This window comes from Ranitomeya variabilis, chromosome 3, assembly GCF_051348905.1.
Source record: "Ranitomeya variabilis isolate aRanVar5 chromosome 3, aRanVar5.hap1, whole genome shotgun sequence".
Classification (NCBI taxonomy): domain Eukaryota; kingdom Metazoa; phylum Chordata; class Amphibia; order Anura; family Dendrobatidae; genus Ranitomeya; species Ranitomeya variabilis.
The window spans coordinates 466702412-466990769 of NC_135234.1; positions in this window are offsets into that span (position 1 = coordinate 466702412).

Genomic DNA, 288358 nt, shown 5'->3' on the forward strand with positions numbered 1-288358 from the left:
GAAGGGGGAGCTCTAAACCCAGTTTCAGGTTAGCTTCCCTATAATTTCTGGCCTGGAGGCGGGGTTAGAGAGTTCAGTGTGAGACAGTGAAGGGAGAGGAAGCATGTGAGGAGAGCCTGGGAGTGGAGCTGTGACTGAGCTCACCCCAGGATTGAGCGCAACAGAGTGGACACCGGAGTCCGTGGTACTACAAGCCCCACAGCCAAATCCGGAGGACAGGAGATTGCAGGTCTCCTGGCCACAACTGACACCCAAAAGTACAGCGGCATACCAGAGCCCGGAGTAACCATGAGGGAGTGACACCTGGAAAAGGCTCAAGCCGCCTGCCATGCAGGTAGCGTTTCACTAAGTGGACAGACTGAGATAGGGACTTGAGGAGAACTACAAGCATCAGGAACCCAGAGAGCAGCGCAGTAGGGAGGCTTCCAACCCCACCTGGCTAGGGGAATTCTGAACTGCTTCCAGGCTGCCCGGATCTCTAATACCACCTGCTACCTGTGCTCCGGACTGCACCAACAATTAAAGGTAAAGAAACTACAGTCCCAGTATCCTCCAATTATTCTTGCACCCCAACATCCACAATCCCTCATAGACTGTTCTGGTAGCCCTGGGGCCCTGCTCCACCTGTTGGGAGTAAAACCATCTCATCTGCAACACCACAGGCTACAGCGGTCCCCTTAAGCAGCATCAGCCATCTCTAGCCGAACACCACAGGTGGCATTACAAATAGTGTTGAGCGATACCTTCCGATATGCAAAGGTATCGGTATCGGATTGGATCGGCCGATACCGGAAAAAATATCGGATCTCGCCGATACCGATACCCAATACCAATGCATATCTATGGGACACAAAATATCGGAATGGTTCCCAGGGTCTGAAGGAGAGGAAACTCTCCTTCAGGCCCTGAGATCCATATTCATGTACAAAATAAAGAATAAAAATAAAAAATATTGATATACTCACCCCTCCGGCGGCCCCTGCTCTTAGCGGTGCCTCCGTTCCTAAGAATGCCGAGTTAAGGACCTTCGATGACGTCGCGGCTTGTGATTGGTCGCGTGACCGCTCATGTGACCGCTCGCGCGACCAATCACAAGCCGCAACGTCATCGCAGGTCCTTCACTTGCTCATTCTTAGGAACGGAGGCTGCCGGTTGCAGCGGTTAAAACCAGGGCGCGTCAGAGGGTGAGTATATCCCTATTTTTTATTTTCATTCTTTATTTTACACATGAATATGGATCCCAGGGCCTGAAGGAGAGTTTCCTCTCCTCCAGACCCTGGGAACCATACACTGGGAACTTCTGATTCCGATTTCCGATATCACAAAAATATCGGAACTCGGTATCGGAATTCCGATACCGCAAATATCGGCCGATACCCGATACTTGCGGTATCGGAATGCCCAACACTAATTACAAATAATCCCCTACAAACATTTCCCTCATCCCTTTAATTACGCACCCAGGGCCACAGACCAGGTCACTACTACTGTGACCACCCCTATAAGAGCCGTCCGACTCGGATCTGAGTACCCCATGGCCCTAGCGGGTGTTGCAGTATTAATATAGTATTTAAGCATTAGTCCCTTTTAAAGCAGTCTGCTTTCATAATTCAATAAGCATGGCAGAGTGATATCAGATGCCTTATACTCATTATCACATTCTCCTAAGTTAACGAGAAGATCACTGAAATGATGTCAGCAGGTAATTTTGTTGGAGGGCTGACAATCAGTGGAAATGTTTCTGTTTTGTGATTAGGTTAATTTTCAAAGGAATCACTGCATTATATTTAATTTAAAACTAATGTAAATTTTCACTATAAAAACTGGACTAGCAAACTTTGTGAAAACCATAATTTGTGTAAGCCTCACGACTTTTGACAGTACATAAATCACAATCAAGATTAATTTTTGGACTGCTTATAGACTTTAAATATTTGGGTGGTCCACTCCGTACTGTGCATTGGCATTCTAAATTTGTCGCTGCAGGGCAAGCAGCTTGCAAAAGATTGTGCAGCTGTGGGTATGGGGAGCTGCCTGTAAGACACAGCCAGACTCCACATATACAAGGTGATCATGATTTATTATGATGTTTGCCTTCTAATTGCTGTGTACACAAATCTTTGTGTATAGAAATTAGGAAACACTGACATGTAATTTCTGGGTCTTTGGAGAGAGCAGGACCTGTTGAGTCGTAGGAGACCCTATCAGCAACACTGTGCTCCCAGAAGTCTGAATTTCCTATGACATTTTGGCTGAAATACTAGCTTCAGTTAGAGGGGAACTCAGCAATAAAAATAATGTATAAATATGTTCCAAAGCCCCCATAGGTCTTTAACCACTTCACGAACTTTGATGCACCATATGACATGGTCGGGTAGGGCTTTCCGACCTTTGACAAATGGTTACTGGTATGATTGCACAAACACATGGGTAGAAAATAAACCAGGGGGACAAAAACCTGAACCTGACAGATCCCAGTTCAGACTGGTAAAAGCCCTACTATGTGGCTGGTCTGTCCCTTCCTTACCACAAAGGTTGGCACTAGGGATAGATACGCACCAAAATGCTTGGGTGCTCATTGGTCGAGGAAATTCCTAATACTTGCATGATCATTTCGAGTAACGAGTATAATTGGAGTCAATGGGAAAGTTGATCTTTTTTTCCTGCAGTTCCTACAAAGAGGTCTGGGGGACAGTGAAAATGTTGGAATGGATGAGAAAAGTGCTGAATGGAAGGAGAACAGCATGAGGAAGATCCCGGGAAGCATCTCTGACTCCTGGATTGCTGCTGAGAACAATGGTGTCACACTTTTACTCCACTTTAAGGAGTGACAATAAGGGTTCCGCAGCAGTTTTCCATGCGGTGTACAGTACCATGTAAACCTGGAAAACAAAAACCGCTGTGCACATGCTGCAGTTTATTTTCCACACCATGTCAATTCTTTTTGCAGATCTGCAGCATTTCTGCACCCATTGAAGTGCATTGATTTTGTCAAATCCACAGCCAAATCACAGATGGAAAAAATATCTGCGGTTTTGCTGCAGATTAGGGTGTCAAAAATGCTGCAAAGGGAAGTGATGTAAGGCTGGAGGAAGTGTGTGGGCGGAGTATGTAGTGTCATGGAAGAAGGAAGTCACCATCTTCCAACGAGCATCTATCATCGCATGGGGATGAATGTCGGGTGTCTGATTAACCTGGTATGTATGTGTGTGCGTCTGTCTGTCTCCATGCGACGATAGTGCGACCAATTGTACTCAGTCGCTGTATGGGAATACTGCTCCCATCAAGCTATTAGGATGGGAGATTAGTCCCTGTGTCCGGTGACTGAGTACAATTGTGAGTAAAGCACAAAACCAATAACACATACAATACACATACAATATATGTAACATACATGACAGACAGTACATACAACATAGAGTATATACGCACCACATACACCTAATTCCGCAAATCCCTTGGTCCCCAAGGAAAAAAAGTAAAAACAAAAACCCAATAATATACTCTCTGGTCCGAAGAAATCCCATAACGAGTGTCCCACGCTGATCTGTTCTGTCCTCGCGTGATACACTACCAGGAGCTATGCTCCTGGCAGTGTATCGCGGAGTTTCCCGGAGTTTTGCAGCTTATTGCTGTCACTTTATGGCACTAGAGCTGTGTGAGAATTTTCCCACGCAGCTGTGCCATAAAGTGAGAGTACCGAAGTCAACAAACTCCGGTAAACTCTTGCGCATGCGCAGTTACACACTGCTGGAGCTGTAGCTCCTGTCAGTGTGTTGCTGGAGTCATGGAGAGCAGACACATCTCCTGATGTGACTCTTCTCCATGGCAGATCATCGTTATGGACTGCATCGGACCAGGGAGTATACAGTTGGTTTTCTATTTTTTATTTTTTCCAGGAGAACGAGGGCGTTGCAGGAATGAGAGTGCAATAAATAATGGTCAAAATTAGGGTTGAGCGACTTTCATTTTTTTAAGATCGAGTAGGGTTTTGGGAAACCCGATTTTGTCCAGAGTCGAGTCGAGTGCAGTCGGCCGATTATCGCTAAAAGTCGGGGATCGACCGAAACACGAAACCCAATGCAAGTCAATGGGGAAGCATAGTCGGCAGTGAGTGGAGGCCAGGAAAACACCTACAGTGCCCATTTTAATGCCAAAAACATCCATTCTTGTTTCTGAAGCTTGCCAATCTTAATTAACTGTATAATAATAGTTGGGCATAGGGAATTGAGGGAAAGTTGTGGGGGGAGTAGGGCTGGCTCAAGTTTTTCGTGGGCCCAGGAAATGCGGACTACGTCACGGCGGTGTTGCAGGGAAAGGTAAGTATTTAAAAGTTGCAAGTGCTGTGATCCTGAGCAAGCAGGGGGGGGCCCACTCGTTCGCATTGCCACTGGCACAGGGCCCCTCAAAGTACGGCGGTGTGTTTGCATGGCGGGGGCGCCTCCCACCAGCAGCGACACTTTTGCGTACTCTGAGGGGCCCTGTGCCAGTGACGTCGCCAACGAGTATGCCCCCCCACCTGATGAAGGAACCTGCACTTTCATCTGCACCTTCCTCTTTGTCCCTGTGTAAGGTGGTATAACATGCGGGAAGGGGAACCTTACTTTCAGCAGGGTCAGATTCTGGCTGTGTAGAGTACAAGGGGAATGTAGTGGTCTAGGTCAATGTACCAGCAGACTCATTTAGCAGTGGCTGGGCAATGGGCAGGATGAGGAGGAAACAGATATAGGGCCAAAGAATAAAGTAGGCTACATGCAGTTCAAAATTGGTAACAGGACTAAACAGGCGGCATTGCTTTGTTCAGTGGAGTAGCAAACCCAAGAGCAGCAGACACTGTTTCAAGGGCCTAACCACACTAGTAGGCCAAATGCAGTTTAATATCTGATAGTATAGGGCGAAAGCCAGAATGTGGAAGCTCAGCTTTGTTCAGTTGAGGACAACACCAGGGAGGGGCAGACACCTTTAGTAGGCCGGAAAAGCCTATTGCATTTTTTAAAATGGTAATTTGGAGCAGAAGGTTGAAGCTCAGCTTTATTTAGTTGAGGGCAACACCAGGGAGGGGCAGAAGCCGTTAGTAGGCCCTAACCACCATTTTTTTTTTTTAAAACCACTTAATGAGAGCCGGAAGGTTGAAGCTCAGCTTTATTTAGTTGAGGACAACACCAGGCAGGGGCACACAGACAGACACCTTTAGTAGGCCGGAAAAGCCTATTGCATTTTTTAAAATGGTAATTTGGAGCAGAAGGTTGAAGCTCAGCTTTATTTAGTTGAGGACAACACCAGGCAGGGGCACACAGACAGACACCTTTAGTAGGCCGGAAAAGCCTATTGCATTTTTTAAAATGGTAATTTGGAGCAGAAGGTTGAAGCTCAGCTTTATTTAGTTGAGGACAACACCAGGCAGGGGCACACAGACAGACACCTTTAGTAGGCCGGAAAAGCCTATTGCATTTTTTAAAATGGTAATTTGGAGCAGAAGGTTGAAGCTCAGCTTTATTTAGTTGAGGACAACACCAGGCAGGGGCACACAGACAGACACCTTTAGTAGGCCGGAAAAGCCTATTGCATTTTTTAAAATGGTAATTTGGAGCAGAAGGTTGAAGCTCAGCTTTATTTAGTTGAGGGCAACACCAGGGAGGGGCAGAAGCCGTTAGTAGGCCCTAACCACCATTTTTTTTTTTAAAACCACTTAATGAGAGCCGGAAGGTTGAAGCTCAGCTTTATTTAGTTGAGGACAACACCAGGCAGGGGCACACAGACAGACACCTTTAGTAGGCCGGAAAAGCCTATTGCATTTTTTAAAATGGTAATTTGGAGCAGAAGGTTGAAGCTCAGCTTTATTTAGTTGAGGACAACACCAGGCAGGGGCACACAGACAGACACCTTTAGTAGGCCGGAAAAGCCTATTGCATTTTTTAAAATGGTAATTTGGAGCAGAAGGTTGAAGCTCAGCTTTATTTAGTTGAGGACAACACCAGGCAGGGGCACACAGACAGACACCTTTAGTAGGCCGGAAAAGCCTATTGCATTTTTTAAAATGGTAATTTGGAGCAGAAGGTTGAAGCTCAGCTTTATTTAGTTGAGGACAACACCAGGCAGGGGCACACAGACAGACACCTTTAGTAGGCCGGAAAAGCCTATTGCATTTTTTAAAATGGTAATTTGGAGCAGAAGGTTGAAGCTCAGCTTTATTTAGTTGAGGGCAACACCAGGGAGGGGCAGAAGCCGTTAGTAGGCCCTAACCACCATTTTTTTTTTTTTAAAACCACTTAATGAGAGCCGGAAGGTTGAAGCTCAGCTTTATTTAGTTGAGGACAACACCAGGCAGGGGCACACAGACAGACACCTTTAGTAGGCCGGAAAAGCCTATTGCATTTTTTAAAATGGTAATTTGGAGCAGAAGGTTGAAGCTCAGCTTTATTTAGTTGAGGACAACACCAGGCAGGGGCACACAGACAGACACCTTTAGTAGGCCGGAAAAGCCTATTGCATTTTTTAAAATGGTAATTTGGAGCAGAAGGTTGAAGCTCAGCTTTATTTAGTTGAGGACAACACCAGGCAGGGGCACACAGACAGACACCTTTAGTAGGCCGGAAAAGCCTATTGCATTTTTTAAAATGGTAATTTGGAGCAGAAGGTTGAAGCTCAGCTTTATTTAGTTGAGGACAACACCAGGCAGGGGCACACAGACAGACACCTTTAGTAGGCCGGAAAAGCCTATTGCATTTTTTAAAATGGTAATTTGGAGCAGAAGGTTGAAGCTCAGCTTTATTTAGTTGAGGGCAACACCAGGGAGGGGCAGAAGCCGTTAGTAGGCCCTAACCACCATTTTTTTTTTTAAAACCACTTAATGAGAGCCGGAAGGTTGAAGCTCAGCTTTATTTAGTTGAGGGCAACACCAGGGAGGGGCAGAAGCCGTTAGTAGGCCCTAACCAAAGTTGAAGGCCAAATGCAGTTTAATTTCTGATACTATAGGCCGAAAGCCAGAAGGTGGAAGCTCCGATTTAGACAGTGGAGGACAATTTGAATTAGGGACTGCAGACAGACTTAGTAGGCTGTCCCCTGTGGACCATGCATCCACCACATTAACCCATTGCGCCGTAATGGACACGTAATCTTCCGTGGCCATGCCTACAGGTCCATGCGTCTGTTGTCAGGTGCACCTTTGTACTCACAGATTGCCAGAGTGCATGGACAATGCGGTCTTCTACATGCTGGTGGAGGGTTGGGATGGCTTTTCTCGCAAAAGAAGTGTCGACTGGTTAGCTTGTAGCGTGGTACAGCGTAGTCCATCATGGCCTTATTAATAGTAAATAAAATATATAACTAGGCTCTATGAACTTTTAAATAGGTTCCAGGGGTACACGGGCAGCATTGGTGTGGTCAGTGGAGGAGTATTGCAAGTAGGGGCTGCAGACAGGCTATCAAAGGCCTAAAATAACAAACAGTAGGCAGTCATGGCAGTTTTACATCGGTTACATGGATACAGAGGCAGGCACTCCAGGCAGCATTGTGGTCAGTGGAGGAGTATTGCAAGTAGGGGCCGCAGACAGGCTATCAAAGGCCTAAAATAACAAACAATAGGCTCATTGCAGTTTTACAGCGGTTACATGGATAGACGGGCAGGCAGCTTGGTGGTGAGTGGAGGAGTATTTAAAGTAGGGACCGCAGACAGGCTATCAAAGGCCTAACATAACAAACAATAGGCTCATGGCAGTTTTACAGCGGTTACATGGATACACGGGCAGGCAGCTTGGTGGTCAGTGGAGGAGTATTTAAAGTAGGGACCGCAGACAGGCTTCAAAGGCCTAACATAAGAAAATGGGCTGGCTGTAGGCACTTTGTAATTGGTTCCAGGGGTACACGGGCAGCAGTGGTCTGGCCAGTGGAGGACTAGTGGAAGGAGGGACCGCAGACAGGCTTCAAAGGCCTAACATAAGAAAATGGGCTGGCTGTAGGCACTTTATAATTGGTTCCAGGGGTACACGGGCAGCAGTGGTCTGGTCAGTGGAGGACTAGTGGAAGGAGGGACCGCAGACAGGCTTCAAAGGCCTAACATAAAAAAATGGGCTGGCTGTAGGCACTTTATAATTGGTTCCAGGGGTACACGGGCAGCAGTGGTCTGGCCAGTGGAGGACTAGTGGAAGGAGGGACCGCAGACAGGCTTCAAAGGCCTAAAATAACAAACAATAGGCTCATGGCAGTTTTACAGCGGTTACATGGATACACGGGCAGGCAGCTTGGTGGTCAGTGGAGGAGTATTTAAAGTAGGGACCGCAGACAGGCTTCAAAGGACTAACATAAGAAAATGGGCTGGCTGTAGGCACTTTATAATTGGTTCCAGGGGTACACGGGCAGCAGTGGTCTGGCCAGTGGAGGACTAGTGGAAGGAGGGACCGCAGACAGGCTTCAAAGGCCTAACATAAAAAAATGGGCTGGCTGTAGGCACTTTATAATTGGTTCCAGGGGTACACGGGCAGCAGTGGTCTGGTCAGTGGAGGACTAGTGGAAGGAGGGACCGCAGACAGGCTTCAAAGGCCTAAAATAACAAACAATAGGCTCATGGCAGTTTTACAGCGGTTACATGGATACACGGGCAGGCAGCTTGGTGGTCAGTGGAGGAGTATTTAAAGTAGGGACCGCAGACAGGCTTCAAAGGCCTAACATAAGAAAATGGGCTGGCTGTAGGCACTTTATAATTGGTTCCAGGGGTACACGGGCAGCAGTGGTCTGGCCAGTGGAGGACTAGTGGAAGGAGGGACCGCAGACAGGCTTCAAAGGCCTAACATAAAAAAATGGGCTGGCTGTAGGCACTTTATAATTGGTTCCAGGGGTACACGGGCAGCAGTGGTCTGGTCAGTGGAGGACTAGTGGAAGGAGGGACCGCAGACAGGCTTCAAAGGCCTAAAATAACAAACAATAGGCTCATGGCAGTTTTACAGCGGTTACATGGATACACGGGCAGGCAGCTTGGTGGTCAGTGGAGGAGTATTTAAAGTAGGGACCGCAGACAGGCTTCAAAGGCCTAACATAAGAAAATGGGCTGGCTGTAGGCACTTTATAATTGGTTCCAGGGGTACACGGGCAGCAGTGGTCTGGTCAGTGGAGGACTAGTGGAAGGAGGGACCGCAGACAGGCTTCAAAGGCCTAACATAAAAAAATGGGCTGGCTGTAGGCACTTTATAATTGGTTCCAGGGGTACACGGGCAGCAGTGGTCTGGCCAGTGGAGGACTAGTGGAAGGAGGGACCGCAGACAGGCTTCAAAGGCCTAACATAAAAAAATGGGCTGGCTGTAGGCACTTTATAATTGGTTCCAGGGGTACACGGGCAGCAGTGGTCTGGTCAGTGGAGGACTAGTGGAAGGAGGGACCGCAGACAGGCTTCAAAGGCCTAAAATAACAAACAATAGGCTCATGGCAGTTTTACAGCGGTTACATGGATACACGGGCAGCTTGGTGGTGAGTGGAGGAGTAGTGCAAGGAGTGTCTGTCCCAGTACTCCCAAAATATAAATAGATGTTAATGTCTCGCAAAACAACCAAAACAAAAAAAAAGGTGGCATACTTAGGTACAGGGGTGGGCTCATCTGCTGAGTTTCTGACATAGTAATTTGGCAGTAACTATTTAATGGTGCCAATATAGGACACAGACACAGACTACTTTAAGTTGCATCGTAGATGTCTACAAATTTGTATTGTCAGTGCCAGACATTGAATGATGTCAGCGAATAGACTAAAGATTGGTGGAGCTGTGCGACATAATTTTGCATGTGGTAGAGCACATTTTGAGCTGGGGTAGGGGGGAACTCTCTAGAGGCCGGCGGGACCGCCCCAGGGCCCCTCATGTTACAACGGTGTGTCTGACGTTGGGTGTGCACCACCACCGCCAGAGACACTACATTGTACTATGAGGGACCCAGTAGCAATGCCGTCAACCAAAAGCGAGCACACCCACCTCTTCAGACAAACAGCAGTCTCACGGGTGCTTGCGCCAAGTCGCGATACCACGGCCCCGTGTGGGGAGTTTGGCCATTTAGGGAGGTGTAAACATGTCGTATGCTGTACAATCAGCTGCAGCAAATTAGACATTAGAAAAGTAATTCACAGGCAAGAGCCTTTCATAGGAAAGCTAGGTGTCGGCCGGGCAAGGTGGGGCAAAAGATTTCGAAATCCAGTTGTGGTTCATTTTAATGAATGTTAGATCGTCAACATTTTGGGTAGCCAGACGAGTCCTTTTTTCGGTTAATATTGAACCTGCAGCACTGAATACTCTTTCTGATAGGACACTTGCTGCCGGGCAAGCAAGCTCCTGCAATGCATATTCTGCCAATTCTGGCCAGGTGTCTAATTTGGAGGCCCAGTAATCAAATGGGAATGACGGTTGAGGGAGAACATCGATAAGGGATGAAAAATAGTTAGTAACCATACTGGACAAATGTTGTCTCCTGTCACTTTCAATTGATGCAGCAGTACCTGTCCTGTCTGCGGTCATAGCAAAATCACTCCACAACCTGGTCAGAAAACCCCTCTGTCCAACGCCACTTCTGATGTGTGCACCCCTAACACTCCTAGTCTGCTGCCCCCTGGAGCTCGTGTGAGAACGATCACGTGCGCTGTGTGCTGGGAATGCCTGAAGCAAACGGTCAACAAGAGTTGATTGTTTGGTTGCTAATATTAGTTCCAAGTTCTCATGTGGCATAATATTTTGCAATTTGCCTTTATAGCGTGGATCAAGGAGGCAGGCCAACCAGTAATCGTCATCGTTCATCATTTTTGTAATGCGTGTGTCCCTTTTTAGGATACGTAAGGCATAATCCGCCATGTGGGCCAAAGTTCCAGTTGTCAAATCTCCGGTTGTGATTGGTTGAGGGGCAGTTGCAGGCAAATCTACGTCACTTGTGTCCCTCAAAAAACCAGAACCCGGCCGTGACACGCAACCAATTTCCTGTGCCCCCGGGAAAGGTTCGGCATTAAAAATATACTCATCCCCATCATCCTCCTCGTCCTCCACCTCCTCTTCGCCCGCTACCTCGTCCTGTACACTGCCCTGACCAGACAATGGCTGACTGTCATCAAGGCTTTCCTCTTCCTCTGGTGCAGACGCCTGCTCCTTTATGTGCGTCAAACTTTGCATCAGCAGACGCATTAGGGGGATGCTCATGCTTATTACGGCGTTGTCTGCACTAACCAGCCGTGTGCATTCCTCAAAACACTGAAGGACTTGACACATGTCTTGTATCTTAGACCACTGCACACCTGACAACTCCATGTCTGCCATCCTACTGCCTGCCCGTGTATCCTCCCACAAATAAATAACAGCACTCCTCTGTTCGCACAGTCTCTGAAGCATGTGCAGTGTTGAGTTCCACCTTGTTGCAACGTCTATGATTAGGCGATGCTGGGGAAGGTTCAAAGACCGCTGATAGGTCTGCATACGGCTGGCGTGTACAGGCGAACGTCGGATATGTGAGCAAAGTGCACGCACTTTGAGGAGCAGGTCGGAGAACCCAGGATAAGTTTTCAATAAGCACTGCACCACCAGGTTTAAGGTGTGAGCCAGGCAAGGAATGTGTTTCAGTTGGGAAAGGGAGATGGCAGCCATGAAATTCCTTCCGTTATCACTCACTACCTTGCCTGCCTCAAGATCTACTGTGCCCAGCCACGACTGTGTTTCTTGTTGCAAGAACTCGGACAGAACTTCCGCGGTGTGTCTGTTGTCGCCCAAGCACTTCATAGCCAATACAGCCTGCTGACGCTTGGCAGTAGCTGGCCCATAATGGGACAACTGGTGTGCAACAGTGTCATCTGCCGATGGAGTGGTTGGCAGACTGCGTTCTGTGGAAGAGCTGTAGCTTCTGCAGGAGGACGAGGAGGAGGAGGAGGAGGGGGTGCGAACGCCTACAGCCAACTGTTTCCTAGACCGTGGGCTAGGCACAACTGTCCCTAAATTGATGTCGCCTGTGGACCCTGCATCCACCACATTCACCCAGTGTGCCGTGATGGACACATAACGTCCCTGGCCATGCCTACTGGTCCATGCATCTGTAGTCAGGTGCACCTTTGTACTCACAGATTGCCTGAGTGCATGGACGATGCGCTGTTTAACATGCTGGTGCAGGGCTGGGATGGCTTTTCTGGAAAAAAAGTGTCGACTGGGTAGCTCGTATCGTGGTTCAGCGTACTCCATCAGGGCTTTGAAAGCTTCGCTTTCAACTAACCGGTAGGGCATCATCTCTAACGAGATTAGTCTAGCTATGTGGGCGTTAAAACACTGTGTACGCGGATGCGAGGATAAGTACTTCCTTTTTCTAACCAGAGTCTCATGTAGGGTGAGCTGGACTGGAGAGCTGGAGATCGTGGAACTTTCGGGTGTGCCGGTGTACATGGCAGACTGAGAGACGGTTGGAGACGGTATTGTTTCCGCCGGTGCCCTAGATGCAATATTTCCTCCTACAAAACTGGTGATTCCCTGTCCCTGACTGCTTTTGGCTGGCAAAGAAACCTGCACAGATACTGCCGGTGGTGCGGAAAATGGTGGCCTTACAGTGACGGAAGGGATGTTGCGTTGCTGACTAGCTTCATTGGCCGAGGGTGCTACAACCTTGAGGGACGTTTGGTAGTTAGTCCAGGCTTGAAAATGCATGGTGGTTAAGTGTCTATGCATGCAACTAGTATTTAGACTTTTCAGATTCTGACCTCTGCTTAAGCTAGTTGAACATTTTTGACAGATGACTTTGCGCTGATCAGTTGGATGTTGTTTAAAAAAATGCCAGACTGCACTCTTCCTAGACTCGGATCCCTTTTCAGGGATTGCAGACTGAGCTTTAACCGGATGGCAACGCTGTGCTCCAACAGGTTTTGGCTTTGACACGCGTTTTGGGCCAGATACGGGCCCGGCAGATGGAACCTGTTGCGATGTTGATGCCTGCTGCGGCCCCTCCTCCACCTCCGCTTCTGAACTACTGCCGCCTGCACCCTGTTCCCCCAATGGCTGCCAATCGGGGTCAATAACTGGGTCATCTATTACCTCCTCTTCGAGCTCGTGTGCAACTTCGTCTGTGTCACTGTGTCGGTCGGTGGTATAGCGTTCGTGGCGGGGCAACATAGTCTCATCAGGGTCTGATTGTGGATCTGTACCCTGAGAGGGCAATGTGGTGGTCTGAGTCAAAGGAGCAGCATAGTACTCTGGCTGTGGCTGTGCATCAGTGCACTCCATGTCAGAATATACTTGTAATGGGCATGGCCTGTTAAATGTTTCACTTTCTAAGCCAGGGACGGTATGTGTAAAGAGCTCCATGGAGTGACCCGTTGTGTCGCCTGCTGCATCCTTCTCTCTTGTTGTAGTTTTTGCTGAGGAGGACAAGGAAGCGACTTGTCCCTGACCGTGAACATCCACAAGCGACGCGCTGCTTTTACATTTACCAGTTTCGGAAGAGGAGGCAAAAGAGCTAGAGGCTGAGTCTGCAATGTAAGCCAAAACTTGCTGTTGCTGCTCCGCCTTTAAAAGCGGTTTTCCTACTCCCAGAAAAGAGAGCGTTCGAGGCCTTGTGTAGCCTGACGACGAAACTGGCTCCACAGCTCCAGACTTAGGTGGAATATTTTTATCCCCACGACCACCTGATGCTCCACTACCACTACCATCATTACCAGCTGACAATGAACGCCCACGACGACCTCTTGCACCAGACTTCCTCATTGTTTTAAAATCTTAACCAAAGTAACTTTATTTGTTGCTGTCAAACAACTTACACGGTGAGCTATAACTTCAGTATGATTTCAATATCCCTTAACAGGTTGGTGAGACCACAAGGAAAATCAGGCACAATGTTACACACTCTGTTTTCTGTGGCACAAAATCACAGAGATGACACACACGCAGGACTGTCACTCAAGCACTAATGTCAATATTAATCTCCCACCTAATTTATTTATTTTTTTTTCTCAGGGAGACTTTAGAAACCAAATAATATTAAAAAAAAAAAAAAAAAAAGGCTTTCTATGGCCCACAATTAGAGAGAGAGAGGTGGCACACCCAGGAGTCAAGACTGGCGCACAAGCTGAAAGGGCAATATTACTCTCCCACTGTTTTTTTAAGTTTTTTTTTTATTTCAGGGAGACTTTAGAAACCAAATAATATTAAAAAAAAAAAAAAATAGGCTTTCTATAGCCCACTGAATGAGAGAGAGAGGTGGCACACCCAGGAGTCAAGACTGGCACACAAGCTGAAAGGGCAATATTACTCTCCCACTGTTTTTTTATGTTTTTTTTTTTTTTTTCAGGGAGACTTTAGAAACCAAATAATAAGAAAAAAAATAAATAAATAAATAGGCTTTCTATAGCCCACTGAATGAGAGATAGCACACACAGCAGTGGCACACAAGCCCTGACTGAGGCCAATATTTTTCTCCCACTGATTGATGTAGTGTTTTTGTGTTGAGGTAGATTTTAGAACACAAATCAAGGAAAAAAAAAATGCTTTCTATGGCCCACTGAATGAGAGAGAGGTGGCACACCCAGGAGTCAAGACTGGCACACAAGCTGAAAGGGCAATATTACTCTCCCACTGTTTTTTTTTGTATTTTTTGTTTTTTTTTAAGGGAGACTTTAGAAACCCAATAATATTTAAAAAAAAAAATAAATAGGCTTTCTATGGCCCACTGAATGAGAGGGAGAGAGGTGGCACACCCAGGAGTCAAGACTGGCACACAAGCTGAAAGGGCAATATTACTCTCCCACTGTTTTTTTATGTATTTTTTTTTTTTTCAGGGAGACTTTAGAAACCCAATAATATTAAAAAATAAAAATAAATAGGCTTTCTATGGCCCACTGAATGAGAGGGAGAGAGGTGGCACACCCAGGAGTCAAGCCTGGCACACAAGCTGAAAGGGCAATATTACTCTCCCACTGTTTTTTTATGTATTTTTTGTTTTTTAAGGGAGACTTTAGAAACCCAATAATATTTAAAAAAATAAATAAATAGGCTTTCTATGGCCCACTGAATGAGAGGGAGAGAGGTGGCACACCCAGGAGTCAAGACTGGCACACAAGCTGAAAGGGCAATATTACTCTCCCACTGTTTTTTTATGTATTTTTTGTTTTTTAAGGGAGACTTTAGAAACCCAATAATATTTTTTAAAAAAAATAAATAGGCTTTCGATGGCCCACTGAATGAGAGGGAGAGAGGTGGCACACCCAGGAGTCAAGACTGGCACACAAGCTGAAAGGGCAATATTACTCTCCCACTGTTTTTTTATGTATTTTTTTTTTTTCAGGGAGACTTTAGAAACCCAATAATATTTAAAAAAAAAAATAAATAGGCTTTCTATGGCCCACTGAATGAGAGGGAGAGAGGTGGCACACCCAGGAGTCAAGCCTGGCACACAAGCTGAAAGGGCAATATTACTCTCCCACTGTTTTTTTATGTATTTTTTGTTTTTTAAGGGAGACTTTAGAAACCCAATAATATTAAAAAAAAAAAATAAATAGGCTTTCTATGGCCCACTGAATGAGAGGGAGAGAGGTGGCACACCCAGGAGTCAAGACTGGCACACAAGCTGAAAGGGCAATATTACTCTCCCACTGTTTTTTTATGTTTTTTTTTTTTTTTTTCAGGGAGACTTTAGAAACCAAATAATAAGAAAAAAAAATAAATAAATAAATAGGCTTTCTATGGCCCACTGAATGAGAGATAGCACACACAGCAGTGGCACACAAGCCCTGACTGAGGCCAATATTTTTCTCCCACTGATTGATGTAGTGTTTTTGTGTTGAGGTAGATTTTAGAACACAAATCAAGGAAAAAAAAAATGCTTTCTATGGCCCACTGAATGAGAGAGAGGTGGCACACCCAGGAGTCAAGACTGGCACACAAGCTGAAAGGGCAATATTACTCTCCCACTGTTTTTTTATGTATTTTTTTTTTTCAGGGAGACTTTAGAAACCCAATAATATTTAAAAAAAAAAATAAATAGGCTTTCTATGGCCCACTGAATGAGAGGGAGAGAGGTGGCACACCCAGGAGTCAAGCCTGGCACACAAGCTGAAAGGGCAATATTACTCTCCCACTGTTTTTTTATGTATTTTTTGTTTTTTAAGGGAGACTTTAGAAACCCAATAATATTAAAAAAAAAAATAAATAGGCTTTCTATGGCCCACTGAATGAGAGGGAGAGAGGTGGCACACCCAGGAGTCAAGCCTGGCACACAAGCTGAAAGGGCAATATTACTCTCCCACTGTTTTTTTATGTATTTTTTGTTTTTTAAGGGAGACTTTAGAAACCCAATAATATTTAAAAAAAAAAATAAATAGGCTTTCTATGGCCCACTGAATGAGAGGGAGAGAGGTGGCACACCCAGGAGTCAAGACTGGCACACAAGCTGAAAGGGCAATATTACTCTCCCACTGTTTTTTTATGTATTTTTTTTTTTTTCAGGGAGACTTTAGAAACCCAATAATATTAAAAAATAAAAATAAATAGGCTTTCTATGGCCCACTGAATGAGAGGGAGAGAGGTGGCACACCCAGGAGTCAAGCCTGGCACACAAGCTGAAAGGGCAATATTACTCTCCCACTGTTTTTTTATGTATTTTTTGTTTTTTAAGGGAGACTTTAGAAACCCAATAATATTTAAAAAAATAAATAAATAGGCTTTCTATGGCCCACTGAATGAGAGGGAGAGAGGTGGCACACCCAGGAGTCAAGACTGGCACACAAGCTGAAAGGGCAATATTACTCTCCCACTGTTTTTTTATGTATTTTTTGTTTTTTAAGGGAGACTTTAGAAACCCAATAATATTTTTTAAAAAAAATAAATAGGCTTTCGATGGCCCACTGAATGAGAGGGAGAGAGGTGGCACACCCAGGAGTCAAGACTGGCACACAAGCTGAAAGGGCAATATTACTCTCCCACTGTTTTTTTATGTATTTTTTTTTTTTTCAGGGAGACTTTAGAAACCCAATAATATTTAAAAAAAAAAATAAATAGGCTTTCTATGGCCCACTGAATGAGAGGGAGAGAGGTGGCACACCCAGGAGTCAAGCCTGGCACACAAGCTGAAAGGGCAATATTACTCTCCCACTGTTTTTTTATGTATTTTTTGTTTTTTAAGGGAGACTTTAGAAACCCAATAATATTAAAAAAAAAAAATAAATAGGCTTTCTATGGCCCACTGAATGAGAGGGAGAGAGGTGGCACACCCAGGAGTCAAGACTGGCACACAAGCTGAAAGGGCAATATTACTCTCCCACTGTTTTTTTATGTTTTTTTTTTTTTTTTTCAGGGAGACTTTAGAAACCAAATAATAAGAAAAAAAAATAAATAAATAAATAGGCTTTCTATGGCCCACTGAATGAGAGATAGCACACACAGCAGTGGCACACAAGCCCTGACTGAGGCCAATATTTTTCTCCCACTGATTGATGTAGTGTTTTTGTGTTGAGGTAGATTTTAGAACACAAATCAAGGAAAAAAAAAATGCTTTCTATGGCCCACTGAATGAGAGAGAGGTGGCACACCCAGGAGTCAAGACTGGCACACAAGCTGAAAGGGCAATATTACTCTCCCACTGTTTTTTTATGTATTTTTTTTTTTCAGGGAGACTTTAGAAACCCAATAATATTTAAAAAAAAAAATAAATAGGCTTTCTATGGCCCACTGAATGAGAGGGAGAGAGGTGGCACACCCAGGAGTCAAGCCTGGCACACAAGCTGAAAGGGCAATATTACTCTCCCACTGTTTTTTTATGTATTTTTTGTTTTTTAAGGGAGACTTTAGAAACCCAATAATATTAAAAAAAAAAATAAATAGGCTTTCTATGGCCCACTGAATGAGAGGGAGAGAGGTGGCACACCCAGGAGTCAAGCCTGGCACACAAGCTGAAAGGGCAATATTACTCTCCCACTGTTTTTTTATGTATTTTTTGTTTTTTAAGGGAGACTTTAGAAACCCAATAATATTTTAAAAAAAAAATAAATAGGCTTTCTATGGCCCACTGAATGAGAGGGAGAGAGGTGGCACACCCAGGAGTCAAGACTGGCACACAAGCTGAAAGGGCAATATTACTCTCCCACTGTTTTTTTATGTTTTTTTTTTTTTTTTTCAGGGAGACTTTAGAAACCAAATAATAAGAAAAAAAAATAAATAAATAAATAGGCTTTCTATAGCCCACTGAATGAGAGATAGCACACATAGCAGTGGCACACAAGCCCTGACTGAGGCCAATATTTTTCTCCCACTGATTGATGTAGTGTTTTTGTGTTGAGGTAGATTTTAGAACACAAATCAAGGAAAAAAAAAATGCTTTCTATGGCCCACTGAATGAGAGAGAGGTGGCACACCCAGGAGTCAAGACTGGCACACAAGCTGAAAGGGCAATATTACTCTCCCACTGTTTTTTTATGTATTTTTTGTTTTTTAAGGGAGACTTTAGAAACCCAATAATATTTAAAAAAAAAAATAAATAGGCTTTCTATGGCCAACTGAATGAGAGGGAGAGAGGTGGCACACCCAGGAGTCAAGACTGGCACACAAGCTGAAAGGGCAATATTACTCTCCCACTGTTTTTTTATGGTTTTTTTTTTTTTTTCAGGGAGACTTTAGAAACCAAATAATAAGAAAAAAAATAAATAAATAAATAGGCTTTCTATAGCCCACTGAATGAGAGATAGCACACACAGCAGTGGCACACAAGCCCTGACTGAGGCCAATATTTTTCTCCCACTGATTGATGTAGTGTTTTTGTGTTGAGGTAGATTTTAGAACACAAATCAAGGAAAAAAAAAATGCTTTCTATGGCCCACTGAATGAGAGAGAGGTGGCACACCCAGGAGTCAAGACTGGCACACAAGCTGAAAGGGCAATATTACTCTCCCACTGTTTTTTTATGTATTTTTTGTTTTTTAAGGGAGACTTTAGAAACCCAATAATATTTTAAAAAATAAATAAATAGGCTTTCTATGGCCCACTGAATGAGAGGGAGAGAGGTGGCACACCCAGGAGTCAAGACTGGCACACAAGCTGAAAGGGCAATATTACTCTCCCACTGTTTTTTTATGTTTTTTTTTTTTTTTTTTCAGGGAGACTTTAGAAACCAAATAATAAGAAAAAAAATAAATAAATAAATAGGCTTTCTATAGCCCACTGAATGAGAGATAGCACACACAGCAGTGGCACACAAGCCCTGACTGAGGCCAATATTTTTCTCCCACTGATTGATGTAGTGTTTTTGTGTTGAGGTAGATTTTAGAACACAAATCAAGGAAAAAAAAAATGCTTTCTATGGCCCACTGAATGAGAGAGAGGTGGCACACCCAGGAGTCAAGACTGGCACACAAGCTGAAAGGGCAATATTACTCTCCCACTGTTTTTTTATGTTTTTTTTGTTTTTTAAGGGAGACTTTAGAAACCCAATAATATTTTTTAAAAAAAATAAATAGGCTTTCTATGGCCCACTGAATGAGAGGGAGAGAGGTGGCACACCCAGGAGTCAAGACTGGCACACAAGCTGAAAGGGCAATATTACTCTCCCACTGTTTTTTTATGTATTTTTTGTTTTTTAAGGGAGACTTTAGAAACCCAATAATATTTTTTTAAAAAAAATAAATAGGCTTTCTATGGCCCACTGAATGAGAGGGAGAGAGGTGGCACACCCAGGAGTCAAGACTGGCACACAAGCTGAAAGGGCAATATTACTCTCCCACTGTTTTTTTATGTATTTTTTGTTTTTTAAGGGAGACTTTAGAAACCCAATAATATTTAAAAAAAAAATAAATAGGCTTTCTATGGCCCACTGAATGAGAGGGAGAGAGGTGGCACACCCAGGAGTCAAGACTGGCACACAAGCTGAAAGGGCAATATTACTCTCCCACTGTTTTTTTATGTATTTTTTGTTTTTTAAGGGAGACTTTAGAAACCCAATAATATTTTTTTAAAAAAATAAATAGGCTTTCTATGGCCCACTGAATGAGAGGGAGAGAGGTGGCACACCCAGGAGTCAAGACTGGCACACAAGCTGAAAGGGCAATATTACTCTCCCACTGTTTTTTTAGGTTTTTTTTTTTTTTTCAGGGAGACTTTAGAAACCAAATAATATTAAAAAAAAAAAAAAAAAAAATAGGCTTGCTATAGCCCACTGAATGAGAGATAGCACACACAGCAGTGGCACACAAGCCCTGACTGAGGCCAATATTTTTCTCCCACTGATTGATGTAGTGTTTTTGTGTTGAGGTAGAATTTAGAACACAAATCACGGAAAAAATAAATAGGCTTTCTATGGCCCACTCAGTGAGAGATGGCACACACAGGGATGGCACTGTAGCAGAAATGCCAATCTTAATCTCCCACAAAAAAAACAAAAAAAAAACAGGGACTGTCCTACAATTACTATCTCCCTGCAGTAATGTAAGCCAGGTATGGCAGGCAGCAATAGGAGTGGACTGATGCACAAATTAAATAAAAAGTGTGGACAAACAAAAAAGATAGCTGTGCAGAAAGGAAGGAACAAGAGGATATGTGCTTTGAAAAAAGCAGTTGGTTTCCACAGTGGCGTACACACAGCAATACAGCTATCACGGAGCCTTCTAGGGCAGCCCAATGAGCTACAGCGCTGAGGGGAAAAAAAAAAAAATAGCTTCCACAGTCCCTGCACACCGAAGGTGGTGTTGGACAGTGGAAATCGCTGCAGCACAAGCGGTTTGGTGGTTAGTGGACCCTGCCTAACGCTCTCCCTGCTTCTGACGAAGCGGCAGCAACCTGTCCCTAAGCTCAGATCAGCAGCAGTAAGATGGCGGTCGGCGGGAACGCCCCTTTATAGCCCCTGTGACGCCGCAGACAGCAAGCCAATCACTGCAATGCCCTTCTCTAAGATGGTGGGGACCAGGATCTATGTCATCACGCTGCCCACACTCTGCGTTCACCTTCATTGGCTGAGAAATGGCGCTTTTCGCGTCATTGAAACGCGACTTTGGCGCGAAAGTCGCGTACCGCATGGCCGACAAGCACAGGGGTCGGATCGGGTTTCATGAGACGCCGACTTAGCCAAAAGTCGGCGACTTTTGAAAATGATCGACCCGTTTCGCTCAACCCTAGTCAAAATCACTGTGTAATTATTTCATTACAATACATTTTTCTAGTGTGTGTGTATTATTTACTCTTTCATACTATTGGATTAATAATGGATAGGCGTCTTATTGACGCCTCTTCATTATTAACCGGGCTTAATGTCACCTTACAATAGCAATGTGACATTAACCTCTTATTATTACCCCATGTGCCACCTCTAGAGGGCAGTGGGAAGAGAGGGGCTAAGCGCTGGAATTGGTGCATCTTACAGATGTACCTTTTCTGGGGCGGCAGCGGGATGGTATTTGTAGCCGGGGGACAATATCCATGGCCCTTTCCTAGGCTATGAATATCAGCCCGCAGCTGTCTGCATAGCCTTTCTGGCTATAAAATATAGGGGAAACCCATGTCATTTTTTTGAGAAGCTCCCCCTATTTTTAGAGCCAGCAAAGGCTATGCAGACAGCTGCGTGCTGATAATCATGTCCTGGGAAGATCCATGAGTATTAACCACTTCACAGCCTACAAATATTGGCCCCTGGCCGTCGGCTTTCCCACTCTGGCGCAGAAAATTGTGCGGAAGCCCACGCAATTTTTTCACCAACCCCTTGTGCTAACACCAAAAAAAAGGTATACAAAAAAAACCTGCAATTAAATATTAATTACAAAAACCCTTGTGTCACCCATTGCTTATGTCAAAATAAAGTAAATTTAAAAAAAAATCCAGTTTCAAATTATGATTATGGATAGGGCTAAGTTTGGGATTAGGGCTGGGATTGTGGTTAGGGTTGGGATTAGGGTTAGGGTTGAGATTAGGGTTAGGGTTGAGATTAGGGTTAGGTATGGGATTAGGGTTAGGGTTGAGATTAGGGTTAGGGTTGAGATTAGGGTTAGGGGTGGGATTAGGATTAGGGTTGTAATTAGGGTTAGGGTTGAGATTAGGTTTAGGGTTGTAATTAGGTTTAGGGTTGAGATTAGAGTTAGGGTTGGGATTAGGGTTAGGGGTGTGTTGGTGTTAGAGTTCTGGTTAGGCCTGATGTTATGTTTTGGATTAGGGCTATGGTTTTTCTTTTGGTGTTTGGGTTATGGTTAGGCCTGGGCTTAGGGTAGGGATTGTATCTAAATACACTGTGTTCCAAATTATTATGCAAATTGGATTTAAGTGTCATAAAGATTTAATTGTTTTGTTTTTCAAATAAACTCGTGGATGATATTGTGTCTCAGGGCTCAATGTATCACTGAAATCAATCTTAAACAAATGTGATAATTGGTTTTCCAGGTGATTCTAATTAAAGAAAACTACTTAAAAATGATGTTCCACATTATTAAGCAGGTCAAAGTTTTCAAGTAACATGGGAAAGAAAAAGGATCTCTCTGCTACCGAAAGGCATCAAATACTGCAATGTCTTGGTGAAGGGATGAAAAAATTAGAAATTTCCTGAAAACTTAAGCGTGATCATCGTAGTGTTAAGGGATTTGGGGCTGTTTATGAGCACAGATGTGTTTATGCTGATAAAGGCATAATGAGGAAGATTTCTGCCAGGCAAGTTCATTGGATTAGGAGAGCAGCTGCCAAAATACCATTACAAAGCAGCAAAAAGATATTTGAAGCTGCTGGTGCCTCTGGAGTCCCTCGAACCTCAAGGTGTAGAATCCTTCAAAGGCTTGCTTTGGTGCATAAACCTACTATTCGGCCACCCCTAAACAGTGTTCATAAGCAGAAATGGTTGCATTGGGCCCACACATACATGAAGACTAATTTCCAAACAGTCTTGTTTACTGTTGAATGTCGAGCAACCCTGGATGGTCCAGATGGATGGAGTAGTGGATAGTTGATGGATGGCCACCATGTCCCAACAAGGCTGCAACGTCAGCAAGGAGGTAGAAGAGTCATATTTTGGGCCGGAATCATGGAGAAACAGCTGGTAGGGCCCTTTAAGGTTCCTGAAGGTGTGAAAATGACCTCTGCAAAGTATACTGTATAGAGTTTCTGACTGACAACTTTCCTCCAAGTATAAAAAGCAGAAACGTGCCTTCAGGAGCAAAATCATCTTCATGCATGACAAAGCACCATCTCATGCTGCAAATAATACCTCATTGGCTGCTATGGGCATAAAAGGAGATAAACTCATGGTGTGGCCGCCATCTTCCCCTGACCACAACCCTATAGAGAACCTTTGGAGTATCATCAGGCAAAAGATCTATGAGTGTGGGAGGCCGTTCACATCAAAACAGCAGCTCTGGGAGGCTATTCTGACTTCATGCAAAGAAATACAAGCAGAAACTCTCCAAAAACTTACAAGTTCAATGGATGCAAGAATTGTGAAGGTGATATCAAAGAAGGGTTCCTATGTTACCATGTAACTTGGCCTGTTAGGATGTTTTGGAGTTAAATAGCTTTTTTGTTTGGTGAATGTGACCTCCTAATGCTGCAAATTCCATAAATGAGCATTTTCAGTTCTTTAAAACATATCAAATGTTTAGAAATTCTTCTGTGCCTAATAATTTGGAACAGTGCAGTTTGAGGTTTTATTCATTTTGGAGATTATACTGTTATCATTGGGAGGTTTCTTCAATAAAATTCGATGTATAATCTAACGGGTGATGACTTTTATTAGACTGACTGTCATTTGCACCAACCATTTAGGAAAATCCGATAAAAATGTCAGTTGCATAATAATTTGGAACATAGTGTATATACCAAATTTATTTATTTTTTTATATTATTTGGGTGTTGGATATAGTTACTAATGACATTATTGTATGCATTGTAGGTACGTGATTTTCCGGCGATATGGGAAACTGCAGATGAGTCATATAAAGACACATTTATCCGGGACATATGTTGGACAAAAATATTTAGTCAGCTATATCCGGAATGGGATTCATGCACAAACGCAAGTTATTTGCAAATTGGTAATTTTAAGGTTATTTAACAATTTATATTATACTTTTTACAAAATGGAGTAAGATTGATAATAGCGTTTTTATTTTTGTTTTTTAGAGAAAGATATTAAACAGAGTTGGTGGTCGGTGAGAGACTGGTTCAATAAATTTCCAACAAGCTGTCAAAAAAGTGGCTCCTCTCCCGGTAGGAAAACGTTTCCTTTTTATGTGGAGTTGCAATTTCTTATCACAAGCAGAACATTGCCGAGGTAAGTATTTCCAAAAAAATAGATAACTCTCTAATTAACAATATATCTAGCCTCTAGGTTTCCACGTGGCGTAGCACAATTGGCTGCATATTGAATGCTGCGTACAGCCGCAGCATTCATTACGCAGCATCAAGATGTACAGCATAGTGGAGGGGATTTTCTGAAATCCCGTCTCCACCATGCGTACAAAGATGGAGGTGTCAGACCTACGTCACCGGATATGTGGCACGTCTCTTGACATCACAGCATGTCTATTTATCTTGCATTGGCACTCTGACTCCGCAAGATAACTAGCACAGTGTAATGATAGCATGCAATGATTCTGCATGTGTTCAATGAAATCATGCGTTATCATTACGCAAACAAAAAAGAGGGCAGCACTTTAGGTGGAGCGGGCTTTTTGCTGCGTCAAAGCGTTGCTCCTACGCAGCATGGGAAAAATATACCAATAATAAATAATTGTTTTCTTTTTTTCACACAGCACTGAAGGGAACATTTCTCCTCCTGAGCCTTCTGCTGATGAGGAATGAGAAGATGGAGCAGGAAATTCTTCTGGAGCTGGTGCCACCTGTTCTCCATCTGGTGCAACATCTTCTGCTAGTGCCACATCTTCAGCAGCTGCTGCAGGCACATCTGCTTCTGCAACTGTTGGAGCATCTGGTTCCGTAGAAGCTGATGTAACAGAGAGGAGAGAAATAGCTGCCTATCCGGTGGCAGGAGAGCCGAGCAAAAAGAAAAATAATAAAAAAATGATGATAAAACAGTCAAAATCGCTAATAATACTCTGGATTTGATAAAAAAAATCAACTGCAGAGGTTCATTTTGATTTTTTTGCCTTGACTATTGCAAGAAAGGCTCGCTCCCTGACTCCGGATAGGCAGTCAATTTTTATGAGTATGGTGCAGATGTCACTAACAGGTTTGTAGGACCCTGCTCCAATTTCTCCCTATGAAGACATCTTGATGGGGTTTTTTGGACTTTTCCATCCAAGACAACAACGCCAACAGCCAAGAGAACCTGACTACCGATACAGTAGACCACCCAGCAGCTATTCACAGCATTCGGAGTCAGGAAGCACACAAAGGCTGGGACCCTCACCGACTACCACTTTCCCTTCTGATCCAGCAACATCCTATGGGTATTGCCGAGACTACCATTATTTTAATTAATTTGCAATTTTGGTTGAAGATATTTCAAGTCTGTCACGCCAATTTGGACGTTGCCACCACAAGGCCCATTTAACCAACAAGAGACCAATCAACTTTGTTGAATCCTGGCAGCTTTTTTGTTATGTTGTCCAAAAATGTACTTATTTGGGCAAAAGTTGATTATGCTTTCATATTGAATAAAGAATTACAATGCTTGTCATGATTTGTTTATTGGTTATAAAATAAAGTTATCTTGTCAAATTTAATTTATGTTTTTTATATACTTTAGCATAAGGGGGCTAGACAAGGCCTCTTTGTCTGACTGTGTCATGGGCATATGAGCGCAGGACTATGAGATAGAGGATATGTATGATGGTATATGGGCATGGGACTGTGGGAAGGAAGATACGTATGATGGTATATGGGCACGGGACAATGGGAAGGATCATATGTACCATGTGTATATGGGCACTGGACTGTGAGAAGGAGAAGAATCATGATAATTAATTTGAACAAACCCCACTTAGTAAATAGAAAACAAAGCACATGAAATTAACAATCATTATTTTATTACATACAAATACAGATTAAACTTGTTTTAAAACAACTAAAAACACATGTTGATACTGATCTTGGGTTCTTCTTTTGGGTCGGTCAATCTTCTTGCATCCTACTTTGCTGTTCAGGCTGCACAACACCAGCACAGACATTTTGCCAGTGCACGGCACCTTCTGGACTCATAAAGTAGTCAGCAAATGTTTCTCTCACACACACACCCAAGTTGGATGGCCTTCTCAGACCCAGACCACTGGATTAAATACTGGCTGCTGGTACTCCACATCTACGTCAGTGCTGTACTGATGAGCATAGTTATGGAGTACACAACATGCCTTAATCACAGCGTCAACAGTGTCTGTGTCCAACTGGATTGGTGTGTGAAAGATCCTCCACTGACTACTCATGATCCCAAAGGTGCATTCCACATATCTGCATGCACGGCTCAGCCGATAATGAAAAATCCCCCTCTGGGCATTCAGTCCCCTTCATGGGTATGGGCACAGCAAGGTTTTCATTAAGGGAAATGTCTCATCCGATACCATCACAAAGGGCACCGGATGTGTGGAACCCAGCAAAGGTCGTGGGGCTGGAAGCGTTCCACAATCTCGAAGAATTTGCAGACCAATCTGTGATGTTCACAATACCCAAAAGTCCCCAGTACTGCCATAGGCACCAACATCAATCATCAAATCATCAAACATCAATGGCAAGAAATTTGTAATGTGAATCAGCCACCGCCATCAGGACCACAGAAAAATACTTCTTATAATTAAAGAAGCGTGATCCTGACTGTGGTGGCTGCTGAACCCTTACATGTTTACCATTGACTGCACCTATGCAGTTTGGGAAATTGGCCACAGACTGAAAGCCTGCTGCAACCTGCATCCAAGTCTCCTCGGTTGGGGAAGGCATCACGATGAGCTGCAACTTCTGACAGATCATTTTACATGTGCACCTCACAATTTTTAGAGATGGTGGATTTACCAATTCTAAATTGTAGGTGTAGTGATGTATAGCTCTCTCCTGTGACCAAAAATCTGCAAAGAAAAAGAAAAGTTTATTAAAAATGTTACACATAATATAAGGAAACCTGTCAGCAGTTATGGGCAATATAATATTCGGCCACCACCTTTCAGGTCTTATCTGAAGCATTCTATAATGCTGTCGATAACACCCGGGTCTGACACGAAAGCTATAAAAAAACAAAATTAAAAAAATTAGACAACTGCGTGGGATGGTCACGTCAGTTGGGAGTTGCAGGTCCGTGTCTGGCCACTCCAATCTTTTTGCACCGCCGCCACCCTCCTGCTTGCTTCAACACTCTACTGCTTAGCCGTCCTTTTCTGGCCTGTTGAGGGCAGAACTAATTCCTGCAGTGAGCAAGCGCAAGGAAAGGTCTGAGAGACCCAGCGCATGCACACCTCCGGACTTTGGTCTTTTGTGTCAGGACACAAAATTACGCCTGAGCAGTAGAGTGATGAAGCAAGCAGGAGAGTGGTATCGCAAGAAGAAGGGTGGCGCCGGACCTGGACCTGTGACACCTATCAGATAAGATCACACAATAGCGCCCCACCCACTGGTATAATCCAAATAATTTTTCTAATTTTTCTTACCTATCTCCTCTGACCCGGGGGGTTAATTATAGAATGCTGTAGATAAGCCCTGAAAGACAGTGGCGGCATCTTATAGCAGCCACAAATGCTGACAGGTTCCAGGCATGTTTTACACATCATGATATTTCCGGTACTGTAAAACACTTTTCCAAACATATCCATGTCCATGTGTCTGTGTGAGTGCGGCACACATATGGCAACCGTGTGCAGCCCATGTGCTGCATCATTCCCACACGTATGGCTAGCAGGGAAAAAGTGCTACAGTTACACAGTGGCAGGTGCTGAAGACAAATCCCATTCTTCCCTGATGGTGATGAAATCATGCAGAGGGGGGAGAATGATGACAGCCTCTTCATCACCTGCCGCCAGGGAACAACACGTCCTGTAGCACTTCTTCACGCGTGTCACACATGGCAGATCCGGTTTTCCTCTGATTGAAACCTTTTTTCTTTCTGGTCATCAGGGATTAATGCAGTTCCCCCCACCCGGTGGCTGCTGGTGTTATTTACATTGCATTGCATTGCTGCTGGGTCAGCTGATGTTGGTAGTGACTAGTGATGAGTGTACTCGTTGCTCGGGTTTTTTCCCGAGCATGCTCAGGTGGTCTCCGAGTATTTATGACTGCTCGGAGATTAAGTTTTCGTCACCTCAGCAGCATGATTTACAACTTTTAGCTAGCTTGATTACATGTGAGGATTACCTAGCAACCAGGCAACCCCCACATGTACTCAGCCTGGCTAACAGCTGCAAATCATTCAGCTGCTGTGATGAAAACTAAATCTCCACACACTAAGGCCGGGGTCATACATGCGTGTTTTACGTACGTAAGAGCGCAAAAACTACGTACGTAAAACTCGCATTACATACGGCACAATGCTTCTCAATGGGGCTGCTCCTATTAGCCGTATATTACGGTTCAGTATTATACGGCTTTCTACGGCCATACAAAATCGCAGCATGCTGCGTTTGTCAGCGTATTGCGCAAATAATACGCCAATGAAAGTCTATGGGGGCGAGAAAAATACGGATTCCACACGGACCTGCAGTGTGACTTGCGAGAAATACGCAGCGCTGTTAGTGAAAAGTCGGTAATTCAATTGCCGGCTTTTCATTTCTCCTGCACAAACCCGACAGGATATGAGACATGGTTTACATACAGTAAACCATCTCATATCCCCTTTTTTTTGCATATTCCACACTACTAATGTTAGTAGTGTGTATGTGCAAAATTTCAGCGCTGTAGCTGCTGAAATAAAGGGTTAAATGGCGGAAAAAATTGGCGTGGGCTCCCGCGCAATTTTCTCCGCCAGAATGGTAAAGCCAGTGACTGAGGGCAGATATTAATAGCCAGGAGAGGGTCCATGGTTATTGGCCCCCCCGTGGCTAAAAACATCTGCCCCCAGCCACCCCAGAAAAGGCACATCTGGAAGATGCGCCTATTCTGGCACTTGGCCACTCTCTTCCCACTCCCTGTAGCGGTGGGCTATGGGGTAATGAAGGGTTAATGCCACCTTGCTATTGGAAGGTGACATTAAGCCAGATTAATAATGGAGAGGCGTCAATTATGACACCTATCCATTATTAATCCAATTGTAGGAAAGGGTTAAAACACACACACACACATGATTTAAAAGTAGTTTAATGAAATAAACACAGCGGTTGTTGTAATAATTTATTGTTCTCTCAATCCATCAGGAACACCCTCGCTTGGAAAAATAATAAACGCACAAGATACATACCTTCTGGTGAACCGTCTCGTCCCACGAAGTAATCCATCTGAAGGGGTTAATTATTTTACAGGCAGGAGCCCTGCTAAATGCAGCTGTGCTCCGTGCCTGTAATCCCCGGCGAATGAAGGAAATGTAGGTCATTGACCTACATTTCCTTCAGTCGCGGTGATGTGGCCCCTGGTGGATGTCCTCATATGACCTGGAGCGTGGGAAAAAGTTCCCAGGCTGCAGTTCATGAGAACATCCACCAGAGGGCGCCTCACCGCGACTGAATGTAAGTATAGATCCTGCTTTCCTTTCAGCACCCGGGGGATTACAGGCACGAGCGAGTGGTTTATCGCAGCTCTGCCTGTAATATTAGTTAACCCCTTCAGATGGATTACTTCGTGGGACGTGATCTGACATCAGAAGGTATGTATCTTGTGCGTTTATTATTTTGCCAAGCGAGGGCCTGGAAATGGATTGCGAGAACAATAAATTATTACAACAACCGCTGTGTTTATTTCATTAAAATCCTTTTTAATAATGTGTGTGTGTTTTTTAACCCTTTCCAACAATTGGATTAATAATGGATAGGTGTCATAATTGACGCCTCTCCATTATTAATCTGGCTTAATGTCACCTTACAATAGCAAGGTGGCATTAACCCTTCATTACCCCATATCCCACTGCTACAGGGAGTGGGAAGAGAGTGGCCAAGTGCCAGAATAGGCGCATCTTCCAGATGTGCCTTTTCTGGGGTGGCTGGGGGCAGATGTTTTTAGCCACGGGGGGGGGCAATAACCATGGACCCTCTCCTGGCTATTAATATCTGCCCTCAGTCACTGGCTTTACCATTCTGGCGGAGAAAATTGCGCGGGAGCCCACGCCAATTTTTTCCGCCATTTAACCCTTTATTTCAGCAGCTACAGCGCTGAAATTTTGCACATACACACTACTAACATTAGTAGTGTGGAATATGCAAAAAAAAAGGGGATATGAGATGGTTTACTGTATGTAAACCATGTCTCATATCCTGTCGGGTTTGTGCAGGAGAAATGCAAAGCCGGCAATTGAATTACCGGCTGTTCACAGATATCGCGCTGAATTAAATCTAAATACAGAATATATATATATGTGTCTCAATGACATATATATATATATATACTGTATATATGTTTTCCCTAACATTTGAGCACATAAATCCATTAGATGTCGGTTTTGCAAGCCTGCGCGAAAATCTCGCAGTACGGATGGCATACGGATTACATACGGAGGATGCCATACGCAAAATACGCTGACACACCCTGACTACGGATCACTATTTTGGGAACATTTCTCCGTATTACGGCCGTAGTACGGACGTATAATACGTGGCGTATTGTCTTACGCCATGTGTGACTCCAGCCTAACAAATACTCGGAGGTCACCTGAGTGTGCTCGGAAAAACCCAAGGAAAGAGTACACTCGCTCATCACTAGTGGCGACCACTCCCACCATCCTTCAAAAGGTCGCCTGAGGCATCAGCTGACTGTTGGTTAGACAGGTCCTTCAGGAGATCAACCAAGCAGGTGGAAGGAGTTTTCTGAGTGCTGCGGTTCTTCTGCTGAAATATTCATACCTGGTGCATTACTCTGCTGTACTGTGCATTGAACAAATAACTAGAGAACAAAAAAGCGATCAAAAGGAGGCAAAAATAGTAAAAAGTTGAAAAAACTTTAGTATACAAACAATTAGCAGGAAATAACAGTGGGTACTCCCACAGGACAAATGTGCAATCTAACAAGAGAAAACGCGGGACATAGACTGGTGACGGCAAAAAAGTCGTAATGCATATATAACTGAAGACCAATATTGTACATGTCACCCCTCGTTATAATAATTATAATAATTGTGGCATAGTCCTAAATATACATACACTCATAGCATTACTGGTAGCCCAAGAGATCACCCAGGACCATGTAAGGAACCCGGGAACTATATAGCAATATATCAAATAGAAAGTCTATGAGTCATAAAGACGCTAGTAGTTTAAGAAAATCTCATACCTATATAGCTAGACAAAGACCACCAGGGTAATAGATGGGGGAGCCGTCCACACAGTCCACGTCACCCCGATGCGCATTTCGGCAAAGCCTTCGTCAGGGGGCATGGCTGGAACTAGTAGTGCAGGTTTAAATAGGAAGCCGGAACCTATCAGTGAATACCCGGAAGTATTACCCCGTCACCATAGTAACCCAATGCTGTCAATGGGCAGCCGCTAATACGCTGGTAATATGGCTTAGCTTATCGCAAAAAGTAAAGCCCATCTAAGGTGCAGCATGCAACATTAGAATGCAAAGTTTGGTGAAGATGAAGTGTCACACCGCTACCTTAATGACGCATGCGCTGCCGAAAGCCGGGCCCTGTCAGCCGGCATCCGCGTCACAGGGAGGCGGAGCCAGGACACAGCATGTGACCTGACCCACGTGACCCCACAGACGCCGAGAGCCGGGAGACACAGCCTGGCACAGCGCGCATGCGTACGGAGCGATGTACACAAATACGGGATCTCCGAGGCAAGAAGACAAGAAGGCAGATGTAAATATAACGTCAGGTAGCCATGACAAGGATAACTCAACTACATTTAAATATTAGCAGTAGATAATACGATAATCACAATACAGATGCAGTCAAAAATATTACAAATATTATATAATACAGTACATGTAATCTATATCTATTCATATTATAGGTAAGATAATATTAGAATCCTTCCATGGACCAGTTGTAGTAATTTCAGACGAACGAAAGATGCGTCCGCCTCATTTATCTTGAACCAGGGAGTATGGTAAGTGGAAAAACACCAGGAACACAACAAGTTTTAGCGCAATCCTAGAATTTAAAATGAAATTAAAAACAAAAATAAAATTAGATAGACATAGCCAGATGGAACAGAGACTATCAGACACCAGCTTAAAGGAAAGGAGCAAAGCTAATCTGTTCGTTCAGACCATTAGGATGAAGTGTATTTAAGGACCAAATCCAGCGGGATTCCATTTGGGTGAGTTTTTTTGACATCCTACCACCACGGATATTACTATCCAAAGAATCAATACCCCTTACACGGAGTAGGGAGGCATCACTATTATGGTGCAGCCAGAAATGCTTAGGGACGGTTTTTAATAATGACGTATTTGTGTGTTCCTTGGCCGCAAGGATACCTCGTACGTGTTCCCTTATATGTACTTTCAGGGGGCGTGTGGTGAGCCCAATATAGATGAGCCCACAAGGGCATGTGGCAAAGTAAATTACATAACGAGTAGAACATGTAATATACTTCTTAATTTTAAATGTCCTTGACCTGTCCGCATTAAAGAAAGAATCACATCTTTCGATGTTTGGACAAGCCACACACCGCCCACAGGGGACACAGCCAACTCTTCTGGGATATTGATCCAGAAACATGGACTTGTTATCAGCGTTATAATGGCTATGTACCAATATATGTCGTAAATTTTTAGAACGTCTGGTAGAAAAGGCGGGCCTTTCAGGTATATACTTTGCAATTACGGGATCTGCCCTGTCATGGTTCCCAATGGCAAGGGAACGTCAGAGAACATAAATAACAGAACAGCTCTTGGGTGATGGAATCTCGAGCTGACCGTGAGCTAAACCTACCACACAACTAACAGTGGCCGGGTGGCGTACCTACGTTTTATCCCTAGACGCCTAGCGCCAGCCGGAGGACTAACTAACCCTAATAGAGGAAAAGACAGACCTGGCTTACCTCTAGGGAAATTCCCCCAAAAAGGAGACAGAAGCCCCCCACATATATTGACGGTGAGTTCAGAGGAAAAGACATACGCAGTATGAAGGTAGGTTCAGCAAAGCGAGGTCCGCTTACTAGATAGCAAGAAGATACAATAGGGAACTTCACGGTCAGCTGAAAACCCTATTAAAGTACCATCCCGAAATTACTTTAAGACTCATGTGTCAACTCATGACACCGGAGTGGCAATTTCGGCCCACAAGAGCTTCCAGCTACAGAAAAATAACATAACTGTGAACTGGAACAAAAATGCAAAACAAACTTAGGACTAAGAGTCCAACTTAGCTGATAGTAGTCTAGAAGCAGGAACATGCAACAGAAAGGCTCTGGTTACATTGATGGCCGGCACTAGAATAACTGAGCAGCAAGGCTAAATAGGATACATCCATATCCTGATGGAAACAGGTGAACAGAGAAAGTGAACAAGTCCAGTACCACCAGTGACCACCGGGGGAGCCCAAAAACCAAACTCACAACAGTACCCCCCCTCAAGGAGGGGGCACCGAACCCTCACAAGAACCACCAGGGCGATCAGGACGAGCCCTATGAAAGGCACGGACCAAATCAGAGGCATGAACATCAGAGGCTGTCACCCAAGAATTATCCTCTTGACCGTAGCCCTTCCACTTGACCAGATACTGAAGTTTCCGTCTGGAAACACGGGAGTCCAAGATCTTCTCCACAACGTACTCCAATTCACCCTCAACCAACACCGGAGCGGGAGGCTCAACGGAAGGCACAACCGGTACCTCATACCTGCGCAATAATGACCGATGGAAGACATTATGGATAGAAAAAGATGCTGGGAGGTCCAATCGAAAGGACACGGGGTTAAGAATCTCCAAAATCTTATACGGGCCGATGAACTGAGGCTTAAACTTAGGAGAAGAAACCCTCATAGGGACAAAACGAGAAGACAACCACACCAAGTCCCCAACACGAAGACGAGGACCAACATGACGACGGCGGTTAGCAAAATGCCGAGTCTTCTCCTGGGACAACTCCAAATTGTCCACCACCTGTCCCCAAATCCGATGCAAACTATCCACCACAGTATCCACTCCAGGACAATCCGAAGACTCCACCTGACCGGAAGAAAAATGAGGATGAAACCCCGAATTGCAAAAGAAAGGAGAAACCAAAGTGGCAGAACTAGCCCGATTATTGAGGGCAAACTCCGCCAACGGCAAAAAGGCAACCCAGTCATCCTGATCCGCAGACACAAAACACCTCAAATAAGTCTCCAAGGTCTGATTAGTTCGCTCAGTCTGGCCATTAGTCTGAGGATGGAACGCAGACGAAAAAGACAAATCAATGCCCATCCTAGCACAGAACGCCCGCCAAAATCTAGACACGAACTGCGTCCCCCTGTCAGAAACGATATTCTCCGGAATACCATGCAAGCGAACCACATTTTGAAAAAACAGAGGAACCAACTCGGATGAGGAAGGCAACTTAGGCAAGGGCACCAAATGAACCATCTTTGAAAAATGGTCACACACCACCCAGATGACAGACATTTTCTGAGAAACAGGGAGATCAGAAATAAAATCCATAGAGATGTGAGTCCAAGGCCTCTTCGGAATAGGCAAAGATAACAACAATCCGCTAGCCCGAGAACAACAAGGTTTGGCCCGAGCACAAACATCACAAGACTGCACAAAAACTCGTACATCTCGAGACAGGGAAGGCCACCAGAAGGACCTAGCCACCAAATCCCTGGTACCAAAGATCCCGGGATGACCTGCCAACACAGAAGAATGAACCTCCGAGATGACTCTACTGGTCCAATCATCAGGAACAAACAGTCTACCAGGCGGGCAACGATCAGGTCTATCCGCCTGAAACTCCTGCAAAGCCCGTCGCAGGTCTGGAGAAACAGCAGATAATATCACCCCATCCTTAAGGATACCTGTAGGTTCAGAATCACCAGGGGAATCAGGCTCAAAACTCCTAGAAAGGGCATCCGCCTTCACATTTTTAGAACCTGGTAAGTATGAGACCACAAAATTAAACCGAGAGAAAAACAACGACCAGCGCGCCTGTCTAGGATTCAGGCGCCTGGCAGACTCAAGATAAATCAAATTCTTGTGATCGGTCAATACCACCACCTGATGTCTAGCCCCCTCAAGCCAATGACGCCACTCCTCAAAAGCCCACTTCATAGCCAAAAGCTCCCGATTACCAATATCATAATTTCACTCGGCGGGCGTAAATTTTCGAGAAAAGAACGCACAAGGTCTCATCACGGAGCAGTCGGAACTTTTCTGCGACAAGACCGCCCCAGCTCCGATCTCGGAAGCATCGACCTCAACCTGAAAAGGAAGAGTAACATCAGGCTGACGCAACACAGGGGCGGAAGAAAAGCGGCGCTTAAGCTCCCGAAAGGCCTCCACAGCAGCAGGGGACCAATCAGCAACATCAGCACCCTTTTTGGTCAAATCAGTCAAAGGTTTAGCAACATCAGAAAAACCAGTTATAAATCGACGATAAAAATTAGCAAAGCCCAAAAATTTCTGAAGGCTCTTAAGAGAAGAAGGTTGCGTCCAATCACAAATAGCCCGAACCTTGACAGGATCCATCTCAATGGAAGAGGGGGAAAAAATGTACCCCAAAAAAGAAATCTTTTGAACCCCAAAAATACACTTAGAACCCTTCACACACAAGGAATTAGCCCGCAAAACCTGAAAAACCCTCCTGACCTGTTGGACATGAGAATCCCAGTCATCCGAAAAAATCAAAATATCATCCAGATACACGATCATAAATTTATCCAAATATTCACGGAAAATGTCATGCATAAAGGACTGAAAGACTGAAGGGGCATTTGAAAGACCAAAAGGCATTACTAAATACTCAAAATGGCCCTCGGGCGTATTAAATGCGGTTTTCCACTCATCCCCCTGCTTAATTCGCACCAAATTATACGCCCCACGGAGATCAATCTTAGAGAACCACTTAGCCCCTTTTATTCGAGCAAACAAATCAGTCAGCAGTGGCAGAGGATACTGATATTTGACTGTAATTTTATTCAAGAGTCGATAATCAATACACGGCCTCAAAGAGCCATCTTTTTTAGATACAAAGAAAAAACCGGCTCCTAAGGGAGATGAAGAAGGACGAATATGTCCCTTTTCCAGGGACTCCTTAATATATTCTCGCATAGCAGCATGTTCAGGTACAGATAGATTAAATAAACGACCCTTTGGAAATTTACTGCCCGGAATCAGATCTATGGTACAATCGCAATCTCTGTGAGGAGGTAATGAACCAAGCTTAGGCTCCTCAAAAACATCACGATAATCAGATAAAAATTCCGGAATCTCAGAGGGAATAGATGACGAAATGGAAACCAAAGGTACGTCCCCATGAGCCCCCTGACATCCCCAGCTTAACACAGACATTGCTTTCCAGTCAAGGACTGGGTAATGAGATTGTAACCATGGTAATCCGAGCACCAAAACGTCATGTAGATTGTACAACACAAGGAAGCGAATCATCTCCTGATGGTCTGGATTCATACGCATAGTCACTTGTGTCCAGTATTGTGGTTTATTACTAGCCAATGGTGTAGAGTCAATACCCTTCAGAGGTATAGGAACTTCCAGAGGCTCTAGATCAAACCCACAGCGCCTGGCAAAGGACCAATCCATTAGACTCAAAGCGGCGCCAGAGTCGACATAGGCATCCGCGGTAATTGACGATAATGAACAAATCAAGGTCACAGACAGAATAAACTTAGACTGTAAAGTGCCAATTGAAATAGACTTATCAACCTTTTTTGTATGTTTAGAGCATGCTGATATAACATGAGTTGAATCACCACAATAGAAGCACAACCCATTTTTTCGCCTAAAATTCTGCCGTTCGCTTCTGGACAGAATTCTATCACATTGCATATTTTCTGGAGCCTTCTCAGAAGACACCGCCAAATGGTGCAGAGGTTTGCGCTCCCGCAAACGCCGATCAATCTGAATAGCCATTGTCATGGACTCATTCAGACCTGTAGGTGCAGGGAACCCCACCATAACATCTTTAATGGCATCAGAGAGACCCTCTCTGAAATTCGCCGCCAGGGCGCACTCATTCCACTGAGTAAGCACAGACCATTTACGAAATTTTTGGCAGTATATTTCAGCTTCATCTTGCCCTTGAGATAGGGCCATCAAGGCTTTTTCAGCCTGAATCTCTAAGTTAGGTTCCTCATAAAGCAACCCCAAAGCCAGAAAAAACGCATCCACATTGAGCAACGCAGGATCCCCGGGTGCCAATGCAAATGCCCAGTCTTGAGGGTCACCCTGCAGCAAGGAAATTACTATCCTAACCTGCTGTGCGGGATCTCCAGCGGAGCGAGATCTCAGGGAAAGAAATAATTTACAATTATTTTTGAAATTCAGGAAACGAGATCTATCCCCGGAGAAAAATTCTGGTATAGGAATTCTAGGTTCAGATATAGGAGCATGAATAACAAAATCCTATAAATTTTGAACCTTCGTAGCAAGATTATTCAAACCTGTAGCCAAACTCTGAGGATCCATTTTAATCAGGTGAGATCAGAGCCATTCAAGGATTAGAAGGAGAGAGAGAGACAAAGGCTGCAATTAGAGCAGAAATGCAACTAAGTCAACTATAGAGCAAGCTCAGAGGAAAAAAAAAAAAAATTTGCAGACTTCTTTTTCTCTCCTTTCTTCTGCCAATGGTTTTAACACTGGGCCGGCCATACTGTCATGGTTCCCAATGGCAAGGGAACGTCAGAGAACATAAATAACAGAACAGCTCTTGGGTGATGGAATCTCGAGCTGACCGTGAGCTAAACCTACCACACAACTAACAGTGGCCGGGTGGCGTACCTACGTTTTATCCCTAGACGCCTAGCGCCAGCCGGAGGACTAACTAACCCTAATAGAGGAAAAGACAGACCTGGCTTACCTCTAGGGAAATTCCCCCAAAAAGGAGACAGAAGCCCCCCACATATATTGACGGTGAGTTCAGAGGAAAAGACATACGCAGTATGAAGGTAGGTTCAGCAAAGCGAGGTCCGCTTACTAGATAGCAAGAAGATACAATAGGGAACTTCACGGTCAGCTGAAAACCCTATTAAAGTACCATCCCGAAATTACTTTAAGACTCATGTGTACTCATGACACCGGAGTGGCAATTTCGGCCCACAAGAGCTTCCAGCTACAGAAAAATAACATAACTGTGAACTGGAACAAAAATGCAAAACAAACTTAGGACTAAGAGTCCAACTTAGCTGATAGTAGTCTAGAAGCAGGAACATGCAACAGAAAGGCTCTGGTTACATTGATGGCCGGCACTAGAATAACTGAGCAGCAAGGCTAAATAGGATACACCCATATCCTGATGGAAACAGGTGAACAGAGAAAGTGAAGCACACAAGTCCAGTACCACCAGTGACCACCGGGGGAGCCCAAAAACCAAACTCACAACACTGCCCGTAAAATAGGCCAAGATCTCGTAAGTGCCTCCCTCAATGATTCAAAATGGTTATGGTAGTTTGTAACAAATCTCACCATATCAGTTTGTAATTTATAATCAGATTTGTACAATAGATCATGGCGAGAGGAATGTCTGGCACGATTATAGGCGCGTTTTACCATTCTGCGGCTATAACCCCTCTCATAGAATCTTAATTTAAGGTCAGTAGCCGGCCTTTCAAAGTCAGCATTACTTGAACAAATTCCACGCAGGCGGAGAAACTGACCTATGGGGACCGATCGAATCACATGTCCCGGATGCGCGGACGAGGCGTGCAGCAAAGTATTTGTCGATGTAGGCTTTCTAAAGATGTCCGTTTGGATACTATTGCTATCATCCCGTCTAACCAAGACATCCAGAAACTCTACTCTCTCTCTGTCAAAGTGATACGTAAGTTTGATATTACATTCATTTCTGTTTAGAGATCCCATGAATTGTTCCAGTAGATCAACTGGACCCTGACAGATCAGGAAAACATCATCTATGTACCGCGTCCAAAGGGGGACGCGGTCCATAGATGAGGCCCGATCTGACAGGAAGAGGTCCCTCTCCCACAGCCCCAGGAACAAACCAGCGTAGGCCGGCGCGAAGGCCGCCCCCATGGCCGTTCCCAGGAGCTGCAGGAAGAAGGACCCCTTAAACGTAAAAAAATTATGAGTTAAAGTAAATTCAAGGATTTCCAACACAAAATTCTGAAATTCAACAGGGTAATTCGACATGCTCATAAAATACTTCACGGCATAAAGACCATCAGAATGTCTGATGCTCGTGTAGAGTAATTCTACATCAGCCACTACCATAAGTGCATCAGAATCAAGATGTAAATCATTGATGATCCTGAGGAACGCTCCGGTATCCTTTAGGAATGAAGGAAGACTGATAACAAATGGCTGAAGTATGGAATCAATCCAACGATTGACATGTTCAAAGAAATTCCCCGCTCCAGAAATAATTGGGCGTCCAGGGGGGCAAGTGTTATTTTTATGTAGTTTAGGTAACAAATATAGAGTAGAGATGGTAGGTTCATTTATTACCAAAGCCTGTGCCAGTTCTTTTTTGATAATACAGTTCTCGACTGCCCTGTTAAGAATAAGATCAAGTTCTGATGTAAATTTAGAGAGGGGATTAAACGTTAGTTTGTTGTAACATGATTTGTCATTCAACTGGCGAAAGGCTTCCTTCTCATACATATTTTTAGGCCAAATAACAACATTGCACCCCTTGTCGGCCGGCTTAAAGACAACGTCCGGAAATGAGCGAAGATGTTCAAGACCTTGGTGTTCGGAATGTGTCAAATTATCATATCTAATATGGTGGGGTATTTTCATAAGATCTTTAGTTATGATCTGGACAAACAAGTCCACATTTGCACATGTGGATAGAGGGGGGAATTTCTTGGAACGAGGTCTAATCGAGGGAGGTATCTTACCATCAACTGAGATGTTGTGCTCAGCATGCAGTTCTTCCAATATTCTCAAAGCGGATTGTTCCTTGTCATGATTCTCAATGGCGAGAGAACATAGCCCAGCATATATGAGAACTAGCTCTTGGAAGATGGAAACTATACTGACCATGAACTAAACCTGCCGCACAACTAGAAGTGGCCGGGTAGCATGCCTACGTTTTTTAACCCTAGATGCCCAGCGCCAGCCGGAGAACTACCTAATCCTAGCAGAGGAAAAGACAGTCCTGGCTCACCTCTAGAGAAATTTTCCCAAAAGGCAGACAGAGGCCCCCACATATATTGGCGGTGATTTTAGATGAAATGACAAACGTAGTATGAAAATAGGTTTAGCAAAATCGAGGTCCGCTTACTAGATAGCCGGAAGACAGAAAGGACACTTTCATGGTCAGCAGAAAACCCTATCAAAACACCATCCAGAAATTCCTTTAAGACTCTAGCATTAACTCATAACACCAGAGTGGCAATTTCCGATCACAAGAGCTTTCCAGACACAGTAACGAAACAGCAGCTGTGAACAGGAACAAAATGCAAAAACACACAAGGACAAAAGTCCAACTTAGCTGGGAGTTGTCTAGTAGCAGGAACAAGCACAGAAGGCTTCTGATTACATTGTTGACCGGCAAGAAACTGACAGAGGAGCAAGGTTATATAGCGACTCCCACATCCTGATAGGAGCAGGTGAACAGAGGGGATGATGCACACAAGTTCAATTCCACAAGTGGCCACCGGGGGAGCCCAGAATCCAATTTCACAACAGTACCCCCCCCTCAAGGAGGGGGCACCGAACCCTCACCAGAACCACCAGGGCGATCAGGATGAGCCCTATGAAAGGCACGGACAAGATCGGAGGCATGAACATCAGAGGCAGTGACCCAAGAATTATCCTCCTGACCGTATCCCTTCCATTTGACCAGATACTGGAGTCTCCGTCTGGAAACACGAGAGTCTAAGATCTTTTCCACAACGTACTCCAACTCACCCTCAACCAACACCGGAGCAGGAGGCTCAACGGAAGGCACAACCGGTACCTCATACCTGCGCAACAATGACCGATGAAAAACATTATGAATCGAAAAGGATGCAGGGAGGTCCAAACGGAAGGACACAGGGTTAAGAATCTCCAATATCTTGTACGGGCCGATGAACCGAGGCTTAAACTTAGGAGAAGAAACCCTCATAGGGACAAAACGAGAAGACAACCACACCAAGTCCCCAACACAAAGCCGAGGACCAACACGACGACGGCGGTTGGCAAAAAGCTGAGTCTTCTCCTGGGACAACTTCAAATTGTCCACCACCTGCCCCCAAATCTGATGCAACCTCTCCACCACAGCATCCACTCCAGGACAATCCGAAGATTCCACTTGACCGGAGGAAAATCGAGGATGAAACCCCAAATTACAGAAAAACGGGGACACCAAGGTGGCAGAGCTGGCCCGATTATTGAGGGCGAACTCCGCCAAAGGCAAAAAAGCAACCCAATCATCCTGATCCGCAGACACAAAACACCTCAAATATGTCTCCAAGGTCTGATTAGTCCGCTCGGTCTGGCCATTAGTCTGAGGATGGAAAGCAGACGAAAAAGACAAATCTATGCCCATCCTAGCACAGAATGCCCGCCAAAATCTAGACACGAATTGGGTCCCTCTGTCAGAAACGATATTCTCAGGAATACCATGCAAACGAACAACATTTTGAAAAAACAGAGGAACCAACTCGGAAGAAGAAGGCAACTTAGGCAAGGGAACCAGATGGACCATCTTAGAGAAACGGTCACACACCACCCAGATGACAGACATCTTCTGAGAAACAGGCAGATCCGAAATAAAATCCATCGAGATGTGCGTCCAAGGCCTCTTCGGGATAGGCAAGGGCAACAACAATCCACTAGCCCGAGAACAACAAGGCTTGGCCCGAGCACAAACGTCACAAGACTGCACAAAGCCTCGCACATCTCGAGACAGGGAAGGCCACCAGAAGGACCTTGCCACCAAATCCCTGGTACCAAAGATTCCAGGATGACCTGCCAACGCAGAAGAATGAACCTCAGAGATGACTCTACTGGTCCAAACATCAGGAACAAACAGTCTACCAGGTGGGCAACGATCAGGTCTATCCGCCTGAAACTCCTGCAAGGCCCGCCGCAGGTCTGGAGAAACGGCAGACAATATCACTCCATCTTTAAGGATACCTGTGGGCTCAGAATTACCAGGGGAGTCAGGCTCAAAACTCCTAGAAAGGGCATCCGCCTTAACATTCTTAGAACCCGGTAGGTACGACACCACAAAATTAAACCGAGAGAAAAACAACGACCAGCGCGCCTGTCTAGGATTCAGGCGCCTGGCAGACTCAAGGTAAATTAAATTTTTGTGGTCAGTCAATACCACCACCTGATGTCTGGCCCCCTCAAGCCAGTGACGCCACTCCTCAAAAGCCCACTTCATGGCCAAAAGCTCCCGATTCCCAATATCATAATTCCGCTCGGCGGGCGAAAATTTACGGGAAAAAAAAGCACAAGGTCTCATCACGGAGCAGTCGGAACTTCTCTGCGACAACACCGCCCCAGCTCCGATTTCAGAAGCGTCGACCTCAACCTGAAAAGGAAGAGCAACATCAGGCTGACGCAACACTGGGGCGGAAGAAAAGCGGCGCTTGAGCTCCCGAAAGGCCTCCACAGCATCAGGGGACCAATCAGCAACATCAGCACCCTTCTTAGTCAAATCAGTCAATGGTTTTACAACATCAGAAAAACCAGCAATAAATCGACGATAAAAGTTAGCAAAGCCCAAAAATTTCTGAAGACTCTTAAGAGAAGAGGGTTGCGTCCAATCACCAATAGCCTGAACCTTGACAGGATCCATCTCGATGGAAGAGGGGGAAAAAATGTATCCCAAGAAAGAAATCTTTTGAACCCCAAAAACACACTTAGAACCCTTCACACACAAGGAATTAGACCGCAAAACCTGAAAAACCCTCCTGACCTGCTGGACATGAGAGTCCCAGTCATCCGAAAAAATCAGAATATCATCCAGATACACAATCATAAATTTATCCAAATAATCGCGGAAAATGTCATGCATAAAGGACTGGAAGACTGAAGGGGCATTTGAAAGACCAAAAGGCATCACCAAATACTCAAAATGGCCCTCGGGCGTATTAAATGCGGTTTTCCACTCATCCCCCTGCTTGATTCGCACCAAATTATACGCCCCACGGAGATCAATCTTAGAGAACCACTTGGCCCCCTTTTTACGAGCAAACAAATCAGTAAGCAGTGGTAACGGATATTGATATTTAACCGTGATTTTATTCAAAAGTCGATAATCAATACACGGCCTCAAAGAGCCGTCTTTCTTAGACACAAAGAAAAAACCGGCTCCTAAGGGAGATGACGAAGGACGAATATGTCCCTTTTCCAAGGACTCCTTTATATATTCTCGCATAGCAGCGTGTTCAGGCACAGACAGATTAAATAAACGACCCTTAGGGTATTTACTACCCGGAATCAAGTCTATGGCACAATCGCACTCCCGGTGCGGAGGTAGTGAACCAACCTTGGGTTCTTCAAAAACGTCACGAAAGTCAGACAAGAATTCAGGAATCTCAGAGGGAATAGATGATGAAATGGAAACCAAAGGTACGTCCCCATGAGTTCCTTTACATCCCCAGCTTAACACAGACATAGCTCTCCAGTCGAGGACTGGGTTATGAGATTGCAGCCATGGCAATCCCAGCACCAAAACATCATGTAGATTATACAGCACCAGAAAGCGAATAACCTCCTGGTGATCCGGATTAACACGCATAGTCACTTGTGTCCAGTATTGTGGTTTATTACTAGCCAATGGGGTGGAGTCAATCCCTTTCAGAGGTATCGGAGCCTCCAATGGCTCCAAATCATACCCACAGCGTTTGGCAAAGGACCAATCCATAAGACTCAAAGCAGCGCCAAAGTCGACATAGGCGTCCGCGGTAATAGATGACAAAGAACAAATCAGGGTCACAGATAGAATAAACTTAGACTGTAAAGTGCTAATTGAAACAGACTTGTCAGGCTTCTTAGTACGCTTAAAGCATGCTGATATAACATGAGTTGAATCACCACAATAGAAGCACAACCCATTTTTTCGTCTAAAATTCTGCCGCTCGCTTCTGGACAGAATTCTATCACATTGCATATTTTCTGGCGTTTTCTCAGTAGACACCGCCAAATGGTGCACAGGTTTGCGCTCCCGCAGACGCCTATCGATCTGAATAGCCATCGTCATGGACTCATTCAGACTCGCAGGCACAGGGAACCCCACCATAACATCCTTAATGGCATCAGAGAGACCTTCTCTGAAAATCGCCGCCAGGGCGCACTCATTCCACTGAGTAAGCACAGACCATTTGCGGAATTTTTGGCAGTATATTTCAGCTTCATCTTGCCCCTGAGACAAGGACATCAAGGCCTTTTCCGCCTGAAGCTCTAAATGAGGTTCCTCATAAAGCAACCCCAAGGCCAGAAAAAACGCATCCACATTGAGCAACGCAGGATCCCCTGGTGCCAATGCAAAAGCCCAGTCTTGAGGGTCGCCCCGGAGCAAGGAAATTACAATCCTGACCTGCTGTGCAGGGTCTCCGGCAGAGCGAGACTTCAGGGACAAAAACAATTTGCAATTATTTTTAAAATTTTGAAAGTGAGATCTATTCCCCGAGAAGAATTCAGGCAAAGGAATTCTAGGCTCAGACATAGGTGCATGAACAACAAAATCTTGCAAATTTTGTACCTTTGTGGCGAGATTATTCAAACCTGTAGCTACACTCTGAAGATCCATTTGAAACAGGTGAACACAGAGCCATTCAAGGATTAGAAGGAGAGAAAGAGAGGAAGGCTGCAGTATAGGCAGACTAGCAAGTGATTCAATTAAGAGCACACTCAGAACTAGAGGGAAAAAAAAAAAAAAAATTGTAGCAGACTTCTTTTTTCTCTCCTTTCTCAGCCAGTAATTTAACCCTTTTTTGGGCCGGTCAAACTGTCATGATTCTCAATGGCGAGAGAACATAGCCCAGCATATATGAGAACTAGCTCTTGGAAGATGGAAACTACACTGACCATGAACTAAACCTGCCGCACAACTAGAAGTGGCCGGGTAGCATGCCTACGTTTTTTAACCCTAGATGCCCAGCGCCAGCCGGAGAACTACCTAATCCTAGCAGAGGAAAAGACAGTCCTGGCTCACCTCTAGAGAAATTTTCCCAAAAGGCAGACAGAGGCCCCCACATATATTGGCGGTGATTTTAGATGAAATGACAAACGTAGTATGAAAATAGGTTTAGCAAAATCGAGGTCCGCTTACTAGATAGCCGGAAGACAGAAAGGACACTTTCATGGTCAGCAGAAAACCCTATCAAAACACCATCCAGAAATTCCTTTAAGACTCTAGCATTAACTCATAACACCAGAGTGGCAATTTCCGATCACAAGAGCTTTCCAGACACAGTAACGAAACAGCAGCTGTGAACAGGAACAAAATGCAAAAGCACACAAGGACAAAAGTCCAACTTAGCTGGGAGTTGTCTAGTAGCAGGAACAAGCACAGAAGGCTTCTGATTACATTGTTGACCGGCAAGAAACTGACAGAGGAGCAAGGTTATATAGCGACTCCCACATCCTGATAGGAGCAGGTGAACAGAGGGGATGATGCACACAAGTTCAATTCCACAAGTGGCCACCGGGGGAGCCCAGAATCCAATTTCACAACAGTTCCTCTTCTGTAGGAAATAGAGCATGCAGGTTATCGTCATGAAAATACTTTTTAAATAATAGAGACCTCGCAAAAAGATGTAGATCTTTGACAGCAGAGAAAGTATCGAATCGACAAATCAGTTTTAGAAAATATATGGTCACTAAGATTAATTACCTTGTTATCCCTATCAAGGGGTCCTGGTGATCTATAGTTGTTACGTCTATAGGGATGGTAGTTTCGTTTATGTGTCTTTTTATAGTTCACACCAGATCTTGTGGTATGAGTAGAAGCAGAGTCAGAAAGTTCACTTAGAGAGAATACCGAAGAAAAAGACGGAGTACGCTTGGCGCGTATAGAGGATGTAGATGCCGGTTTTCACCAAAAGAATACATTATTCATTTGGTAGTCTCTGATATCACGACTAAACTTAGTAGTTTGTGTTTCATTGATCTTTTTTACCACAGAATCAAGTGTTTTTTCCAATTGTCCCTCATAGTCTTTAAACACATCACCTGGACATTTGGATTTATATTCCGTCAAGGCCACATCAATAGATGCATCAAGATTCACAATCGACTTTGAATTTAAGTCTATTAACAGCTGCATCAACGTAGTAGAACAATTACTGCACGCCTCCTCCCACATCGAGACAAACGACTCATCCTCAACAGGAAAGGCTGGAATCACCTTTATACGTAGGCCTCTAGGTATAATTTTACGAGCTATGTATTTCTCTAAAAAGGCCCGATTCCACTATAATTTAGTACGTTTGATGAATAATATTTTGAGGTAAGAATATTGATTTTCCCAGGTGGAACAAGATGGTGACTGTGTCTCAGGGGTATCACTACTGAATACCTGCTCGATTTGATTAAGCCAAGATTTTTCTTTAGCTTTATAGTCCATTCCATCAAGAAAAAGAGAACCTGTGCAAAACACAGCAAATACAGTAAGAAAGAATCTCAATGAACAATTAAGCAGCATTTTACCAAAAATTATTTTTTAAGACAAAGGTCGTCACCATAGTAACCCAATGCTGTTAATGGGCAGCCGCTAATACGCTGGTAATATGGCTTAGCTTATCGCAAAAAGTAACGCCCATCTAAGGTGCAGCATGCAACATTAGAATGCAAAGTTTGGTGAAGATGAAGTGTCACACCGCTACCTTAATGACGCATGCGCTGCCGAAAGCCGGGCCCTGTCAGCCGGCGTCCGTGTCACAGGGAGGCAGAGCCAGGACACAGCATGTGACCTGACCCACGTGACCCCACAGACGCCATTGACAGCATTGGGTTACTATGGTGATGGGGTAATGGTGACGGGGTATTCACTGATAGGTTCCGGCTTCCTATTTAAACGTGCACTACTAGTTCCAGCCATGCCCCCTGACGAAGGCTTTGCCGAAACGCACGTCGGGGTGACGTGGACTGTGTGGACGGCTCCCCAATCTATTACCCTGGTGGTCTTTGTCTAGCTATATAGGTATGAGATTTTCTGAAACTACTAGCGTCTTTATGACTCATAGACTTTCTATTTGATATATTGCTATATAGTTCCCGGGTTCCTTACATGGTCCTGAGTGATCTCTTGGGCTACCAGTAATGCTATAAATGTATGTATATTTAGGACTATGCCACAATTATTATAATTATTATAACGAGGGGTGATATGTACAATATTGGTCTTCAGTTATATATGCATTACGACTTTTTTGCCGTCACCAGTCTATGTCCCGCGTTTTCTCTTGTTAGATTGCACATTTGTCCTGTGGGAGTACCCACTGTTATTTCCTGCTAATTGTTTTTATACTAAAGTTTTTTCTACTTTTACTATTTTGGCTTCCTTTTGATCGCTTTTTTGTTTTCTAGCTATTTGTTTAATGTTTGTTGCGATTTGGCCTGCTATATGTCCAGCTCTTTTGCGGCTACTAAAATGGAAAGATTGATGGTCTCTTTTTTTGACCTTTGACTAAAAAAATTATTTTTGGTAAAATGCTGCTTAATTGTTCATTGAGATTCTTTCTTACTGTACTGTGCATTGCAGCAGAGAAAGCTAAGTGTTGTTTGCTTATACCTTGTTTGTCTAAACTTTCCCTTTGTGTGATATTAGTGCAGCGATGGAACCAGTGCTCTCACCAGCCAATTCCCTACTCAGGGAGGGCTAAGGCATCTTGCTCGGCGACAGGTTTAAAGAACCTGTTTAGGGACGTCAGGAAGATTAGGGCACATCCCTAGGAGAGTGCAGGAGGTGTCCATTTCCCCATTCCCAATCGCAGGGCCCACCATTGTTATTGTGCCCCAGTGTTCCCTTGTGAGTTCAGCCATTTTTGTGACTGACCACCCGTTGCGTCGTGTCACACTTGGACAGTCATTTCGTGACACACAGACGACATTAATGTGTGTTCTCCATGTGCACGTGTGCATGACACTTTGTGGACCGTGCAAATGGTAAAAATCTGACATGTCAGTGTGTTTTGCCCACGGACACACGGTCCGCAAAAACACACTGACATGTGCATAGACCCATGAGTGGGTCTACATGTGTCAGTGTCTCCAGGACACGTGAAAACTTTCATCACATGTACCGGACACTCTGACGTGTGAAAGAGGCCTTAATGACAGACAAAAAATTAGTTACTTACCGCAAGGTGATGAGCAGCCTTTCCTCAGCAGAGATGGTCTTCCTCATGACCGTATCAGACAAGGTCAGATGGGGTGCCAAAATTTCCAGCAGTCTGTCAAATTCTGGGATTGTCAGATGGCAGAACCACACAAATTTATCTGGAAATCTGAAAATTTGACATGAAAAAAATGGTTACTTAATATACTGTATGATTACTTTTTTTGACACATTTTAATTAGGATATTATCTTTAGATATTTGGCAACTTACCTCCTCAGATTTGTGTAAAGCACAAAAAAGTGCCCTCAGCTACGAGTGGGTGCACCCATATTTTGCGTGCTCTCCTTTTCCTTCTGTGCTGCTGTGCCTTAAATAAAAATAAAAATATTGTTTAGTACACAACACAGTCAAAAAACATTGACATTTCAATTTCTTGTACATCTACTTTAGCTTACCTGCTCCCTGTGATGATTGAGGATTTGCAGCAGTAACCCCAGCATCATAATTCTGTATGGTCTGCGGAGCTGTAGCTGCGTGCTCTGCTCTTGGCTCCGCTCTGCGCTCTACTGAGCACTCTGATCTACGATCGACCATCCACTCATGATTGCTGTGTCTTTCTAGAAGGGAAAATGGAAGAAGAAAGGGTTGGACAAGGACATGACATCACTTTTTTTTCTTTCTTAGTTGTTTGTCCAATTTATATCTTTATTGCTGTAAAAAAAAGCTGACAAATCAGCAATGAAAACCGCATCAAAAACGCATCAAATCTGCACCTGCGTTTTCTGCAAGACATGCGGATTCACTGCGGAAAAATCCGCAGGCAAATCCCCAACGTGCGCATACCCTAAAACATTCCAAACCCACAAGAAATTTCATTTTACAGGAAAAAAATGTTAAGAAACATATTTTACAGTATAATGACTTGTATTTAAGGCAAAACTTAAAAAGAAAGTAAAAAAATATATAATTTAAGTAAACTAAAATGTTTTTTTAAAATTACAACAATAGGAAATTTCAGTTTAATTTATGAAGAAAGAAAGAATTGCCAAAATTAAGGGACTCAGATACATCCTGTATTAGACATAAAGGAGGGCCACATACACATTCTGTTCAAATTGTCATATATTGGTACTCCTAAACTGATGAAGGCTTCAGATGGGCAAATATTTCAGTGTTTGGTTCGGATTATGCTCACCGATTTTGCAATATTTGCCAATTTATTTACATAGCATTTATGCACATAACATAGCCGAACGCCATTGAAATCAATGGGAAGCCAAAACAAATGCATACTAAACACCTTGAAATGGGTCAAAAAGCTGCCAAATCATATCAAATTAGGGGCAGTCAGCAGGAAAGTACCCTCAATTCACCCACAGTACAAATTTTAGAATGGCACGGCAGCACTCAGCCATGCATGAGCTTTCAGGATGTGGAACAACATTTACAGCTTCGAATTGAACTTTAAATAAACACGAGGTGGATGAGACTTCGGTGTAGTCCTGCTGTCCTGGGAGCGCTAATACCTCATGCAATAGCTCAACCTGATTTTATGCTCAGCCACACTCAGGTGGCACAAATATCAGTTTTGCAGACTACTGTTGACAGAAAAATGTAAGGATAGTTACATGGGTAGTTGACTTAAAGGAAGTGGATGGCTGCTGGTCTTGGAAGCCTAATGCTACAGGAAATACACATGACGGAGACCCAACCAGGAGTCTACACATTTCCAAAAATTAGTGGCAGACTCTACCAAAGTGGAATCAATTTCACCAGAGTAGAACTAGAATAATGTGTACTGACACCTCTTCCACTACAGCCAACCCAGCAGATGGAGGCAATAACAGGCAAAGTTGTGGAACCATTGTGCTATAACCCTCAGAAACCCTGAAGGGGTATAACAAGGTGGCCTACCAAATCCGACCTTGTATGGGCAGCAGCAGGCAAAAAACGCGACCCAACGAGGGACAAGGAGGTGGTGTAGCGCCCCCACTGCCACAGGGCCAAGGGGTACCCGGTACCGGGCCTCTGAGTCTCTGCTCTGGGGTTGTCACGGTGGCTAGACCTGGTCCGTGACCCTGCTGAGGGGCGTACAGTAATAGATGTGGATGGTGGTAGTGGTGCGGTGTAGTGCCGGTCGCAGTTAATAACGAGGACACAAGGTTGCAGTCTCTTTACCTCTTTACTGAAGGCTTCTGGGTCCTCAGTCCGGAATACGGTTAACCGGGCTGCGCAAGTCCGGCCGGTCCGATGGCACCTCCAGAGTTCCCGTTGCAGGTGGAAATCTGTGCCTTCCTTCTAGCGCTTGTGTGTTGTGGTCCTCCCCTGCTGTGCTTACGGGATAGTCCCCACAACTGTTGTGTCTGTTCCTCGTGTTCCCTCACAACAACTCAATTCTGATGTTCTTCTTATTCTCGTCCCCCAGATCTTATGGTAGGACGCACCCGTATGACGGGAAGGCTCGGAGCTCTTCCGGGACCCTAGAGTCACCCCTCTCCAAAGGTTGCCCCCTATGTCTGCATAGGTGATGTAGGTGAGACAGCCAGCCTATAGCTCTCTGTCCTGCCGTTGGTTTGAAGTAATGCCTAGAGCTCTGTACTTCCTCGGCGTTCCGGCCACTGGTTATTTACGCCTCAGTAGGATGTTGCCTCGGTCTAACAGCACGACTCCTACTAGTATTTCTCCCTGTTGCGTTGATCTCGTTTCTCACTCAGCACAATAAATCTCGCTTCTTGTCCTTTCTTAGGGCACCGCCGCTATCAAGTGCAGGCGCGGTTCCGTAGCTTTCTCTCTGATTGCCAGGCCTCTGTCAGGATCCCACCCCTGACAGGGACCCTACCGAATCTTCCCCTACAACACCCTCTGCCACAAGGTGTTGCCTGGTTCCAACCCAGTCAGCGTTCTCCCTAACTTCCTGCCTAACCCCCAGTTTTACCAGACTGTGAGGAGTGGCCTAGTGAATAGTACCCTTAGCTCCCCCTGGAGGCCAGACTGTGAAATGTATTGGTGTATGTGATACCTGGTCAGATGAACTCCTTCAGTGCCATCAGACGTACCATAGCCCCCCTTAGCGGCGGAGCCACAGTACTGCAACGACCAGGACTCTTCGGCGCTGCAGTGGCACCAAGTACTACTCCAGGGCTGACCTACAGAGGATAGCAGCTAACACCCTAGAGCAGGTAGGCTGGTACATCCCAAAGGAGGGAATAAGAATGAAGGCAGGCACTGTAGGGACACTTGAACCACAGGTGCATATGGGAGCAGCTGAGGAACAGAAAAGCACTGGCAGGAGTGGGATGGACCGGGTGTTATACAGATGAGCACTGGCAGATGTAGACTGGACCGGGTGTTACACAGATGTGCACTGGCAGGTGAGGGCTGGACTGGGTATCACACAGATGGGCAATGGCAGGTACGGACTGAACCGGGTGTTAGACAGATGGGCACTGGCAGTTGCGATCTGGACCGGCAGTTAAACAGATGAGCACTGGCAGGTGTGGACTAGACCGGCTGAGGAACAGGAGAAACCTGGCAGGTGTGGACTGGACCACATGCTAGACAGATGGGCAAGGGCAGGTGTGGACTGGACCGGGTGTTAAACAGATGGCCACTGGTAGGTGTGGGCTGGACCAGGTGTTACACCAATGGGCTCTGGCAGGTGCAGGCTGTACCAGATGAGAAATAGGAGAGCACTGGCAGGTGTGGAGTGGACCTGGTGTTAGACAATGGGCACTGGCAGGTGCAGAGTGGACCGGGTGATATACAGATAGCCACTGGCAGTTGCGGATTAGACCAGGCTTTACACAGATGGGGACTGGCAGGTGAGGACTTGACTGGGTGTTTGACAGATGGGCACTGGCAAGTGCAGGCTGGACTGGGTGTTAGACAGAGGAGAACTGGCAGATTCAGGCTGGAAAGAAGAGCAAAGACAGGTATAATTTTTGGAAATGTTTGGTCTCCAAGTTGGGTCGCCTTCATTTGTGTTGCCTGAATTTTGCACAGCTCTCAGAGCACCAGGTCTAGACCTGTCACTCATCCACCAGTAACTGATCAAACTTTAACCGCTTCAAGACCCAGCCTGTTTTCACCTTTCTGACCCAGCCAATTTTTACACTTCTGACCACTGTCACTTTATGAGGTAATAACTCTGGAACGCTTCAACGGATCCTGATGATTCTGACATTGTTTTCTCGAGACGTATTGTACTTTATGTTGTTGGTAAAATTTCTTTGATATGACTTGTGTTTATTTGTGAAAAAATGGAAATTTGGCAAAAATTTTGAAAATTTAGCAAGTTTCAAAATTTAAATTTTTATGCCCTTAAATCAGAGAGTCATATCACGCAAAGTAGTTAATAAATAATATTTCCCACATGTCTACTTTACATCAGCACAATTTAGGAACCAAAATTTTTTTGTTAGAAAGTTATAAGGGTTAAAAGTTGACCAGCGATTACTAATTTTTTCAACAAATTTTACAAAACCATTTTTTTAGGGACCACATCACATTTGAAGTCACTTTGAGGCGACAATATGAAAGAAAATGCCCCAAAGTGACACCATTCTAAAAACTACACCCCTCAAGCTGATCAAAACCACATTCAAGAAGTATATTAACCCTTCAGGTGCTTCACAGCAGCTATAGGAACGTGGAAGGAAAAAATTAACATTTAACTTTTTAGTCACAAAAATGATCTTTCAGCAACAATTTTTTTATTTTCACAATTGTAAAAGGAGAAAATGGACCACAAACATTGTTGTCCAATTGCTCCTGAGTAAGTTGATACCCCATATATGGGAGAAAACCACTGTTTGGGCACATGGCAGGGCTCGGAAGGAAAGGAGCACCTTTTGACTTTTTGAAAGCAAATTTGGGTGGAATTGATAGCGGTCGCAATGTCGCATTTGAAGAGCCCCTGATGTGCCTAAACATTGGAAAACCCCACAAGTGACCCCATTTTGAAAACTGGACTCTTCAAGGAACTTATCTATCTATGTGGTAAGCACTTTGAACCCCCAGGTGCTTCACAGAAGTTTAGAACGTAGAGCCGTGAAATTAAAAAATCACATTTTTTCCACAAAAAATGATTTTTCAGCAATGATTTATTTATTTTCACAAGTGTAAAAGGAGAAAATGGACCACAAAAGTTGTTTTGCAATTTCTTCTGAGTACACCAATACCCTATATGTGGGGTAAAACCACTGTTTTGGCGCACAGCAGGGCTCGGAATGGAAGGAGCACTCTTTAACTTTTTGAAAGCAAATTTGGTTTGAAATGATAGCGGACGCCATGTCGCGTTTGAAGAACCAATGATGTGCCTAAACATTGGAAAACCACTACAAGTGACCCAATTTTGAAAACTAGACCCTTCAAGGAACTTATCTAGCCATGTGTTGAGCACTTTGAACTCCCAGGTGCTTCACAGTAGTTAAGAACGTAGAGCTGTGAAATAAAATCACATTTTTTCCACAAAAATGATTTTTCAGCAATGATTTTATTATTTTCACAAGTAAAAAAAGGAGAAAATGGACCACAAAAGAGTTTGTGCAATTTCTCTTGAGTATGCTGATACCCCATAGGTGGGGGAAAATCACTGTTTGGCTGCACGGCCGGGCTCGGAATGGAAGGAATGACTTTTTGGATTGCAGATTTTGATGGAATGGTCTGCAGGCGTCATGTTGCATTTGCAGAGCCCCTGATGTGCCTAAACAGTGGAAACCCTTCACAAGTGACCCCATTTTGGAATCTACAACCCTGAATGAATTTATCGAGAGGCATAGTTTTATAGTATTGATTATAATGCTTCTTGTTTTACTAGTGTATGAATTTATAATGTGGTGTTATATGTAAGATGTGCTGGGTACATCAGATTTATAAAACTGTGTTGTGTCAACAGGGTATAAACAAATTTTATTAATTTGTGGACGTGTGGTATGCTTTGAAGCAATCCTTAATGCAAAGGCCAGGTTTCTCAGGGCAGGTTTCACAATGGTAAATTGTGTCCTTTCGGATTCCCCTCTTGGAGCATACTCTGCACCGTTTTTGTGACCATCCTGTACTCGCTGTTTGGGGAACCTGTCCTGGGAAATGTTGACCTGGGACAATATGGGCACTATCAGATTCAGAAGTACTGGGACCCTCACCTCCCTGGGATTGACGTCTCTGCTGAGCAGGTTCCACCGCGGCTGGAGGACAATGGGAGACTGCAGCAGGCATGGTTCGAGATTCCTCTTGTGCAGCAGCTGGAACTCGACACCTAACATTACCCCCCCTCCTTGGGCCTCGCTACTCTCGAAGGCAGGAATAAGATGCAGAGCCCGAATGTACCTGAACACACTCCCTCTGACATCTACCCTCACAAGATTCACTCCATCCCAAAATGCTCCCTGTGGACCACTCAATATGAGGGGAGTGGTACTGAAGCCAAGGTATCCCTAACAGGACCTCATCAATTCCCTCGGGAATGACAAGTAAAGAGATAATCTCCTGATGGGATGGTGACATAGAAAAAGTTAATGGGATGGTCTGGTTTGTTATCTGTGAGGGCAGTTTCGACCCATTCACCACTCGTAAGGTCACTGGTTTGGCGAGCATCACCAGGGGTATTGCGTGCCGTTGAGCGAAGTTGCCCTCTGCTCCAGAATCCACACAAAGCTCTGAAAGAGTGGAAGGGGCCTATGGTAATTGTCCCCATGAAGGGCAATTTGGAGGAAAATGTCGCTGTGTCTAATGTACCTCCTCCTTCAACCACTAGACGCTGACGTTTTCCCAACCGCTGTGGACATTTTCTGACATAATGTCCTGACTGCTGGCAGACAGGACAGACCTTGAGTAAATGAGCAGTCCGGGACTTAGACCCCGCTCGTGTCACCTCCATGGTCTCATGTAGCTCAGATGCCTGGACCGGAGATTCCGGAGGTTTCGTGAAGGTGGGAGCCAGCCGAAACCTCTGCCTACACTGGGCTCGCTTCATCCTTCACTCATTAAAACGAATGTTGATGCGGGTAGATATTGCTATTAGTTCCTCCAGTGTGGCAGAAATCTCCCTAGTGGCCAAGGCGTCCTTCACATGGTCAACTAGTCCCCTCCAGAATACAGGGATGAGGACTTTATCTGGCCACTCCAGCTCAGATGCCAAAGTCCGGAAGCGGACAGCAAAATGGCTGACCATGTATGAGCCCTGTGTCAATGCCAGCAGTTGGAGCGCTGTATCATGTGTGACACGAGGTCCCAAAAAGACCTGCTTCAGAGTGCTCAAGAATCGTGGAGTACTCCGCACAACATGATCGTCGTGCTCCCACAGCGGCGTAGCCCACTCCAACGCCCTGTCTGACATGAGGGATATAATAAATCTCACCTTAGTCCGCTCCATGGGAAAATGTGCAGCCAGGAGGTAAAGATGTATAGCACACTGGCTCACGAATCCCCTACACAGCTTACTGTCACCAGCAAACTTGTCTGGCAAAGGACGACGGGATAATGTCAGAGCAGGGGTGGCAGTGGACAAACTAGCTGCAGCCACGCTAGCAGCCTGAACAGCAACTGCTATAACATCCACAGCTGAGGTTGTGCGCTCGAGAGCTGCCAACCTGCCCTCCAGCTGCTGGATGTACCGCTGTAGTCGCTGTTTGTCTACCATTACTAGCCAGACCCTGGCGCTAATAAAATGTTAGGACTGGCGGAACGCACCAAATATAAATAAGAGGCGATATAAGATGCATTCGCAGTCCGGGGTCCACCGTTCAGAGAAGACACCTGCTGCTCAGTAATGGCAAACTATATGGCGATATTAAGCTTCACCCGGTATGAAAGAATCGAACCCTGTTGCGTCACAGGGCCGCGATACTGCATAGAGAGCGCAAGCAAGGAGTCACAGAACTCTGCCCCAAGACTCAGGGTCAGAGTCCCTCGAGACCTCTTGAGCTCGACACCACTACAGTGGTGTCAGGAGTAAATTAAAAATAGATATAGCGCACTGGGTTTGCGCAGCGCTGCTCTGGCGAACTCCACTAACCGCCCTAACTAGGGACAGGTAAGGGCACTGGTTGCACACGGTGCCGCACTGGCTAACGCTGCTGATTGACGCTATAGATTGTGCCTGGTGCTGGATGGCACTAACTGGCGCTAGACAGCTCCAACATTCATGAGCATTCATTAACACTAGTGATGGGAATGATTCGGAGCTTTCACCAGAACAGCCATACATCCACACACACAATAATTGATTTATACTAGCGCATGGCCATGCGGCCATGCAAACCTTTTATAGCTGTAGCTCTCCAGGACCTTCTTAGTTATCAAATAGGAGCAGCTACAGGACCTGAGCATGTGACCCCTGACCTCCAATGAGAGGTCAACCCGTGGGCGTGCTCAGTAGGGGAAAAGCAGGACATAGTCCCTGGAATGTCTGCTCGCCACTGATCAGTGCTGGCTACAAATGCTGAGCCTGGAAAGGCAGCAGTAACAAACGCACAGTATCAGCTTGAGCCAGACTCTGGGATCGGCGTCTCTGCTGAATAGGTTCCACTGCGGCTGGAGGAGAATGGGAGACTGCAGCGGACATGGTTCGAGATTCCTCTTGTGCAGCGGCGGGAACTCGACACCTAACACTTTGTTCATTTTTATGACAGTGAGCCTGTCTGCATTTTCTGTTGACAGGCGAAAGTGCCTATCTGCTATGACCCATTAGCTGCACCTAAAATCCGCTTAGACAAAGACAAGACACTATCGGCAGGGCAGCACAACACTTCCAAGGCAGAGAGCGACAGCTCATGCCAGGTGTCCACTTGGGAGACCCAATAGTTGAAAGTCGCAGAGGAATTAGGGAGTACGCTGCTGTGTGTCTCAGTGGCCTCTCCTCAAAGGTTGGGCAAGGAAGCTTTCCCCTGCCGCTAGCGTTATCTGAAGGACATTTTTCAACATATTTTACACAATAGCCTTCTGGTGTAGCATCATTTAAGAAGACCTCAGGAAGAAAAGATGCAAAGTTCTCACTGTAGCATGGGTCTAGCAGAGTGAACAACCAGTACTCTTTTTTTTGCCAAGATAAATCTAACGCGAGGATCACGAGAAAGGCAGTGGTACATAAAGTCAGCTATATGTGCCAAGCTCCATACACTTCACTGTTTCCACCATGATAATGACTCTCCATCTCCTCCTCTTCTTCCTATTTCACAACTTCAACCCATCCACATATGAGAGATGGGACAACAATTGTAGAGCTACTAGCCTCTGTTTCGCTAACAAACAGCTTCTGTTCCTTCTCTTTCTCCTCCTCAGCATCCACCTCCCTATTGTTAGCCAATCCACGCTGAGCAGACGAGATGAGGCTGGGCTGGCTAAAATCTCTCTGTGTTATGTCTTTTTCCATCCCCCCATGGTCCGCATGCAAAGCTTCATATTTAATTGTGAGCAGTGACTGTTTAAGTAGGCACAGAAGTGGAATAGTTGCACTGATTATGGCTATATCCCCGCTCATCATCTTTGTGGAGTGCTCAAAGTCTTGGAGAACCAAATGTCAGACATACATGCCCACTCTTCAGTTGTTATATGCTGAGGCTGACCAGAATACCAACAGGTGTGTTGGAGCTAGTATTGAAGCACTGGCCTCTTCTGCTCACAAAACCTTGTCAGCATCAGCAGTGTGCAGTTCCAGCACATTGCTATGTCACACACCAGTCGGTGAGCTGGCATTTGCATGTTCTGCTGTAGCACTGGTGGTTAGGTTTTTAGTAGTGAGTCCCTTGCTTGTCACACGGCACAGGTTCAAATGGATATTTTTTTGTCTCATAATTCTCCTTAAAAAAGTCCCAGACTGTGGAACACATAAATCTTTTACAGAGAAATTCAGGACTGTCGATGCTCTGCAGAACAGTTGTCCACCTTCTCCCTCTGGTCACCCCACTGCCTCTTCCTGTCTGTTTCTGTGCTGCTGACCTCTCCACTTCAATGCTAATGGCCTCGCTCTACATGCCAGACTGCAAGGTTGAGTCGGTGACTTTGTCATCCACCACCTCCTCTTCAACGAGCGCACCCTGGTCCTCCTGATCTTGTGACTTTACAACAACAAATCTTATCGGCCACTGTATCTCATCATTATCATCCTCCTCCTTATCCCAAATTTGCCATTCTTTACCATCATGTTCTTGTGGATGTGGCTGCTGTAAGTTTTCAGAATCACTAAACAGCATGTCATCCTGTCCCTCTTGGAGCATTCAGGTTGAGAAGCCACAATGTAATGAATGGAAACAGAGGCACAGATGTAGAAGTTCACATTCGTATTTATTAAGGTTTGATGTGGAACCACTAGACCACGGTCTGGGGGGCTCCGAAGGGGGCGTTACTGCGTGAGCCCCAGACACAGGTAGTAAGTCCCCTCGAACAGGGACAGAATGGAATGCCTGGAGGACACGGGTGCTACCTTCAGTTAGACCCCGAACTCGTGGCTGCTGTCCCAGCGGAACAGATGGACCAGCAAGGTTAATGGACGTTGCAGAGCTGACTAGAAGATACCGGGTGTTGGAGTGGAAGCTGACTCCGGGAGTACTGGCGTGGTCCGGAAGTGAGGCTGGCGGACTGGCAGGACTAGACGGGTCCAGTGTAGATACTGCAGAAGCAGTCCAGAATGACCGGGTAACTGGTAGCAGAAGATCTGTGGAGACAGACAGAATGAGCGGAGTTCCTTGCAGATACTTCAGAAACGGCAGCCCAAGATAACAGGAACCGGAAGTTAGCAACAGTAGGAACTTTTTGCTCTGGCGCCCTCCCTATGGTGGAAGGGCTAGAAATAGTAGTAAAACACATGCCATTGGTTAGAGGCAACATTTGGAAAATGCACACTGTCTCTTTAAGAGACCGGGAGCGAGCGCGCGTGCGACCTAGTAACCCTGTCAGGAAACCTGCTGGCCGCATGCCAGGAATCAGGAGAGGAAGGAGGGGTGGGGGCTGTGTCCAGACAGCATGAAGCCGGCACAGAAGGTGGACAACTTTTTTCCGCAGCATGTGCACTGCAGATTTTGTTTTCCATAGGTTTACATAGCACTGTAAATTCATGGAAAACCCATGGATCCGCAGCAAAATCCGCAGCGTGTGCACATACCCTTAAAAGCTTTTTTGCAGTTTTACAGATCACAAAAATGTTCGTAGACCACATGATATTATATGTCTGAGAAATGGAGGCCTACAAAATTTTTAAAAGCTTTTGTTCACTGAGATCACAGAAATATTCACAAAGTAACGCTGTGTGTCTGAGAAATGGAGGCCTACAACATTTTTAAAAGCTTTTTTCCAGTTTTACAGATCATAAAAATGTTCACAGATCACGTAACACTATATGTCTGAGAAATTGAGGCATACAACATTTTTAAAAGCTTTTGCTCACTGAGATCACAGAAATTGACTCCACAATAGAGAATAGTGTAGAGATCACAGAAATGTACTCCACACTACGTTATAGTGTATGGATGAGAAATGTAGCCCAGGAAAATGTTTCAACAATTTTTGGGTGTGTTATATAGCACAAAAAAAGGACCTCAAAGTACATAACACTTGATGGATCAAAATATATTAAATTTTTCCAGCACCCACAAAAAAAGCTATATATTTGCCAACAGACTGCACTGGCCTAATTCCAGTCTACAGACTTGATTCTGTTACTCTTCCTGCTCATGCGACTCTCTCTACCTCCCTAGGTTAAATGCAGATTATTTGTGCTGCAATTGATTAGCCCTTAGAAGGCTCAGCTTCAGTACCAGTATCAACATTACAGGTTTATGATTTGTTATACTGTGCATACAGGCCTGGGCAAGTACTGTATCCCTTCAATACGAAGTGTCACAGAGCTGTGCAATGGCGTCAGTGTGCCAAGCTGGGTGGCGCCTGTCCTTTTGTAACCTATGATGATGTCCCCCGGCCAGACAATCACAGTAAGAGAAAACCAAGAAGGCAATGGCATTACAGTGACTCACAGACATTCCGTGAATGCTAATGGACTGTGTAACATGCATCAAAGATGCGTGGCGAGAAATCAAGTTTTTACTCGAGCACCGCTGATTATTCGGGGAGTAACGAGCACATCCGAGCACCGTGATGCTCGAGTGATAGCCGGGTGTCACCAAGCACATTCACTCATCCCTACTACACATGTAAACAAGATTGGCATCAGGTGAAAAAACCTGATGTGCTGGACACTTTATTTATTATATTGAATAGGTTACATAAATCACCATGCGCTCCTATGTTGTAGGAGATAACTTCTGGATTATTGGGAGTCCAACTACAGGGATGCCCGATAATCTTGGGAATAGGTCTCTTCAAAGTCCCATCTGAATGGACAAGAGGATGGGCATGAGCACCTCCAGTTAATTAATTGTATTTGGGATTGCTGGCAATAACATTTCACTTTCCAAAAGCTACAATAACTTTTTATTGACTGCATACTATCAATAAGCCAGGAGAAAAATCAGAGCCAGAATTCAGGAATGCTAAAATGTTTATGGTCACCAACTAATCTGTGGGAAAATTATTTTTGCTGAATATAAGTAGAAGAAAGATCAAACTTCTTTTTATGGCTGAATACAGCATGGACTGAAAAGAAACCTACTCCTTTTTCCAATTGTAAAATTAGAAGAATGGATTCTATGGCCAGAAGCTGAGAGAATGTAGAAAGTATTGCTCTCTTTTTGTGTGGTTTCCTGATTAACATCTGCTTGATTGAACCATTATGAACTGGGAACTGACTCAATTTTTACTGAGCAGTCTCACTGTTTGGTTTTTAAAAAAGTGGTAACAATAAAGTTAATCTGCCTTCTCAAATCCTGAACTCAGGGGAATAATGTAATTCTGTTTCTATAATTTGCTTGAGATTAGATATGGCAAATGAGAATATGGCACAATACTAAGGAGAGAAAAAGTAAATAATAAAAGTAAGTACAGTAAGAATAATAAGCAGCTGTTCTATCATTGGCTTTGATGTTATCACTAAGCATTAAATCACACATTAAATCTATTTCAAACATTAAGTTAGCACTAAAGAAATTATGTGAGAAAATTGTACAATACCTAAAAATCTACTGGTTTACACCAAAGATAGTGTGTAGACTATACTTGTTAGCATTACTAATTCACCCAAATGTGATACATGTGTCAGAGTAGCAGCAGACTAGGCACAATAACTGTAGTCATAGCTGCCTTTGTAAGATTTGCGCCAGCTCTTCTTTTTGAAGAACCATACACAATACAGGAGAGGCATAGTTTAGACTCCAGCATTCTTGTTAGGTCAAAATTGCCTTATGGTTCTCAACGTTGTATTCCCAGATTAAACATCTTTGGCATAGTCTCTTGATTCAGCCTTGTGGAGCATCAAAGCTCTGGTGACCAGAGGACCACCGATGCCGGTACCTCTTTTAGCGCAATATACATCCTCAGATGCACATTCAGTTACAATGTATTGTTAATTGGATATTATTAGAGTCAGGATGGGGGACATTACTACAAGATTCGGTGCATTATTACAGTATTTGGGATATTATTTTAAGATGGGGGCCAGGGCAGCAAACAGTATTACACAATGGGGTAATGGGGTACATTTTACATGATGGGTGGTAATTATTACAAGATAAGGGCCATATTATGGGAAATAATTTCAGGATGGATGTCAATTTGAAGGACATTATAGCAGGATTCGGGACATTACTACATGACAGGGGCCAAGACAGAGGGCAGTATTACAAGATGGAAGCCAGAATGAGTAACATACATTGTGAGTTTATGGGCGAAAGTGGGGGCCATAGTTAATGTAAAAGGCCAATTGTGGAATATTACCAAATGGATTCAATTTTACAGTATAGGGCCGATTAGTTGACAAGAATAGTAAAAACAAAAAAATAAAAAAAATAAAAAAATAAAAATAAGTTCTGAAAACATATTTTGCGTCAAAAAATGCAATTTTATTTGGGAACTAAAGTAATTTAAAAAGTACACTTATATGATCCAAGCTATAAAACTGTACCATAACCCATACGGCAAACACTACTAGAAATAAATGAAAAGCACACCAAAAATGTTACTTTTTCATTATACTGACACAATAAATATGAAAGAAAATGTGATCAAAAAGTCGTGTAGAAAAAAATGCTGTGACTGAAAATGTCATCTTGTCCAACAAAGAATGTAGCCAGTCAAAATAAAATTTTCCTATGTACGGTCCATTTAATCATTCAAATTTAAGAACGTAATCTTTAATAAGCCAATAGTATCTGGGTGCTTGGATGTGCTCATTACTCAACAAGCTTCGGGGATGGCTCTATTTAAAACTTAAATCCCCGCCCCGAATGTTTGGAGCCTGTTACACAGCCAATTCGCATGAAGGGATTGCCTGCGTGTCACTGTAATGTCCTATCCATCTTCGTAGTGACATTACTGTGATTGGCTGGCCGCATTTCATCATCAGTGATAAAACAGGGCAGGTGCCACCATGCTCAGGTGACAGATGCTATTGCACAGCTCAGGGACAGTTGTATTGGAGGGTGGGAGTGCTTGTCCAAACTTGTGGGTGCATAGTTTAACTAATCTGAGTCCTTTAGTGTTGATACTGGTGCTGATGCTGAACAATCATACTAACAGCCCTTCTAAGGGCTAACAATATGCTTTGCTGTTTGTATCAGACACATTGTGCATTTAGCCTAGGGATGGTTGCAGGAGCAGAGAGAGTGGTAGAATAAAGTCTCAAGGCAGGGCTGAGTGCTTCACAGTCCATTGCATAAATATATAGGTGCTGCATGTGACCAGATTTTTTTTGAGGGTGCAGAAAGTGAATATATTTGGTACAACTAAGTGTCATGAAACACTTCCAAAAAGATTTTTAAAAATCTTATGGATTCAATTACTCACCCATATACTGTCATGTGCTTTGTGGTACATTTCAGTGTTAAAAAATACTTCCAAGAAGTGTTAAAAATTTGTTATGGTTTAATTTACTCACACATACAGTATTCCTTGGTGTGGGGTGCATTTCTGTGATATCTAACAGTAGAAAAAAAGTGTTTAAAAATATTTCTGGCTTAAATTACTCACCTATACAGTATTCCATGGTGTGGAGTACATTTCTGTGATATCTAACACTAGAAAAAAAAACATTTCAAATTTGTTCTGGCTTAAATTACTCACCCGTAAAGTATTCTGTGGTGTGAGGTACATTTCTGTGATATCTAACACTACAAAAAAAACATTTAAAAATGTCTCAATGTTAAATTAAATTACTCACCCATACATAACACTAGAAAAGTGCATTAACATTTTTTCTGTATTCAATTAGTCATCCATACGGTGTAACGTACTTAGTGGGCGACAAAGGTTTCAGAACTACACGTCACTTCTGAGGGAGGGAGGAATATTGAAGCTAGAGGCAGGTGGTGCCTTAAAGGCTGCAAGAGCTGACAGCTGGAACCAGGGTCACGTTTCTCAAAATGGAAGGTCAACATCGCTGGTATGCGGTGGGTGTGATCCCAGCAGGAAGGAAGCATTCTTGAAGAATGAATGGGCCTGGGAGTAGCTCCTCAAGGCATCTCGAGATGGGGCCACTACCACCCACCAGAGATCGTATTGACCTTGGGGTTCCCCACCTTCTATGCAGGAGCAGGCAGTGGTGCAGGTGACACAGGGGGTTGTTGCACATTTCTATGTGGCAGAAGCTGGGTCACTTGCAGCCCAGACACCTGGGAATCTGGCTCCAGGAAGCAGCTGGACACAGTCCCCCCATCTTCCCAAGGAAAGAGAAGAAGAAGCTGACACCTGAAGAGGATTACTCTATTACTTTCATATATACTCGTGTGAGTAGGCCCACCGGAATAGATTTAATAATGTGTGACAGGTGAAAGCTGTGGGCATGAAGAATTGCGTTACCTGTGTTTTTTTATGGAAAGTTGAACTAGATATGGGTTTGCGGGATTCACTAGTAAGATATAGATCCAGAAAACTAATCGAATGTTTATACACATGCATTCCTCACAATATTGCTATTCTGGCTGTAGACTTTCATCTCCACAAATACAGTCCATTCAGCATAGAATTACATTAATATATCAAATTGATTCTGAACTTTTTCATAATTATTTTTTACTAGCTGAAGAGCCTGGCATTGTCCGGGTATAGTAAATAATTGTGGTTAGTCATAACAAATTATAATGATTATATTGCACATAAAAACATTTCACATCATATATTCAACACTACAGATTTGCAACACAAATTAACTAAATGATTACCCAAGTATTGATATCAGGATTTTGCTAAGTAAACTACGGGCATTGTTAGGTTGGCGCTGTTACACTGAATAAAATGATACTGTCAGGACTCTGAACATTTTTTATTACCTTTTTGTGCATTACTGCCCTTTTCCAAGATGGCATCTTTGGTCTCATGTGCACTGTGTCTTCCTGCTATAAAACTCCACCCCAGCCTTCAGTCTGTGCTAGAGTATTCTGCCTTGCATCCAGCTCCTGACCTCTGTTGACTCCCTGGCTATATACCTGCTCCTGTGAACCTGTGGGGATATCCTTCTACTCTGCTCTAAGTTCCTGCTGCATACACCAGTTCCAGTAATCCTCCTTCATTTGCTGCTCGTGTTTACTTCCATCTGCATTTGCTGGACATGTAAGCTGTTGCTGCTCTGCAAGAACCTGAGACTATTACCCAGACCTCCCTGTTTGAGCTAAGATATTATTTGAACTGCCTTATAAGCATATCTATCTGTGTTTTGGACTAAGCAAGGACTTATTTGTGTCAAGCATCCTCAAGAATAATTGTGCTTCATAGACTTTCTGCGTGATTGCATTTTCCTCTGAAGTTTCCTATAGACTGCAGAGCTGCATTTGATATTTGCACCAAGTGTTGTGGACTTGAGTTTCTCTCTGCACCTGTTTGAATCACCGTGTGATAATATAGACTTTACCACTTATAAAACTGTGTCCTGTAGTTGTCTTGTTCCACGCAAAGAGTCTCCTGAGTTATCCCCTGTAATTATTACAGGATACTCTAGCCTAAAAAAAAAGGAGACTGCTGGAACGATGACTGCAGAAAGCAGACTAGAGCAGGTGTTTTCCATAATTAGATCACTGCAGAAAGATGTGGAAGGTCTGCAAAAGAAGTTTGGAAGCTTTGAACACAATCAACAAGTGTTTGGACAGACTTTGCAGGACTTAAGCACCCACATGGCAGCCCAGGAAAACAAACTTGCTGGCATAGAGTCCCAGTATGGATGAGCTTTTCAGGACATAAGCACGCAAATAGATGCACAAGCGACTCTTCCCTCTGGGCAACCGCCACCAGCTAGCCCACCTAAGTTGCCCCATTCAGATTTTCGTGGCTTTGTGAATCAATGTATGCTATATTTTGATGTGCATGCTGACCGTTTTCCTAATGATAGATCCAAAGTATTGTGTGTAATAATGCTGCTGACCGCACGAGCGCTCGCCTGGGCGAATCCGATGATTGGGTCTCATAACCCACGGTTAAATAACTTGGATGATTTCTTGGCCGCTATGGCATTAATGTTTGATGATCCTAATCGCCGTGCAACTGCTGAATCTGCTTTATTGTCTTTATGCCAGGCAAAACGTTCTGTTATTGAGTATGCTACTGAATTCAGGAGATTAGCGGTAGATACCAATTGGGACAGTTATGCACAATTGCCTATTTTTAAAAGGGGTCTGTCTAGTATTGTAAAAGATGAACTAGCTCGCTCTGAGTCACCACAAGAGCTAGAGACATTTATACAGCATTGTGTGCGCATTGACATTCACCTTACTGAGCGTAGGCAGGAGAAGTTTGCTGCATATAACCGTATTTCTAACTTTTCCCTTCCTTCCAAAGAGCCTGCAGGTAAAACATCTCGGGAGGTGGAGGAGATGCCCATGCAAATTGATTCCGTTCAGAGGCACGAGATCAATGAGCGCTGGAAGCATCGCCTTCGTGAAAGTCTATGTTTCTACTGCGGCCAGTCTGACCACTTCTTGATCAATTGTCCTAAGTGTCCTAGATAACCTAACAAGGTGCTAGCAGCAGTAGGGGAGTATGACAACTTTGATGATGAATCTGACATCTCTGAATGTAGCCTGCCTTTAAATGCTGTATTCCATTCACTTTCTATGACTTCACCCCCCAATGAGCTTAAGGAAAAGAACTCTCTCTGTTCTCTCCCTATTAAGATCCTGTGTTCAGGACAGTGGATTTCCAGTGCAGCTATGATTGACTCTGGTGCAGGTGGCAATTTCATGGATATCACATTTGCCAAGGAACATGGTATTGAAATTCAGCAAAGAGCCTCTCCAATTACCATGGAAACAGTGGATGGGTCACCTTTAATCTCTGGGCCTGTGGATCAGGAGACCGTACCCCTTGAAATTTTGTTGGAGCCTAATCATCAGGAGCAACTTTCTTTCTTGATAATTTCTTTTCCTCATTTTCCTGTGATTTTAGGCATTCCTTGGTTGCGTTCTCAGAACCCAATTATCAACTGGGAGACCAAGGAGATTATCTTTCCAACAAGGAGCAACTCAGCGTTAACAGAAGCTGTCCCTGAGTCCACGGCTACGGAACCACATGTACAGGTATTTTCTTTACCTCCAGCATATAAAGAGTTCTCTGACATCTGTGACAAGAAGAATGCAGATCAGCTTCCTCCACACAGGCATTATGACTGTCCCATTGAGTTGCTTCCTGGGGCAGCTATTCCTTTTGGGAACGTATACCCTTTGGCGGCACCTGAGCTTCAAGCCTTAAAGGAGTATATTGATGAAAATTTGTCCAAAGGCTTCATACGTCCTTCTTCCTCACCAGCAGGGGCACCTATCTTTTTTGTAAAGAAGAAGGATGGGACCCTGAGACCCTGTGTTGACTATCGGGAACTCAATAAGGTAACCGTACAAAACCGTTACCCTTTGCCTCTGATTCCCGAATTACTGGAAAGAGTCCACCATGCTAAGGTGTTCTCTAAACTGGATCTTCGTGGGGCTTATAATTTGGTGTGTAATCGTCCAGGGGATGAGTGGAAGACAGCATTCAGATGCCGGTATGGACACTTTGAATCTTTTTTGATGCCCTTCGGGCTTTGTAACGCCCCTGCAATGTTTCAACACCTTGCTAATGACATTTTCAGAGATTTGTTGGACCAGATTGTAGTGATCTATTTGGACGATATACTAATCTTTTCTGACTCTCTACAGGAACATGAAGAACATGTCAAAACTGTTTTAAGGCTTCTGAAAGAGAACCATCTGTATATTAAGCCGGAGAAATGCGAGTTCCATCATTCTGAGATACAGTTCTTAGGTTATATCATCTCTCCCCAGGGGCTGAACATGGAATCTGGTAAGATTCAGGCTATCCTTGAATGGCCGGTACCCAAGAACATTAAGGAAGTCCAACATTTTATTGGTTTTGCAAATTTCTACAGACGCTTCATTCGAAATTTTTCTGATATTGTCCGTCCCATTACTTCCTTGACAAAGAAGGAAAAGCCCTTTAAGTGGTCATCACAGGCTCAAGAAGCTTTTGATCGGCTTAAGATCTGTTTCACATCAGCACCTCTGTTGATACATTCAGATCCAACACTTTCTTTCATTGTGGAGGTGGACGCTTCTGATAATGCTTTGGGGGCTATTCTCTCCCAAAGAACTGGAGAGTAGGGTCTGCTACATCCTTGTGCTTTCTTTTCCCATAGACTAACCTCAGCAGAGAAGAATTACGACGTGGGAGACAAGGAATTGCTGGCTATTATTGCGGCTTTCAAAGAATGGAGGCATCATCTGCAAGGAGCTGCACAACAGATCATAGTGCTAACTGACCATCACAATTTAGAGTTCCTTAGATCCGCTAGATGTCTTTCTCCTTGTCAGGCTCTTTGGAACTTATTTTTAAATCAATTTAACTTAGTTATCTCCTACCGTCCAGGTTCTCGTAATGGGAAGGCTGATGCTTTATCCCGAATACGTGCTGTGGATTCCGTACCTGGAGCCCCGTCCAAGACCATTCTATCTGATGCCAATTTCATCGGAGTTATCCACGATCAGGACTTGTGGAAGGAGTGCAGGGAGGCCTATGATGGTGATGTATTTCTGGCCAACCCACCTGTGGATATTAATCTTGTCTTTAAGGGTGGCATGTGGTTCAGAGGTCGACGTATCTACGTCCCTGAGGTCGTCCGACTGCAGATCCTGAAGTTGTTACATGACTCCAAGTTGGCTGGTCACAGGGGGTACAGAAGACACAAGAGTTCCTGAGCCGATTCTTCTGGTGGCCAACTTGCCTGAAGGATACCAAGGAGTATGTTCTCTCTTGCGAGGTATGTGCTCATTACAAGACTCCTCATGTGGCACCTACAGGTCTTCTACAACCATTACCTGTTCCGTCCCGCCCTTGGGGGTCTATATCAATGGACTTTATTCTAGAGCTGCCTACATCGGGGGCATGAATACAATCATGGTGGTAGTTGATCGCCTGACTAAAGCTGCTCATTTTGTTCCGTGCACCGGCCTCCCCTCAGCTAAAGATACAGTGAACTTGGTTATACAGAATGTCTTTCGGTTGCATGGGGTTCCAGATGAGATCATCTCAGACCGTGGAGTGCAGTTCACTTCAAGATTATGGAAGGGGTTTTGCTCTGCACTCAATATTAATGTCTGTCTCTCTTCTGCTTTCCATCCCCAGACAAATGGTCAGACTGAGCGTACCAACCAGATGCTGGAACAATATCTAAGATGCTATGTCAGCCATCTCCAGGATGATTGGTTGGAGTTGCTGCCGTTAGCCGAATTTTCATATAACAATTCTCAGAGCGCCTCCACTAAATTTGCACCTTTCTTTGCCAATCTGGGTTATCATCCGTGTATCTTACCTAGGTCTCCAATTAATTCTCCGGTTCCGGCAGTGGAGGAAAGGCTGACTGCGATGAGGCAAAATCTGGAGATTCTGAAGGAATCCCTGACCACAGCTCAAGAACGTTATAAGAGATCGGCTGATAGATTCCGTAAACCTGCACCCATGTTCAAGGTAGGAGATTCCGTGTGGTTAGCAACTAAGAATCTAAAGTTAAACGTTCCTTCACAAAAACTTGGACAGAAATTCATTGGCCCTTTCTAGATCAACGGTATTGTGAGCTCTGTGGCCTGCCGGCTGAAGCTGCCTAGTACACCCAGTTTTTCATGTATCTTTACTAAAGCCTGTATCTCCTAATACCTTCCAGGGATGTGTTGTGCCACCTCCGCAGCCTGTGGTGATTGATGGGCAAGAACAATTTGTGGTGGAGGAAATTGTTGATTCCAGGATTTGCAGGAATTGGCTCCAATATCTGATAAGATGGCAGGGGTATTCCCCTGAGGAAGACTCTTGGGAACCTGTGGAAAACATCAATGCCCAACAGAAGATTTCTCGTTTTCATCAGCAATTCCCTAAGAAACCAGGTCCAGGATCGTCCTGAGGCCACTTCTAAGGAGGGAGTAATGTCAGGACTCTGAACATTTTTATTACCTTTTTGTGCATTACTGCCCTTTTCCAAGATGGCGGCTTTGGTCTCATGTGCACTGTGTCTTCCTGCTATAAAACTCCACCCCAGCCTTCAGTCTGTGCTAGAGTATTCTGCCTTGCATCCAGCTCCTGACCTCTGGTGACTCCCTGGCTATATACCTGCTCCTGTGAACCTGTGGGGATATCCTGCTACTCTGCTCTGAGTTCCTGCTGCATACACCAGTTCCAGTAATCTTCCTTCATCTGCTGCTCGTGTTTACTTCCATCTGCATTTGCTGGACATGTAAGCTGTTGCTGCTCTGGAAGAACCTGAGACTATTACCCAGACCTCCCTGGTTGAGCTAAGTTATTATTTGAAAGCATACCTATCTGTGTTTTGGACTAAATAAGGACTTATTCGTGTCAAGCATCCTCAAGAATAATTGTGCTTCATAGACTTTCTGCGTGATTGCATTTACCTCTGAAGTTTCCTATAGACTGCTGAGCTGCATTTGATATTTGCAGCAAGTGTTGTGGACTTGAGTTTCTCTCTGCACCTGTTTGAATCACCGTGTGATAATATAGACTTTCCCACTTATAAAACTGTGTCCTGTAGTTGTTTTGTTCCACGCAAAGAGTCTCCTGAGTTATCCCCTATAATTATTACAGATACCTGGGTTGGAGAAATCCGTCTTATGTTTCTTTTTTAATCTGTGCTTGTAGTTTTAAGCTTAATGAGATGCTGGTGCTCCGGGCCTGTGGCGGTGGGTGGATCTTTTTTGGTGCTCTAGCCTCATCATGATCATTCTGGGCTTAAACGACATGTCATTGAACCTTCAGTGATGTGCTCCCTATTTTAAATACTGCTCCTGTGCATTTAATATTGTGGTCTTCAAAAAATAAAAATTTTGCATGAATAATACGGTGCTGGCGCATGCACAGTAGCATCTATCATCTAGCAATGCTCACAATCTGCACATGCACAGCCAACTGTGTTCTTAGGACCGGTGTGGGAACATGCACAAGAAAAAGAAATTGTTGCTGTTCAACATAGCAACGCTCCTGCACTGGTATATGGAACACAACAGGCGACATTTCTTTGAGGCAAAAGTTTTTTTAACACAATATTAACCCCTTAACGACTGTCAATACGACTTTTATCGGCGGCAGTTAAGGGGCCTTATTCCTCCTGCACCTCATGCTCCTTCTTTTTACGCAGCCTCCTCCTGCACCTCATGCTCCTCTTTTATATACAGCATTTTTCTGCAGCACAGCTTTTCTCCTTTATAGTCGCCACCTCCGGCAGCACCTCACACTCCTCTTCCATATACAATTGGAAACACTTGATCCCAAGAGAAATTGCACTAATTGCAAAAAGCGTATGGTATACACAGCCTACTTCTTCTGTAGCACGACAGTTTTCTACTTTAGACCTCATTCACACATTATTTGGTCAGTATTTTTACCTCATTATTTGTAAGTAGTGTTGAGCGATACCTTCCGATACTCAAAAGTATCGGTATCGGATGGTATCGGCCGATATCCAAAAAATATCGGATATCACCGATACCGATACCCGATACCAATGCAAGTCAATGGGACACAAGTATCGGAAGGTATCCTGGATGGTTCCCAGGGTCTGAAGGAGAGGAAACTCTCCTTCAGGCCCTGGGATCCATATTCATGTAAAAAATAAAGAATTAAAATAAAAAATATGGATATACTCACCCTCGGATGAGCCCTGGACCTTACCGATGTAACCGGCAGCCTCCGTTCCTAAGAATGAGGAGTTTAGGACCTTCGATGATGTCGCGGCTTGGGATTGGTCGCGTGACCGCTCATGTGACCGCTCACGTGACCAATCACAAGCCGCGACGTCATTGCAAGTCCTAAACTCCTCATTCTTAGGAACGGAGGCTGCCGGTTACATCGGTAAGGTCCAGGGGCCGCCGGAGGGGTGAGTATATCCATATTTTTTATTTTAATTCTTTATTTTTTACATGAATATGGATCCCAGGGCCTGAAGGAGAGTCTCCTCTTCTCCAGACCCTGGGAACCATACACTGGGAACTTCCGATTCCGATTTCCGATATCACAAAAATATCGGAACTCGGTATCGGAATTCCGATACAGCAAGTATCGGCCGATACCCGATACTTGCGGTATCGGAATGCTCCACACTATTTGTAAGCTAAAACTTGCGGAGTAAAACAATCAGAGGAAAAGTATATTAGAAACACGTCACCACTTCTGTATTTTCCTCCCACTTGGCTTATAAATACTGAGGTAAAATACTGACCAAATACTGAATGTGTGAATGTGGCCTTATACACAGCATACACCTGCAGCACTTCACTATTCTGTATACATAGCCTCATACTACAGCAGCACCTCAATTCTCTCATTTTCCCATCAGGCCTTTCATTTTCCCCTCACTCTTCTCATTTTCCCCTCACACCTCTCATTGTCCCCCCTCACACCTGTCATTTTCCAATCACGCCACAATTTTCCCCTCACTCCTCGTATTTTCCACTCACACATCTTCATTTTCCCCTCACACCTCTCATTTTCCCCTCACTCCAGTATTTTCCCCTCACTCCTCTCATTTTCACCTCACTCCTCTTATTTTCACCTCACTTCTCTCTTCCCCTCACACGTGCACATCAACTTCTTGTTATGAACACAGCAGTGTAATCTGTGAGGATCCTCCCTTTCCTTTAACATCATGCCTCACAGGAGCAACTCCATTCTAGACACGACAGAGCTAGATGTGGCCTGTGCCTGCCGTGCACTGATACTCTGAAGGCGGCTTTGATTGTAGCTCACAGTGGCTGGGACATCGCAGACGGTGAGTTTTGCAGGGTGGCTTTCAAGGTGAATGTGTCTCCACCCATGTGCGCTAACAATGTGGGCCATGTGGAGTGTGCCTATGCAGAGTGGGCATGGATATGTGGAGTGGGCGTGGCTTGATACATACACACACACATATACGTACACTTAGCTTTATATATATAGATTCAATAAAAACTTTATGTTACAAAACAATGGCGTCTCAATGGAAGCTAAATTCTCCCCTTCAGTTGCCAATCTGGTGATGGCTTGGTGGAAAGAACATTTTATTTTTGATACCGGTAATCCTTTTTCACACTGCATAGAGTGGTACTCTAGGTACATAGATGATTTATTATTAATTTGGAAATGGGATGTGGATCTTATACCTCCTTTCAAAGACTACATTAATTCCAATCAATTTAATTTGAGATTCATTCATTTTTTTCACAAACATTCATTTAGTTTTCTGAATCTCTATCTTACTAGTGAATCCCACAAACCCATATCTAGTTCCAAATTTCATAAAAAAACACAGGTAACACAATTCTTTATGTCCACAGCTTTCACCCAAAACACACTACTAAATCTATTCTGGTGGGTGAACTCACACAAGCCAAACGTAATTGTAGTGATGATATTTCATACAATAATGAAATTAAATTAATCAGACAACGTCTCAATAAACGCAATTATCCAAACTGGACTATCAATCATGCTATTGATATAACTAATGCAAAATCTAGAGAATCACTTATAGACAAGGTGCCCACTTCGCATTCAAGTTCACAAAAAAGACATAGAAATGATTCATCAGATCGTCCCACTTTGTTTCTCACAGTATATATTTTAAATCTATATCTAACATACTGTAGTAAATCGCAATTTAAACATATTATGAAATGACAGCACCATGGATAGCATATTGGAAAATGGCATCAGAATTTTATCTAGATGAGCCCCAAAGTAATTCTTTGTCCCCAAGTTTTTATAATGCAAACAAAATCTCCACAACATGGAATTGGTTATCCACAGTAGGTTACTACAAATATGGGCAGTTTCCTTGCAAAACTTAATCCCATATGATATATGTAATTGAATGCAAAGTGTGCAACCTGAAATATATACACTGTGCTCCAAATTATTATGCAAATTGGATTTAAGTGTCATAAAGATGTAATTGTTTTGTTTTTCAAGTAAACTTGTGGATGGGATTGTGTCTCAGGACTCAATAAAATAATAATAATAATAATCTTTATTTATATAGCGCCAACATATTCCGCAGCACTTTACAATTAAGCAGGAACATATACAGACAAATTCAATACAAGTTAAGACAATTTAAACAGTGACATTAGGAGTGAGGTCCCTGCTCGCAAGCTTACAATCTACAAGGAAATGGGGGGGACACAATAGGTGAAAAGTGCTTGTTATTTCAGGTCTGGCAATTATAATAAATAGGGATTTTCATATAAAGCTGCATGATGTGGTCATCAGCCTGTGTGTTTAAGTGCAATAGTCAAGTATCAAGTGCAGTTATCATGAGCATGGAGGGTGTGGAGACAGATGAATAGTAGGGTGCAGATTTACAATAATATTTGGAAGGAGGGAACAGGGCAAAGTTAGTTTACTGAGTAGTTGATGTGGTAGGCTTGTTTGAAGAGATGGGTTTTTAGAGCGCGCTTGAATAGGTCGGGGCTAGGTATCAGTTTTATCATCTGGGGAAGTGCATTCCAGAGAGCTGGCACAGCATGAGAGAAGTCTTGTAGACGGAGGTGTGAGGTTCGGATTACGGGGGATGTTAGCCTTAGGTCATTTGTAGAACGAAGGGCACGTGTAGGGCGATAGACAGAGATGAGAGAGGAGATATAAGGCGGTGCAGAACTGTGGAGGGCTTTGTGGGTGAGAGAGATGAGATTATACTGGACCCTGTAGCGAATGGGTAGCCAGTGTAATGACTGGCACAAGATGGAGGCATCGGTGAAGCAGTTGGACAGAAATATGACCCTGGCTGCCGCATTCAAGATGGATTAGCGAGGAGAAAGTTTGGTAAGAGGGAGACCGATCAGAAGAGATTTGCAGTAGTCCAGACAAGAATGAATGAGAGTGACAGTAAGAGTCTTAGCAGTTTCAAAGGTGAGAAAAGGTCGGATTCTGGAGATGTTTTTAAGATGCAGGTGACAAGAGCGAGTGAGTGATCGGATATAGGGAGTAAAGGAAAATTCGGAGTCGAATATGACCCCAAGACAGCAGGCATGCTGCTTGGGAGTTATGGTTGAACCCTCCAGAGTAATTTCGATGTTGGGAAGAGTGAGGTTAGTAGAAGGGAGAAACACAAGAAGTTCCGTTTTGGAGAGATTTAGTTTCAGATAGAGGGAGGACATGATGTTAGAGACAGCAGACAGACAATCCTTGGTATTTTGAATTAGGGTAGGGGTGATGACAGGGGAAGAAGTGTATAATTGAGTGTCATCAGCATAGAGATGATACTGAAACCCAAATCTGCTGATTGTTTGTCCAATAGGGGCCGTGTATAGAGAGAAGAGGAGGGGGCCTAGGACTGAGCCCTGCGGAACCCCGATAGTAAGGGGACGAGGAGAGGAAGAGGAGCTGGCAAAGGATACAGTGAAGGAGCAGTCAGAGAGGTAGGAGGAGAACCAGGAGAGGGCTGTGTCCTTGAGGCCTATGGAGCGGAGCATAGTGAGAAGGAGCTGGTGATCCACAGTGTCAAATGCGGCAGAGAGATCCAGGAAAATCAGCAGAGAGCAATGACCTTTGGATTTAGCTGTTATTAGATCTTTAGAGACTTTAGTGAGGGCAGTTTCAGTGGAGTGTAAAGAGCGGAAACCAGATTGTAAGGGGTTGAGAAGAGAGTTATCCAAGAGATAGCGGATTAGACGGGAGTGGACCAAGCGTTCCAGGAGTTTAGAGATGAAGGAAAGGTTACATACAGGTCTGTAGTTAGCAGTGCAGTTCTGGTCCAGGGATGGCTTTTTAAGTAAAGGGGTTATGATGGCATGTTTAAATGAGGGAAAGATACCTGAAGAAAGAGAGAGGTTAAATATTTTAGTCAGGTGAGTGGTGACCACTGGTGAGCAGTGTTGAGCATTCCGATACCGCAAGTATCGGGTATCGGCCGATATTTGCTGTATCGGAATTCCGATACCGAGATCCGATACTTTTGTGGTATCGTCTATCGGTATCGAAACAACATTAATGTGCAAAATAAAGAATTAAAATAAAAAATATTGCTATACTCACCTCTCCGACGCAGCCTGCACCTCACCGAGGGAACCGTCAGCGTTGTTTGCTTAAAATTCGCGCTTTAACTTCCTTACGTGAAGTCCCGGCTTGTGATTGGTCGCGTCGCCCATGTGGCCGCGACGCGACCAATCACAGCAAGCCGTGACGTAATTTTAGGTCCTTCAGGATTTTAAAATTACGTTCTGGCTTGTGATTGGTCGCGTCGCGGTCACATGGGCGACGCGACCAATCACAAGCCGTGACGTCACGGGAGGCAGGACACGCGCGCATTTTAAAATGCGTAGGAGAATTAGTAAACTGTGAGAGGCCGAATGAAGAAGTTAGAGAAAGAAGATGAGAGGCAGATTGGGAGAGGGGATCATTGATGGTCTAGAAACAGGCGGCCTGGAGGGCAGTAACAACCGCCACCTGCAAGGAGAAGGGCTTAAAGAGTCTGACGCTGTGGATTTCAAAGGAAGGAAATGTAAGTGAGGGAACCGGGGGGATGACCTGGAAAGCACATTGTGATGAAAGGAGTAAACCAACACCCTCACCCTGTCTGTTTTCAGGTCTGGTGGTATGTGAAAATTTCAGCCCACCAAACAAGAGAGCGGCAGCAGCGGTGGTGTCTGAATGCTGGATCCAGGTTGCTGTAATAGCCAGAAGGTTAAGGGAATTAGAGAGGAAAAGATCGTGAATGTAAGTTAGTTTGCTACACACAGACCGAGCATTCCAGAGTGCACATTGGAAAGCTATAGGAGAAGGCATGCACTGAATGTTAATAAGATTAGCAGGGTTTCTATATGCAGCTGGAGGAGAGTAATGTATGCTGGTGGAGGGGGGGCCAGGGTTCGGGGAGATGTCACCTGCAACTAGTAGAAGGAGAAAAAACAGAAAGAGCAGGTGGTGGGATGATTTGTATGAACGTTTTGAGTGCTGCATGGCGGTAGTGGCTGGTTTGGAGTGGGTAAGAAATGTCAGTAGAGCCTCAGAATTATATATACAATAGATCACTGAAATCAATCTTAAACACATGTGATAATTAGTTTTCCAGGTGATTCTAATTAAAGAAAAACTAGTTAAAAATGATGTTCCACATTATTAAGCAGGTCACAGGTTTCAAGCAATATAGGAAGTAAAAAGGATCTCTCTGCTGCTGAAAAGCATTAAATAGTGTAATGCCTTGGACAAGGTATGAAAACATTAGATATTTCACGAAAACGTAAGAGTGATCATCATACTGTGAAGAGATTTGTGACTGAAACAAAGCACAGAGTGAGTGCATGCAGATAAAGGCATAATGAGGAAGGTTTCTGCCAGAGAAATTCATTGGATTAAGAGAGCAGCTGCCAAAATACCATTACAAAGCAGCAAACAGTTATTTGAAGCTGCTGGTGCCTCTGGAGTCCCTCGAACCTCAAGGTGTAGGGTCCTTCAAAGGCTTGCTGTGGTGCATAAACCTACTATTCGGCCACCCCTATACAGTGTTCACAAGCAAATACGGTTGCAGTGGGCCCAGACATACATGAAGATTAATTTTCAAACAATCTTGTTTACTGATGAGTGTCGAGCAACTCTGGATGGTCCAGATGAATGAAGTAGTGGATGGTTGGTGGATGGCCACTGTTGTGAATTCTGTTTGTGGGCTCCCCCAGTGGTGTTTTATGGTATTGCCACTTATTTGCCTTCTTCTATCCTTGATCACCTGTTGACACCCATTAGGGGAGTTTCCTATTTAAAGCTGCTTGGCTGTTGGTCCGATGCCGGCCAACAATGTATCAGTAGCATTCTGTTGCATTCTCCTGCCTCAAGTTCCAGTTCAGCTAAGTTGAATTTTGTTCCTAGTTAATGTTATTTTTTGTCCAGCTATCTGCAATGTGACTCTCTGCAGCTGGAAGCTCTCGTGGACTGAAATTGCCACTCCAGTGGCATGAGTTGTCACTGGAGTTTTAAAGTAATTTCAGGATGGTGTTTTTGAGTAGTGTTTTGAAGTTGACCGTGAAGTAACTCTTTCCTGTACTTCTGCTATCTAGTAAGCGGACCTCACTGTGCTAAATCTGCTGTTCATCCTACGTATGTCTTTTCCTCTTGACTCACCGTCAATATTTGTGGGGGCCTGCTATCTCCTTTTGGGGTTCATCTCTGGAGGTAAGGCAGGCCTGTATATTCCTCTGATAGGGGTAGTTAGATCTCCGGCTGGCGCGTGGTGTCTAGGGCATCGTAGGAAACACTCCCCGGCTACTTCCAGTGTTGTGTCAGGTTCAGGTCACGGTCACTTTAGTTTCCATCACCCGAGAGCTAGTCCGTTTGTTATTTTTGATTTCCCTGCCATTGGGAAAATCATAACAGTTTGGCCGGCCACATGTGTTAAAACTATGCACTAAAGCAGGAAAGGATATGAAAAGGTTTTTTTTTTTCCTTCTGTGTTTGGAAAGTGCACCTTAGTGCTTATTTGTACTCCTTGCTTAAACTGCAGTCTTCAGCCTTTTTTTTTTCCTTCCTCTCCTCTTAATCTCTGAATGGCTTTGGTTACACCTGTTTGAATCATGGATCCACAGAGTTTGGTTGCAGGTCTGAATAACCTGGCTACAAAGGTCCAGAACTTACAAGATTTTGTTATACGTGCTCCAATGTCTGAACCTAAGATCCCTATGCCTGAATTTTTTACCGGAGACAGATCCCGTTTTTTGAATTTCAGAGAGAATTGTAAATTGTTTTTGTCTCTGAAATCTCACTCTGCTGGTGATCCTGCGCAACAGGTTAAAATTGTTATTTCTCTATTGCGGGGTGACCCACAAAGTTGGGCATTTGCATTGTCGCCAGGGGATCCTGCGTTATTAAATGTAGATGCGTTTTTTCTGGCTTTGGGGTTGCTTTATGAAGAACCTAATTTAGAGAATTTGGCTGAGAAAGCCTTGATAGCTCTTTCCCAAGGGCAAGATGAAGCTGAGATATACTGCCAGAAATTTCGTAAATGGTCGGTACTTACTAAATGGAATGAGTGCGCTCTAGCAGCTAATTTCAGAGAAGGTCTCTCTGATGCCGTGAAGGATGTCATGGTGGGGTTCCCTGTGCCTACAGGTCTGAATGATGCCATGTAATTGGCTATCCAGATTGATCGGCGTTTACGGGAGCGCAAATCTGTGCACCATATGGCGGTATCTTCTGAGCAAAAATCTGTGCACCATATGGCGGTATCTTTTGAGCAAAAACCTGTGCACCATATGGCGGTATCTTCTGAGCAAAAACCTGTGCACCATATGGCGGTATCTTCTGAGCAAAAACCTGTGCATCATTTGGCGGTGACCTCTGAAAAGGCACCAGAGCATATGCAATGCGATAGTGTATTGTCTAGAGGCGAACGACAGAATTACAGGCGCAAAAATGGGTTGTGCTTCTATTGTGGAGATCCAGCTCATGTTATATCAGCATGCTCTAAACGCATAAAGAAGGTTGATAAAAAGGTTGATAAATCTTTTTCTATGGGTACCTTGCAGTCTAAATTTCTTTTGTCCGTGACATTGATTTGTACTTTATCATCTGTTACTGTGGATGCTTATGTGGATTCTGGCGCCGCTCTGAGTCTCATGGATTGGTCCTTTGCCAAGCGTTGTGGGTTTGATTTAGAGCCTCTGGAGGTTTCTATTCCCTTAAAGGGTATTGATTCTACACCTTTGGCTAGCAATAAACCACAATATTGGACACAAGTGACTATGCATCTTTCCCCAGACCATCAGGAGATTATTCGTTTCCTTGTGTTATATAATCTACATGACGTATTAGTACTTGGATTACCATGGTTACAAATTCATAATCCAGTCTTGGACTGGAGATCAATGTCTGTGCTGAGTTGGGGATGTCGGGGGATTCATGGGGATGCACCTTTGGTTCCCATTTCTTCATCTACTCCCTCTGAGATCCCAGCATTTCTGTCAGATTTTTATGATGTCTTTCAGGAGCCTAAAACTGATTCTCTCCCCCCTCACAGAGAGTGTGACTGCGCTATTGAGTTGATTCCCGGTAGTAAATTTCCTAAGGGTCGCTTGTTTAATTTGTCTGTACCTGAACATACTGCTATGCGGGAGTATATCAGAGAATCTTTAGAAAAGGGTCATATTCGCCCCTCTTTGTCTCCATTGGGGGCAGGGTTTTTCTTTGTGGGTAAAAAGGATGGTTCATTGAGACCTTGTATCGACTATCGACTTCTGAATAAGATTACTGTTAAATACCAGTACCCGTTACCTTTACTGACTGATCTTTTTGCTCACATAAAGGGGGCGAAGTGGTTCACTAAGATCGATCTACGTGGTGCGTATAATTTGGTGCGGATTAAGCAGGGGGATGAGTGGAAGACCGCATTTAATACGCCTGAAGGCCATTTTGAGTATTTGGTAATGCCTTTCGGTCTCGCGAATGCCCCTTCCGTTTTTCAGTCCTTTATGCACGATATTTTCCGTGAATATCTGGATAAATTTATGATTGTGTATTTGGATGATATTTTGATTTTTTCGGAGGACTGGGAATCTCATGTTCAACAGGTCAGGAGAGTTTTTCAGGTTTTACGAGCTAATTCTCTATTTGTGAAGGGCTCAAAGTGTATTTTTGGGGTTCAGAGAATTTCCTTTCTGGGATATATTTTTTCCCCTTCATCTATGGAGATGGACCCTGTTAAGGTTCAGGCTATTTGTGATTGGATACAACCTACTTCTCTAAAGAGTCTTCAGAAATTCTTGGGATTTGCTAATTTCTATCGCCGATTCATAGCGGGTTTTTCTGCCATTGCTAAACCTTTGACTGATTTGACCAAGAAGGGTGCTGATGTTGCTAATTGGTCCTCTGCGGCTGTGGAGGCCTTTCGGGAGCTTAAGCGCCGCTTTTCTTCTGCTCCTGTGTTGCGCCAGCCTGATGTTTCGCTCCCGTTCCAGGTTGAAGTAGATGCTTCCGAGATCGGAGCAGGTGCAGTTTTGTCGCAGAAAGGTCCTGACTGCTCAGTGATGAGACCATGTGCGTTTTTCTCTCGAAAGTTTTCGCCCGCTGAGCGAAATTATGATGTTGGAAATCGGGAGCTCTTGGCCATGAAGTGGGCATTTGAGGAGTGGCGTCATTGGCTTGAGGGTGCTAGACACCAGGTGGTGGTCTTGACTGACCACAAAAATCTAATTTATCTTGAGTCAGCCAGGCGTCTGAATCCTAGACAGGCGCGCTGGTCGTTGTTTTTCTCTCGATTTAACTTTGTGGTCTCATATCTGCCTGGGTCTAAGAATGTGAGGGCGGATGCCCTCTCTAGGAGTTTTGAGCCTGACTCGCCTGGTGATTCCAAACCTACTGGCATCCTGAAGGATGGGGTGATATTGTCAGCTGTCTCCCCAGACCTGCGGCGCTCTTTGCAGGAGTTTCAGGTGGATAGGCCTGATCGCTGTCCGCCTGGTAGACTGTTTGTCCCTGATGACTGGACCAGTAGAGTTATTTCGGAGGTTCACTCTTCCGCATTGGCAGGTCATCCTGGAATTTTTGGCACCAGGGATCTGGTGTCTAGGTCCTTCTGGTGGCCTTCCTTGTCTCGAGATGTACGTATTTTTGTGCAGTCTTGTGATGTTTGTGCTCGGGCTAAGCCCTGCTGTTCCCGGGCCAGCGGGTTGTTGTTGCCCTTGCCTATTCCTAAGAGGCCTTGGACGCACATCTCTATGGACTTTATTTCTGACCTTCCTGTTTCTCGTAGGATGTCCGTCATCTGGGTGGTGTGTGACCGTTTTTCCAAGATGGTTCACTTGGTACCTTTGCCCAAATTGCCCTCCTCCTCTGAGCTGGTCCCTCTATTTTTTCAGAATGTTGTGCGTTTGCATGGTATTCCTGAGAATATAGTTTCTGACAGGGGTACTCAGTTTGTGTCTAGATTTTGGCGGGCGTTCTGTGCCAGGATGGGCATCGACTTGTCGTTTTCGTCTGCATTCCATCCTCAGACTAATGGCCAGACTGAGCGTACTAATCAGACCTTGGAGACTTACTTGAGGTGTTTTGTGTCCGCTGATCAGGACGATTGGCTTGATTTTTTGCCATTGGCAGAGTTTGCCCTTAACAATCGGGCCAGTTCTGCCACTTTGGTTTCTCCATTTTTTTGTAATTCAGGGTTTCACCCTCGCTTTTCGTCCGGTCAATTGGAATCTTCGGATTGTCCTGGAGTAGATGCTGTGGTTGATAGAATGCATCAGATTTGGGGACAGGTTGTGGACAATCTGAAGTTGTCCCAGGAGAAGACTCAACAGTTCACTAATCGTCATCGGCGTGTCGGTCCTCGTCTTTGTGTTGGGGACCTGGTTTGGTTGTCTTCTCGATTTGTTCCTATGAAGGTCTCGTCTCCTAAGTTTAAGCCTCGGTTTATCGGCCCTTATAGGATTCTGGAGGTTCTCAATCCTGTGTCCTTTCGTTTGGACCTCCCAGCATCTTTTACTATTCATAATGTTTTTCATCGGTCATTATTGCGGAGGTATGAGGTGCCGGTTGTTCCGTCTGCTGATCCTCCTGCTCCTGTGCTGGTTGAGGGTGAGTTGGAGTATGTGGTAGAAAAGATCTTGGACTCCCGTGTTTCCAGACGGAAACTTCAGTATCTGGTTAAGTGGAAAGGCTATGGTCAGGAGGATAATTCTTGGGTGACAGCATCTGATGTTCATGCTCCTGATTTGGTTCGTGCATTCCATAGTGCTCATCCAGATCGCCCTGGTGGTTCTGGTGAGGGTTCGGTGCCCCCTCCTTAAGGGGGGGGTACTGTTGTGAATTCTGTTTGTGGGCTCCCCCAGTGGTGTTTTATGGTATTGCCACTTATTTGCCTTCTTCTATCCTTGATCACCTGTTGACACCCATTAGGGGAGTTTCCTATTTAAGGCTGCTTGGCTGCTGGTCCGATGCCGGCCAACAATGTATCAGTAGCATTCTGTTGCATTCTCCTGCCTCAAGTTCCAGTTCAGCTAAGTTGAATTTTGTTCCTAGTTAATGTTATTTTTTGTCCAGCTATCTGCAATGTGACTCTCTGCAGCTGGAAGCTCTCGTGGACTGAAATTGCCACTCCAGTGGCATGAGTTGTCACTGGAGTTTTAAAGTAATTTCAGGATGGTGTTTTTGAGTAGTGTTTTGAAGTTGACCGTGAAGTAACTCTTTCCTGTACTTCTGCTATCTAGTAAGCGGACCTCACTGTGCTAAATCTGCTGTTCATCCTACGTATGTCTTTTCCTCTTGACTCACCGTCAATATTTGTGGGGGCCTGCTATCTCCTTTTGGGGTTCATCTCTGGAGGTAAGGCAGGCCTGTATATTCCTCTGATAGGGGTAGTTAGATCTCCGGCTGGCGCGTGGTGTCTAGGGCATCGTAGGAAACACTCCCCGGCTACTTCCAGTGTTGTGTCAGGTTCAGGTCACGGTCACTTTAGTTTCCATCACCCGAGAGCTAGTCCGTTTGTTATTTTTGATTTCCCTGCCATTGGGAAAATCATAACAGGCCACCATGTCCCAACAAGGCTGCGACGTCAGCAAGGAGGTGGAGGAGTCATGTTTTGGGCCGGAATAATGGGGAAACAGCTGGTAGGGTCCTTTTAGGTTCCTAAAGATGTGTGTCAGGTGTCAGGTGTCGAGTTCCCGCCGCTGCACAGGGGGAATGTCGAATCATGTCTGCTGCAGTCTCACATTCTCCTCCAGCTGCAGTGGAGCCTGCTCAGCAGAGACGTCGGTCCCAGCGTCGTCTGGCTCAGACTGATACTGGACGACTGGTTACTACTGCCCTTCCAGGCTCTACCTTTGTAGCCAGCAATGTTCAGCAGCAAGCAGGTCTTTCTGGGACTAAGTCCTGCTATTCCCATACTGAGCATGCTCATGGGACGACCTCCAATTGGAGATTGGAGGTCACATGCTTAGGTCCTGTTGCGGCTCCCTCTTGTGGTCACTGGTGGTATGGTGTGGCTTTTGCTTTGGGCTCCCCCTGGTGGCTTTGTTTGTTATCCTGCTGGTCTCTGGCTATCAGCTGGTTCGTTATCTTCTGGGAGGTTCCTATATAGCTCTGTTTCACTTCCACTTGTTGCCGGCTGTCGATGTAATCAGTGCTACTCAGATTCCTTCTGACTACCTCGCTCCCAGTCCATCCAGGACAAGCTAAGTTTTGTTTGCTCATTTTTTGATCAGCAGTGTTTATCATGTTTTCTTGTCCAGCTTGCTAAAATGTGAGTCCCTCGCTTGCTGGATGCTCTAGTGGACTGAGTTTCTCCCCACACACCATTAGTTGGTGCGTGGGTTCTTGAAATCTCAGGATGGATATTTTGTAAGGGTTTTTTATTGATCGCATAGACCCCTGCTCTATTTTCTGCTTTCTAGTACTAGTGGGCCTCTTTTGCTGAATCTGATTTCATCCCTACGTATGTGCCTTCTTCTTACTTCACCGTTAATATTTGTTGGGGGCTTCTATATCTTTGGGGATTATTTCTCTGGAGGCAAGCGAGGTCTTTCTTTCTCTTTAGGGGTAGCTAGTTCCTCAGGCTGACTCGAGACATCTAGGAATTTTTTAGGCACGTTCACTGGCTACCTCTAGTTGTGTTGGATAGGTTCAGATTTGCGATCAGTCCAGTTACCATCTCCCTAGAGCTTGTCCTTAGTTTATTCACTTGCTGGTCTATTCGTGATCCTCAGCCACTAAGGATCATAACAGTACAGCCGGCCCATAAAGTGTTAATTGCATGGCAGAAGCAGGAGAAAAGAAGCCTTGAGGATTTTTTTTTTTTTTTTTGTTGCCGTGTGTCTAGCTGCTGTGGCTAGCTTCTCTCCTCCTCTTAATCTTGGTGTGGCTCTGAGTTCAGCTGCTGACATGGATGTCCAGAGCTTGGCTTCCAGTCTGGATCATCTTGCTGCTAGGGTTCAAAGTATTCAGGATTTTGTTGTTCACAGTCCTATGTCAGAGCCTAGAATACCTATTCCGGAGCTGTTTTCTGGAGATAGATCTAGGTTCCTGAATTTTAGGAACAATTGTAAGTTGTTTCTTTCTTTGAAACCTCGTTCCTCTGGTGATGCCGTTCAGCAAGTTAAGATTATCATTTCCTTTTTGCGTGGTGACCCTCAAGATTGGGCCTTCGCATTGGCGCCAGGGGATCCTGCATTGCTTAGTGTAGATGCGTTTTTTCTAGCCCTTGGATTGCTCTATGAGGAACCTAATCTTGAGAACCAGGCTGAAAAAACGTTATTGGCCCTCTCGCAGGGGCAAGATGAAGCAGAGGTGTACTGCCAGAAATTTCGGAAATGGTCGGTGCTTACTCAGTGGAATGAGTGTGCCCTGGCTGCAAATTTCAGAGAAGGTCTTTCTGAAGCCATTAAGAATGTCATGGTGGGGTTCCCTACGCCTGCAGGTCTGAATGAGTCAATGACTCTGGCCATTCAGATTGATCGGCGTTTGCGGGAGCGCAAACCTGTGCAATATTTGGCGGTGTCTTCTGAACAGACACCTGAATCTATGCAATGTGACAGAATTCTGACCAGAAGTGAACGGCAAAATTATAGACGGCAAAATGGGTTGTGCTTTTACTGTGGTGACTCAGCTCATGTTATCTCAGCATGCTCTAAGCGCAAAAAAAAGGTTGATAAATCTGTCACCATTGGTACTTTACAGCCTAAGTTCATTTTGTCTGTTACCCTGATTTGTTCCCTGTCATCTTACCCGGTTAATGCTTTTGTAGATTCAGGTGCCGCCCTGAGTCTGATGGATTGGTAATTTGCCAGGCGCTGTGGTTTTGATTTGGAGCCTTTAAAATTCCCTATTCCACTAAGGGGAATTGATTCTACACCATTGGCTACGAATAGACCTCAGTACTGGACACGAGTGACCATGTGCATGACTCCTGTTCATCAGGAGGTGATTCGCTTTCTTGTACTGCATAATTTGCATGATGTCGTTGTGTTGGGTCTACCATGGTTGCAGACTCATAATCCAGTCCTGGATTGGAAAGCTATGTCGGTGTCAAGTTGCGGTTGTCAGGGAATTCATGGTGACGCTCCTGTGGTGTCAATTGCTTCGTCCACTCCTTCTGAAGTCCCTACGTTTTTGTCAGACTACCAGGATGTATTTGAGGAGCCCAAACTCAATTCTCTACCTCCTCATAGGGACTGTGATTGTGCTATAAATTTGATTCCTGGTAGTAACTTTCCTAAGGGATGACTTTTCAATTTATCTGTGCCGGAGCATGCTGCCATGCGGAGTTATATAAAGGAGTCTTTAGAGAAGGGACATATTCGCCCGTCCTCATCCCCTCTTGGTGCAGGATTCTTTTTTGTGGCTAAAAAGGATGGTTCCCTGAGACCCTGTATTGATTATCACCTTTTGAATTAAATCATGGTCAAATTTCAGTATCCTTTGCCTTTGTTAACTGATTTGTTTGCTCGCATTAGGGGGTCTAGTTGGTTCACCAAGATAGATCTTCGTTGTGCGTATAACCTTGTGGGTGATGAATGGAAAACTGCATTTAATACGCCTGAAGGCCATTTTGAGTACTTGGTGATGCCTTTTAGACTTTCTAACGCTCCTTCTGTCTTTCAGTCCTTTATGCATGATATCTTCCGTGAATATCTGGATAAGTTTATGATTGTGTATCTGGATGATATTCTGTTTTTTTCGGATGATTGGGAGTCTCATGTTAAGCAGGTCAGGATGGTCTTTCAGGTCCTGCGTGACAATGCTTTATTTGTGAAGGGCTCAAAATGTCTTTTTGGAGTCCAGAAGATTTCTTTTTTGGGTTTCATTCTTTCTCCTTCTACTATTGAGATGGACCCAGTCAAGGTTCAGGCTATTCATGACTGGACGCAGCCTACATGTGTTAAGAGTCTTCAGAAGTTCTTGGGTTTTGCTAATTTTTACCGTCGCTTCATAGCTAATTTTTCTGGCGTTGTTAAGCCTTTGACGGATTTGACCAAGAAGGGTTCTGATGTGACTAATTGGTCTTCTGCGGCTGTGGAGGCCTTTCGGGAGCTGAAGCGTTGGTTTTCTTCGGCTCCGGTCTTATATCAGCCAGATGTCTCACTTCCCTTCCAGGTGGAGGTTGATGCTTCCGAGATTGGAGCGGGGGCTGTTTTGTCGCAGAGAAGCCCCGATGGCTCTGTGATGAAGCCATGTGCTTTCTTTTCAAGAAAGTTTTCGCCTGCTGAGCGGAATTATGATGTCGGTAATCGGGAGCTGTTGGCTATGAAGTGGGCATTTGAGGAGTGGTGACATTGGCTCGAGGGAGCTAAACATCGTGTGGTGGTCTTGACTGATCACAAGAATTTGATTTATCTTGAGTCGGCCAAGCGGCTGAATCCCAGACAGGCTCGTTGGTCATTGTTTTTCTCTCGTTTTGATTTCATGGTCTCGTACCTGCCGGGTTCGAAGAATGTCAAGGCTGATGCTCTTTCTAGGAGTTGTGTGCCTGACTCTCCTGGAGATTCAGAGCCGGCTGGTATCCTGTTGTGAATCCGCTTTTTGGGCTCCCCTGGTGGTTGCTGGTGGTACTGGTGACTTGTGTGTGCTTTGCTGTCTCAGTTCACCTGCTCCCATCAGTGTTTGGGAGTTTCCTATTTAGCCTTGCTCTCCAGTAATTTCCTTGCCGGTCATTATTGTAACCAGAGCCTTCGGTTGCATGTTCCTGCTACTAGTCTGCTGATCAGCTAAGTGGACTTTGTCCTTTTGTTTTGTATCTTTTGTCCAGTTTGCAGTTTTTGTTATTCTCTGTAGCTGGAAGCTCTTGTGGGCTGAAATTGCCACTCCTGTGTCATGAGTTGACACAGGAGTCTTAAAGTAATTTCAGGATGGTTTTTTGAAAGGGTTTTCAGTTGACCGTGAAGTCCTCTTTTGTATCCTTCTGCTATCTAGTAAGTGGACCTCTCTTTGCTAAATATACTTTCATACTGTGTATGTCTTTTCCTCTTAACTCACTGTTATTACATGTGGGGGGCTGCTATCATCTCTATGGACTTTATTTCTGATCTCCCTGTTTCTCAGAAGATGTCTGTCATCTGGGTGGTGTGTGACCGTTTTTCTAAAATGGTTCATTTGGTACCATTGCCTAAGTTGCCTTCCTCATCTGAGTTGGTCCCTCTATTTTTTCAAAATATGGTTCGCTTGCATGGTATTCCGGAAAACATCGTTTCTGACAGGGGAACCCAGTTCGTGTCTAGATTTTGGCGGGCATTCTGTGCCAGGTTGGGCATTGATTTGTCTTTTTCGTCTGCATTCCATCCTCAGACTAATGGCCAGACGGAGCGAACTAATCAAACTTTGGAGACTTATTTGAGGTGTTTTGTGTCTGCGGATCAGGATGACTGGGTTGCCTTTTTGCCGTTGGCAGAATTTGCTCTTAATAATCGGGCTAGTTCTGCCACTTTGGTTTCTCCTTTCTTTTGCAATTCAGGGTTTCATCCTCGTTTTTCATCTGGTCAGGTGGAATCTTCGGATTGTCCTGGAGTGGATGTGGTGGTGGATCGGTTGCATCAGATTTGGGGACAAGTGGTGGACAATTTGAAGTTGTCCCAGGAGAGGACTCAGCAGTTTGCTAACCGCCGTCGTCGTGTTGGTCCTCGCCTTTGTGTTGGGGACTTGGTGTGGTTGTCTTCCCGTTTTGTCCCTATGAGGGTTTCTTCTCCTAAGTTTAAGCCTCGGTTCATCGGTCCTTATAGGATTTTGGAGATACTTAACCCTGTGTCCTTTCGTTTGGACCTCCCGGCATCTTTCGCTATCCATAATGTATTCCATCGGTCGTTGTTGCGGAGATATGAGGTACCGGTGGTTCCTTCTACTGAACCTCCTGCTTTGGTGCTGGTGGAGGGTGAATTGGAGTACATTGTAGAGAAGATCTTGGATTCCCGTATTTCCAGACGGAGACTTCAATATCTGGTTAAATGGAAGGGCTATGGTCAGGAAGATAATTCTTGGGTAACTGCCTCTGATGTTCATGCCTCGGATTTGGTTCGTGCCTTTCATAGGGCTCATCCAGATCGCCCTGGCGGTTCTCGTGAGGGTTCGGTGCCCCCTCCTTAAGGGGGGGTACTGTTGTGAATCCGCTTTTTGGGCTCCCCTGGTGGTTGCTGGTGGTACTGGTGACGTGTGTGCTTTGCTGTCTCAGTTCACCTGCTCCCATCAGTGTTTGGGAGTTTCCTATTTAGCCTTGCTCTCCAGTCATTTCCTTGCCGGTCATCATTGTAACCAGAGCCTTCGGTTGCATGTTCCTGCTACTAGTCTGCTGATCAGCTAAGTGGACTTTGTCCTTTTGTTTTGTATCTTTTGTCCAGTTTGCAGTTTTTGTTATTCTCTGTAGCTGGAAGCTCTTGTGGGCTGAAATTGCCACTCCTGTGTCATGAGTTGACACAGGAGTCTTAAAGTAATTTCAGGATGGTTTTTTGAAAGGGTTTTCAGTTGACCGTGAAGTCCTCTTTTGTATCCTTCTGCTATCTAGTAAGTGGACCTCTCTTTGCTAAATCTACTTTCATACTGTGTATGTCTTTTCCTCTTAACTCACCGTTATTACATGTGGGGGGCTGCTATAATCTTTTGGGGTATTTCCCTAGAGGTAAGCCAGGTCTGTTCCTTCCTCTACCAGGCGTAGTTTGTCCTCCGGCTGGCGCGTGGCATCTAGGAAGTCGTAGGTATGCTCCCTGGCTACTATTAGTTGTGTGGTAGATTTAGCTCACGGTCAGCTCGAGATTCCATCACCCAGAGCTCGTCCGTTGTTTTTGTGTTCTGATGTTTCCCTGCCATTGGGAATCATGACAGTATCCTTAGAGAAGGGGTGATTTTGTCTGCCATCTCCCCAGATTTGCGACGTGTGCTGCAAGAGTTTCAGGCGGATAGACCTGACCGCTGTCCACCGGAGAGACTGTCCCGGATAGATGGACCAACAGAGTCATCTCCGAGGTTCATTCTTCGGTGTTGGCGGGCCATCCTGGAATATTTGATACCAGAGACTTGGTGGCCAGGTCTTTTTGGTGGCCTTCCTTGTCGCGGGATGTGCGTTCCTTTGTGCAGTCTTGTGGAATTTGTGCTCGGGCTAAGCCTTGCTGTTCTCGTGCCAGTGGTTTGCTGTTACCTTTGCCTGTCCCGAAGAGGCCTTGGACGCACATTTCCATGGATTTTATTTCAGATCTCCCTGTCTCTCAGAGAATGTCTGTCATCTGGGTGATGTGTGATCGTTTTTCTAAGATGGTCCATTTGGTGCCCTTGCCTAAGTTGCCTTCCTCCTCCGAGTGGGTTCCACTGTTTTTTCAAAATGTGGTTCGTTTGCAAGGGATTCCTGAGAACATTGTTTCTGACAGAGGATCCCAGTTTGTGTCTAGATTTTGGCGGACCTTTTGTGCTAAGTTGGGCATTGAATTGTCTTTTTCGTCGGCCTTCCATCCTCAGACGAATGGCCAAACCGAGCGAACTAATCAGACCTTGGAGACTTATTTAAGATGTTTTGCTTCTGCTGACCAGGACGACTGGGTTACTTTTTTGCCGTTGGCCGAGTTTGCCCTTAATAATCGGGCTAGTTCTGCTACTTTGGTTTCTCCTTTTTTTTGTAATTCAGGGTTTCATCCTCGTTTTTCCTCGGGTCAGGTGGAGCCTTCTGACTGTCCTGGAGTGGATCTTGTGGTGGATAGGTTGCATCAGATTTGGAATCATGTGGTGGACAATTTGAAGCTGTCACAAGAGAAGGCTCAGCTCTTTGCCAACTGCCGTCGCTGTGTGGGTCCCCGACTTCGCGTTGGGGACTTGGTGTGGTTGTCTTCTCGCTTCGTTCCTATGAAGGTCTCCTCTCCTAAGTTCAAGCCTCGGTTTATCGGTCCTTATAAGATTCTGGAAGTCCTTGGCCCTGTGTCATTCCGTCTGGACCTCCCGGCATCATTTGCTATTCATAATGTGTTCCATCGCTCGTTGTTGAGGAGGTATGTGGTACCTGTGGTTCCTCCGGTTGAGCCTCCTGCCCCGGTGCTGGTTGAGGGAGAATTGGAATACATGGTGGAGAAGATCTTGGATTCTCGTATTTCTAGACGGAGGCTCCAGTATTTGGTCAAGTGGAAGGGCTATGGTCAGGAGGATAATTCTTGGGTTGTCGCCTCTGATGTTCATGCGACCGATTTGGTTCGTGCCTTCCATGTGGCTCATCCTGATCGCCCTGGGGGTTTTCATGAGGGTTCGGTGACCCCTCCTTAAGGGGGGGGTACTGTTGTGAACTCTGTTTTCAGGCTCCCTCTTGTGGTCACTGGTGGTATGGTGTGACTTTTGCTTTGGGCTCCCCCTGGTGGCTTTGTTTGTTATCCTGCTGGTCTCTGGCTATCAGCTGGTTCGTTATCCTCTGGGAGGTTCCTATATAGCTCTGTTTCACTTCCACTTGTTGCCGGCTGTCGATGTAATCAGTGCTACTCAGATTCCTTCTGACTACCTCGCTCCCAGTCCATCCAGGACAAGCTAAGTTTTGTTTGCTCATTTTTTGATCAGCAGTGTTTATCATGTTTTCTTGTCCAGCTTGCTAAAATGTGAGTCCCTCGCTTGCTGGATGCTCTAGTGGACTGAGTTTCTCCCCACGCACCATTAGTTGGTGCGTGGGTTCTTGAAATCTCAGGATGGATATTTTGTAAGGGTTTTTTATTGATCGCATAGACCCCTGCTCTATTTTCTGCTTTCTAGTACTAGTGGGCCTCTTTTGCTGAATCTGATTTCATCCCTACGTATGTGCCTTCTTCTTACTTCACCGTTAATATTTGTTGGGGGCTTCTATATCTTTGGGGATTATTTCTCTGGAGACAAGCGAGGTCTTTCTTTCTCTTTAGGGGTAGCTAGTTCCTCAGGCTGGCTCGAGACGTCTAGGAATTTTTTAGGCACGTTCACTGGCTACCTCTAGTTGTGTTGGATAGGTTCAGATTTGCGATCAGTCCAGTTACCATCTCCCTAGAGCTTGTCCTTAGTTTATTCACTTGCTGGTCTATTCGTGATCCTCAGCCACTAAGGATCATAACACATGAGGTCAGGGTTGGCTGAAATAAGCCCCTAGAATACCAGCACCTCCGGTGAGGAGTTTTGTGTGTGTGAATTCAGGGCCTGGCTGAAATAAGCCCCTAGAATACCTGCACCTCCGGTGAGGAGTTTTGTGTGCTTTGCTGACTGCGTGACCACTAGCTGCTCTCTGCTCAGTTAGGTAGCTGTGATCCTCTGTGAGGTTAACAGGGCACAGCGTTTTCCTATCTATGCGATTCTGTGAAGTAACAGAGTATGCTTATACTGCCATATAGTGCCGCCAATTCTGGCAGCAGGATACTCTCCTGCACGGTGGACCCGGGTTGCGAATGCATCTATTATTATTAATATACATACTCGGTGCATTCCGCCAACCCTAACATAATACTAGCGCCAGGGTCTGGCTAGAAAATGGCGGACGATCAGCGTCTACAGCGGTACATCCAGCAGCTGGAGGGTAGGTTGGCGGCTCTTGAGCGCACAACCTCAGCTGTGGATGTCACCGAAGTCGCTGTACAGGCTGCTAGCGTAGCTGCAGCCAGTTTGTCCTCTGCCACTCGTGCTCCGACTTTATCCCGACTTCCACTTCCAGACATGTTTGCTGGTGACAGTAAGCTCTGTTGGGGATACATGAACCAGTGCACCATACATCTTGAGCTTCTGGCTGCACATTTTCCTACGGAATGGGCTAAAGTGGGATTTATCATATCCCTTCTGTCAGGCAGTGCGTTGGAATGGACTACAGTGCTGTGGGAGTGTGATGATCATGTGGTACAGAGTGCTCCTTGCTTCCTGGACTCTCTGAGACAGGACTTTTTAGGACCTCATGTTACCCATGATATGGCGCTCCAACTGCTGGCATTAACACAGGGTTTGTCAATGGTCAGCCAATTTGCCGTCCACTTCCGGACTTTGGCATCAGAGCTGGAGTGGCTGGATAGAGTCCTTATTCCTGTGTTGTGGAGGGGACTGGCTGACCATGTAAAGGATGCCTTGGCCACTAGGGAGATTTCTGCCACACCGGAAGACTTCATAACTGTATCTAGCTGCATCAACCTCCATTTTAATGAGCGGAGGTTGGAGCGGATCCAGTGTAGGCACAGGTTCCGGTTGGCTCCTACCTTTGCTAGTCCTCTGGAATCTCACATTCAGGCGTCTGACTCCCCTGAGGCCATGGAGGTTTCTCGAGTGGGACCTAAGTCACGGGCCGCTCGTGTTCCCATGGTCTGTAATAACTGCCAGCAGAAGGGACATTATGCCAATAAATGTCCTCAGTGGTTGGGAAACGATCGCGTCTAGTAACCATAGAAGGAGGTTCACTAGACACAGCAGTATTTTCATCCAAGCAGTTCTTTACGGGGACAATCACTTTAGGCTCTTCCACTCTCACAGTCAAGCTTTGTGTGGACTCTGGGGCGGAGGGGAATTTTATGTCCTCTGCCTTCGCCCAATGCCACACTATACCCCTGGTGATGCTCGCCAGGCCAGTGACTGTTCGAGTGGTAAATGGGTCAACACTGCCCACACAAATTACACATCAGACCATCCCTTTCACGTTATCCATGTCTCCTTCCCATCAGGAGATTATCTCCCTGCATGTCATTCCCGAGGGACTGGATGAGATACTTCGATTAAATACTTCTGGGGATGCCCTGGTTAAGTTTCCACTCTCCTCATATAGAGTGGTCCTCAGGGAGAATTTTGGGATGGAGTGAATCCTGTAAGGGCAGATGTATGAGGGAATGCATTCAGGTTGCCACTACAGAGGTACCCACAGATCTTACTTCTCTCCCCAAGTGCTATTGGTCCTATGCGGACGTATTCTCCAAGAAGGCTGCGGAGACCCTTCCGCCTCACCGTCCCTATGACTGTCCTATTGATCTCATGTCTGGAACAGAGCCTCCCCGGGGTTGGGTCTATCCTCTCTCCCTCCCGGAGATGGAGGCTATGACTCAATATATTCAGGAGAATATGGCTAGAGGGTTCATTAGGTAGTCAGTGTCACCCGCAGGGGTGGGGTTCTTTTTCATGCAGAAGAAGAATGGATAACTTCATCCACGTACAGATTACAGGGGTCTTAATGCCATCACCATTAAGAATAAGTACCCTTTGCCCCTGATATCTGAGCTCTTCGATATACTACGGGGAGCAAGGGTATTCACCAAATTAGATCTGCGGGGTGCTTACAACCTGATTTGCATCCGTGAGGGGGATGAATGGAAGATGGCATGTAACACCAGGGATGGGCACTGTGAATATCTGGTGATGCCCTTCGGCATCTGTAATGCCCCAGCCATTTTCTAAGACTCTGTAAATGACATCTTCCTGGATATGCTCTCCACCTCGTTCGTAGTCTATCTGGATGATATACTCATCTATTCTCCAGATATTGACTCTCCCCGGAGAGGTGTTTGCAAAGTCTTCGACCTCCTACGGGCAAACTTCCTCTACCCAAAGTTGGAGAAATGTGTGTTTGAGCAGGAGTCCTTGCCTTTCCTTGGTTTTATCATCTACGCCCAGGGATTGGCTATGGATGCTGCCAAACTACAGCCTGTGATGGACTGGCAAGAACCCCACTCTCTCAAAGCGGTGCAGCGCTTTATGGGGTTCATTAACTACTACTGCCAGTTCATTCCGCATTTCTCAACTTTAGTAGCTCCCTTGGTAGCCCTCACCAAGAAGGGAGCAAATCCCAAATTGTGGTCAGAAGTGGTTTCCAAGGCCTTCCTCTCAATTAAATCTCATTTTGCTAGCGCTCCCTTTCTACATCGCCCCGATGTTGATAAGCCGTTTATAATGGAGGTGGATGCCTCATCCATTGGTGCTGGAGCAGTCCTCTTCCAAAAGGATGCTTAAGGTCGGAAGCATCCTTGGTTCTTCTTTTTTTCAAGACCTTCACACCAACGGAGAGGAATTATTCCATTGGGGACAGGGAGTTGATAGCCATGAAATTGGCTTTCTCTGAGTGGAGACATCTTCTGGAGGGTGCTCGCTTTCCCTTCCAAGATTTTACAGACCACAAAAATCTGGTATACTTACAGACAGCCCAGTGGCTAAATTCTCGCCAGGCCAGATGGTCCCTGTTCTTCTCCCGTTCCATTTCACTCTCCATTTTTTCCGGGGAGAAGAACATTCGTGCTGATGCTCTCTCTCGCTCCGTTGTGTCTTCTGTGGAGGAGGAAGAGGAGCCTCGGCTTATTGTCCCCACTGAGAGCCTGAGAACTGTGGCCCCGGTCTCGCTAAAGTCTGTGCCCCTGGGCAAGACTTTTGTGCCATCCCATTTGCGACCGGAGGTTCTCTCTTGGGCTCATTCATCAAGGGTGGGTGGACATTTTGGGGCCAAGAGGACATCTGAGCTGCTGGCGAGAACATACTGGTGGCCACATATGGCTCGTGATGTCAGGGACTATATTTGGGCATGTGTTTCCTGTGCTAAGATTAAGTCTCCTCGACAATGGCCAGCAAGATTACTTATCCTTTGCTGCTGGCAGACAGGCCCTGGGAGATGGTTGGGATAGACTTTGAGGTGGGCTTACCCAAGTCTCGTGGTGGCACTATCATTTGGGTAATCACCTACCATTTCTCTAAAATGGTTCATTTGGTGCCTCTTCCACGGCTACCTTCTGCACGGGCTCTGACAGCATTGTTTGTAAAACACATTTTTTGCCTACACGGTATGCCGGACAAGATTGTCAGTGACCGGGGTCCCCAGTTTGCGTCTCGGTTCTGGAGAGAGCTTTGTCAACTACTCAGTATTGAGTTGAATCTCTCTTCTGCATATCATCCCGAGACGAATGGGTTGGTAGAGAGGGCCAACCAGACCTTGGTCACATATCTGTGACATTTTCTTTCAGCCAGGCAGGATGACTGGGCATCCTTTCTACAGTGGGCAGAGTTTGCGCTAAATAATGTTGTAGCCGCTACACTGGCCAGACCCCATTTCTCCTTAATTACGGTCAACATCCGCGGGTTCCTGTGCCCATGCCTGTGTCTTCCACCGACTTCAGGGTGGCAGACTGGGCTGTGGAGGCACGGGACATTTGGGACTGTACTCAGGATGTCATCTGGGCTTCCAAGGAGAGAATGAGGTCCTCCGCCGATGCGCACCGGCGCCCCGCTCCGGCCTTTGCTCCTGGCGATTTAGTGTGGCTCTCCTACCGTAACATCATGCTGCGTGTTGAGTCCACTAAGTTTGCACCTCGCTACTTGGGCCTTCAAGGTCCTCGAACAGGTTAACCCTGTAGTCCACCGTCTGGCCCTTCCTCCATGCCTAGGTATCACCGACACCTTTCATGTCCCTCTTAAAGCCTGTACACATGTCCCAGTTTTCTCAGTCATCTCCCGGGATATCGGGATCATCTATGGACGATTACGAGGTGAACACTATTTTGGGATGCAAGGTGGTACCTGGCAAAAGATTTTATTTGGTGGACTGGAAGGGTTATGGCCCAGAGGACAGGTCCTGGGAGCCTGCTGAGCAGATTCGAGCTCCGCAGCTCATTGCTGCTTTCGAGCGTAGCGAGGTCCAAGGAGGGGGGCCCTAGGAGGGGGGTAATGTTAGGTGTTGAGTTCCCACCACTGCACAGGGGGAATCTTGAACCATGTCTGCTGCAGTCTCACATTCTCCTCCAGCTGCAGTGGAGCCTGCTCAGCAGAGACGTCGGTCCCAGCGTCTGGCTCAGGCTGATACTGGACGACTGGTTACTACTGCCCTTCCAGGTTCTACCTTTGTAGCCAGCAATGTTCAGCAGCAAGCAGGTCTTTCTGGGACTAAAACCTGCTTTTCCCATACAGAGCATGCCCACGGGACAACCTCCCATTGGAGGTCAGGGGTCACATGCTTAGGTCCTGTTGCGGTTCCTATTGGACCCCTAGGAAGGTCCTTGTCTCCTGCAGCTATAAAAGGTTTGCATGGCCGCACGGTCATGCGCTAGTATCAACCTTTGACTTGAGCTTTGCTGCTTTAGTGGTCATGTCTGCATGAGGTCAGGGTTGGCTGAAATAAGCCCCTAGAATACCGGCACCTCCAGTGAGGAGTTTTGTGTGTGTGAATTCAGTGCCTGGCTGAAATAAGCCCCTAGAATACCGGCACCTCCGGTGAGGAGTTTTGTGCGCTTTGCTGACTGCGTGACCACTGGTTGCTCTCTGCTCAGTTAGGTAGCTGTGATCCTCTGTGCAGTTAACAGGGCACAGCATTTTCCTATCTATGCGATTCTGTGAAGTAACAGTGAAGTCGCGTGAGCGGTCACATGAGCGGCACGCAACCAATCACAAGCCGCGACGTCATCGAGGGTCCTAAACTCCTCATTCTTAGGAACGGAGGCTGCTGGTTACAATCGGTAAGGTCCAGGGGCCGCCGGACGGGTGAGTATATCCATATTTTTTATTTTAATTCTTTATTTTTTACATGAATATGGATCCCAGGGCCTGAAGGAAAGTTTCCTGTCCTTCAGACCCTGGGAACCATCCAGGATAGCTTCCGATACTTGTGTCCTATTGACTTGTATTGGTATCGGGTATCGGTATCGGTTTGAAACGCGTTCAGGTCCTCACCCAGCACGCTTCCTCCGGTAATCCCGGCTGGGTATGAATATGGCAGTTTTGTAATCATTTTAACTGGATGAAAATAAAGTATTTGAATTTTAGGTACTGGACCTGGATCTCTTCACTTGAAAGTGCTCCTCATGGCATCTGGCAGAGACGCGATCCCTGCTTCATTTCTCGAGTTCCACCGGGACCGGCCAAGAGTGAGCTGAATGAATTCTATTTGGCGGTTTTGTAATGATAACCGCAGCCTGAATGAGGTGTCCAGTTTTGATGCGTTTCTGATGCTCCGAGTGGACGAACTCATCAAAAGAATTGGACCTGTGAGGTACATTACAACCCTTGACCAGACGAAGGGCTGCTGGCAGATCCCTATGTGTTATGACCCCAATGGCAGAGGGTCTCAGGAATCAATACCAAGTCTGCAAAAACAAAAAACCAGCTCATAGGGCAATGGTAACTGAGCTGACCATATATCTAATCCTAGCACCACAAATAGAAGTAGCCGGGGAACGTGCCTACGTTGGTTCTAGACGTCTCGCGCCAGCCGGAGAGCTAACTAACCCTAGAAGGGAAAAGAAAGACCTTTCTTGCCTCCAGAGAAAAGACCCCAAAAGTTGGATAATAACAACAAATAATAACGGTGAGGTAAGAGGAAAAGACAAACATAAGAATGAGCTAGGTATTTAGCAAAGAGAGGCCCACTAGCTAATAGCAGAATATAGCAAGAAGACTTATATGGTCAGCAAAAACCCTATTAAAGTATCCATGCTGGATATTCAAGAACCCCCGAACCGTCTAACGGCCGGGGGGAGAACACCAGCCCCCTAGAGCTTCCAGCAAGGTCAGAAATCACATTTAGTACAAGCTGGACAAAGATAGTAGCAAAGCAAGTAACTCAAAAAACAAAGAAGCAAGACTTAGCTTAATTTTGCAAGAGCCAGGACCAGCAGACAGGAGCAACAGAAGGATCTGATTACAACAATGCCAGGCACTGGACTAAGGATCCAGGAAGTTAATATAGCGACACCCCTGGACTAACGACCCAGATGAGTGCCAAACAGAAAAAAGACAATCCCAGAGTCATACCACTAGTGACCACTAGAGGGAGCCAAAAAGTCTAATTCACAACAGTACCCCCCCCTTAAGGAGGGGTCACCGAACCCTCACCAAGACCACCAGGGCGATCAGGATGAGCAGCGTGAAAGGCACGAACTAAATCAGCCACATGCACATCAGAGGCAACCACCCAGGAATTATCCTCCTGACCATAGCCCTTCCACTTGACCAGATACTGAAGCCTCCGCCTGGAGAGACGAGAATCCAAGATCTTCTCCACCACGTACTCCAACTCGCCCTCAACCAACACCGGAGCAGGAGGCTCAACAGAAGGAACCACAGGTACAACGTACCGCCGCAACAAAGACCTATGGAACACGTTGTGAATGGCAAACGACACAGGAAGATCCAAGCGAAAGGACACAGGATTAAGGATTTCCAATATCTTGTAAGGACCGATGAAGCGAGGCTTAAATTTAGGAGAGGAGACCTTCATAGGAACAAATCGAGAAGACAGCCATACCAAATCCCCAACACGAAGTCGGGGACCCACACCGCGGCGGCGGTTGGCAAAACGCTGAGCCTTCTCTTGTGACAACTTTAAGTTGTCCACCACATGATTCCAGATCTGCTGCAACCTATCCACCACAGAATCTACCCCAGGACAGTCAGAAGTCTCCACATGTCCCAAGGAAAAACGAGGATGGAAACCAGAGTTGCAGAAAAATGGCGAAACCAATGTAGCGGAACTAGCCCGATTATTAAGGGCAAACTCAGCCAACGGCAAGAAGGTCACCCAATCATCCTGATCCGCAGAAACAAAACACCTCAAATAAGCCTCCAAAGTCTGATTAGTTCGCTCCGTTTGTCCATTAGTCTGAGGATGAAAGGCAGACGAAAACGACAACTCAATGCCCATCCTAGCACAAAAGGATCGCCAGAACCTAGAAACAAACTGGGATCCTCTGTCAGACACAATATTCTCAGGAATGCCGTGTAAACGAACCACATTCTGAAAGAACACAGGAACCAGATCGGAAGAGGAAGGCAGCTTAGGCAAAGGTACCAAATGGACCATCTTAGAAAAGCGATCACATACCACCCAGATGACAGATATGCCCTGAGACACCGGGAGATCTGAAATGAAATCCATGGAAATGTGTGTCCAAGGCCTCTTCGGGACAGGCAAGGGCAAGAGCAACCCGCTGGCACGCGAACAGCAAGGCTTAGCTCGAGCACAAGTCCCACAGGACTGCACAAACGACCGCACATCCCGTGACAAGGAAGGCCACCAAAAGGACCTAGCCACCAGATCTCTGGTGCCAAAAATTCCCGGATGCCCTGCCAACACCGAGGAATGAACCTCGGAAATGACTCTGCTGGTCCACTTATCAGGAACAAACAGTCTGTCAGGTGGACAAGAGTCAGGTCTACCAGCCTGAAATCTCTGCAACACACGTTGCAAATCCGGAGAAATGGCTGACAAGATAACTCCCTCTTTAAGAATACCAACTGGTTCTGCGACTCCCGGAGAGTCAGGCACAAAGCTCCTTGAAAGAGCATCAGCCTTCACTTTCTTTGAACCTGGTAAATACGAGACCACAAAGTCAAAACGGGAGAAAAACAATGACCAGCGGGCCTGTCTAGGATTCAGGCGTTTAGCAGACTCGAGATACATCAAATTTTTGTGATCAGTCAAGACCACCACACGATGCTTAGCACCCTCGAGCCAATGACGCCACTCCTCAAATGCCCACTTCATGGCCAACAACTCCCGATTGCCAACATCATAATTCCGCTCAGCAGGCGAAAACTTCCTCGAGAAAAAGGCACAAGGTCTCATCACAGAGCAACCAGGGCCTCTCTGCGACAAAACGGCCCCTGCCCCAATCTCAGAAGCATCCACTTCAACCTGAAAGGGAAGTGAGACATCAGGCTGGCACAAAACAGGCGCCGAAGTAAACCGGCGCTTCAACTCCTGGAAAGCCTCCACGGCTGCAGGAGCCCAGTTAGCAACATCAGAACCTTTCTTGGTCATATCCGTCAAAGGTTTAGCAATGCTAGAAAAATTAGCAATAAAACGACGGTAGAAGTTAGCAAAACCCAAGAACTTCTGAAGACTCTTAACTGACGTGGGTTGAGTCCAATCATGAATAGCATGGACCTTGACTGGGTCCATCTCCACCGCAGAAGGGGAAAAAATAAACCCCAAAAAGGGAACCTTCTGTACTCCAAAGAGACACTTTGAGCCCTTAACAAATAAAGCATTCTCACGCAAAACCTGAAACACCATCCTGACCTGCTCTACATGCGAGTCCCAGTCATCAGAAAAAAACAGAATATCATCCAGATAAACGATCATAAATTTATCCAGATACTTCCGGAAAATATCATGCATAAAGGACTGAAACACTAAAGGAGCATTAGAGAGCCCAAAAGGCATCACCAAGTACTCAAAATGACCTTCGGGCATATTAATCGCGGTTTTCCATTCATCTCCTCGCTTAATGCGCACAAGGTTGTACGCACCACGAAGATCTATCTTGGTGAACCACTTGGCACCTTTAATTCGGGCAAACAAGTCTGACAACAGAGGCAAAGGATACTGAAATTTAACAGTGATTTTATTCAAAAGCCGATAGTCAATACAAGGTCTCAAAGATCCGTCCTTCTTGGCCACAAAAAAGAATCCCGCACCAAGAGGGGAAGAGGAAGGACGGATATGCCCCTTCTCCAGAGATTCCTTGATATACGAACGCATTGCGGTATGCTCAGGTACAGACAGATTAAATAGTCTTCCCATAGGAAATTTGCTACCTGGAATCAAATCTATGGCACAGTCACAGTCCCTATGAGGAGGCAGAACACTGGACCTGGACTCGCTGAACACATCCTGATAATCAGACAAATACTCAGGAACTTCCGAAGGAGTAGAGGAAGCAATAGACACCGGCGGGGAATCACCATGAATACCCTGACAGCCCCAACTTGACACAGACATTGCCTTTCAATCCAAGACTGGATTATGAGTCTGTAACCATGGCAAACCCAAAACGACCAAATCATGCATTTTATGCAGAACAAGAAAACGAATCACCTCCCGATGTTCAGGAGTCATGCACATGGTTACCTGTGTCCAAAACTGCGGTTTATTTTCCGCCAATGGCGTAGCATCAATACCCCTCAGAGGGATAGGATTAACCAACGGCTCAAGAACAAAACCACAGCGCTTGGCAAATGACAGATCCATAAGACTCAGGGCAGCACCTGAATCCACAAATGCCATAACAGGGTAAGAGGACAATGAGCAAATTAAAGTCACAGACAAAATAAATTTAGGTTGCAAATTACCAATGGCGACAGGACTAACAACCCTTGTTAGGCGTTTAGAGCATGCTGATATAACATGTGTAGAATCACCACAGTAAAAACACAACCCATTCTGACGTCTATGATTTTTCAGCTCATTTCTGGTCTGAATTCTATCACATTGCATCAAATCAGGTGTTTGTTTAGACAACACCACCAGAGGATTAGCGGTTTTGCGCTCCCGCAAACGCCGGTCAATTTGAATAGCCAGCGCCATGGAATCATTCAGACTTGTAGGAATGGAGAAACCCACCATCACATTCTTAATGGCTTCAGAAAGGCCATTTCTGAAGTTTGCGGCCAGAGCACACTCATTCCACTGAGTAAGCACGGACCATTTCCGAAATTTTTGGCAATACTCTTCAGCTTCATCCTGGCCCTGAGAAATAGCCAGCAAGGCTTTTTCTGCCTGAACCTCAAGATTGGGTTCCTCGTAAAGCAATCCGAGCGCCAGAAAAAACGCATCAATATTTGCCAATGCCGGATCTCCTGGCGCTAGCGAGAAAGCCCAATCCTGAGGGTCGCCCCATAAAAAAGAGATAACAATTTTAACTTGCTGAACTGAGTCTCCAGATGAACGGGGTCTCAGAGATAGAAACAATTTACAATTATCCCTGAAATTCCTAAACTTAAATCGGTCTCCAGAAAACAGTTCAGGAATAGGTATTTTAGGTTCAGACATAGGACTACTGGTAACAAAATCTTGTATGCTTTGCACACGAGCAGCAAGCTGGTCCACACTTGTAATCAAGGTCTGGACATTCATGTCTGCAGCAAGCTCAAGCCACTCAGAGGTAAAGGGGAGGAAGAGAGGAAAAAAAAAATTCAGAATATCCTTTCTTATATCCCACTTCTGCAATGCATTAAACATTCAATGTTGGCCTGGCATACTGTTATGACCCCAATGGCAGAGGGTCTCAGGAATCAATACCAAGTCTGCAAACACAAAAAACCAGCTCATAGGGCAGTGGTAACTGGGCTGACCATATATCTAATCCTAGCACCACAAATAGAAGTAGCCGGGGAACGTGCCTACGTTGGTTCTAGACGTCTCGCGCCAGCCGGAGAGCTAACTAACCCTAGAAGGGAAAAGAAAGACCTTTCTTGCCTCCAGAGAAAAGACCCCAAAAGTTGGATACAAGCCCCCAACAATAATAACGGTGAGGTAAGAGGAAAAGACAAACATAAGAATGAGCTAGGTATTTAGCAAAGAGAGGCCCACTAGCTAATAGCAGAATATAGTAAGAAGACTTATATGGTCAGCAAAAACCCTATTAAAATATCCACGCTGGATATTCAAGAACCCCCGAACCGTCTAACGGCCGGGGGGAGAACACCAGCCCCCTAGAGCTTCCAGCAAGGTCAGAAATCACATTTAGTACAAGCTGGACAAAGATAGTAGCAAAGCAAGTAACTCAAAAAACAAAGAAGCAAGACTTAGCTTAATTTTGCAAGAGCCAGGACCAGCAGACAGGAGCAACAGAAGGATCTGATTACAACGATGCCAGGCACTGGACTAAGGATCCAGGAAGTTAATATAGCGACACCCCTGGACTAACGACCCAGGTGAGTGCCAAACAGAAAAAAGACAATCCCAGAGTCATACCACTAGTGACCACTAGAGGGAGCCAAAAAGTCTAATTCACAACACCTATGTCCCAGAGTGCCAAGGAGAAGACAGCCTTCTCGACACATGATGAGTGTTTCCAGTGCACCAGAATGCCCTTCGGATTGCAGGTGGCCCTAACTGCTTTCCAGAGGGCCATTGATTGGATCTTGGCTCCACATAAGAAGTATGCTGCAGCCTACCTTGATGACAATGTGGTATTCAGCCCTGACTTGAGTAGTCATCTACCAATGGTACTGGCGATCCTGGATGCATTGAGAAAAGCTGGGTTCACCGTAAATCCAGGAAAAGTGGGCTATAGGGAAGGAAGATGCCAAGTACTTAGGCTTCGTCATCAGGAATGACAAAATCAAACCACAGATAAACAAGATCGAGGTGATTCAGAAGTGGTCGCAACCGCTTTCCAAGAAGCAAGTGAGGGACCGAGTGAGTCAATCCCTCATACCCATACCCATACCTCAGTTTTATCACAAACTATTTGTATTAGCAAATAGAGATTCCTGGCTGATCTCTAATATTAAGCCTAATGATTTTTAAGAGGAAATGTGTCCTCTTGATTCTTCACTGCAACACAGGATTATCCCAAAATATTTGGATTAGCAAATCCAGCCTCCTGGCTAAACCTCATAATTAGGCCTAACAATTTTTAAGAGGAAAAGTGTCCTTCTGATTCGTCACTGCAACACAGTTTTATCACAAACTATTTGAATTAGCAAATAGGGACTCCTGGCTGAATCCCTATGTTAGGACTAATGATTTTTAAGATGAAATATGGCCGTCTGATTCCTCACTGCCTCACAGCAACAAACTTTTTGCCCACAGGGTTTAATTAGCAAGTAGGGCCTCCTGAAAATGTAACAGTTTTAGTACAATTTAGTTAGATGCTGGAAAATCTATTTCACACAGGACAGGATCCCATCTAGCTAACTGTCAAGTTCACTTTCAGCAGCAGCACTAGCAGGAGCAGCTTCTCTGTACTGTGACAATAAGAAAATGCTATTGGTGAAATAAGTATTTGATCCATTGGTGATTTTGTAAGTTTGCCCACTGACAAAGACATGAACAGTCTATAATTTTAAGGGTAGGTTAACTTTAACATTGAGAGATAGAATATCAAAAATAAAATCCAGAAAATCACATTGTATAAATTATATAAATTTATTTGCATTTTGCAGTGAGAAATAAGTATTTGATCCCCTACCAACCATTAAGAGTTCTGGCTCCTACAGACCAGTTTGACGCTCCTAATTAACTCATTACCTGCATTAAGGACAGCTGTCTTACATTGTCACTTTTATAAAAGACTTATGTCCACAGACTCAATTAATCAATCAGACACCTCTACAACATGGGCAAGACCATTTCTATGGGGAGTATATTATACTATATTGAGGACTATCTGGTGCATTATACTATATGGATGCCTATGGGAAGTGCATTATAATATATTGAGGACTATCTGGTGCATTATACTATATGGATGCTATCTAGGGGGCCATCATACAGTGTGGAGATTACAGTGAGGGAACTATCATACAGTGTTGGAGTCATCAATAAGTTTGGGGGCTACCAAATAGTCAGTATACTGTTTGGGTGGTATTATACAGTGAGGGGGCATTGTACTGTGTAAAAGAGAGCATCATACTGTGTATAGGGGAGATGTACAGGGGGAGACTCGGGACATTATAAAATATAAGTAGGTGCAGTAATAGGAACACATATGGCAGCAGTGGCTCAGCATTGGGGTATCAGCAGTATAAGGAGTTTGTGCAGGTTGGGAATAGATGGTGATGGGGCTGGAATATGAGAAGTGAAATGCGTCTTTGCTGTAATCTCTGCAGCTGAGTCCTGGCTGGAAGAAGTTGTCATGTCAGTCTGGGCCAGATGGAAAAGATGGGAAAAGTGAACAATTATATCAGAAAGAACGTCACCTGTAAGTCACCATCTATCACTGTGCTGTGATCACTTATATGTTCTGTAGGACTGGTATCTGCCACTGACCATATGACAGCAATATCCATGTTGGTCTTTATATAGAGATTATTTTCAGTAACAGCGCGGTCATCTGCTGAGGATCTCCTACATCCACTATTAGGGTGCATCACCCAGTTGTAATCAAGGTTACCTGGTTAGGGGTCCACTCAGAAGTTTCGCGCCCCCTGAACCAAAACCCTAGCTCACGTTGCACATGAACATAAAAGTTATTTTTTAACAAACTTCAGGTCATAGTCATTAAAACCCAATCCTCCCTCTAGACATCAATGTTAAAATTAAATCTAACAACAATTTAGGTTCTATTTAGTTTTCCACTCCCTATAGCATTGATTACTATAATATAATTACTCTTCTACATAAACATCTGCCTGTATTATAATAGGATGACATTCTATCTAAAATATTGTTTAGAGGTAGCAATTATGTAACCAGAAAGACAACAGTATGGGCAATATTACAGTATACATCCAAGTTTATATACTATCAAGAATCGTACTTAGCTTACTACAAAGGGATCATATAGATGTGATAGAAACAGATGCAATCTTTGTAAATTTATGAATAGAACCAATATTTTTTTTCCAATCATATTAACATTAGTTACTGTGCGCAATCCTATATCAACTTCAACACTACATATGTAGTATATATGAAATTGTGTGAACAATGCCATAAACAATACATACCTTGAAAAAGAAGCTATCTGAACACTTTACTGCAGCTTCACCAGATTCATAAGATGTAGGTAGATCTATGTCTGACTTAGGCTGCCGTCACACTAGCAGTATTTGGTCAGTATTTTACATTAGTATTTGGAAGCCAAAACCAGGAGTGGAACAATCAGAGGAAAAGTATAATAGAAACATATGCACCACTTCTGCATTTATCACCCACTCCTGGTTTTGGCTTACAAATACTGATGTAAAATACTGACCAAATACTGCTAGTGTGATGGCAGCCTTACACAGACATTATTTGGAAATGCACCTTGGAAATATGTTTGCTACGAAGGTTTTCAGTACTGAATGTGTTAACAGACCTTGGAGAGGTAGTGACTGGACAAGGCTGTTACTAGTTCGTGAAGCACAATTAAGTACATGATTCTCCAGAGATTTAAATAATTGTACTGATAAAAAACATTTATTTATACTGATTTATTTTATGTCTTAATGTTTTTTTATTTACCTGTTCCCATTTTTTTACATTTATTTAAAGGGGATCCTTTGATTAGTGATGTACTTTCTGATTTTGTCTAATGATATAAATTGCTGTGTTTCCAGTACTTAGTGTTCTTATTACTAAAAACTCATGCAAATTTGAAAATTGCAAGCCAGTCATATGCATCCTTTTCTTTCTTATATTTGCATTTTATGAAGATGGAAATCAAATAAAGTAATATATTTTTAATATTACTTCTACTAGTTCTAGATTATTATCCTTTCTATTTCTATACTTACGTCTGGGGAGGCGGTGGTTTTCCACTTATCTCTCCCGGCGTCACTTCCTCTCAGTGTGGACCCGTAGAAGCGCCGGTGTTGGCGTGAAACGGCTGTTGTCCTCTCCCCGCTCACCTCTTTTGCTCCTTGTCTCCCCCGTGCCGTGAAGATGTGTTCACAATCGCTTCAATAAAGGGAAAAGTCTTTATCACAGGTTCGGTGAGTGTTGCCGCGTTCTCTTCTATTCCTGCTGCATGGTGTTTCCTTTATTCTGGACGCGAGCACCTCCCGAGAGTGTTGGGCTCGAGCATTGACCACTGAATCTATACCTGATCTCGCTGTTGGGCTGTGCTGCCATATCTTTTTCTTTTTTTTTACTTTCTATTTCTATAGACAGGAAAATGTCTGCTCTTCATTCGCTTCTTTTTAGCTAACTGAGACAAGCTGCAGCAGCATGGAAGATATTATGCAGCAGAGCTGAACTGTTTTGATCTGAATAAAGCTCTTATGTGAGAAACACTTGTTACAGAGCTCTGCACAATGTTTTTCTGTCTGCCTGTGTTTCCTTCTCTGTTCCTCACTCCTCCTCCCTCCTTACCTCTCCATAGAAGATAATGGGCTTTTTTTCACAGTGGATGACAAATTTAGAAAGTGGGGGAGAGGAAGAAGTTTCTGATAAATGGGGAAGAAAGTGCCTTTTTCTAGTAAGATACATTGCACAGTTTCTTAAAATCACCTGTACTATTGATTTATGCAAAGTTTGTTGAATGCACAGTTCATTTTTAAAGATTAGGCACAAAATACTCAATCTCTCAATGTGATTTTAACGTCTCCATGTTAGATAAAACTTTCCAGGAATGTGGTACATAAAGCAAAAAAGCAAAGAGTCAAAAGGAGTAGGGATGGGCGAACCCAAACGGTAAAGTTCAGGGTCCATACTGATTACCTAGTGGCCAAACACTGTTATTGCGACTATTTGGATTAAACAGCCTGAACGCCTGAACAAAGTTTGTTAAAAGGCTGCAGCGCAGCCAATTAACGAGCTTTGCCGGTGCTGGCACTTCCAGCTCAAAAACCAACCAAGAAAAGTATTGGCGTGGCTGTGATTGGCTTGGGCACACTGTGTAAAAAAAAATCATGCAATCTATTTGTGCTAACCTGCGCCCTGCCCCCAGCTGTCAGCATTATATTGGCTGGTTATCAAAAAAGAGAGGAGTCCCACACCATTTTTTTTAGTTATTTAAATAAATGATTTAAAAAATGACTTTGGGTCCCCCCATTTTTGACAACTAGCAAAGCTAAAACAGGCAATTGAGGTCTGATATTCTCAGACTGTCAAGGTGCCACGGACATTGGCCATCCCCAGCTTAAAAATAGCAGCCAGCAGCTGCTCAAGAAAAGGCACATCTATTAGATGAGCCAGTTCTGGTGCTTTGACCAGCTCTTCCCACTTGCCCTGGGGTGGTGTCAAGTGGGGTAATATTTGTGGGGTGTATGTCAGCTTTGTAATGTCAGCTAACATCAAGCCCACAGGTTATCTATAAGACACTCCCATTACTAACCCCATAGTCAATGTAATAAAAACATACACAGAATAAAATCCTTTAATTGAAATAAAAACACAGCCTTCTTTCTTTGAAAGAAAAACTCCCCACCATCTTTCGCCTATTGATTACTGTAAAATTAAAAATAATATAACGCCATATTCCATATTCCTCACCTGTCCGACAATAATCCATATGTTCCACAACATGCTCCAACTCTACTTCCTCTGGATTGCATGGCTCAGTGGTGGCATGTTGTGACCGCTCAGCCATGAATCTAGGAGACACTGAGCTGAGCCTGAGTATTCAGCTTCAGTGCCGAGCACTGACATCAAAGGTGACCAGAGTCCATAGCCGGTGTTTCTTGCACTGTCACACAGATGACAATGTGGGAAACACGTTCTGGCCCCCCATTCAAATGCCCTCCGGGTTCGAGTTTGGTTACCGCTCTGGTACCCAAGAGAGGTTGTATTGGTAAGATTGGTCCTCCCAATTCTGCAATGTGTAAAGCTTCAGAGATTTGTAGCATCCCAAATGTTAGGGTTGGCAGAACGCACCGAATATATTTATTAGAAGTAGTAAGTGCATTCGCAACCCGGGGTCCACCGTGCAGGAGAGAACCTGCTGCTAGCAAAAGCAGTACTACATGGTGGTATAAACGAACTCTGTTACTTCACAGATTCACAAGAAAAGAGAACGCTGTGCCCGGTTAACTTCACAGGGGAACACAGCTACCTAATAGAGCCGATAGTGGTCATGCAGTCAACATAGCACACATGCAGCTCCTCTCCGGTGGAGCCGGAATTCTAGTGGCTATACCCCAGCCCTGAATCCACATACACAAAACTCCTCACCGGAGGCGCCGGTATTCTAGGGGCTTATTTCAGCCAAACCCCGATCACATGCAAACATGACCACACTGGCGCTGAGCTCATTATATAGGTTGATACTAGCGCATGGCTGTGCGGCCATGCAAACCTTTTATAGCTTTAGCAGTTACGGACCTTCCTAGTGGTCCAATAGGAACCGCTTCAGGACCTGCACATGTGACCCCTGAACTCCAAAGGGAGGTCGTCCTGTGGGCATGCCCATTATGAGAAAAGCAGGACTTAGTCCCAGAAAGATCTGCTCGCCGCTGATCAGCGCTGGCTACAAAGGCAGAGCCTGGAAGAACAGTAGTAACTAGTCGCCCAGTATCAGCCTGAGATAGACGCTGGGACCGACATCTCCGCTGAGCAGGCTCCACTGCGGCCGGAGAAGAATGGGAGACCGCAGCAGAGATGGTTCGAGATTCCCCCTGTGCAGAGGTGGGAATTCGACACCTAACACCAAGTATGATTCCAAAATAAGACAGAAAAGGTGCAAGATAAATACATGTTCAGAGTATGAAAGTTGCATAAGTAGAGGACAAACACCAGCAACAAAGTCATGTGTCTAATTGTGAGACTGGCTAACAGAGGCTTTCCATTTACCCACAGTATATTAATTATTTCTTAAGAAGTAATATGTGCATGCAAACCATTTGCATATCATATGTAAAATCATAAATAAATCCTTATGCCATATGTAATCATGCATGCTTATTGTATCTATTTGGCATTTCATAAGGACAACAGTCAGAATTAGAAAATGATTCTGTAAGAAGTAATCCATGATAATAGTCTTAATCATTTGTATAGGTCACCAAAAATAATTTTCTTGAAACAAATATTTTGTATTGCGTTAAATGAATCAGTGCGAATACATAATGCATTAGATTGTTTTAGTTCATATACATTTCCCAGAATGCTATCAATATTGGTTTTAATGGTACTAATATTACAGCATACCACAACAAGGTGAACAGAACTGATAATAATAAGTTAACCCAAGAGGTTCCCTAATCAGGATCCCTATGCAGAAATCTGCTTGCCAACTGTCGTTCTTTTTCCCATTGGTTTAGTTAAGGGTTGAAGTTCTTCTTGAAGTTTCCTTTTTAATCATTATATCCCGACCTTACAGTTTTCTCTGACTACTTCCCTTCAGGCTGTCTTTGCTCCTGTCAATTTAGGATTTCTAGGGAATTATTCTCCTTTGAAATGCATATTCCAGGCTTGAAATGCTGGCATATGTACACTGTAGAGTAATTGTGGAGGCCAAATGTTTAATTACTCATGACAGCTGGAGCTGCAGGAGACTGAAGCATACTTAAAAAAGAAGAAAGGATTATATAGTCAATGTGTATATAAGGATAGACGATAGATAGATAGATAGATAGATAGATAGATAGATAGATAGATAGATAGATAGATAGATAGATAGATAGATAGATATTATGAAGCTGAGCCAAATCCTGAAATCATGGTAATGAATAAATGTACAATATTGCAGCTGGCTAAAATTACATTTGATAAGATGTTTAAAAGGTAAGTATAGAGGCTGTTAAATACTAATTTTCAAGACGGTATTATCAATTGCTGTGTTTTTGGTATATTTTTTAATCTCTATTATAAGTGTTTTTTAGAATAAGGGATAAAACTCTGTAAATTCAGAATTTTCTAACTTTGTTTAAACAAGTTTTGTATAAATTGATAAATATACTATGAATTTATATGCAAATTTTAAAGAATTTCTGCAAATTCTAAATCTACAAAAATAAATCTTTTAACCACAGAAGTAAAAAAAAAGGGAATGTATAATGTTCTCTCCATTAATAAGTTAATAGATAAGTTAAAACAGCAAGCGGTGACCCATGATCCTTAAAAGCATTTGAGAAGCCACACATGAAGTAGGAGCAAAAAAGAAAGCTGGAACACCTGTACAGGTCGTCGCTCTTAACTCACTATACTGACCTTCAGCACTGATTCCCACAGTATTCAGAGGATATACATGTTACATCAGATAAATGCTACACCTGTGTTGATTTAATGAACACAGGTTTAAGTTTGTTATCTGATTGTTTAAGTTCATAAACAATTGCTTTCCTATGATATCTACTACATTGTAGAAACAGAATTGTCTAGGTTAAATCAATAAAATTACAGCAATACTATTAATACTAAAATTTGCAAAATTTGATGTTTGGATCCATGCAATAAAATATGTAATGAAATAATTCTATGAACCACTTGCAGGTGACAGTCAATTGACATCTACCATTAATTATTAATATTTCTAAATGGGATAAAATTGGGGATACTTGTGGATAATATGCTGAATTGTAGCTTTTTCTGTGTTTCGTACTTTTTTTTTTTGTTTGCCTCCAATTCACTATTTTATTTGCTCCTTTTCTTAAGTCTATATTATACAGCTCTGGCAATAATTAAGAGACCACTGCAAAATATTCAGTTTGTCTGATTTTTCTCTTTATAGGTATATTTTTGAGTAAAATGTCAACTGTTATTTTAGTCTATAAAAGTCTGACAACATGTCTCCGAATTTCCAAGCAATAAATTTAGCATTTTTTTTCTGAAAAGGAGAAATGGTCAAAATTAAAAAAAACCCAGTGCTTTCAGACCTCAAATAATGCAGAAAAAACAAGTGCAGAATCATTTAGAAGCAACAATACTAATGTTTTAACTAAGGAAGAGTTCACAAATCAATATGGTTAGGACTGGCGGAATGCACCAAATATATATAAGAGGCGATATAAGATGCGTTCGCAGTCCAGGGTCCGCCGTGCAGAGAAGACACCTGCTGCTCGCTAATGGCGGACTATATGGCGATTTCAAGAGAAGACACACACGGGTTAGCTTCACCCGGTATGAAGGAAGCGAACCCTGTTGTGTTACAGGGCCGCGATACCGCACAGAGAGCGCAAGCAAGGAGTCACAGAACTTTGCCCCAAGACTCAGGGTCAAAGTTCCTCGAGACCTCTTGCGCTCGACACCGCTACATTGGTGTCAGGAGTAAACTAAAAATAGATTTAGCGCACTGGATGTGTGCATCGCCGCTCTGGCAATCACCACTAACCGCCCTAACTAGGGACAGGAAAGCGCACTGGTTGCGCACGGTGCTGTACTGGCTAATGCTACTGATAGACGCTATAGACCTTCCTAGTCCTAGACCTCCAGGACCTTCCTAGTGATCCAGTAGGAGCCGCTACAGGACCTGAGCATGTGACCCCTGACCTCCAATGAGAGGTCGATCTGTGGGCATGCTCAGTAGAGGAAAAGCAGGACATAGTCTCTGGAATGTCTGCTCACCACTGATAAGTGCTGGCTACAAGGGATGAGCCTGGAAAGGCAGCAGTAACCAAGCACATAGTATCAGCTTGAGTCAGATGTTGGGACCGACGTCTCTGCTGAGCAATTTTCACTGCTGCTGGAGGAGAATGGGAGACCGCAGCGGACATGGTTCGAGATTCCCCCAGTGCAGTGGCAGGAACTTGACACCTAACAAATATTTTGTGAAATAACCATAATTTTTAATCACAGCTTTCATGTGTCTTGGCATACCTTCCACCAGTCTTTCACACTGTTTGTGGCACAAAAATGTAAGCACTTCTTTTTTGTTTGATGGCTTGTGACTATCCATCATCCTCTTGAATACATTCCAGAGGTTTTCATTGGGGTTCAGGTCTGAAGATTGGGCTGCCCATGACAGGGTTTTGATGTGGTGGTCTCTTAATTTTTGCTAGAGCTGTATGTGTTCGCATTTTTTTCACCTTGTAGGTAGAGTTTAGTGATTCTAGATGTATTTGCCTGATTGTGCTTTTTAAAAAGTCATAAAATTTGGCACAACTCCAGTTTCCCCCCTGTTGTGTTTTGAGTATGCCAGTATTTTGGTTCAATTTTGCACCATTTTGAGCAACATGTGACTTTTGTAGCCAAGAGGTCACAAAAAAGTTCAAAACAAAAATTTTCACCAAATTCATGAACTGCGTGCACAGTTTTGAAGATTTTAGCGCTAAAGATGGCAGCTAATGCCACATGAGAAAGAAGGACAGTGACTTCAAAAAATGCATATGATGAATTGGAGCTTAAATAAGCTTAAACCATAGTTTTACCTTGAAGCAAAGTACTAGTCAGACCACACATGCAGGTTTGGTGCACAGCTTTGAGTGCCCAGTTCAAAGATTTGAAAATAAGTGATAGGCAGGTTTTGACACAAAATATTACCAAAAATAATAGATATTACAAAATATCACAAGTTGCAATGACCAGCTAGGACTGGTTTAACAATTAGCTAAGGAGTAGTGTTGAGCATTCCGATACCGCAAGTATCGGGTATCGGCCGATATTTGCTGTATCGGAATTCCGATACCGAGATCCGATACTTTTGTGATATCGGGAATCGGTATCAGAATCGATATTAATGTGTAAAATAAAGAATAAAAATTGTGACACAAGCCGCGACGTCATCTAAGGTCTTTCAAGTGCTCATTCTTAGGAACGGAAGCTGCCGGTTACATCGGTAAGGTCTAGGCTGCGTCAGAGAGGTGAGTATATCAATATTTTTTATTTTTATTCTTTATTTTACACAATAATATGGATCCCAGGGCCTGAAGGAGAGTTTCCTCTCCTTCAGACCCTGGGAACCATACAGGATACCTTCCGATACTTGATGTCCCATTGACTTGTATTGGTATCGGGTATCGGTATCGGCGATATCCGATACTTTTCGGGTATCGGCCGATACTATCCGATACCGATACTTTCAAGTATCGGACGGTATCGCTCAACACTACTAAGGAGCTTAATGCAAGATATTTCATTGTCCAATAGGTTTTGCAGGGTTTGGGTTACTAATTGTTTAACTGGCCAGTACTTTATGAAGAAATAAGAGTTGTTTGACTTTAATAATTAAGTGGCCACTGTTATATTCCATAAATGTCTTTATTTAATTTTCTGATAATCTACATTGATCTGCAAATGCAATATTTCTAGTAAAACAGTTGGTAGCCTACACTGAAAAAAAGGCAAGGGATTGACCAAAAATTATTTACTGACTTGATTGAAAATCATCATGAAAAGAGTGCCGAAAAAAGTATTTATCATATATACTCGAGTATAAGCCGACCTGAGTATAACCCGAGGCACCTAATTTTGCCACAGAAAACTGGGTAAGCTTATTGACTCGAGTATAAGCCGGGTATCTATTGTCCCCTCATCTCTATCCAGGTATGCATGGTTCCTCCCATCCTGTCCTGCTCTGTGTGGCTCCCCCTGTTTTATGCATGGCTCCCCCGATCTCCTCGTTGTATGCATGGCTCCCCCATCCCATCTTGTATGCATGGCTGGGCTCCCCCATCCAACTTCTTCATTCTGATAGTCTCTTGATGTCATCTGAGTGCAGTCCGATTTTTTCGCTGACCCATTGACTTGCATTCCAGATTTTGGCCAACCTTCAGTTCAAAATTTGACATGTCTTTGACATTTTCGGATGGAAATAATTGAACATGTGAACGGCCTCTATCACAGATATGAGTGCTATCCGTGAAAAACATGGATAGCACTCGCATGCAAAAATCAGACGTCTTAATGAGGCCTTACAGAGAAAGGTAATAGGTGATAATTTTAGGAACACCCTTTTTACATAGAAAATTATTCCATCCATCTGAAAGGCATATTCCTATGTTATCCTTTTCATGAATGATGGAGTTTGTAGGCTTCATCCACAGAGCAAACATCATCTTTGGAAATTCTTATTTTTAAAGATTATTGTTCTTTCTTTTTCTTAAACTACCCTAACATTTATTAAGTGAAGCAAGAGGGTTTTTTTAATTTCTTATAAATACAAGGGGCTATCCAGAAAAAATACAGTGCCGGCAAAAAAAAATCTTTGCAAGACTGCCAAATAGCAAAACCGGCTGAGCTGCACATAGCAACCAATCAGAGGCCAGCTTTCGTTTTACCAGAGAAGTGAAAACTGAGCATTGATTGGTTGATATTTGCATCAAAGCCAGCTTTAATATTAGACAGTTTTTTATTATCTCCCCCATTGTGTACACTTTTAAAAAGTGAAATTATGATGTGGATTTTATATGTAAAGTTTTTTTTTGCTGCGCAAATGTAAAGATTTTTTTTGTCGGCACTGTATGTTATTATTATCTATCCATTGTATAAGTGATAACTTATCAGTGGGGATCCGAGCACTGGGAGCAGCACTGATCATCGTTTCAGAGAATTGTTATCCACAGCACGTTAAATACCAGTCCAGTACGCCATTCATTCTCTATAAAGCTGTCAGAAAAAGTTGAGTGCAGTGCCAAAGAGAATGAACAGAGCCAGTGTTAAGCATTCACACTGCCATTACATTCTTATAGGGATAAAGGTGCCCCATTCAACAGATCAATGCAGGTCCTGTTGGTTAGAGCCCCACCGATTAATAAGCTATCACCTATTCTGTGGAAAACTGATAACGTGTTTTCACTAGACAACCCCTTTAAGCGGATATCAAGTGTTTATTTGTTTTTGTTTGGTATAAATGATAAGAACTAAAAAAAGGCATTCATTTCTTTGTATTTCATTCTGATATATATATTTTTTTTTAAATGTAGTTTTTGTGGCAGTTTTTCATGTGGTACATTTTGGTGTTATTTAATACTCCCAAAAAGCGTTGAAACATATTTTTGGTATTCAATTACTCACCCATAGAGTATTACATGCTCCTTGGGCGACAAAGAAGGCACAAAAAATGAGACTCTCGAGTGAATGACCAGAGGAAAATCGGAGCCAGAGGAAGCTGGCACAACAGTTCGAGGTGGCCAGACCCTATGGTCCAGAACAGGCAACTTTTCTGGAACCACCAAGGCCCGAACCAAGGCTGTGGCCTTCAACACTGGGGCTCTTGCATACTGCGGACAAGAGATTCAGGATCCAGGAACTGGCATGGGGATTATGAAGCCTAGTCTAGTCAAATGAGACAATGAGGTGAGCCAGGAACAGGCCTAGAGCAATGCTAGCAGGCCTGTAAGCTGCAAGGTACCAACAGTTAGCATCCTGGTGGGTGGATGTTATGTACAACTGGCAGCGGAGAAGGGTTCTATCATAAGGTTTGGGATCGGTCATCACATATTATTCAACAAGCAAGCAGTAGAGATGGAACACTTGCCTCAAAGGCTGCAAGAGATGACGGCTGGAGTGAGTGCCATATTCCTCAAAATGGATGGGCATAATGGCTGATATGCGGTGGGTGTGATCCAAGAAGGATGTGAGCATGAAAAACTCTTCTTGAGAAATTAATGGGAATAGAAGGTGCTCCTCAAGAGGGCTTGAGATAGGGCTACCACCCCCAAGAAATCAGACTGTCTTTGGGGTTCTCCAACTCCTTTGCGGAAGCAGGCGTTGGTGCAGGAGACACAGGGGGTGGTCACACATTTCTATATGATGGGGGCTACGGAACTACCTTAAGCTGGGTCATTTACAGCCCAGGAGCCTGGAAATCGGTTCTAGGATGAAGATGGATGCAGTCCCTCCAGCCTCCCAAGGAAGGAAAAGAAGAAGTGGACACCTGAAGAGGATTACTGTATTACTCACCTTATAATTTTTTGCACTTTGTGCAAAGCCTTAATGAGTGTAGGAGTATAGCAACTACATTTTAAAATTATTTGAATGAGTTGTTGCCTTTCAGGGGTCTATGGATGACTGGATGACCCTATTTATAATTTTTGCCTAGCTTTGCCCTTTATGCATAGCGTTAATTTGTGTAGATTACATCAACTACACTTTCAAAATACCTACATTCAAAAATGTTTTCTCGATTCAATTAGTCATCCATACAGTTTAACCCCTCCACCCTCAAGGGTGGTTTGCACGTTAATGACCAGGCCAATTTTTACAATTCTGACCACTGTCCGTTTATGAGATTATAACTCTGGAATGCTTCAACAGATCCCGGTGATTCTGACAAAGTTTTCTCATGACATATTGTACTTCATGATAGTGGTAAGATTTCTTTGATATTACCTGCATTTATTTGTGAAACATTTCGCAATTTTCCAACTTTGAATTTTTATGCAATTAAATCACAGAGATATGTCACACAAAATACTTAATAAGTAACATTTCCCACATGTCTACTTTACATCAGCACAATTTTGGAACCAAAATTTTTTTTTGTTAGGGAGCTATAAGGTTTAAAAGTTGACCAGCAATTTCTCATTTTTACAACACCATTTTTTTTTAGGGACCACATCTCATTTGAAGTCATTTTGAGGGGTCTATATGATAGAAAATAACCAAGTGTGGACACCATTCTAAAAACTTCACCCCTCAATGTGCTTAAAACCACATTCAAGACATTTATTTACCCTTCAGGTGTTTGACAGGAATTTTTGGAATGTTTAAATAAAAATGAACATTTAACTTTTTTTCACAAAAAAATTATTTAAGATGCAATTTCTTTTATTTTACCAAGGGTAACAGGAGAAGTGGACCCAAAAAGTTGTTGTACAATTTATCCTGAGTACGCCGATATCCCATATGTGGGGGTAAACCACTGTTTGGAGGCATGGCAGAGCTCGGAAGCGAAGGAGCGGCATTTGACTTTTCAATGCAAAATTGACTGGAATTGAGATGGGACGCCATGTTGCGTTTGGAGAGCCCCTGATGTGCCTAAACATTAAAACCCCACACAAGTGACACCATTTTGGAAAGTAGACCCCCTAAAGAACTTATCTAGATGTGTGGTAAGCACTTTGACCTATTAAGTGATTCACAGAAGTTTATAACGCAGAGCCGTAAAAATAAAAAATCATATTTTTTCACAAAAATGATCTTTTCGCCCCCAATTTTTTATTTTCCCAAGGGTAAGAGAAGAAATTGGACACCAAAAGTTGTTGGACAATTTATCCTGAGTACGCTGATACCCCATATGTGGTTGTAAACCACTGTTTGGGTGCATGGGAGAGCTCGGAAGGAAAGGAGCGCCGTTTGACTTTTCAATGCAAAATTGACAGGAATTGAGATGGGACGCCATGTTGCGTTTGGAGAGCCACTGATGTGCCTAAACATTGAAACACCCCACAAGTGACACCATTTTGGAAAGAAGACCCCCTACAGAACTTAACTAGATGTGTGGTGAGCACTTTGACCCACCAAGTGCTTCACAGAAGTTTATAATGCAGAGCCGTAAAAATAAAAATTCATATTTTTTCACCAAAATGATTTTTCACCCCCCATTTTTTATTTTCCCAAGGGTAAGAGAAGAAATTGGACCACAAAAGTTGTTGCACAATTTGTCCTGAGTACGCTGATACCCCATATGTGGGGGTAAACCACTGCTTGGGCGCATGGGAGAGCTCGGAACGGAAGGAGCGCCGTTTGACTTTTCAATGCAAAATTGACAGGAATTGAGATGGGACGCCATGTTGCGTTTGGAGAGCCACTGATGTGCCTAAACATTGAAACTCCCCACAAGTGACACCATTTTGGAAAGTAGACCCCCTAAGGAACTTATCTAGATGTGTGGTGAGCACTTTCACACACCAAGTGCTTCACAGAAGTTTATAATGCAGAGCCGTAAAAATAAAAAATCATATTTTTTCACAAAAATGATCTTTTCAACCCCAATTTTTTAGTTTCTCAAGGATAAGAGAAGAAATTGGACCCCAAAAGTTGTTGTCCAATTTGTCCTGAGTACGCTGATACCCCATATGTGGGGGGGAACCACCATTTGAGTGCATGGCTCAGAAGGGAAGGAGCATCATTTGGAATGCAGACTTAGATGGATTGGTCTGCAGGCGTCACATTGCATTTGCAGATGTACCTAAACAGTAGAAACCCCCCACAAGTGACCTCATATTGGAAACTAGACCCCCCAAGGAACTTATCTAGATATGCTGTGAGAACTTTGAACCCCCAAGAGTTTCACTACAGTTTATAACGCAGAGCGGTGAAAATAAAATATATATTTTTTTCCACAAAAATTATTTTTTAGCCCCCAGTTTTGTATTTTCCCAAGGGCAACAGGAGAAATTGGACCCCAAAAGTTGTTGTTTAATGTGTTAGGGGTTGAGTTCTCACCTCTGCACAGGGGGAATCTCTGGCCATCTCCGCTGCAGTCTCCCATTCTTCTCCTGCCACAGTGGAGCCTGCTCAGCGGAGATGTTGGTCCCAGCATCTTGCTCAGTCTGACTCTGTGCAAAGGGTTATTGCTGCTTTTCCAGCTTCTGCCATTGAAGCCAGTGCTGGGCAGCGGCTAGCAGACACTTTTGGGACTAAGTCCTGATTTTCCCCTTCTGCATGCCCAGGGTAAGATCTCTCAATGGAGATCGAGGGTCACATGCTTAGATACTGCAGGAAAACCCATTGGCTCTCCAGGAAGGTCCTGAAGGTCCTCAGGCTCTGTGGCAGCCTCTCATTGGTCCTTCTAGGAAGGTCCTGTACTTGCTGCAGCTATAAAAGGTTCGCATGGCCCCACGGCCATGCACTAGTATCAATCCATGTATGTGCTTTTCGCCAGTGTGGTTATGTGTGTATGTATTTAGGGACCCAGCTAAAATGAGCCCCTAGAATACCGGCACCTCCGGTGAGGAGATTGTATGAATGTATTCAGGGACCCGGCTGAAATAAGCCCCTAGAATACCGGCACCTCCGGTGAGGAGATTGCGTGTTTGCATAACCACTGACTGCTATCAGTTCGGCAGTAAGCTTGTGCTCCTGTGAGGCTAACAGGGCACAGTGCTTCCTTTCATGGCTACTCTGTGAAGTAACAGAGCTAGTCTATACCACCAAACAGTGCCACCATTCACTAGCAGCAGGTTCCTTCTGCACGGTGGACCCCAGGCTGCGAACGCACCAATTATAATAAACGTCTATATTTACGGTGTGTTCTGCTAGCCCTAACAGTATACTAGCGCAAGGGTCTGGCTAGTAAATGGTGGACGATCAGCGTTTAAAGCGGTACATCCAGCAGCTGGAGGGTAGGTTGGCGGCTATTGAGCGCACAACCACAGCTGTGGATGTTACCGCAGTCGCTGTTCAGGCTGGAAGTGTAGCTGCAGCCAGTTTGTCCTCTGCCACTTCTGCTCTGACTTTATCCCATCTCCCGCTTCCAGACATGTTTGCTGGTGACAGTAAGCTATGTCGGGGATTAGTGAGTCAGTGCTCCATACATCTAGAGCTCCTGGCTGCATGTTTTCCTATAGAACGGGTGAAAGTGGGATTTATTTTATCCCTTTTGTCAGGCAGGGCGTTGGAGTGGGCAACGCCGCTATGGGAGCGTAATGATCGTGTGGTGCAGAGTGCTCCTCTCTTCCTGGGCGATCTGAAACAGGTCTTTTTGGGACCTCGTGTCACCCATGATACCACGCTCCAATTGTTGGCAATAACACAGGGTTCGTCCATGGTCAGCCAATTCGCCGTCCAATTCCGGACTCTGGTCTCTGAGCTGGAGTGGCCGGATAAAGTCCTTATTCCGGTGTTCTGGAAAGGACTGGCAGACCATGTGAAGGACGCATTGGCCACCAGGGAGATTCCCGCCACACTGGAGGAGCTCATTTCTATATCTACCCTCATCAACCTCCGTTTTAACTAGCGGAGTTTAGAGCGGACCCAGTGTAGGCAGAGGTTTCGGCTGGCTCCCACCTTCGCCAGACCACTAGAATCTTCCGTTCAGGCATCCGACTCCCATGAAGCCATGGAGGTTTCTCGAGCGGGACCTAAGTCTCGGACCGCTCGAGTACCCGTGGTTTGTAGAAATTGCCAACAACAAGGACATTATGCAAATAAATGTCCATGGCGGTCGGGTAAACGATCTCGTCTAGTAACCATTGGAGGAGGTTCACTAGACACAGGGGTGTTTTCCTCCAAGCTGTCCTTCAAAGGGACAATCATGTTAGGCTCATCCTCTCTAACAGTCGAGATTTGTGTGGATTCAGGAGCAGAGGGGAATTTCATGTTCTCTGCTTTTGCTCTGCGCCATGCAATACCTCCGGTGATGCTCGCCAAACCGGTGACTGTTAGAGTAGTGAATGGGTCGACACTTCCTTCACAAATCACATATCAGACTGTCCCTTTCACGTTATCCGTGTCCCCTTCCCACCAGGAGATTATTTCCCTACTTGTCCTTCCCGAGGGAATGGACGAGATTCTGCTGGGAATACCCTGGCTCCGTTTCCACTCCCCACATATTGAGTGGACCTCTGGGAGGATATTGGGTTGGAGTGAATCATGTAAGGGCATATGTGTGAGAGAGTGCGTTCAGGTTTCCACCACCGAGATACCCGCAGATCTTTCTTCCCTTCCCAAATGCTATTGGTCCTATGCAGACATCTTCTCCAAAAAGGCTGCGCAGACCCTTCTGCCTCACTGTCCCTATGACTGTCCTATTGATCTCTTGCCTGGAGCAGAACCTCCTCAGGGATGGGTCTATCCCCTCTCTCTCCCGGAAACAGAGGCTATGTCCCAATACATCCAGGAGAATTTGGCAAGAGGGTTCATTAGGAAGTCAGTGTCACCTGCAGGGGCGGGGTTCTTCTTCGTGCAGAAGAAGAACGGAGAATTACATCCTTGCATAGATTACTGGGGTCTTAACGCCATCACCGTTAAGAATAAGTACCCACTGCCCCTGATTTCTGAGCTCTTTGATAGGCTACGGGGAGCAAGGGTATTTACCAAATTAGATATGCGGGGTGCTTATAACCTAATTCACATCCGTGAGGGGGATGAATGGAAGACGGCGTTTAATACCAGGGATGGGCACTATGAGTATCTGGTGATGACCTTCAGGCTCTGTAATGCCCCAGCTGTTTTCCAAGACTTTGTCAATGACATCTTCCGGGATATGCTCTCCACCTTGGTCGTAGTCTATCTGGATGATATTCTCATCTTCTCTCCAGATATTGACTCCCACCGGAGAGATGTTGGCAGAGTCTTCGACCTCTTACAGGGAAAATTGCCTCTATGCAAAGTTGGAGAAGTGTATGTTTGAGCAGAAGTCTTTCCTGGGCTATATCATTTCCGCCCAGGGATTGTCTATGGATCCTGCCAAACTACAGGCTGTGATGGAGTGGCAAGAACCCCATTCTCTTAAAGCAATGCAGCGCTTTATGGGGTTTATTAATTACTATTGCCAGTTCATTCCCCACTTCTCAACTTTGGTAGCTCCCTTGGTAGCCCTCACCAAGAAAGGAGCAAATCCCAAATTGTGGTCTGAAGAGGTCTCCAGGGCCTTCTCTTCTATTAAGTCTCATTTTGCTAGCGCTCTCATCCTACATCGTCCTGATGTTGATAAGCCGTTTATAATGGAGGTGGATGCCTGATCCATTGGTGCAGGAGCAGTACTCTTCCAAAAGGATGCTCAAGGTTGGAAGCATTCTTGCTTCTTCTTCTCCAAGACCTTCACACCAGCGGAGAGAAATTATTCCATCGGGGACAGGGAGTTGCTAGCAATGAAGTTGGCTTTCTCGGAGTGGAGACATCTTTTGGAGGGGGCTCGTTTCCCTTTCAAGTCTTCACGGACCACAAAAATTTGGTATATTTACAAACAGCCCAGCAGCTAAATTCTCGTCAGGGCAGATGGTCCTTGTTCTTTTCCTGGTTCCACTTCACCCTGCATTATCTTGCTGAGGAGAAGAACATTTGTGCTGACGCCCTCTCTCGCTCCGTTGTGTCATCTGAGGAGGAGGATGGGGAGCCTCGGCTTATTGTCTTCTGAGAGCCTGAGAACCGTAGCTCCGGTTTTTCTAAAGTCTGTGCCTCCGGGCAAGACTTTTGTACCCATTAATTTGCGACCGGAGGTTCTCTCTTGGGCTCATTCGTCCAGGGTCGGTGGTCATTTTGGGACAAAGAGGACATCTGAGCTGCTGGTGAGGACATACTGGTGGCCACATATGGTCCGTGACGTCGGAGATTATATTCGGGCATGTGTCTCCTGCGCCAAAAATAAGTCTCCTCGACAACGGCCAGCTGGGTTACTCTATCACTTGCCGGTGGCAGACAGGCCATGGGAGATGGTCGGGATGGACTTTGTGGTGGGTTTGCCCAAGTCTCATAGCTGTACCATCATTTGGGTTATCACTGATCATTTTTCTAAAATGGTGCATTTGGTGCCGCTTCCACGGCTACCTTCTGCACGGGCCTTAGCAGCGTTGTACATAAAGCACATCTTCCGCCTACATGGTATGTTGGACAAAATTGTCAGTGACCGGGGTCCCCAGTTTGCGTCTCAGTTCTGGAGAGAGCTTTGTCGTCTACTCAGCATTGAGTTGAATCTCTCTTCCGCATATCATCCCGAGACGAATGGGTTGGTAGAGAGGGCCAACCAGACCTTGGTCACATATCTGCAACATTTTGTCTCAGCCAGGCAGCATGACTGGGCATCCTTGCTATCGTGGGCGGAGTTTGTGCTGAACAACACCGTAGCCGACTCCACTGGACAAACCCCATTCCTCCTTAACTATGGTCAGCATCCGCTGGTACCTATGCCTATGTCCTTGTCTTCCGCCGACTCCTGGGTGGCAGACTGGGCTGTGGAGGCATGGGATATTTGGGACCGCAGTCAGGATGCCATTCGGGCCTCCAAGGAGAGAATGAGGTCCCCCGCTGATGCACATCGGCACCCCGCTCTGACCTTTGCTCCTGGCGACTTGGTGTGGCTCTCCGCCCGTAACATCAGGCTGCTAGTTGAGTCCACTAAGTTTGCACCTCATTACTTGGGCCCTTTCAAGGTCCTCGAGCAGGTTAACCCTGTGGTCTACCGTTTAGCCCTTCCGCCACGCCTTGGTATCACCAACACCTTTCATGTGTTCCTCTTGAAACCCGTATAAATGTCCCGGTTTTCCGAGTCAGCTGCCGGGACATCGGGTTCATCTACGGACGATTACGAGGTGAACGCTATTTTGGGGTGCAAGGTGATACGTGGCAAAAAATTTCATTTGGTGCACTGGAAGAGTCCTGAGGACAGGTCATGGGAGTCTGCTGAGCACATTCGGGCTCTGCAGCTCATTGCTGCCTTCGAGCGTGGCGGGGTCCAGGGAGGGGGGCCCTAGGGGGGGTAATGTTGGGGGGTCGAGTTCCCACCTCTGCACAGGGGGAATCTCAGGCCATCTCCGCTGCGGTCTCCCATTCTTCTCCTGCCGCAGTGGAGCCTGCTCAGTGGAGACGTTGCTCCCAGCATCTCGCTTAGTCTGACTCTGTGAAAAGGGTAACTGCTGCTTTTCCAGCTTCTGCCATTGAAGCCAGTGCTGGGCAGCGGTGAGCAGATGCTTTTGGGACTAAGTCCTGCTTATCCCCTTCTGAGCATGCCCAGGGTAAGATCTCTCATTGGAGATCGAGGGTCACATGCTTAGATACTGCAGCAAAACCCATTGGTTCTCCAGGAAGGTCCTGAAGGTGCTCAGGCTCTGTGGCAGCCTCTCATTGGTCCTTCTAGGAAGGTCCTGTACTTGCTGCAGCTATAAAAGGTTCGCATTGCTGCATGGCCAGGCGCTAGTATCAATCCAAGTATGTGCTTCGCGCCAGTGTGGTTATGTGTGAATGTATTCAGGGCCCCGGCTGAAATAAGCCCCTAGAATACCGGCACTTCCGGTGAGGAGATTGTATGAATGTATTCAGGGACTCGGCTGAAATAAGCCCCAAGAATACCAGCACCTCCGGTGAGGAGATTGCATAACCACTGACTGCTATCAGTTCGGCAGTAAGCTTGTGCTCCTGTGAGGCTAACAGGGTGCAGTGCTTCCTTTCATGGCTACTCTGTGAAGTAACAGAACTAGTCTATACCGCCAAACAGTGCCACCATTCACTAGCAGCAGGTTCTTTCTGCACGGTGGACCCCGGGCTGCGAACGCATCAATTATAATAAACATCTATATTTACTCGGTGCATTCTGCTAGCCCTAACACAATGTGTTCTGAGTATGCTAATGCCCCATATGTTGGGGTAAACCCCTGTTTGGGTGCACAGGAGAGCTCGGAAGGGAAGGAGCACTGTTTTACTTTTTTAACGCAGAATTGGCTGGAATTGAGATAGGACACCTTGTCGCGTTTGGAGAGCCCCTGATGTGCCTAAACAGTGGAAACCTCCCAATTATAACTGAAACCCTAATCCAAACACATCCCTAACCCTAATCTCAATGGTAACCCTAAGCACACCCCTAACCCTGACACACCCCTAACCCTAATCCCAACCCTATTCCCAACCGTAAATGTAATCCAAACCCTAACCCTATCTTTAGCCCCAACCCTAACCCTAACTTTAGCCCCAACCCTAACTGTAGCCTTAACCCTAGCCCCAAGCCTAACCCTAGCCCTAACCCTAGCCCTAGCCCTAACCCTAGCCCTAGCTCTAACCCTAGCCCTAACCCTAGCCCTAACCCTAACCCTAGCCCTAACCCTAACCCTAACCCTAGCCCTAACCCTAGCCCAACCCTAACCCTAGCCTTAACCCTAACCCTAGCCCTAACCCTATCCCTAATGGGAAAATGGAAATAAATACATTTTTTAAAAATTTTTAATTTTTCCCTAACAAAAGGGGTAATGAATAGTGTTGAGCATTCCGATACCGCAAGTATCGGGTATCGGCCGATACTTGCGGGTATCGGAATTCCGATACCGAGATCCGATACTTTTGTGGTATCGGGTATCGGTATCGAAAAAACATTAATGTGTAAAATAAAGAATTAAAATAAAAAATATTGCTATACTCACCTCTCCGACGCAGCCTGGACCTCACCGAGGGAACCGGCAGCGTTCTTTGCTTAAAATGCGCGCGTTTACTTCCTTCCGTGACATCACGGCTTGTGATTGGTCGCGTGCCGCCCATGTGGCCGCGACGCGACCAATCACAGCAAGCCGTGACGTAATTTTCAGGTCCTGAATGCCTAATTCTAGGCATTCAGGATTTTAAAATTAAGTTCCGGCTTGTGATTGGTCGCGTCGCGGTCACATGGGCGACGCGACCAATCACAAGCCGTGACGTCCCGGGAGGCAGGAAACGCGCGCATTTTAAAATTACGTCACGGCTTGTGATTGGTTGCGTGCCGCCCATGTGACCGCGACGCGACCAATCACAGCAAGCCGTGACGTAATTTCAGGTCCTGAATGCAGAAATAGGCTTGCTGTGATTGGTCGCGTCGCGGCCACATGGGCGGCACGCGACCAATCACAAGCCGTGACGTCACGGAAGGAAGTAAACGCACGCATTTTAAGCAAAGAACGCTGCCAGTTCCCTCGGTAAGGTCCAGGCTGCGTCGGAGAGGTGAGTATAGCAATATTTTTTATTTTAATTCTTTATTTTACACATTAATATGGATCCCAGGGCCTGAAGGAGAGTTTCCTCTCCTTCAGACCCTGGGAACCATCAGGGATACCGTCAGATACTTGAGTCCCATTGACTTGTATTGGTATCGGGTATCGGTATCGGATTAGATCCGATACTTTGCCGGTATCGGCCGATACTTTCCGATACCGATACTTTCAAGTATCGGACGGTATCGCTCAACACTAGTAATGAAGGGAGGTTTGATTTACTTTTATAGCGGGTTTTTTAGCATATTTTTATGACTGACAGCCATCACACACTGAAAGACGCTTTTTATTGCAAAAAATATTTTTTGCGTTACCACATTTTGAGAGGTATAATTTTTCCATATTTTGGTCCACAGAGTCATGTGAGGTCTTGTTTTTTGTGGAACGAGTTGACATTTTTATTGGTAACATTTTTGGGCACATGACAATTTTTGATCGCTTTTTATTCCGATTTTTGTGAGGCAGAATGACCAAAAACCAGCTATTCATGAATTTGTTTTGGGGGAGGCGTTTATACCGTTCCGCGTTTGATAAAATTGATAAAGCAGTTTTACTCTTCGGGTCAGTACGATTACAGTGATACCTCATTTATATCATTTTTTTATGTTTTGCCACTTTTATATGATAAAAACTATGTTATAGAAAAAATAATTATTTTTGCATCGCTTTATTCTGAGGACTATAACTGTTTTATTTTTTCGCTGATGATTCTTTATGGCAGCTCGTTTTTTTGCGGGACAAGATGACGTTTTCAGCGGTACCATGGTTATTTATATCCGTCTTTTTGATCGCATGTTATTCCACTTTTTGTTTGTAGGTATGATAATAAAGCGTTGTTTTTGCCTCGTTTTTTTTTTTTTTTTTTTTTTTAACGGTGTTCACTGAAGGGGTTAACTAGTGGGACAGTTTTATAGGTCAGGTCGTTACGGACGCGGCGATACTAAATATGTGTACTTTTATTGTTTTTTTTTATTATTTAGATAAAGAAATGTATTTATAGGAACAATATATATTTTATTTTTTTTTAGGAATTTTTGTTTTTTTTACACATGTGAATATTTTTTTTTTTTACACTGTAACATTGGCCCGGGGGGGGGGGCATCATGTTATACTGTAAGATCGCTGATCTGACACTTTGCTGTGCACTATGTCAGATCAGCGATCTGACGTGCACTCCTGTAGGCTTACCAGCGCTTGCTCTGAGCAGGTGCTAGTAAGCCACCTCCCTGCAGGACCCAGAAGGCCCTCTGTGGCCATTTTGAATCCAGGCCTGCTGCAGGGAGGAGGAGGTAAGAGACCCTCGGAGCAACGCGATCACATCGTGTTGCTCTGGGGGTCTCAAGAAAGCACGCAGGGAGCCCCCTCCCTGCGCGATGCTTCCTTAACCAGCCGGAACACTGCGATTATGTTTGATCGCAGTGTGCCAGGGGTTAATGTGCCAGTCAGCTGACACCCGGCTGCGATCGGCCGCGCTCCCCCCGTGAGCGCGGCCGATCGCTCTGACGTACTATCTCGTCGGTGGTCATACGGGCCCACCCCACCTCGACGGGATAGTACGTCACATGTCAGAAAGGGGTTAAGCTGATTATTGGTACATTACGGTGTTATGTAAAATGCCAAGGAAGCGTTGAAAAATATTTCTGGATTCAGTTGGTCATCTGTAGAGTATTACGTGCTTTCCCTTACATTTTGGTGTTATATAACACTCCAAATAATGCATTGAAAAATATTTCTGCATTAAATTATTCATCCATAGAGTATTACGTCATTTGTGGTAGATTTCGGTGTTATATAACACTTCAAAAAAGCATTGAAAATGTTTTTTTGTATTCTGTTACTCATCTGATTACAATTGTGTGTTTTGTGTTATATTTTGGTAGCATATAACACTCCAAAAAAGCATTGAAAATGCAATTACTCACCCATAGAGTATTACGTGCTTTGTGGTACAGTTTGGTGACATATGACATTCCAAAAAAGCTTTGAGACATTTTTCTGGATTCACTTACTCATCCTTACAGTATAAGGTTAGATGTCGTTGTCATATAATACTTTAAAAAAGCATTTGAAATGGTTTTTTTGTATTCAATTACTCATCCTTAGAGTATAATGTTCTCTGTGGTGTCAAAGATGACATAATCACATGAGACTCCCAAGGGAGTGGCAGGGGGAATATCGGAGCCAAAGGAAGCTGGTGCAGCAGTAACAGGAGCCTGCGGTGCAGAACTGTCTGCTTTCCAAAAAGAATGAACCCAGGTCTGAACCCAGGCCACAGTCTTCACCGCTGGGGTTCTTGGGTACTGTGGACAAGAGAGCCAGGATTCAGAAACTGGTGGGCAGACAGGGAGGCCTTTGGTGGTCAGAAGAGACAAGAAGGTGAGTCAGGACCATGGATGGAGAAATGCTAGCTAGCAGAAGGAAGTATAGATGGAATACTTGCCTCGAAGGCTGTAAGAGCTGTTGACTAGAACAAGGGGCACGTTCCTCAAAATGAAGGAGCAACATCGCTGGTATGTGGTAGGTGTGTTCTGAGAAGGAGGGGAGCAGGAAGAACCCTTCTTGAGAAATAAATGGGCCTGTGAATGGCTCGTCAAGGCGTCTTGAGATGGGACTATCACCCCCCAGAGATTGGACTGTCCTTGAGGTTCTCCACCTCCTATGCAGGAGCAGACAATGGTGCAGGTGACAGAGGGGGCTGTCACATATTTCTACATGTCAGGGGCTCCGGCATTACCTGAAGCCAAGTAACTTACAACCCATGTACCTGGGAATCGGGCACCAGGAAGCAGGCAGTCCCCCCAGCCTCCTGAGGAAGGAGAAGAAGCAGACACCCGAAGAGGATTACTGTATTATCCTCCTTATAATTCTTTATAATTTTTTCCTGGCTTTGCACTTTCTGCAAAGCTTTTATGAGTGTAGCAGTACAGCAACAACACTATAAGAATATTTGGAAAAGGCACCACGAGTTGTTGCCTTTTAAGGGTCTATGGATGACTGGATGACCCTCTTTATAATTTTTTCCTGGCTTTTCACTGTCTGCAAATCTGTTATCAGTCTAGAAGAACATTAACTACACTTTCAAATTATTTGCATTCCAAAATTTTTTCTGGATTTAATGAGTCAGTCAGACAGTTTAACGCAGAAATTGTTACATTATGGTGGTATGTAAAACCCCAAAAAAGAATATATATTTTTTCCTGGATTCAATTACTCATCCATAGAGTATTACGTGCCATGGGGTACATTTCTGTGGTATATAACACTCCAAAATCAGTTCTTTTTTTTTTGTATTATATTACTCATTCACAGAGTATAATGTGCTTTCTGTTACATTTTGGTGGTATATAACACTCCAAAAGAGCAATGGAAAATGTTATGGTATTGAATTAGTCATCTATAGAATATTATATGCTCTGGGGTACAATTAAGTGGTGTATAACATTACAAAAAAGTGTTACTTTTTTTTCATTAGCAATCCACACAGTGTAATGTGTTTAATGGGCAACAAAGATGGCAGGATCCCGCAAGTATCCCAAGGGAGCAACCAAAGGAATATCAAAGAGCCAGACCAAGCTCGGGGCGAAAGCAAAGGTGGGAGCAGCCTGTGGTTCGGAACCGGCCGCTTTACCAGAAACACCAACTTCCGAACCCAGGTCACAGCCTTCACCGCTGAGGATTTTGCGGACTGCAGATGGGAGAGGCAGGATCCAGCAACTAGTGAGCAGACTGCAGGGCCCAGACTAATCGGAAGAGAGAAGGAGGTGAGCCAGAACCAGGAGAAATGCTAGCAAGCCCTCTAGCCCTTCTGGCATCCCGGGGTGAGGTAGATACATATGACTGACAGTGGAGATATAGGTGCAGAGAATAACTGGAATCCTTCATCACATCTCATTCAACCAGCAGGCAGTGGAGACATAACTCTTGCCACGAAGGTTACAAGATCTGACAGCTGAGACCAAGGTCACATTCCTCAAAATGGAGGGTCAACATCGCTGGTATGTGGTGGGTGTGACCCGAGAAGGAAGGGAGCAGGATGAATGCTTCTTAAGAAATGAGCAGGCTTAAGAGAGGTTCCTCAAGGTGGCTGGAGATGGGGCTACCACCCACGAGAAATTTTACTGTCCTTGGGGTTCCACACCTACAATGCGGAGCAGGCAATAGTGCAGGTGACAGTGGCCTGTCATCCATTTCTATATGTCAGGGGCTCTGGCACTAACCAAAGCCGGGTCACGTACAGCCCAGGTACCTGGGAATCAGACTCCAGGAAGCAGGTAGAGGCACTCTCTCATTAAGCCTGAGGAAGCAGAAGAAGAAGTGAACATTAGTGATAAGTAGTGTTGAGCGATACCGTCCGATACTTGAAAGTATCGGTATCGGAAAGTATCGGCCGATACCGGCAAAGTATCGGATCTAATCCGATACCGATACCCGATACCAATACAAGTCAATGGGACTCATGTATCGGACGGTATTCCTGATGGTTCCCAGGGTCTGAAGGAGAGGAAACTCTCCTTCAGGCCCTGGGAACCATATTAATGTGTAAAATAAAGAATTAAAATAAAAAATATTGCTATACTCACCTCTCCGACGCAGCCTGGACCTCACCGAGGGAACCGGCAGCGTTGTTTGCTTAAAATGCGTGCGTTTACTTCCTTACGTGAAGTCCCGGCTTGTGATTGGTCGCGTGCCGCCCATGTGGCCGCGACACGACCAATCACAGCAAGCCGTGACGTAATTTTAGGTCCTTCAGGATTTTAAAATTACGTTCTGGCTTGTGATTGGTCGCGTCGCGGTCACATGGGCGACGCGACCAATCACAAGCCGTGACGTCACGGGAAGGCTGGACACGCGCGCATTTTAAAATGCGCGCTTGTCCTGCCTCCCGTGACGTCACGGCTTGTGATTGGTCGCATCGCGTCGTGACCAATCACAAGCCAGAACGTAATTTTAAAATCCTGAAGGACCTAAAATTACGTCACGGCTTGCTGTGATTGGTCGCGTCGCGGCCACATGGGCGACGCGACCAATCACAAGCCGGGACGTCACGGGAGGCAGGACAAGCGCGCATTTTAAAATGCGCGCGTGTCCAGCCTCCCGTGATGTCACGGCTTGTGATTGGTCGCGTCGCCCATGTGACCGCGACGCGACCAATCACAAGCCAGAACGTAATTTTAAAATCCTGAAGGACCTAAAATTACGTCACGGCTTGCTGTGATTGGTCGCGTCGCGGCCACATGGGCGGCACGCGACCAATCACAAGCCGGGACTTCAAGTAAGGAAGTAAACGCGCGAATTTTAAGCAAACAACGCTGCCGGTTCCCTCGCTGAGGTCCAGGCTGCGTCAGAGAGGTGAGTATAGCAATATTTTTTATTTTAATGCTCTCTTTTACACATTATTACATTAATGTTGTTTCGATACCGATACCCGATACCACAAAAGTATCGGATCTCGGTATCGGAATTCCGATACCCGCAAGTATCGGCCGATACCCAATACTTGCGGTATCGGAATGCTCAACACTAGTGATAAGCGAATATATTCATCACTATTAGTTACGCACATGAATAGTATGCTATTAGGGCTATTCGTTACTCAGTGAGTAATTCGCTATTTGCCTCTGTATATTCGGGTGACCCACTCAGCATATTTGGTGTTTTATTTGTAGCCAATCACAGTAATGCTGGTGCAATCTTTGATGTGGCTTAACTGTGATTGGCTGCCCATACACCGAGTGTTTGTCACGCTGTCATGTGAATGTTAGTGCGGCAAGCAACACTTCTTATCGATGGTGAAATCATCCCTGAGAGAGCTGCGATTCCCACACTGTTAAAAGACAGCATGAGCACTCAGCTATGATCGGAGGTATAAAGTTTACCTCCTCTCACTGGTGTCAGCTTATGGGACTGCATTTGAAAAAACTGACCGTCACATCCAACATAGATTAAGTGTGAACAGGTGCTGAACCTTAGAGTCACCAACTCTTATACAGTCAAGCAAAAAAGGCAGCACACTGCAGCGCTAACACATGCAAACATGAAACACGGAAATTGAACTGCATTACTGCACTAGAAATATGAAAAATGAGAACGTTTAGCACATAAAAAAGGCAAATTTTATGTGTACCTGGTAGCCACTTTACGGCATCTCTCTTATACCAGGTCCTACGCTTTCCTTTCCTCGCTGAGAATAAACGTCTCCATCTGAATGGGTACCTATGAAAACCTCTTCTTAGACAACATTCTCTCTCTCTGTGGAGGGGTACTGGACCTGCTGCAATTAAAACACCTGTGACTAGGAGGTGGAGTGCTCGGTCAGAAGGCTAAATAATACATTTGAAAAAACTGACCATCACATCCAAACATAGATTAAGTGTGAACAGGTGCTGAACCTTAGAGTCACCAACTCTTATACAGTCAAGCAAAAAAGGCAGCACACTGCAGCGCTAACACATGCAAACATGAAACACGGAAATTGAACTGCATTACTGCACTAGAAATATGAAAAATTAGAGCGTTTAGCACATAAAAAAGGCCAATTTTATGTGTACCTGGTAGCCACTTTACGGCATCTCTCTTATACCAGGTCCTACGCTTTCCTAAGCTAAGCTTTTTTTGCTTGAGCTTATGGGACTGCAGCTCCCATCAGCCGATTCCAGCTGCCGCTAGTAATAGTGAGAGCAAGAGCGGCTGATGGATGTATTCCTCAGCCAGCTCCTGTGCTGTAAATAAATAATAAAAAAAAGGTGTGGAATCCCCGTATTTTGATAATCAGCCAGGAAAAACTCACAGCTGGGGGTTGCAACTCACAGCTGTCAGCTTCATCAAGTCTGGTTATCAAGACTAGATAAGTCCCATGCTGTATTTTTTCATTATTTAAATAATTTCAAAAAATAGCATGGAGCCCCCCCATTTTTGGCAACCAGCCTTGCTAAAGCAGACAGCTGAGGGCCATGAATACTGGACCCCCAGCCTAAAAATAACAGCTCACAGCTGCCCAGAAAAGGCACATCAATTAGATGCAGCAATTCTGGTGCTTTACCCATCTCTTACCACTTGCCCTGTAGCGGTGTCAAGTGGGGTTCATATTTGTGGGGTTGATGTCACCTTTGTTTTCTCAGGTGACATCAAGCCCACAGATTACTAATGGAGAGGAGTCTATAAGACACCTATCCATTACTAATCCTATAGTTATATTGTAAATAAAGACACATCCAGAATAAAGTCTTTTATTGGAAATAAAACAAAACACAGCTTTCCATTTTTATTTAAAAATAACAAACACAGTTATACTCACATAACACCTAATTCCACTGAAATCCTCATCTCCTAAATAACAAAAATAAAAAACAACAATATCCCTCACCTCTCTGTCGTTGTGTACCACACCATAATCCATGTCTGGGGATTAATAGTTTTCAACCTGGACAGTGTCAAGACGCGACCAACCAGGCTGAGCACCACTGCTGACTGAACAGCTGTGACCTCAGGCCTCAGTGACCAGCGGTGACGTCATCTAGGTTACCTCCTGGTCACAGTGGCTGCTTTCCCAGCTGGGCTGAAATGCAGTGACCTCGGTGAGATCCCCACTAGCTCACGGTGCTAGCGGGGATCTCACTGAAGTACCCGCAGTTCAGCCCAGCTGGGAACGCAGCCTCACAGCTAAATATTAAGTTGTGAGCTGATATTACAGCCTGGGAAGCTCCATGGGTATTATGCCCTTCCTAGCCTATAATCATCAGCCCCCAGCTGTTTGCTTTCCTTCTCCTGGTCAAGAAAATTACGTGGGATCCCACACCATTTTTTTCTGAAAAATAATCTTTTAAAAATGAAATACATGTACAGTAAACTGCCCATGCACTGTTCTAATTGTATTTGTCACTGACATCTATATATCTACCTATTCTATGTGTATTTACTGTGTCTAATCCATCTATTCTTTGCTATCGGCTCCTGCTGTGATTTTACAGTATGTGGCTATTGAATTGCTGGCTTTTTTTAGACAGATAGATAGATTGTTAGATAGATAAATAGATAGACAGATGTAATATATATAGATATATATTTGACATTTATATATCTATCTATTCCATGTGTAGAAAAAGAAAGACAAAAATCAGCACAAAAAAATAATTGTTGGATGCAAAAGCCAAAGGCATGTACCAAAGCACACCAGTAGATAAAGATTCACATGCAGTTTAGTCGCCCATGTGTGATGTTTTGGTCCAAGATGTGGACCTTTTTCAAGCACACCACACACCACTAAAGTGGCATTAATTTCCACAGAGAAGAAATATTATAATAAGCCTCTGATACACATTCCACCACAAGTAACCCACCAGATGGAGACTCAACTTGGCATCTCCAAATTAAAAAAATAATTGTTACACACCTCTAAAGTGGCATCAATTTCCACAGAGTAGAAATATTATAATAAGTCTCTGATACACGTTCCACCACAAGTAGCCCACCAGATGGAGACTCAACTTGTAGTCTCCACATTTTAAAAAATTGTTTGTAACATCAGAAGCAGTAGCAAAAACAGGCACAGAAGATGCCAAAAAGATTGCACAGACTGCAGTAACACAAGATCAATACATGACACTAAAAACAACACCATCGCCTAGTCTGCCCAACTGGGGTGCAAAAGTTACTGGAGATCCATGACTTGTTCATTTTAATGAAAGTTAGGTAGTCTACACTTTGAGGGGACAGTCGGATGCATTTATCCACCAGGACACCACCAACAGCGCTAAAGACACGTTCTCAGAGAAATCTGGCTGCTGGGCATGACAAAACCTCCAAGGTGTGACAGGTGAGCTCAGGCCACTCTTCCATTTTTGAAGACCAAAATGTAAAAAGGTCCAAACCCCCTGATGAGATTGATATTGAGCTCCAGATACTCCTGCACCATCCTCTCTAGTCATTCACAGCATGACAGACTTGTACTCTGTTCTGCTGGTATACGGGCTGGTCCAAAAATTGTGCTAAATGACTCACATTATTTGCTTATGCCACTTACACTGCTGCTGCAGTTAATGTTTTGAAGGTGACGCCTTGACGTTCCCAGGGTTGGATGTCTACAACTGGGATGCACACTGTGTGCCTCACTGCTGTCTTGGGTAAAACATGTCTTAAAATTGTCTACAAGCTAGTGATGAGCAAACAGTAAAATATTCGCATTTGGGAAAATCGGCACAAATACTTTCTATTATCCATAAATTCGTACCAAATAACAGACCCAATGCAAGCCAATTGGAAAGCTGAATATTTTTCTGCTTGACCCAACAAACACGTCTGGGGGCATTAGAAAAATGTTGAAATGGTTTGGTTAGTTAGATAGATATACAGATGAAAATCTGGCAAATCATCTGCCACGTACAGTAAAATCATCAAATGACAGGTTAGAATAGAATAGATAGAATAGATATATATACATAGAATAGAAAGATATATAGATGTCAGTGACACACACACATATATATATATATATATATATATATATATGTATATATAATATATTTTACATCTATTGTTCTATCAATCTTAGAAAAGCCGGCTATTCAACAGCCACGTACTGTAAAATCACAGCAGGAGCTGACAGGATAGATAGATGGATTACACACAGTATATACACATAGAGTAGATAGATATATAGATGTCAGTGACACACACATAAAGATATGTATATATATGACTTAGTGATGAGTGAATGGTGAAATATTCGGATTTGAGAAAATCGGCACAAATAATTTCTAATATCCGTGTACTCGAACTGAATAACGAATCCAATGCAAATAAATATTTTTATGCTGGACCCAACAAACAATTCTGGGGGCATGAGAAAAAAGCTGAAATGGGTGGAAAATAGCTAAAACTAAATAGGAACAGCATGGAGAAGATGCCTGCAGGCCTTTCTGAGTTACATATGGTATCTGGGAATAATGTTGTCAGACTATTGCGCCGATTTTACGGCTTTTTAAAAAGACCTACCAAACCAAAATGTTTTTAAAGGGAAAAATGCTAAGAAACATTATTTCCTTCATAATTACATGTATATAATGCAAAATAAAAATTAAAGAAAAAAAATATCTCCCTTTTAGCACACGGAGCATTTAGCTTTTTTTTTACTTTAACATTTGTGAGGGCTCTCATTCCTAGATTTGGGAGGACCCTCCCTCATGCCAAATAGCTAGATAGCAGAATAAATATTCTCCATCCCTTTAAAATGCCATTTCAAACATGCCCATTCGAATTTTGGGCTTTGCCAGCTACCACGACCATGTCCACAGCCATTTCATTATGTGACCCTCTCTGACACTTATCAGAGTGTCAGCAGGTGCAGTGAAACCTGAGTTTGGTAAGGGCCCTCAGGTGGCCATTTATCATATATTTGGGAGAGCTCTCACTCCTAGATTTGGGAGGTCACTCTTTCTTGCCAAATAGTTAGCCAGATAATGGAATACATATTCCCCATCCCTTTACAATGCCATTTCAAACATGTCCAATTGAATTATGGGCTTTTCTCACCACCACCACCATGTCCACTTCCATGTCATAATATGGCTCTCACTGACAATTAGCCAATTGCCAGCAGGTGCTGTCAAAAATGAGTTTGGTAAGGGCCCTCAGGTGGCTCTGTATCATACATTTGGGAGAGCTCTCAATCCTACATTTGGGAAGTCCCTCCCTTATGCCAAATAGTTAGCCAGACAATGAAAAACATATTCCCCATCTCTTTACAATGCCATTTCAAACATGTCCATTTGAATTTTGGGCTTTGCCTGCCACTACTACCATGTCCACCGCCATGTCATTATGCAGCCCTCGTTTACAATTTGCAGAGGACCAGCAGGTGCTGTGAAACCTTCATTTTGTTTGCTCTACAGTTCATTTTTGCCACCGTATCCCAATGGAACAATTGTCATAGTGGGTGAAGCCACTGTAAGGTGAATATATAATATGAGTTGGGGGAGCTGTATGACTAATGTCAGTAAATTGGATTCCACCAGACACCCAAAGCATTACAATTACATTTAGAATACAGTGTATGCAAGCGAGGGCCTGTATTATGGTCAGTCTGTCAGGCATGAAATCCAAGTAAGGAACATGTACAAGCCTCATTTTACTTGGAAGCAGCCTCCTCAAAGGAAAGAGACAGGACTGTCAATCTGCACAAGCCTACTCATTTTCTATTGGTTTAATAAATAGAGTATCTTTATCTAGCAGTTGTACGACTGGCACAAAGTCTGCAGAGATACGCGAACGTGACTATTTATCTCTAATTTTCATGAGTCTGCTGTTGCCATGTGTAATAATCTGATATCTTTAAAATATTGCCTGACGTTGCTACACTTATTGAATTTGTACATAACACCTTTGTGAGGAAATATGTCCAAAATAAAGCCAGGAATTTTTCTTTCACAAGCATCAAGTCTTCAATATGAAGAAGGCTGATGTTAAGGGATGTGGATGTGGTGGTGCTCGCCAAGGCCTTGTTACAGTCCAGAAGGTGACTGAATCTCGTTCTAGCTCCCTGTCAAAATGTTGTCAGTGCGGTACACCACTTACGAACCCAGACAATTGCCAGGATATTGTGGGTTAGGGCTCTTCCACACTTCCATCGCTGTGGGTGCGTCGCAATGCAGTGAAGCGACGTATCGACAGATGTTGTGAAAGTAGCGGAAAACGTGTGCAATGCATCCAGTGTTATGACGGATGCGTCGAAGGAGTTCCTGCCTGGATTTTCAGGAGAGAGAGAGAGGGAGAGAGAGATTTTGTTCCCGTACTAGTAAATCCTTTTGGGCATGCTCAGAATGGAAAAACAGCATATGTCGCTGGATTCCAGTGTTTGACTGTCAACGACGGATCCTGCGCCCATAGACTTCCATTATAGCCGCCGACAGGCAGCGCAGGGTGCGTTGCTGAGCGATTTTCTGACGTGCAGAAAAAATGTTCCTCTGAACGTTTTCTCCGCCCGACGAACAGTTATTATCCGACAGATCCAGTGCACGACGGATGAAATGGATGGCCATCCGTCACAATCCGTCGCTAATACAAGTCTATGGAAAAAACAGGATCCTGCAGAAAAAGGAGGTAAAAGACGGAAGTGTGAAAGAGGCCTAAGATGGCAGACAACACTCCAGTGTGTTGACAAGCAGCACCACAAAGTCTTCTACAAGGTCCTGTCTCAGTAGCCAATAGGCTGGGCCTCTGAATCCTCAACCTGGTCCTCCTTCCTCCCACTATCAAGAGTCCCAGGGGACACATGACCCGAATGCTGGCCACTATGTGGAACTGTTTGTTGCCTTGTAATTTGACAGGACTCTCACCATGCACCATTAAAAAGGGTCATGAGGAGGTGGAGTGCAGTGATGTCCAAACATTTGAGCACCCACGACCAGGAGAAAGCCTATTTGGGGAAGGTTAATTCATGTCTGAAGAGGTGAAGTATAATTATGATGCAGAGTTGCTATGAGGTCAACGTAAAATCGCAACTCAGAAGGATGATTAGATTGAGGAATTGGAAGATGACGTGGTTGGTGACAAGGCCATTGATCCAACCTGGCACAGTGGCACGCCTAGCGAGCACAACAGTGCAGACAGAGAACGATCCTTAGCACAAAAACAGGCTAGAAAAGTTAGTGGTTTGACCAGAGGGAGAACTCAGTCTACTGTTCCACAGAGCCCCCTGCACTCAGCTAGATAACAGGCAAAGGGTGCATTGTTCCCTTCTATGGCAGTTTTTTTTCTGAAATTCCTTCAGACAAAACAACTGTAATTTGCATCATCTGCCAAACCAAGCAAGAACACTGCCAACCTGAGCACCACCAGCATGAAAAAGCACATGGCAGCCAAGCACCCCAATAGGTGGGTGGAACGCTTGGGTACAAAATGTTTATCTGGTGGTAAAACCACTGCCCCTTCCCCTGTTTTATGGACTTCCTGATCTGCTGTTCATGAAGCAGGTGCTGATTCATCCTGCCCACAAACTGCCATTGCGCAGACACAAAAGTCAGAAACCACGTCCAGTTCATTGTCCCAGTTCAGCCTTCACTTGTCTACGCCCCAGATGTTAAACAGGAAGCAGAAATATCCAGCCAGCCAGCCAACCACAGATAAAAACTATAAACACCCACATTAGGAGATTGGTAGCCCTAGAAATGTTGCCCTTTCGACTTGTGGGAACTGAGTCTTTCCACAACCTCTTGGCGGTGGCAGCACCACAGTACTCGATTCCCATCCTACACTATTTTTCACAATGTGCCGTCAATGCGTTACATTAACAAGCACATGTTACACAGTATCAGCCATGCTGTGGCCAATGCAGTCACAGGGAAGGTCTACTTTACCACAGACAAAACCCAAAAATTGAGCTTGGTTTAAGTTATTATGCATGCAGCACATAAACGCATGTTCACATTGGCCATAAAGCATACAAAACCTACAAGAAACAAAATGAGCAAAAACCCTGCTGTGTTATGACCCCAATGGCGAGGGTCTCAGAGGAACGTGGAAGTCTGCAGAATACAAAAATCCAGCTCATAGGGCAGTGGTAACTGGGTTGACCATATATCTACTCCTAACACCAACACTAGAAGTAGCCGGGGATCATTCCTACGTTGATTCTAGATGACACGCGCCAGCCGGAGAATCTAGCTACCCCTAGTAGAGGAAAACAAAGACCTTTCTTGCCTCCAGAGAAGGGGACCCCAAAGCTGGATAGAAGCCCCCCACAAATAATGACGGTGAGGTAAGAGGAAATGACAAACACAGAAATGAACCAGGTATAGCACAGAGAGGCCCGCTTACTGATAGCAGAATAAAGAAAGGTAACTTATATGGTCAACAAAAACCCTATCAAAATCCACACTGGAAATTCAAGAACCCCCGAACCGTCTAACGGTCCGGGGGGAGAACACCAGCCCCCTAGAGCTTCCAGCAAAGGTCAGGATGTAGATTTGGAACAAGCTGGACAAAAAATACAAAACCAAAACAAATAGCAAAAAGCAAAAGGCAGACTTAGCTGATATAACTGGAACCAGGATCAGTAGACAAGAGCACAGCAGACTAGCTCTGATAACTACGTTGCCAGGCATTGAACTGAAGGTCCAGGGAGCTTATATAGCAACACCCCTAACTAACGACCCAGGTGCGGATAAAAGGAATGACAGAAAAACCAGAGTCAAAAAACAAGTAACCACTAGAGGGAGCAAAAAGCAAATTCACAACAGTACCCCCCCCTTAGTGAGGGGTCACCGAACCCTCACCACGACCACCAGGGCGATCAGGATGAGCGGCATGAAAGGCACGAACTAAATCGGCCGCATGAACATCAGAGGCGACCACCCAGGAATTATCCTCCTGACCATAGCCCTTCCACTTGACCAGGTACTGAAGCCTCCGCCTGGAGAGGCGAGAATCCAAGATCTTCTCCACCACGTACTCCAACTCGCCCTCAACCAACACCGGAGCAGGAGGCTCAGCAGAAGGAACTACAGGCACAATGTACCGCCGCAACAAGGACCTATGAAATACATTGTGAATAGCAAACGACACAGGAAGATCCAGACGAAAGGATACAGGATTAAGGATTTCCAATATCTTGTAAGGCCCAATAAAACGAGGTTTAAATTTGGGAGAGGAGACCTTCATAGGAACAAAGCGGGAAGAAAGCCATACCAAATCCCCAACGCGTAGTCGGGGACCCACACCGCGGCGGCGGTTGGCAAAGCGCTGAGCCTTCTCCTGTGACAACTTCAAGTTGTCCACCACATGATTCCAGATCTGCTGCAACCTATCTACCACAGAATCCACCCCAGGACAGTCAGAAGGCTCCACATGACCCGAAGAAAAGCGAGGATGGAAACCAGAGTTGCAGAAAAAAGGCGAAACCAAGGTGGCAGAACTAGCCCGATTATTAAGGGCAAACTCCGCCAACGGCAAGAATGTCACCCAATCATCCTGATCAGCAGAGACAAAACACCTCAAATAAGCCTCCAAAGTCTGATTGGTTCGCTCCGTCTGTCCATTAGTCTGAGGATGGAAAGCAGACGAAAACGACAAATCAATGCCCATCCTACTACAAAAGGATCGCCAGAACCTGGAAACGAACTGGGATCCTCTGTCTGACACAATATTCTCAGGGATGCCGTGCAAACGAACCACGTTCTGGAAAAACACAGGAACCAGATCGGAAGAGGAAGGCAGCTTAGGCAAAGGAACCAAATGGACCATCTTGGAGAAGCGATCACATATCACCCAGATAACGGACATGCCCTGAGATAGCGGAAGATCAGAAATGAAATCCATGGAGATATGTGTCCAAGGTCTCTTCGGGACAGGCAAGGGCAAGAGCAAACCGCTGGCACGAGAACAGCAAGGCTTAGCTCGAGCACAAGTCCCACAGGACTGCACAAATGACCGCACATCCCTTGACAAGGACGGCCACCAAAAGGACCTGGCCACCAGATCTCTGGTGCCAAAAATGCCCGGGTGACCTGCCAACACCGAGGAATGAACCTCGGAAATGACTCTGCTGGTCCACTTATCCGGGACAAACAGTCTGTCAGGTGGACAAGACTCAGGCCTATCAGCCTGAAATCTCTGCAACACACGTCGCAGATCCGGAGAAATAGCTGACAAGATAACTCCATCTTTAAGAATACCAACAGGATCAGCGACTCCAGGAGCATCAGGCACAAAGCTCCTAGAAAGAGCATCGGCCTTCACATTCTTTGAACCTGGTAAATACGAGACAACAAAATCAAAGCGGGAGAAAAACAATGACCAGCGGGCCTGTCTCGGATTAAGGCGTTTAGCAGACTCGAGATACATCAGATTTTTGTGATCAGTCAAGACCACCACACGATGCTTAGCACCCTCGAGCCAATGACGCCACTCCTCAAATGCCCATTTCATGGCCAACAACTCCCGATTGCCCACATCATAATTTCGCTCGGCAGGCTAAAACTTCCTAGAGAAAAAGGCACAAGGTTTCATAACAGAGCAACCAGGGCCTCTCTGCGACAAAACGGCCCCTGCCCCAATCTCTGAAGCATCCACCTCAACCTGAAAGGGAAGTGAGACGTCAGGCTGGCACAAAACAGGCGCCGAAGTAAACCGGCGTTTCAACTCCTGGAAAGCCTCCACGGCAGCAGGAGCCCAGTTAGCTACATCGGAGCCCTTCTTGGTCATATCCGTCAAAGGTTTCACAATGCTAGAAAAATTAGCGATAAAACGACGGTAGAAGTTAGCGAAGCCCAAGAACTTCTGAAGACTCTTAACTGACGAGGGCTGAGTCCAATCAAGAATAGCTCGGACCTTGACTGGGTCCATCTCCACAGCAGAAGGGGAAAAAATGAACCCCAAAAAGGGAACCTTCTGTACACCAAAGAGACACTTTGAGCCCTTGACAAACAAAGAATTTTCACGCAAAATTTTAAAGACCAACCTGACCTGCTCCACATGTGAATCCCAATTATCAGAAAAAACCAAAATATCATCCAGATAAACAATCAAAAATTTATCCAGATACTTCCGGAAAATGTCATGCATAAAGGACTGAAAAACTGAAGGCGCATTGGAGAGCCCAAAAGGCATCACCAAGTACTCAAAATGACCTTCGGGCGTATTGAATGCGGTTTTCCATTCATCACCTTGCTTAATGCGCACAAGGTTGTACGCACCACGAAGGTCTATCTTGGTGAACCACTTGGCACCCTTAATCCGGGCAAACAAGTCAGACAACAGCGGTAAAGGATACTGAAATTTGACAGTGATCTTATTTAAAAGCCGATAATCAATACAAGGTCTCAAAGATCCGTCCTTTTTTGCCACAAAAAAGAATCCCGCACCAAGAGGGGAAGAAGACGGACGAATATGTCCTTTTTCCAGAGACTCCTTGATATATGAACGCATAGCGGTATGTTCAGGTACCGACAGATTAAACAGTCTTCCCTTAGGAAATTTACTGCCTGGGATCAAATCTATAGCACAGTCACAGTCCCTATGAGGAGGCAGTGCACTGGACTCAGACTCACTGAAGACATCCTGATAATCAGACAAATACTCCGGAACTTCCGAAGGCGTAGAAGAAGCAATAGACACAGGCAGGGAATCCTCATGAATACCACGACAGCCCCAACTTGAGACTGACATAGCCTTCCAGTCCAGGACTGGATTATGGGTCTGTAGCCATGGCAGCCCTAAAACAACCAAATCATGCATTTTATGTAAAACCAGGAAACGTATCACCTCGCGGTGTTCAGGAGTCATGCACATGGTAACCTGAGTCCAATACTGCGGTTTATTTGCTGCCAATGGTGTAGCATCAATACCCCTAAGAGGAATAGGATTTTCTAATGGTTCAAGAGTAAATCCACAGCGCTTAGCAAATGAGAGATCCATGAGACTCAGGGCAGCACCTGAATCTACAAACGCCATGACAGGATAAGATGACAGTGAGCAAATCAAAGTTACAGACAGAATAAATTTAGGTTGCAAATTACCAACGGTGACAGGACTAACAACCTTAGCTATACGTTTAGAGCATGCTGAGATAACATGTGTAGAATCACCACAGTAGTAGCACAAGCCATTCCGGCGTCTATGAATTTTCCGCTCATTTCTAGTCAGGATTCTATCACATTGCATTAAATCAGGTGTCTGTTCAGACAACACCATGAGGGAATTTGCGGTTTTGCGCTCCCGCAACCGCCGGTCAATTTGAATAGCCAGTGCCATAGTATCATTCAGACCTGTGGGAATGGGAAAACCCACCATAACATTCTTAATGGCTTCAGAAAGGCCATTTCTAAAATTAGCGGCCAGTGCACACTCGTTCCAATGTGTCAGCACGGACCATTTCCGAAATTTTTGGCAATACACTTCAGCCTCGTCCTGCCCCTGAGACATAGCCAGCAAGGCCTTTTCTGCCTGAATCTCAAGATTGGGTTCCTCATAAAGTAAACCGAGCGCCAGAAAAAACGCATCAAGATCAGCCAATGCCGGATCTCCTGGTGCCAGCAAAAAAGCCCAATCCTGAGGGTCGCCCCGTAAGAACGAAATAACAATTTTTACTTGCTGAGCAGAATCTCCAGATGAACAGGGTCTCAGGGACAAAAACAATTTACAATTATTCACGAAATTCCTAAACTTAAACCTGTCTCCGGAAAACAGTTCAGGAATCGGTATTTTAGGTTCTGACATAGGATTTCTGATAACATAGTCTTGTATGCCCTGCACACGAGTAGCCAGCTGGTCCACACTTGTAATCAAGGTCTGGACATTCATGTCTGCAGCAAGCATAGCCACTCTGAGGTAAAGGGGAAGAAGAAAAAAAAAAAAAAACTCAGAATCTTCTTTCTTATAATCCCTCTTCTGCAATGCATTAAACATTTAATACTGGCCTGGCAAACTGTTATGACCCCAATGGCGAGGGTCTCAGAGGAACGTGGAAGTCTGCAGAATACAAAAATCCAGCTCATAGGGCAGTGGTAACTGGGTTGACCATATATCTACTCCTAACACCAACACTAGAAGTAGCCGGGGATCATTCCTACGTTGATTCTAGATGACACGCGCCAGCCGGAGAATCTAGCTACCCCTAGTAGAGGAAAACAAAGACCTTTCTTGCCTCCAGAGAAGGGGACCCCAAAGCTGGATAGAAGCCCCCCACAAATAATGACGGTGAGGTAAGAGGAAATGACAAACACAGAAATTAACCAGGTATAGCACAGAGAGGCCCGCTTACTGATAGCAGAATAAAGAAAGGTAACTTATATGGTCAACAAAAACCCTATCAAAATCCACACTGGAAATTCAAGAACCCCCGAACCGTCTAACGGTCCGGGGGGAGAACACCAGCCCCCTAGAGCTTCCAGCAAAGGTCAGGATGTAGATTTGGAACAAGCTGGACAAAAAATACAAAACCAAAACAAATAGCAAAAAGCAAAAGGCAGACTTAGCTGATATAACTGGAACCAGGATCAGTAGACAAGAGCACAGCAGACTAGCTCTGATAACTACGTTGCCAGGCATTGAACTGAAGGTCCAGGGAGCTTATATAGCAACACCCCTAACTAACGACCCAGGTGCGGATAAAAGGAATGACAGAAAAACCAGAGTCAAAAAACAAGTAACCACTAGAGGGAGCAAAAAGCAAATTCACAACACTGCTGTAACTAAATAAGTAAAAAGCAAAAGTGCATTTAAATAACACAGGGTTCTTAGTAATACTGTTTTTGATCAAAAATAGCATAAAAACCATCCCATCGATGGCAAGGTGACCCTGATCGGGACGGTCTTACGCTGTCTAATATTAAAAACCTTACCATGTGTCAGCGTTGACCTCAGTGTGTGAATAAGGGCAGACAAAAGGACCGGGTTACGACCTACGGACACCAGTCTGGGGAAGCAGGGTTTTTGCTCATTTTGTTTCTCGTAGGTTTTGTTTACCACAGACATGTAGACAAGTTCTTGTGGACAGGGATGCTACATTTCTCTTGGCTTAACTTGATGGAGTTTAGGACAGAGAAAGAGACTAGGACCTCACACATCTTACCCAGACCAAGAATAATGGGCCCAACTTCCATCAGGGTTTCAGTCTCCTCATATTACAGTTCCTGTCCATACTCCTCCTTCATATCCTCACCAAAAGTAGCCTCCCTATCACCCCCCAGCTGGGAAGTCTGCAGCACTGCCTTGGCAAAACGGCAGCACACTCTGCTGAATCTCATCTGCATAGATATTAAAACTCATAATGTAGCCTAGCTGTTGAAGATGATAAAAGAATAGACCGATCAGCGGCTCTACCCACTAAACCTCCAACCACATCTGGCTGTGTGCGATAATGGATGTAACCTGGTGGTGGTTTTAAAGCTCTGCAAGCTTTTAAACATGTTCCATGCATGGCCCACATGCTGAAGTTGGTTGTACAGCATTTTTTTAAAAATATAACCTTACTTGCCAAGATATGGCATGTCAGCACACATTTGTGGAAGTCATCTCAGATTTTAACCAGACTAACTTTGCTGCAGCAGCGCTTTAATTTGCCTTGTCACCAAATTGTTTGTGACCTGCCCACATACTTTAATTTGATCTTTAATAATAATATTAATAATAATAATAATAAATCAGAATAATTTTATTTCTATAGTGCCAACATATTCCGCAGTACTTTAAATTTTAGAGGGAACTTGTACAGATAATAAAAGACTTTACAGAATAACAATGATCACATAAACAACAGATACTGAGAAGAATGCTGGCCATGCTTGCAAGCTTACAATTTATGAGGAAACAGGGGAGACATGAAAGGTGGATGGTAACAATTGCTATCTTTGTTCTGACAAGCAATAATGTAATAAATCGGGTGTTCATGTAATGCTCCATGAGCCGGTTACCAACCAGTATGTGTAAAAGTACAGACACAGAGGGCTGTTAAATGCATGAAGCATTTGAGAACAAGATTCAAGGATCCTGGTTATGAAGAAAATTTTGAATGGGTAACACAGGGATATTTATATAAATGTTTTGAGGCAGTAGGTGGCTCATATGTTTGCAAGGCTTAGTGAGCAGCAGAGAGCAGTGTCTGATTTTCAGCTTCTCAATACCCGTCAGAGAAACACTCAGCCCCCACACATAACAACTGCTGAGTGGGTGTGGATCTATGACATTTGTGAGGTTCTTCAAAACTGTGAGTACTACACCAAGATCGTGAGTGCTGATGATGCTATTGTCAGCGTAACCATACAGCTGCTCTGTCTGTTAAAAAGTTCGCTGCCGAATCTCAAAGAGGAAGCTTTGAATGCTGAGCGGGTGGCTATGGAGCAAAATTTTACAGTGGCTAATAACACACAGCCTAGCCTCACATAATATTATCAAGCCACATTGGGTGATGACGAGGAACATAAGGAGGAGGAAAAGGAGATTTTGGTCTGTGCTACACAGGGGACTTCCAATCCCACTTTCATGCTTGTCCAGCATGGATGGCCTGAAGAGGAGGAGGAGGCTATGCATCGTGAGGAGGAGAGAATGGTTAGTGCTCTTCCTGGTGAGGACACTGAACATTAGACTCTTTGCAGTCTGCCACACATGGCAGAGTTCATGTCCAGATGCCTTTCCCAAGACCCTCGCGTGAAATACATTTTGTCCACCATGAAATACTGGCTGTGCACCTTATTGACCCATGTTACAAGGAGAAATTTGCTTCTCTCATGTCGGAGGCAGACAGGACATTTTCAGTGCATGCATGAAAGAGGACTGTTGGGGAAGACTTGCTAAAAAGATTGCCCTCCGACAATGCTGTTGGCAGAGGTACTATCTCTTTTCACTCACAAGGAATACAGGCTAGGGACATGCACAGCAGCTGCAACTCAGGGGAGGGGGAATGTCCACCAACTGGGCCATTTTCATGAGACCATCATATCAGCAAGGGATTTCTGTGGGTGTAACTATGATGAAAAGGGAAAAGTTGACCAAGATGGTAAAGGACTACTTAAGTTACCATACCAGCTTCCTTTCTTATTCTTCGGTGCCCTTTAACTCTTGGTTGTCCAAGAATACATGTGGGGATTTCCTGTTTGTTAGGGAATCCCCACATGTATTCAGGCTGTCTAGCAGCCACAAATCATGCAGCTGCGGGAACACAAACATAAAACACGAGCACGCCCCAGATACTCAGAGAAAACCAGAGCATTCTTGGAAATCTCGAGTAACGAGCACACTTGCTCATCACTATTCAGCTCTTAAAGGAGCTTTTTGGAATGAATAAACGCTCAGCATAAACTTCTATCACTCTCTCTACACTACTTTCACTTTCCCTTTGCTCAAACTACTCTCTCTCTATGCTGTTTCCAGCTGCAATTCTAGCAAGATTCCGCCAGCAGCCTTTGATGTTGGAAGGCCAGCCAATCATAGTAATGCACAAAAATGGTGCCAGCATTACTGTGTTTGGCAAACAAACCCAGAATGTTCATTGGCTGCAAATAAAGAACCAAACATGCTGGGAGGGTCACTTGAATATACCAAGGTGAATATCTATTTACTCACTGAGTAACGAATAGCCCAAATACTGTACTATTCCTGCAAGTAACGAATATTGCTGAATGTATTCACTCATCACTAATATTACATTTATCTATCTATCTATCTATCTATCTAAGAAAAGCTGGCAATTCAGCAGCCACATACTGTAAAATCACAGCTGGAGCCGACAGTATAGAATAGATGGATTACATACAGTATATGACTTCAAATCGGTACCGGAAATGTCAGTGTCCATGTGTGTAATATGTGTGGCATATGTGTGGCAACCATGTGTCGCCCATGTGCCACAACAGTACCACACGGAGGACATCAGGGAAGTGCTTTTCCCCAGTGATGGGTGCTGAAGAGGACTCTCATCATTCTCCCTTGTCACCTGTGAAGAAACTATTCTAGCATTCAGCTGCAGTTTTGGCGTTCCTTGCTGTTCCTTTAAAAGCAAGAAGGTGAGTGAGAATCTTTTGATGTTCCCTACATTTAGTTTGCATGAGTGGCTTATTTCTCCATTTTTTTTATCTCTTCACATATAATATATTTCTATATCTTCTTCATCCTCATCACTCTTACCATCTTGCTCTGTTTCAGAATCAACTCAATCATACTTCCACCTCATCATAAGAATCAATCTCACTTTCTTCTCCTAAATTCTCATGCAGTGTGGGGTCTGCATCTTCATCATCATCTAACAGCATCTTCACTTCATCAACATGAAACTGGGGACCCCGGTCACTGACAATTTTGTCCGGCATACCATGTAGGCGAAAGATATGTTTAATAAACAACATTGCCAGAGCCCGTGCAGAAGGTAGCTGTGGAAGAGGCACCAAGTGCACCATTTTGGAAAAATGGTCGGTGATCACCCAAATAATGGTGCAGCTACGAGACATGGGTAAGCCCACCCCAAAATGTCCACCCACCCTAGACAAATGAGCCCAAGAGAGAACCTCCGGATGCAAATTTGATGGTACAAAAGTCTTGCCTGTGGGCACAGACTTCAGCGAAACCGGAGCCACGGTTCTCAGACTCTCAGAAGGGACAATAAGCTGAGGCTCCTCCTCTTCCTCCTCAGATGACACCACGGAGCGAGAGAGAGCATCGGGACAAATGTTCTTCTCCCCGGAAAGAAAATGGAGGGTGAAATGGAACCGGGAAAAGAACAGGGACCATCTAGCCTGGCGAGAATTTAGCCGCAGGGCAGTCTGAATGTACAGCAAATTTTTATGGTTTGTAAAAACTTAAAAGGGAATGCGAGCCCCCTCCAGGAGGTGTCTCCACTCTGAGAAAGCCAACTTCATGGCTAGCAACTCCCTTTCCCCGAAGGAATAATTCCTCTCCTCTGGTGTGAAGGTCTTGGAGAAGAAGAAGCAAGGATGCTTCTGACCTTGAGCATCCTTTTGGAAGAGCAAACGGATAAGGCATCCACCTCCATTATAAATGGCTTACCTACATTGGGGCGATGTAGGATGGGAGCACTAGCAAAATGAGACTTAATAGAAGTGAAGGCCTTGGAGACCTCCTCCGACAACAATTTGGGATTTGCTCCCTTCTTGGTGAGGGCTACCAAGGGAGCTACCAAAGTAGAGAAATGAGGGATGAACTGGCGATAATAGTTAATGAACCCCATAAAGCGCTGCAGCGCTTTAAGAGAATGGGGTTCTTGCCAGTCCATCACAGCCTGTAGTTTGGCAGGATCCATAGCCAAACCCTGGGGGAGATGATATAGCCAAGGAAAGGTAAGGACTCCTGCTCAAATACACATTTCTCCAGCTTGCCGTGGAGGGAATTTGTCCGTGTGAGGTCGAAGACTTTGCAAACATCTCTCCGGTGGGAGTCAATATCTGTAGAGAAGATGAGAATATCATCCAGATAGACTACGACTGAGGTGGAGAACATATCCTGGAAGATATCATTAACAAAGTCTTGGAAAATGGCTGGGGCATTACAGAGGCCAAAGGGCATCACTAGATATTCAGAGTGCCCATCCCTGGTGTTAAAAGCCATTTTCCATTCGTCCTCACGGATGCAAATCAGGTTTTAAGCACCCCGCAGATCTAATTTAGTAAATACCCTTGCTCCCTGAAGCCTATCAAAGAGCTCAGATATCAGGTGCATTGGGTACTTATCCTTAATGTTGATGGCATTAAGACCCCTGTAGTCTATGCATGGACGTAGTTCCCCATTCTTCTTCTACACGAAGAAGAACCCAGCTCCTGCAGGTGACACTGACTTTCTAATGAATCCTCTTGCCAGATTCTCCTGGATGTACTGAGACATTGACTCCGTCTCCGGGAGAGAAAACGGATAGACTCGACCCCGGGAAGCCTCAGCACCAGGCAAGAGGTCAATAGGACAGTCATAGGAGCGGTGAGGCGGAAGAGTCTCTGCAGCCCTCTTGGAGAACATGTCCGCAAAGGACCAATAATGCTTGGGGAGAGAGGAAAGATCTGCGGGTACCTCTGTAGTAGCAACCTGAATGCATTCCCTCTGACATCTACCCTCACAAGATTTACTCTAACCTAAAATTCTACCTGTGGACCACTCTATATGAGGGGAGTGATACCATAGCCAAGGTATCCCTAACAGGACCTCATCAATTCCCTCAGGAATGACAAGTAAGGATATAATCTCCTGATGAGATGGGGACATAGATAGAGTAAATGGGATGGTCTGGTGAGTAATCTGTGAGGGCAGTGTTGACCCATTCACCACTCATATGGTTACTGGTTTTGTGAGCATCACCAGGGGTATTGCATGACGTTGGGCGAAGGCAGAAGACATAAAATTGCCCTCCGCCCCATAATCCACACAAAGCTCTACCGTAAGAGTGGATGGGCCAATGGTAATTGTCCCCTTAAAGGACAGTTTAGAGAAAAACGTTGCTGTGTCTAGTGAACCACCTTCTACGGTTACTAGACGCGATCGTTTTCACGACCACTGGTGACATTTATTGGCATCATGTCCTAACTGCTGGCAGACATTACAGACCACAGGTACGTGAGCATCCCGGGACTTAGGTCCCGCTCGAGAAACTTCCATGGCCTTATGGGAGTTGACGCCTGAACAGGAGATTCCAGAGGTCTGGCAAAGGTAGGAGCCAACCAAAACCTCTGCCTACACTGGGTCCGCTGAAACCTCTGCTCTTTAAAACAAAGGTTGATGCAGTTGGATATAGTTATAAGCTCCTTCAGTGTGACGAGAATCTCCCTGGTAGCCAAGGCGTCCTTCACATGGTCAGCCAGTCCCCTCCAGAACACCGGAATAAGGACTTTATCTGCCCACTCCAGCTCTGAAGCCAAAGTCCAGAAATGGATGGCGAATTGGCTGACCATGGACGTGCCCTGTATTAATGCCAGCAGTTGGAGCGGCGATACATGGGTGACACGAGGTCCCAAAAAGACCTGTTTCAGAAAGTCCAGGAAGCGAGGAGCACTCTGCACCACATGAACATCACGCTCCCACAGCGGGGTTGCCCACTCCAACGCCCTGCCCGACAAAAGGGATATGATAAATCCAACTTTAGCCCGTTCCGTAGGAAAACGTGCAGCCAGGAGCTCTAGATGTATGGCTCACTTGCTCACAAATCCCCGACATAGCTTACTGTCACCAGCAAACTTATCTGGTAACGGGAGACGGGATAATGTCGGGACAGGGGTGGCAGAAGACAGACTGACTGCAGCCACACTAGAAGCCTGAACAGCAACTGCAGTGACATCCATGGCCAAGCTTGCGTGTTCTAAAGCCGCCAACCTACCCTCCAGCTGCAGGATGTACCGCTGTAGATGCTGATCGTCCGCCATTTATAAGCCAGACCCTGGCGCTAGTATTATTTTAGGGCTGGCGGAACGCACCGAGTAATTAGTGGAGTAGCATAGGTGCGTTCGCAGCCCGGGGTCCACCGTGCAGGAGTGAGACATGCTGCTAATAGATGGCGGCACTATATGGCGGTATAGACACGAGTTCTGTCACTCAGTCTGAATATGAATGAACCCTGTTGCTACACAGAGTTGTAAGATTCCACGTAGGAATAATACCCAAACTAGGGTTGTGCTTGCTCTGGAACTCTTCCGTGCTAACCGCACACAGGAAGGAACCAGATGCTAAGCCAAGCAGCTAATTGCCCCCACTAACTGCCTGCCTGAGAGTATTCCCAAAGCTAGACGAACACACACCACATGTAGAGAGATTGGTAGTGTATCAACTGGCGACAAGCACATAAACAAATGATACTAGCGCATGGCCGTACAGCCATGCAAAATTTTTACAGTTGCAGCAACTTCAGGACCTTCCTAGAGGACCAATGGGAGTTGCTACAGGACCTGAGCGTGTGACCCCCGACCTCCAACGAGAAGTCTTCCTTTGGGCATGCTCAGAAGGGGAGAAGCAGGACTTAGTCCCAGAAATGTCTGCTCACTGCTGACCCATACTGGCTACAATAGCTGAGCCTGGAAGAGCAGCAGCAACCAAGCGCAGTATCTGCCTGAGCCAGACCCTGGGACCAACGTCTCCACTGAAGAAGAATAGGAGACTGAAGCGGAGGTGATTCGAGATTCCCCCTGTGCAGCGGTGCGAACGCGACACCTAACAACATGTTCGGGAACAATTTGCTTGAAAAGCCAGCACTGTTATATCTGCTCTCCTGAGTTTCTGCAGTACAATTGTGATATCAGGTTTCACAAAGCATCAAAAGTCAGGAAGGTATTGGGAGGGGGATTTCCTGACAATCTGGTGAGGAGGGAGGAATGAAACTGCGCCTGTCAGATCAGTTGTTCCTGATGAAGGGTTAAGTGGAAATCTGGCCTCCTGATTTGCCACTGAAACACAGTTTTAGCACATACAGTTTAGAGTAGCTAATTGGGCATCGTGGCTGCACCTCTATATTAAGCCTAACAATTTTAAGTGGAAATCTGGCCTTCTCATTTGGCACTGAAACACAGTTTTAGCACAAACAATTTGGAATAGCTAATTGGGCACCGTAGCTGCACCACTATAGTAGGCCTAATGATTTTTAAGTGGAAATCTGGCCTTCTGATTTGCCACTGAAACACAGTTTTAGCACAAATGGTTTGGAGTAGCAAATGGGGCTTCTGGAATCTGCCACACAGCATTTGCACAATCTATTTCGATGCTTGAAGATTGATTTCACACAGTACAGGATCTATTTATTTAATTAAGCTCACTTTTAGCAGCACTAGCTCTAGCACAGGAGTGACCTCTCTGCACTGTGACACAATAAATGGCACCAGTAAAACAAGATGTCAGCTTTTTATATGGCCAGGGACATGTGACTTCGAGATCCAATCACAGAAGACATGATGTGGATGGTTTCTGCGTTCTGATTGGTTGCCGGAACCAACACACATAAAGGTAAGTATTTAAAAAAAAGCACCTGTAATCTCTTCAGATGCTCTTTAACCCCTCCACACCATTTCACTCATCAAACACTTTCCACAACTCCTGCTCATCATACAGAACCACTATCTGAGCCAAAGTAATACAAAAGCATTAGTGGAAACACGATGATTTACTGAACTGTTACTGACTTTTGCCGATTTTGAGTAACAATAATTGTGAAAGCGAACACGAATCCGAATGTTCTACGTTCGTGCCAAATTTGAGATTGGCGAACAGTTTTCGAACACGTTCGCTCATCTCTAGTGAAAACGCCATCATCTGTACAATGATCCCGCTTTTTAGCCTACTTAAACAGTCGCTGCTGACATTTAGACATGAAGTTTTGCATGCGGACCAGGTGTAGATGAAGGAATACATGAGACAGGGCGATACTACAGAACCCAGCCTCATCTCATCTGCTCACTGCAGATTGGATCACAGTGAGGAGGTGGATACTGAGTAACAGAAGCTGTCTGATAGCGCAAAAGAGGCTACTTCCCATACAAGCTTTGTCCCATCTCTCATACAAGGATGGGCTGAGGAGGGGAATGAGGAAGAAGAGGTAGGGAATGAAATGGAGAGTCATCATCATGGTGGAGACAGGGAAGTGTTGGTTGTAGGGAGCTTGGCACGTATGGATCACTTTATGTACCACTGTCTTTACCATGACCCTCGAGTTACATTTATCTTGGCCAAAAAGGAGTACTGGTTGTTTACCTTGCTAGACCTATGCTACAGGGAGAAGTTTGCATCTCTTCTTCCTTAGGCGGAGAGGTCTTCTAAAATAGTTCTATACCAGAGGGCCATTGTGGAAAATATGTTGAAAAAATTCTCATCAGACAATGCTAGTGGCAGGGGGAAAGCTTCATTGCCCAACCAAAGAGGAGAGCTGGGAAGACACACACCACATACAGCAGAGGCAAGGGGATAACTGTTAAAAGCCTAGGACAATTTCATGACACTCTCCCAGCATCCATGCCTGATGATCAGGTATTTTTGACAAGGAGGGAAAAGTTTTTAAAGATCGTTAAGCAATACCTGATTGACAAAACCAGTGTACTCTTTAATCCCTCTGCGTCCTTCAGCTTTTGGGTCTCAAAGCCTGACACATGGCATGAGCTGTCCCTCTATGCCTTGGCGATTTTATGCTGCCCTGCCGCTAGCATTTTGTATTAGCGGGTTTTTAATGCCACTGGGAGGGTCATAACAGACAGATTTTTTTACCTGTCAACAGAAAATACTGACAGGTTCAGTCTGATAACAATGAACAAAACCTAGCTTAGACCAGACTTTTCCACACCACCTGAAGACAGCAGCACATAAAGTGTTTTCAATGTTCAATTTTTGAATGAGGCTGTCCAGTGTTGCCTTCTAGGATTTATGGATGACAGGATACTTCTTACTTATATTACATAAGTACCACAATTACACTTTCTTAATTTTTTTTACAAGGCACTCCAATTGGAGCCTTCAAGGGTGTAATGATGACCCTTCTTGTAATTATGTGTTTCATTTCTGACCCCATGTGTATCATTTCTGGCCCCATGTGTCTCATTTCTGGTCCCCATATAGTTTTTTTTTGTCTGTGTGTTAACAGTGGGGTCCTCCTGGATCTACTGCCATAGCGTTTCATTTCATTTAAATGTTGACGGATAGTTCATGCTGACACTAATGCACCCTGAGCCTGCAGGAAAGCTTGAATTTCTTTGGAGTTGCTTATCCACCATCCAAACTATCCTGCATGGCAACCTTTCATCAATTTTTCTCTGTCGTCCACATCCAGGGAGATTAGTTACGGTGCTGTGGGTTGTAATTTTTTTGCTTACTTGCCACCAGTGAGTTTGAACAAGCATCACTTGTTTACTCATATTTTTAGAAAGGTGTCAACAATTTAGCAGGCCCATTTTGGGGGTTTCGTGCGAAATGAAGTCCAATTTGCCTTATTTTTCTGTTTTTTTGTGGGGGTTGTTTCCATACACACAAAGGAAATAAACATGTGTATAACAAAGAGTGTAACTGCAATGATTTTCTGGGAGAAGTACTTCATTTTCTGGATCAATTTCAAGGGTGCCAACACTTTCAGCCAATACTATAGATATGTACTTAGTTAGATTGATAAACTTTTATTGTTTACAGTAGTAGTACGAATATCAGTAATTACACAAACAGATGTATTCGATGATTTGCATAATTTATAGTATGATAGCCTGTTTGTATTTGTTAAATGGCAATGTAGATTTCACGCATAAACTTTAAAATAAACACCTAATAACCTAATAACTCAAGTAAATCTGTATTTTGGTCTAAGAATGACCCTGACTTTGGCGCTCACTACTTTCTATTTAGCACGTTATGGAAAAATGTTGTAAATGTCTTCGTATTGTTAGCACTTAGCTTTAATTCCTTAATGTCATTGATTTGGATGATATAAATGTGAAAGTTGCAGTAAGAAAATGAAATAAAAGTTAAATCACCACAACTTTCACATAAGCCTTTTCGGGCAGCTGGCCAGACCCATCACATTATCTGTTTGACTTACTGAGGCACTCTAGCTAATAGAATTTTGCCCCATGTTTGTTGTTGCCATGGCAATGCAGTATTATCAGGCATGTCATGTTCACAGATCAGTAACAGCAGCACTGCTGCAGACACACAACAGCTTCCAGCCTTTGACCACAGCCAGCCATTCTCTCCACAGCCAGTGAGGAGGAAATATAGTTGCAGAGAATATGTGGAGTTTTCTCTTATGTATATTTATTGTTTATTTTTTTGGTTTTAATCATCCATTCCATCGATTCATGAATGTCAGGAGGTAGCCTTTAAAATCTAATTTCTCAAATTATGTTAATATAAATAGATTAATGTATACAAGCCTGAAAGTATAAACATCTATCTCAAATAATAATAATGTAATGGTAAGCAGGCTTTTTTTAGTGTATAATGAAATTACTGTAACGAGGTTTTCCACCAAAGTGCAAACCTTCTGCCAGCAGTGCAACTTCTCGAATACTAACAGTGTGTAATGTAGATGCTGTTAGGATTCAACTCTTCAACTGCTTCGAGATGTCTCACAATACAGTAAATGTGCAGTTTGCAAACTTGTGGTCACATGCCTACTAGCTTTTTATCGTCTTCTCTATACAGTGTTGATGAGTGGAAGAGAAACAGACAAGAACAGTGCTCTTTCTGGTGGCAGTCTACACAGAAGTTGGAAATATATCTGGCTATTAGGAATCCAGCATCATCTCCAAACGTTTATTCCAGAATGCAAGTATGCTGAAAAAGTAGCTTGGCCATTATTCAGTATAGTTTTGTTTTAGCTACCCTCCCTGTTATGATCCTTAGTGGCTGAGGATCACAGAATGGACTAGCTAAGTTACTGAACATAGAACGAGCTCTAGGGAGGTGGTAACTGGACTGACCGCAACCTGATCCTAACCAACACACTAAAGGTAGCCGGTGAACGTGCCTAAATTCCTGGACGTCTCGACGCAGCCTGAGAAACTTGCTACCCCTATAGAGAAAGTAAGACCTCACTTGCCTCAGAGAAATGACCCCAAAGATATAGGAAGCCCCCAACAAATAATAACGGTGAGGTAAGGGGAAAATACAAAACGTAGAAATGAAAACAGATTCAGCAAATGAGGCCCACTAATACTAGATAGCAGAAGACAGACAGGGAACTGTGCGGTCAGTAAAAAACCCTATACAAAATATCCACGCTGAGAATTCAAGAACCCCCACACCAACTAACGGTGTGAGGGGAGAACTCAGCCCCCTAGAGCTACCAGCAAGCAAGGAAATCACATATTAGCAAGCTGGACAAGGACAAATAAATAACCAAGAAACATATTGAACACTGATGAGCAAAAAATAACCAAACAGAAACTTAGCTTCTCTTGGAGAGACTGATAACGCAGGAATTCAGGAGAGATCAAATAGCACTGAATACATCGACAGCAGGCAACCACTGAAAGTCCAGGTGAGCTAAATAGGAAACCAGCTAACAGATAATGAGACAGCTGAACCAGCCTCAGACCTGCAGAATGACACAAAGAGCCACCAGAGGGAGCCCAAAGACAGCACTCACACAGTACCACTTGTGACCACAAGAGGGAGCCCAAAAACAGAGTTCACAACAGTACCCCCCCCTTGAGGAGGGGTCACCGAACCCTCATCAAAACCCCCAGGGCGATCAGGATGAGCCACATGGAAGGCATGAACCAAATCAGCCGCATGAACATCAGAGGCGACAACCCAGGAATTATCCTCCTGACCATAGCCCTTCCACTTAACCAAATACTGAAGCCTCCGTCTAGAAATACGAGAATCCAAGATCTTCTCCACCACGTACTCCAATTTGCCCTCAACCAGCACTGGGGCAGGGGGCTCAACAGAAGGAACCACAGGCACCACATACCTCCGCAACAAAGACCTATGGAACACGTTATGAATAGCAAACGACGCTGGGAGGTCCAAACGAAATGACACCGGGTTAAGGATTTCCAAAATCTTATAAGGACCGATGAAGCGAGGCTTGAATTTAGGAGAGGAGACCTTCATAGGAACATACCGAGAAGACAGCCATACCATATCCCCAACACGAAGTCGGGGACCCACACCACGACGGCGGTTGGCAAAGCGCTGAGCCTTCTCCTGTGACAACTTCAAATTGTCCACCACATGGTTCCAAATCTGCTGCAACCTATCCACCACAGAATCCACCCCAGGACAGTCAGAAGGCTCAACCTGACCCGAGGAAAAACGAGGATGAAAACCAGAATTGCAGAAAAAAGGCGAAACCAAAGTAGCAGAACTAGCCCGATTATTAATGGCAAACTCGGCCAATGGCAAAAAAGTCACCCAATCATCCTGATCAGCAGAAACAAAACATCTTAAATAAGTTTCCAAGGTCTGATTAGTTCGCTCGGTTTGGCCATTCGTCTGAGGATGGAAGGCCGACGAAAAAGACAAATCAATGTCCATCTTAGCACAAAAGATCCGCCAAAATCTGGACACAAACTGGGATCCTCTGTCAGACACAATATTTTCAGGAATGCCGTGCAAGCGAACCACATTCTGAAAAATAGAGGAACCAAATCGGAGGAGGAAGGCAACTTAGGCAAGGGCACCAAATGGACCATTTTGGAAAAATGATCACACACCACCCAAATGACAGACATTCTCTGAGAGACTGGAAGATCCGAAATAAAATCCATGGAAATGTGCATCCAAGGCCTCTTCGGGACAGGCAAAGGCAAAAGCAAACCACTGGCACGAGAACAGCAAGGCTTAGCCCGAGCACAAATCCCACAGGACTGCACAAAGGAACGCACATCCCGCGACAAGGAAGGCCACCAGAAGGACCTAGCCACCAAATCTCTGGTACCAAAAATCCCAGGATGGCCTGCCAACACCGAAGAATGAACCTCGGAAATAACTCTGCTGGTCCATCTATCTGGGACAAACAGTCTCTCTGGTGGGCAACGGTCAGGTCTATCTGCCTGAAATTTCTGCCGCACTCGTCGCAAATCTGGGGAAATGGCAGACAAAATCACTCCCTCTCTGAGGATACCAGCCGGCTCTGAAACTCCCGAAGAGTCAGGCACAAAACTCCTAGAAAGAGCATCAGCCTTCACGTTCTTCGAACCAGGCAGGTACGAGACCACGAAATCGAAACGGGAGAAAAACAATGACCAACGAGCCTGTCTAGGATTCAGCCGCTTGGCAGACTCGAGATAAATCAGATTTTTGTGATCAGTCAAGACCACCACACGATGCTTAGCTCCCTCGAGCCAATGTCGCCACTCCTCAAATGCCCACTTCATAGCCAACAACTCCCAATTACCAACATCATAATTCCGCTCGGCAGGCGAAAACTTTCTTGAAAAGAAAGCACAAGGCTTCATCACAGAGCAATCAGAGCTTCGCTGCGACAAAACAGCCCCTGCTCCAATCTCAGAAGGATCAACCTCAACCTGAAAAGGGAGAGAGACATCAGGCTGACACAAAACTGGAGCCGAAGAAAACCGGCGCTTCAGCTCCCGAAAGGCTTCCACGCAGGAGACCAATTAGTCACATCACAACCCTTCTTGGTCAAATCCGTCAAGGGTTTAACCACGCCAGAAAAATTAGCAATGAAGCGACGGTAAAAATTAGCAAAACCCAAGAACTTCTGAAGACTCTTGACAGATGTAGGCTGAGTCCAGTCATGAATAGCCTGGACCTTGACTGGGTCCATCTCAATAGTAGAAGGAGAAAAAATAAAACCCAAAAAGGAAACCTTCTGTACTCCGAAGAGACATTTTGAGCCCTTCACAAATAAGGCATTAGCACGCAGGACCTGAAATACCATCCTGACCTGCTTCACATGGGACTCCCAGTCCTCAGAAAAGACCAAAATGTCATCCAGATACACAATCATAAATTTATCCAGATATTCTCGGAAGATGTCATGCATGAAGGACTGGAACACAGAAGGAGCATTAGAGAGTCCAAAAGGCATCACCAAGTACTCAAAATGGCCTTCGGGCGTATTAAATGCACAAGGTTATACGCACCACGAAGATCTATCTTGGTGAACCAACTGGACCCCTTAATCCGAGCAAACAGATCAGATAATAATGGCAAAGGATACTGAAATTTGACCGTGATTTTATTTAGAAGACGATAATCTATACAAGGTCTCAGAGAACCATCCTTCTTGGCCACAAAAAAGAATCCTGCACCAAGAGGGGAGGAGGACGGGCGAATATGTCCCTTCTCTAAAGACTCCTTTATATAACTCCGCATCATGGCATGTTCTGGTACAGACAAATTAAAAAGTCGTCCCTTAGGGAACTTACTACCAGGAATCAAATTTATAGCACAATCACAATCCCTGTGAGGAGGCAGGGCACCGGATCTGGGCTCATCAAATACATCCTGGTAGTCCAACAAAAACTCAGGGACCTCAGAAGGAGTGGAAGAAGCAATTGACACCAAAGGAGCATCACCATGAATCCCCTGACAACCCCAACTTGAAACAGACATAGCTTTCCAATCCAGAACTGGATTATGGGCCTGCAGCCATGGCAGACCCAAAACGACAACATCATGCAAATTATGCAGCACAAGAAAGCGAATCACCTCCTGATGTACAGGAGTCATGCACATGGTCACTTGAGTCCAATACTGAGGCTTATTCTCAGCCAATGGTGTAGCATCAATTCCCCTCAGTGGAATAGGGAATTCCAAAGGCTCCAGGACAAAACCACAGCGCCTGGCAAATGACAAATCCATCAGGTTCAGGGCAGCACCCTAATCCACAAAAGCCATAACAGAGTAGGATGACAAAGAACAAATTAAAGTAACAGACAAAATGAATTTAGGCTGTATAGTACCAACGGTGACAGATTTAGCGATTTTTTTTACGCGCTTAGAGCATGCTGAGATAACATGAATTGAATCACCACTAGTGTTGAGCGATACCGTCCGATACTTGAAAGTATCGGTATCGGAAAGTATCGGCCGATACCGGCAAAGTATCGGATCTAATCCGATACCGATACCCGATACCAATACAAGTCAATGGGACTCAAGTATCGGACGGTATTCCTGATGGTTCCCAGGGTCTGAAGGAGAGGAAACTCTCCTTCAGGCCCTGAGATCCATATTAATGTGTAAAATAAAGAATTAAAATAAAAAATATTGCTATACTCACCTCTCCGACGCAGCCTGGACCTCACCGAGGGAACCGGCAGCGTTGTTTGCTTAAAATGCGCGTGTTTCCTTCCTCCCGCGACGTCACGGCTTCTGATTGGTCGCGTGCCGCCCATGTGGCCGCGACGCGACCAATCACAGCAAGCCGTGACGTAATTTTGATGTCCTGGAAGCTTAATTCTAGGCATTCAGAATTTTAAAATTACGTTCCGGCTTGTGATTGGTTGCGTCGCGGTCACATGGGCGACGCGACCAATCACAAGCCGTGACGTCACGGGAGGCAGGACACGCGCGCATTTTAAAATTACGTCACAGCTTGTGATTGGTTGCGTGACGCCCATGTGGCCGCGTCGCGACCAATCACAGCAAGCTGTGACGTAATTTCAGGTCCTGAATGCAGAAATAGGCATTCAGGACCTGAAATTACGTCACGGCTTGCTGTGATTGGTCGCGTCGCGGCCACATGGGCGGCACGCAACCAATCACAAGCCGTGACGTAATTTTAAAATGCGCACGTGTCCTGCCTCCCGTGACGTCACGGCTTGTGATTGGTCACGTCGCCCATGTGACCGCGACGCGACCAATCACAAGCCGGAACGTAATTTTAAAATTCTGAATGCCTAGAATTAAGCTTCCAGGACCTCAAAATTACGTCACGGCTTGCTGTGATTGGTCGCGTTGCGGCCACATGGGCGGCACGCGACCAATCAGAAGCCGTGACGTCGCGGGAGGCAGGAAACGCGCGCATTTTAAGCAAACAACGCTGCCGGTTCCCTCGGTGAGGTCCAGGCTGCGTCGGAGAGGTGAGTATAGCAATATTTTTTATTTTAATTCTTTATTTTACACATTAATGTTGTTTCGATACCGATACCCGATACCACAAAAGTATCGGATCTCGGTATTGGAATTCCGATACCCGCAAGTATCGGCCGATACCCGATACTTGCGGTATCGGAATGCTCAACACTAATCACCACAGTAAAAGCACAACCCATTTTGACATCTATGATTTTGCCGCTCAATTCTGGTCAGAATTCGGTCACATTGCATAGACTCAGGTCTCTGTTCAGAAAACACCGCCAGATGGTGCGCAGATTTGTGCTCCCGCAAACGCCGATCAATCTGAATGGCCAAAGCCATTTAGTCATTCAGACTTGCAGGCATGGGGAACCCCACCACAACATTCTTAATGGCTTCAGAAAGACCTTCTCTGAAATTTGCAGCCAGGGCACACTCATTCCATTGAGTAAGCACCGACCATTTCCGAAATTTTTGACAATACACCTCAGCTTCATCCTGGCCCTGAGAGAGAGCCAGCAAGGCCTTTTCTGCCTGGTTTTCAAGATTAGGTTCCTCATAAAGCAATCCAAGCGCCAGAAAAAACGCATCCACACTCAGCAATGCAGGATCTCCTGGCGCCAGGGAGAAAGCCCAATCTTGAGGGTCGCCACGTAACAGGGAGATAACAATTCTAACTTGCTGAGCGGAATCACCAGAGGAACGAGGTCTCAAAGAAAGAAATAATTTACAATTATTCTTAAAATTCAGAAACCTAGATCTATCTCCAGAAAACAACTCAGGAATAGGTACTTTTGGCTCAGACATAGGACTGTGAACAACAAAATCCTGAATGCTTTGCACCTTTGCAGCAAGATGATCCACACTAGAAGTCAGACTCTGAATATCCATGTCTGCAGCTGAACTCAAAGCCACCCAGAGATTAAGGGGATGAGAGAAGCTGGACAGACTGCAGCAAAGGGAGAGGAAAAAAAAAATTGTACTCAGGACTTCTCTTATCCCACTTCTGCGATGCATTAAACACTTTTTGGCCTGCTGTACTGTTATGATCCTTAGTGGCTGAGGATCACAGAATGGACTAGCTAAGTTACTGAACATAGAACGAGCTCTAGGGAGGTGGTAACTGGACTGACCGCAACCTGATCCTAACCAACACACTAAAGGTAGCCGGTGAACGTGCCTAAATTCCTGGACGTTTCGACGCAGCCTGAGAAACTTGCTACCCCTATAGAGAAAGTAAGACCTCACTTGCCTCAGAGAAATGACCCCAAAGATATAGGAAGCCCCCAACAAATAATAACGGTGAGGTAAGGGGAAAATACAAAACGTAGAAATGAAAACAGATTCAGCAAATGAGGCCCACTAATACTAGATAGCAGAAGACAGACAGGGAACTGTGCGGTCAGTAAAAAACCCTATACAAAATATCCACGCTGAGAATTCAAGAACCCCCACACCAACTAACGGTGTGAGGGGAGAACTCAGCCCCCTAGAGCTACCAGCAAGCAAGGAAATCACATATTAGCAAGCTGGACAAGGACAAATAAATAACCAAGAAACATATTGAACACTGATGAGCAAAAAATAACCAAACAGAAACTTAGCTTCTCTTGGAGAGACTGATAACGCAGGAATTCAGGAGAGATCAAATAGCACTGAATACATCGACAGCAGGCAACCACTGAAAGTCCAGGTGAGCTAAATAGGAAACCAGCTAACAGATAACGAGACAACTGAACCAGCCTCAGACCTGCAGAATGACACAAAGAGCCACCAGAGGGAGCCCAAAGACAGCACTCACACAGTACCACTTGTGACCACAAGAGGGAGCCCAAAAACAGAGTTCATAACACCTCCCAGAAACATGTTCCACTACAACTTGTGAAGATGTTTAGTTGGGCTACACCCCTGAGGAAGTTAATGCCAAACAATGCACTCCCAAGTAGCTTACAAACTTCATCCCAGTGTTAGGAGTTTTTAAAGTTTGTACAGTGTCAAGGGAAGAAGGTTCTTTAGAACTTGAGATGTTGAGATCCGTGGCCAGAAGCATTTCCTGTTGCTCCAGTGCATGTCATTACTCCACAGACACTGTACAAGTTAAGGATTCCTGGATCATCCTCTCTGATCTCTGTCTTAAAGGGTACCTGTCACCTGAATTTGGCGGGTCCTTTTTTGGGTCATATGGGCAGTGTTTTTGGGTCTTTCATTAACCCCATTTTTTCCCGTTGGCCGCACGCTTGTCGCGAAATTGACTTGACGTTGATTCGCTTTCCTTCCTAGTTAACGCGTGCGCAAAGCAATCTTGCCTTGCGCACGCGCAGTATGCTTTGCCCAACTGTGGGCAAAGCCAAAAACCATTAGTGCGCATGCGCTGGCGCACTATGTCCCGGAACACAGCTAAATACTTCCAGGACATAGTGTGCCGGCGCATGCGCACTAATGGTTTTCGGCTTTGCCAGCAGTTGGGCAAAGCATACTGCGCGTGCACAAGGCAAGATTGCTTTGCGCACGCTTTAACTAGGGAGGAAAGCGAATCAACGTCAAGTCAATTTCGCGACAAGCGTGCGGCCAGCGGGAAAAAAGGGGGTTAATAAAAGACCCGAAAACACCGCCCATATGACCCAAAAAAGGACCTGCCAAATTCAGGTGACAGGTTCCCTTTAAGCAAAGGCCAGTTGACATAAAGGCAAGAAAGATTTAAATAATGAACCCAGTAAAGACGCAAAACATATTTTTAAGAATGATTATTCCAATGTGTTATCCAAAAAAACAGTGCGTACATGAGGTGGCGAAGCTGTAAATGGAAATAGTAGCCGTCAAGTGTTCTGTGATAACAGAAAAGCCGTTACCTATAATGTTATTAGAGTGCCTACATAGACACAGATATGCTGAAATAGACATTTGTTTAATAAGTTTATCCTTTAATTCTTTTTCAGAACTAGATATCTTGGCAAAGTAATACGTCAGGACAACTGTGGCCATTTGTGTCTTGCAATTGTTTTCAACACCGCAAGTGCCTTCTGGTAAACACCTTGGATAAACTAGCTTCAGTATATGATTTACATATTAAGTATTAATATTAAATATTAGTGGCATTGCTTCGAAATTCAAATTAAGCAGCTTCGCTGAATGCTACCCACAAATTGGATTTGTGTCTCTGAAATTTGCTGCAAATCTCAGGACTGGAAAGCTTCTAATTATTTGAAAGCACAGATATAGAACTCTGATGCATCCCAGGACCGCATTGAACCCCTTTTGAGCTCTTTAACACAAACACAGCCTAAACCTATCTAGCTTGGGGAAAATGGATAGTAAACATTGGAAACCCACAACCTATGCAACAATACACTGCAGAAGTTTTTTTACGATACTTAAATAAAAAAAAACTGTCAGAAAATGATCCCTTTTTTAGGGCTGGTGACATGAATACGTCTAAAACTGGACTATTACAACAAGGAAGTGTGGGACCTGACAAATGGCACAGGAAGAGTAAAACTGATGGAGGGATACAGGGCTAATGCCGAGACCTTTCCTTATATTGCAGACATGCTGAACCGAAAACTAATAATCTTAATGTGATATCTGGACAGGAGAGCACTTGGACTTCTCAACCCACTAGTAGGCATTTTGCATCTATAGACACAAACTTTAACATTATTATCATCACTTATAGTGATTCAATAGACACATGGTATGCTATCTGTATGGATTTACTGATAGAACGACTGTGCGATGTCTGTAGTTTCATATGAATAATGTTAAACTGTTTGTGGGTTATACTTACATTTTTGGACCCATCATGAACTGTGTAATATTGTATATAATAGTGCAGTGATTTTACCCTATATAGTTCTGTACAAAGGTGAAAGCATTTGGTGAATGAATAATTTAATGAAAGTGTTCTATATAATTTGACCTCATCTATCTCTTCCCCCAGCCCATACACAATAAATAAGTAAAAACATATAATACTATAAAATTATTTATAAAGTAGTATAAACATTCTAGAAAAGGATTTCAGCTATTTTCCCATTGTAGTCTCTCCCTGGGTTATACTGCTAGGGTCAGGACAGAATGCCCAACACCACCAAGTATATGATTGATATGATTTTAAAATCATAAAAGACACAATGATCTTAACCTTTTACCTTTGCTCCAATAAAAGCTCTTTTTCTCCTAGTTTTGATATGATTTAAAGTGGTATACATGTGAAGAAAACAAGAAAACAATAGAAAAAAGAGTCTTCAGGGCACTTTTAAGCACAAAAATATCGTTAATAATAACAAGCACACTGTGTGAGCTAGACAGTTGCATATAAATGTCTCATCAAGTGGCTCCATATCACTTCCAACACTTGAATCTCAGTATTATTATCCACAGGCCGGTTTCACATTAGCATTTCTGTGCGCAGTGTAGGCCTGCATACGTCTTTCCTTAAGATCCGCATAGATCTGCATGCATCTTACGTACCTATATTTAACATTGTGTACCAAGGGACATGAATGTATGCGGATGCATCCAGTGTGTCGTTTTGAAGTGCCCGCCAAACGCAACATGTTGCGTTCGGCTGGCCTGTCAAAACAATGCACGGGGACGCATCCGCATACAATGCATGTCCCTGCATACACAATGTTAAATATAGGTATGCAAGACACATGCGGATCTTAAAGAAAGAAGTATGCCGGCCTACGCTGCACACAGAAACGCTAATGTGAAACCGGCCAAAGACTGCCACTTCCATTTTCAGTAAGCGTCAGCACTGCAGTCATACCCCAGTCAGGTTTAGGCTTTTATCTTTCCCTTAGTGTAATGAGCTGTGTGCTCTGATCTCCTATCTCTAACTGTAAAATCCTAAAATGGCTGCTGCTTACCCTGCCATCATCTTTACCAGTACCTGTGATAGTCCCTCCAATGGCTGTGGTAAATGTGACAGCTGCAAGGCATTATGGGAAAGCCCACACGTCTGATGTTATTTTCTAGGACTTTTTTTTCAATGTTTTCAAATTGAGTTAAAAATTGTTCAAATTCATTAGATCTTACAAATTTCAGGGAATATGACCCAAAGTCAATTTGCAGCGAAGGAAAATACTCATTTCTATTAAATATTAGTATAATTAAATATCACATACATTTCTTACCACCTTTTATATGATGTTTTTAAATCATACTAACATCTAAAGGTACAATAATTTTGGCTATAGCTTCTCTACACTGACTTCTAAAAATTTGTCAGAAAAAGTGTACAAATTTTATAGAGAAAAGGAGATAAAGTGAGAAAGAACTGCTGCTACCTATTTCTAGTAGTAAGCCTATCATACACAACAGACAACTAAGGAAATTATTACCATGGTCTTTGATCTCATAAATTGTTAAAAGCTTCTTACTACAGTATATTGATGATAGATAAGATACCCCGCTGATCATAGGAATTTACATTTTACAGGAGAGAGAGAAGACCCCTTTGGCCATAATAATTGACACTCTATACGAAAGAGGACACTACTGACCATAAGTGCTTAGAATCAACAGAAAGGAGACCCTGCTGATCATAAGAGCTTACACTCTACAGGAGAGAGAGATTTACCCAATGACTATGGACATAGAGAACAACTCTGCCAGGCAAACTATGCTCCGCTGGGAACCGCTGATCTGTGATGGCCCAGGTACTGACACCACTGTGCGAGGTATGATAATCCATATTATTTCATAGCTACAGGGCATTATAGTGAGGCCTATGCTGCAACGCAAAATGACATTACCCCACTCTCTGATGCTCCGGCAGTGTAGGAAATGATGTAGATTAAGTATTTTTTGTATTTTGCGAATAGCAAATTCAATCTCAAAATGTTCGAATTTTCATGAAACCGCAAATTTCAAGAAATTTGACTCAAACTCAATCCTCTGCGGATCGATCCACTCACCTCTAGTTTGATGTAAAACTTTCTAATATTCCTTTACATAATAATCAATGTTATAAGAAGTGATTATCCATGATGAAAATATTTCTAGATCTTTTTGGTGTTAGAAATACTTTCTTTCACCTATTTGAATCTAATTCTGGAGTATATAAGTGGGTTCATGGTCCTATTTATGGAGAGTATTCATCAGACAATAAACCTTAAACTCCCTCCTGAAACCTAAAGTACAGGCACCCGTCAGCAACCCCAGCGGTGAGGATGTGGCCACTTATTTCCCAGAAAAAATCAACCACATCCATCAGGATATCTCAGCCCAATCTCCTCAGTGCCTGGATCCCCTGCCCTGCCGCACCTCAAGCTCACTAGACATCTTTGAGCCTGTTTCAGAAGAAGAAGTTTCCAAGATCCTCGCTTCTGCTCAGCCTACAACCTGCAACAGTGACCCCATTCCTTCACATCTCCTGCAGTCTCTCTCACCAGTGGTCATCACTCACCTGACTAAAATATTTAACCTCTCTCTTTCTTCAGGTATCTTTCCCTTCTCATTTAAACATGCCATCATAACCCCTTTACTTAAAAAGCCATCCCTGAACCAGAACTGCACTGCTAACTACAGACCTGTCTCTAACCTTTCCTTTATCTCTAAACTTCTGCAATGCTTGGTCCACTCCAGTCTAATCTGCTATCTCTCGGATAACTCTCTTCTCGACCCCTTACAATCTGGTTTCTGCTCTTTACACTCCATTGAAACTGCCCTCACTAAAGTCTCTAATGATCTAATAACAGCTAAATCCAAAGGTCATTCGACACTGTGGATCATCAGCTCCTCCTCTCTATGCTCCACTCTAAAGGCCTCAAGGACACAGCCCTCTCCTGGTTCTCCTCCTACCTCTCTGACTGCTCCTTCACTGTATCTTTTGCCGGCTCCTCTTCCTCTCCTCGTCCCGTTACTATCAGGGTTCCGCAGGGCTCAGTCCTATGCCCCCTCCTCTTCTCTCTATACACTGCTCCTATTGGACAAACAATCAGGAGATTTGAGTTCCAGTACCATCTCTATGCTGATGGCACCCAATTATACACTTCTTCCCCTGACATCACTCCTACCCTAATTCAAAATACCAAGGATTTTCTGTCTGCTGTCTCTAACATCATGTCCTCCCTCTATCTGAAACTAAATCTCTCCAAAACGGAACTTCTTGTGTTTCTCCCTTCTACTAACCTCACTCTACCCAACATCAAAATTACCCTGGAGGGTTCAACCATAACTCCCAAGCAGCATGCCCACTGTCTTGGGGTCACATTTGACACCAAACTTTCTTTTACTCCCTATATCCAATCACTCACTCGCTCCTGTCACCTTCATCTTAAAAACATCTCCAGAATTCGACCTTTTCTCACCTTTGAAACTGCTAAGACTCTTACTGTCGCTCTTATTCATTCCTGTCTGGACTACTGCAACTCTCTTCTGATCGGTCTCCCTCTTACCAAACTTTCTCCTCTCCAATCCATCTTGAATGCGGCAGCCAGGGTCATATTTCTGTCAAGCCGCTTCACCGATGCCTCCATCTTGTGCCAGTCATTACACAGGCTACCCATTCGCTACAGGGTGCAGTATAAACTCATCTCTCTCACCCACAAAGCCCTCCACAGTTCTGCACCGCCCTATATCTCCTCTCTCATCTTTGTCTATCGCCCTACTCGTGCCCTCCGTTCTACAAATGACCTAAGACTAACATCCCCCGTAATCTGAACCTCGCACCTCCTCTCCAAGACTTCTCTCGTGCTGCGCCAGCTCTCTGGAATGCACTTCCCCAGACGATCAGACTGATACCTAGCCCCGACCTATTCAAGTGCGCTTTGAAAACCCATCTCTTCAAACAAGCCTACCACATCAACTACTCAGTAAACTAATTTTGCCCTGTTCCCTCCTTCCAAATATTATTCTGAATCTGCACCCAACTATTCATCTGTCTCCACACCCTCCATGCACATAACTGCACTTGATACTTGACTATTGCACTTAAACACACGGGCTGATGACCGAATCATGCAGCTTTATATGAAAATCCCTATTTATTATAATTGCCAGACCTGAAATAACAAGCACTTTTCACCTATTGTGTCCCCCCCCCCCCCCATTTCCTTGCAGATTGCAAGCTTGCGAGCAGGGACCTCACTCCTAATGTCACTGTTTAAATTGTCTTAACTTGTATTGAATTTATTGTCTGTACATGTCCCTGCTTAATTGTAAAGTGCTGCAGAATATGTTGGTGCTATATAAATAAAAATTATTATTATCATTAATTGGGGCACTTGGTGTGAATCAAAACTATAAAGAACTGATTTAGTTGCCTTAGCAACTGAGTGATAGATTTTGCTATATAACTAAATCAGAAAGACTCAGATCCTAGAATCATGGTAGAAGGGTTGCCAACCGTCAAGAAATTTATGGACAATTTGTAAAATAGGGCTTTTTTCCCCTGTTGAAAAATTTGATGTGTGCATGTTTTTTTTTTAAGCTGGAGAGACTTGTACAGATTTTTATGACTGCATATATTTCCCAGTTACAGTCCACAGTGTATACAGCTAAAATTCATGGTTTGTAGACGTGTATCACTTATATTTTTAATAATTTATTATGGTCATGTAATGTGTCCATAAAAAAGTTGGCTATACTTGATTTTTTTAAAAGCTATCCAGAAAAAAAAATCAAGTTGGCAGCCCTGAATGGAAGGGTATACAAGATGCATTTACAATTGGGAAAAAATGGACAGAAAATATTACCCCTATTCCACCATATCCACTGACATTATTAAACCATTGCTTTATTGGGTATTATTTTAAATAATGTTATTCCCAAAATTAACTTAAATTATTTAAATTACAAATGGCAAATTAAGTCTCTAATGTGTCAATTGTTCAATATTGCTGTCTATTTGAGATTACTAATTTTCAACTCTCCTGCTGCTGCAATAGTTGTGTTGAATGTGTGTCTGCTGTGTATACCACCTTAGAGCAACTTGTTACAACCTATCATACAACAATTCAATCTTCTCCCAATGTGTTTCAATGTTACTTTGGTTTTGTCTAGAGTTGTATGTCCCCACAACCAGGTGTGGAATTCAGCCGGTTCCCACTGGATCAGGGAAACCGATTATTAAATTTGAAGCTGGTTCTCCAAACCAGTACTGGGGGCCTGCCAGATTCAACTGAATGTGCTTCCTCTGATGCACATTCAATTAAAATGTATTGTGGTACAGAAAGTTACAGGCTTTCTGCACCACAATAGTTAAAATAACCACCGGCCTATCAGAGGCCGGCAGTTGCTGTCACTGCCATGTACCGGCCATATCTGGAGCCAGAAGAGGACGCTGCTTGATTGTGGACAGGTATAAAAAAATTTTTTTTATATTTTGTTACAGAAAATCTGCAATATGGAGGAGATATGTAGACCAGTATGGAGGGGATTATGGGGTCCAAGATGTGGAACATATAGAGGATATACAGTATAAGGTCTAGGATGAGGGACACATGTGAGACACATGGGAATCAGTATGGAAGACATATTTGGGACATATAGGGAACAGGATAGAGGACATATGGGGGATGTATGAGAACCAGGATGGATAACGTTTAGGGGCATGACCAGGATGGAAGACATATAGGGAGCAGGATTGAGGACACATGGTGACCAGGATAGAGGAAAGAATTATGGGGACAGGATGGAGGACATATGGGGACCTGGATGTAAGACATATGGGGACATATGGGGACCAAGATGGAGAACGTATGGGGGACATGTGGGGATCAGGATGTAAGGCATATAGGGACCAGGATGGAGGACATATGGGGACCAGGATGGAGAAAATATGGGGACCAGGATGGAGGACCTGTGAGTTGCAGAATGGGGAACATATAGGAACCAGGAAACAAGACATATGGGATCATGATAGGGAACATATGGGGACCAGATGGAGGACATATGGGAACCAGAATGGGGGACATATTAGACCAGGAATGGAGGGCATATGGGACAAGGGTGGGGGACATATTGGGGACCAGGATAAGGGACATATAGGGTACATTTTGGGACCAGGATGGGAGACCCGGATGGAGTACATTATTACAGTAAGGATGAGTATGGAGGACATTATTACTGGAAGGGGCCAGGATGAGTGACATAATTACCACATAGGGGCCAGAAAGAGGAACATAGATTATTAGCATATGTTGGCACATGGGGACATAATTACTGTAGGGGCTAACTAGGGGGCAATACTACTGCTGTAATATATTTTACTTTCGAGGATTGTGTTTTCAATGGGAAGAAAAAAAGGAGGCACTACAACTGTGAAGGGCGGCACTATGTCACTTTTTTCTTTATCTGGTGCAGTATAGAAGTCAGAGAAAAGTGGGGAATGCGTTCTAGAAATGATCAGCTATAGAGGACTGTTTGTCACTTTCATTGTGCTGATGTAAAGTAGACATGTGGGAAATTTTATTTATTAACTATTTTCTGCGATACGACTGATTTAAGGGCATAAAAATGAAAAGTTTGGAAATTTTAGAAATTTTCGCCAAATTTCCATTTTTTTTCACAAATAAACACAAGTTAGAAATTTTACCACTATCATGAAGTACAATATATCATGAGAAAACTTTCTCAGAATCAGTGAAATCTGTTGAAGTGTTCTAGAGTTATGACCTCATAAAAGAACAGTGGTCAGAATTGTAAAAATTGGCGTGGTCAGGAAGGTGAAAACAGGCTTCGGGGTGAAGGGAATAAATGAGTTTGGCTTCCTAACACAAACATGTAACCTGTTGTTAAAATTATGAATCCAACCCCTGCCTATATCCCTGATTAAGCGGACTAAATATTAAGCAAATTGTATGTTTATTGATTGAAGTATGTGTTTGGTATAACATATTCATTAGGTAACACCTAACAAAGTTGATTTTTTTAACTTAATTCCAGTAGATATGGTGGAAGAATGGTCATTTTTTATTTTCATTTGGACAATTGTATGTGCATCTTAAAGAAGTACACTCAATTAGGCCGCTTTCACATTTGCGGTTGTGTCCGCAGCGTTTCTTCCGCAAATATCTGCATGCGTTGTGTATTCCTATCTTTAACATTATCGACGCATGCGTTTTTCTATATTCGCGTTTTGCCGCGTTTGACGACGCATGCGTCGTCTAGCCGTCTGCGTCTTGGCGCGGAAATGCAACATGTAGTAATTTTTAGAGGCGTCAATTTGCCGCCTGGAAACGTATGCGGCTGATTGCGCAAGGTTTGCGCCCAAAAAACGCATTGTAGTCTATGTAAACGCATGCGTTTTTCAGTACATGCGTTTGCTTGCGTTTGCCGACGCATGCGTCTCAATTGAGAAAAACATGTCTAGACACTGATAAGCCACCCCCCACATAGAAGGTGATAAAGGGAGGTAGTGGACATTTGCAGGTCACTAGTCAGCAGACTGCCTTGCAGACGAGACGCCCCACAGCCCCTTGGATCAGCAAACAAGCCTCAGAACTATGTGAGTATATCCTATCCAATGCATTTCTTTTCTATAATCTGTGTCTATGTGCCCTAATTTCTGTCATTCCTTTCTTTCTGCACACATCAGAATGTCTTCTGCTTCTGATGAGGAAACGCCTGGGCCTGCACAAGGGGAACATGTCAGCGAAGTGAGTATTCACCTCCTCAGATTGGTAAGTATTCACTGTCACATCTACACATATGACAATGTATATTTTCCCTTTTTCAGACCACTTCTTCTACAGCGGAAGACACTGGGCAGGAGACTGGGCAGGAGCAGCATAGTCACGGCCGGGCAACACGGCGGCATCGTGTAAGTATAGCTGGCTGAATGTGTATTGTATCCTCACTTTATAATTCTTGAATCTTCATTTCTTTCTACTTCTCTCTTTCTTTCCCTTTGGCTTCAGCACCAGTGTTTTTTTTAATTTCAATATTCATGCCATTCCTCTGATTCTGTTTTCTGTCTTCCGTATGTGAATGCCTCCAATATTAATGTCCTTTTTGTTGTTAGGTTCCAGAGGAGGATGAGGACCTAATTGAGAATGAACACCTCATCTCCCTGGTTCACGAGCGAGTCGCATTGTGGGACACCAGGGATCCACTGCACGCCAACAATGTGACGATCCGGAGGCTTTGGAATGAGGTGGCCGCAGCGTTGTGGGATGGCTGGGCCAATGCCCCGGCTCGGGTCCGTTCTGCATTTGGTAAGTATCGCAATGCAGTGTGATGTAGTCAATACCTTGGCCATGCTCACACAACTGTGTATGATGTGAGAAAGTCATTACTTTTTCACAGCACATACAGTTGTGTGACCATGGTCAAAAGACCATTGTCCTAAGTATTATGTTTTGTTTTGCCAACAGTGTCAAAAGTGAAAACACGTTGGAGATCGATGAAGGACCGCTTCAACAAGGACCTGCGCCAAGAGAGCCGGCTTCCAAGTGGTTCTGCAGCAAGGATACGCAAATACAAATACCACCGCATCCTTGCGTTTTTGAGACCAGTCCTTGCACGAAGAACGTAAGTATATTGGTTAAAAAAGAAAAAAAAAATGGTGTATAATGCAATTTGTTGTTGGTCATTATTTCCCATCAGTATTTGTAATCCGAAACCTTGATTGATTGATAGATGCAGCAGTGGGGTACGTGTTCTTTGAATACTTTCCCTCACATAGTTCCTCTCCAGGTTTTGGCATACCAATACTGATTTGAAATACTGATCAAATACTGAGAGTGTGACGGCAGCCTGCACAACAGATCTATACTCAGCAAGTTAGGTGTCAGAAATAATGAATTCAGGATGCCAATGGCTCCTCAATTCATTTTTCCTGACACTTGTCCTGGTGAGTATACAGGAGGCTTGTATGTCCTCTGTCGTCAATTCGTATTTCCCATCAGTATTTGTAATCCGAAACCTTGATTGATTGATAGATGCAGCAGTGGGGTACGTGTTCTTTGAATACTTTCCCTCACATAGTTCCTCTCCAGGTTTTGGCATACCAATACTGATTTGAAATACTGATCAAATACTGAGAGTGTGACGGCAGCCTGCACAACAGATCTATACTCAGCAAGTTAGGTGTCAGAAATAATGAATTCAGGATGCCAATGGCTCCTCAATTCATTTTTCCTGACACTTGTCCTGGTGAGTATACAGGAGGCTTGTATGTCCTCTGTCGTCAATTCGTATTTCCCATCAGTATTTGTAATCCAAAACCTTGATTGATTGATAGATGCAGCAGTGGGGTACGTGTTCTTTGAATACTTTCCCTCACATAGTTCCTCTCCAGGTTTTGGCATACCAATACCTTGTATAGAGATATGGCTTGTATTGTCTCCATCGTCTCTTCATAGTTTACATCAGTTTTTTTAATCCCCAAGGACTGGTCGATGCATGCAGAAGTATAGCATGTTGTTTTATGAAACTTTTATTCCTACTGTTGAACTCCTGGCTTGCAAATTCTGATGTAAAATTCACTACAAATAGTAGTGTGACCTTTCCCTATCTGAATGTGTATCTAACTGTTCAGTTATCTTTTTGTAAATGTTTTGTAATATTTTTTTTTTTTTTTTCCGCAGCACTTGGAGCTCCACTGTTGGCCCAGGTTCTGGAGCGGTCCTTCATCAGTCAGCCACGGACCCGTCCCAGCCATCCTCCAGCGCTGCAGCAAGTGGGCCTGCCACACAACCTGGAGACCAGGAAGCTGGTCCATTAGGTGTTCCCCTTCCCCAGTCCTCTGCCTCTAGCCAATTTTTTATGGGCTCCTCCCGGCAGCGGCAGAGGGCCGCGGACAGGTCACTCATGCCCGAGTTTTTGCACTTGAGCTCGGTCTTCCATGAGGGACTCAAGGCGATGGGTGACCGACTGGATACTGCCATTAGTCATATGAGCACACGTATCCAGGAGGTAACCACAGCCCTTGCCCAAGTGAAAGCCGACCTCCAGAGGCCAGCACATCATTTTTTTAATCAGATAGAACAGGGCATGTCGGAACACCTTAGTCCTGAGCTCCAGATTACTGTTATGCAGGCCTGCAATGCTGCTTACGTGCAGGCTATGCAGCAGAGCCGGTATTTTCAGCAGACAGTGGGGACATTTCCAACAGTGCCCACACTGTCACGCTTTACATCAATGCCGACATCTGCTGCATACCACTGCACGGCCACCTCCATTCCAAACACTTCCGGACCGTATTATAGCACCACCACCATGCCCAGTGCAGTGGGTCAGCCCACCGCCACCACCATGACAACTGCTGCTCCTGCTTGGGCCTCCTCCACTGCCACCAGCATGCTGCCGCCGCCGGACCCTGCCCTGGTGTTTCCTGGCACCACCACTACCAGACTGCCGCCGCCGGACCCTGCCCTGGCGTTCTCTGGCACCACCACTACCAGACTGCCGTTGCCGGACCCTGCCCTGGCGTTCTCTGGCACCACCACTACCAGACTGCCGTTGCCGGACCCTGCCCTGGCGTTCTCTGGCACCACCACTACCAGACTGCCGTTGCCGGACCCTGCCCTGGCGTTCTCTGGCACCACCACTACCAGACTGCCGTTGCCGGACCCTGCCCTGGCGTTCTCTGGCACCACCACTACCAGACTGCCGTTGCCGGACCCTGCCCTGGCGTTCTCTGGCACCACCACTACCAGACTGCCGTTGCCGGACCCTGCCCTGGCATTCCCTGCCACCACGACAACGTGCCCGCGCAAAACAAGGAAGGGGAAAGGCAAAAAAAAAACAAAAAACCATAGCTATCCCTCCCCCCTCACCTCCCAATGTGTCTGTAATGTCTGGTTTGTCTCACCCTTCCAGTGTGTCTCAACCCTCTCATGTGTCTAGCCCTATCCCTGAATATCCTGACCCCAGTAGTTTCATAGCGCCTTCTCCTGCCACCCCTATGTCGGCTACAGTAATAAGCCAGACCTCACTACTCAACACCCCACAATATCGGCACTCAACCCCAAGCAGGCGCAGTTAATTTTTTGGTTTGTGTGTGTTTAATAAACCTGTGTTTTTTGCCCCAATAAGGTTTGGTTAATTGTGTATTTCGCCACCGTCTCCACACAGCATGCGCCAATAACAAATTATGCGTCAAACACATTTTTGGGGGCCATCTCCAACCTCCAGTACCTACTTAGCAGAACACTGAAGCTTGGTGTGTTTGGTTGAGAGATATGAGGTTGCCCCCAAAAATAACACTTGTATTTTCTCCAAAAACAGTTCTTTCTGTTTACTCCGTGACTTTTGGTCGCACACAGAAGACAAAATGGTGGTAATACACAGCACAACTATACTCAACAGGTCCTTTCTTATCCGAAACATTATTTATGACCCCTGACCTGCTGATTTTAGAAATGCATTGTATTACCTCCATTTTATCTTATTGGTACATATACATATATTTCACACAAAGTGAAGGAACAATGTACATGGCATATCTATAGTCACCCGGACAAGTGTCAGGAAAAATGAATTCAAGAGCAAATAGCATCATGAATTCATTAGTTCAGACACCTGACTTGATGACTATAGATCTCTGGTGTAGGCTGCCATCACACTGTCAGTATTCGCTCTGTATTTTACAGCACTATTTGTAAGCCTAAACCTGGAGTGGAACTATGTGAGGAAAAGTACATTAAACAGATATGCACCACTAAAAGAATTTAACTACCGCTCCTGGTTTAGGCTTACAAATACTGATGTTAAGTACTGGACAAATACTGCGACAATAACGGACATCGTCTATACAGTCTGCGGCAAAAAGCTAATGGTGAACCAAGACAGGACTCACGTCAACAACCTAAGCCCAAAAACCCAAAGTGGTTTGTTAAGGAAATAGATAGGAGACATGGTGAAGAAAGTAAATCACAATTATTTTATTTGAAAAAACATTAACATTCCAAACATAAATTTGCAGACCCGAAACCAGCAGTACATTTTACACCATATTGTCCTGCCATGGCAATGTCCAATGTCAGAATCAAAAAACGCTGCAAATTGGTCCCGCATGTGGCCTACTTCAACTGTTGACCGCAGCGGATGATGACGGTAATCAGGCAAAGGGTTGGCAACAGGTTCATCAAGTTCTATGGTGGGTCGCTCCTTAGCCAGAATGAAATTGTGGAGAACCACACAGGCTTTAACTACCTCATCCACTGTCTCCATTTTTAGATTTATTGCAGTTGCTAGAATGCGCCATTTGGACACCATAATCCCAAAGGCACACTCTACTGTTCTGCGTGCCCTGGTCAGTCTGTAGTTGTAGATCCGTTTTGTGCGGTTCAAGTCCCGACTTGAATAGGGCTTCAGGAGATTTTCACTCATCTGAAAGGCCTCATCCCCAACCATTACAAATGGCAGCGGTGGGCCTTGAGTGTAGGGGAGTGGTCGTGGCTGTGGGAAATTAAAATTTTTGCCATAAACACGTCGGCCCATATCAGAGGTTTTAAAAGTCTGTGAATCGTTGCCACGGCCAAAAGCACCAATGTCCACAGCAATGAAGCGACAGTCCGCATCGGCTATTGCCATAAGAACTACTGAAAAATATTTTTTGTAGTTGAAGAACTGTGATCCCGTTCTGGCTGGTTTGGTAATCCGGATGTGCTTCCCATCCACCGCACCCAAACAGTTGGGAAAATCACAAACAGTCCAAAATTTGTCAGCAATTTCTTTCCACATGTCCTCCGTGGGTATGGGTATAAATTCCTCACGGAGAATGGTCCATAAAGCCCGGCAGGTTTCAAAAACAATTCCGGACAGCGTGGAAATCCCAAGGCGGTACTGGAAATGAAGGGATGACAAGCTCTCTCCAGTTGTAAGAAATCTGTAGTAAGAATAAATAATTTACAAAATAGGCAAAAAAACATCAGACCTGCAAAAAATTTTGGTTAGCTTTTGTTTAGAATTATTACGTACCTTAAGGTAACCAGGAGACGTTCCACTGGTGGAATGGCTCTACGGAGCTGTGTGTCCTGTCTCCGGATGGCTCCTTGGACACGATCAAGCAAATCCCGGAAAGAGTCTTGTGACATCCTGGTATATTCTGGGAATTTTTCTGGGTTCTCATTGAGCTCGCCATACAGGGTGTGATATGTACCACGGCTCTCACGCAGTTCTACAATGGGGTGTTGCCAAAACCGCCTACGCCTTGTCCTTCTCTGTCTTTCCCGGTTTCGGTGTTGCTCCCAAGCAAACGCACATGCCAGAAAAATCTTGATGCTCAGATCCAGTTTAAAGTAATAGCTATCCATGTGAAGATCCATCTTCTCACAGGACACAGGAGCAAAATCTGAAGATTTCAGCTGTCCTAGGGTCTATATATAGATTTCACATAATACACGCCCCCTCTGTAGTCCCATTGGCTGGTTCTTGCATCTAGAATTTTTCTCTGGTAAAATTTTGCGACATGCGCACAAAAAACTCAAACGCATAGAAAACGCAAGTAAAAGCATGTAAACGCTGCGTTTTAATGACGCATGCGGTAACCGTAAGCGTTTTAAAAACGCTGCGTTTACACGCGTTTTCATGCGTTTTTCGTGTCCTTGCGTTTGCGGATTAAACGCTGCAGATTCAAACGCTAATGTGAAAGTAGCCTTACTTATAGATTAATTTCATATTCTGATTGCAGCTCTCAACCTGTTAATCACACCTTGCTGCCTCCGCGTTATTGTTTACTCTGTGTTGTTTTTGCCGTCCACCTGCAACATTGCAGGTTATTCACTAGCATTAATTACATCAGTATAAAAGAAAAACAGTAAATTGCTTCCATATATTGTATAAATTGTTACTCTTAATTTGTTTACACAACAAAATAATATCTTATAGATTGCATAATTACATTTAACAGATATTTGCATTTTTAAGGTAAAGGTTAAACAAACTTTCAAGCACAGAATTATGTATATAGCAGTGGAACAGCAACTGGAAGAAAACCAGATGTATTGTTACCCTACTTAGTACAAAGGCTAGGCAATTCTATATTAGCGTGATGAAAGATGTGTTAATTGGCCATGAAATCTACTCTTTGATTTTCTTAATAAACACAGATTAGTTAAGAGACACATAGTTCTTCTTTACTATAGTCTGTAACATTGTTCAAAACTAGTACTTTTTCCTTTGCATTTGAGGGCACCTACATGAATAAATATTATTAATATTATTTAAAACAAATACATCTTTAAAGTGTTATTGCCTTTTTGGACTTTAATGGCTGAGATGGAAAATACTCCAACTAGCTTGCTGTGATATGCTATTTCTGTAGCTCCAATTTGTTTTAATAATGACAGTTGAATTTAAGTACTTGGATATGGGAGGTCCTTCTTTTAGTGACCTGTCACCCTCACCTTTTCCCCACACTGGATATATATGGGGTGCTGATTGTGTCATGGCAGTGGGAGGCCTAATGTCTACTATGTTTGTACTTCTGTGAAGCCCATGGCATTAGGGTTGAGCGACCTTTACTTTTATAGGATCGGGTCGGGTTTCACGAAACCCGACTTTTTCAAAAGTCGGGTCGAGTGAAATCGGCCGATCCTATAAAAAAGTCGGGGTCGGGGTCGGCCGAAACTCGAAACCCAATGCAGTGCATTGGGTTTCCAATGGTTCCCAGGGTCTGAAGGAGCGGAAACTCTCCTTCAGGCCCTGGGATCCATATTTAAGTGTAAAATAAAGAATTAAAATAAAAAATATCGCTATACTTACACTCTGACGGGCCCTGGTACTAACCGGGAACCTTCCTTCCTTAGAATCAGCCTTCCAAGACCTGCGGTGACGTCGTGGTGACGTCGCGGCTTGTGATTGGTCGCGCGGCCCCCATGTGACCGCTCGCGCGACCAATCACAAGCCGCGACGTCTCCGTGACGTCACCGAAGGCCCTGGAAGGGCTGATTCTTAGGAAGGAAGGCTGCTGGAACGAAGCCGAGGGTGAGTATATTCCTATTAGGTATATACTCACCCTCGGACACGCCCTGCTTCTTTCCGACAGCCTTCCTTCCTAAGAATCAGCCCTTCCAGGGCCTTCGGTGACGTCACGGTGACGTCGCGGCTTGTGATTGGTCGCGCGAGCGGTCACATGGGGGCCGCGCGACCAATCACAAGCCGCGACGTCACCGCGACGTCACCGCAAGGCCCTGGAAGGCTGATTCTAAGGAAGGAAGGTTCCCGGTTAGTACCAGGGCCCGTCAGAGGGTAAGTATGGCGATATTTTTTATTTTAATTCTTTATTTTACACTTAAATCTGAATTCCGATACCAATTCCCGATATCTTAAACATATCGGGAATCGGTATCGGAATTCCGATTCCAGATTCAGAAGATCGCCGACTTCATGGCCGACCCCACACAGGGGTCGGGTTTCATGAAACCCGACTTTGCCAAAAGTCGGCGACTTCTGAAAATTGCCGACCCGTTTCGCTCAACCCTACATGGCATTATTTCATAGGAAAATGTCAGTTTTACAATAGACAATATTGTATAAGTGACATCAGGTGCTAGTCGCCTAGGAAAACTGACAAAAAATTTTAAAATTATACAGTTGGGGTCAAAAGTTTGGCCAAACCTGTTCATACAATGCTCTTTCTTGTTTTTTTCAGAATGAGAAAAATGGTAGATTCAGACTGAACGCAGCAAAACCATAAACATATACATATGAAAATCAAGATGTAAAAGATATGTGAAATACAGTATACCAGAATATGCAGAATATGTGTTAAACCTTAAATTTTTCAAAGTACCCCTCTTTTACTCTGGTGACAGCTTTACACTTTACTGTTTCTCTCAAACAGCTTCTTTCATGAAGTAGTCACCTGGAATGCCTTCCAATGAATGGATTTGCCTTGGGAATAGTTCATATGTGGAATTACCACCTTTCAGAAGGTGTTTATGACCATCAGATGTGTTTTGCAGAGGGATAGGCAGAATTCAGTCCAATACAGTGCTGAGCGATATTCCACACCTACTTTAAGCCAGAATCCCTCAACTAAGAGAAATGACAGTCCAGCATTACTTTAATATATGATTATCAGTCAATCCAGAAAATCAGTAGAATATTGACGGTATCCTCAAGTGCAGTCATAGAAACCATCAATAACTATTATGAAATTGCTCTCATGAGGACCACCTCAGGAAAGGATGACCCAGAAATGTCTTTGCTGCAGAGGATAAGTTCATCAAGTTACCAGCCTCAGAAACTACAAATTGACAGCATCTCACATAATAGCTCTCATAAATGATGCATAGACATAAAGTAGCAGACACACCTCTACATCACCTACTCAAAGGACATTATGTAAAACAGTGAAAATTTCAATCATCACCGTTTTCCATAAATATAAATAAAAAAATCTATAAAAACAAATGAAAACATGTTTCGTATTACTTTCTCTTTAACTCCAAACAGAAAATACATTGAAATTCTAGAATAGAAAGAGATAAGAAAGCTGTATGTACCTCAAAATGATATCAAGAAAAACTATAGCTCATCCTTTAATAATCAAGCAATTTTAGAACTCTATTAGCCAAAATATAAAAAGTTATGGCTCACAGAAAATGACAACAAATCAATTATATTTTCAGTTAGATTTTTAAAATTTGCAAAACACTGACCCATTAATGACATCCGCTCTTCCCGCAAACAAATGATTTTGTGCAGAGAGAGTCCTCAGTGGTTGATACCTTTTAATGACTAACTTAAAAGATGGTAACAAATTTCAAGCTTTCGAGACTACGCTGATCTTTTCATCAGGCATAGACTAATAGAAATTCTGAAGAATCACATATTTATGCACAACACATTACAGAAAAATGGCATAGATAAGACAGAGAAATATCGGGTTACTAAGCGCAGGGCCGCGCTTAGTAAGCCGATATTTACCCTGGTTACCATTGTAAAAGTTAAAAAAAAACAGTACATACTCACATTCTGATGTCTGTCACGTCCCCCGGCGTCCACAGGGTTAAAACTGCTTTCGGCAGGAGCGCTGCTAATGCACGCGCTGCTGCTGAGAGCTTCCCTGCACTGACTGTGTCAGCGCCGGCCGTAAAGCAGAGCACAGCGGTGATGTCACCGCTGTTACTGCCGGCGCCGACACATTCAGTGCAGGGAAGCTCTCGGCAGCAGCGCGTGCATTAGCAGCGCTCTTGCCGAAAGCAGTTTTATCCCTGTGGACACCGGCGGGGGACGTGACAGACATCAGAATGTGAGTATGTAGTGTTTTTTTTTTTTTTACTTTTACAATAGTGACCAGGGTAAATATCGGGATACTAAGTGCGGCCCTGCACTTAGTAACCCGATGTTTACCCTGGTTACCCGGGTGCTGCAGGGGGACTTTGGCATCGTTGAAGACAGTTTCAACGATGCCGAAGTCGTTCCCCTGATCGTTGGTCGCTGGAAAGAGCTGTCTGTGTGACAGCTCCCCAGCGACCACACAACGACTTACCAATAGTGTTAAGCAATACCTTCCGATATTTGAAAGTATCGGTATCGGATTGGATCGGCCGATATCCCAAAAATATCGGATATCGCCGATACCGATACCCGATACCAATACAAGTCAATGGGACACAAATATCGGAAGTGATCCTGGATGGTTCCCAGGGTCTGAAGGAGAGGAAACTCTCCTTCAGGCCCTGGGATCCATATTCATGTAAAAAATGAAGAATAAAAATAAAAAATATGGATATACTCACCCTCGGACGAGCCTTGGCTGTCACCGCTGCAAGCGTCTGCCTCCGTTCCTAAGAATGCAGAGTGAAGGACCTTCGATGACGTCGCGGCTTGTGATTGGTCGCGTGACTGCTCATGTGACCGCTCACGCGACCAATCACAAGCCATGACGTCATCGCAGGTCCTACACTCACTGCATTCTTAGGAACGGAGGCTGCCGGTTGCACCGCTGAGGTCCAGGGTCTGTCGGAGGGGTGAGTATATCCATATTTTTTATTTTTATTCTTTATTTTTTACATGAATATGGATCCCAGGGCCTGAAGAAGAGTCTCCTCTCCTCCAGACCCTGGGAACCATATGCACCGCACACACCTGGGAACTTATAGGAACTTCCGATTCCGATTTCCGATATCACAAAAATATCGGAACTCGGTATCGGAATTCCGATACAACGAATATCGGCTGATACCCGATATTTGCAGTATCGGAATGCTCAACACTACTTACCAACGATCACGGCCAGGTCGTATCGCTGGTCGTGATCGTTGGTAAGTCGTTTAGTGTAACTCCAGCTTAACAATAACAGCCCTGGCAGGAGCAGTACAATGGCGTAGAAAACATAATAGACAGGAACTAGATGCCCGACAGTAAATTGCCCACAAGCACTGGCAGTAGCAGGACAGTGTAGACAACAGTCAATGGACAGTCAGGTAGGCAGACAGATGGTTTGTCTGATTTAACCATAGGCATTAGCAGTCAGTGCATAAAAGGCTGCAGTGATCTATGCCTGATTTCCTTTCACAAATTTTAGGTATCCCATGCTTGTCCCAATTTGGTTTGATAAATCCAGTGGCCGTGCTTAATGCCCTCTCGACATTGGAAGCTAGACATGACAGTAGTCCCATTGCAAACTGTGCCAGAAAAAGGAAGCAATTTAGGTATGTCTGAACATGGCTGCTCAGACATAGTGCATCTGTGTTTGCTGAAGTGCACCAAGTTGCCACAGTGGCAAATAAAAACAACTTCAGTATCATGTCAGATATACTGCATATGTTGCTGCTATTTTTTATTGCCCAGATTCTGGAATATACAGGGGATTGTTGTGTCTGCATGGAAAGCAGAGGGGTCTGCTGGGCAGTTCAGTGAAGGAAACAGTCCTTTGCTCAACAAATATTTTGGATAGCATGGAACAGAGTTTATCTTGATAGTAATCTAATTTGGACTTCATAGCAGAAGCTGAAAAACCTCCCCAAAGTCATCACTTTACTTCATATGAACAATAGGCTGTTACGCCCCCAAGCATTGCAGAATACGCCTTGCCATGCCTGCCAGCACAACTGAGTAACCTGTTGTTTTATTGATAAAGAACACAAGAAAGAAGCCACTATAGCATTTGCACACCACAAACAATGAAGTGAAAAAACTCAAGCTTTATTGGTAACATGAATAAAAACAATTAAAAACATGTAAAAAGTGTAACTCCCTCCGTAACCATACTCCTAAAACTACCACATGTAACAAAACAAGTTATTTACCATATAATAATGGAGCAAACACAAAGCAAGACAAATAGCTTATACTGTGTGTACAATGTTGGTAGTTATCAGCACAATTGCCACATGGTGCTCAGAGAAGTACCCACAAATAGTCAGGCTATACCTTCATTATATCAGCTACCTCACTCAATAAGAAACCTGATGAGGACTCAGCAATGCTGAGATCAATACATGTCATGTGGCCCCCCAATATCAATATATGGAGGAGCAACAAATAGGGCCAAACAATTGCCCCAAAAAGAAATTTTGCAAGAAATGTGATGGCCAAATCATGAACGGACATCACCTGAAATGTGGTGATAGAGAACCATGCTGAGAAAGCCAGACAATATAAAAGGCATGAATGGCTCAAGTACTCCAGAAGGATGGTATTCAGCTGAGCAACCAAGGAGTAGGTTGTAGCGGAGGGAGGGCCCAACACGTGTCGCTTTTCCTAAGACAGCTTCGTCAGGGGAAGCACTTCCTCCGCTTGCCTCATACAGTGCTATGGTGTTGTCCCAGGAGTTGCTCTGATTTTACCATTTTGGATTAAAGTTTTACATTTTACAAGAAGCTGGAACCATTTTTTCTTTTTCTTTGTGGAGTCTCAGTATGTCTCATCAGGACGGAGTTCCGGGCTTCTTTCATCTATCGGTGAGCTGGCTTTTTTTGTCTTTTCTTTTGTTCTTTATCATTTACTTGACCAGCCACTGTATTTGCACCCCCATAACTTATTTATTACATCATTGTAGTGCGCCAGCTAATAGAATCTACCTGTTGATTTATTGTCCGAATCCCATTACAATGGTTGGTTAGCATAACCAGTGCTGTAGTCATCATCATTTTTGTTTTTACTTTCTGCCTTATCTCCTGCGAGTGCCTAATCTAGGTACTCCACTTTGCTGTACAGGTGAAAATTGGTGTTCGGCCTCCATCCCCTTTTTCGTGCTGGTGAGTGTTTTTTCCAGGATAAATATGAACAAAATTACATAGCTGATTCCACACTAAATAATTTTGTTGGCTCTTCAAAGGGTTTCAGTAGATGGCATGCATCCTTCACTAGGTGCCAATGGTGGATAGCAAACTAACTATTTTGACTGCTTCATGATGTAGTCCATCACTGCTTTACACTGTCCATAAAAACAATGCAACATATACAGGATTGAATTCCAGCGAGTTGCAACATAGCAAAGCCAGGAGGGTGTGTTAGGCCACTTACAACATATTCAAATGGGTTGACACTTTTCTGTCCATAACAACTAACTTTCTCAAATGTGTATAGTTGTAAAATAAATCTTGCACTATTAAATTCAGGTTTTGGGCTATGTATGGAGCATGAGTTATTTTACTTGACTATAAGGCAGACAGATTATTCCAGACATTTTCAAGTTACAGTTCATGGGGAGCCAGTGGACTAGTTGCTTTTTTATGCCCAGCAACAACTCTTCTGCCATGAGGCTTTTCTTCCCCAGATTTTGAAGGTGTAAACCTATTTTTCAGCACTTTGTATTGTATGAGCGAAAAGAATGAGAGCACTGTGCGGATTCAAGTTTGTGCCTTGGCCTTGGTGGGATGAGGTTGAGTAGTATCTGGAAGATCTGGAGGATCTGGAGGATGAGGAAGAGACAGATGACTGTTTCCTGGTGGTTGAAATAGACAAATTTCTCAGTTGCTGAGGCCTCACCACCTGTCATAGATGCTGGGATGCATCACTGCCCACAAAACATTCACCCAATGAGCTGTGAAACTTATGTTTTTCCCAGGCCATAGTTGCTGCTACAAATATCTATAGTGCAGTGCACTTTGAAGCGCAAAGACAAGAACAGAAAGCTGTCAATGTTCTCATGTATGTGAAAAGAGAGGGTTGGCAACCCTTTCTGTGAGAAATAATGGAAGCTTGGTATGTTACAGTGAAGCTAAGCGCATGCCATAATTTCTTGAAAGGTAGCAGAATCCACAAGCTGGTATGGTAGCGACTGCATCACCAGCAACTAGACAAGTTTCATATTTAGTTTGCATAGAAGTGGATGATTGGGAATGTATAGTTATTTCCTTGATACACAATTGACAATCAATATTTGTGATTTTAACCCCTTCATGACCCAGCCTATTTTGGCCTTAATGACCTTGCCGTTTTTTGCAATTCTGACCAGTGTCCCTTTATGAGGTAATAACTCAGGAACGCTTCAACGGATCCTAGCGATTCTGAGATTGTTTTTTCATGACATATTGGGCTTCATGTTAGTGGTAAATTTAGGTCGATAATTTCTGAGTTTATTTGTGAAAAAAATTGAAATTTGGCGAAAATTTTGAAAATTTCACAATTTTCACATTTTGAATTTTTATTCTGTTAAACCAGAGAGTTATGTGACACAAAATAGTTAATAAATAACGTTTCCCACATGTCTACTTTACATCAGCACAATTTTGGAAACAATTTTTTTTTTGCTAGGAAGTTATAAGGGTTAAAATTTGACCAGTGATTTCTCATTTTTACAACAAAATTTACAAAACCATTTTTTTTAGGGACCACCTCACATTTGAAGTCATTTTGAGGGTTCTATATGGCTGAAAATACCCAAAAGTGACACCATTCTAAAAACTGCACTCCTCAAGGTGCTCAAAACCACATTCAAGAAGTTTATTAACCCTTCAGGTGTTTCACAGCAGCAGAAGCAACATGGAAGTAAAAAATGAACATTTAACTTTTTAGTCACAAAAATGATCTTTTAGCAACAATTTTTTTATTTTCCCAAGGGTAAAAGGAGAAACTGGACCACGGATGTTGTTTTCCAATTTGTCCTGAGTACGCTGATACCTTATATGTGGGGGTAAACCACTGTTTGGGCGCACGGCAGGGCTTGGAAGGGAAGGAGCGCCATTTGACTTTTTGAATGAAAAATTGGCTCCAATCTTTAGCGGACACCATGTCGCGTTTGGAGAGCCCCCGTGTGCCTAAACATTGGAGCTCCCCCACAAGTGACCCCATTTTGGAAACTAGACCCCCCAAGGAACTTATCTAGAAGCATAGTGAGCACTTTAAACCCCCAGGTGCTTCACAAATTGATCCGTAAAAATGAAAAAGTACTTTTTTTTCACAAAAAAATTATTTTAGCCTCAATTTTTTCATTTTCACATGGGCAACAGGATAAAATGGATCCTAAATTTTGTTGGGCAATTTCTCCTGAGTACACCAATACCTCACATGTGGGGGTAAACCACTGTTTGGGCACATGGTAAGGCTCGGAAGGGAAGGAGCGCCATTTGACTTTTTGAATGAAAAATTATCTCCATCGTTAGCGGACACCATGTCGCGTTTGGAAAGCCCCTGTGTGCCTAAACATTGGAGCTCCTCCACAAGTGACCACATTTTGGAAACTAGACCCCCCAAGGAACTCATCTAGAGGCATAGTGAGCGCTTTAAACCCCCAGGTGCTTCACAAATTGATCCGCAAAAATGAAAAAGTACTTTTTTTTCACGCAAAATTTCTTTTAGCCTCAATTCTTTCATTTTCACATGGGCAACAGGATAAAATGGATCCTAAAATTTGTTGGGCAATTTCTCCTGAGTATGCCGATACCTCATATGTGGGGGTAAACCACTGTTTGGGTGCACGGCAAGGCTCGGAAGGGGAGGCGTGCCATTTGACTTTTTGAATGGAAAATTAGTTCCAATCGTTAGCGGACACCATGTCGCGTTTGGAGAGCCCCTGTGTGCCTAAACATTGGAGCTCCCCTACAAGTGACCCCATTTTGGAAACTAGACCCCCCAAGGAACTTATCTAGATGCATAGTGAGCACTTATAACCCCCAGGTGCTTCACAGAAGTTTATAACGCAGAGCCGTGAAAATAAAAAAATAATTTTTCTTTCCTCAAAAATGATTTTTAGCCCAGAATTTTTTATTTTCCCAAGGGTAACAGGAGAAATTGGACCCCAAAAGTTGTTGTCCAGTTTCTCCTGAGTACGCTGATACCCCATATGTGGGGGTAAACCACTGTTTTGGCACACGTCGGGGTTCGGAAGGGAAGTAGTGACGTTTTGAAATGCAGACTTTGATGGAATGCTCTGCGGGCGTCAGGTTGCGTTTGCAGAGCCCCTGATGTGCCTAAACAGTAGGAACTCCCCACAAGTGACTCAATTTTGGAAACTAGACCCCCATGTGAACTTATCTAGATGTGTAGTGAGCACTTTGATCCCCCAAGTGCTTCACAGAAGTTTATAACGCAGAGCCGTGAAAATAAAAAATGTGTTTCCTTTCCTCAAAAATATTTTTTTAGCCCAGAATTTTTTATTTTTGCAAGAGTAACAGGAGAAATTGGACCCCAAAAGTTGTTGTCCAGTTTCTCCTGAGTATGCTGATACCCCATATGTGGGGGTAAACCACTGTTTTGGCACACGTCGGGGTTCGGAAGGGAAGTAGTGACGTTTTGAAATGCAGACTTTGATGGAATGCTCTGCGGGCATCAGGTTGCGTTTGCAGAGCCCCTGATGTGCCTAAACAGTAGGAACTCCCCACAAGTGACTCCATTTTGGAAACTAGACCCCCAAGAGAACTTATCTAGATGTGTGGTGAGCACTTTGAACCCCCAAGTGCTTCACAGAAGTTTATAACGCAGAGCCGTGAAAATAATAAATGTGTTTCCTTTCCTCAAAAATATTTTTTTAGCCCAGAATTTTTTATTTTTGCAAGAGTAACAGGAGAAATTGGACCCCAAAAGTTGTTGTCCAGTTTCTCCTGAGTACGCTGATACCCCATATGTGGGGGTAAACCACTGTTTGGGCACATGCCGGGGCTCGGAAAGGAAGTAGTGACGTTTTGGAATGCAGACTTTGATGGAATGGTCTGCGGGCATCATGTTACGTTTGCAGAGCCCCTGATATGCCTAAACAGTAGAACCCCCCCACAAGTGACCCAATTTTGGAAACTAGACCCCCCAAGGAACTTATCTAGATGTGTGGTGAGCACGTTCAACCCCCAAGTGCTTCACAGAAGTTTACAACGCAGAGCCGTGAAAATAAAAAATCATTTTTCTTTCCTCAAAAAAGATGTTTTAGCAAGCAATTTTTTATTTTCACAAGGGTAACAGGAGAATTTAGACCCCAATATTTGTTGCCCAGTTTGTTGTGAGTATGCTGATACCCCATATGTGGGGGTAAACCACTGTTTGGGCACATGTCAGGGCTCGGAAGGGAAGTAGTGACATTTGAAATGCAGACTTTGATGGAATGGTCTGCGGGCGTCACATTGCATTTGCAGAGCCCCTGATGTGCCTAAACAGTAGAAACACCCCAAAAGTGACCCCATTTTGGAAACTAGACCCCCGAAGGAACTTATCTAGATGTGTGGTGAGCACTTTCAACCCCCAAGTGCTTCACAGAAGTTTATAACGCAGAGCCGTGAAAATAAAAAAATAATTGTTCTTTCCTCAAAAATTATGTTTTAGCAAGTAATTTTTTATTTTTGCAAGGGTAACAGGAGAAATTGGACCCCAACAGTTGTTGCCCAGTTTGTCCTGAGTACGCTGGTACCCCAAATGTGGGGGTAAACCACTGTTTGGGCGCACGTCGGGGCTTGGAAGGGCGGGAGCACCATTTGACTTTTTGAACGCAAGATTGGCTGGAATCAATGGTGGCGCCATGTTGCGTTTGGAGACCCCTGATGTGCCTAAACAGTGGAAACCCCTCAATTCTAACTTCAACACTAACCCCAACACACCCCTAATCCTAATCCCAACTGTAGCCATAACCCTAATCACAACCCTAACCCCAACACACCGCTAACCACAACCCTAACCGCAACACACCCGTAACCCTAATTCCAACCCTAACCCTAATCCTAACCCTAATCCCAACCGTAACCCTAATCCCAACCCTAACCACAACTGTAACCCCAACACACCCCTAACCCTTTCCGTAACCCTAACCACAAGCCTAATCTTAACCCTATTTCAAACCCTAGCCCTAATTCCAACCCTAACTCTAATTCCAACCCTAACCCTAAGGCTATGTGCCCACGTTGCGGATTCGTGTGAGATTTTTCCGCCCGATTTTTGAAAAATCTGCAGGTAAAAGGCACTGCGTTTTACCTGCAGATTTACAGCGGATTTCCAGTGTTTTTTTGTGCGGATTTCACCTGCGGATTCCTATTGAGGAACAGGTGTAAAACGCTGCGGAATCCGCACAAAGAATTGACATGCTGCGGAAAATACAACGCAGCGTTTCTGCACGGAATTTTCCGCACCATGGGCACAGCGGATTTGGTTTTCCTTAGGTATACATGGTACTGTAAACCTGATGGAAAACTGCTTCGAATTCGCAGCGGCCAATCCGCTGCGGATCCGCGGCCAATCCGCTGCGGATCCGCGGCCGATCCGCTGCGGATCCGCTGCCGATCCGCTGCGGATCCACTGCGGATCCGCGGCCGATCCGCTGCGGATCCGCTGCAGATCCGCAGCCAAATCCGCACTGTGTGCACATGCCATAACCCTACCCCTAACCCTAACCCTACCCGTAACCCTAACCCTACCCCTAACTCTACCACTAGTTCTAACCCTAGTTCTAACCCTAACCCTAGTGGAAAAAGAAAAAAAAATATTTTCTTTATTTTATTATTGTCCCTGCCTATGGGGGTGATAAAGGGGGGGGGGTTATTTATTATTTTTTTATTTTGATCGCTGCGATAGAACCTACCACAGCGATCAAAATGTACTTGTAATGAATCTGCCGGCTGGCAGATTCGGTGGGCGCACTGCGCATGCGCCCGCCATTTTCCAAGATGGCGGCGCCCATGGAGAAGACGGCCGGACACCGGGAGGGACATCGAAGCTAGGTAAGTATGGGGGGGTGGGATCGGAACACGGGGGGGGGGATCGGAGGACCGGGGGAGCGGACAAGAGGACCGGGGGAGCGGACAGGAGGGAGGAGGGGAGCGGACAGGAGATCGGGGCAGAAAGGATGACTGGGGGGGCGATCGGTGGGGTGGGGGGGGCAGATCGGGGTCTCCAGCCATGGCAGATGCTATTGCAGCATCGGCCATGGCTGGATTGTAATATTTCACCATTTTCATAGGTGAAATATTACAAATCGCTCTGATTGGCTGTTTCACTTTCAACAGCCAATCAGAGCGATCGTAGCCACGGGGGGGGTGAAGCCACCCCCCATGGGCTGAAGTACCACTCCCCCTGTCTCTGCAGATTGGGTGAAAATGGAGTTAACCCTTTCACCCGATCTGCAGGGATGCGATCTTTCCATGACGCCACATAGGCGTCATGGGTCGGATTGGCACGGGTTTTCATGACGCCTACGTGGCGTCAAAGGTCGGGAAGGGGTTAATAGAAAAGGAGGATGTGTACTTAAATTATGAGATGTAGTAGAGGAGGGTGACAATGATGATAATAGTGAGCATGACAGTGAACAGGTCCTAAATAAGGGTGCAGTTTGGCTGATGGATAGATGAGCGTGGAAGAGAAGAAGGCTTTCTCTGATATCTTGCCAACTTTACTTTGCCAGATGAGAAGATGATGTTATTTTATGTGCTGATAGACAGCCATAGTTCCTAGTCTACAAAAGCTGGGACATCTGCTGCATGTTTTATACTTTCATAGTCTATAGATTGCCAAAGAATCACCTGGAGGCAATGTGCTAAAGAACTTCAACCTTCGAGATGTGTGTGACTACAAACACCAGACCTTTTATGCATTATAGAAACTCCTTTACTAACACGTGTCAATACTTGTTCCAGAGCTGACCGCAACAAAAGATAGTTTCACCCAAAACAATATTTTTGATGCACAATGCCAGCGCTGTGTGTCGATGATGCAGGCAATCTCCTACTTTGATGACCTCATCATCACCCCTGTCAGGTTTCCATGTTTTGTCCAAAGCAAAATTATCATCAGCATTAAAATTGAGTCTTCTATCTCCTTCGACATCTTGTCTTTTGGGAACAAAGGTTGACTATTCACGTGCTCCAAAATATCAACTTTAAGAAGTTTTTCTAGAGTAGTATATATTTTAGCTCTCAGGGTGCTGTAGATAAAAGGATTTTGGGGCAGAATAAAAAAAAGTGTTGTTGTTGGATTGTAAATTCTGCTCTGTAAAACATTAAAGCACCACTCCAGCATTTTAATTTTATTGCAGAGCTGGAAAGTTGCTACTAAACTAAGTTTCCTTCCCCGGTCTAATCCTTATCAAATGCCATCTTCATCTGTTATTGGTGACGCTCCAGTTGTTTTCCAGCAGTTTGTGATTTCCCGGATAGCTCCAGTTTTGCGGGAGCGATCCCAAAGTAACAACTTAATGTAAGTCTATGAGAGCGAGAATGAGGCTAGAATGAGGCTCTCATATACTTACATTGAGAGCTTGTGACAGTTACCATTGACTTCCAGTCAGTCAGAAGTTATCTTTATAAGATGGCGGAGTGGGACTAGAGCGGCTCTGGAAATGGCTGATGATAGAGGGTGGTAAGTATAAGGCTAAGGAACTTAGCTTAGTCGCATTTCTCCAGTGCTGCAATAAAAAAATTGCTTGAGTGGGAGTGGTGCTTTAACTGTTATGTCATTAGAGGAGGTGGACTTAGAAGAATGCTGACTTCAATTGATGGTGACGCTGTTTTACATCATCCTGCTGTGATTAAGATGCTGTTGTTGCTGCTAGCTTCTACCACTTTCTCTTTTGTGATATCATTTTTTTTCTCTCTCCATGCCACATGTATTGCCCGTGTAATGTTTGGGTTTAGCATACATTTTGAACAAAAGTATACAGTATAATCTAATTTATCTATAACATCTGCTAACAAACTTAACAATATATTTTATTTTAAATTCTCCAGTCTTGACCAAGAAATCTTGACCCTAAATAAAAAAATCGCTACTTACTATAAATACGTGCACAGAAAGTAATTTGTGGCAGAAGCCAGCAGATTGTTGTACACTGACTGGTTAAACAGTTGCAAAACCTTAACCTCTTGTTGATTTTTTATTTTGATTTTTGAATATATTTCTTTGTTTTGATTTATTTTTTTAATAATGAAGCTTAAACCAAATGGAAAGTAAATTAATGAAACCTAAAATTTGAGATGGGCGGAACGAGCCATATAGAATTGATTCTAATAGAATTTTAGGAAATTCGCTGTTTTACAAGAATTCAAGCATTTTGAGATTGGAATCTCCTTTCAGAAAAAAAAACTTGCCAGACACCGCTTTTTCACACTGCCGAAGCATGAGATCTAACGAAATTTTGTAAAGCCTCCCAAGCTTCCCCATAATGCCCTGCAGCTATGATATCATACAGATTATTATATCTTATACAGTGTTGGTCAATACCTTGGCCATAACAGATCATTGGTTTCCTGCGGAGCCTAGTTTGTACTGCAGAGTCACTTTCCATCTCCAGAGTCACTGCATAAGTCTATCTCTACTGTGGGATATAGTAAGCTCTTATGGTCATTTGGGTCCTCTCTCTCTTACTCATTCTCTCTTGTAGAGTATAAGCTTTTATGGTAAGCAAGTCCTCTCTCTTCTTTAGAGTGTTAGCTATAATGATCAGTGGTGTACTCTCTCTCTCTCCTGGACAGTGTAATCTCTTATGGTCAACAAGGGCTTTTGCTCCCTCTATCTCTTTGACTCCACATGTATTTTCTTAGCAATTAAACACTTTCCAGTATTGAAAATTGCACAAATTTATTCGCCGCAAATCGATTTTTTGGGGGGAAATTCGTTAAAGTCGGTGAAAATTGATTTGAAAACATCCATTTATCATTACTTTGCTATACGCAGGCTCACAGACGTTAACAAACTCCCAGCAACAAGGACAGTATTGTCTAGGAATTTATGGTATCTAGAGTAGACAAGTGAAACAGGTACTCCAAAAATAAAAAGAGATATTTTACATTAAAGGTGAAGAAATAAAAAAATCCCCTTGCATTAATAAAATAGGAAGGGACCACAAAATATACAGTACAGACCAAAAGTTTGGACACACCTTCTCATTTAAAGATTTTTCTGTATTTTCATGACTATGAAAATTGTAAATTCATACTGAAGGCATCAAAACTATGAATTAACACATGTGGAAATATATACATAACAAAAAAGTGTGAAACAACTGAAAATATGTCTTATATTCTAGGTTCTTCAAAGTAGCCACCTTTTGCTTTGATGACTGCTTTGCACACTCTTGACATTCTCTTGCTGAACTTCAAGAGGTAGTCACCGCGAATGGTTTTCACTTCACAGGTGTGCCCTGTCAGGTTAAATAAGTGGGATTTCTTGCCTTATAAATGTGGTCGGAACCATCAGTTGTGTTGAGCAGAAGTCTGGTGGATACACGGCTGATAGTCCTACTGAATAGACTGTTAGAATTTGTATTATGGCAAAAAAAAAGCAGCTAAGTAAAGAAAAATGAGTGGCCATCATTACTTTAAGAAATGAAGGTCAGTCAGTCCGAAAAATTGGGAAAACTTTGAAAGTGTCCCCAAGTGCAGTTGTAAAAACCATCAAGCGCTACAAAGAAACTGGCTCACATAAGGACCGCCCCAGGAAAGGAAGACAAAGAGTCACCTCTGCTTCTGAGGATAAGTTTATCCAAGTCACCAGCCTCAGAAATTGCAGGTTAACATCAGCTCCAATTAGAGACCAGGTCAATGCCACACAGAGTTCTAGCAGCAGACACATCTCTACAACAACTGTGAAGAGGAGACTTTGTGCAGCAGGCCTTCATGGTAAAATAGCTGCTAGGAAACCACTGCTAAGGACAGGCAACAAGCAGAAGAGACTTGTTTGGGCTAAAGAACACAAGGAATGGACATTAGACCAGTGGAAATCTGTGCTTCGGTCTGATGAGTCCAAATTTGAGATCTTTGGTTCCAACCACCGTGTCTTTGTGCGACGCAGAAAAGGTGAACGGATGGACTCTACATGCCTGGTTCCCACCATGAAGCATGGAGGAGGAGGTGTGATGGTGTGGGGGTGCTTTTCTGGTGACACTGTTGGGTATTTATTCAAAATTGAAGGCATACTGAACCAGCATGGCTTCCACAGCATCTTGCAGCGGCATGCTATTCCATCCAGTTTGCATTCAGTTGGACCATCATTTATTTTTCAACAGGACAATGACTCCAAACACACCTCCAGGCTGTGTAAGGGCTATTTGACCAAGAAGGAGAGTAATCGGGTGCTACGCCAGATGGCCTGGCCTCCACAGTCACCAGACCTGAACGCAATCGAGATTGTTTGGGGTGAGCTGGACCACAGAGTGAAGGCAAAAGGGCCAAAAAGTGCTAAGCATCTCTGGGAACTCCTTCAAGATTGTTGGAAAACCATTTCTGGTGACTACCTCTTGAAGCTCATCAAGAGAATGCCAAGAGTGTGCAAAGCAGTCATCAAAGCAAAATGTGGTTACTTTGAAGAACCTAGAATATAAAGACATAATTTCAGTTGTTTCACATTTTTTTGTCAAGTATATAATTCCACATGAGTTAATTCATAGTTTTGATGCCTTCAGTGTGAATTTACAATTTTCATAGTCATGAAAATACAGAAAAATCTTTAAATGAGAAGGTGTTTCCAAACTTTTGGTCTGTACTGTAAGTTGAATTACTTCCCACAAGATTGCACCCACTACTGACCACTGCACCTAGGCGGTGTGCGTACACATCTAATAGACTATTGTAGCATTAAAGATGGTTAAAAAATTATTTACAATAGTGTGCACACTTTAGTAGGTAAACACTTGTGCTTAAGTTTCAAGAATGTGTCATTTCCTCTTTAAAATAAAAATTAAATTAAAAGAATTACATAAAAAAGTCAAAATAGAAAGGAATCGGGAAATCTAGGTAGAATCATATTCCAATAGCAAGCATGTGTGACTGGCTGCTTCATTCATGTCTAGTGTGTACATATCTAATATTAAAAAAAAAATAAAATCAACAATGCCTACCCTTTGGTCGGTAAACACTTGTGTTTCAGAAGTTTCAGAATCATAGAGTTTATCTTTTTAAAAAAAGGCGCAGCCCAAGATACAGGGATCACACTCTCATTTACAAACAGAAACAAGCCTTGAATTCAGATTTTCAGTTTCATTGCAAAATCTTCAATAAGCAGTTTCGTATTAACCTTGCTTGCTGCCACAGTTTGAAAAATATTTTAAAAAGCAGCTATTAGGTTATTGTTGCTGCAGTTTATCACAAATGTATGACTTCACTGTCATACACTTAGTGGTGATGATGAGACTGCTATAAGAGTTCACTGTACTGTATATCACTCTTTAATCTTAGATTTCTAATCACAGAGATTAGCTTTCTCATTCTCAATCTGGTACATCAGCAATGAAGTAGTACACCTCCATCTGATTACGACTTTCTGTATCCCTAAGTAGTGTTCTCTGAGCGCTTATATCCCTACAGAGTACAGGCATAAGAAGGTGTTGCTTGATGGCCCTTTATATTTTATTCTGACAGTGATAGCCCTCCTCATTGGTTGTGGTAATCCTTGTTATTGGATTAATTTGGGGCATTAAAAGGAAGTCCTCGATGCCAGGCTTTATGCCATTAGTTTGCTCCCTTTTTGTGTAGCATGTGATATGGTGGCTGGCTTTTTTGTTTTGTCCATGTTCTCGAATCGCAGATTGTTCATATGAGTGTAGAACGACTTAAATTTGATCCTACACTGATTGATTAATATTATCAGGATCGTCCGACTTTAGTGTAATGTGTATGGGGACCATAACAGTTGCCATCAAATTCTAATTATCTACTTTGAAACTTTGCTTTATTAATGAAAAAAGTAAAACTTCATTGTCCTTATTGTAAGATCTTCAATGTGCAGTTTAGAGTCCTTAGAGGAGCCCAAAGCAAAACACACATGGAGTCTGAAATAATCACAGAATTCGTTTTTAAAGGGTGCCAAAACATTTGCATAATATATTATAGTTTAAGATTTTCATATAAACTCTGTAGGAAATCCTAAAATGTTGTCAATTAAATGCCAATATTTTAACTTTCAAATAATATTTAAAACTTCAGAATGATTTATTATGCCTTCAATTTTTATTTATTCCAATATCCAAATAGTGGAGCAATAAAAACATTTAAATAGGAACAATTAAATCAGCCATTACTTTAGTATGAAGGCATTAGATCACTTTCATATGGCATAATTGGTCATATTATGTTAAATCTGGATTTGTAAGAAAAAACAGGAGCTGAAAATTCACAGAAAAAAAACAGTAATGGAAATATTTGTACCTCTGATATGTTGGATTCAGTCCAGGATAGATTGTAAATACTGAAGCAAAGGACTGACAAAAATTCTGCTGTGTTAAACTGACATTAGGATCTGATTCCTCATCTGATCTGTGTTTGGGATCTGTACTTCAAATTCCATTTTTTGTGAAAATAGGGATTCCAGCATAAAAAATGACAACCAAAAATATGACCATTATTTTTTATTAAAAATTGGACTTCACAAGATTAGTGTTATATTACAGAACAAAGATATCAAAGTCGAACTAATTAGATTTTTTTTTAATATATTTTGTCAATTTTACTTTTTTTTAATTAATAAATACATAAAGATACATTCAAGATTACAATGTTATACAGTGCTCAGCATAAATGTATACTGCCCCTTTGAAAAGTAAGATTTTAATCAATATATCTGGGAACCCAAGAGCAAGAACAATTTCCAAAATTCTGACAAGACTGAGTCTCATGGAACATATTTTATTCCATAACATAAAAGACGTTCTATTAAGCTCAGTCTTGTCCAAATTTTGGAAATTGTTCTTGGATTCACTGAGATTGACTTAAATCCTACTTTTCAAAATGTATGAATCTATACATATACAGCTCTGGCAAAACTTAAGAGACCACTGCAAAATTTTCAGTTTCTCTGATATTTCTCTTTACAGGTATATTTTTGAGTAAAATGTAAATTGTTCTTTTAGTCTATAAACTTCTGACAATATGTCTCCGAATTTCCAAGCAATAATTTTTGTATTTCTTTTTCTGAAAAGGTAAAATGGTCAAAATAAAAAAAATAAAAGAAAAACAAGTGCTTTCAGACCTCAAATAATGCAAAGAAAACAAGTTCATAATCACTTAGAAACAACAATACTAATGTTTTAACTCAGGAAGAGTTTAGAAATCAATATTTTGTGGAATAACCATGATTTTTAATCCCAGCTTTCATGCGTCTTGGCATGCTTTCCACTAGTCTTTCACACCGCTTCTGGTGCAGAAATTTAAGCAGTTCTTCCTTGTTTGATGGCTTGTGACTATCCTTCACCTTCTTGATTACATTCCAGAGATTTTCAATGGGGTTCAGGTTGGGAGATTGGGCTGCCCATGACTGGGTTTTGATGTGGTGGTCTCTTAATTTTTTGCCAGAGCTGTGTATAAATGAATATACACACACAAATATATATATATATATATATATATATATATATATATATATATATATATATATATATATATATATATAATTTATTATTATTATACATTTTTACAGCTCCATTTATTCCATGTTGCTTTACATGTGAACAGGGCAAATATAGACAAGTACAATAAACATGAGTAAAACAAGGCACACACAAGTACAAGAGGAGGGAGGACCCTGCCTGCGAGGGCTCACAGTCGACAGGGGATGGGTGAGGATACACTAGGAGAAAGTAGAGTTGGTCATGCGGCAGTTCAGCAGACAGAGGAGTGCTGCAGGTTGTAGGCTTGACAGAAGAGGTGGGTCTTCAGGTTCCTTTTGAATGTTTCAGTGGTAGGCGAGAGTCTGATATGTTGGGGTAGAGAGTTCCAGAATATAGGGGAAGCACGGGAGAAGTCTTGTATGTGGTTGTGGAGGAAGAGATGAGAGAGGAGTAGAGAAGGAGATCATGAGAGGATCAAAGGTTGCGTGTAGGTAGTTACCGGGAGACCATGTCACAGATGTATGGAGGAGACAAGTGTTGAATGGCTTTGTATGTCATTGTTAGTGTTTTGAACTGTAGCCTCTGGGCAATAGGAAGCCAATGAAGGGCCTGGCAGAGAGGAGAGGCTGGGGAATAATGGGAAGACAAGTGGATTAGTCAGGCAGCAGAGTTTAGGATGGATTGGAGTGGTGCCATAGTGCTAGAGGGGAGGCCAGAGAGTAGGAGGTTGCAGTAGTTGAAGCGGGAGATGATAAGGGCATGCTCTAGTGTTTTTGTGGTTTCATGGTCAAGGAATGCACGGATCCGGGAAATGTTTTTGAGTTGGAATCGGCAGATGGAGGCAAGGGCTTGGATATGTGGCTTGAAAGAGAGGGCAGAGTCAAGGATCACCACGAGGCACTGAGCGTGCGGGACTGGAGAAAGTGAGCAGCCATTGACATTGATGGATAGGTCGGGTGGAGGGGTAGAGTGAGGTGCGGAAAGATGATGAATTCTTTTTGTCCATGTTCAGTTTTAGAAAGCGAGCAGAAAAGAAAGATGAAATAGCAGACAGATATTGTGGGATTTTGGTCAGTAAGGAAGTGAGGTCCAGAAAGGTAGATCTGTGTGTCATCAGCGTAGATATGATATTGTAAACTGTGGGATTCTATGAGCTGTCCCAGGCTGAAGGTGTAGATGGAGAAGAGTACGGGTCCTAGAACTGAGCCTTGGGGAACACCGGCAGACGAGATGAGGAGGTGGTGTGGGAGAAGGAGACATTGAATGTCTGGTCTATTAGATATGATGAGATCCAGGATAGGGCCATGTCTGTGATGCCAAGAGATGAGAGAATCTGTAACAGGAGGGAATGGTCCACAGTGTCAAAGGCAGAAGACAGGTCCAGGAGAAGGAGGACAGAGTATTGTCGCTTGCTCTTGGCGGTTAGTAGGTCATTGGTCACTTTAGTTTGGGCAGTTTCAGTTGAGTGATTTGGTTGGAAACCAGATTGTAACTGGTCAAAGAGGGAGCAGGAGGAGAGGTGGGTGGACAGTTCAAGATGGACATGCTGTTCCAGTAGTTTTGAGGCATAAGGGAGAAGGGATATCGGGCAATAGCTGGACACAGAGGATGGGTTGAGGAAGGGTTTTTTGAGGATAGGTGTGATTGATGCATGTTTGAAGGATGAGGGGAAGACAGCATTTGTAAGTGAGAGGTTGAAGAGTTGTGTTAGGGTTGGGATGATGACTTTGGCAAGGTTAGGGATGAGGTGGAACGGGACCGGGTCAAGCGTGCAAGTGGTGAGATGTGATCTTGACAGAAGGGTGGATAGCTGATCGTCTGTCATGGTGGAGAAGATGGCTTTGGAAGAACAGGGCTGAGCAGTCAAGAGGAGGAGGAGGCATTTACTTAGTAATTTTATTCACTTGTATAGCACCTATCAGTATGTCTTTAGAATATATCATAAATATATTTATAAATTTTATATATGTATTTGTATTATAAAAGAGTCATTTATAGTTTGTATATATCATGCACTGTTTTTTGGTATTCATATTTCAGCAATGCATTTTTAATAATAGTAAAATATTAAAGCTATTTTTTTATAGATGATGGCAATATAATTATTATGTTTTGAGTAATATTTTCTGAAACGTTTACAGAGAAAAGTGCTATCACAACTACATATGATAATTCTGTCATATTTAACTCATGGGAAGTACTACTAGTAACACTTACATATTGACAGATGGAGGCCCAGAAGGTAACTCAAAGTTGAAACACAGTACAAAACATTGAAATGCTGCTGATTAAATTTATTAAATTAAATTATGTTTATTGAAAATGTCATTCTGGCGCACATTCTTCTTTTAATCCCTGAAAGAGAAAAACGTTTATTTGCTACTCCATAACCAGTTAGTTAACCTTTGTCCTGTGATTGTGCATTGAGTTGTTATGAGGCTGACAGCTTCAGAATCCACTGCACCAGCAGCTCTTTGTCACACTGTGGCAAAGAATGATCCTCAGGACAACGCTGTTTGAAGAAGAGACAAAATGACTAGAGGATGTAATTACAAATAACCTTGAACCGTTGAACAGTACACAGTCAATTCTAACAAAGAAGCTGTAAACAGAGGTAGTCAACACACACTCCAGAGGGATCGCAGAGCATAAAGACATTAACCGCTGTTTTATATTCCACAGAAAGCATCCCATTGACTCATGTAGCACAAGTACATTATGCTATGTCCAGAAATATGATTTTTATTTTACAGTATTGCCATTTTATGGATTATGAGTAAATCCATCTTATTCCTTTAATTGTTAGAGGGCTATATTAATGAATGACAAATACTTTGAACTGTGTGTATGGACTTTGAACAGTGATACAGAATTCCTGTTTCTAGGGAAAATATCTTTCTAATATTACTCATGAAATTAGGAGAGAATGGAGGTATTGCATGGCCCCACAGAGTTATTTGGGTGCCATTTTATGGCTTTCCACACACTGAAGGATCTACAAAAATAACATAAAAATTTGCAGAGCATAAAATGTATAACTTAACTTAAAACAAGCCTCCGCTACTCTCCAAAAGGTAGCACAGAACAAACCGAGCAATATTATGTCTTATAGGCTTGGAGCTAGTGTTGGAAAACATAAAGTTAAACATAGTACATCTCCCATAATAATAGTCTTTGTTTTCTACTCCCCAGTTGTTCTCACCACTTGTCGAGAATAGTTCTTTTGACTTTAGCCTTGTATCTTCATCCTTCCATGCTGTTTGAGACTGAAAATAATACTTCCTTCCCTCCCAAATGGAAACACGCTTATCTCCAAACCACTTTTATGGAGGCTCCTTTGTTTCAAAATTCGTCGGCTCTCACAACTGTAATGAACGTAGTCCCAAAGCACTGTTGCAGCATAATATTAAATAGCTTTATTAAAAGACCATACTAGCAATAAGGAAATCAGAAGTAATGCGCGGTGTATATCCTGCTTAAAAGTTACATCACTACACTTTAATGTTATACTTACAGGGTATACAGTAAAAACCAATCCATCAAATATGACATGAATTGCACGTAGCCTGACCAGTTTCACCTCATCAATAGAGATGAGCAACCTGTGGATGTTTGAGTTCACTGGGTTCGACAAACATACAGTAAAAAGATTGGTTAGGGACGGGTCCAAAACTTGACCTTGAATACGACCCCAGACCCAAACTCAATAGAAGTTAATGGGGACCTAAACTTTGGTACTGTAAAATTGTCAAAGTGACGGCTAGTCGGCTGCAAAAGGAAGATAATGGAGATAAGAGCAGGACAATTGTCATGCAAAAAATATGGTTAGGGAAATGAAATAAAGGTGTTCTATCACCATATCAGTCAGTGTAAAAATAGGAAGTAAACAAATAACATAAAAATTGTAACAGTGAGCTCACAAAACTGAGGCTAGCTACTTCAAGTCCAGTTAAAAATTTCACCCACAGTGTACCCCCTAAGAAACAGCTTACAAATTTCATCCATAGACCATGGAGCAGCGTACCACTTAAGAAGCATCTTACAAATTTCACTCACAGACCATCGGGCAGAGTACGCCGTAAGAAGCAGCTTAGAATTTTCACCCACAGATCATGGGGCAGAGTACCCTCTAGGAAGCAGCTAACAAATTTCATCCACAGACTATGGGGCACACTTACTGTACATTAGTAGCTTAAAGATTTTACCCACAGACCATTGGGTAGAGTACCTATACTTTAGCAGCTTACAAATTTCACCCACAGACCATGGGTAAGAGTACCCTGTAAGAAGCAGCTTACAAATTTTACCCACAGACCATGTGGTAGAGTACCTATTGTAAGGGGTTGACACACTTAGCTGTATCCTCAGGTAGACTCAGGAACCGTTCTGGCAGAGAAATCACCTGCAGGCTTCTGGGGGATGACATAAATCTTGGCAAGGTTCAGAAAAATAAACAGAGCCTTGTTGGCATAATGGTAAAACAAACGAAAACACAGTCCTTATGAGTCAATTCCCTGCAGTTACCCCGCACAGTCCTTAGCTCCTCTGGAAGTTATGTGGGAATTCCTGCTCTCCCAAGACACAATACACTGACTCTCATGGCCAGGTATCTAACATCCATGTGACAGTTACATGACCTTAAGTTACAAGTGACTGGCACACTCCAGAAGTGTTGTGATGCAAAATGGGGGTTTATTTTACATACAGTACAAACGTTTCAGTCGATACTGGACCTTCATCAGTGTGCTAAAGGGAAATATATACAAAGAAAGTGACATCCAATGCATAAAAAACAAAATACAGAAAATAAGCATAAACAAAAAACAAAATGAACAAAAGTATATACATCACATAGGAAGATATAGTCATGATTGAAGGTACAAAAACAACTCCAATGGAGAACCATCAAACAAGGTAGCCGAAATGCATTTGCTGCAGAATATGGGCGTATACATGTATAGATGTGGTAGTGCAACAAGGATGGAGAAGCAAACGAGGGGGGGTGTTGGGGTGGTTGGGTGTTGATAGGGGACAACTAGGCCATAAGATATGAGAAGGGAGACCTACCTAATTAACCAGTATGCTTGAGGAAGCCCCAAGAGATAAAATAGATTGCATCTATAAAAGAGGTAATTGTGCATATTGAAATGAATGTGTTAATGCGTATACAGGCTAGATAGAATCCTGCTAGGGCGTGTGGTGCCACGTGTATAGCAAGACTTACATACTAATAGAAAAGGCCTGAAGATGTATGGGCCACAGGTAGTGCAACCTTTCTGCAGGAGGAAAATAGTGTGTCATAGATGGCACAGTGAACCGCTATACTTTAAAGCATGTGTTGCACAGGACTTACCCGCCCACTGTAACAGGAGACACGTGGTATCCACCGCAAGTGTAGGCTACAAGGTAGTGTGCACTGTCTGCATGAGGAAAAATAGTGTATCACAGATAGCACAATGAACCGCTGTACTTAGAAACGTGCGGTGCACAGGACTTACCCGCCCACTGTAACAGGAGACACGCGGTATCCACCGCAAGTGTAGGCTAGAGAATAGTGCGCCCGGGACCCCCCTATATACTGAGGAGAAGGGGATGATGTGCGCGCTGAATTACTGGCATGTGAAGCCGGAAGGGGCGGAGCTATGGTGACATGGGTGTCACATGACCCAAGGGGCGGTGTGCGATGCGTTCCACTGCGGGAGCAAAAGATGGAGGTGCGTTCCAGAGCGGTGGATTTGCTTGTGCAGAAGTGCAGTACGGTGGCCGCAAAGTGTCACAGATGGCAGAGGAGTAGATTCAAAGAGGCCGATTCTGTAAGGAGAAGGAAAAGATTAGCATGATACCAGCAGACAGCGTAATTAATAAATAACGGTCCTGCAAATAATATACAGTGTAATAAGGCAGATGTACGTATGTTTAAAATCACATTAGATGTCATCTGTGAGTAAGATAGAGTATATAACCTTATTGCTGGCCACTAGGGTTGAGCGACCTTTACTTTTATAGGATCGGGTCGGGTTTCACGAAACCAGACTTTTTCAAAAGTCGGGTCGAGTGAAATCGGCCGACCCTATAAAAAAGTCGGGGTCGGGGTCGGCCGAAACTCGAAACCCAATGCAGTGCATTGGGTTTCCAATGGTTCCCAGGGTCTGAAGGAGCGGAAACTCTCCTTCAGGCCCTGGGATCCATATTTAAGTGTAAAATAAAGAATTAAAATAAAAAATATCGCTATACTTACCCTCTGACGGGCCCTGGTACTAACCGGGAACCTTCCTTCCTTAGAATCAGCCTTCCATGACCTTGCGGTGACGTCACGGTGACGTCGCGGCTTGTGATTGGTCCGAGGCCGCCCATGTGACCGCTCGCGCGAGCGGTCACATGGGTGGTCGTGGACCAATCACAAGCCGCGACGTCACCGTGACGTCACCGAAGGTCCTGGAAGGGCTGATTCTTAGGAAGGAAGGCTGCCGGAAAGAAGCCGAGGGTGAGTATATTCCTATTAGGTATATACTCACCCTCGGACATGCCCTGCTTCTTTCCGGCAGCTTTCCTTCCTAAGAATCAGCCCTTCAAGGACCTTCGGTGACGTCACGGTGACGTCGCGGCTTGTCATTGGTCGCGCGAGCGGTCACATGGGTGGCCGTGGACCAATCACAAGCCGCGACGTCACCGTGACGTCACCGCAAGGTCATGGAAGGCTGATTCTAAGGAAGGAAGGTTCCCGCTTAGTACCAGGGCCCGTCAGAGTGTAAGTATGGCGATATTTTTTATTTTAATTCTTTATTTTACACTTAAATCTGAATTCCGATACCAATTCCCGATATCTTAAACATATCGGGAATCGGTATCGGAATTCCGATTCCAGATTCAGAAGATCGCCGACTTCATGGCCGACCCCACACAGGGGTCGGGTCGGGTTTCATGAAACCCGACTTTGCCAAAAGTCGGCGACTTCTGAAAATTGCCGACCCGTTTCGCTCAACCCTACTGGCCACAGTTTGTATAAATATACTACAAATATGTTCTCGCCGGGTAGGTGACAGAAAGATTGGGCAAGTGAACCCAAGCTGCAGATTTGCACGATACTTAAAAAGAACCTGGCTGACGGGCATCACATATGGGACCCCAATGGTACATTTGGTAAAGGAGGTTGAACTGAAAATGATAAACAGTCGTTGAAGAGATAAACAAATGAAATGTATTACAAAACCGCATAATCACAAAACTGTATAGCTCGACTGGCCCCATGAATTTTTATTAAAGAATATGACATTAGTTCCTTATGGGGGGGGAGAGGGAAAGAAGAGGTCAGGGTCCTGGAATAATATTAACTTTAGATGAAAGATGATAATTCATAGTCCCTGTTAAGCCCCCTGGGGCTCAGTGTATTAAGCTCGTGAATCCAGTACGCCTCTCTACGTTTAAGTATTGAAATGCGGTCTAGGCCACGGCGGGGTGGTATGACTTGTTCTATTATTTGAAATTTGAGCTGAGATACGTTGTGGCCTTTCTCGACAAAATGTGCTGGTATAGGGAGTAAGAGGTTCTTGCATCTTATTGTCGATTTGTGTTTAGATATTCTGGATTTCACTGGTTGCGTGGTTTCACCGATGTACAAAAGTCCGCAGGGGCATTTAATCAGATATACCACGAAGTTGGTGTCGCAGGTGTAAAAACTGTTAATGGGGTATCTCTTGCCTGTATGAGGGTGATGAATGATATTTCCCCTAAGGGCATTGTTGCACTGATTGCAACTAAGGCAAGGGAAAGTCCCTGTTTTGGGGTTACTCAAGAACCGCTGGGTGGTATGGGATTGTGTTGGGCCTATGTCAGCGCGGACTAAGCAATCTTTTATGTTGCGGGGCCTTTTAAAGCATGGTAGAAAGGGTTGTTGGAAATCCCTGACTGAGGGGTACGCTGTTTGAAGGATATGCCAATGTTGGCGGATAGTCTTATGTAGTCTATAGGCAGCAGGGTGGTACTGATGGACAAATGGAATACGTGATGTGGCAGGCACTTTTTCCCTAACGGCGAGGCCCGTAGTGGAGTTATCTAGGATTCTTAGCGGGTAGCCCCTCTCACGAAATTTTGACTTCATTTCAGATATTCGGTGGTCTTTAAGAGCGGGGTCAGAGACTATTCTAGTTACCCTGTTAAGTTGAGATTTAGGAATTGATTTTTTCATGTTAAGCGGGTGGAACCTGTCAAAATGCAACAAACTGTTGCGATCTGTGGTTTTAGAATAAAGATCGGTGGACAAATTCCCGTTAATATCCTTGTTGACTAGTGTATCCAGGAAACTAATCTGATGGAGATCATATGTCACTGTAAAGTCCAAACCGGGCCATGTGGTCTTTAGAAATTGAAAAAAGGCCTGCAAAGAGTTGACATCCCCCCTCCAAATACAGAAGACATCATCAATATATCGTTTCCATGTCAAGACATGGTTGCGGAAGAGCTCATGAGTGTATATTGAGGTGTCCTCGTAGTGGGCCATATAGGCATTGGCATATGGAGGTGCCACATTTGAGCCCATGGCCGAGCCCTAAGTTTGAAGATAATAGGTATCTTCAAATAGAAAAAAATTATTGTTCAAGACAATTGATAAAAGTTTACAACAAAAGTCAATTAAGTCTGGGCTCATATTATTGTTGGAGAGAAGCCAGCGTGTAGATTGGATGCCGTTTGTGTGTGGTATTGACGTATATAGGTCCTTTACATCAAAAGAGACCAAGATGGTGTCAGGAGGGACAGGGGTGATATCCTTGATAGTTTGGAGGAAGGCTCCAGTGTCGAGTAGGAAGGAGCGAGTGTTCCTAGTCAGAGGTGTCAGAATTTTTTCTAGATAAATAGAAATGGGAGCTAGGACCAAGTCCGTGGAGGCCACGATTGGTCTGCCCGGTGGATTCTGTAGATCTTTATGAATCTTCAGAAGGATATATATCACGGGCGTTATAGGGTGTTTCTTAGTCGGGAATTTGCGCGTTTTACCATCAAGAATACCCCGTGTATGAAAAACCTCAAGTGTGGTTTTGATGGTGTTCTGAATACTAGCAGTGAGATTCTGGGGAAGTTTTTTGTAGGTAGTGGTATCACTGAGTTGGCGAAGTACTTAATTCCTATACTGGATTTTGTCCATGACCACTATGGCCCCACCCTTATCAGCCGGTTTAATGATTATATCCCTATCCTGTTGTAGGGATTTTTGGGCCTGTCTCTCTGATACCGAGAGGTTAGAGGGATAATGGATTCTACCTCTGTCTGTCTCCATGCGCAATTTTTGGAAGGAATTATCAACAAATTGAATAAAAGTCTCCAGGGTGTGTGAGCCCTTGGGTGGTTGGTATGTGCTCTTATCTCTGAGGCCGAGGCTGGCCGCAGTGATACCTATTGAAGGAGTCTGTACAATAGGGGGTACAGTCAGGTTGTTCTCAGTAAAGTGTAACTTCAATCTCAGGGACCTGTAGAATTTTTGTAAATCCATCTCCATCTGGAAAGTATTGTGTCTATAGCTGGGACAAAAAGAGAGCCCTTTCTGTAGAGCACTGTGTTCAGCTATCCCTAAGGATTTTGAGGAGATATTTACAACTAGTGGTTGTATACCTGAGATCTGGTGACTCGGGCGAAGTCAGTATTTCTGGGACCTGTTGAGCCCCCGTCTAGTCCTCCTCTTTTCCCTTGTCGTCTCTGCCGGCCTAAAAAACGGGCTTGATATGGATACCTGCCGGATTTCTCTGGGTCCGAGTCGGAAGTTGTGTAGTCCACTGATGAGCGATGACCATCCTGCCTGAAGGGTTTTCTGGTTGAAGACTTGGCTTGCCATTGGTAAACTCTATTGGATTCGTAATCCTCAAGATCCCTCTGAAATTTGGATCTTTTTTTGAGTTCGATGTCGCGATGATGTTGGCTAATATTAGTGTCAATCTTCTTTTTGAGTGCGTTAGAATCGTCCACGGGTATGGTAGAAGAGAGTTGGCTTTCGATATTCCTGATTTGTTCCTGCGTGGAGGAGATCTCTTTGTGCAGATGCTCTAATGTTAAAACCATAAGATCAAAAGAGCATTTATTTAAGATAAGTTTGAATTTTGTGCAAAACTCTGGGGAATTGTTAAATAAAGTGGGACAAAGTGAATCCCTCAGGCCCCGGGGAATTCTCTGTGCTTTAAGATACTCAGTAAGAGTGGCCCCGTGTAGTTCTAAATTAGTGCAGTGTCGGAGTTCGCGCTCCCAATCCCTACCCCGTGTTTCACAAGGGGGGATTTTAAGGAAGTCGCTCGGGATTTTGGACAAGTCAATGATGTTCGATGTCTCCTCAGGGTTGTAGGAGAACGTTAGGGATGACATGACAATAAAGGCCTGCTGAGCATAAGGGTAATAACTGTTGTATAGAAAATGTTCAGCACAGCCTGAAGGAGGAGGTGCATGGTCATAGGTTCCCAAACCTTAGTGTATAAGTTACAAGTGACTGGCACACTCCTGAAGTGTTGTGATGCAAAATGGGGGTTTATTTTACATACAGTACAAACGTTTCGGTCGATACTGGACCTTCATCAGTGTGCTAAAGGGAAATATATACAAAGAAAGTGACATCCAATGCATAAAAAACAAAATACAGAAAATAAGCATAAACAAAAAACAAAATGAACAAAAGTATATACATCACATAGGAAGATATAGTCATGATTGAAGGTACAAAAACAACACCAATTGAAAACCATCAAGCAAGGTAGCCGAAATGCATTTGCTGCAGAATATGGGCGTACACATGTATAGATGTGGTAGTGCAACACGGAGAGAGAAGCAAAAGGGGGGGGTGTTGGGGTGGTTGGGTGTTGATAGGGGACAAATAGGCCATAAGGTATGTGGAGGGAGACCTACCTAATTAACCAGTATGCTTAAGGAAGCCCCAAGAGACAAAATAGATTGCATCTATAAAAGATGTAATTGTGCATATTGAAACGAACGTGTTAATGCATATACAGGCTAGATGGAATCCTGCTACGGCGTGTGGTGCCACATACCAATAGAAAAGGCCTGAAGATGTATGGGCCACAGGTAGTGGAAACTGTCTGCAGGAGGAAAATAGTGTGTCATAGATGGCACAGTGAACCGCTATACTTTAAAGCATGCGGTGCACAGGACTTACCCGCCCACTGTAACAGGAGACACGCGGTATCCACCGCAAGTGTAGGCTACAAGGTAGTGCGCACTGTCTGCATGAGGAAAAATAGTGTATCACAGATAGCTCAATGAACCGCTGTACTTAGAAACGTGCAGTGCACAGGACTTTCCCGCCCACTGTAACAGGAGACACGCGGTATCCACCGCAAGTGTAGGCTGGAGTATAGTGCACCCGGGACCCCCCTATATAGTGAGGAGAAGGGGATGATGTGCGCGCTGAATTACCGGCATGTGAAGCCGGAAGGGGCAGAGCTATGGTGACGTGGGTGTCACATGACCCAAGGGGCGGTGTGCGATGTGTTCCACTGCGGGAACAAAAGATGGAGGTGCGTTCCAGAGCGGTGGATTTGCTTGTTCAGAGGTGCAGTACGGTGGCCGCAAAGTGTCACAGATGGCAGAGGAGTAGATTCAAAGAGGCCGATTCTGTAAGGAGAAGGAAAAGATTAGCATGATACCAGCAGACAGCGTAATTAATAAATAACGGTCCCGGGTGCACTATTCTCTAGCCTACACTTGCGGTGGATACCGCTTGTCTCCTGTTACAGTGGGCAGGTAAGTCCTGTGCACCGCACGTTTCTAAGTACAGCGGTTCATTGTGCTATCTGTGACACACTATTTTTCCTCATGCAGACAGTGCGCACTACCTTGTAGCCTACACTTGCGGTGGATACCGCGTGTCTCCTGTTACAGTGGGCGGGTAAGTCCTGTGCACCGCACGCTTTAAAGTATAGCGGTTTACTGTGCCATCTATGACACACTATTTTCCTCCTGCAGACAGTTTCCACTACCTGTGGCCCATACATCTTCAGGCCTTTTCTGTTGGTATGTAAATCTTGCTATACACATGGCACCACACGCCCTAGCAGGAATCTATCTAGCCTGTATACGCATTAACACGTTCATTTCAATATGCACAATTACCTCTTTTATAGATGCAATCTATTTTATCTCTTGGGGCTTCCTCAAGCATACTGGTAATTAGGTAGGTCTCCCTCCTCATACCTTATGGCCTAGTTGTCCCCTATCAACACCCAACCACCCCAACTCCGCCCCCTTTTGCTTCTCCCTCTGTGTTGCACTACCACATCTATACATGTATACGCCCATATTCTGCAGCAAATGCATTTCGGCTACCTTGTTTGATGGTTCTCCATTGGAGTTGTTTTTGTACCTTCAATCATGACTATATCTTCCTATGTGATGTATATACTTTTGTTCATTTTGTTTTTTGTTTATGCTTATTTTCTGTATTTTGTTTTTTATGCATTGGATGTCACTTTCTTTGTATATATTTCCCTTTAGCACACTGATGAAGGTCCAGTATCGACCGAAACGTTTGTACTGTATGTAAAATAAACCCCCTTTTTGTATCACAACACTTCTGGAGTGTGCCACTCACTTGTAACTTATACACGAAGGTTTGGGAACCTATGACCGTGCACCTCCTCCTTCAGGCTGTGCTGAACATTTTCTATACAACAGTTACATGACCTTGACCTCACACAGGTCCTCTCAGGACTCTGCATGTGGAGATATGGTGGACCTCCGCCAACCCGCTCTATGAAATTCCACTATAACCAGCCCACAACATAGGTTCCTATTAACCCACTCAGCACTTAGTGTGCTGGAGGCAAAACACTCAGGTTTTACATTACTGACCGCAGTATGCACAGTGACATGTATCTCCCCTCACATACTGTGCCAGTGACTCTGTCATATATTACCCTCCTTTGCCCAAAGCCGGGAGTTTTGACACCTTCAGGTATCAGACAGGGAATTCAGTAGAGAACATCTGTGTTACCATGTAACCTCCCTGGCCTATGCTCTATGTGGAAACTTGAATCTTGAATGGCTAAGAACAACCTAGATACAGGAAAGATATATATCTTGCTACCATGTGAGCCAGTGGATAGAAAAATATTTAGAATTGAGAGTCCTCAGTGGTTGATACCTTTTAATGGCTAACTGAAAAGATGGTAACAAATTGCAAGATTTCGAGACTACGCAGATGAAGGGACCTGCGTAATCTCGAAAGCTTGTAATTTGTTACCATCTTTTCAGTTAACCATTAAAAAGTATCAACCACTGATGACTCTCAATTCTAAATATTTAAGAACCACCTAGTTACCCTGGCATTATTACCCTTCTTCTCTCTCAACCACTTCAGAGGGGCATGGTCTGACATTAACTTAAACCTCCATTACCATAGTACTTAGAATTCACAAAGATGTTCACAGACCACATAACACTATATGGCTGACAAATGGAAGCCTACAACATTTTTTAAAGCTTTTTTCAGTTTCAGAGATGACAGAAATGTTCACAGGCCACATAACTGTCATGATCCAGGCTTGGGTTTGTTTCTTGCTATTCTTTCCCTGGTCTGGTCATGTGGGGGTTAACCTTCTCTGCCTCGTTCTGTGTTCAGTGTGGCTATTTCAGTCTGCTGTGGCCTGCAGACCAATGTCAGTGATAGTTCATGCTCCCAGGCTAGAGCAGCTGACACCTTGATACAGTGTTTTGTCTTCTGCACATTTGCTCTGTTCCTGTGACTTCCATTTCCTGCTTCCCCACTTGTCTTAGTGTTCGCTCCCTGTGCTTGGACCTCTTGATATGTGACCCGGCTTGTCTTCTGACTAGTGTTGAGCGATACTTTCCGATATTGGAAAGTATCGGTATCGGAAAGTATCGGCCGATACCGTCAAAATATCGGATCTAATCCGATACCGATACCCGATCCCAATGCAAGTCAATGGGAAGAAAATATTGGAATTAAAAGAAACCGTTTATAAACTTGTAGGTTCATTCTACATGAAGGAAAACAACTAAGAATAATGTAGGATGTATTGGGGGACGTGGCGGAGACATTAAAGGCACAGAGGTTTAGCCCAATGTAATAGAATAACAGGTTTTTTATTTTTTTTATGACGTTCGGCGGTAGAAAGATTTTGACTATGTTAATTTTTTTTTTATTTTGTCAGATATTGATGTTTCACTACTTCCACGCCCTTCACCTTCTTTTTTACTTCTCCCACACTTTCTTCTTCATTATCCTCATCATCAGCTTCTTTGACATCAACTTCTTCACCTTATTCATCTTCTTCTTCACCTTCTACCTATTATTTTTTTTCTTACATTGTTCATATTCTTTTTATTTTACTATTATCTTCATCATATTCTACTTCTTCATCATATTCTTATTTGTGACAGGCATTCCCGTAGTTGTTATCTATAAAAGTTTGAAGATTACACCTTCCGTTCTGCCTGTCACAAAAGAGTTACATTTGTCCGCGTTCAGTTTGGCCTGCAGCATCAGGCTTTATCCAGGGGCACCACGAGGAGGAACGGACTCACCCCCATACACTGCTTAGTCTTCTTCTGCTTATAATTTAGATAATATTTTTTGCTCTGATATTTAGTGTTATGCTTAATGTTCTTCTGCTCTTTGTTCTGCAGCCTCTTGTTCTTCTGCTTCTCGGTCTTCCAGGTCGTCGTCGTCTCCAGGGTCGTCGTCTCCGGGGTCGTCGTCATCGGGGTGGTCTTCAGGGTCGTCGTCTCCGGGGTCGTCGTCATCGGGGTGGTCTTCGGGGTCATCGTCTCCAGGGTCGTCGTCATCACGGTGGTTGTCGTCTCTGGTGTCGTCGTCATCTTAGGGGTGGTCTTCCGGGTCATCGTGTTTAGTCTCTTGAACTTGGAAATGTAGCAGAAGGTACAAGAAGGCTGAGAAAATGCCGAGAACCAGCTGATGGAACTGGAACTCGGATGGCTACCCGAAGGTCCAAGAGCCAATGGAACTACCGAGGACCAGCTGACGTTACTGGAACCCGGTCACTAAGCAGGAGGTACCCGTGCCTGAAAGCACTACCAAGGACCACCTGACGTTGGTGGAACTCGGATACCCAGAGGGAGGCACCTAAGCCAAAGGCTCTGCCCGGAACCAGCTGACGGTACTGGAACCAGGATGGGGAGCAGAAGGTACAAGAGCAAAAGACACTGCCGAGAACCAGCTGACGGTGCTGGAACCCGGATGGGTAGCCGAAGGTCCAAGAGCCAATGGAACTACCGAAGACCAGCTGACGTTACTGGAACCCGGTTACTAAGCAGGAGGTACCCGTGCCTGAAAGCACTACCAAGGACCACCTGACGTTGGTGGAACTCGGATACCCAGAGGGAGGCACCTAAGCCAAAGGCTCTGCCCGGAACCAGCTGACGGTACTGGAACCAGGATGGGGAGCAGAAGGTACAAGAGCAAGTGTCTGCGTGGCTTTTGCAGGACACGATGCCGGCTGCACAGCAGGGGAACAGCTGGCGGTGCTGAACCCCACTGACACATTGGCTGGTGTTTTTCTCTGTGCAGCTAGCAGTACCGGGCCCCAACTGGCGGTGTTAGAGCCCGGGGTCAGCAGGAGGAGGAGATGGAGCAGAGTGTAGGCCGAAGCCTGCACTGGCGGCAGCTTTGGGTGTGTTGTGCCTGCGTGGCTGTTGCAGGACACGTTGCCGGCTGCACAGCAGGGGAACAGCTGGCGGTGCTGAACCCCACTGACACATTGGCTGGTGTTTGGCTCTGTGCGGACAGCACTTCTGGACGGCAACTAGCGTTGTTGGAGCCCAGGGACAGGTGGAGGAGGAGGAGGTGGAGGAGGTAGGAGGGATTGCCACACACACAGCAGGGGAACAGCTGACGTTACTGAACCCCAATAACAGAGGAGGGACTGTTGACTGTGCGTACAGCACTACTGGACGGCAACTAGCGGTGTTGGAGCCCAGGGACAGGAGGGGGAGGTGGAGGAGGTAGGAGGGATTGCCACACACACAGCTGGGGAACAGCTGACGTTACTGAACCCCAATAACAGAGGAGGGACTGTTGACTGTGCGTACAGCACTTCTGGACGGCAACTGGCGGTGTTGGAGCCCAGGGACAGGTGGAGGAGGAGGAGGTAGGAGGAGGTAGGAGGGATTGCCACACACACAGCAGGGGAACAGCTGACGTTACTGAACCCCAATAACAGAGGAGGGACTGTTGACTGTGCGTACAGCACTACTGGACGGCAACTAGCGGTGTTGGAGCCCAGGGACAGGAGGGGGAGGTGGAGGAGGTAGGAGGGATTGCCACACACACAGCTGGGGAACAGCTGACGTTACTGAACCCCAATAACAGAGGAGGGACTGTTGACTGTGCGTACAGCACTTCTGGACGGCAACTGGCGGTGTTGGAGCCCAGGGACAGGTGGAGGAGGAGGAGGTAGGAGGAGGTAGGAGGGATTGCCACACACACAGCTGGGGAACAGCTGACGTTACTGAACACCAATAACAGAGGAGGGACTGTTGACTGTGCGTACAGCACTACTGGACGGCAACTAGCGGTGTTGGAGCCCAGGGACAGGAGGGGGAGGTGGAGGAGGTAGGAGGGATTGCCACACACACAGCTGGGGAACAGCTGACGTTACTGAACCCCAATAACAGAGGAGGGACTGTTGACTGTGCGTACAGCACTTCTGGACGGCAACTGGCGGTGTTGGAGCCCAGGGACAGGTGGAGGAGGAGGAGGTGGAGGAGGTAGGAGGGATTGCCACACACACAGCAGGGGAACAGCTGACGTTACTGAACCCCAATAACAGAGGAGGGACTGTTGACTGTGCGTACAGCACTTCTGGACGGCAACTGGCGGTGTTGGAGCCCAGGGACAGGTGGAGGAGGAGGAGGTAGGAGGAGGTAGGAGGGATTGCCACACACACAGCAGGGGAACAGCTGACGTTACTGAACCCCAATAACAGAGGAGGGACTGTTGACTGTGCGTACAGCACTACTGGATGGCAACTAGCGGTGTTTGGAGCCCAGGGACAGGAGGGGGAGGTGGAGGAGGTAGGAGGGATTGCCACACACACAGCTGGGGAACAGCTGACGTTACTGAACCCCAATAACAGAGGAGGGACTGTTGACTGTGCGTATAGCACTTCTGGACGGCAACTGGCGGTGTTGGAGCCCAGGGACAGGTGGAGGAGGAGGAGGTAGGAGGAGGTAGGAGGGATTGCCACACACACAGCAGGGGAACAGCTGACGTTACTGAACCCCAATAACAGAGGAGGGACTGTTGACTGTGCGTACAGCACTTCTGGACGGCAACTGGCGGTGTTGGAGCCCAGGGACAGGTGGAAAAGCAGAGGAACACAATGTAGGCCGAAGCCTGAGAAAGTCGAAAGGGAACCTTTAACCCCCCCCAAGGCGTTTGTAGCTGAAAGAGCCAGCTTGTGCAGCACAAAAGATGCAAAAGGAAAAGGTGGCTCTTTTCATCACGCTCCTTGCAAACACAGAACTAAACACTTATAAAATGTGTCCCCTGAAACCGTGAAACCGTCCCGGAGGTGGGACTTTCCTTCGTAATATGACGCAGCACAGCCGTCATTCCTACCCCCCCGGCGCCGTGCCCCGGCTCCTCAGCGTTGTTTGATTCCGTCCCGGAGCCTGCGCTGTTAAGTTATCCCTTGGCCAGGCACACTTAGCGCTGCCCATCTTCTGACATCATTTGGTGTCAGGCTGGCTGCGCCTGTGCGGCCGCGCTGGCCGAGAGCCCGCCTCGCAGTGTCTTCTGATTTTATCCCACTGGGGGCCTGGGATCCATGGCCATGCGCAGTGCATATCCTCGCCTCTCACTCCCCTCCCTACGGCTTCTTAAGACTGTGCGGTGTCACGACCGTGGCATGCTATTAGGGACCAGCTGACACCGAACAGTCTGAAGAAGCCATAGGGAGATGAGTGAGAGGTGGAGGTTCAGATATGCAATGCGCATGTCCATGGATCCCAGGCCCCCAGTGGGATTAAATCAGAAGACACTGCGAGGCGGGCTCTCGGCCAGCGCGGCCGCACAGGCGCAGCCATCCTGACACCAAATGATGCCAGAAGACGGGCAGCGCTAAGTGTGCCTGGCCACGGGATAACATAACAGCGCAGGCTCCGGGACGGAATCAAACAACGCTGAGGAGCCGGGGCGCGGCGCCGGGGGGGTAGGAATGACGGCTGTGCTGCGTCATATTACGAAGGAAAGTCCCACCTCCGGGACGGTTTTACGGTATCAGTGGACACATTTTATAAGTGTTAAGTTCTGCGTGTGCAAGGAGCTAAACCAAAATAGCTACCTTTTCCTTGTGCAGCATTACTGCTGCACAAGGTGGCTCTTTCAGTAACAAACGCCTTGGGGGGGGGGGACAGATTCCCTTACATTTCAGTTGTTGTGTCAGCGTGGCGGTCGCATGACACATTGCCGGCTACACAGCTGGGGATCAGCTGACGTTACTGAAACCCAATAACACTGGGTCGTATGTTTTGACTGTGCAGACGGCACTTCTGAGCCTCAACTGGCGGTGTTGGAGCCCAGGAATTTAAGTTCAGGTGGTAGAAAGATGAACACAACAGGAGACCTGGATAACGTATACAGTGACCTAATTATTTAATCAGGAGGAGGAGTGGCAAATTCCTGCGAGATCCAGGCCTTGTTCATTTTCAGGAAAGTAAGCCGGTCAACGTTATCGGAGGATAGTCGCATGCGACGGTCAGTTAGTACACCACCTGCAGCACTAAAGACACGTTCCGATAATACACTGGCCGCAGGGCAAGACAGCACCTCCAATGCATACTGGCTTAGCTCTGGCCATGTATCCAGCTTTGAGACCCAAAACTTGAAAGGGGAAGAGCCGTCTGGGAGTACAGCAAGAGGGCAAGACATGTAGTCTGTCACCATCTGACGGAACCGTTGCCTCCTGCTGACTGGAGCCGTCTGTGATGGTGTAGACTTTTGTGGGGGGCACAGAAAACTGTGCCACAGTTGGGCCATACTGGTCTTGCCTTGGGCAGAGGCACTGCTTCTGCTCCCTCTTTGTGCAGAGCCTCCACCACTGCCTGGATGCACTGAGCTGCTTTGGAATGCACTAGCAGCACTTCTCTCAGTTGGAATGGAGAAGATGATGGAATTGACCAGTGTGTCTTGGTACTCCCGCATTTTTCGCTCCCGGTTCAACGGTGTGATGAGGCTTTCTACGTTGTCCCGGTAGCGAGGATCGAGGAGGGTGAACACCCAATAATCAGACATGTTGAAAATGTGGGCGATGCGGCGGTCGTTTCTCAGGCACTGCAGCATGTAATCCACCATGTGCTGCAGACTGCCAACTGCCCAAGAAACTCTGTCCCCTGCTGGAGGCGTGGTCTCTGCCCGCTCGTCATCACCCCACCCTCGCTGTACACACTGAGTACTGGACAATTCGGTAACTCCCTCCTCTGGACGGATGTCTTCCTCCTCCATTGACTCCTCCTCATCCTCCTCACAAACTGTCCCCTGCCTACGCATTTGTGAGGAACCACGTGGCGCTGACTGTCCAGAAGATGATGGAAATGGTGAATCCTCATCCTCCACCTCTTCCACAACATCATCCCTTAGCGCTTGCAGTGATTTTTCAAGCAGGCAGATAAGGGGGACAGTCATGCTGACTAGTGCATCATCTGCACTCGCCATCCGCGTGGAATAATCAAAGGGACGCAAAACCTGGCAGACGTCATTCATAGTGGCCCACTCTGTGGTTGTGAAGTCTGTACGGCGCTGACTGCGACTTCTTTGCGCCTGAAGCAGCTGGTACTCCATTACAGCTTGCTGCTGCTCACACAACCGCTCCAACATATGTAACGTGGAATTCCACCTGGTAGGTAGGTCACATATGATGCGATGTTCCGGCAGGCGGTGTCGGCGCTGCAGAGCCACAATGCGCGCTTTTGCCGTGCTGGAACGCCGCAAGTGAGCACACTCTAGGCGGACCTTGTGCAGCAGTGCATCAAGATCCGGATAGTCCCTCAAAAAGCTCTGCACGACCAAATTGAGCACATGTGCCAGACATGGGATGTGAGTGAGGTTGCCGAGGCCCAGAGCTGCCACCAGATTTCGGCCATTATCACACACTACCATGCCTGGCTGGAGATTCGCTGGCACAAACCACACATCGCTCTCCTGCTTGATGGCATTCCAGAGCTCCTGCGCTGTGTGGCTACGATTCCCCAAAAAAATTAATTTCAAGACGGCCTGTTGACGTTTGGCCACGGCTGTGCTCATGTCGGTCGTAACAGGTACACGTTCATCACGGGTCCATGTGGAGGTGGACTGTGACGTCTCCTGCAGCGATGATTCTGAGGAACTGGTGTAAGAGGAGGAGTCAATGCGTACAGAATGGATTCCTGCAATCCTTGGAGTGGGCAGGATACGTCCTGCGCCACTCGCACGGTCTGTACCCGGCTCAACGACATTAACCCAATGGGCAGTGAGGGAAAGGTATCGCCCCTGTCCATGTTGACTGGTCCACGCATCGGTGGTGAGGTGGACCTTGCTACTGACGGCGTTCAGTAGCGCGTGTTTTATGTGTCCCTCCACATGCTTGTGCAGGGCAGGGACGGCTTGCCTGCTGAAGTAAAAGCGGCTGGGCACATTGTACTGTGGGACTGCCAATGACATCAAGTCACGGAAGCTGTCAGTCTCCACCAGCCTGAATGACAGCATTTCCAGTGAAAGAAGTTTGGCAATGCCTGCAGTCAGAGCCTGTGCTCGTGGGTGGTTTGACGAGAAAGGCCGCCTTTTCTCCCATGCCTGTACTACCGATGGCTGTAGACTGGGCTGGGAGTGTGTGGATGACTGGGAAAGTGGTGCTGCGGGTGGAATTACAGCGGGTCTCTGGACAACAGGGCCAGAGGTTCTTCCACGGCGATCCTGGGAGGAAGCCGAACCAGCTGCGTGTGAGCTAGAGGAAGAGGCAACACGAGCTGAAGAGGTGGTAGCTGCCGCTGTTGGTTGGCCTAGCTCTTCAGTGTGTTTTTCTAACTCCGCCGGGTGCCTGTTGCGCACATGTTTCCACATGTTGGAGGTATTGAGGTTGCTGACATTTCGACCTCTTTTGACTTTTTGATGACACACCTTGCATCTGACATAGCAAATGTCATCTGCAACTGTGTCAAAAAAGGACCAGGCACTGCAAGTCTTGGGAGCGCCCTTTTTGGCTTTTGGAAGAGACATGCTCCTAACGGGTGCCAAAGCGGAGGCTGCAGGATCCGCAGTCTTCCCCCTCCCTCTCCCTCTTTGGGCCGTACGGGGAATCTCTTCCTCAGAGCTGCTCCCACCACCTTCCTGTCCCTCACGCCAAGATGGGTCAAGGACCTCATCATCTACACTACCCTCTGCCCCCAACTGCTCCTCCTGGGTAGTCTCAGCAGCAGAGCACGCACTAGTAAGTGGCACCTGAGTGTCATCATCAGCTGATGCGGCCTGCGATGTGGTGACCGGAGCCACTGGCCCACCCGCCTCTTCAGAGGAAGAGAGAAAAAGCTGTTGGGCATCACTGCACCCTGCCTCTTCTTCCATTTCTCCAATGCTGCTTGGTTGGCCCCCTGTTTCCAAGCCAAGAGATTCAGAGAACAGAAGTAGAGACGGCTCCTGTCCTGGGCTCTCTGTCTGCCTGGGCAATTTGGCAGGTGGTGAAGAGACAGATGGCTGCTCTCCAGTGCTCTGTGTCTGAGAGGATGTGGCACTAATTGAAGTTGATGCATTAGCTGCCATCCATCCGACAACGGCTTCAATTTGTTCTTCACGCAGCAGCGGTGTACGGCGCTCTGACACAAAGCTGCGCATGAACGACTGTTGCCTGGTGAATGTGGGTGCTGATGAGTCACCGGTGCCCGCAGCAGGCACAGAATCCCCACGTCCCCTCCCTGCTCCGCGCCCACGCCCACGCCCACGTGCCTTACTCACTGCCTTCTTCATCTTGGTTGACTGATAAAGATAAGCAGAAAAGTACTAACGGCTTTGTGTGCTTATTCCTGAGCAACTCCTCCTAACAGGTATAAGAAACACTAATTTTCTAAAGTGTGGACTAGACTTTAATATGAGCTAATGTGGCCTACACAAATGTAAAGTGGTGTAACTGGTGTGTTTGGTGAACTTTATTATTTATTTATTTTTTGGGGGCTGAACTGACAACGGATAGAGCTGCAGTCACACGGAGACCGTGCAGACAGCCGTAAACGGCGCTGCAAGGCCCAAAAACCCTCCTCTACGTTATCCTATGTAGTGTTTTTCCACAAGTTAGCTGGAGACGGGTGGAAAGACACTAATAGGAATTTTTTGAAAAAATGTGCAGCAGCCTGCACTACTTAAAACAAAATGAAAATTGATTTGGCGGTATGACGCAGTGAACAACCCTGAGCTGGAGACAACCAGGCTATGGCTGCTCACAGACTACAGGGCGAGCTGCAGTCACACGGAGACCGTGCAGACAGCCGTAAACGGCGTTGCAAGGCCCAAAAACCCTCCTCTACGTTATCCTATGTAGTGTTTTTCCACAAATTAGCTGGAGACGGGTGGAAAGACACTAATAGGAATTTTTTGAAAAAATGTGCAGCAGCCTGCACTACTTAAAACAAAATGAAAATTGATTTGGCGGTATGACGCAGTGAACAACCCTGAGCTGGAGACAACCAGGCTACGGCTGCTCACAGACTACAGGGCGAGCTGCAGTCACACGGAGACCGTGCAGACAGCCGTAAACGGCGCTGCAAGGCCCAAAAACCCTCCTCTACGTTATCCTATGTAGTGTTTTTCCACAAATTAGCTGGAGACGGGTGGAAAGACACTAATAGGATTTTTTTGAATAAATTAGCAGCAGACTACACTACTTGAAAAAAAAAAAAAAAAAGAACAGTATGAGGCAATGAACCACCCTCCCTGAACTGAATACAACCAGCTATGGATGGCCTATGTGGCTGCACTCAGACTAGAGAGTGGGCTGCACTCACACACACACACACACAGACCTTGCAGATTGCTGTGAAAACAGCGCTACAAGGCAAAAGCAAGGTGAATAGTAGGTGAACACAGCGGTTGCTAAATTAGCCTTTGGAAAGCACAAAGAAGCAAATCGCTATCTCTAAACTGTCCCTCAGTCAGCAAACAGCGTCCTGTCACTAACTGAATTCACAGCAGAGTGATCGCAAAATGGCGCCAGCGACTTTTAAACTGCATCATGACATCATTTCAGCAGCCAATCACAGCCTTGCCAGTAGTTTCATGCCCTCCATGCTAAACAGGATGTGCCCACACTTGGAATCATTCTCATTGGCTGAATTTCTGCATTTTGAATCTTGGAACTTCCGATTCCGGTATCCGATACGCGGCAAGTATCGGAATCCCGGTATCGGAATTCCGATACCGCAAGTATCGGCCGATACCCGATACTTGCGGTATCGGAATGCTCAACACTACTTCTGACCTGTTTTACTGTCTCACATCTTGGTTATCTCTGCTCCTGTCTGGCTCTGACTTCTGGCTTGTATTTGACCATGTGTATTGCTGTGACCCCTGGTACTTCTCCTCCCTACTGTTGCTTACTCGGCTTGTTTGACTACTCTTTTTCCACCTGGTGGTGCCCTGTGATGAAGTTCAGTAGTGCTGTGCTGTGTGTGCAACCTCTCTTCCCTCACCAGCATCCCCTGGTGGCGGTTGCGCTACACTGCACTGCAGAATCATTACAATAACACTGTATGGCTGAAAATGGAAGCCTGCACATTTTTTAAAAGCTTTTGGTCAGTTTTAGAGATTAAAAAATGTTCACAGATGATGTAACACTGTGTAGCTGACAAATGGAAGCCTACAAGATTTTTAAAAGCTTTTTCTCAGTTTTAGAGATTACAAAAATGTTCACAAAACACGTAACACTGTGTGGATGACAAATGGAAGCCTACAACATTTTTAAAAGCTTTTTTTCAGTTTTAGAGATTACAGAAATGTTCACAAATCATGTAGCACTGTATGGCTGAGAAATGGAAACCTACACATTTTTTAAAAGCTTTTTTTAAGTTTTAGAGATCTGCGAAATGTTTACAGACATGTAATACTCTATGGCTAAAAAATGGAAGTCTGTAAAGTTTTTGAAAGCTGTTTTTCACTTTTAGAGATTGCATAAATTTTCACAGAACATATAAAAATATGTAGCTGAGAAATGGAAGCCTACAACATTTTTAAAAGCTTTTTGACAGATGACAGAATACGGACTTGTGTATGGCTGAGAACTGTAGCCCTGGAACATGTTTCAATGATTTTTGGGTGTGTTATACAACAGAATTAAGGACCTCAAAGGATGTAAAATTTGATAGATCAAAATCTATTACATTTTTTCAGCTCCCACAAAAAAAGATACCGTTATATATTTACCAACGGATTGCACAAGCCTAATTCCTGTCTGCACACTGGATTCTGTCACTCTCCCTGCTTCTGTGATTCTCTCATCCCTAGGCTAAATGCAGATTGTATGCGATACAAAACAGCAAAGCAAACGATTAGATCTAAGAAGGGCTGTTAGCATGATGGCTCAGCTTCATCTCCAGTATCAACACTACAGGCCTCTGATTCATTATACTGCGTACACAGGCCTAGACAAGCACGCTCTTGCTCAATACAAAGTGTCGCAGAACTGTGCAATGGGATCAGTGTGCCGAGCCAGGTGGCACCTGTGCTTTTATAGTAACTGCCGACTTCAGACAGCCAGCCAGTCACAGTAATGCCACAACCAAGATGGCTACAGCATTACAATGATTTACTGGCAATCACCGCATGCTTATTGGCTGTGTAACAGGAACCAAAGATATGGGGCAGGGATTCGGGTTTTACATTGATCACCGCCCATTGCTCACCAAGTAACGAGCATATCCAAACACCGTGATACTTGAGTGATAACTGAGTATCACCAAGCATGTTTACCTAACCCTAGTCCTATCCCTACACTAACTAGAGCATAATGGCAGTGGCAGCTCTAATGATCCGGCCTTTATACAGGCCAATGCACATTCTGCACCAGCCAATCACAGCCATGCCAATAATTGGCATGGCTGTGATGGCTCTCGAGTTGCCCACAGTCTAAAAGCTGGTTTATTGGCTATCCTGCAGTCTTTCCACAAAGCTTGATTAGAATAGCAAACCTGAACAGGAAACCAGACATACAGTAAATTGTCTGTATTCAGTTTTCGGAAGCGGACACTAGGTTTCTGATATGAACTTCAAACTTTTCGGTTCGGGTTCTCTCATCTTTCTTTAACTGGCTTTCTGTTAGAGCTAGAGAAGCAGGTTGAGGGAAATGACCTGGGCAAAAGTGTCGGTCAGGGGGATTGCTTTAATAAGCAGAAAGACAAAATCCATACCCTATGATACTTGATGTAGCATTTCAGAAGAAAGGGGGAACACTCAGGAGCAGTAGAAGAGCAGTGACTTGAGACACAGTGAGAAGTAATACAATCATATGAAATTACATGTTAGACCAAGCAGACCGATATAAACCTTTATTGTTTTTGCCAGAATATTGACTGAAATGCATTTCTATCATACCAAAGTAGCCCTTTCAGCGAATGTGTGGAAAACCTGTTAGAGTTATTTTTTAAAGAGATACTCTACTAGCTCATGTGTGCATAGGAAAGGGGTTGTCTAGATTAAATACATATTTTTAAATAGCTTATAAGTGAATGCTGAATAATAGAAAAAAGGGGTTCATCATTCATTCCATTGTAGAGAGCAGTTTAAAACAGCACTTTGTGTAAAGGGCCCAGCACATCCTTAAGGTTGTATTGCAACCAGGGGCGCATTATAAGAGGGTCAATATAGGCGGTAGCCCAGGGCCCAGTGGTGTGGGGGGCCCTGGGCTACCGCACAGATTGCCCGCCGCCATCAGGGCATTACTGCCCGTGCCCTGACTGGCGTATCATTTATGGGCCCATCTGCTCACCGGGCCCCTACTGGTGCTGCGGCGGTTTCCTATTGATGTGCGGGCTCGCGCCCGCACGTCAGTAGTTAACAACAGCTGCCAGCCAATTGGAGGCTGGCAGCTGAAGTCAGCTGCAGGCGCAGCGCACACATCGCCGGCGTCTGACGTTATTGTCAGTCACTGGCAAGTGCACGCTGCTGGAGGGAGCTCGCCGCCTGGAGCGCTGGTCAGGTGAGGAGAACTCGTTTTTTGTTTGTTTGTTTGTTTTTGCTAACCTAACAGCAATCCGGGCGGGCCAGAATGCTGGACAGTCAGTGACACTGTCTGACTGGGGGCAATAAGCTGGAGCCGGAGGACACACTGGGGCAGATGATAGCTGGACACACTGGGGCAATGCTGGAGACACTGGGGGCAATGCTGGAGGACACACTGGGGCAGATGATTGCTGGACACAATGGGGCAGATGATTGCTAGACACACTGGGGCAATGCTGGAGGACACACGGGGCAGATGATTGCAGGACACACTGGGGCAATGCTAGAGACACTGGGGCAGATGATTGCTGGACACACTGGGGCAATGCAGGAGACACTGGGGGAATGCTGGACACACTGGGGCAGATTGCTGGACACACTGGGGCAATGCTGGACACACTGGGGCAGATGATTGCTGGACACACTGGGGCAATGCTGGAGACACTGGGGCAGATTGCTGGACACACTGGGGCAATGCTGGAGACACTGGGGCAGATTGCTGGACACACTGGGGCAATGCTGGATACACTGGGGCAGATGATTGCTGGACACACTGGGGCAATGCTGGAGACACTGGGGGCAATGCTGGAGGACACACTGGGGCAGATGATTGCTGGACACACTGGGGCAATGCTGGAGACACTGGGGCAATGCTGGAAACACTGGGGCAGATTGCTCTACACACTGTCTGGGTGCAATGCTGGAAACTAGGGCAATATGCTGGACATACTGGGGCAGATTGCTGGACACACTGGGGGTAATATGCTGGACACACTGGGGGTAATATGCTGGACACACTGGGGCAGATTGCTGGACACACTGTCTGGGGGCAATGCTAGACACACTGGGGTAATATGCTGGACACACTGGGGCAGATTGCTGGACACACTGGGGCAGATTGCTGGACACACTGTCTGGGGGCAATGCTGTACACACTGGGGCAGATTGCTGGACACTGGGGCAATATGCTGGACATACTGGGGGTAATATGCTGGACACAGTGGGGCAGATTGCTGGACACACTGGGGGCAGGACTGGAGGCATGGGCAGAATGTAGATACGGGGCATGATTGGAGACACGGGGCAGAATGCAAGACATGGGGCAGGATTGGATCATGGGGCAGGATGGATATGATGGAGACAGATGGGGCAGGATGGGGAGATCATATGGGGTAGAATGGATACTCATGAGGGCAGGATGCGAGAACATATGGCTGGAGCCAGGAATTAGATAAACGAGGCCAGGATGGGGAATATTATTACCATAGGGGCTAATTAAGGGATATTATTACTGCAGTGATGTATTTATTTTATTTTTTGAGCAAACTGTTTTAAATGGGGGGGGGCGGTCCTGTTACTGTGCAGAGTGACACTATGTCACCTTTTTTTCTTCTTCATGTGGTGTAATGTAGAAGTTGGGAAAAATTAAGTAATGTGTTCTGCAAGTGAAGCGGAGCTCGAGATAACTGTGTTATTTCCTGCAGAAACGAGTCCTGGCTGGAAGAAATGATGGCGGTCTGTGCTGGATGAAAGATGAAGGACTTCACCTGGAGACGTCACTGGTGAGTCAGTGTTACCTATACACTGACACTATACACTGTATACTATATACAGAGGTCCTGTGTACAATGTCACCAGTGATCACTGTATTTCCTATACATTATATACAGCGCTCCTGTGTATAATGCCGCCAGTGATCTCTGTATTACTTCTACACAGACACTGCATACTAAGTACAGATCTCCTGTGAATACTGGCACTTATGGTGATAGTATTGTTTTTTTTTTATTATTACTGATTAGTATTGTAGTATTCAGTCACTATGTGGTGGTAATATGTGGTCTGGAAATGGTGTTGTGGTATTTGTCCCTTGTATGTGCTATTTGGTCACCAAGTGGTGGTAATATGTGGTCTTGACATGGTGCGGTGGTATTTGTTCATTGTATGTGATATTATTCGATCACTGTGGTTGTAATTTATGGTCTGGTCATGGTGCGGTGGTATTTGCTTCCTGTATGTGATATTGGTCAAAATATACCTAAATTGTATTGCATATTTTAAGAAATATTTAATAGGTTACAGTAGAATAGGGCCCGGCCATTTTTCTGGAATAATCTGGTTCAGGTATATCATGACCCCCATCACATGACCCCCGTCACATGACCCCCGTCACATGACCGGGGGGGGGGCACAGTGTCTGAACAGCCCGGGGCCCGGGCTACCCTTAATCCACCCCTGATTGCAACCCCTAGGGTACTGTGACAAGTAAGTTGCAAAGAATCTTACTGGATATGACTTTTTGTGACTTGCCTTTTGTGGTTATGATACCCTATGAGTCGCAATGTAGCCCCATTCATTATGCTGAGATGTATACAGTGGGTACGGAAAGTATTCAGACCCCTTTAAATTTTTCACTCTTTGTTTCATTGCAGACATTTGATAAATTCAAAAAAGTTCATTTTTTCTCATTAATGTACACTCTGCACTCCATCTTGACTGAAAAAAAACAGAAATGAAGAAATTTTTGCAAATTTAATAAAAAAGATAAACTGAAATATCACATGGTCATAAGTATTCAGACCCTTTGTTCAGACACTCATATGTTGTCCATGTCCTTGTGAACCTCCTTGAGATGGTTCTACTCCTTCATTGGACTCCAGCTGTGTTTAATTAAACTCATAGGTCTTGATTTGGAAAGGCACACATTTTTGACTGGCCCAGCCTGAGCCCTGACCTAAACCAAATAGAGCATCTCTGAAGAGACCTGAAAATGGCTGTCCACCAACATTCACCATCCAACCTTACGGAACTGGAGAGGATCTGCAAGGAAGAATGGCAGAGGATCCCCAAATCCAGGTGTGAAAAACTTGTTGCATCATTCCCAAGAAGACTCATGGCTGTATTAGCTCAAAACGATGTTTCTATTCAATACTGAGTAAAGTGTCTGAATACTTATGACCATGTGATATTTTAGTTATTCTTTTTTAATACATTTGCAAAAATTACTACATTTCTGGTTTTTTTCAGTCAAGATGGGGTGCAGAGTGTTGTGAATTAGACTTTTTGGCTCCCTCTTGTGGTTACTAGTGATATTACTCTGGGATTGTCTTTCCTCAGTTTGGCTCCCACCTGGGCCGTTAGTCCAGGGGTGTTGCTATATAAACTTCCTGGATCCTTAGTCCAGTGCCTGGCATCGTTGTAATCAGATCGTTCTGTTTGCTCCTGTCTGCTGGTCCTGGTTCGTGCAAAATTAAGCTAAGTCCTGCTTCATTGTTTTTTGGTTAATTGCTTTGCTCTTATTTTTGTCCAGCTTGTACTAAATGTGATTCCTGACTTTGCTGGAAGCTCTAGGGGGCTGGTGTTCTCCCCCCGGGCCGTTAGACGGTTCGGGGGTTCTTGAATATCCAGCGTCGATATTTTGATAGGGTTTTTGCTGACCATATAAGTCATCTTACTATATTCTGCTATTAGCTAGTGGGCCTCTCTTTGCTAAATACCTAGCTCATTCTTACGTTTGTCTTTTCCTCTTACCTCACCGTTATTATTTGTTGGGGGCTTGTATCCTACTTTCGGGGTCTTTTCTCTGGAGGCAAGAAAGGTCTTTCTTTTCCCTTCTAGGGTTAGTTAGTTCTCCGGCTGGCGCGAGACGTCTAGAACCAACGTAGGCACGTTCCCCGGCTGCTGCTATTTGTGGTGCTAGGATTAGATATATGGTCAGCTCAGTTACCACTGCCCTTTGAGCTGGTTTTTTGTGTTTGCAGACTTAGTAATTATTTCTGAGACCCTCTGCCATTGGGGTCATAACAGTATGCCAGGCCAACATTGAATGTTTAATGCATTGCAGAAGTGGCATTATAAGAAAGGAAATTCTGAGGTTTTTTTTTTTTTTTCCTCTCTTCCTCCCCTTTACCTCTGAGTGGCTTGTGCTTGCTGCAGACATGAATGTCCAGACCTTGATTACAAGTGTAGACCAGCTTGCTGCTCGTGTGCAGGGTATACAAGATTTTGTTACCAGTAGTCCTATGTCTGAACCTAAAATACCTATTCCTGAACTGTTTTCTGGAGACCGATTTAAGTTTAGGAATTTCAGGAATAATTGTAAATTGTTTCTATCTCTGAGACCCTGTTCATCTGGAGATTCAGCTCAGCAAGTTAAAATTGTTATCTCTTTTTTACTGGGTGACCCTCAGGATTGGGCTTTCTCGCTAGCGCCAGGAGATCCGGCATTGGCAAATATTGATGCGTTTTTTCTGGCGCTCGGATTGCTTTACGAGGAACCCAATCTTGAAGTTCAGGCAGAAAAAGCCTTGCTGGCTATTTCTCAGGGCCAGGATGAAGCTGAAGTGTATTGCCAAAAATTTCGGAAATGGTCCGTGCTTACTCAGTGGAATGAGTGTGCTCTGGCCGCAAATTTCAGAAATGGCCATTCTGAAGCCATTAAGAATGTGATGGTGGGTTTCCCCATTCCTACAAGTCTGAATGATTCCATGGCGCTGGCTATTCAAATTGACCGGCGTTTGCGGGAGCGCAAAACCGCTAATCCCCTGGTGGTGTTGTCTGAACAAACACCTGATTTAATGCAATGTGATAGAATTCAGACTAGAAATGAGCGGAAGAATTATAGACGTCAGAATGGGTTGTGTTTTTACTGAGGTGATTCGTTTTCTTGTTCTGCATAAAATGCATGATTTGGTCGTTGTGGGTCTGCCATGGTTACAGACCCACAATCCAGTCTTGGATTGGAAGGCAATGTCTGTGTCAAGTTGGGGCTGTCAGGGAATTCATGCTGATTCCCCGCCGGTGTCTATTGCTTCCTCTACTCCTTCGGAAGTTCCTGAGTATTTGTCTGATTATCAGGATGTATTCAGCGAGTCCAGGTCCAGTGCGCTGCCTCCTCATAGGGACTGTGACTGCGCCATAGATTTGATTCCAGGTAGTAAATTTCCTAAGGGAAGACTATTTAATCTGTCTGTACCTGAGCATGCCGCAATGCGTTCGTATATCAAGGAGTCTCTGGAGAAGGGGCATATCCGTCCATCCTCTTCCCCTCTTGGTGCGCGATTCTTTTTTGTGGCCAAGAAGGACGGATCTTTGAGACCTTGTATTGACTATCGGCTTCTGAATAAAATCACTGTTAAATTTCAGTATCCTTTGCCTCTGTTGTCGGACTTGTTTGCCCGGATTAAAGGTGCCAAGTGGTTCACCAAGATAGATCTTCGTGGTGCGTACAACCTTGTGCGCATTAAGCAAGGAGATGAATGGAAGACAGCATTTAATACGCCCGAAGGTCATTTTGAGTACTTGGTGATGCCTTTTGGGCTCTCTAATGCTCCCTCAGTGTTTCAGTCCTTTATGCATGATATTTTCCGGAAGTATCTGGATAAATTTATGATTGTTTATCTGGATGATATTCTGGTTTTCTCTGAAGATTGGGACTCACATGTGGAGCAGGTCAGGATGGTGTTTCAGGTTTTGCGTGAGAATGCTTTGTTTGTTAAGGGCTCAAAGTGTCTCTTTGGAGTACAGAAGGTTCCCTTTTTGGGGTTTATTTTTTCCCCTTCTGCTGTGGAGATGGACCCAGTCAAGGTCCGAGCTATTCATGATTGGACTCAACCCACGTCAGTTAAGAGTCTTCAGAAGTTCTTGGGTTTTGCTAACTTCTACCGTCGTTTTATCGCTAATTTTTCTAGCGTTGTTAAACCTTTGACGGATATGACCAAGAAAGGTTCTGATGTTGCTAACTGGGCTCCTGCAGTCGTGGAGGCGTTCCAAGAGTTGAAGCGCCGGTTTACTTCGGCGCCTGTTTTGTGCCAGCCTGATGTCTCACTTCCCTTTCAGGTCGAAGTGGATGCTTCTGAGATTGGGGCAGGGGCCGTTTTGTCGCAGAGAGGCCCTGGTTGCTCGGTAATGAGACCATGTGCTTTCTTCTCTAGGAAGTTTTCGCCTGCTGAGCGGAATTATGATGTTGGCAATCGGGAGTTGCTGGCCATGAAGTGGGCATTTGAGGAGTGGCGTCATTGGCTCGAGGGTGCTAAGCATCGTGTGGTGGTCTTGACTGATCACAAAAATTTGATGTATCTCGAATCTGCTAAACGCCTGAATCCTAGACAGGCCCGCTGGTCATTGTTTTTCTCCCGTTTTGACTTTGTGTTCTCGTATTTACCAGGTTCAAAGAATGTGAAGGCTGATGCTCTTTCAAGGAGCTTTGTGCCTGACTCTCCTGGAGTCGCGGAACCAGTTGGTATTCTTAAAGAGGGAGTTATCTTGTCGGCCATTTCTCCTGATTTGCGATGTGTGTTGCAGAGATTTCAGGCTAGTAGACCTGACTCTTGTCCACCTGACAGACTGTTTGTTCCTGATAAGTGGACCAGCAGAGTCATTTCCGAGGTTCATTCCTCGGTGTTGGCAGGGCATCCGGGAATTTTTGGCACCAGAGATCTGGTGGCTAGGTCCTTTTGGTGGCCTTCCTTGTCACGGGATGTGCGGTCATTTGTGCAGTCCTGTGGGACTTGTGCTCGAGCTAAGCCTTGCTGTTCTCGTGCCAGCGGGTTGCTCTTGCCCTTGCCTGTCCCGAAGAGGCCTTGGACACACATTTCCATGGATTTCATTTCAGATCTCCCGGTGTCTCAGGGCATGTCTGTCATCTGGGTGGTATGTGATCGCTTTTCTAAAATGGTCCATTTGGTGCCTTTGCCTAAGCTGCCTTCCTCTTCCGATCTGGTTCCTGTGTTCTTTCAGAATGTGGTTCGTTTGCACGGCATTCCTGAGAATATTGTGTCTGACAGAGGATCCCAGTTTGTTTCCAGGTTCTGGCGATCCTTTTGTGCTAGGATGGGCATTGATTTGTCATTTTCGTCTGCCTTTCATCCTCAGACTAATGGACAAACGGAGCGAACTAATCAGACTCTGGAGGCTTATTTGAGGTGTTTTGTTTCAGCAGATCAGGATGATTGGGTGACCTTCTTGCCGTTGGCTGAGTTTGCCCTTAATAATCGGGCTAGTTCCGCTACTTTGGTTTCGCCATTTTTCTGCAACTCTGGTTTCCATCCTCGTTTTTCCTCGGGACATGTGGAGCCTTCTGACTGTCCTGGGGTAGATTCTGTGGTGGATAGGTTGCAGCAGATCTGGCATCATGTGGTGGACAACTTAAAGTTGTCACAGGAGAAGGCTCAGCGTTTTGCCAACCGCCGCCGCGGTGTGGGTCCCCGACTTCGTGTTGGGGATTTGGTATGGCTGTCTTCTCGATTTGTTCCTATGAAGGTCTCCTCTCCTAAATTTAAGCCTCGCTTCATCGGTCCTTACAAGATATTGGAAATCCTTAATCCTGTGTCCTTTCGCTTGGATCTTCCAGTGTCGTTTGCCATTCACAACGTGTTCCATAGGTCTTTGTTGCGGCGGTACGTTGTACCTGTGGTTCCTTCTGTTGAGCCTCCTGCTCCGGTGTTGGTTGAGGGCGAGTTGGAGTACATGGTGGAGAAGATCTTGGATTCTCGTCTCTCCAGACGGAGGCTTCAGTATCTGGTCAAGTGGAAGGGCTATGGTCAGGAGAATAATTCCTGGGTGGTTGCTTCTGATGTGCATGCGGCCGATTTAGTTCGTGCCTTTCACGCTGCTCATCCTGATCGCCCTGGTGGTCTTGGTGAGGGTTCGGTGACCCCTCCTTAAGGGGGGGTACTGTTGTGAATTAGACTTTTTGGCTCCCTCTTGTGGTTACTAGTGATATTACTCTGGGATTGTCTTTCCTCAGTTTGGCTCCCACCTGGGCCGTTAGTCCAGGGGTGTTGCTATATAAACTTCCTGGATCCTTAGTCCAGTGCCTGGCATCGTTGTAATCAGATCCTTCTGTTTGCTCCTGTCTGCTGGTCCTGGTTCGTGCAAAATTAAGCTAAGTCCTGCTTCATTGTTTTTTGGTTAATTGCTTTGCTCTTATTTTTGTCCAGCTTGTACTAAATGTGATTCCTGACTTTGCTGGAAGCTCTAGGGGGCTGGTGTTCTCCCCCCGGGCCGTTAGACGGTTCGAGGGTTCTTGAATATCCAGCGTGGATATTTTGATAGGGTTTTTGCTGACCATATAAGTCATCTTACTATATTCTGCTATTAGCTAGTGGGCCTCTCTTTGCTAAATACCTAGCTCATTCTTACGTTTGTCTTTTCCTCTTACCTCACCGTTATTATTTGTTGGGGGCTTGAATCCTACTTTCGGGGTCTTTTCTCTGGAGGCAAGAAAGGTCTTTCTTTTCCGTTCTAGGGTTAGTTAGTTCTCCGGCTGGCGCGAGACGTCTAGAACCAACGTAGGCACGTTCCCCGGCTGCTGCTATTTGTGGTGCTAGGATTAGATATATGGTCAGCTCAGTTACCACTGCCCTTGAGCTGGTTTTTTGTGTTTGCAGACTTAGTAATTATTTCTGAGACCCTCTGCCATTGGGGTCATAACAGCAGAGTGTACATTAATGAGAAAAAAATGAACTCTTTTGAATTTACCAAATGGCTGCAATGAAACAAAGAGTGAACATTTTAAAGGGGTCTGAATACTTTCCGTGCCCACTGTATATATATATATCAATATTTGGTCATGCAACCCGTATGATGGCCATAGTTGCTGTGCAAACACAGCCTAAAAATTCTCATTGACATCATTACTCATTCTGGCATCTAATCTGAAAATTTAGGGTTAAAACAGGTGATAACCGATATGTATTTCCTAAATAATTAATTGGATTTGACGATGAAATGCAAAATGTATCTGGGTAACAATATTCATGTTTCTTTGCTGTCTCAGACAATTTACTAGATGTCATGTATGGCTTGTCATGCTTTTAATATGCATTCTGCTCCACTGGAAATTTTTCAAGGCTGAAAATATCATCCAAATATGAATATTCTACATCATAACTTATTTTTTTCAGCATATAAGACCACATTGTTATCATTATTTATTATACTGTTCCAAAATGTATGTCCATTCATTTTGCTGCAGTCATAATCTTAAAAAGATATCAACAACAGAAGACCTGGAGGTTGGAACACTGAAAGTGTTTGAAGTGGCAGCACCACAAGCATCAGCAAGAACAGCCTCTGTTGAGACAGCTCTCCCACACTATACAGCGAGACCAACCTGTTCCTCCCACTGCACACTGGCATAGTCTACATCTTTGTTGATGAATGAGGTGAAGCGTCTGCAGTTGGCATTGTGATATTCAATGTTCTCTTTTATGATTAAAATAATAATAAGAAATACTAATTATAATTAAAATTCACATTCAAAGCCAATGTCTGTTACACTTTTCTCATATATGTCAGGAATATTGCCAATTCTTTTTTCATTTTATTCTCATGACAGCAACTGGTAATTGGATAGTACTATCATTATTTTCATATTGATACAACTGATTTTAAACATTTCTTTTTCTCTACTATGTGCTCTGTAAGAATGCTCTTACTGAGTGTATTGGGGGACACTCGCTTGGCCGCGATATTCAGCACATGGGCACGTTTTTTTCAAACAAAGCAGTCCATATGGTTTATTAAGCCTCATAAACCATATCATGAGCAGTCCATTTACACACTGAACCAGGACATCACATCAAGTTTCAGATCCTTAGTCTGTGGCAACTAAACACGCTGGTCCTCCCTTGACCAGTAGCCGTGGGTTACCACACAGTTCATATCACAAGTACCAACAGTCTGTGGAGGTACCTTACGGGAGCTCCTGCTCCACCTGCTGACTCCTTGTCAGTCCACTGGGAAAGCTGCCCACGGGGATTACCAACTTGCCTGGGTGGCACACATAAGTCAGTCAAGACCCACCGGAGGACGGTAGCTTCCCCAAGTTTCACTGTGCGCTGCTCAGGGATCCGGTCCTACTCCCAGGACCTCCCAACACCAGCATGTGCTTTCCAGGAAGCCTACTCCCAGGTCTTCCAACACGGGAACATACACAGGTCCATGTGACCCACACCCTGGTCACATTATGTACCTTGTAACCACACCCCATAGGTGAGGTACATCACATGGGCTGATCACGTGATCATGACATCACTGCAGGTCCTCATACTCCTGCAGGGAAAAAGGTACAGTGAGTGCCCTCACCCAGTGGTGAGGTATGTGGGTAGCCAGACCCTCCCATCTCTCATAGCTACCCGCAACCCGGACCCAGGTGCACCAAATGACATCTTCAGTGCTTACGTGCTCTAATGACAAGATACTCCGGGTTGCATCGCAGGGAGCATCCATCCCTGTGATACATACCTCCCATTAACCACAATGCCGGACACTGTCTCACTACCACATCCATGCATACCCATGGCCTCAATATGCCTTCGTGCATATACTGGAGAGACCATGCAGTGCCCCCTACCTGTTACAGGGGTCACTGCATCACAGCTCTGTAATATTTAAAATATCCACGTTTAACTCTTTAAATGCTCTATTTGCTTCTTAAAAGGAATCTTTTACCTGAAAAAAACACTATTAACCTGCAAATCTAGGATTAATCTGCAGGTTAATAGCATTTTGAACCTGCCTAGCATTGGGAACTTAAGACTCCCGCTGCTGATATTAAATTAACTTAGTTCAGTCACTGCTTTATGTATAGAGAATGGTGGCTGTAACAGCGCCCCAGGCACTGACTGAAAGCTGATCCAATGCTGTCAGTCAGTAACAGCCGCAACTCTTTATAAACAAAGTGGTGACAGAAACTGTGCCAGCACCACCCATATGACCGACACCCAAATGCTATCAAGAGGAATAAAGTTAATTTCTTCCTACCATGTCTGACTTACTCATGGTCAGACATGGTAGGAGATGGACCAAAACATGTGGGTCTTTTTTTAATCTGTGCTTCCTTCTGTGTCTACTTTCTTTGTTTTTGGACCTCTAAGGATATTTTATACAGTGGAATAAATGTTAAGTTTTATTTTTTAAAAATTTGACAATTTGGGGGATTGTTTTACTAAGCTGGATTTTTTCCCTTACTTCCTTATAAATTATTATTATCACAGGCTCAACATTGATGATCACCGATTTATATCTTTTCTTTTAAAGAATGGTTGACGGGCAGGGACAACTCTTTAAACAAAATAGGTGGAATTGGGAGAATAAGTATTTGGAATATCTCTTGGGCTTTGGTAGCTCATAGAATTCTTAAGGTCTTTGTTGCATGTCAACCAGTATTTACGGAACAACAGGCCACTCTGCCCTGGAGAAAACCCAGTCTACATTATGCCAGCAAAAAATTGGTGAAATACAACACTGCATTAGAGAATTTACAAATTATTACATTTTTCTGAGGATCTCTTGATGGTATCCTAACCACAAACATCCGATTCACCAAGAGGTATTTTAAACCAGCTGACCATGCTGCCAGTAACAAGTATGTCAGGCCCTAAAAGTAACAGAAATACAAACTTTTAATAACAGTATCTAATGAAGCCAGTAAGGATTATTCCAATTCTTCAAATATACTGTATGCTAGGGAATTCCACCAAAACCCCAAGAATAGGCCTCATCACAATGCCCTGTTACTTCTGAATTTCCTACCCTGTTTGAGAGATTTAATCATTTGATCCAAGAGGTTATCTGAAAAAAATATTCCACCTCTGATATTTGTACAATATCATGGAAATGTCAAAATCTGAATGTCATCTTCAAAGCCACTTTCAAGTTAGACTTTCCTTTTATAAGTAAAAAAATAAATAAACAATTTTATGTATGTGTGCTTGATGCCAGTCCAATTAATAAAACCTTTTTTTCCCCTCCTCTTTTCATATGCTTTGCTTTTTGGAAAATTCCTTTTTGAAAATAAAAAATCAGAGACTGAATGAGATAAAAGGTCTATATTATTTCCTTGCAAATTTTACAGTTTCAGTTTTAATTTGTGTTTGCATGTGAGGGTCTGGGTGCAGATGGTGTGATAGTCCACAGTATGTTCTGAAAACCTGAAATGATAACAAAGATATGCAAATGAAGGACATTATTTGGATGGAAGCCAAGATATCCAATTTCACAATAGCTGAAAACAAATTGATGTGCCCAGCAAACTGCTCGGAGAACCACCAGGAAATGTAACGTTGCCAAAACAAATTGAATTAATAACCTAAATTCTTTCTATTAATCTATTAGCTGTTTTTTCCACTCATTTGAACCTGGCATCCACATTGGTGCTAAAACATATACATATGTACACTTAGAAAATTCTGCGTAATATTTTAGGAAACAAAGACACAACACGCCTTAAAAATACGACCTCATATCAGAATTTCATTACACAACAGGAAATTAAAAGATTTTGTGACCTGATGGCTTAATAGTAAAACCATGATATTGTGGCCAACTATTTAGGATACCAGCCAACTTTACTTTTTTATTTCTTTAGCCATTTTTATATATTCTTACTTTTAATATTTATATATACAGTATAGACTATGGAATATTGAATGGATGCAGTACAGTACAATTTTCAAACTATGAAACATGCATTTTTGTATAAAGCTGAGTTTCTACAAATGTTCTAGAATAAAATATAGATGCATATGATGAAAATACTGTAATCACCAAACATGTACTTTTTCAATAAATTTCTCTAAAAAATGTAAGTATTGTTATAAGCTTAATAATTAGTAATGCAAGCGATAATAAATATTTAAAATACTAATTTTTCACTCAAACACTTTAAACTCTTAATATATTTTTATGAAATCTGTCCAATTTAGAAAAAGTAGGACAACGCTGTTTTATAATTCTTAGGCTTGTTGAAAGTATGCACAATATAAAGACACATGAAGAGAAAAGACACAATCAGAGTATACATAAAATAAGATAAGAGTTTAAAATTTCAGAAAATTCACAGAATATAGCAAATTACATTTTTAAAAAATCGTTTTTCACGAAAAAAAAAAAATAATGGTGGCCAGCTGGATGCCAACTTTCTGTATTCACATAAACCATATAGGGGTTCAAAAAGTTAAACATGTAACTAATCACTGCCCTTAACATTTCCTTGTCACCACAGCTCCCATGGATCCTCTGCTGCCTTACTAAGGCATATGCTTCAGCTCTAGTCTCCTCTTTCACTTTTCTCAGAGCTGATTGGCCTAGATGCATGTAATGAAGTGGTCATGTCGGCTGGCAGATGTCATAACTAGGGATGAGCGGACCCGTAGAAGTGTGGGTTGGAATTTATTCAAATATGGTATTTTTTTTCCTGTGTGTCTGTTTTTTTAACTATTCACTTACCGGGTTAGTAATGGGGGTGTCTGATAGAAGCCACCCCATTTCAAATCTCTGTGCTTGATGTCAGCGGACATTACACAACTGACATCAACTGCAAAATATTACTCCATTTGCAAAGGCACCAGGGCAGGCAGAAAGAGCTAGGCAAAGCATCAGATTTGGTGCATCTATGGATGCACCTTTTCTGAGGCACCTGTTTTTAGGCTGGGGAAGGCCAAATATCCATGGGCCTTCCTAGCCTGAGAATACCATCCCTCAGCTGTCTGCTTTACTTTTGTTATTTATAAAAATTGACTCCACGTCATTTTTTTCAGTAATTTACTAAAAATAAATAAATAAATAACTAAATAAATGAAAAATACTAATGAATAAATAAATAAATGATAAACACAATGTGGGGTTCCCTCTATTTTTGATAACCAGCCAAGGGAAAGCAGACAGTTGTGAGCTTGTCTTATGCTGGGAACGGGCCAATATCCATGGATCTTCCCAGTCTAATAATAACAGGCCCCAGCTGTCGGCTTTGCCTTTGCTGGTTATTAAAAATGGGGAACCCTATAAAAATGACAAGGGGTCCCACCTATTTTTTAATAACCAGTTAAAGCACAGCAGACAGCCGGGGACTGATAATAACAGGCTGGGAATATTCATGGTTATTTTTTTTTCTGTGTGTCTGTTTTTTTAACTATTCACTTACCGGGTTAGTAATGGGGGTGTCTGATAGAAGCCACCCCATTTCAAATCTCTGTGCTTGATGTCAGCGGACATTACACAACTGACATCAACTGCAAAATATTACTCCATTTGCAAAGGCACCAGGGCAGGCAGAAAGAGCTAGGCAAAGCATCAGATTTGGTGCATCTATGGATGCACCTTTTCTGAGGCACCTGTTTTTAGGCTGGGGAAGGCCAAATATCCATGGGCCTTCCTAGCCTGAGAATACCATCCCTCAGCTGTCTGCTTTACTTTTGTTATTTATAAAAATTGACTCCACGTCATTTTTTTCAGTAATTTACTAAAAATAAATAAATAAATAAATAACTAAATAAATGAAAAATACTAATGAATAAATAAATAAATGATAAACACAATGTGGGGTTCCCTCTATTTTTGATAACCAGCCAAGGGAAAGCAGACAGTTGTGAGCTTGTCTTATGCTGGGAACGGGCCAATATCCATGGATCTTCCCAGTCTAATAATAACAGGCCCCAGCTGTCGGCTTTGCCTTTGCTGGTTATTAAAAATGGGGAACCCTATAAAAATGACAAGGGGTCCCACCTATTTTTTAATAACCAGTTAAAGCACAGCAGACAGCCGGGGACTGATAATAACAGGCTGGGAATATTCATGGTTATTGGCTCCTTCCCAGCCCTCAGCCACCCCAAAAATGGCACATCCATTAGATGCGCCAATTCTGGCTCTTAGCATCGGCTCTTCCCTATTGCCCTAGTGCAGTAGCAATTGGGGCAATGGGATTATGGGGTTGAAGTCAGCTGTGTAAGTTCTGCTGACATCAAGAGCACGGGTTTGTAATGAAGAGGCGTCTTTCATGACTAACCAAGTAAGTAAAAAGAGAAGAAAACACTGAAAAAAATCTTTGTTTGAAAAAACCTCCCCAATAATTTCCCTATTTCCCCCATTAATATAAAAAAGATAGTCCACAGGGTCCAAAGTATTCAAATGAAGATCTCATGACAATCCCAGTCTTTTATCCAATCTATGGAGCCCCATTCAGAGAACGCAGCTCCATAGACTGGATCAGCAGCCACGTGACCATCCATCCCTATTGGAAGCATCTTCGTCTTCAGAATATTCAGTAAGCAAGAAGGTTAGAGTTTAGAATTTCACAAATTTCATAGATTCTAGTGAATTCACATTTTTCTGAGTTGGATTTACACAAAAATAGCAAATCAGTGGCCAGTAGCAGCACCAACAAAATCAGAGGAGACCAAAGCAAAAACTGATGCTTTAGGAAGCCAGTGAAGAACTGTTAAGGACCTATAGTGGCAAGGACAAATGAAGTCAGACATTTACTATAATTTAAATATACATATCATCTGTGTCATTAATTTGGATGTTATACAGTGAAAAAAAAAGGATTTAGACAGCCACCAATTGTGCAAGTTCTCCCACTTAAAAAGATCAGAGAGGCCTGTAATTGACATCATAAGTAGACCACAACTATGAGAGTCAAAATGATAAAACAAATCCAGAAAAACACCTTGTCTGATTTGTCAGATTTATTTTGTAAATTATGGTGGAAAAGAAGTATTTGGTCATTAACAAAAGTTCATATCAATATTTTATGATACTGTACATCCTTTGCTGGCAATGACAGTGGTCAAACGTTTTCTCTAAGTCTTCACAAGGTTGGCACACACTGTTGGTGGTATGGTGGCCCATTCCTCCATGCAGATCTCCTCTAGAGCAGTGATGTTTTGGGCATGTCTCCAGGCAACATGGACTTTCAACTCCCTCCAAAGGTTTTCTATGGGGTTAAGATCAGGAGACTGGCTAGGCCACTCCAGGACCTTCATATGCTTCTTGTCCCCCGTGTGGTCCTGGGACTTTTGCTCAGTGTTCTTGTGATCATTTTGACCCCATGGGGGTGAGATCTTGCTATTAGGGACCCTGTGACCTACCTGTCCAGGTCCGGACACGAGTCCCGTACAGCAGAACGGGGATGGGTAGACCACACCCACAGACACAGAACGGCATGGTCGCCCATGTGCAGGACCTGTGGCATGTGATCGCAGGAGGAGGGGCCGGGGTGGGGCCAGCAGCCAGAGCTCATGAAGCAATCAGCGGAGCTACAAGGGTACAACTGGGAGGTGACCAGCTGGGGAGCCGACAAGCGTATAGTAACCGGGTACAAATGGGTGTCAGGAAACTGAGCAGGTAATTCCAGATCCAAGGGAACAACCAAAAGGGAAGTCAGAAAACAAGCCAGGGTCAGCGAACCAGATAATCCACAGACAGAAACTAATAGACAGGCAAATGCGACGTGGGGACAGGCTGGGACAAAACGGGAAGAAGAATCACAAGGCACAAACACAAAACACACAAGTTTACAGGGGTCACTTAACTCAGCTGAGGGCAGAAGTATAACTGACAAGGAAGCAAGCCTCCCACAGTTATAAAAAGCCCTCCCCAATCCAAAGGGAGGCCAGCAGCATTAACCCCCAAGGCTCCTGCTCAAATCTTACCATAGAATCATGACACTTGCCTGGAGCCCCAGATGGAGAGAGATTATCAGTGGTCTTGTCTTCCATTTTTTTATTATTGCTCCCACGGTTGATTTCATCACACCAAGCAGCTTCCCTATTGCAGACTCAGTCTTTCCAGCCTGGTGCAGGGTTACGATTTTGTCCTTCAACAACTATTTGGTCTTCACCATTGTGGAGTTTGGAGTGTGACTGTTTGAGGTTGTGGACAGGTGTCTTTTACACTGATAAGAAGTTCAAATAAGTGCCGTTACTACAAGTAATGAGTGGAAGACAGAGGAGCCCCCTAAAGAAGAAGTTACAGGTCAGTGAGAGCCATAAATCTTGCATGTTTTTAGGTGACCAAATACTTATTTTACACCATAATTAGCAAAATAAATCTTGCCAAATCAGACAAGGTGATTTTCTGGATTTGTTTTCTCATTTTGACTTTCATATTTTCATGGTCTACCTATGATGTCAATTACAAGCCTCTCTCATCTTTTTAAGTGGGAGAACTTGCACAATTGGTGGCTGACTAAATACCTTTTTCCCCACTGTATTTGCAACTATCATTTTAACTTTTCAGTTTCCATAGTTGATTCCAATGTTACACATGGTATCCAGGGAGAACTTTCTATTTTTCCATGTCATTACTGCCCTCATGAGCAAACAAGCAGGGACTATTTACTGGACTCAGGTAGCCTATGTATTACATGTACAGCCATTCATCCGTAATACATTGTATAGCTAAGACCTTCCATGGCAGTTTTCCAGGCAGGTCACATAAGAAAATGGTTGTTTATGATGAGACAACACTTTTAATAGCACTAGTCAAAAGGTTCTTAACCTGTGATATGTGTACTTTGTTTCTAACATAAGATGCCTCTAGGGTAACTTGCTTTGATTTAATCTATATTAGTATGAATGGTGAGGGGTAAGGATAAGAAAATCAGTCAAAATTCAAATTTCCGAAATTAGGCCTGGAAATTTGATTTGATCATATTTATTCAATACAGATTGAATGTGCATTATTATGCCCTGCAGTCTCTCCAAATCCCAGAGCACAATAAGCATAGATGAAACAAAATAAGAAATACATTATACTCACCCAGCCTTCAAGTGTCTTGCTGCACCACCCCAGTCCAGTACTGTGGTCTTCTTTGGTCCTTTGTGGTCTCTTCTTCCAGCTCTTGGCCTCTTTGGCATTAAATAGGCCCAATGTCATTGTGAAGTCATCGTCTTGCAGTGTCTGAACTCATTCTTACAGGTTTCAATAAGATTTTAGCTATTTTTTAACCTCTTTAGCCATCTATAATCCTGCAAAGTTGTGCTGAGACTAATGCTGAAATTGCTTTAAGCAATTTACAAGTAATTTTGATTTAGGTGAAGTAGTTTTTTTTTAAATTTGAGGCAAAATCAAGAGTCATAATCTCATCATTGCTACCTGCATTACATCACCAAGCATTGTTTATCATTCATGTTTTAATAAAAGGAAATAGGTGACTGCACCATTTCTACAAGTAATTCATTCACTAACGTTACTTTTTTTCAAAGAAAGTTATTTTTAGGATGTTGCACTGCAGTACAGAGCTATCAATAACTACTATACCCACATAGGCCCTCAACTATCCCAGTCACTGCAGCGATCATTATTTTACTGACTTTCCTTCCTTATAGTAACCTGGTACAATTGCATGATTCTCTTGTACCAGCCGAAAACATATTATCAATGTTTTCTGTTAGGGTGTGTGCACATGTTGCGGATTTCCTGTGAATCCGCAACGTTTTTTTTTTTCGCGTAGAAACGCTGCAGATCCACAAGTCATTTACAGTACAATGTAAATCGATGGCAAAAAAAAAAATGCTGTGCTAATGGTGTGGAAAATTCCACACGGAAAACGCAGCGGATTAAAAAAAAGACCATGTCAATTCTTTGTGCGGATCTGCAGCGTTTCTGCACCCACTCCATAATAGAAATCCGCAGGGGTAAAAATGCAGTAAATCCGCACAGAATCCACAATAAGTACGCAACAAAAACCGCAAAAAAAGCACAAATTTTGACCTGCGTTTTCTGCCAAGAGATGCACAGAAAATTCCACAGGCAAATCCGCAACGTGTGCACATACCCTTATAATTAACCTTGCACGGGTTGTTATACTTAAGTGGGAACTATTGTGTACATTTTTTTAAAAATCAACAGTACATGAAACAAGAAGAAACTTTGCAATATATCTTATTAACCCCTTCACGCCATTCCCATTTTCTGTTTTTTTATTTTTTCCTCCCCTTCTTCTAAGATTCATATTTTTTTTTTTTTTATGTCAATATGACCATATGAAATATGTTTTTTGTGGGATGAGGTGTACTTATGAATGGCCTTGATCTTACCATATAGTGTTCTGAAAGTCAGGAAAATAATTCCAAGTGCAGTGAAATTGCAAAAAAAAGTGCAATTCTACAATAGTTTTGGGAATTTTTATTTACCGCATCCACTATATGATACAACTGACCTGGCGCTATGATTCCCCAGGCCAGTAGTAGATACCAAACATGTATAGTTTAATTTTTATTTAGGTGGTCAAAAAAAAATCCTGAAATTTGAATGAAAGAAAGTGTTTGCGTTTGTCTCTATTTTCTGACACTCGTAGGTAGCATTTTCATTTTTCGGGATCTGGGGCTGGATGATGGCTTACTTCTTGTGCCCTGCGCTGATGTTTTTATTGATACCATTTTTGGGTAGATACGATGTTTTGATTGACTCTTATTGCATTTTATTTCTCGTGTTTCAATTTTTTTTATCATTATGCTGTTTACTGATCTGATCAATTTGCTTTATATTTTGATTGGAAATTTCTGAGTGCAGCAATGTCAAATATGTGCATTTTTTCTAATTTTCTTTATTTTTAATGGGTCAAAAGACCTTTAATTTGAACTTGTGTATTTTTTTATTTTTGTCACATTTTTTAATTCTTTTTTTACTTTATTTCATAGTCCCCTAAGGAGACTTGAAGCTGTAAATGTCCAATCAACTATTTTATATATAGCAGTGCTTAAAAGCAGAAATGATTATCTCTTATGAATGCAAGCCACGGGGCGTGATTTGTGACACCCTTCTGGCTGGTGCGTGTTAAATACCCATGTCAGAGATTGACATTAGGATTTAACTGGTTAACAACCGCAGGTGGAGCTATGAACCACCCATGGCTTTTGAAGGCACATGATGGTTGATTAAATCAGCTGTTATGTGTGAGGAAAGATGTGGGCTCAGCGCTGGAACCCGCATCAAAGTTAATTACTCCAACTTTCACTAACTCCCAAAAACTGATCAATCTCTGTCTTCAGATCAATCTTCACTAAGGTTTTAGATTACAGCTGCTGGCTCTAGAAGTCTATGACGTGGGGAGAGGTAATTTGCTGAGGCTAGAGAAACACAAAGAGAAACTATTGCAGCTTCTAATGTCTAGAGCCAAAAACTGCTAATTAATGGAGGATATAATTTATAGAATGAATGGAAATAGTGTTATTCCTCATATGCGTATGAATGAAAATTTATTCTGTAAAGTGACCTGAAAAAAAACAGCTACACTTTAACCCTGCTGTGGAAACATGAAAAAAAATCACTGCTTTGGTTATCATGGGGTCTATATGACCCCAGGCTCAAAATCATCATATTTCATTAAAATGAACATGCTGGCTGTTCAGAATAATCAAGTTATATTCTGTCTTAATTTCAGAACACAGTTATGAAATCAAACGTATCTTTGAAGTGATTTAATTGGCATCATCAAACACAAACTGAAATTTATACCAAAATGCTTTACTAATAACTAAAAGTATTCAAATTCAATAAAAAAAATGCACAATAACTGCAACTGTGTGGATTTTAGTAAAAAACATAATGACAACGAATGATCTGGCAATAAATTTAGCCATTGCATTCACTGCACGTCATAATGCCATGTTCTTCAGAAATGAACTTCCTGCAGCCATTACAAACAAATCTCATGTTTTTGTCCTTCGATCGAGGACAAACATAGCACCGTTTGCGCTGTCCTGTATCACTGCTGGAAGTGACTAGCCAAAAATATGTCAGACAATAAAGATACTAGGGGGTCAGGAGAGTCCCAAACACAGAAAATTGAAAATAACTTTGAAACAAAACTGAAAAACAAATTCAAAATATCATCATCATAAGCAGAAATATGTTACTTGAAAATACATAGAAGGTCAATGTCTGAGATTGACCAGTTTTAGAAATATTTCAATTTATTCAGCACTGGGGTCTATATGACCCCATGGTTCCACAGCAGGGTTAAAGAAATGGTGCAAAAAACAAATGTCCTATAACTCCCTACTAATAAATAGAAATGAAGCTTCTTTACCATAGAGAAAATAGAAAGTAGGGAAAGGGTAGAAAATAGACAGAATGGATTGGGTAAGGACAGGAATCATTAATAAATAAAAAAAAATGAGGATGAAATTACAAAAGGACATCAGAGTTCTTTATCCAAAGGTCAAAATAAGCAGTGTCAAACAATTCCCTGTTGATTGATGGCTGATTCTGAGCTGAAGAGATGACTTTATATCCATTTATTGCCATCATGTTATAGGTAGTTGTCTAGTGGATTTGATATATTTTGACATATGCTGCTATTAAAATGTAAGCCTTTTATTCTGTGAAAACACAAGTGATTAATTATCTACTGACAAGCATGCCTGTACTCTTAAAAATGCCAAATTTTATGTAGAATACAATTTGTAAATAGCATCAGCAAATTTTTCTTTATGGTTCTGATTTTCCTGTAATACTAAAACTTTAACATCAACACACAAAATGTGGTTCTTTTTTGCCAGCTTCACAGTGCTTTATTCCCTAAGGTAAAATACAGGAAACTCTGGAAAAAATGTGTTTGGTTCACAGCTGCATTTGTACTATTTGGAATTGAACAAAATGATTTGAGAATTAAGAAATGTATTGGTGAATTCTGAAAACATTTTGGACTTGAAAGTGAAACATATACCATCCCATTTTCAAGCTGAGCTTTACAAACACATTAAATATTTAACTTTTAATTAAATGTAGCACTTACCACTAGGAAATTCAGAATAGAGTTGTTAAAAAAATATCTAAAGTTTATTTCAGCCTGTGCAAAAATCACCACTATGTGATTCATGTTGGCCGAGTAGTATTTGTCAAGAATGCTACTACTTGAAAAATTAATAACAGAAAACAACTGTTGTTGAGACCTTGTTTCCACATATCTGAGAAAGGATTCAACAGTTTGCTGTCAAATTGTTTACACTGATCATTTGTTGTACTGGACCGTTCAACGAGTCAGAGCAGAAATCACTACGGGTCCAATTCATCAAGAATAGCATTGTTCGTGTGCCTGGAGATGGAGGAGTACGCCTCTTCATGAATCAGGAGTGTCGGAAGAGTGGTATGCGCCTCGCTACAAATCCTACTCCAATCCCTGCTGTAATAAGATTTGTCATGCAGCAAGTGCCACCACTCATCATGAATTTGAGAAGCCACACCCCGGTCCCACATCAGCACTGCCCGCTTTGTCAGAACTGGACGAACATGGCGGGAAAACACCAAAAGTCAAAACTTTTTAGCACAGCCTATTGGCATTGTGCCCTTCATTTTGCATTTTTCCATCTTGCTCACTAGTTTTATAGTTGTACTTGTGAAAAAAAAATGATGACAACTGATGGCATTTGACATCACTTTTCATCAGTTGAGGCAGAAAAAAACTGATACTGCTGGACTTGGATAATTGGAAAAAAACATCTTTAGTTACCTGTGTTTATGAAAAGTAACTTCCGCAATCAAGATATGACTGACACAAAAGTAGCTAATATTGGTACATGCGAGCCATTCTTTCTTCATGTTCATGAGAGATTTACATTTTTGAAACACACTTTTCAAGTGCAATATTTCTTCCAGGTTTTTTTTGTAGTTCATTAGAAACTCTGTCAAACCTTTTCTTTTGTAATTTATCAGAACAAGTTTGAATTTTCTCAGTTTCAACAGAATACTTTAAAATTTCTCCAAATCTGACATATTCAGGTCTGTTAAAGTGCCGCACTAGCAAATTTTGACTACTTGAAATGCAATATTCAACATGCTGCCCTTTACACTAAATATTCCACTCAACTCCCTCAACATATAAAGTTGGTTCTGATTCCCAGTGTTGTTGATCCAATTCCTAATATAATCCAGTACTTATAATAAGACAATTTAAGATTCACATTTAGTTTGCGATTATTCTTATGATTTGATGGATTAACATATTTTCCCGAATTAAGTAGCAGTGATCCCAGTTGAGAAAAAAAAAAGACTGTCCATCACCTGCACAGACAAGCACAATGATCAGGAGCTGGAAGCCAAACACTCTCTCTGTCTTTATGAATAATACATGCAAAATAGGTGAAATAGTATGTAAAGTGAATTTTAATTGGTTATAATTGTCATTTCATTTAATAAACTATTGTCTGGAGACAAGGATATCAATTATCACTCTATGGACTCTGTTCTCTATAAAAATAAGCATACAGAGAGATGTGCTCCATTTGTAGAGATATGTTAATTAGCAAAGCATAACAGTAAATTAAAGACTTTTAACATATTAATTAATAGCTGTACAGGTTCTGAGTATCCACTTGATAGAAGTAACATGACTGTATCTGATTGAACTGCTGGAGGAATTGTGGGCTGATTCCATTTGTTCTATGCTTTTGTTAATACACTTACAGGTAATGATAAATTAGCTCTGACACTGTTTAAGCACAGTTATCAGAGAAACAAGAAGGCCCATTCTTTGTCTATATGCGCTTGCCGCTCACTCAGCGTGAATTAAAGGAGAGGTTTAGCATCACTTTTTTCTTCCCTTGCGCTTTCCTCAGCTTCCACTTTTCCTGTGATTGACAGATACTAATAACCTTCCGTGCTATAAGTGCCATGGAGACACTTTATTAGGACAAACAGCCAAGGAAATCTAGGAATGGAGCCAAGTCTGCAGTGAGTTATTATCGGACCTGTATTTATCTCTGCTTTGTAATATTTTTCAGTGATATGCAAATGATGAAATAGATCTTGTTCTGTTGAAGGACAGGTCCCTCTGTTAATTGATCCACTGAGATTCAGTCCAACCTCTTTTCGCTATCAGTAAGTGAAACATGTTACATGAAAGAAGCTCTCAGCTGTGTATGCTTCTCATACATTTACTCTGCTTTTTCTCCAAGTGTCTTAATGGTAAACATTTTTTCTGGTTAACATTTTAGGCACATTTCCTTTTTTTACTCAGCTGGAAACAGCTGTTCACATTATTATTTTCACATAGCACATAGGGTGAAAGTGGAAAATTAGGAAGAAATAGACCTTGCTTCTAAATACCCATGCAGCAAGAGATGCTTTTCATGTATAGGTTTAGTTATGGATTATAGTGGAAAGTAATAATATGGAAGTAACTCTAGTATTGGGATAATTCCCCTTCCCCAATTATATATATATTTTGTTTTTAATTTTCAAGTTTACAGTCATTTTAGTGAGTTCATTACCATATTAAATATATAATTTAAAAGTATAACATTTATGATCCATATCACACAATTATAGTCTTGTGAACAACATCAATTAAATATCTAGTGATTGGAAGCAAGAGTTATTTGCTAAATAAAATGCAGACAAAACATGAAAAGTACACTCCCTGCTGTCTAACTCCTGGGAGAGTGCATACATGAAGCCTATTGTGACACCTCTAGCACTCAGCAAGGGAATGCAGAAGCATTCAGCAAATAGTATTCATGGCTATGAGCATGCCCAGTGTGCAGTGTCCATTTCAGGACATGACTAGATATCAAAGTCAAAGATCAGAATAATGTCATTTTGAGGCTAAATAGTCAGTCTAAGAACTGACTTTGACATCTGACTTTGCTATCTGACTTTGACTACTGAGTTTGATATGTGACTTTAACATTTGACTTTGACATCTGAAATCTGACTTTGATATGTGACTTTGACATCTGACTTTGAAATGTGACTTTGACATCTTACTGTGATATCTGACACCTAACTTATTGTTTGCTTATTCAATTCAATTCAATTCAATGAAGCTTTATTGGCAGGACCAAATAAACATCAGTTTTGCCAAAGCACAAGTACAGTAGGGAATAGGGAGTAGGGACTGTGGGGATAATGGGTAGGGACTGCGGAGACGATGGATGGGGACTGTGGGAACGATGGATGGGTTGCAGGGTGGGGGTAAGGAAGTCCATGGCATATTATGGCTGTCTTTCTCGCAGTGTATGGCACGTGCTCAAATACTGCGCTCCTATCTCCACCACGCTCTCTTCTTCCCCCAGCAGGATATATGTTTTCTCTTCCTCCTTCATGGTGCTGAAATCCGGGAAGAGATCGGAGAGTCTCCTGAAGTGAATGTCCCTCACTGCTGAGTATTTGGGGCAGTGTAGCAGGAAGTAGTTCTCATCCTCCAGGGCCTCGAGGTCACAGTGTACGCACAGTCTGTCCTCCCTGGGCTTGTAGCTCTGTCTGTGCCGGCCGCCCTCGATGGCAAGATTGTGGGCACTGAGTCTATACCGGCTCAGGATCTGGTGGTCTCTGGGGTCTGAGAGTTTCTTCAGATATGGAGCCAGTCTGTAGTCTCTCTGTAGACTCTGGTACATGGACAGTTTCTGTGAGCTGCTGATCTCGTTCCTCCAGACATTGATGTACCTCTCCTGCCCCTCCTCTACCATCTTCCTGATTGTGGCTTTTGTCAAGTTGTTTTGGTTGACGGTTCGGTCAGGTTGGGTTTGGGTGAGCTGTTCCGGGGGTCCTGGTTTGTGGGGACCAAATATATGTAGCATGGCTTTATGGTGATGGGAGCTTGGGTTGCTACTCTGTAGGTGAGCCTGGAAGGACAGCACCCTCTTCAGGACTGCTAGGTGCAGTGGGAATCTGCCCAGCTCAGCTCAGCAGGCATAGTTGGTGGTGCTCCGATGGACCTGAGGAAGGTGTTTACAGAATTCCAGGTGGAATATTTCTACTGGAATGAAATCCCACTTTGACCAGTCTGGGTATGTGTGAGGGCCCCAGACTTCACTGCCGTATAGGAGGATTGGGGTGATTATGGCATCGAAGATTTTTAGCCAGACCCTCACTTGTGGCTTCAGTTGGTAGAGCTTCCTTCGGATGGCATAGAAGGTTTTGCAGGCCTTGTCCTTCAGTGTCTCTATGGCTTGTTTGAAGCTCCCTGACTGGTGACTTTCTAGACCCAGGTAGGTATATTTGTCCGTTTCTGTAAGAGCGCAGTTGTTTAGCATGAATGGAAGGTGCTGGTTCGGTCTTGGCTTTCTCTTCTGGAACACCATGATGTTGGTTTTCTTTGCATTGATCGGTAGGGTTGAGCGAAACCTATCGGACAAATTCAAAATTGCCGACTTTCGGCAAAGTCGGGTTTCATGAAACCCGACCCGATCCTAGTGTGGGATTGGCCATGCGGTCGGCGATCTTCGCGCCAAAGTCTTGTTTTGTATGACGGGTTCAGCACCATTTCTCAGCCAATGAAGGAGGACGCAGAGTGTGGGCAGCGTGATGACATAGGTCTCGGTCCCCACCATCTTAGAGAAGGGCATGACAGTGATTGGTATGCTTTCTGCGGCGTCACAGGGGGTATAAAGGGGCATGCACGCCGACCGCCATCTTACTTCTGCCGATCTTAGCATAGGGAGAAATTGCTGCAGCTTTGACAGAAGAAGGGATATAGTTAGGGAGGGAAGATTAACCCCCAAAACGCTTGTGCTGTAGCGATTTCCACTGTCCAACACCACCTTTTTTTGCAGGGACAGTGGAGGCTATTTTTTTGTGCATCAGCTCTGTAGCTTATTAGGCTGCGTTATAAGGCTCCCTGATAGCTGCATTGCTGTTTGCACGCTGCTGTGCAAACCAACTGCTTTTTTAAAAGCAAAAATCCTGTTGCTCCTTTCTGCAGTTATCTTGTTTATTTGTCCACACTTTTGTGTGCAGCAGTCCTTTTTGTAGCTGCCATACTTGTCCTGAGATCATTGTAGGGAGATTGAAATTGTACTACAGTCCTTGGATTTTTTCAGATATCTTCCAGCCACTTTCTGCCACTTACATTGTGTTGTGTTACACACTGGGCCTGAGTTGCGGTTCAGTCTCCCCCCAAGTACCATAAAACGGTTGTTAATTTGGTAACATTTTCCCAAAAATGAGGAAGTCTGGTGGAAGAGGCCATGGGCAGTCGTTGCCAGCTGGTACTGATGGTGGTGTTGGTGGAGCATCTTGTGGTAGTGGGAAAAGCAAAATAGCACCTAAGGCTGGAGGTGTTGAGCCAGCGTTATCATCTGGCTACACAAGGCCTCGAAGGCTCCCTTATCTTGTAGTAGGAAAACCGCTTTTAAAGCCGGAGCAGCAGGAAAAAGTTTTGGCTTTCCTTGCTGACTCAGCCTCTAGCTCTTTTGCCTCCTCTTCAGAAAGTTCAAAATATAAAAGCAGCGAGTCGTCAGTGGATGCTCCCGGTCAGGAACAAGACGTTTCCTTGTGTCCTTCACCTAAACCAAAAGTGAAGGATGCGTCAGGCAACACTACAGGTTACTCCATGGAGCTATTTACATATACCGTGCCTGGGTTAGAAAGGGAAATTGTTAACTGCCCATTACAAGATGAATCGGACATGGAGTTCACTGTTGCACATCCACAGCTAGATTATTATGCTGTTCCATTGACTCAGATCACTAAATTGCCCTCGCAGTGTACTCATCCAGAATCTGACCCTGATGACACTATGGTGCCCCGTCCCGAACGCTATAGCACCTTACACGGTGACACAGAGGAAGGTGCACATGAAATTGAAGAGGAGGTGATAAATGACCCAGTTGTTGACCCAGATTGGCAGCCATTGGGGGAAGAGGGTGCCGCTGCCAGTAGCTCAGAAGGGGAGGAGGATGATCCGCAGCAGCCACCCAGATTGCAACAGCTGTCATCTGGCAGGCCCGTATCAGGCCAAAAACGTGTGTCAAAAACAAAAACAGTTTTAGGACAGCGTGGCCATCTGGTGAAAGTAGCACAGCATGCAATGCCTGAAAAGGTATTTGATAGTAGGAAGAGTGCAGTGTGGCAATTTTTTAACCAAGATCCGAATGATCAATCAAAAGTTATCTGTAAGAAATGCTTAAAGACCTTTAGCAGAGGGAAGAATCATCAAAATTTAAATACAACGTGCATGTGTAGACATTTAACCAGCATGCACTTGCAAGCCTGGACTAACTACCAAACGTCCCGTACCGTTGGTGCACCTGCTCAGAATGAAGGTAGTCAGCAATGCTACATTGCTTCCCTCACTGTAAGCCAACATCAAGAATACCATCACCAACCCTCTCTCAATCGCCATGTCCACCACCACCACCGCTAGTTCCACCATATGCAGCTCTCCAGTCCAGCTCACCCTACAAGAGACTCTCGATAGGAAAAGAAAGTACTTATCCTCTCATCCGCGTACACAGGGTTTGAATGCCCACATTGCTATACTAATCTCGTTAGAGATGATGCCCTACCGGTTGGTTGAAAGCGAAGCTTTCAAAGACCTGATGGCCTATGCAGTACCACGCTATGACCTACCCAGTCGGCACTTCTTTTCAAGAAAAGCCATCCCAGCCCTCCACCAGCATGTCAAAGACCGCATTGTCCATGCACTGAGGCAATCAGTCAGTGGAAAGGTGCACCTCACAACAGATGCATGGACCAGTAGGCATGGCCAAGGACGTTACGTGTCCATCATGGTGCACTGGGTTACTGTGGTGGATGCAGGGTCCACAGGGGACAGCCATAGTGGGACAGTTCTGCCTAGCCCACGGTCTATGAAACAGTTGGCTGTAGGCGTTCGCCACCCCTCCTCCTCCTCCTCCTCCAGAAGCGAAAGCTCGTCCACAGAGCGCAGTCGCACGACCACTCCATCCGCAGCTGCCAGTGTTGCACACGAGGTGTCCCATTATCGAACAGCTAGTGGTAAGCGTCAGCAGGCTGTGTTACAAATGAAGTGTTTGGGTAACAACAGACACACCGCGGAAGTACTGGCCGAGTACTTGCAGCAAGAAACTCAGTCATGGCTGGGCAGTGTACATCTTGAGGCAGCAAGGTAGTCAGTGATAATGGAAGGAATTTTATGGCTGCCATAGCCCTTTCAGAACTGAAACACATACCTTGCCTGGCTCACACCTTGAACCTGGTGGTGCAGTGCTTCCTGAAAAATTATCCGGGATTACCATCCCTGCTCCTGAAGGTGCGAAGACTTTGCTCTCACATCCGCCTGGTTGCCCGTACACTCCAGCCGTATGCTGAAACATCAGCGATCGCTGAATCTTCCCCAGCACCGCCTAATAATCGATGTTGCAGCAAGGTGGAACTCCACACTGCACATGCTTCAGAGGCTGCGCAAACAGAGGCGTGCTGTAATTAATTTGTGGGAGGATACACATACATGGGCAGGCACTTGGATGGCAGACATGGAGTTGTCTGGTGTGCAGTGGTCGAAGCTACAAGACCTCTGTCAAGTCCTTCAGTGTTTTGAGGAATGCACACGGCTGGTAAGTGCAGACAACGCCATCATAAGCATGGGCATCCCACTAATGCGTCTGCTGATGCAAAGTTTGATGCACATTAAGGAGCAGGCGTCTGCAGCCGAGGAGGAGGGAAGCCTTGATGACAGTCAGCCATTGTCTGCTCAGGGAACTCTCCTGGACGAGGTGATGGACGAAGAGGAGGAGGAAGAGGATGATGGGGATGAATATTTATGGGAGGAGGATGCTTCTCAGGGGGCAATAGAAACTGGTGGCATTGCAAGGTCAGGTACAGGGTTTTTGCGGGTCACAAGTGATGTTGATTTGCAAGAAAGTGCTCCTCAACCCAGCACAAGCAGTGAATAGACACCTGGAACATTGGCCCACATGGCTGAGTATGCCTTGCGTATCCTAAAAAGGACCCCTGAATTATGAAAATGATGATCGATGACGATTACTGGTTGGCCTGCCTCCTGGATCCACGATATAAAGGAAAATTACAAAATATTATGCCACATGAGAACCTTGAGCAAATACTGGCTACCAAACAAGCAACTCTTGTAGACCGTTTGGTTCAGGCATTCCCAGCACACAGCGGCGGTGATGGTTCTCACACGAGCCGTAGGGGGCAACATGGCAGAGGTGTTAGAGGTGCACAAATCCGAAGTGGCGTTGGACAGAGGGGTTTTATGACCAGGTTTTGGAGTGATTTCGCAATGACCGCTGACACAACAGGTACTGCTGCATCGATTCAAAGTGACAGGAGACAGCATTTTTCCAGTATGGTTCCGAACTTCTTTTCCTCCCTCATCGATGTTCTCCCTCACAGGTCATTCCCCTTTGATTACTGGGCATCTAAATTAGACACCTGGCCTGAATTGGCAGAATATGCATTACAGGAGTTCGCTTGCCCTGCTGCTAGTGTGTTATCCGAAAGAGTCTTCAGTGCTGCTGGTTCAATACTGACCGAAAAAAGGACATGTCTGGCTACCCGAAATGATGGTGATCTAACCTTCATTAAAGTGAACCAATCATGGATTTCAAATTATTTGGCCCCACCTTCCCCTGCTGACATGTAGCTTGCCTGAAAAATGTCTTGCTTATGGCCTCCTCTTTCTGACTGCTTCAATTCCTCCATTTGCAGCTGCTGAATGTCCACCATAGGCCATTTTTATACCTCCTTAAATGGGCTGACTCCCCCCACAGGGCTGTGGTCACTACCTGGCGCAAGCACCCGTGCGAGTGCCGTTTGCCTGGACAGGTGGGTGTGCCCACTCTTGGGCGACCGCAATGGCACAGGGTCCCTCATAGTACAATGAAGTGTCTCTGATGGTGGTGGTGCACAACCAACGTCAGACACACCGTCGTAATATGAGGGGCCCTGTGCCAGTACCGCCGCCCACGAGAGAGTGTTCCCCCCAGCTCAAACAGTGCTCTACCACTTGCAATACTTACCTCTCTCTGCTCCACCACTGTGTAGTCTGTGCTGTTAAATCCTTCAATGGCACTGCCAATACAAATTTGTTGAAATGATAGATGATAGTTAAAATATACAGGGGCCCTGGCCTCCATTTAGACCAGTTAATACTTTGCGCATACTACCACTGTCTGCTACTCAGCAGAGGAGCCCACCCCTGTACCTAGCTATGCCAGCTGTTTATTTATGAACAATTTTTTGGCAGACATTTAGCCTACTTAATTATTTGGGCCTACTAACTGTGTCAGCCTCTCATTACAGTTGTCCTCCGCTGAACAAAGCAATGCCGCCAGTTTAGTCCTGTTACCAATTTTGAACTGCATTTAGCCTACTTACTTATTTGGGCCTACTCACTGTGTCAGCCTCTCATTACAGTTGTCCTCCACTGAACAAAGCAATGCCGCCTGTTTAGTCCTGTTACAAATTTTGAACTGCATTTAGCCTACTTACTTATTTGGGCCCACTCACTGTGTCAGCCTCTCATTACAGTTGTCCTCCGCTGAAAAAAGCAATGCCGCCTGGTTTGTCCTGTTACCAATTTTGAATTGCATTTAGCCTACTTACTTATTTAGGCCTACTCACTGTGTCAGCCTCTCCTTACAGTTGTCCTCCGTTGAACAAAGCAATGCCACCTGGTTAGTCCTGTTACTAATTTTGAACTGCATTTAGCCCACTTTATTATTTGGGCCTATATCTGTGTTTCCTCCTCATCCTGCCCATTGTCCAGCCACTGCTAGATGAGTCTGCTGGTACATTGACCCAGACCACTACATTCCCCTTGCACTCTACACAGCCAGAATCTGACCCTGCTGAAAGTCAGGTTCCCGTTCTCGCATACTATACCACCTTACATGGGGACAAAGAGGAAGGTGCAGATGAAAGTGCAGGTTCCTTCATCAGGTGGGGGGGGCATACTCGTTGGCGACGTCACTGGCACAGGGCCCCTGATAGTATGCAAAAGTGTCTCTGCCGGTGGGAGGTGCCACCCGCCGTCAAACACACCGCTGTACTATGAGGGGCCCTGTGCCAGTGCCAATGCCAACGAGTGGGCCCCAACTGCTTGCTCAGGATCACGACACTTGCAAAGTTGAAATTGACAAGCTTCAGTAATAAGAATTGATGTTTTTGGCATTAAAATGGGCACTGTAGGTGTTTTCCTGTCCTCCACTCACTGCCGACTTTGAGTCCCCATTGACTTGCATTGGGTTTTGTGTTTCAGTCGGCCTCCGACTGTACGCAATAATCGGCCAATTTCACCCGACCCGACTTTTGACAAAGTCGGGTTTCGCGAAACCCGACTCGATCCAAAAAAAGTAAAAGTCGCTCAACTCTATTGATCGGTAGTGCCCACGTGGAGCTGAATTTCTCCAGGATTTTCAGGTTTTCTTGGAGACCTTTCTCTGTTGGTGACAGCAGCAATAGGTCATCTGCATACAGCAAGAATTTCACCTGGGCATCATGGAGTGTGAGACCTGGTGCCGTGGAAGATTCCAGAGTGGTGGTCAGCTCATTGATGTAGATATTGAAGAGCGTTGGGCTTAGGGTGCAGCCTGTCTGACTCTGCGGTTCTGCTGGAAATCAGCCATTCTTCTACCATTCACACTCACATTGCTTATTATACACTGCTCAAAAAAAATAAAGGGAACACTTAAACAACAGAATATAACTACAAGTAAATCAAACTTCTGTGAAATCAAACTGTCCACTTAGGAAGCAACACTGTTTGACAATCAATTTCACATGCTGTTGTGCAAATGGAATAGACAACAGATGGAAATTATTGGGAATTATCAAGACACACTCAAAAAAGGAGTGGTTCTGCAGGTGGGAACCACAGACCACATCACAGTTCCAATGCTTTCTGGCTGATGTTTTGGTCACTTTTGAATGTTGATTGTGCTTTCACACTCGTGGTAGCATGAGACAGGCTCTACAACCCACACAAGTGGCTCAGGTAGTGCAGCTCATTCAGGATGGCACATCAATGTGAGATGTGGTAAGAAGGTTTGCTGTGTCTGTCAGTGTAGTGTCCAGAGGCTGGGGGCGTTACCAGGAAACAGGCCAGTACACCAGGAGATGTGGAGGGGGCTTAGGAGGGCAGCAACCCTACAGCAGGACTGCTTCCTCAGCCTTTGTGTAAGGAGGAACAGGAGGAGCACTGCCAGAGCCCTGCAAAATGACCTCCAGCAGGCCACAAATGTGCATGTGCCTGCACAAACGGTTACAGACTGACTCCATGAGGATGGTCTGAGTGCCCAACGTCCATAGATGGGGGTTGTGCTCACAGCCCAACACCTTGCAGGATGCTTGGCATTTACCACAGAACACCAGGATTGGCAAATTCGCCACTGGCGCCTTGTGCTCTTCACAGATGAAAGCAGGTTCACACTGAACACATGTGACAGATGTGACAGAGTCTGGAGACAAAGTGGAGAGTGATCTTTTGCCTGCAACATCCTTCAGCATGACCGGTTTGGCAGTGGTCAGTAATGGTATGGGGTGGCATTTCTTTGGAGGGCCGCGCAGCCCTCCATGTGCTTGCCAGAGGTAGCCTGACTGCCATTAGGTACCGAGATGAGATCCTCAGACCCCCTGTGAGACCATATGCTGGTGCGGTTGGACCTAGGTTCCTCCTAATTCAAGACAATGCCAGACCTCATGTAGCTGGAGTGTGTCAGCAGCTCATGCAAGATGAAGGCATGATGGCCCATCGGTTCCCCAGACCTGAATCCAATTGAACACATCTAGGACATCATGTCTCGCACCATCAACCAACATCACGATGCACCACAGACTGTCCAGGAGTTGGTGGATGCTTTAGTCCAGGTCTGGGAGGAGATCCCTCAGGGGACCATCTGCTGGCTCATCAGGAGCATGCCCAGTGTTAGGTGTCAAGCTCCTGCCGCTGCACAGAGGGAATCTCGACCCACCTCCGCTGCGGTCTTCCATTCTTCTCTGGCAAGAGTGGAGCCTGCTCAGCGGAGACATTGGTCCCAGCGTCTGGCTCAGGCAGAAACTGTGTGCTTTGTTACTGCTGATCTTCCAGACATAGCCATTGTAACCAGCACTGTTCTGCGGCAAGCAGATGCTCCTGGGACTAAGTCCTGCTTTTCCTCTACTGGGCATACCCAAGGGATGATCTTTCTTTGGAGGTCAGGTTCACATGCTCAGGTCCTGAAGCAGTTCCTGTTGGACCACTAGGAAGGTCCTGGAGAACTTCCTCTATAAAAGGTTCACATGGACGCACGGCCATGCGCTAGTATCAACTTAAGTTCATGTGTGTATGAGCTTAGCTACTTTTGTGGTTGCTGTCAGCATGTGCTCAAAGTCGGCTGTATAGCCACTAGAATTCCGGCACCTCCGGAGAGGAGTTTGTGTGAATGAATTCAGGGCTGGCGTATAGCCACTAGAATTCCGGCACCTCCAGAGAGCAGTTGTTTGAATACTGTTGATGACTGTGTGACCACTATATGCTACCTGCTCCAATGGAGAGCTCTGACCCTCTGTGAGGTTAACAGGGCACAGTGTTATCCTTTATCCCGGCGACTCTGTGAAGCACCAGAGTTTGCTCCTATACAGACCGGGTGATGGAACCCGTGTCTGTTTAGGCGTAATACCACTATATAGTGCCGCCATTTACTAGCAGCAGGTTCCACTCCTGCACGGTGGACCCCGGGCTGCGAACGCACCAATATTATCTCCATATTTACTCAATGCATTCCACCAGCCCTAAAAGTACACTAGCGCCAGGGTCTGGCTAGTAATGGCGGCTGCAGTGGTTCATCCAGCAGTTGGAGGGCTGGTTGGCAGCTCTTAAGAGTGCAACCTCAGCTGTGGATATTACCGCAGTAGCTGTTCAGGCTGCTAGCGTGGCTGCAGCAAGTTTGTCCACTGCAACCCCTGTTCCGACCTTATCCCGCCTTCCGCTGCCTGATAAATACTCTGGTGATTGCAAGTCATGTTGGGGATTCATGAGCCAGTGCGCAATACACCTCGAGCTCCTGGCAGCACGCTTTCCCACAGAGCGGGCAAAGGTGGGATTCATTATATCACTTCTGTCGGACAGGGCGTTAGAGTGGGCTACGCCATTGTGGAAGCGACGATCATGTGGTGCAGAGTGCTCCGTTGTTTCTGAGCACTCTGAAACAGGTCTTTTTAGGACCTCGAGTCACCCATGATACGACGCTCCAACTGCTGGCATTGTCCCAGGGCTCATCCATGGTCAGACATTTTGCTGTCCACTTTCGGACTTTAGCATCTGAGCTGGAGTGGCCGGATAAAGCCCTTATCCCTATATTTTGGAGGGGGCTGGCTGACCATGTGAAGGACACTTTGGCCACCAGGGAGATTCCCACCACACTGAAGGAGCTAATAACTGTATCAACTCGCATTGACCTCCATTTTAGCGAGTGGAGGTTAGAGCGAGCCCAGTGTAGGCAGAGGTTTTGGCTGGCTCACACCTTCGCCAAACCTTTGGAATCTCTGGTCCAGGCGTCCGAGTCACATGAGGCCATGGAGGTGTCACGAGCGGGATCTAAGTCTCGGACCTCTCGTGCACTCAAGGTCTGTCATGTTTGCCGGCAGTCAGCACATCTTGCCTCCAGATGTTCCCAGCGGTACACTAGGCATGGTGACTTTTTCCTCCAAACTGTCCTTCAATGGGACAATTACCATAGGCCCATCCACTCTTACAGCCGAGCTTTGCATGGATTCTGGGGCGGAGGGGAATTTTAAGTCCTCTGCCTGTGCCCAACACCACGCAATACCCCTGGTGATGCTCACCAAGCCGGTGACTACTAGTGGTGAATGGGTCAACACTGCCCTCACAAATAACACACCAGACCAACCCATTTTCATTATCTATGTCTCCATCTCATCAGGAGATTACTTACCTTCTTGTCATTCCTGAAGGAATAGACGAGATTCTGCTAGGGATACCCTGGTTACGTTACCACTCCCCTCATATAGAGTGGTCCTCAGGGAGATTTTTGGGATGGAGTGAATCTTGTGAGGGCAGATGTCTGAGGGAGTGCGTTCAGGTTGCTACAACTGAAGTACCCACAGATCTTTCTTCTCTCCCCAAGCACTATTGGCCCTTTGCGAAGGTATTCTCCAAGAGGGCTGAGGAGACCCTTCCGCCTCACCGCCCCTATGACTGTCCTATTGACCTCTTGCCTGTTGCAGAACCTCCCCTGGGTTGAGTCTATCCCCTGTCTCTTCCGGAGACGGAGGCGATGTCCCAATACATCCAGGACAATCTGGCAAGAGGATTCATTAGGAAGTCAGTGTCACCTGCAGGGGCTGGGTTCTTCTTTGTGCAGAAGAAGAAAGGAGAACTACATCCATGCATTGAATACAGGGGTCTTCTTAACGCCATCACCGTTAAGAACAAATAACCTCTGCCTCTGATATAAGAGCTATTCGATAGGTTGCAGGGAGAGAGGGTATTTACTAAACTTGCTCTGTGGAATGCTTACAACCTGATTCGCATCCGTGAGGGGGACGAATAGAAGATGGCATTTAACACCAAGGACGGGCACTATGAATACCTGGTGATGCCCTTCGGGCTCTGTAATGCTCCTGCCATTTTCCAAGACTTTGTGAATGATATCTTCCGGGATATGCTCTCCACCTCGGTTGTAGTCTATCTGGGTGATATTCTCATCTACTGTCCAGATATAGACTCCTGCCGGAGAGATGTTTGCAAAGTCTTCGACCTCCTACAGGCAAACTCCCTCTACACCAAGTTGGAGAAGTGTGTGTTGAGCAGGAGTCCTTGCCTTTCCTTGGCTATATCATCTCCGCCCAGGGATTGGCTATGGATCCTGCCAAGCTACAGGCTATGATGGACTGGCAGGAACCTCTTTCTCTCAAAGAGGTGCAGCGCTTTATGGGGTTCATTAATTATTATCGCCAGTTCATTCCCCACTGCTCAACTTTGGTAGCTCCCTTGGTTGCCCTCACCAAAAAGGGAGCAAATCCCAAATTGTAGTCGGAGGAGGTCTCCAAGGCCTTCCTCTCTATTAAGTCCCACTTTGCTAGCGCTCCCATTCTACATTGCCCCGATGTAGATAAACCTTTCATAATGGAGGTGGATGCCTCATCTGTCAGTGCTGGAGCAGTCCTATTCCAAAAGGATGCTCAAGGTCGGAAGCATCCTTGCTTCTTTTTCTCTAAGACCTTCACACCGGCGGAGAGGAATTATTCCATCGGGGACAGGGAGTTGCCAGCTATTAAGTTGGCCTTCTTGGAGTGGAGACACCTCCTGGAGGGGGCTCGATTTCCTTTCCAAGTCTTTACCGACCACAAAAATTTGGTTTACTTGCAGACTGCCCAGCGGCTAAATTCTCACCAGGCTAGATGGTCCTTGTTCTTCTCACGTTTCCACTTCACGCTCCATTATCAGTCCGGGGAGAAGAACATCCGTGCCGACGCTCTCTCCCGCTCCGCAGTGTCATCAGTTGAGGAGGAGGAGCCTCAGTTAATTGTGCCTTCAGAGAGCCTGAGGACCATGGCTCCAGTTTCTCTAGAGTCGGTGCCCCCGGGCAAGACTTTTGTGCCATCAAATTTGTGACCGGAGGTTCTCTCTTGGGCTCACTCGTCCAAGGTGGGTGGACACTTTGGGACCAAAAGGACATCTGAGCTTCTGGCGAGGACGTACTGGTGGCCGCATATGGCCCGTGACATTGGAGACTATATTCAGGCGTGTGTCTCCTGCGCCAAGATTAAGTCTCCTTGACAACGGCCAGCTGGGTTACTTTACCCCCTGCCATTGGCGGACAGGCCCTGGAAGATGGTCGGGATGGACTTTGTGGTGGGCTTACCCAAGTCCCGTGGCTTCACCATTATTTGGGTAATCACCGACCATTTTTCCAAAATGGTGCACTTGGTGCCTCTTCCACGGCTACATTCTGCACGGGTCTTTGCAGCATTATTTATCAGACACATTTTCTGCCTACACGGTATGCCAAGCAAAATTGTCAGTGACCGGGGTCCCCAGTTTGCATCTCGGATCTGGAGAGAGCTTTGTCGTCTACTCAACATCGAGCTGAATCTCTCTTCAGCATACCATCCTGAGACGAATGGTTTGGTGGAGAGGGCCAACCTGACTCTGGACACATATCTGCGACATTTTTTTCTGCCAGGCAAGATGACTGGGCATCCTTGCTACCGTGGGTGAAGTTTGCCCTGAACAACACCGTAGCCGACTCCACTGGGCAGACCCCATTCCTCCTTAACTACGGCCAGCATCCGCAGGTTCCTGTGCCTATGCCTGCGTCTTCTGCCAACTCCAGGGTAGAAGACTGGGCTGTGGAGTCACATGACATTTGGGATTGCACACAGGATGCTATCTGGGCCTCCAAGGAGAGAATGAGGGTCTCCACCGATGCACATTGGTGCCCCGCTCCGACCTTTGCTCCTGGCGACTTAGTGTGGCTCTCCGCCCATAATATCCGGCTGCGAGTTGAGTCCACTAAGTTTGCACCTCACTACTTGGGTCCCTTCAAGGTCCTGGAACAGGTTAACCCTGTGGTCTACTGTCTGGCCCTTCTTCCACGCCTAGGTATTACCGACACCTTTCATGTGTCCCTCCTAAAGCCCGTTCACATGTCTCGGTTTTCTGACTCATCTGCCGGGACATCGGGTTCATCTACGGATGATTATGAGGTGAACACTATCTTGGACTGTTAGGTGGTACGTGGCAAAAAATTTGATTTGGTGTATTGGAAGGGTTATGGCCCAGAGGACAGGTCCTGTGTGCCTGCTGAGCACATTCGTGCTCTGCAGCTCATTGCTGCCTTCGAACGTAGCGAGGTCCAAGGAGGGGGGCCCTAGGAGTGGGGGTAATGTTAGGTGTCAATTTCCCACCGCTGCACAATGGAAATCTCGACCCACCTCTGCTGTGGTCTCCCATTCTCCTCTGGCCGCAGTGGAGCCTGCTCAGCGGAGACGTCGGTTTCAGTGTGGCTCAGGCAGATACTGTGCGCTTTGTTACTGCTGATCTTCCAGACTCAGCCATTGTAACCAGCACTGTTCTGTGGTGAGCAGATGCTCCTGGGACTAAGTCCTGCTTTTCCTCTACTGGGCATGCCCAAGGGACGATCTCTCATTGGAGATCAGGGGTCACATGCTCAGGTCCTGAAGCAGTTCCTATTGGACCACTAGAAAGGTCCTGGAGAGATTCCTCTATAAAAGGTTCGCATGGCTGCACGGCCATTCGATAGTATCATCTTAAGTTTATGTGTGTATGAGCTTAGCTACTTTTTTGGTCGCTGTCAGCATGTGCTCAGGGTCAGATGTATAGCCACTAGAATTCCGGCACCTCTGGAGAGGAGTTTGTGTGAATGAATTCAGGGCTGGCGTATAGCCACTAGAATTCCGGCTCCTCGGGAAAGGAATTGTTTGAGTGTTGTTGCTGACTGTGTGACCACTATATGCTACCTGCTCTGTTAGAGAGCTGTGACCCTCTGTGAGGTTAACAGGGCACAGCGTTATCCTTTATCCCGGCGACTCTGTGAAGCAACAGAGTTCGCTCCTATACAGACCGGGTGACGGAACCCGTGTCTGTTCAGTTCGTAATACTGCCATATAGTGCCACCATTTACTAGCAGCAGGTTCTACTCCTGCACGGTGGACCCTTGTCTGCGAATGCACCAATATTATCTCCATATTTACTCGGTGTGTTCCGCCAGCCCTAACACCCAGGCGTTATAAGGAGGTCATGCAGGCACGTGGAGGCCGCACACACTGCTGAGCATCATTTTCTTGTTTTGAGGCATTTCCACTGAAGTTGGATCAGCCTGTAACTTCATTTTCCACTTGGATTTTGAGCATCATTCCAACTCCAGACCTCCCTGGGATATTAGTTGTGATTTACGTTGATAATTTTTTTAGGTTTTATTGTTCTCAACACATTCCACTATTTAATGAATAAAGATTTACAACTGGAATATTTCATTCAGTGATATCTAGGATGAGGGATTTTAGTGTTCCCTTTATTTTTTTGAGCAGTGTATATTACTGCCTAAATATCTAATCAAATAAATAATGAACATGACTTTCAGTGAAAATGTGTCTGAAACTCATTGGGACTTTCACACTGGCATCCTTCAAGCCAAATTGAAATGATGTTTGATTTTGATATCTGACTTTCTTCACATGTCAGATTGAAAGTCACAATGACTTTCAATCACCTCGGGTATTTGCATGGCAAATGCCTTAAACCAAGAAAAAAATTGTGTTTCATTATCTAAACCTATGGCTTAATGGTAAGGCTTCTGCCTCATAAAGCAGACCTTCTGGATTCAAATACCAGGAACATATCATCAGAATTTTTTTTTATTTTTAAAATAATGCTGGCTAGCAGAGAAACTCTAGTGATCTTTGACTTTTAATATCTGACATTCTGATTGTCATCCTCCTGATGTGTTAAGAAAGACGTTTTGACACATTGTGTATTTACATGGTAAATTGCATAGCCAAAGGAAATTGGGAGGCACTGATTAACCATCTATTTATTTACAAGTGACTGTACTTTTGAAATTTCCAAAAGGAGCTCTGAAAAGTAAAGGGAGAATGTGATTTGTTGCTATGAGCAACAAAGATAGCATTCCTTTATACCAGTTTTGATATGTCACCTTCGTAGTTTTTGGAGCATGTTTATAAGTGTATCAATAGAAATCTATTGTCTAGGTCAAATATATGGGTATTTAAAGGGGATGATTCTTTTGTGACATTGATGGCATATCACTAGTTTATGCGAGCAATGTACCTGATGGTCCAACCCCTTCAAAGTATACTGGGATTTGAACCTAGAGGCTCTGTTCTCTGTGACAAAAGCCTTACAATTCAGCTATAGGTTCAGGTGATTCTGGTTGATAATTTTTCTTTGCTTATGGGATTAACCATGCAAACACCCAGGGGTGTCTTAAAGTCATTATGATTCTCATTCTGATGTGTGAAGAAAGTCAGACATCGGAGTCAAACATCAAAGTCAAACATCATTTGAATTTGGCTTGCAGAAGGTCAGTGTGTCAGTCCCAATGAGTTTACACTGAAAATCAAGTAAGCAAATAGAATGCATTCCTGTCTTTAACTGAGTGTATAACTAAATTTTAATTGGGCTGACTTACAGAAGGAGCGCTGTGGGTTCAAATTCCTGTAGTGGACAGTGATTTTTTAAAATTATTATTATTCTTTCAAACCAAAGCTATGTCCTTGACATATGTGACAAAAATCCCTTACCATTAAGCTATATGTTCATTATTTATTTGATTATTTAGGTAGTAATATATAATAAGCAAACAGGTTAGATATCAGAGTTAGATATTAAAGTAAGATGTCAGAGTCACATGTTAAAGCCAGATATTAGAGTCAGATGTCAGAGATCAAAGTCAGATATCAAAGTTAGTTTTCAGAGTCAGATGTCAGATTAAGATGTTAAAGTCACATATTAAAGTCAGATGTCAAAATTACATATCAAAGTAAGATGTCATACATCAGTTGCAGATGTCATACATCAGTTGCAGATGTCAAAATCACATATCAAAGTCAGACATCAATGTCAGATTTCAGATTCAGATGTCAAATTCAGATGTGTTGTGAATTCTGCTTTTGGGCTCCCTCCGGTGGTTGTAGGTGGTAATGCAGTTGCCCCTGAGTTGCAGTCCTGGTCAGGTGTATCTGCTAATTGCAGATCTGACTGGGGTATTTAGGCGTGCAGGATTCATTAGTCCTTGCCAGTTGTCAATTGTTGTTGGGAGGTGTAGGACCTCTGCCTGGTTCCTCCTGCCTTTCTGCCAAATCAGCAAAGATAAGTGTCTGGTTCTTTTTCCCTGTGGCACACATGTTGTGTGCTTCACAATTCAGTGCTATTCTTTGTGTTTTCTTGTCCAGCTTAGATTGTATCAGTATTTTCTCAGTCTTGCTGGATTCTCTGGAGTGGCAGATATACATTCCATGTCTTTAGTTAGATTGTGGAACTTTTTGTATTATCTGCTGTGGATATTTTTGGAAGGGTTTTAATACTGACCGCCTAGTTATCTGTCCTATCCTTTCCTATTTAGCTAGAGTGGCCTCTTTTGCTAAATCCTGTTTTCTACCTGCGTGTGTCTATTCTTCTCCTACTCACAGTCATTATTCATGGGGGGCTGCCTATCCTTTGGGGGTCTGCTCTGAGGCAAGATAGCATTCCCATTTCCATCTATAGGGGTATTTAGTCCTCCGGCTGTGTCGAGGTGTCTAGGGAGTGTTAGGCACACCCCACGGCTACTTCTAGTTGCGGTGTTAGTTCAGGATTGCGGTCAGTACAGGTTCCACCGACTCCAGAGAAAGTTTCATGCGGTTCCAAGGTCACCAGATCATAACACAGATGTCAAAGTCACATACCAAAGTCAGGTATCAAAATCACATGTCAAAGTCAGATATCAGATTCAGATATCAAAGTCAGATATCAAAGTCAGTTCTCAGACAGGGTATTTAGCCTCAAAGTGACATAAATCTGATGTTTGACTTTGATATCTGATTATGTCCTATAATGGAAACTATACCAGTGAGCTCAAAAATATCAACATACTGTACATTATATAAACAGGAGCATTCTGACAATAGTAGTATTGTCTATTTGCATGCTGCATAAGAAAAACAATCTACAAACACTAAGCAGCAAAAAGGCAGTGATACTTGGGATGCTATTTCGAGTAATGGCCAAGCACTAGATATTTGAACAAATGGAGACCATACTCTAATTTGGCATTCACAGCATTGTGTGGACAATGAGGATATAAGCTTGTTTGATAGAGGTTTTGTTTCACATATACATTGTTGCCTAGTGATTAAACATTATTAATCCACACACATGGATAATTTGTATTTATCTCATATTATTATTAAACTGGCAAACTGTAGTATGTCTGCCATCAAATACTGTCAAAAGTGTTGTGTTCATGATGAAATATTAAACTAGTACTAGAGGCATATAGCACTTGGAAGTATTTCAGGACTATATTGTACTCATTTTCAGCTCTTTAATGCAAACACAGCTTCATTAATATCCAAGTTACCTCAACCTACCTGGCTAGGTGAAGCTGGATGGTGACCAATGGTAAACCCCCTCCCTCCCCCCAAAAAAAAACCCAAACAGGATATTGAAAATACTGTAGTACAAGACTTGATAGACCAATAAGTTGTAGGAATGGTTAAAAAATTATCTGTTTTGGGGAAAGATGTTTGCATTATTGGTGTTTATACATAGGTGGTGTCAATAGTAGAAGGTGTCACTTTATCACATGGGGTAGTCGTAAAAAAAAATGTTTCTTACTTGGGAGTTTGAGTGTTTTTTATTTGCTAAATTAAGAACTGAAAGCTTTTTCTTAAGGTGTCCAAAAATTATAATTTTATAACAAAAGTAGGTATTTTCAGCACTTTTAAAAATGAAGAAGTAATAGTTTTTTTTTAACTTGTAGTGAAAAAAATATAATATTTTTCTCATCTGCAACAGCTTGGCTATTATCAAAACAATTAAAAAAGCTTTTTTTTAATCAAGCTTTCCAAAATTGATGTCTTTGTTAGAGAGCAGAAACAGGCTACCTGTTTTCAAAGTAAAGCAATAGCTTGTTGTTATCAAGCCATTCAAAAAATGTACCCTATTTTGGGATCTGTAGAAGCTGCATGGTAAAGCAAACACTGGGAAGGCAAGGAGATGTCTGGCAGTGTAGGGCCAGCAACAAAAGTCTCGGCAGAAGCAGTATTACAGAATTGATGCCTTGATGGACAGAGAGTAAGATGCCTGGCTGAGCATACCCCATTGGCAGCAGAATGGTGTAGACAACAGTAAACGGACAATAAGGCAGACAGACAGATGGTATGGCTGATGTAATCATTGGCATCAGCCATCAGTGCACGAAAGTCTGCACTGCTCCATGCTTGATTCATTTTGATAAACATAATTGTTTTCCACAATTGTGGTGTATAACATGGTCAACTTAAATGTCAAAAAGCCACTGGCTATGCTGAATAATGGCTCCCACACTTCACTGGAGGCTGAAGATGTCAATATACTGACAGCAAACTGTGGCAGCTCATGCCACTAGTCTAATCTACTGACCCAGAACTCTATGGTATCAAAGCACTGAGTGTCAGCCTGAGAAAGGACACAGTGTAGGTATTACTGAACTTGACTGTTTAACTGGTGCACCTGTTTGTTTATGTGCGATTGTTGCAATTGAAGATAAAACATCGGGTCCCTTATGTCAAAGATACTGTAGCTATTGTTGCTGCCTTGGCTACTTGTTGGGGGCCTAACGCTGGTACAAGCAGGAGAGCGTTGGGTCTGTTGTGATTGCAGAACGGTCTCCTAGTTAGTTATGTGGTTGGAAGGTAACACAGCTTATCTTGGTAGTAAGCCAAATTGGACTCTTTTGGAAACTGAAAAAATTCCCCCATTTTGCTTTAAAATCAAGGGTTTACAAGCATTTATATCCAATAGTTATCTATTTGCTTGATGTAACTATACACCTGGCATTCTACAAGCATTCCAGTATGCAGATGTCCATGCTTGCCAACATAACAATGGCTTATATGGTTCACTTACATTACCCTGCTAATTTAGTTGTCATGGCCAGCATTGTCGCCATAGTTAATCCCATCACTGGCCTTTGGCTACTCTGTGTTCTCCTCCGCATCACTTGTTGGGGCTCATTATCCTTCTCCTCTTCCTTTTTCCCCTCCAAAGCTTGCTGCATGTAACATGTACTTTGAATGTCCCCAACAGACAAAGTGTGGTGATGAACATGTGCAAGATGCTGTTCTTCCTCTATCAATGCTTGCTTTCTGGTGTCAAAGTCCCAAATCAAAGTCACATATTAAAGTCAGATTTCAGATTCAGATGTCAAAGTCAGATGTCAAAGTCAGTTCTCAGACAGGGTATTTAGCCTCAAACTGAGATACATCATATAAACAGGAGCAATCTGTTTTTTCCAGGATATATATATGTGAGGCATGACATCGTTCATACCACACTTATCCTTACTAATAATTTTGGTCACATCTTAAAAGGACTTCAGTAGATCTCACACTTAGCTTCATCAGCTTCCAATGTTAGATCTCAAAGTAACCAACCCTCCAGTTTATCTGTTGCATGATATAGTCCAACAACACTTTATGCTTTTCATACAGAAAGACATGGTTTTCTGTGTTAGAATGAAGCTTCTGTTTTCCTATGTGGGATAGCGGCCCCTTTTCCTCTATGAGGACCGTTCGAGTTGAGGTGTAGCACTATGGCCCCTCACAGCTACTCTCAGTTCCCATCTGAATAATGAAGACCCCACAAAGTGTTGTTTCTCGCTAAGACTTCTAAATTGCACTTCCAAAGTCCAGTCCACAAGAGTCATAGACTCAATATATGTATTCTCTTCCTTTAGCTCCTCTTTACTTTTATCTTCTGTCACCTTTCTGTCCGAATACTCCGTACCATTCTGCTAAGTTTCCTGCCCGAGGCCCCAATATTCTTTCTGTCACTCCCTCTCTAACTTTGTGTACTGATTCCAGACTGCTGCTCGCTTCTCTTCTCTGACATCTTTTCTCTTCCAGGCTCTTACTATTTGCTCTGGTAGTTCCTCTCTTGCCACAATGAGATCCACTGTATGCAGAACTGCTCACAATTGATTATTTCTCTGCCAACTCTGGGCTCTTTCTAACTCACTACAGGAAACTGTGTATCTCTTCCCCCTACCAATCTGGGCTCAACACATAGCACTATTCATAGTCCACAATATAATAAAACTTGGTTGTTCAAGGGGAACGCAGGCAGCATTTCCATCCCCTTACACACACAACATTAAGTTTGATGGTGGAGGAGGATGTGAACTGAGCAAAACAATGACTTAATTTTCTGGGGTCAGAGGCTACATCATCCTATTGTGACTGAGATGAGTGATGTAACATAAATTCTATTTGGCCATATGCTTGCAAAAGGCAAAGGCTAATGGTGATCTATGTTTTGCCATACTACTATCAGGAGGGTTGTTGCCATAAGTGTCGGTGGTGCTACTGTTAGTGACTTTTTTTTCGGTGGTATGGGTGTTTTTTCTCTGATGTTACCAGGTTAGTGGCACATTTTAGTTTAGCATACATTTTAGACACAAGTATAACAATTAAGTCTTGTGCCAAACTGTGCCTCATCACACTTAATGAACACTGGAAAACTATGCAATCAACAACACATGTAAGGCTGGTTTCACACTTGAATTTTGATCTGCAGCGTTTTAAAAAAAAACGCATGTGGTGAAAAAACGCATGTAAATGCGGCAAAACGCCACGTTTTTTAGACGCATGCGTTTTTGCATGCAGAAAAAAAAATGCGGCGTTTTGCTGCGGTAACATGCGTTTTTTCCTGCGTTTGCGTTTTTTAAACGCATGCTGAGAAGTGTGTGACAACTGCCAATCATCAAAATCAACTAGAAAACCCACTATAAACAGAAATAGCTAGGGTTAGGGTTAGGGTTAGGATCCCTAGTAACCCTAGGGATCCTAACCTAACCCTAACCCTAACCCTAGGGATCCTAACCCTAACCCTAACCCTAGGGATCCTAACCCTAACCCTAAAACGCTAAAACGCTGCAGATCAAAACGCAGGTGTGAAACCAGCCTAAGGCAGGGATGAAGTGAAGGTCAAAAAGAATATTGCAACATCAGCCTGCTTGTAATACTGGTGTGGCGTGTATGTGTCTTCAATCTGACAATTTCATCAGGTGTGCCAAAACAGACCTTCACTGTTAAGTGTCTCATTTTATTTTAATAATGTGTATTCAAACATTTGGTTAATGTAAATTAATTGTCCCAGCCCTAAAAGTAACACTTAATGGAAACCTGTCATCAAAAAAAACGCTATCAACCTGCAGATATGTTGTTAATCTGCAGGTGAGGAGCATTATTAACCTGCCCAGTGCCAAATACTGCAGGGAGAAAATTAACTTATTTCCCATTGCAGCCTTTCCGGCGTCAGTCACAAAGGCAGCGCCGGCATGGGTTCAGTCACCTTCCTGAGCATACACAGCGGCTGCTGTAACTGCACCCCTGGCCATGACTGACAGCCAACCGTAATGCAGGATCAGAGTCAGTCAAGACCACGGATTTGGTTACAGCTGCCACTCTGTATACTCAGACCATTGACTGAACCCGCACCAGGGCGGCCCCCGTGACTGAAACCCGAACCCTGCCAGGGAGGAATAAAGACAGGCTATTAATGCTATCAACCTGCAGATTAACCCCATATCTGCAGGGTAATGGCTTTTTTATGACAGTGTCCTTTAAACAACAACATATTCCAGGGGAACGATAATGATGCAGGATCTACGAATGCCAAATTAAAATATTCAAATAGGTGCAAAAAGTAAGTTGTTTGTATAATGTTTTTACATTTCTATTTTAGGTTTTTAAAACACTGATCATCCCAAACCCAAACCAAACCTAGAATGCTACATTTCTCTGGCACATATGGTTGTTAAATTTGAATCTTATTACAGTTGTAAAATGTTAAAGTTTATTTTTATTTATTTAATTTTTTTACCATCAGCCTCTCCCCTTTAACAAAAAATGCGGCATAACTCAAAACTGCTATGTTGCAAAGTGGGCACATGTAGGTTCTTGGCTGGAAACAAAAATATGACAACAGCGTGCAATATGGTCATGGGGTGTACAGTTGGTAAATTAGACTATTTACACAGGTATTCAAAACCGTAAAATGTGTTCTTTATATAAATGATGTCAACAAAAATTGCATCTCCAGTACTTTCCCGAAAACGAAAGGGACAAGAAAAGATTTTAAGTTTTGCAATACCAACAGTAAGTTTCTGCAACAGGCTGCTATACATGGGTACTATATACTGTATAAGTCTAAGATGGGACTATTGCAACAAAGAAGTGTGCTAGAAAAAAAATTGCAATTTTTTTTTTTTAAATCTTTAACAAAATACACACATCGTGAGGTAGTCAGTTAATTTTACATTTCTGTATTTCTGAAATTTATATAAAAAACCCCTATGGTTTCTGTGTCTTTGACACCTAGGTTTTAAGATGTTTCTTTACTAGAAAAATTAGGATATAGGGTTTTAGGCTCGGATCACATGCTCGTTTTTCATGTCCACACTTACCTATTGTATTCAATGGTGGTGTGCAAGTCAGATTTTGCACATGGACCGTGTGTCTGTGATAAAGACCCGCAGACATGTCCATTTTTTAGCAGCACTATAGATAAAATTACAACCGTGTGTCATCAGTGTGACACATACCGTCACATGGGAAAAGCCATATAATTTGCACTTTTCCCAGGTGCTGGGTGCTGAAGACAGCTCTGATCACTGTTGCCTACTTTTCCTGAGTGCAACACAACCAGACCACAATGATGGGAGTTTCATTCAGCACCAGCTGTGTACATTATGTGTAAAATATTGGTGTGGGCTCCACCATAATTTTGATGACCAGCAGAGGGAAAGCCCACTTCTGGGGGCTGATGTTTTTAATTTGGAAAAGGGGACAATATCCCCAAAGGTCCCCAAGCTATTAATAACAGCTCACATCTGTTTGCTTAGCCTCTACCAGGTAATTTATGAGGGACTCCCCAAAAAAAGATGTAGAGTCCTCCAATAAATTTTAACCAGTAAAGCTTAAACAACAGCTGATGGTTGATATTAATATTCTGGTAAGGGGATATTGGCCCACCTCCAAGGCTACCATCATCGGTCCTCAGTCGCTGCAGAAACTGTGTATCCATAAGATGCACCAAATCTAGAGCTTAGTCTTGCTCTTCCCATTTGTGCTGGTGTGGTGTCAAGTGGGGTAATAGGTTTGTGGTTGATGTCAGCTTTACATTGTCGGCTGACATCGAGCCTAGCAGTGAGTAATGCAAAGATGTCTATAAGATGCCCCCTTTACTAACTCCATAGTCATAATGTAAAAAATACACACCAAGAATAGAGTCCTTTAATTTAAATAAACACATATCACCCTCAAAAAAGTTCATAATCATTTAGAGACAACAATACTAATGTTTTAACTCAGGAAGAGTTCAGAAATCAATATTTTGTGGAATAACCATGATTCTTTGTTTGATGGCTTGTGACTATCCATCATCCTCTTGAAAACATTCCAGATTTTTTCAATGGGGTTCAGGTCTGGAGATTGGGCTGCCCATGACAGGGTTTTGATGTGGTTGTCTGTTCATCTTTGCCAGAGCTCTATGTGCTGGTTTTGTACTTGTTGCTCACATCTGAAAACATACGTCAGCAAAAATACACTTATTAAATGTGCCCCAATATGATATAGCAGTAAAAAATATTAATTATTTTGCAAATGTAATAATTACATATTAAAGGTAAATGATAAAACTGTAACTTGCACAATGCAATGTAAATATAGTTCTTGGCAACTCATGTGTGTTCTGTGTTACTGTGTTCTTGGCACAGTAAAAGTGGCAATGTGATTCAAATTTTCCCAAATTTTCCTAAACCCTTCACTTAAACTACATTTGAGCCACAAAACATCTCTTATAAATTAAAAGAAAATATTTAGCTTTATCATATTTGCAATTATAAATATTGTTTTGTGAAAAAATAATAGGAACATAATGTTACCGGTCTTCAGTTTATTATTTAAGGATTTCATTCAAATATTTAACCTTTTGAAATTTTGAAGTACATTTGAATTTGTCATTTAGATTTGAAGAGATTTTCAAACTGTACCATTTACAACTACAAGTATAACACATTCTTTTTTTCAGAAAGCTTATGTAACAGGTGCCCTATTGGCATTAGCATCCATAATTATTTAATGACAAATCAGATATGGTAGATTGATACTAACTATAGAAACATGCAATCTTAAGAAGATGAAATAATAAGCATATTCCTAAAATCATACCTCTGATGACCATATCATGTAATCATTGTATTTTGTTTTAACTGTAAAATTTATATTTACACAGAGAAATACCAAATGTATGCAGTATTTTTCAGTATTCAGCTACAAAAGACTAAGTTATAAATTCAGATTGTATTTCGAATTAACCCCTTAGTGACAGAGCCAATTTGTAGCTTAATGATCGGGCCAATTTTTAAAATTCTGACCAGATGGAAATATGGCAAAAAATGTTAAACTTTTACAGTTTTCAAACTTTGAATTTTTATGTCCTTAATTTAGAGGGATATGTCACACAAAATAATAACAGTCCTTCACTCTGCATTCTTAGGAACAGAGGCAGACGCTTGCAGCGGTGAGGTCCAGGGGCCGTCCTAGGGTGAGTATATCCATATTTTTTATTTTTATTCTTTATTTTTTACATGAATATGGATCCCAGGGCCTGAAGGAGAGTCTCCTCTCCTCCAGACCCTGGGAACCATATGCACCGCACACGCCTGGGAACTTATAGGAACTTCCGATTCCGATTTCCGATATCACAAAAATATCGGAACTCGGTATCGGAATTCCGATACAGCGAATATCGGCCGATACCCGATATTTGCAGTATCGGAATGCTCAACACTAATCATGATGCATTTGCAGAGCCCTTGATGTGCCTAAACAGTGGAACCCCCCCACAAGCGACCCCATTTTGGAAACTAGACCCCCCATGGAGCTTATCTAGATGTGAGGTGAGCACTTTGAATGCCCAAGTGCTTCACAGAAGTTTAAAACGCAGAGCCGTGAGAATAAAAAATATTTTTTTTCCGCAAAAATTACTTTTAAGCCGGCAATTTTTAATTTTCCCAAGGGTAACAGCAGAAATTGGACCCCCAAAGTTGTCCAATTTCTCCTGAGTATGCTACAGCAGAGCTCAGAAGGGAGGGAGCACCATTTGACTTTTTGAATGCAAAATTTGCTGGAATCAACGGTGGCGCCATGTCACATTTGCAGACCCCCTGATGTACCTAAACAGTGGAAACTCCCTAATTATAACTCTAACCCTAACCCCAACCCAGCCCTAACCCTAATCTCAACCCTAACCATAACTCTAATCAAAACCCTTACCCCAACACGCCCCTAATCCCAACCCTAACCATAACCCTAACCACAAACCTAACCCTAATCCCAACCCTAACTATAATCCCACTAATCCCAACCCTAACCCTAATCTGAACCCTAATTCAAACCCTAATTCAAACTCTAACCCTAATCCCAACCCTAACCATAACCCTAACCACAATCCTAACCCTATTCCCTACCCTAACTCTGATCCCACTAATCCCAACCCTAACCCTAATCTCATCCCTAACCCTAATCCAAACCCTAATCCCAACCCTAACCCTAATTCCAACCCTAATCTCAACCCTAACCCAAATCCCAACCCTAACCCTAATCCCAACTCTAACCCTAACTTTAGCCCCAACCCTAAGGGTATGTTTCCACGGGGCATAATCTCTGCACTTTGGACACAGCAGATACCCTGCTCCACTGAAAGGGCTGACCCCTGTTGTACGCACTTTGATTCCGGATGTGTTCATTGAACACATGCGGCATCACCGCATCGTATTCATAGACTGAGCATCTCCGCAAGATAAATAGACATGCTGCTGTCTGGAAAGATGTGCCGCATGTCCGGCTATATTTTATTATTTTTCCCTAACTAAGGGGGTGATAAAGGAGGGGTTCATTTGCTATTTTTGTTATTTTGATCACTGTGATATTGTCTATCACTGTGACCAAAATGAACCAATAGGAAAAATATTCCTATTGTTGCTGGGTGCTGGCCAGCAGATCTCGGCGGGCGCACTGCGCATGTTTCTTACCGGAAGAAGACACCAGTGGGGGGAATCAGGAGGATCCAGGGACAATAGGAGACACTGGTATCGGGGGGCGATCGGAGACCCTATTTCTGTTTTTCTGTATTTCTATGTCTTCTGATATGCGATCACATCGGAGGACAGAGAAATTAAATGGCAAATTGCACTTTTTTTGCTGCCGCCGTTATACGGTTAATAACGATGATCCAACCCGGAGGTTGGTAAAAACCAACCTGAATCATGTTCCCTGGGGTCCCGGCTACCACCGGCAGCCAAGACCCTGGAGAAAATTTGACTCTGGGGGGCGCTATACACTTTTTCCACATACAAGAAAAGAGAAAGAGATGCATACTAATACCAGGGATCACTCAAAATTATTGAAAATAAAATATTTGTACCTTTATTCACATACAAGAAAACACTCCAATTATAAAAACATTTAAAAAGCCATAAGGGCCTACATAACAATAACAAGCCTATAATAAGGCTAACCATCCACCATACTCATGGACCTGTACCAGCACAAAAGGCAGCTTTTTGATGTTCATTTATTTGATTGCATCCATTAGGAGCTGTTAGTCAGCTGCCTATTTGTACTTTGTGCACACATTTTCCTTTGCAGTTTTTGTAAGCTCTTGAATGTTTGCAGGGTTCTTTTTCCCAATCAAAGATTTCAGATCGCCCCAAAGATTATCAATGGGATTGAGGTCAGGATTGATTTCTGGCCATTTTAAAACAGTCAATTTTTTTCTTTTTCAACCATTCCTGTGTACTTTGGGTCATTTTCTTGTTGGAAGACCCATGATCTTCGACTCAAACCAAGTTTTACACTGTATAGGACATTTCACTCTAAAATCTCGAAATAATTCTCTGATTTCATTATTCCTGTGATGCGGTCAAGGCCTCCATTACCAGACATAGCAATGCATCCCCACAGCTTTATGGATCCTCCACCATGATTAACTGTTGGTAGGGTGTTATTTTCTTTGTGCTGTCTTTAAACAAACTGTTGCTTTGTATTGCCAAAAAGCTCTATTTTATTTAATCTATCCATAGAACATTTTCCCAGAAGGATAGGCACTCTTTGGAAAGATCAGTTGTTGCTTTTTATGTCTTTTCTACAGTAATGGTTTCTTTCTTGGCCTTTGCTCTGCTTGGTTTAGTGTGCGGCATATGGTACTTGTTGAAATCATGATCCCAGAATGTTGCAGGTTGGCCTTCAGGTTTTTGGATGTTTGACATGGTGTTTTTTCTACCATTCACACTAACCTTCAAAGGCATGTCTTAGTCAAGTTTTCTCTTCCCCCCCACTTCCAAGATGGTTCTTGACTGTTGCATTCTTGGCAAACTAATTAACAACATTGCACACTGTTGAAACTGTCATACCAATGGCTTTGTAGATGGCCTTATGCCCTTTGTAAGTCTTGTGTTTGCTAGTAATAGCAGCTCTGATGTCCCCAGACAGCTCCCTTGTCTTCACTATTGTAACAAAGGAACAGAGTCTACCATGTATGCTTTATAAAACACTGTAGCCATCATTCATTGGCTAATTCATGTTACATGGGCACCGACAATTAATCACAGGAGATTCTCATTTGTTATTTGCAACATGTAAGTCAAAAAGTGTTTCCATACTTATTTAATGTACTGGGTGCCAATACCAGTGTCACAGCAAGCTTTAGGTTTTTCTATTTTTCCCTCTCATTGTTTTTTTGCTTTAAATTATGGCTTATCATTTGCTCTTTTTTATTTAACATGAGTGCTATATACAAAAAAACTGTTTCTCTGACCCCGTCTCAGGCTATTACTATCAACCCACAGCTGTATGTTTAGCCTTTGCTGGCTTCAATTCATAGGAGGATCCTACATCATTTTGTTTCTGGGGTACCCCATAAATGAAAATTTTCTCACAGTGCTTGTGGTGATCTCATTGAAGTCACCACAGTACATTGGGCCACTCAGAGTGAAATGAGCCTAGGAACTCGCTTTCAGTGACCAGTTGTAAACTCTATGACACAACCGCTCATCACTGAAGCTGCACTTGCAGCACCTCATTGTCTCATGGTTTTCAGCCTGGATGGTTGCATCATGCCACTTTTCAGGCTGTAAACCAGATATCACAGAGATAGATTACGGCTTGGAATAGTATTGCTAATATTCACTTCGGACCTGAGTGATATGGTTGTTTATTATTTTGCTTCTTTAGCAGGAGACAAGAGCTTCAAAGGATTAGGTGAAGGTGAGTATTATGGTTGTTTATTATTTTTACAGGGGACATGGGCTTCAATGGAAAAAGCATTATTTGAGTTTAACTTTATATTTTATTTTTAAATATATGTGAAAAACAGGGCATTGATTTTTATTTCAAATAAAGGATTTTATTCTTGGTGTGTGTTTATTTCCAAACTTACCATGAGGTTAGTAATGGGTGCGTCTTATGGACGCCTCTCCATTACTAACCCCTGGGCTTGATGTCAGCTGAAAATATAAGTCTTACATCAACCCCAACCTTATTACCCCACTTGCCACCACAGGGCAAGTAGAAAGAGTGAGACTAAGGTCCAGATTTGGTGCATCTTTTGGATGCACCATTTCTGAGACTGATGAGGGCTGATGTTGATAGCCTGGGTGCAGGAGGCAATATCTCTGACCCTTTCTCGGGCTATTACTATCAACACACAGCTGTCTGTTTAGCCTTTGCCGGTTTGATTTTATAGGGGGACCCTACATCATTTTTTTTCAGGTGTCCTCTCTAAATTCACCAGTAAAGGCTAAGCAAACAGCTGTGAGCTGGTATTAAAAGCCTGAGAACCCTATGGAGTATTGTCCCTTGTCTCAGATTATTAATATCAGCCCCCAGCCATGGGCTTTCCCTCTGCTTGTTGTGAAAACTTCATGGGAACCCATGCCATTTTTTAAAATTTAATTCTTTATTTTACATAATAGTTACACAGCAGCTGCAGAATACAACTCCCATTATTGTGGCCTGGTCACGCTGATCTCAACGTGACCAGGAGACAATGATGGGAGCTGTCTTCAGCCACTGGAGTCTCGGAACAGCGCAAACTGTACCACTTGTTCTCAGGCACTGGTATGTGTGATGCTGATGACGCATGGATGTCATCCGTGTGTCATCAATGTGCATGTGTGCGACACACATTTTGTCTCTGCTGAGAAAAAAACCTGACATGCTTGCTGTTTTTTGATATGGACAAACATTCCATGTGAAAACCCTGACATGTGCACACCACTGTTGAATACATTGGGTGTGCATTTGTCCGTATTTGTGGCCCTTACAAAAACAGACCACATACGGACATACAAGATAGAAGCAGGAACAGCTGTAGTGGCCTTAGGCATTAATCACAAGTAGTGGTCAATATTTTGCAATAGTATTTGTAAGTCAAAAGCAACAGTGGAGCTTATAGAGAAAAACTATAATTGAAAGATTGACACCTATTCTGTGTTATGGAGATACTTCTGGTTTTGGCATACAGTGGGTATGGAAAGTATTCAGACCCCTTTAAAATTTTCAGTCTTTGTTTCATTGCAGCCATTTGGTAGATTCAAAAAAGTTCAATTTTTTCACATTAATGTACTCTCTGCATCCCACCTTGACTGGTAAAAAAACAGATATGTAGAAAGTTTTACAAAAGTATTAAAAAAGAAAAAATGAAATATCACATCGTCATAAGTATTCAGACTCTTTGCTCAGTATTGGGTAGAAGCACCCTTTTGAGCTAGTACAGCCATGAGTCTTCTTGGGAATGATGCAACAAGTTTTTCACACCTGGATTTGGGGATCCTCTGCCATTCTTCCTTGCAGATCCTCTCCAGTTCAGTCAGATTGGATGATGAATGTTGGTGAACAGCCATTTTCAGGTCTCTCCAGAGATGCTCAATTGGGTTTAGGTCAGGGCTCTGTCTGGGCCAGTCAAGAATGGTCACAGAGTTGTTCTGAAGCAACTTCCTTGTTATTTTAGCTGTGTGTGATATGGAAATTTGGATTGGATAAATCTATCCCTGTGTGTGCTGTGGCCGTTCCCAATAAGACTGAGTATTTTGAGCGCTTAAGGAATGAGACTGCACACCATTGTGTCAGAAAAGCATTCCATCAATACTGATACTTTATTGTACATACATAGTTTTATAATTGCATATAGAAAGGAGTGGTTAGGGGTTGTTAGGGGTGGTTAGTTAATTACCATATTGTCTAGCTATTATTTCATTGGCTGACTGAGTACATAATGTATTTAACTGAGTACATAACATATTCTGACTAGAGTCTACCTGGCAACAAGCTGATTTAGCACTTTTGGACGTAGTTGTCACCCTTATCCTGCTATTTCAGCAAGACTTAGCGATATTCTAGACATTACTTCAGGACATCTGGCCTAAGTTCCTGTTTTTGCCTGGAAAAACCCCATACAATCTGTCTGGCTTAGCTCATGTGGTTAAATTGAGCAATTGATTATAAACTAGCTGAGTATATAGATATAGATACAGGTCCTTCTCAAAAAATTAGCATATAGTGTTAAATTTCATTATTTACCATAATGTAATGATTACAATTAAACTTTCATATATTATAGATTCATTATCCACCAACTGAAATTTGTCAGGTCTTTGATTGTTTTAATACTGATGATTTTGGCATACAACTCCTGATAACCCAAAAAACCTGTCTCAATAAATTAGCATATCAAGAAAAGGTTCTCTAAATGACCTATTACCCTAATCTTCTGAATCAAATAATTAACTCTAAACACATGCAAAAGATACCTGAGGCTTTTAAAAACTCCCTGCCTGGTTCATTACTCAAAACCCCCATCATGGGTAAGACTAGCGACCTGACAGATGTCAAGAAGGCCATCATTGACACCCTCAAGCAAGAGGGTAAGACCCAGAAAGAAATTTCTCAACAAATAGGCTGTTCCCAGAGTGCTGTATCAAGGCACCTCAATGGTAAGTCTGTTGGAAGGAAACAATGTGGCAGAAAACGCTGTACAACGAGAAGAGGTGACCGGACCCTGAGGAAGATTGTGGAGAAGGACCGATTCCAGACCTTGGGGAACCTGAAGAAGCAGTGGACTGAGTCTGGTGTGGAAACATCCAGAGCCACCGTGCACAGGCGTGTGCAGGAAATGGGCTACAGGTGCCGCATTCCCCAGGTAAAGCCACTTTTGAACCATAAACAGCGGCAGAAGCGCCTGACCTGGGCTACAGAGAAGCAGCACTGGACTGTTGCTAAGTGGTCCCAAGTACTTTTTTCTGATGAAAGCAAATTTTGCATGTCATTCGGAAATCAAGGTGCCAGAGTCTGGAGGAAGACTGGGGAGAAGGAAATGCCAAAATGTCTGAAGTCCAGTGTCAAGTACCCACAGTCAGTGATGGTGTGGGGTGCCATGTGAGCTGCTGGTGTTGGTCCACTGTGTTTCATCAAGGGCAGGGTCAATGCAGCTAGCTATCAGGAGATTTTGGAGCACTTCATGCTTCCCTCGGCTGAAATGCTTTATGGAGATGAAGATTTCATTTTTCAGCACGACCTGGCACCTGCTCACAGTGCCAAAACCACTGGTAAATGGTTTACTGACCATGGTATTACTGTGCTCAATTGGCCTGCCAACTCTCCTGACCTGAACCCCATAGAGAATCTGTGGGATATTGTGAAGAGAAAGTTGAGAGACGCAAGACCCAACACTCTGGATGAGCTTAAGGCCGCTATTGAAGCATCCTGGGCCTCCATAACATCTCAGCAGTGTCACAGGCTGATTGCCTCCATGCCACGCCGCATTGAAGCAGTCATTTCTGCCAAAGGATTCCCGACCAAGTATTGAGTGCATAACTGAACATTATTATTTGATGGTTTTTTTGTTTGTTATTAAAAAACACTTTTATTTGATTGGTCGGGTGAAATATGCTAATTTATTGAGACAGGTTTTTTGGGTTATCAGGAGTTGTATGCCAAAATCATCAGTATTAAAACAATCAAAGACCTGACAAATTTCAGTTGGTGGATAATGAATCTATAATATATGAAAGTTTAATTGTAATCATTACATTATGGTAAATAATGAAATTTAACACTATATGCTAATTTTTTGAGAAGGACCTGTATATATATATTTGTCTTTATGTAAGTATATATGATTTAAAGGAGTATGCATGCAAGTGAGATCTATATGATATATATATTTCCATCACAAGCCCCCCTTAGATATCACTTGCCCTAATCCTAGCCTCCTGTCCCAAAGCGCTGCAACTCTTTTGTGCTGCCGGTGAACTCACACAAGCCTAATGCCTGCGCCCCACTCCATACAGACTTTTCGCAAATGGGCGGTCAGGAGATCTGTCCCTAACGGGGGTTCGTTGCAATCAGTCTCTTAGTCAATAGCATGTGTAGTGAGCGGTGGGTATTCTTTATCAGGTAGGTCATCTATTCGGTCAGGCAGGGCTTCCACAACATCATTCTGGCTTGGGTGTCATCTTCTGGTAGGGGAGCTTTCTTGCAATGCGATGAGTGGATCCAAGTGGGTCTTCCCTCCAGTTTCACAGAGATTGGTGTCGTCATCAGCACTTGAACAGGACCATCAAATCTGGGATCGAGTGGTGTTCTCCTTACAAACTTTTTTTCACCAACTCCCAGTCTCCTGGCTTCTAGGAGTGCATACCGGACATTGAATCTGGATCTGGCAATGAAGAAAAAAACTCGACAATGGATGTTAGCAAGTTTCTTGGTGAGTTCAATTACATAAGCAGACAAAGTACCATATTGCATAATCAGCTGCTGAGGGAAAGGATACCCCTAACCTGGGACTAGACCCAAACAAAATTTCATATGGTGACAGCTTTCCTGGGCCTCTGGGAGTGTGCCTAACACTGAGTAGTGTGATTGGGAGTGTGTAGGCCTAAGTCTGAACCTACTGCTGACCAGATCTCTCGTGTGAGATTTGCTGTGAATGCGGGTCCCTGGTCACTCTCTATCACTTCTGGGACCCCATAGCTGCATATCTCGTCTCTGAGAGTAGCTTCTTTGCAGTAGTCTTTGCTGACTGGTTCCTCACTGGGAAAGCTTCTGGCCATTCTGAGAACACGTCCACGACCACAAGGGCATATTCAAAACCTCCACATGGTGGCATCTGGATGTGGTCTATCTGGATCCTCTGGAAGGGGGTACAGTGGTCTGGCAAGATGATGGGTGGGAACTTTCTCCATTCTTCCAGGGTTGCATTTGAAGCAGGTCAGACAGCTGCTAGTGAACTTGGCTGTTAGGGTGGGGATCCCTGGAGCGAACCAGTAAGCACCAATCAGATCATTCATCTGTGTCTTTAATCTTTGTGTGGGCCCATGTGCCCACGATAGGGTACATGCTTCGGGGTAAACAGGGTTTGTATTCCATTGAGTATACCCTTCCTTCTTCATGTGTTGCTCTCTTCCGCATCCAGCATTCCTTCTTGTACTTTGGGGCTTGCTCTTGCAGCTTTTTGAGCAGATCACAGGACGTCATTTGGTCAGGTTTCTTGTCTTCAGCCGTCCTGTAGTAGCCATCTGGCTCTACGACCTCTCCCACTTCTCCATATTGTCTTCCTTTGACTGCTTATTTGGCTGCCATATCTGTCATGTTGTTGCCTCATGCCTCTACTGTGTTTAGTTTTCCATGTGCTTTGACTTTTAGTACTGCCACCACTTTTGAAAGTTGAAGTGCGTTTAGCAGGTCCTTAATGGCTCCATGATGCTTCACGGTTGTTCCGCTTGCTGTGATTAAGTCCCTTGCAGCCCAGATGGGCCCAAAGTCATGTGCTATGCCATGCGAGTACCTCGAATCGGTATACATTTTTGCAGTTTTGTCTTCTGCCATCTGGTAGGCCTTCGTCAGCGCTATCAGTTCTGCTTCCTGGGCTGACAGACAAGGCAGCAGACTTCTGGACCACAGGATCTCTTGATTGCTGGTCACTGCACATCCCGTGTGGAATCTTCCTTCATCATCTGCAAATCTGGAGCCATCCACATAGAGGATCAACTCTGGGTTGGTCAGTGGCTCTTCTGCCACCTTGGGTAGTCCTGCTGTTTCCTGTTGCATGATGCTTGATCAGACTTTTTATCTGAGGGTCCATATCTGTATCCCCCTTGGGAGTGGGAGTAGAGTGGATGGATTGAGGACTGTGCATCTGCAGTTGGTGACATTGTTGGTGAGAGCACTGGAGGCGAAGATGCCTGGCAGTGGAGAGATGTTTTGGCTGGGTTTGGCTGAGGATTGCTGACATGTCATGCGGAGCCAGGATTTCCAATGGTTTTTCCAATGTTGTCAGTAGTCCTGTCCAGGAGGACATGTGCTGCAACTGCTGCTCTCATGCAGGAGGAAGAGGCTCCCCTTGCAACTGGATCCAGGCAAGCTGAAAAGTAGTCCAAAAGTCTCTGCTTTCCCCCCTGAAGCTGCGTCAGGGCTCCAGTAGCAAGGCCTTCTTTTCTCATCAAGTAGAGATGGAATGGCTTCTCGTAGTCAGATAGGCCTAGTGCTGGCGCTGAGACTACAGAGCCTTTTAACTTCTTGAATGAGCTGAAGGCTGCATCTGTCAGGAGGAACGGGGCCACGCTGACGTATTCACACAGAGGCTGCATTAGGACTGAGGCATCAGGGATCCAGGCTCTGCAATACGAAACTAGACCAAGGAAGGCCTGTAGCACCTTTTGAGTTGTTGGAGGAACCATTTTCTCCACTGTGGTCTTCCGGTCATCTGTCAGGCATTTCGCCTGGTGAGCAATACAGTGTCTCTGGAACGTAACTCGCTTCAGACACCACTGGACCTTTGTTCTTTGAGACTTTGCAATGCTGCTCCACCAGGTAGAGTAGGAGATACAAGAAATAGGCTTTACACGTGTCAAAGCCAACTGCACAAAGGAGTAAATTGTCCATGTATTGTAGCAGGGTTACTTCTGCTTGTTCTGTGACCCAGTTGGTGAGGACTGTGGACATTGCTTTGGTGAACTGTGAAGGGCTGTTCTGGGCCCACTGTGGCATCACTGTCCATGTGTGGTGTCCCCCCTGGTGCGTTAAGGCAAATAGGTACTGGTCATCCGGGTGAAGGGGAACACTGAAGAAAACATTAGCCAGGTCGGTCACTGTTAACACTTTTGCTGTGTCAGGCACATTTGAGAGCAGCATGTGTGCGGATTCAGAATAATTGCAGTTTCAAACACCGTGGCGTCATTCACAGCTCTCAGGTCATGTACCATTCTGAACTTGGCTGGCTCTCCTTTTACAGTCTTTTTCTTGACTGGGAAAAGCGGGGTATTGCAAGGCGATGTGCAAGGAGCAATGATTCCTATTTCCAGGTAGACCTTCAGTTGGTCAGAGGCAGCTTGACTCTAGGCCTGGCCTGGGCCTTACGAGGGTACGGGGTACCTGGCTTGAGTGACACCCGCACTGGGGCAACTTGAGGTTTTTCTCACGTCCTGGGGTCCCTTAGACCATAGACTTTCTGGTACTACGTCCAATACCTCCTTGAGTAGGCCTCATCGGTTGTTTAATGTTCTTGTACGGCCGCCAGCATGACTCTTCTTGGGTCAGGGATGAAGAAAGTGTCACTGTCCCATCTTTTGGCGACAATCGGCAATAAACAGTCTCCTAGGCGCACATAAACCATTTTGCTGGGTCAGTCCACTGTCATTGACCTGTTATCAGGCCTAGCCACTATCAGTAGTTTCCTGATTGACTGTCTCAGTCCATGCACAAAGGCCTGTGCCAACATTTTCCTGTGTATCTGGTCATGAATGGTGAAGCCCAAGTCTTGGAAAACTAGCATTACTCTGCCATGAAACTTCTTTACAGACTCTGTCTTGTCTTGGCTCATGTCATGTAAGCTGAGGGTTTGTCCTGCCAATCTGCCTTTGGCCCACTCTCTGAGCTGTTCAATTAGCTGTGGCCCTGACTCCCAAGCGTGTACATCTAATTCTGCTGGAAATTTGAATTGTTCCTTCATGATTGGCCAGAGTGCATCACCTGCTTCTATTTCCATTTATGGCCCAGAGATCATTCCAGGTGGCTGCATATGTTCGCTGGTTCTGCTACATTCTTCGGTAAAATGGCAAATGCATCCCTGGGTCTGGAAGATTGTCATCTGACTTGAAGTGCAGTGCACATAGTGTTATGGTGGTGCCTCTATCTGCCCCTGCATTCTTGGTGCCTGTGGGTTTCTTTTCCTAGTACTGGACAGCATGTATGATGTTCCCTCTTCATCTTCATCAGAGGAATAGTTGTGATAGCATGTACTGGGCCATACACTGGCTGATATTGGACTTAGAAGTTGCCTTTTTGTGTGAGGATGTCTCCCCCCTTGCTGAAGCTGTGATGGATTAGGCTTATAGTTCTATGTTGGTGTGAATGTAGGCAGCTCTGACCGGTGCTGAAATTGTACATTATCAGCAGATGTAGATGATGATGTCAGTACTCCCCCCTCTGCACCCAGGGCTGAGCTGTCTGCTGTGTCTGGGGGCTGCTCACTGCATTGTGTGTAGGGGGATTTTCACCTTCTTTCCCCGATATTACAACTGTCAATGGCTGGATTGTGCCAGGGACATAGAAGGGGAACCTTGTGCTGTAAGCACCACATTGTTTGAATTGGGCGTTGGTCCAGCCGGCAACGAAGAGGAAGAAAGAGGAAGAAGGAGGAGGGGTTGATGAGTGAGAAAAAGGAATAGAAGGAGGAGAG